Genomic DNA, 288,358 nt, shown 5'->3' with positions numbered 1-288,358 from the left:
TAACCCAGAGAGTGTGGTTCAGACTCCAGCACTTTAAAATATTATTAAAAAAAAAAAATTAAAACTCCAGAAAAAAAGGCAAACAATTTTGAAGGGAAAGTAAGATATAACAGACCCCCAATAAAGAGAGAAAAGGAATTCTGGAGATGGTAGTAAGGACCTGGTAACCCCCTGAAGGATTTCTAGAGTACATGTTAGAATAAATAAATATTTCAGAACATAAGACATAAAGAAACAAGTGGTGATTTATAGCTCAGGAAGATTTTTTTTCTATTAGATTTGAGTTATGGAAAAAAGAAAAAACAAAAAGAAAAGGAAAGGATGAAGAAAATTTATTGAGAAGACCAGAATCGGCAGTAAGAATTTGCAATTCCAGTGCACCACCTGGAAGCCTTTGCATTTTAAATTATCTGTTACTTTTTAATTGACCAGATTAATTATTTCCACCTTGCCACTTGGCAGGTAGGTCATTGTTCCTTTTCACAGCATTAATGAACCCATTCACTTTTTCTCCATGTAATTAAGACTGTGAGTTACAGATCACATTCTTAAATTGGCTTACTGTACAGCCAACTCAGTCTTTATTAAACAAAATATATGACATCAGCTATTTCTCATTGACAAAATGTTGAGTTTCTACTGAGCTTTCCTCCAGTTGTTGTGAGAGTGGAGACTGTGTTTTTTGGGTTTGTTGTTGTTGTTTTGAAAAGAAATAAAGACCTATAAAGGTTATAGCATCCAGAGTGGTATTTCATTCTTTTTTTTTTTTTTTTTTTTTTTTTTGGTATTTCATTCTTAAGGTACTTAAAGTCTGCAGACTTAAAAGGCAGCTGATAGATTCTTATTCAAGTATTTCTATTGCCACCAAAATTCTGATCAAGGCCTTTCATGAGCTTTTTGAAAAGAAATAACTTTGGGTATGCTGTTAAAGTTAGTTAAGCGAAATATATTGCTCTCTTCTGTTAGCTTTATTTCTAGGCCATTTAGGAAACCCTAGGAACATTAAGAGTTACTCAGTGCACTGAATACAGTAGCAGAACACAGTAGAGAAAGCTTTATTTGTGGTGTCTGCTGCCCTCAGGAGACAAGCTTTAATTTAAGCCAACCCAAGCTGTCTCCCAAAGCATTCGGTTTCATTCAAGACTTCTGGATCTCAACTCGCTTCCCAGAGAAACTAAATTTAGAACTAAAGGTTAAGATGTTTTAATCTTTCAGGGCTTGAATGGGGTTTTCTCCATGCAAGTGAGTTTGGTGGAGCACCTAATCAAGAGGAAAACTGTTGGACAGAAATCTTAATGGTGGTCATTGTCCCTGCAGGCAAAAAACTAGCAACACAAATTCAAAACAGTAATACTAGTTCATTGTTTTCACATACTGAAAGCTTGCGAGAAATTCTGTTTGCATTGTCTGAATACAATGGGATTGGGATCAAAGATGTAACAACTGACGTTTTTCCAATTCTTAACTCCATTTCTTTGTGGAAATGGAATCTTTTAGTCACAGGTAATAACTAAGCTCTACTAATCACTCTGTGACAAAACTATTCAAGTATGTAACATAACATAATTTCCTAACTTCTTTAATGGAACTTACATTTTGCAATCTTTTGTCTCGCAGTGGTAAAACTTTATGGTGTTCTCCTTTTGTCTACTGAGATTTCAGGTGGTTAACTGCTGTATTTCCTTCCAACCCAAATGCAAGTGCAGTAATGATATCCATGTGCTTCAATAAAGGCACACTGGCCTGTGGTTATGTTTGAAATAAGTGCCTAAACACACATTCTCACACAGAGTCAGAGTAGCTGGAATGGCATTTCATCTTGGTTCCACGTATGGCAGACTCTGGTAGTGACAAAAAACATACAAAGCTAATTACAGCATGGCTTAGCGTAGCCCCGTCTTTTGCACTAAAAGGGACGACTTAAATGTGTGTCACGCATTGTTGCGATGGCTTGAAACAGCATGCAGTCGTCATATGAACAGAGCATTTCAAATTCATGTCATAGGCATGTGTGGGGATAGAGGTGATGGGAAAAGAAACATATCCATTTCAGGAACTGGAGTCTTTACACTCCCTGTTGGAGTCCTCTTTGGAGCCTGGACCCAAATTATTTTGGGCTGGGTAAAGCTGAAGCCTGGGGTCCTGGAAAGCACAATAATTAAAGGGAAACCTGCTCAGAGAAATAAGGCTTTTCATTTCCAGGAAGCTAACCAAACTAGGAGACCACCTCAGCACATTACCAGTTCTGGCTGGCCAATTTCACTACGGGGACAGTGTCATTCTAAATGACAGCAAGTCCATCTCTCTGCTGTCTCCTTCAGGAATAGGCTGCCATGAAGCAAAAGCATCTGTTCTGAGGAAATCTTTGGGCGTCATAAAAGTTCCCTGCTCCGCCTTCAACCAGATTTTACTTCTGTGCTGGCACAAGAAGGCTGCCAGACACAGCGCTTAGGAAAACCTGCGCACTGTGATGGCCGCTCAGCTGCTCTCACTTCCGGCCTGGTTCTCTGGAGCTACATCTTTACCAACACCTCCCTCCGCGCCTCCTCCGCGCCTCTCTCCCTCCCCTTCCCAGAATTAGCTGGAGTCTGGATCAGGAGCCTTGGGGGCTGGAAGGGGAGAAAATGGGAACCACGACTGGACTAGATTTGAGAGCTTACCCCTCTGTATAAAATACTGTAGAGGCCGTTTTAAAATAATAATCATGAGGGATCTATCCAGTGATTGCAATACCGGTTTTCAGTTTTCTGATGTTTGGTATAACATGCTATTTTATGTTTAGAAATACTGACATTTTTTATTGGTATAATAATGGTATTTTGGTCATCAGTTAACTGGGCTGTCTCCAATTCCAACCCCACCTGCCCCCTACCTATCTCCCACCCCTATCACTGATACACTCACCACACATCCTCCTAGCCCTTCCTTACCATGCAGCATTTTAAACTCTACTGTTCACCTCAACTGGACTTGGTGGCAGGAGCCAGATCTCCCCACAAGGGAAGGGGCAGGGTAAATCCTAAGTGGGTTCATCCCTCCTGGTCAGCGGGAGGAAAATCATACTTCCACAACTGGAAATTACTGGCCACAATTGAAGCATGGTGCAGAGATGGGGTTCCTGAGACCTCCACTCAAGAAAGCCAAACATGGCGGAAGGATGAGACCTGCGGGGCCAGTGAACTCAAAGGTGGCAGCTCCAAGGGAACTGCAGGGTGCAGTGTGGATGGGGACTGAAAGGAAACTGCCAAGCCAGGAGCAGACGGTATTTATATCAGAATGACAGCGTATGCTTATCATTTATATTTGTATGAATTAATATTTTTACTTGATATTTTTCAGTAAGTTAATAAATTTTTGTATATGAAATATAGTAAATGTTTGCTTTCACTGAACTTAAACATTTTTAAAATTAATTCCGAACACTTTTGAATAAAATAACTTCCAAGAAGCTACTTGCACAAAATAAATACTCCATCCCCAATTCTGGTGGTGGTGTTTTGCTTCAGAATTGTGATTATTTTAGGGAGACCTCCTCCCCTTGCCCCAGGACCAAGACTTTCTACATCAGAGATAGTGCTTACATAACTGATCTGCATGATTACGATTAAACCACAGAGCCCAACAGGGTGCCTTCAAGCCATTTCTCTCCTGTTATCAATTTCTCTTTCCAAAGTTTCCATTTCAACTGACAATGCCCAGAAAGAGAATTGAGAATCTTGGATTCCCTGAAACAAGGAATTACATTGCTTGTTTATCCCAAGATACCTAATCTTGGCCATTTGGATAGCCATTTCCTCTTCCTCTTCCTGGCCATCTAGAACTTAGCGCTGTAGTGCTCTGAAATACTTCTGGCAATATGGTTGCAGAATAAGAAAAGTTACAATCATTTGTTAATATTGGGGGAAAAGCTTGACATTTCTTGACAAACACAATTCATCAGTATGGTGATGTCTCTAACGAAAGACGTCTAGGGCCACAGGATGGTGCTCAGTGGTTTGGTGGCGAATGCAGTGCGGCCCAGAAAGGAGAGTGCCGCCTGGAAAAAGCAAGAAACATGACAGTTGTGATGGGGCCAGTCCCAAGGGGTGGGCAGCTCTGTGAGCTAGGATGTCTTTGATCCTGACATTCTGTTGGTTACATAATAGGCATTGTTGACCTCACTTCTCGGCCGGTGGCCTGGCACAGGAATCCCCTTCCAAAATCCAGTGGAAAGGGCGGAAAGGTTCCTGCCTATTTGCTTGAGCCTCACACAGCCAGCTAACAGCTCTGAGCAGGCTGCATCTCTTCTGTCCACCACCACCCCTGCCCCTCTGCCAGATCGTAAGGCAGAAGTTTCTGTATCTGCTTCCACATCTGCCTGGCTTATAGTTAGTGCAGGCAATCCAGGAGCCAGCCTGAATTGTTAGCCTCTTCCCCTAAGGTTTTGGCATTGCCTAGACATGACTTTGTGCTCTGGTACAACCCTACTGAGGCCCAACTGCAGCGTGCCCACGGACACGCTGGCCCCTGGAGTGAGGGGCACAGAGCATAGTAGTTCTCAGTTATGACCCTCTGGACTCTCACACCCAGAAACACTTGACTCAGTTGCACACTCCCTCACAAGGGGGTGGGATCTGGTTGCAGCCACTCACATATGGCACCTGCCGTTAACTAGAAGCCATGTAGCGTACCTGTGCTGACACGCCCTCGGTGGCTCTTTGCCCTCTCCCCATCTGAGACGTGAGGATGGTTAATTGGAAACATCCTTGTTAGAAACCCACCATTATGCAGTGCCTGACTATTCTTCTGCATGCATTAATTCCACCTCTGTGTACCCCAGATCCTTTATGTAACTGGGGTAACTGGTTTTGAGGAGGAGGTCTAGAGCTGACCTAAGCAAAGATGAAGCTCACTGATATGGATGGATTTGAAATAACTGGATCACACACCAGACCAGGAGAATGGTTCCAAGGTGAAAATGTCCCTAAGGCTCACTGGTCAGTGGTAGACATGCAGCTATGCCAGCTACCCCAATGCAGTGGAAAGCCACAGGGGTCCACCATTGTTATTTTTAAAATATCTTTCTGCTCAGTACCCTTTCCCAAAACACACCTGGTCTTCTGGAAGGCGTTCCACTCCACTGGCCACAGGAGTGGAAGCATGTAACACAGTTTGGCCCAATCACAGTACTTCATACACTTGTTTCTAATCCAGCCAAGACTAAACAAAATCTTTCCCTGAGATTTTTAAATAACTTGCCTCTTAGATCAGTGAACTAGGTCTCCACTTGAGGATGGCTCATCCAAAAGATTTTCACATTATGAGGAAAGAGATTTTGTCTATTTGCTCACCACTGCACCCCTTGCTCTTTAATCCCTTCTTTCCCATGATTTCAGCTTACACATCATTTCAGCCAGCCATGGTTCCAGCTCATCCTTAGGCCGGCCTTATAGCTTATGCTTCTGGACTGCCTGCATCTCTCCATATTTTCCAATTCAAAATTCCAGGAGCATAGATCAGATTGGTACAGCCCATATTTTACTACCAGGCCACATTGGGTCAGTCAATTGGATGGCTGCTCTGGGTGAGGTGCCCAGCCCAGGTCCAATCAGCCTGGGCTGCAGGGCAAGGTCACATGGTACCACATTGGGCTACCTTGGCAGGAGGGCTCTGATCATGGTATTTCCTTAGGGCATGGGGGTGGGGTGAGTCAGTGAAGCAGGCACAGAACTGATACATCCAGTACAGGTCTGAAGAGAGAAAGAAAGAAGAAGCAAGGACCACACTTTATTCTTTCTAGCATCCCAAATGCCCATATAGTGCTTTCATATGCATTCAATGAATGGATAAATGAATGAAAGAACATATTTCATAAATGAAATTAATGAAGCAGAAGCAAGTGCTACTTGGAAGACAATTACTCTAACACCAGGACAAAAAGGAATCAGGACACTGCTCAGCAGCCCTCCTGAACTAGAGCTGTTCCTGGCATGCTCTTAAGTTCCCAAACCCCAGACCTGCCCTTCACAGGCCGCCCTCTCAGAGAGTGAGCAAGGAAAAACCCTGTCTGCCAGATGTTTCACCCAGAACCTCCCTCTGGCCCTGAAAATTGCCCCCTGCCAACAACAGGAGTTTGACCCAAGAGGCATCTGGAGTGAGAGAGGACTTTATCTGCACTCCCTAATCAATCTCAGGTTTGGCAAGAGTGACCAGGAGTGTCAAAAAATCTTTAGTCCAACAGATGTTTCTCATGAGCTCTCACAACTAACAAAGCTGTCAACTATGTTAAAGAACAAGAAGCCAAAATACTAGCTGAGTCCAGTGCCCTTGCTTGAGAGACATGGAAGGGAAAGAATTGGGCTTGGACCCAAAAGGGGTGAATTTGAGTTTGAGTTTGACCTTGAACTTGGCCCCTAAGGCCCTCACTTTCCTTTAAAGGTAGGAAAATTACGTCTGTCCTCCCCACACCTCATTTGGTTATAGTAAAGACCAATTTAGACAACACTTGGGGAAAGCGTTTGTAAGTGGGTAAAATGCTGCCCAGATGTGAGAGATTCTTCCTAGCATGAGCACGCAGTTAACAAGCAGCTGGACTGGTGGTAGGGAAATCCGCAGGTAACGAGGTCAGTGAGGACGCTGCTGGTCACCAGCTACAGGCAATGCTAACCTGAACCCAGGCAGAAGCAGTGGGAATGGAAGAAAGGGACGGGGACCCTCTCAATTTTCTGGCCCATATGAGGCATCTAAGTTTTTAAATAAATGAATGAAGTGTAATCTCAATTTGTTATAAAGAAATCATCTTATCAAAACGTTACCTGTTTAAAAAAAAAAATTACCTGTTACAGTAATTTCCGAGATTCTGAATTTCACTCCTATTTTTGTAACACCAGTGAACTTGGTATATATTTTATTATTGTATTTATCATCTTGATTCAATGTATTTGTTAAATTTTTCATCTCCTCTTCTAGACTCAAATCCCTGCAGGGCAAGGGCCGTATTTTATTAATATTGACATCTCTCTTGGTGCCCAGCACACTGCTTAATGCATAATAAACAAGTAACATGTGATCCACAAATGAAAGATTAATCATATCACTATGGATTTATTTATTACTGCAAATCTTCACAATAGGCTTGCAAGGCAGGTATTTTAATTCCCATTTTAAAGATGAAGAAACTACGACTCAGAGAGGTTAAGAAAATAAGTTACCTAAGGTCCCATAGCTGGTAGAGTCTGGATTCAAGTGGGCTGTTCCAGAGTCCACATTGCCTCTGCCTGTTTCCTCAGGGCCCAGCTATTAGTAACAGCCCTGGAGGGCTGTGTCCTTGTGATTTTGCGTTTGTCTCCAAGTTGCCAAACTCCTGTGCAATCTGGAGCTTGTTTTGGTTGGACACACATTTCACTTTTGGGAGAAGTGAAAGGGCTTCTGAGAGTAAGGCACTACTGTGAAGACCACGGGGAGGACTGAGTATATAAGACCTCCTCTGAAAATGATCGTCTTCTTCTGGACCAATCCTCGGGGATAATGTCTGATACAAACTTTTAAACAAAACTAAAGGAATTGCACACTGTCCTCAGCTTGAGGAAACCTGGCATGTAACAGCTTGTCCTATGGGGTCTTGATCATTTCAAGACAAGGACAGCAATGGAGAGGGGAGAAAAGGACTCCACATCTGTCTAGCTAGGAAGGCAGCTGGCATCAATTGTCCAGGTAGGAAAGGAGGTTTCTAGCACCACTAGTAATCCAGAATGTATGGGTTTTTTAAGGCTGCATGTCATTGATAAGGAAAACCAAACTGCTATTCTATGCTTGCTATGTCCCTGTGTTGTGTTATTTTGGTTTTTTTCACATATCATGAGCACATCTGACCAGGTAATGCACTGATGCTCAAACATGTTCCTCTAATAGAGAAACCAGAATTCACTGTGCTCTTTGTAGACCACCATTAAAAATTGCTACGTTGAATTTCACTATGAAAACACATGACAACCTTATTAAGAGACAAGGTACCAGGCACTAGAGATTTAATGATATTTAAACTCAGAGAGTAGAGAAAGGTATAAAATGTAAATGTACAAAAGGGTACAAAATGTAAAATGTATAAAATGTAAGTGTCTTCTTCCTGAACCGTCATCCATCTTACTCCCTCCCAAAGAGAACCACGGTTGACAGTTTCTTATGTATCCTTCCAGAAATGTTTCCATGTCTGTATAAACATATATAGAACATGTATATCCTTTTTCAAAAAAACAATAAGGAGTTCACATTACAGATGCTCTTTTGTACTTCAGTATATCCACAAACAACATGCGATAAATAATATAAACCATTTATTATTAAACAGTTTTGAATGAAATCATAAATGAGTTGTGAATGAGTAAAGGAATGAGATATACTATCTGCCTTGAAATGGCCCTGAAATGATCATTTAGCTGTAAACTATCCACGGACCCTGCTCTTATTTCCCAGTCAGTCCCACCTTCTTGTTTTTGAAAGGCGCCCTCCCCTCGTCAGTCAAGTAGGAGCATTTGTGAGCACTGACCTCCACCCCACCTTCTCATCCAGGAACCCCAAACAAAAGGAGAAGCAGTTTGGGTTTTTCTTTGACAGCCTAAGCACCCACCTCTAAAATCTCACTAATTTATTTGAAATGAGCCTGAGTTACAGGATAATTCAGTACATAGATTCTCACTGAGACTAAAAACATTTTTCTTTTCAACAGGCCGAGCCTGCCTTAATTCAAGAAAAAGCAAGATTCATAGGCTGCTTATTCTGTCCCTTGCTTAACAACTATAGGTCTTCTAAAGCCCTTACATCAGATTCCTATTAATCACCTTAGCAAACACCTTCTGGGCAGCTGGAACAAAGATCAACTTCCTTCCAAATCCATCAGTGTGAAGGAATGAAATTTGACCACATTCCTGGCAGAGCTCAGGAGCTCCCAGGGCTTGAACCCCCAAGCGGCTGCTCCACTCCCGTCCTTCCAAGTGGGATTCCCTAGGGGTGGGGTGGGAGGGGGCACTGAAGGGACTGCTAACCTAACCTAACCAGCACTAAGGTACTGACCTGCAGCTGGTCCCTTACAGGGTGCACAGAGCCATGGAACTCTCTAGAATCTCAACCTTCCTCTGGGACCTTGGAGTGAGAAGCCCAACCGGGGCTGACTTCATGGTCTCACACCCTCGCTCTTCCCGCAGGTGAGCTCCTGACTCCTCACTGGCTTCCTCCACAGTCCCTACGATGACACCTGGCTGGCCAAGCTGCTGGGCATGCAGATTTGTTCCCGGCAGCAGTGGCCCTCTCTATGCCCATTCCACAGACTTCCCCAAGACGCCCATCTCCAGCACCCCGTGCCACACAAAGAAGAGGATTTGAACCAATCCAAAGGCCCTGAGAGGCCAGGGGAACTGGTATGTGGAAGGCTCTCCCTCCTCAGCTGAGATCCATGGGAATGCTGATTTCAGAACAGCTCACTTTTCCTCCAGGAAGAAATCAGACACGGGGGACTATATCCCGACTCCTTCACTCAATAGACTCACAGCTGTCGAGGTTACTTGGCTTCTCTGAACCTCACTTTCACAATCAACAAAATTGGGAAGAACAATACCTCCTTTACAGGACTGTTGTGAGAATGAAACTAAACGGCATAGTTGTTCCGCATGATAGATAGTAATACTAATATTAGTTTCCATATTTTTGCTTTCATCTTTAAATTGGGACCTCTAACCTAGGTTAACAAAGTCTCTCACCACTGATAATAATCACTCTTATAATGTACATGTATTGAGTAAGGAGAAGACATACTGTGTGGTCTCTAATGAGGGCAGGTTTGGTTTCTCTTTGTATAAAATACAAGATGAGACTAGTTGTGGTTTTTGTCTTGTGCAAACATGCAAAAGCAGTGCTGGCTGAAACAGCAGGGATTGGGTAAGCCCACATCTAAATGATGTGACAGTTGACTGAGCCATGCCTTGAACTTAGAAACGCATAAGGAGCCCTAAAGTGACCCCTAAGTTTGCCTGAGCCAACCAGTCCATCAATCATCGTGCCCTTTTTGAGGGAGGAGATCAAAGGTGAGTCTCTCCCTGCCCTCCCTTGTAAATGGAGAGACACCCACATATCTACAAGGAGAGCTGAGCATCCGAGGAGGTGTGTGATAAGTGCCAAAGAGTGGCACAGGCGATACCCTGATGGTACAGAACGTCTTGCTATAGAGCACAGGGAATTTAGAATCAGCCCTCAGAACAACTGTGTTCTGAGCTGAACCTGAGCTGAGCTTTAGACCTTGAGGTCAGCTATTTATGACCTTGTCTTTGTCCCCCACTAGAAGGACAACCAAGTTCCTCAAGGGCTTCCCCGATGGCACCTAGCACAGTGTTTGGAACACAGTAGGTGCTCAATAAATGATAAAGTAAATTCACACTTAAGGCTATCAGTTGCCTGATATTTGAGACCCGACGTGCACATGGGATAGATAGTGGCTGCTGGCTCAGGGCAATTCTAAGGTTATTGTTATTGCTGTCTTTGATATTTCTTTGTAGAAATATAAGACGCAAACATCTGTGTATAAATGCTCTTTTTCTTTTTTTTTTAATTTAATTAATTTATTTATTGGCTGCGTTGGGTCTTTGTTGCTGCACGCGGGCTTTCTCTAGTTGCGGCAAGTGGGGACCTACGCTTCGTTGCAGTGCGCGGGCTTCTCATTGCGGTGGCTTCTCTTGTTGTGGAGCACGGGCTCTAGGTGCTCGGGCATCAGTAGCTGTGGCACGTGGGCTCAGCAGTTGTGGCATATAAATGCTCTTTGACAGCTGACTTTTGGAGGGGGGATGGGGGTGGGGAAGGAAGTGGGAGGCCTCTTTGTTTAAAGGAAGCACAAAGGAGTAGAGAGAGAGAGACAGAAGTGAGTCCTGATCCAACTACCGACAGATGTTCTGTGATCGCTCCTGGCTTCAGAGACACTGAGAGCTGCAGTTCCCAGGTGGCCGCAGACCTGCCTGAAAGTGACAATGAGGGCCATTCGTTAAAGCCCTCAAACCATTACCAGAGGCCAGATTCAGGGTTCCGGGCTGGGTCTGCCTCTCCAGGCATGCTACCTGGGCCGTGAGGCCAGGAAGATTACCTTGATGGCCACAGCAATTTGGCAGAAATGAAAAGGCACTGAGATATTGGGCGAGCTATTAGTGGCTGTGTTTGTGATCTTCTGGCACCTGCAGCCCAGGCTGGCTGGTTTTGCAGCTTGCCCTGGCACTCAGGCCTGGCATTTCAGAAAGTTCTGGCAGCAGAACCTGGGAAATAGTACCTTTAAAAAAATGTGCAGAAAGCTAATGTCACATTGGCAAAGCTCACCTGGGGCCACCTCCATCTGTCATCCCCTTTGTGGCTCACCATTTTTACTCTCTCTTTAGTGATCAGAGCCTATGTTGTCCTTTCCATGCCCTCATTGGGGGAAGGCCTGTGGATGGTCTTCCACTGTCCACTGGTTTATTACTCCTTCCTCCCTACAGTTTGACAGCTGGGCAAGACAGCTGAAGCAATTCCCATATGGGTTGTCGGCAAAGACTGGGGTAGAGGGGAAATGGTTTAGACATGCAGCATACACACCTAACTCCCCACCGCAGATGGGCATAGGGGACTGCAGAGCAAGCAGTGGCCATAATGAGGCAGCAGGAGTGGTCTCAGGTCTCCTTCTGTAACCCAGGGCAGGCCAAACAGAGCTGGTTGTGGGATATAGGGCCTTTCCTGCTACCCTCTGGGCATTAGCTGGGGTTCCTTTGTTGTAAGCAACAGAAAACAAATATGATAAGTTTAAGAAAAAAGAGTTCACTGAAAAGATACACGGTAGATCACAAAATCAAAACAAAGTCTTAGAAAGGGCAGGAAGAAGGGAAGGTCTTGAGATCCAGGTTATGAGGCATGAGCACTTATTAATCCATTCGAAACATTTTTTTGTCCCAGTATCCAGCTGTTCAAGCTTCCTGGTGAATCAGATTGGCTTAACCAAGACTTCACAGAGCAGAGGGGAGGGCTTGTTCCCAAAGGGAAATGAGGGTTCTACCAAGAGACAGTGGGACAACAGCTGGGTGGCCAAAAGGAACAGGCGTTCACCACCTCAAACCACAGAATCCCTTGCTCTTCACTCCCGTGTCTGCTCTACCTTGCTAATAACTAGATTTTACTATGAGGAAAATGGTGGAAAAGTTAAGGGAATCAAGGACAGGAGGGAACCCAGTTACTGTTGGCAACTATCTGACAATAGACCTTGAGAGGGGAGTCCTGGAGCTGTTTCCACTTCCTTGAAAACCTGAATAGAGGAATAGCATTCATCCAAATCAGAAACCTGGGAGACACCTAGATGCCTCCATTTTCTTTCCTCTTTCCCCCAAATCAGATCGGGTACCAATTTCTTTCACTTTGTCCCCTGAACATTTCTCATCTCTACACAACCCTTCAGGCCTCCAACTTTTCACCCGCCCAGGGCCAGAGCCTCCTAACCAGTCTCCTTGCCTTCAGGCTTCTCCCACTGCAGCCAGAGGGATCGCTTAGAAACCCACATCTGATCGTGTCTCTCCCTCTAAGGGGCTTCCATTGCGCTCAGGAAAGCCTTAGCACCACAAAAGGACCCTTATGCTTACTCTCTGGCTTACTTCTCCAGATCTCTTGCAAGTTTCTCCTTTCTTCACCATTTTCACCACTTGAAATTTCACATGAAATTAGTGCCTGCTAACCGTTTGCACTGAAGAGGTGGGTAAAAGAACTGTCTTCTCCCACTGCCTGAATACAGGGTGCTGTGGACTGGATTGTGTCCCTCAAAATTCATATGTTGAAGCCCTAATCTCTGTGTGATTGTATTTGGAAAAAGGACCTATAAGGAGGTAATAAAGCTTAAGCGAGATCATAAGGGTAGGACCTTAATACAATGGGACTGGTGTTCTTATAAGATGAGGAAGAAGGACCAGAACTCTCTCTGTGTCATGTGAGGACAATGAGAAGGCAGCCATCTGCAAGCAGAAATCAACCCTGCCAGATGACCTTGATCTGGGACTTCTAGCCTCTGGAATTGTGAGAAATAAATTTCTGTTATTTAAGCCACCCGGTCTATGGTATTTTGTTACGACAGCCCAGGCTGACTAAGACAGGGGCATACTGTGAAATAGTCTGCATAAACCTTGACATCCCTTTGAAGTCTTTTGCTGTGGAATACATTTTGATATTCTTGCATTCTGCCTCATACTAGTCTCATTGGCTTGGATATACATGTATTGTTTAAAATCACATACATAGTGAATCAGGCCATAGTTTTCTGCTGACTTCGAGTCTTCCCAGCCCTATACACCCCTCCTCACCACAGTAAGGAGGGTTTAGAACCCAGTTCAAAGGCCACATCAGCTGTCTCCCCTTCAAGGCTTTTGCACCCTTTGTCCTCTGCTGGAACATCGTCTCCCTGACCGTCTTTTGTCCACTTGGTGAACCCTTTAAAGCAAAAACTCAGTTGTCAATTCCTCTTTTAAGATGCTCCCGGCCTCACACCTCAATGTGGAGCTGATATCCTCCTTCAGGCACTCACTATGCCCTTGGCAGATATACAGCCCCTTATTACTCACACGTATGTTTATATGCCTGACCCCTACTGAATTGTAAGCTCCTTGAGGGCAGGCACAAGGTCTGATTTATCTGCAAATTCTGAGGGCCTAGCAGGGGGCCAAGCGCAAAGTACATGCTCCATAACTGTTGAAGAATGAATGAGTAAATGAATGAATGAGTAAATCAGCTTAAATTACAGCAGGAGTCATTTCAGTGGGATATACTTGGGGATGGTGATAAAACACAAAATGTTCCACAAAGACTGACAGTGAAATCTCCACAGCTGAAGAGCAGCAGCAGGGCAAGGACAGGTCTGCCCCAGAAGGCACAGCCACTCAGCTCTCGGAGAAGTAGGGGGATGAGTTAGAGGGTCTCCTGAGATTTCTGCAACTTGTATTAGTGGGCCTGCTCCCTAAATGCTCACTGCCTCTCACACTGACCCACCTTGCCAGCTCTATCTAAGGTAGTTGAGCCCCTTAGTACCTCATGCTTGCATTGTCACATTTATTTCTTAATTAGGACACTGGTCTAAAAGCAACCTCCCTCTTCAATCACTCTACATATCACCTGCCGGAAGCATTCACCCCACACAAAATCCCACCCCCATCTTCCACATATCTGGAGAACTTGGTCTACGGAATTGCAGCTCTTCCATCTTCTAGCCTCAACTTACTTCTCAACAATAGTCAGCAAAGTGAACTGGCAACACCAGCTCTAGTTATTCACAGCAGTGAATTCAATGGACAAAACTCCCAGCCCTTGGGGACCTCACCTTCTAGCCTTGCAGCCTCATCTGCCCCACCACGCTTCACCGTCTTTCCCACCCGCTCCCCACTACCTGAAAACACATCCTTATTCCCACTGCCTGGCTTCCGCCCCTGCTCTTCCCCGGCCTAGAACGTCCTCTCTGCCAGAGCCGCACTTAACCGAATCTCAGTTCAGTGTCTCCTGTCTCTGAGGACAGCCATGTTTTTCACCTTCCTCTGAACTTCTGAGGCCCTCACTCAGTCACCACCCACTTGCTACTATTTATGTTATGCTACCCTTGTCTCTGGGCACATACTTACATGGCTTTGTGTGGATATACATATGTGTGCATCCTTCTATCACTACAATGTTAACTGTATACCTGAAGGCAGAAATGGGTTTCTATCTGTCTCCTTCTGGGTCTTGCTCAGTGCTCTGCACATGGAACTCAATAAATACTGGTGGAAGCAGGGAAGTGAGTTGGCAGAGAATAGCTCTGACCTCATTGGCTTCATTTCCCACTTCCCAGGATGCCCACTTCTGTCACTCTGCCTGGTTCTTGTCAGCTGAGGCACTTGCAGACATCTGTGAGTTTAGGGTGATGCCCTGCATCAGGGCACCGGTAATGGGAGAGGGACCCAAGTCTTGAAGGTGTCCCAAGGCAGACATTTTCCTTAAAGAGTGATAGAACTGGCCAGGTCCTTCTTCCTTTCTTGATTTCTCCAGAATAGAAGCTGTTATATATACTCTGAGATGTATTCTAGCTAGTGGAGATTCTATTTTTATTTTTGTGAGGGACAAAGATGTTAGAGCAGAGAGGAAAAATAAGGCAGCAAGAGCTGGGGTATCCTCTCGGGAACTCAGTTACACACGTGTGTATGTCCATGCACAAAGGCATGTACAGTGCTCTCAGGGAGTCCGTTACACACACGTGTGCACACACACGCACAGAGACTCACAGGCCAGGGAGCTCACAGCAGGTACTGCCGCTAGAATAAAGTCACAACATAGGTCTCAGCAGCACCACGCCCAGGTGGTTGCCCTGGCAGATTGGATAGAACCTGCTCAAACCACACAGGATGTGCTTAGTCTCTCCTTCACAGCAGAATCCACAGCCACCACCATTTCCTAGTGTCTCCAGCAATTCCTACCGCAATCTGCCAAGAGGGAAGAAAGGGAAGCGGTTCACAGATACTATCACTTGCGCAGCAATGTGGACTCCTCTAAACTGGCTTTCTTGTCTGCCAAACATGGCAGCCAAGACAGCTCCTGCCCTGGGACAAAATCAAAGAAGAATATAAGAAAAAAAAAAAATCTTCCCAGACACCAAGACCCACAATGCTCTGGGGCCACATCTAATTAACTTACAGCCTCTGATGTCAACAGCTTCCAAGGCTGGCATGGTGCATTTGCAAACACATTCCAGGAGGGTCAACATGATCTGGTGTTGACACAGGCCCATAATTGTCAAAGGCAGTAGTTTTCGATTTATAGATGCTGTAAAGTTTCGCAAAATGATTGCTACAATGTGTGGTGTGTTTTTGACAATAATCAGGAGGTGGGGGTTGGGGAGTATTGGCTCCAGATTTGCCCATGGACTTGGGCTCCTGAGGGCAAACCTGTAGTGATTTCTGCTACTGCAAAGCAACTGCAATAGTGGTTCCAAACAATGAGCCCTAGAATGTTAAGCAGTTCTTTACTAGCAAACTCTAGACTTCTATAACAGACCAAAGGTACATTATTCATTCAATAAACATTGATTACCACCTATCATATGCCAGGCACATAGTGCAGAATCAGCATCATGGGAGCAACAAGAAATGGGGGGTAAGTTTACCTCCAGGGGACTCAATAAATGTTAGGTCTCATGGCTTCCAAGAACCCTCTTGGAAGAACAATGATGGAAGAAAAACAAAAACAAAGGAGAAGAATGGTGAACACAGCTACATCAGCCTTTGCTCCTATCACCTCAAGATGTGACTGTCCATAGGTGCAGGTGTGGGACTTGTTTGTGTGGGCTGAAATAGGAAGAGTGACTTTTCATTGTCTGAGACCCAGAGATAGTACTAGACCTGATTATTAACCAAGATAAAACATCACTGAAAATATTTTTCATTTATTATCACTTATAGAGCAAGGCCAGCATTTGGAAGTACTTAGAGTCTGGGGTTCGAAAGCCTGGACAATATGGTTCCCAGCTGTGCAGAAGAGTACCTGTTGTTCCTTTGTGTGTGCACATACACGTGCATGTGTGTGAAAAGGCCCATGTGCTGGTCTGAATCTCTCCAAATAGACCCCTTACGGTTCTCAAAAGCAGAGACAGACAGGTCATTGAGAGCCATGCAACTAGCAAATATTTACTAAACACCTCCAGGGTGCCAAGCATGCTGCTGAAACAGAGGGGCTAACGGGCAAACTATGTTACTCTCCGAAGTTAATGTTCATCTGCTTAAGAACAGAGAGGAAATAACATATTTAGATTCAGAGTCACACACTCATCTGCAGGCAATTCCAACCAGGAAAGGCTCTTATCTTTACCAAAAAAGAAAAGGGAAAAAAAGGTTATCACTACCTACTAGAGTGGCTAAAATTCAAAACACTGACACCACCAAGTGCTGATAAGGATGTGGAGCAGCAGGAACTTTCATACATTGCTGGTAGGAATACAAAATGGAACAGCCACTTTGGAAGACAGCTTGGCTGTTTCTCACAAAAATAAACATACTCTTACCATATGTTCCAGCAATCATGCTCCTTGGTATTTACACAAAGGAGTTAAAAACTGATGTCCACACACACACAAAAAAAACCTGCGCACAGATTTAAGACAGCTTTATGCATAATTGCCAAAACTTGAAAGTAAAAATAAACTGTGGTACATCCAAACAACAGAATGTTATACAGCGCTAAAAAGAAATGAGCTATCAAGCCATAAAAAGACATGGAAGAGGGACTTCCTTGGTGGCACAGTGGTTAAGAATCTGCCTGCCAATGCAGGCGGCACAGGTTCGATCCCTGGTCCAGGAAGATCCCACATGCCACAGAGCAACTGAGCCCATGCGCCACAACTACTGAGCCTGCGCTCTAGAGCCCACGAGCCACAACTACTGAGCCTGCGTGCCACAACTACTGAAGCCCATGCACCCTAGAGCCCACGAGCCACAACTACCAAGCCCACAAGCCACAACTACTGAGCCGCGTGCTGCAACTACTGAAGCCTGCGCACCTACAGCCTGTGCTCTGCAACGAGAGAAGCCACCGCAATGAGAAGCCTGCGCACCTCAACAAAGAGTAGCCCCCGCTCGCCGCAACTAGAGAGAAAGCCCGCGCGCAACAACAAAGACCCAACACAGCCAAAAAATAAACAAATAAATAAATAAATAAGGTGTTCCAAGCTGTGAACACTTGAAGAGTGGATCTGATGGGTAAATTTCTCATCTAGGGCCCTCAGCAGACTTCTTGGGTTCTTTTTGACATGGAAATATTTTACATCTTTATGCTGAAATTATTCCTTCTGAGAGCATATAGCCATGTTCAGAAGTGGGATAGTGATTCCAATGAGCCTGTACCCAGCCCCAGGAATTGGGTCATTGCTTCCAACCCAGGAGCCAGACAAGGTCTACTCAAAGAAGCCAGTGCAGACAGGAGCTCTCAGTGCTCTGTGGCCAGAAAGAACTGTATTGAAGGGTGAGAATGCTTGACCAGGCATGGTAACATGGCTGTGATATATTAAGTGAAAAAAAGTACTTTGCAACAGAGCCTAAATGGGATGGTACCAATTCTGTTTGATCTTAGATGAAAGACATACCAATTGTTAACAGCAGTTGTCTCAGGATAACAGGCTAATGTGTGACTTTTGTGTTCTGCTTTGTGCACCTCTATGTTCTAAATGTTTTACAATAGATATGTATTATTTTTTAATCAAGGGCAAGAGAGAGAAAATATGAGAGAGAATGATCGTCCATCAACAGAGTCATTGAGGGTTTGGGTTTATCAAGATGAAAAATAACCATTAGGAAACCCCTCATACATCTGACTCAGAGCAAGATTCCGAAGAAGGACTGGGGTATGTGTGTTAAAATGAAAACTGTACACATGAGAACATAAACCCATATGTGTTGTTTTTAAGTCAATTACTTGGGCCACAGCAGTAAGGATCTGCCCAGTTCTTATCCACACCCAGGAGAAGAGAATCAAAAGAGCACGAAGTATTTGAACATGACAGGTTTCCCCATCAATGCCCAAGCTCTTCATGCATGGAAAGAAAAGTCTCACTCTAAAGCTATAAAAGGCAAGAACGGTAATGTCTGTAGCCCCAAAACAGATACAAATCAGACAACCAGAGTTATGGGCCTGAGGGTTTAAACCTTAACAGACTGAGAGTAGGGAGGTGAGGGAGGAGATAGAAATTAAATAATCCTGAACCACAGCCAGGGATCAAAACCTAACACCTTCTACTTGATGAGATGGCTCTTCTAGGAGCCTGTTAACACCTCATAACTTAGCTGACACCCACAAGGGAAACATACAACAATCCACACACCCAAAAGTGATCACAGTCTCTGGAGCAGAACAGAGAATTCTTCCAGAAGGGCTCAGCAGTGAAGAAGTAAGAGAAAATGGCGATATTTTTTAATGTCCCTCAATATTCCCGAATGTGGTTTGTCCTTTCAAATCCTCAGTTTCCTGGGAATGCACATTTTTGTATTTCAGTGAAAGGGCTCCTGTTTGAGGTAGTGGGTCTCCAGATACTGTCTAGGGGGCTGGATGAGAAGTCGAGGATGGGCTGTGATTTCCTATCAAGGGCTAGCTACTGGGTCCACTGAGGTGCTGCCACCCTGAGTCCTTCTAACATGGCGAGAAACATCCTGAGTCAAGGTCACTGCTGAGGTCGGAGCTCTCAGTTGAAGGCCAGATCTGTGAGGTCAAGCAGGTGTCATTCCCATCCTGAGCCTACTTTTTAAAAAATAACTAGAGCTTAAAAATTCTCAGAAGTCATATGAATTGGCAAGATATTTCATCAGGGGTTGGACAAGTAGGAATAGGGTTAAGTATGTGTTTAATAATGGCCTTTTAGATTTTTATGATGTATGAATAACATTGATATTCACATATCCTTTATCCTTCACAACAAAGCTGTATGGGAAGTAATAGTGTCACTTCCATTTTATGTGAAGAAACTGAGCCTCAGGGAAACTGACTTCCACAAGACGGCGAGCTAGTAAGTGACAGAGCTGGGATAGGAACCCAGACCTTCTCGCTCAGCATTCTGTCTGCACTGCCTGTCTTAGGGTAGCTGTCAGAGTACTAAGATCCTATAGCTACTTCTAAGCAGAAACTTCCAAGCAGGGCTTGCAATGCGAGCCTGGACAGTCTGGGAGTCTTTTCAGGACAGGGATCATGTCCTGTTTCCCTTTGTCTCAGGGGCTGGTGTGTGGAAGACTCATCATGAATAGTGAATGAAGGTGGAAGAGGGGCAGGAAAACTTGAGGCACCCAGTGGGACTCAGTGCCAGATCACAGACTAATGGGTTTTGGCCAATCAGCATCATTCCCACCATGGGCTCTGTCAGGAGGTAAAGCAATAAAACTTCTTAGAGCACCTACAAGAGCAAATGCGGCACAGTGACTGCACCTGTGGGCATATGTTAACCTCCCTCCTCACCCTTCGGGGACTCTCAGAAACCACCTTGGGCCACTTCTAAGGTCAGGGCATGGGGTCCTGCTTGAGCAGGTGGAGAGGGAGGAGGAGGACTTGAGCCACTGAAGATTGAAGCAGGTGATATTTAAATTACTTTTGTGTTTAAAGGTAGGATCATACCTGGCTTTGAACTTATCAATCTATAGTGGGCATCTTTCTAAATCAGCAAACATACACTTCTCTATCACCATGGTTAACAGCTGTATTGTTCTTTACAATATACAAGAATACAATAATCTATTTAACTGACACCCTATTGAGGGTCATTTATATTGCTTCCCTTTTTTTTTTGGCTGTGATAACCATGCTGCTGTGAACATCCCTGCAAAGACAATTTCTGAACTTAATAAAGAGGGTTGGCTGGTCAGAAGAAAAACGGTGTCTTTCAGCTTAGGGAGGAGAATTGGGGCAGACTTCACGGCACACATGAAATGTGAGCTGGACCTGATCGTAAGGTATAGAGACTATGAGATGATAATAAGGAAAAAGTCAGTCCAAGCAGACGGCTTACCGAGAGCAAAGGTACAGAGGCAGGAAAGCATGAGGTGCCCATAGGGAAAGAGAACACTGTGTAATGAGATTAGAGCACAGAGTGGATGAAGCAGAGGGGCTGGAAATCAGATTCCCAAGTGGGCTGGACAGAACTGAGGAGGGCTTTGATCATCAGTCAAAGGGATCTATTATTGTACAACAGATCAACAAGACGGTTTCATGTTCATCCTCTTAGAGATCATCCATCCAAGCATCAGTACTCAATAGGTAACTCAAAGTCAATTCTCCTGTTAATGGTTGTGATGGAAAAAGAATGCCCTTGATTCTAGACTGGAAGATTTAAAAGAAAATTCACAGACCCAAAAGTTCAGTGAGATATGCATCAAAGAACTTGGCATGGACTTGTCACACAGTTAAGTGTTTAATAAAAGCTAACTCAGGCTGAACAATCATAACAAGAGGTCATTTTTAAATTCTGAGATTATGAAGTTAGAAACTTAGCTTCTTTCATGTTGACTTTGTTCTGCCTGCTTTGTGGTTTTAGTTTCCAATAAAGTCGCATGGGGAGGAGGCAAGCTTGCTTCAAGGAGAGAGAAGGAAAAGCCCCACACATCCAGGCAGCTCCTGGAATTAGTTTTTGGATTGTTTATCTCTTTAGTATTCCAACCCTCGCCATCTGATCATCAAAATCACTCCAGTCTAAACTGGCCTAGGATTTTTTTTTTTCTGTGTTTGGAGTTTATATTAGAAATTAAGATTTACTGCCTTTGCAGGCCATTTTTAGCCTTTTTATGAAAAAAGTGGAGGCAATAGAGACCCACTTGTCCAATGTGTCATTTTAAATGTGGTGGGCAAGCGGAGGGTGGCAGCTTTATTTATCACCACACGCTCACTGGAGTGCTGGTAAATGGAATTGCTTGCTCTACCAAGCACACAGGGAATAAGCACAGCAGTGAGGGGGGGCGGTTTACAGCAGCTCTGTGATCTTGAATTATGAAAGGATTAGACAGGTTTGAGAGAAGGGAGCCTCTGCCGTTCTTCTTCCCTCTTCTGTAAAGATTTGAAGGTGAGGAAAAGCCTAGAAAAAAGACAATTTAAAAAGTCCACCAGATGATGCTCATTGGAAAATGGGGTGGGAGATTTCTGATTTACTTCCTCTGGTTATTTGCCAAGTCAGAAATCACGATGCAAATAATGACTTCTCTCTCTAGAGTGAGGAATTCATTAGTGTTAGACCCAAAGTCCTGCTGGGGCCCTGAAGCACTTGCTTTCACTGCCAACCTTAAGGCCCACATCGCATTCCATTTTCATGAATCTGAGTTGAAGCCCATGTCTGCTTAACAATGTTATTAGTAAGTGAACTATATTTTTTGGAGCTGCTTTTCTCTTTGCTGCTAAATTGCATCAAATCCAATTGATCTGCAAGCTGATAGTATTTGGATATCTTTGCTAAGGAAGCTATGGCTACCACTAGTACCATTTTTAGGCCAATGCCCTACCTGCCTAACCTTTACACCATGCCCATAGGTCCCTCTCTGCTCATCCCAGTGTCCTCAGGTGCCACTGCAAGGCACGCCCGCCAGAAGCCTTCCTCCCAGGAACCTGATTCAGGGGCTTTAGTGCAATGAGCGACTCTCCTGCAGCTCTATCCTCAGCCTTCCTCTCCATCCTCATTGGGAGACACCAAGCTCCTTGAATTTAGTCATGTTCTCTCTTATTTCTGGGATAGAAATAAAGGCTGGTCCTTGGAAAGAAAAACCCATCTGTCTCAGTCAGTAAGACTCATAACAAAACACCATAGACTGGGTGGCTTAAACAGCAGAAATTCATTTCTCACCGTCTGGAGGCTGGAAGTCCAAGATCAGGGTGCCAGCGTGGTTGGATTCTGCTGAGGACTCTCTTCTTGGCTTGCAGATGGCTGCCTTCTTGCTGTGTCCTCACAAGGTGAACAGAGAGAAATTTCTCTTCCTCTTCTTATAACGACACTAATCCCATCATGAGGGTCCCATCCTCATGACCTCATCCAACTCGACCTCCCAAAGGTCCCATCTCCAAATAGCATCGCATTTAAGGTTAAGACTTCAACTTGTAAATTTTGGGGGGATACAAACATTCAGTTCCTAACCATCAAATAGGCTTTGCTTTAGGACTTGACTTAAATGCTACTTCTGCTGGGAGTGTTTCCTAAAATGTCCAAGGCTATGTCCTCTCACAATATCCCATGTTTATCATGGTACTTACCACACTGTTTGGCAACTGTTGGTATATATGTCTTCTCCTACTGGGCTGAACACTTTGAGGGCAGAAACTGTGTTATTCACAGATGGGTCCCTACTACCCAACATAACGCATATAGTAAGTACTTAAATGCCTGTTGCCTTACTGCATTAGTCAGGGTAATGCTAGTTGTTTCAACAAAAACAAAATTTAAGACAAAGAAGTTTATTTCTCAGTGCACAGTCCAGTGGTGCAGTTGTTCAGCAGGCAGCCTTAAACAGGGTGATTCAGGGACTCAGATTCCTTCCATCTTGTGGCTCTGCCATCCCCGAGGGCTTTAGAATACTATTCCAGTCAGCAGATGAGAAAGAAAGGATGGAAATGATACACCTGTTGCCTAATCACTTCTGCCTGGAAGCGACATGCTTCTCTTCCAATCATATCCCATTGGTATGAACTGGCCTCAGCTAGGTGCAAGGGATGAGAGGGCGGGGGGACCAGGCTGAGAAATATGATCCCTAATGGGCAGCTGCTTCCAAACAACTGCCCCTTACTATGGGATGAATGAGTGAATGAAATCAAAGATACAGTACAGTAGAAAGAATGCAGGAATGTTGGGACCAAGAGGGAAACCATGTTAAATCTCCAAACACTCTGATTTTATAAAAGCAAGAGGTCCAAAGTAGATAACTGACTGACCCCTGATCACACAACTATTTAGTAGAAGACCTGGGGTTTAAACTCAGGTGACCTTGGTTCTTGCCCTAGTTTGTTGAATGGAAAACTCACCCCTCCCCATACTTCTCTGAACCTGTTTTGTCATCTGTAAAATGAAAGTTTTGTACCAAATGCTCCCTAAGATCCAGCCCAGCAAAGGGGCCGCAACTAAGATCTTAGAGGTTTGTTCTGAAAATGGTACAGTTCAGATCCCTGGAATCACACTTCACAACCAACTTAGAAGTGAAATTTTGATCCATCAATCAGCCGTTTTATCTGCACATCCTCTGTTGATCAGAAATCATCCTTCAAAGAAATGAACCACATTGTGAAGGTGTTTAGAATCAGGCAGATGGAACACTGTTTACATATCTTTATTCATCCAGATGTGGTCTGGGTTTGCACCTGAGGTCCGTGAGCATGGCCTGAACACCTGTGTCATTCCTCAGGCAGACCTCAGACCATCACAAAGTGAGACTGAGAGTGAGACTGTTTCTCAGTTATTTGAGATAGGAATTTGACGCCTGATGGTATTCTTTTTTTTTTTTAATTAATTTTTATTGGAGTATAGTTGCTTTACAATGTTGTGTTAGTTTCTGCTGTACAGCAAGGTGAATCAGTTATACACATACATATATCCCCTGTTTTTTTAGATTTCCTTCCCATTTAGGTCACCACAGAGCACTGAGTAGAGTTCCTTATGCTATACAGTAGGTTCTCATTAGTTATCCTTTTTATACATAGTAGTGTATATATGTCAACCCCAATCTCCTAATTCACCCCACCCCCCCTTCCCCTTGGTATCCATAAGTTTGTTCTCTACATCTGTGTCTCTATTTCTGCTTTGCAAATAAGTTCATCTGTACCATTTTTCTAGATTCCACATATAAGCGGTATTATACGATATTTGTTTTTCTCTTTCTTACTTCACTCTGTATGACAGTCTCTAGGTCTATCCATATCTCTGCAAATGGCATTATTTCATTCCTTTTTATGGCTGAGTAATATTCCATTGTAGATATGTACCATATCTTCTTTATTCATTCCTCTGTTGATGGACATTTAGGTTGCTTCCATGACCTGGCTATTGTGAATGGTGCTGCAGTGAACACTGGGGTGCATGTATCTTTTTGAATTATGGTTTCCTCCAGGTATATGCCCAGGAGTGGGATTTCTGGGTCATATGGTAGTTCTATTTTTAGTTTTTTGAGGACGACTGATGGTATTCTGATTGTTAATACCAACCCTGTTCTTTCTTTTTAAACAGTTCTAACCATACATTTCATGCTATTCAGATATGCTCTAAATCTCAAATTTTAAAACAACTGGGTACAAAAGATAAAAGAGGACTGAATAGCATGCTGACTTCATTAGAAGCCTATTTTAGGAAATAAAAAAAAAACTTCAATGATAGAGGTTTTCAAATGAACTTCAAATGGAGACAAACTTACTAGTCATCTTTCAGAAGTTACTGAGAAACTTCAAATGTTTTTTGGCCCCAAGACTTTCTTTTAACTGTAATAAATTTTTAGACTCTCATATAGATAAATGACTGAGGCTTTAGTCCTCAAAGTACAAATCAGTAAGAATGTGTCCTCGAACTCTTATTATAAGTTTCTATTTTCAGTTCAACCATTGTATTTCCTCAAGAGAAAATGAAAGGGATCCCGAGTGTCCTGAAGGCTGTATGTTCCCATGCATATATATCTCAATAAACATAATCATAGTATCTCTTTATACCTCCCAAACTTCAAGTCCTTTCACTGTGAAATCCTGTTCTGACTTATGTGTCTTACTTCCATGTCCTATTTCCCTTTCCCTGCTCTGTATCCCTTGGGAAGAATGTCGACTGCCTGAGGATGGCAAAAGAGTGGCACAGAAACAACGCCGCTTTAAAAATTACTGGCAAAGCACTCCCTGGTTCCACCTGGCGAGAGGCCCCCGCCCCCGTCACCTCCAGCCCACCACTGCCACTCCACACAATTTACCTTCCACCCCAAATAGGCAGCACCAGTCTATAAAAAACAAAGGAAAGAGCAAGCTGTCTAAAGAGTCTTAATTCTTCTTCATGGAAGAAAGCAACATGGTACTGTGGCTTTTGACCTCCAGGGGTTGGATTAGATGATTTTCCACATGGTTTATCGTGAAAGGTTTTATTGCACATTCACCTCACAGATCCCCCAACAATTTACTTGCCATAAAAATGGCTACCACATGTGGCAGGTTTTAAAAATGTCCATCCGCCAAATGGATTTGCTTCTCATGTCACCACCCGGAGCGGGCAGCTTTTCCTCCACACACCTCAAGAAGGTTCTAAGCGAGTGGGTAGAGGCACTCTGATGAGCTGTAATGAATGTGGCTCCCAGGAGAGAGGTGACAGACTCTGCTTCTACAGCCCTCAGAGACACATCTTGGTTGCCATTTTTCTTCTTCTGTACTGGTGGGTGTTTTCTTTGCTTGCTTTTCTTCTTTGGGAGGTGAGTTTTTAAAAACATTTCTCTGTAGGTCATAAAATACTTGTATTCCTAGATTCTATGAAGGTAGAATGAACCAACATGGCCCACAGCCACTACCTCAGTGGCCTATACCAATCCTCACACTCTCCCAAGTGTTCTCATTTATAAGCTACCAACATTACTAGCCTATCTGTTAAAAACACAGGGAGAGAGATTTATCGTGATTTACTAGAAGCAATGCAGTTGTTTCCTTAGCAGGAAGTCATTGTCTATACATCCATTAGCTAGTAACAATACTAAAAAAAAAAATCATATACATGGATGCACTTCTCTTTACATGACAGATGTTACTTCTCAAACGAGACAGCCTATTGAGAAATCCTTCAAGATCCAGTTAATTAATGCCTCCTCCATAGACCCAATAATCAGGTGTGATTTCTCTCTTGACCTCTCTTTTGTCGCTTGTCATAATGTCCCCTAGCTATTCCTGGGGGACCCAAAAGGCAGCCTCATAGGGGTCTGAGAACCAGCCTGTTAACAGCAGTCCCCCATCTTTCTTCAGTAGTGCTTCTGCCTCCTGCTGTACAACCCAGCCTGAAGAGGATACTGCTCGTCAGAAGAACACCATTATCTGTCCCTGGGTGCCAGCAAGATTTCCCATACTGCAGGCACCAGAAGGAAGCTGGGGAAGGTCAGGGAAGGTGGAAGGCCTCCTCCTGTCCCCGCAGAGCCTTGTCTTGTCACCTGGCTTGGGAATCTCCATCTGGGTCCAATAAAATTTCTCGTGGGAAGCTCCATCAGCTTCTGATCTTCATCCCTCTTCCCGTAGTGGCTTTAAATTAATCCAAAGGACCATGGAGGGTCCCTCCATTCGTCATCCTCTTGGCCCAACAGGCATTTTTGATCCCCATCTCTCTCCCCTTTAACAACAGCAAGGGGGAGGGAAACATTGTTTTAGAAGTTAGTAGCAGAACTCACCAGGTGGAGACTTGTCTTTTGTTTACCAAAACATTTTGATAAGCCACTTTGGTTGAAGCAAAATGGTCCTTAGGACATAGGTGGGATGGAGACAAGAAGGTTTATAAAGTGAGAAGAATTTTTGAGTTTACAGGAGCAGTGCTGGAGGAAGAGGGGGCCTGGAAAAGGGGGTAAACTAGGAGAGATGAGAAGGGATGGCCCAGCAAGAGAGGGGAGTCTATGACTCAAGGAAAAGAGAAAGTGAGTGAGAAACTCACAGTGAAGGATATGACAAATGGACTTTTTAGAATAGGAATGATTAATGTTTTCAATATAAAGTTGTTTATTCTGCCATGGACATCAGTCTTATATTAAAAGGAGCTCGATTAAATTCACTCAATGAAACAAGCTATAGGTTTAAAAATAACGATAATTATTAATTAATAAAGATCATTTAAATTAGTTCAACATATCAAAATATGTTACATATATAGGCACCCAAATAAACTGTAGTTCTTTTTCACACACAGCTACACATTGTACCTAGGGTACAGGACAAGGTTTCACAGCTTCTCTTTAACACAATTATTCTCACATATACCCCCCTCCTAATTGTACCTGGTGGGAATGGTATTTGGGAGAGGGTAAGGAAAATGAGTGTATTCCATATTTGTATAGCTATAAGACCTAAAGAGGGGATATGCAGCAAGAAGTAATATGTAAGAGAAATCAAGAATTCAGGGAAAGTGAAAAATCTATAAAATATTGGGGTGGGGTGGAGTTGCCAGATAAAATACAGAATGCCCAGTTAAATCTGAATTTCAGATAAACAAATGACTTTTTAGGTTATGTCCCAGATATATTTCTCCTTATAGATGTCCTGTAGTTTTATTTGTAAAAGCTGGCAGACCTAGAGTAAGGGAATGCTGGACTACGTTAGAAGTAAAAAACATTTTAAGTGTCACAGAAGAGTATGGCTTGCATTTTCAGAAGCACTGTATTTAGAGTCAGGCTCAAAGCCCTTCACAAACTTGTATCAGTTACATGGTTTTTCAGACTACGAAACACATGATGTGAATATTCTCTCTCAACATCAACACTAGCCATAAAAACTTCAAGGAGGTTCTAACACCACTGTCTTACTAATTGTCTAAAAAAAACTAGGGGGGCTTCCCTGGTGGCGCAGTGGTTGAGAATCTGCCTGCTAATGCAGGGGACACGGGTTCGAGCCCTGGTCTGGGAAGATCCCACATGCCACGGAGCGGCTGGGCCCGTGAGCCACAATTGCTGAGCCTGCGCGTCTGGAGCCTGTGCCCCGCGACGGGAGGGGCCGCGATAGAGAAAGGCCCGCGCACCGCGATGAAGAGCGGTCCCCGCACCGCGATGAAGAGTGGCCCCCGCTTGCCGCAACTGGAGAAAGCCCTCGCGCGAACCGAAGACCCAACACAGCCAAAAATAAATAAATAAATAAATAAGAAAATCCTTAAAAAAAAAAAAAACAAAACAAAAACAAAAAACTAGCTATTCTATCTCTAAAGGGAATTGTCATTTAGACCCTTAAACTTACAGAGAAACCAATCACTAGAGAGGTAAGTGAATAGCATGTCCCTCAGCTCCCTACTTATAGGGTCAACAGAATGAAATGTAGCCTGGGGACTCTTACCTAACAAAACTAGGCCAGCTGAGTCACCATATAATCAAGTGAGGCCCTTACTACCTCGCTTTATCAGGCAATAACAATCATGCTCTTAAAATGTCCAAATTTTGTTTTACAAAAGATCTAAGCCATCCACAGAGGCAATGTGAAACAATAGGAAATACTTTTCAATTTAAAAAAAAAAAAGTTTATTACAAATGTGCTTTATAAAATACAAGGTAAATGTACTTCATAAAGTTACAGCTTAACGTGACATGTGGGGAACCTGTTTCATTTTTATTAAAGCTGGATTTATTGCTTTGGTTTATTGGTTTATGTTCTCAGAACTCAATTTAGACTCTAGATGATTTGCCCAAAGGAAAGCAGCTGGGTCAGCTGTGTGTTGGACTATACAAGCCAAGGGGTTGTAATATAGGTATTAACTAATCTTGGCCTGTGCCAGCATCCCCCAAACATACAGAAAACATTCAAAAAAATACCTTTCTAACTTACTCCTAATTTCAGCAGGATGAACTTTCTACGAACATACCATGTGCTTTTTTTTCACCTTTGCACTGAAATTCTACCTCTCTCTCTCTCTCAGATCTGCTAGCTTAAATCCTACCCATCCTTTAAGGCTTCTCTACAGTATCACCCCACTTCTCTAGCCTGTCAGCTCTCAATGGGGCTGCACTACTCTAATGGGGCATTTTGAATATTTGTGGGGATGTTCTTTTGGTGTCAGCCTGACCAAGCACTTTAACATATTAAACTGCATCTTATTTTACTATAAGTCATTTTTCTTTTATTTCTTTATATTATAGTAGGGATATTATGTTGATTTTTAAAAATTAAGTGTGTAAGGAAAGATAAAGGACCAAGAATAGCCATGACACTATACTTCTGAAAAAGGAAAGTATAGAGGGGGTATTTCCCCAACCATATTTGGACTTTTAATGGAGCTATAGAAATTAAGAAAATGTTATGTTGGTCCAAAACTTGATTAACTGACAACGGAATAGAACAGAGAGCCCAGAAACAGGCCTACGCGTATATGTAACTTTGTATATTATAGAAGAGGCATGTCAAATTGAGGTGGACTGAGAGACTGTTCAATAAATGGACCTGAGAAAAAAGGGTTATCCATTTTGGAAAAAAATCAAATTGAATCTCTTCCTCACATCATATACAAAAACCAACTCCAGATGTATTAAAAATTTAAGTGTAGAAACAAAACTTAAAAAAATATGTGAATATAATTTAGCCATGGAGTAAGGAAAAGTTTTTAAAACAAAAATAAAAAGCATTGACTGTAAAAGGAAAAATTAATAAATTTGACTATATTAAACTTAAGTACTTTATCTTAAAGAAAGTGAAACATTACAAACTGGAAGATGTTTGCAATTCACATAACTGATAAAGGATTAGTATCATGAGTACATAAAGAGCTCCTAAATATCAATTTTAAAAAACACACACTAACAACCTAGTAGAAAAATGAGCAAAAGACAAGACCAGGCTTTTCACAAAAGAGAAACTACATATGGCCAATAAACATGAATTCTAACAATAGGAAGTATTAGAGATAATGTGAATTTATAGAATCTTTTATACACTGCTAGTGGGAATTAAATTAGAGCAACTATTGCGGAAAACTACTAAAGTTTTATCTACTAAAGTTAAACATGCCAATACCCTAATGACACAATAATTCCACCTCTAGGTTTATATACAGGAAAACTCCTGACATGTATACCAAGAGGCATGTACAGAAATGTCCACAGCAGCACTTTTCAAACAGTAACTATTTAGAAACAACCCAAATGCCCATCAACAGAAGAGTGAGTAAATCTGGAATATTCACACAACGTTATACAGTAGAGCAGTTAAAACCACTGAACCACACTGCCACATGTAACGATATGGATTAATCTCAGAATTACAACGTTAACTGAAAAGAGTATATGCTACGTGAACTTTTTTCATAAGGCTAAAACAATTAAAATTAAAATATGTTAAAAAACGCATATTCAAACGCATATTCAATCTGCATTGAACGCAGATTCAATGAAATTATGCAAAAAGGGAAGCAAGACAATGACCAGTATGGAATTCAGGGTAATGGTTACCCAGGACAAGGGACACAGAAGGATGGTTCAGGAGCCATCTGCATCTCCAGGGTCAGATGTAGGTTATGGTAAAGGTCCTATCTTTTCTGTTGGGGGGCAGTTTCACTGGTAATTATTACATTATTTAAAATAACTAGCTAAACAAATAGAAGACTAGAAGGGGACCATACACAGATCAATAATGGAGAGTGTGTCAACGATCAAGGATTATGATTAGTCAGTTCATGCACCTACAGTTAAAAAGAAAGATGAAAGGAAAGAAGGAAGTAAAGAAAAATGAGGACAAAAGAGAAAACAAATTATGTGTGCAGGATGTTATATATTATATATAAACTTCATTTCAAAATAGTAAAGAGGGCTTTGGAAGATATCTGTTATAAAAGGGAGGAGGAAGGTACCTGACAGGGTTGCAAAACACTGCTCTAGCCAAATGAGGGTTCATTTTTATTATAAATTCTGAACCTCCATGTCATGTTATATCACTCTTAAGGCACTGCATATATCGTCTGGGTTGTGATTTTTTTTAATGTATTTGTAGTATCTCCCCTGGACTGTATGTATGTTTCTTGAAGGTTCTGAATTCTCCACACTGTACAGTGCCTTGGGTAGAGTAAGCACTCATTAATTTGTCGAAATAACAAAATATATTATTTAACTTGGTACTTTAATTTCTTGAAGAATCAGGTTTAATGAAGACACTAATTTATGCCAGATAACTGCCCTCCACATTCTGGAGTTTATCAGGCACTCAGGAATACAACATCTGAAGTATCAAGAGAACGTCTACTCCTGGACGGCAGATGTTTAACTCAGTAATTTTGGTCCATACTCGTTTAAGCCTAAAATACTCTAAAGATTCCCAAGGAGGGCTTCCCTGGTGGCGCAGTGGTTGAGAGTCTGCCTGCCAATGCAGGGGACACGGGTTCGAGCCCTGGTCTGGGAAGATCCCACATGTCACGGAGCAACTGGGCCCGTGAGCCACAATTACTGAGCCTGCGCGTCTGGAGCCTGTGCTCCGCAACAAGAGAGGCCGCGATGGTGAGAGGCCCGCGCATCGCGATGAAGAGTGGTCCCCACTTGCCGCAACTAGAGAAAGCCCTCGCACAGAAACGAAGACTCAACACAGTCATAAATAAATAAATAAATAAATAAAAGAACGTGAATTTCTTTAAAAAAAAAGAGGGCTTCCCTGGTGGCACAGTGGTTGAGAATCCGCCTGCCAGTGCGGGGGACATGGGTTCGAGCCCTGGTCTGGGAGGATCCCACATGCCGCGGAGCAACTGGGTCCGTGAGCCACAACTACTGAGCCTGCACATCTGGAGCCTGTGCTCCACAACAAGAGAGGCCGCGACAGTGAGAGGCCCGCGCACCGTGATGAAGAGTGGGCCCCGCTCGCCACAACTAGAGAAAGCCCTCGCACAGAAACGAAGACCCAACACAGCCAAATAAATAAATAAATAAAATTTAAAAAAAAAAAGATTCCCAAGGAATCTCAATAGCTTCATTTATGTAATAATAATAAAGTGTATTAAGTATTTACTATGGGCCAGATGCTTTGTATTATCTTGAACAAAGAAATTACTTTGGTCTCTTTTACCCATAAGGGAACCATGATTCAGTGAGGTTAAGAACCTTTTCCATGTCTACATTGTTGGTGATGGCAGAAGAGTGATTTGACTTCAGTTGGTTTTACACCAAATTAGCCTCTTTCAAATATGTTATGCCACCTGGGGACATTTTCATGTCTTGATCAATTTTTTGTTTATTTCTTTGTTTTTTGTTTTTATAGGTCCTTTACATATAGAAGGCAAGGTTGCAGGGTTCCATTTGCCAAGGCCAGAGAAGGACAAAACCTAAAAGTTAAAGGCTTAATGAGGTCCCCACAGTAAAACTCTGAAATAAGAAGGGAGATAAAATGCCTTGAAATCTTTGGAAGAGTTCTAGGAGGAGATCACGGGAAGCCATTTAGGAGAAGTGTTGCAGATCCAGGAGAGAGATGGTGGTGGCAGAAACCAGAGCAATGGTAGTAGAAATTGGAGAGAAGTATAGAGAGCTGAGATATTTCAGAAGCAGAATTGTCAGAACTTGATTCTTTGGACCAGGGGAATGTGGGAGCAGGAGGCTTGAAGGACAGGTTTGGTTTCTGAGTTGGTCTCTTAGTCCACCAGCAAAGGCCCTGGGTGTGTGTTCCGTAACTCTCCACAGAGAAAACCTTAAAAACGAGTAAACTACTTTTCAGACAATTGGATAGCTGGTTATCAACACCATCATGGATGGCTCTCTGATGGAAAAACATTTTGGAGGCTTTGCAAGCCAGAAAATGTGTTCAGAGGCTGATGACATTCTTCTTTTAGGAATATCATCTTCTGACCATAGATTCAAAGACCTTCCCCATCCAATTTATTATTTTCATAGCTGTACTGCAGAAACGAAAACAAGCATAGACAGAATATATCTGACTATGAAAGGTACCAGTCTTGGAAGAAAGAAGTGATATCACGAATCATTTCTTGCCTCTTGGAAATGAGAGCAATGAAAAATGCTCAGATGATCTGATTTAGGTAACAGCGCATTCCACAGCACACTCCAACTGCAGGGAATGAATTTTTCAATGGCAGTACCCAAAATTGTGTGTTCTCTGCTAATTCCTTTTTATAAATCATAATGCTATTGTGTTCTGCCTAATAAATTAGTTTGGATAATAACACCATAAGCCTTGAAACAGAAACCCATTTGATCAAAAGAAGATAAATCAAGAAGGAAATATATTACCATCTAAAATATTAATAGAGCTGGAACTATCAGAGAAAAAAGATTAAGCTCTCAATGAGGTTACATTTCTCACCATCTGACCATAAACGTTCCCAAGTGTTGATTCAGCATACAGTCTTTTCCAAAAGTCTTAAAAGATTGAACAGATGCTCCTGAAGGTCAGTGAACTACATTACAAATTTGGCACTAATTTACTCTTTTCTTCCCTGTTTATAGGGTGGGGGGGTGGTGAGAGGTGAGAGGTGGTGGAAGAAGGGTCAGTTTTATCATCATCAATGGACACACGGGGACAAAAAATAAAGCTGGACTCCAGAGGAAGCAAGGAAGCTGAGCCTCTCAATCTGCCATCCTGCATAGGATGGCCTGAAATGAATAGGAGACAGAAATAACAACTTGGAAAATGATTTTGCAGAAGGTCTTCTTTTATCATAGAAGATGTTTAACCACAGCTGTGGTTGAAACACTCATAGAAAAACAATGTTTGTCAAAAAGATGTGGCTATTTTTACAAGATAAATAAAACAATCATTTCCAATTAGTTTTAAAAGAGAATGCCAAATAGAATATACATGGGATTTGATCATCTCACACGTTGGCAGGCAGAAACATAAGCATGTTAAGAACCAAACATCATGCTTTTAGCCCCTATACATTTTGCCTAAATGGAATTCCCCTACATGGCAAACATGTCTCCCGTTATGCAGCAAAATCCACCTGAGCCCAACACCATTTTCCTGAAGTCTTAATTTCTTTCAATAGGCACTAAATCTTTTTATTGCAACCACCAGATGCTTTCTTATTGCTAGAAATGGTACAGGTACAATACACTAACTTTTTGATATATACTCTAGCTTTTCAAGATTCTGTTGGAAACAAAATGATCCTTTATGACATTTTAAAATATTCCACCTCATTTATTACTTTCCTGAATTACCATCATTAATTGAAGGACCTTCATTTACTGCTCTCCCACCCTCCCCCCCAAAGCTAATCTATTCCCCAACCGCCTGCCATAGACTAAATAAAAGTCGGTCTATCATAGCAGCAGGGATGGTCATGCCAATTTCACAGCGTGATTTGTGCACTCATTTTATTTTGCAAATGACCCTGCCTTCCATCTGTCTAAGCCGAATGTCCTGCTTTTTCCAAGCCAGGCCTCAGGAGCAGCAGCACATGAAATAAGGAGGAAGACACAGAACGTCCCCCTCCTGCCCGCTTCAGCAGCCACACAAAATCAGAGAAATCTGGGGGAGAGCGGAGTCCTTCTATATTGCTTACATTCCCAAGAAGCCATTTGAAGGTGAATGCTTTCATGACGCAAATACAACTCTGAAAATCAGACTGATAGACTAAACATATAAAAGGCAATTTCCAGTTTTCATGTTCTGTCTTCTTATCTTGATTTAATAACAACTTACCCAAAGTAACATCTCAATATATAAAGACTTAAAATACATAAGGATTTTAAAAGATTGAGCCTTTTAGATAATTTTTTCCCCTAGAGCTAAGTGTCAATCAGGCAAGCATAAAGGAGAAGACACCCTATTCCTTGATCATTCAGCAGCACTAGGTGCATCCCTCAAACCATGTACCTCTTTAGGTTGAAGACCAGAAAGAGCTGCAGCCAGAGAATAAGAAGCCTTGGAGTCAGATTACAGTGGTCTTCCTCACCTGCTTTCTCTGGGAATCTTGGGTGGCCAACTCAACCCCTTTGGGATGGGTGCAGTTTGTCCCTTTCTTGGTATTCATGCAGTGGAAGGTTCCTTGTCCAGTCTCAGACTTCAGAAAAACACAGCTTTGGCAACCTTCGCAGCAAGGGAGAAGAATGTATGAGTACATGAAGTCAATTGCTTGACAGTGTAGCATTCAGATGCCCTACTGAAGTCTCTTTTTAGCTCCAACAGGTGACTAAGAATTTCACCACCTCCCACTTATCACTTCCTAACATCTGCTCACAGTTGCAACTCAGGGAAGGAAGTTCAAATTCTGCTACCTTAACCAAGTTGCTTGATTGTTTTAATGGGAAATAACAACCAAGAAAGCAAGACACTAGTGTTCCCTCAAAGCTGGGCCCTTATGTGATACATAGATTTAATTAATTCATCAGTCACTATCTCCTAATGAACTTAGCTTTTGGATATCATAGTTTAGCTGCTTCTTTTCTCCATCTGTGATATGTAGAATACAGGCTGATTATTAAGATTAGAGATAATATATGTGAATAGTCTAATAGAGTGTCATGCAATAAATATAGTTGATGTTGGCTCCAAAATGTATATAGAGAAAAGATTTATAGGTAGCAATAATATTAAGGAGGCAGATAATGGATTTGCATTGAAGTCTTTAATTATATAGCAAAGACATGCTTTTAGTTGAACTATGTTTATCCTGGGTGGTAGCAAGGCCAATGGAAATCACAGAAGACTATGAAAGACAACCGCCTCACCTCAGGCCACCAGCGGAGGAACTGCATATGACAAATATTCATAAATTACAGCTAATTTTATTATATTGAAAACTGCACACATACTACTACCTCACTGGGATAAGCCAGTTTTGTCTTTCGCTATCTTGTCTGCCTCTCTAATTCTTGGCTGAAAAATTGTATTCATTTCCCCCAAATTCTGTAGTCTCCAGATCAGTCTAAACAATGGGTATTATTTCTAATTAGTGATCCAATATAATTTTATAGGATAATTAAGTCCCTAGTTTTTCACTGCCCCATAATGGGCACTATTAAATTCAAAAGAATTTATACAAAAATAGCCCCCAAAGTAGTACCATGGAATCTAGAGCATCTATTCCAAACACATGACAAAGGAACAAAAGAAAATCCAGAATAGTTTCTTGTACAGTCCAGCAAATTTCCACAGAGATCTTCAAACTAAGAATCTGAGGGGAAAAAAAATTAAAGTGTAGGAAAATTTTCTTTTTAACTGAAGGAAAAGCCACTGTTTATCAGCATAACGATATCCAAACACATTATTAAAGCCTGACAAGTACAGGCTGGATGTCTGTCTCTCTCACACACACACAATCAGAGACTAAGTAGGTTGGAGAAGTAAAAGAGTAACAGTACATAGAAAAAGGAATACTTTGGGTCGTGCTTCCTCCTCCCCTCCACCCTTCTTGGAAAACACGAGGTCATGGATTTCTCTAATGTTTCTACCTCGTAGTGAAATTTGGAGAATCAAGGCAGTATGTAGGGCCAAGTTTAAACGCTAATATGAACTCAGTAATATTTGCCGTTTTGGAAAACGGCGGTGGGGTGAGGTGCAGAGGTGCTTGGAACGAAAGCCAAACGTCTCCAAATACCAGATAAAATCCAAAGCATTCTTTCCTGCTGTCAACCTCTGGAAACGACAAAATAAGAACTCCTGGTCGCTGTACTGTTTTGTTCTTAGAAAGTGTGCCCTCGGAGCGGCTCAAAGACAGAAGCTCTACTCTAATTCTGGGAGAATACGAAGCTGACATTCATTCCTCTTTACCCATTCCCGTTTCTTTCACTAAAATAACGTGGAACGACAATATTTGTATGCATTGCACAGTGCATAAGTCTCAAAGAAGGAAGGGACTTCGGACCATAAACCTTCCTCCCCAGCGCCAGGGACCGAGGTGACACAACAATCCTCATTTACCATACGAAGGGAAGGCGACCGCGCGACCTCACCCGACGGTCCGTGCGGCAGAGACTACGCCTTCCAGCATGCAGCACGGCCACGTCCCGACGCCGGCGCCATCGGACCGGTGCATGCCGGGAAGTAGAGTTTTTCCGTTTCTGAATGGCTCGGAGACGTTTCCTCTCTCCTCTAACGCCGCTCACACTCTGCAGTCTTCAGAGGCCAGGCCAGTAATAGGCACGCTCATATTCGTGACAGTTTTAAATCCCAGGTTGGTCGTTCCGCTGCAAAGTAACTTTGGGAGCACGCAAAAAAAAAAAAAAACCCACAAAACCGCCAACATTCTTTGCAGTTCTTTTCCGGTTGGCTTGTTGCCGTGGTAACGAGCACACACAACCACCGCAGCGGTTATGGCAGGGCTGGGCGGTGCGCAGATCCCCGACGGGGAGTTCACCGCGGTCGTGTACCGGCTCATCCGGGATGCCCGCTACGCCGAGGCCGTGCAGCTGCTGGGCGGAGAGCTCCAGCGGAGCCCGAGGAGCCGCGCCAGCCTGTCGCTGCTGGGCTACTGCTACTATCGCCTGCAGGAGTTCGCGCTGGCCGCCGAGTGCTATGAGCAGCTGGGCCAGCTGCACCCGGAGCTGGAGCAGTACCGCCTGTACCAGGCCCAGGCCCTGTACAAGGCCTGCCTTTACCCAGAGGCCACCCGCGTCGCCTTCCTTCTCCTGGACAACCCCGCCTACCATAACGGAGCCCTCCGTCTCCAAGCCGCGATCAAGTACAGCGAGGGCGATCTGCCCGGGGCCAGGAGCCTGGTGGAGCAGCTACTGAGTGGGGAAGGAGGAGAAGACAGCGGGGGCGAGAACGAGCTCGATGGCCAGGTCAACCTGGGCTGTTTGCTCTACAAGGAGGGACATTATGAAGCCGCATGTTCCAAGTTCTCTGCTGCCTTGCAGGCTTCGGGCTACCGGCCTGACCTTTCCTACAACCTGGCTTTGGCCTATTACAGCAGCCGGCACTATGCCCCGGCGCTGAAGCATATCGCCGACATTATTGAGCGTGGCATCCGCCAGCACCCAGAGCTGGGTGTGGGCATGACCACTGAGGGCATTGATGTTCGAAGTGTTGGCAACACCTTAGTCCTTCACCAGACCGCTCTGGTGGAAGCCTTCAACCTCAAGGCCGCCATAGAATACCAACTGAGAAACTATGAGGCGGCCCAGGAAGCCCTCACGGATATGCCTCCGAGGGCAGAGGAAGAGTTAGACCCTGTGACCCTGCACAACCAGGCGCTAATGAACATGGATGCCAGGCCTACAGAAGGGTTTGAGAAGCTACAGTTTTTGCTCCAACAGAATCCCTTTCCCCCAGAGACCTTTGGCAACCTGTTGCTGCTCTACTGTAAATATGAGTATTTTGACCTGGCAGCAGATGTCCTGGCAGAGAATGCCCATTTGACTTACAGGTTCCTCACACCCTATCTCTATGACTTCTTGGATGCCATGATCACTTGCCAGACAGCTCCTGAAGAGGCTTTCATTAAGCTTGATGGGCTAGCAGGGATGCTGACTGAACAGCTCCGGAAACTCACCAAACAAGTGCAGGAAGCAAGACACAACAGAGACGATGAAGCTGTCAAAAAGGCAGTGAATGAATATGATGACACCCTTGAGAAGTATATTCCCGTGCTGATGGCCCAGGCCAAAATCTACTGGAACCTTGACAATTATCCAATGGTGGAAAAGATCTTCCGCCAATCTGTGGAATTCTGTAATGACCATGATGTGTGGAAGCTGAATGTGGCTCATGTTCTGTTCATGCAGGAAAACAAATACACAGAAGCCATAGGTTTTTATGAGCCCATAGTCAAGAAGCATTATGACAACATCCTGAATGTCAGTGCTATTGTGCTGGCTAACCTGTGTGTTTCATATATTATGACAAGTCAAAACGAAGAAGCCGAGGAGTTGATGAGGAAGATTGAAAAGGAGGAAGAGCAGCTCTCCTATGAGGACCCAGAGAAGAAAATCTACCATCTCTGCATTGTGAATTTGGTGATAGGGACACTTTATTGTGCCAAAGGAAATTATGACTTTGGTATTTCTCGGGTTATCAAAAGCTTGGAACCTTATAATAAAAAACTGGGAACTGATACCTGGTATTATGCTAAAAGATGCTTCCTATCATTACTAGAAAACATGTCAAAACACACCATCATGCTTCGTGACAGTGTTATTCAAGAATGTGTCCAGTTTCTAGAACACTGTGAACTTTATGGCAGGAACATACCTGCTGTTATTGAACAACCCCTGGAAGAAGAAAGAATGCATATTGGAAAGAATACAGTCACTTATGAATCCAGACAATTAAAAGCTTTGATTTATGAGATTATAGGATGGAATATGTAGTAATGTCTGACAGTGGCCTTATCATAATGGCTTTACATCTGTTTTTCACTCTGTTTTATCTGTAGTTAGCTATTGGCCTCTTTATATTTATTACACGTTGAACTTTGTACACTTTAAAATTATAAAAATAACCAATATTTTGTTTTTAAAATCTTCACAAAGTGAAATATAAGAACTTTGACACCTAGAAAGACTTATGAAGAATTCAAAACTGCATGGGGACACTATTTCTATTAGAAATTGTTAGCACCTATGTTCCGTCTCCTTTGTTATCATTTGTACTTTGTGCATTTTGAAAGTCCTACACAAGGATTATGTTATCCAGGGACTTGGCACTATCAGGCCCAGAACTCAGTAGTTAAGGTATAGGATTTCTAGGCTTTTAATAATAACCTCAGGGATTGTGTGTCCTATTCTCACAGCCTACCCTCATTATTGTATTAATTTTAATGAATACATATTATATAGCATTTAGAGTGTTTTGTCAGGGTTTTTCAATATAAATGTAATGCTTTATGTAACCAAAATACATTATAAATGTTTGGTGTTTTTTTTTTTTCAAACATGCAAGAGTCACTGGGAGATCTTTGCCCTTAACAAAATTATGGTGCTGTGGTTTAGAGACAATAAACAATTGTCAAAGCAAGAATTTTACATGGTTTTCTTTTGTTCCATTTGTTAATAATTTGAATACATGAACAAGATATATTTACTGTTTTTTCATAACTGTGCTCTCATTTAACAATGAAGAATAGCAGAGGTATTGTGAGAACTCTTTTCTTAATTCCTACCTTTGTGTTTGCAATTTAGGATATGTTAATGCTGGAGTTGTTTCTGTGTGGTGGCCTCTCAGGTAAGGAAAAATCTAGACTATTCCCATGACCCCACCAAACTTCTCTCCCACCTCCATCACAGATGAAAAGGTCGATTCTGAAACCTCATCTGGTAGATTCATAATGCTAGGGCATGCCCACAACCCTTCCAATGAAAACCCCACTCATTCTGCTTAGGCATTTTTATCTTCTGAAGCATACAAGAGCTTTACTATTTGTTTCCCCACCCCTTTTCTCTCCATAAATCAACCCCAACTCGACCTGACTTAGAGAAAAACAAAGTAGCTTGAATTATATGAAATTGCTGATTTTGGAAGTGTTTGAACTACAAAACTAGCATTTTTTTATGGTTCAACCTAATAGCATTCTACTGAAAGATAGTGAACCCCTGCCATGATGAGATGATGATTTCTTTCCTTCAAGGAGAAATCACTTAGCCACATAGGTACCCAGACAGGGACTCACATAGGTACTCAGCATAAATCCTCTGTAGCATGACCTCCTGAGTGCTCAAATTCTATTAGATCTATCAGAAAATGTGGCTTATTATGAAGTTCAATGGTTTTGAATTTATAGCACTTTTCATCTTAATTATGTAAGCTGATACCATTTACCATTGATGTTTGAACCCACACTGGGAGGACAATCAGTGTTTAATGACCTCTTCAGTGCATCCCTTAGCACGATTCCATCACTGGGAAATGTTCTTTAACAACTTTTGTACTAAAAGTGTTGCTGCTTCTTTGTGCAGTAGTTCTGTGCACTCTCAATCTTCATAGCCCCTTAAGATTTGGAAAGTAAATGAACTGAAATCTTATTTTTTAAGCCATGTTAAAAAAAATTTTTTTTGGCACATTTCCTCTAACTTTTTTTCTTAAAAAAAAAAAAAAAAGCATAAAATGTAAGTAATGTTAACCACCCAAAAGCAAATGTTTTCCAGATTCCCTTTTGCAAATAGCCCAGCCTTTATTCAACCACACTTTATTTACCCAGGTGCTGTGTGTTTGTGGTTTGCATGTATGTGTAATTTAGCTTTTCAGAACATAAAAAGCTTTTCAGAACAGTTTTTAACCCCTTGCTGCTGGGCAGTTGGGATTTCCTGGTTAGTAATGCATCAGGAAATCCTGACTGCTCCTACCACCTAGTAAAGGAATAAAAGTCAATCATGGTGGCATTTGTCCCCTTCCTTACACTGGCTCTCCAGAGAGGCACCCACCAGGATTGACAGATTGCTGCCTGGCGACAGCAAAGACTCATGAACCAAGCCTACAAAACTGGCCAGCCGTCAGAGCCCTGGAGGAGACTGGGGAAGGGTCTAACTCTGCAGGCACTTATTGTCCTTTATTTTTAGGATATACTTCTTTTAAACTCACCTTCAAAGTACTCACCTCTGCTTACTGATACTAATAGGCAAGTGACTTTATGATGACTCCACATTGCCATTTGAATGAAGGCTTTCATCCCTAAAGCTCTGATGAAAAGCTTTGTTCTATGCTCCTAGAACTTCATGTACTCAGTGCTAAAAGTACTTTTCTTGACAAAAAAAGATTTCCCTATGTTTCTCAAGCCTTTGCTCCTTTAAGATTTCTTCATAATATCTGCATAGTGTATTTTAAAAAGATCAAATATTAAATCCATTATTTCATAACCTTAGTCAACCCATCTCCACACAAATGTTCAGAATATACGCATGTGTCTGTTGTACCCAAGTAGTTATTTCCATTTTCTCAGACATAAACAAAAACTTGTTCTGTGCAGAACAACCAAGCAGACTCGTTTGATCAGTGACATGACATGCCTACAAAAGGATTCATATTTCTCATGACAGCCCCTCTTTGAATTTGCCCTCAGCTGTGGCATGGATATTGACACTAATGTCATCTGTGAAGGTCAGGTGTACAGTGGCTAACTCTGACCCATTCATGAGAAGCAGACAACTGGGAACTGGGAAAACTGCGGGGATGGCAGAAATCATCGAGCAATGAGACAGCTGTAATCATAGAAGATGACACTCCCTCCCAAAGGGGTGATATAGGAACACAGAGGTATGGCCTCTCAGACCTCAGAGGAGCACCTCAGGTGGAATCCAAACAGAATTGTCAGTGATAGGTTTGGCCTGAGGTTAGAACAATTTGTGTGTTTGTTGAGGGCTACGGGGTAGATGCCCAAGTAAATAAGCTTCTAGTGAGATAAGGGAGGGCAAATGAGAAAAAAAAAATTTTTTTTAAAGAAAGGGCAAATGGCTTGGAGGGGAAGCGTTAAGAGAGTAACTTTCCAACCCTTCTGCCCTATAATCCTTGCTTGGGCTCATTTCCACACTGGCATTCGGAGGGTTAGCAGTGCTGGAAGTCTGTTCAGGTAAGCAGAATATGGCTATCTACACTAACTGATTTTAAAAGGATAACATCACCAAAGACAAACCTTTCATTTCTGGTGAACATCAGCATTTTTAAATACAATCTTTGGTCTTATGTTCCTTTGTCTTTTTTTTTTTTTTTTTAATGACTATTGGTGATCTGGAAACATCTGGGAGGTTGTGCTTTCCTGAGGGTATTCTCTGCCACACTGAGCAGCTTCCTACCAATGGTGTGACTTGCAGCTCACTATCCACCATTCACTAACTGCCTCTTATCCCCTGCTGACCTACCACTGGGACTAATGTGGCATTTGGGGCTTTCGTTTCCACTTATTGGGCTATATACCCTTAGTATTAGTTAAATAGCACATTTTGTGGTGTGCCAGTAACTCTGGGTTCTTGGTTGTCCAACCACATAATCACCATGACTGTAACCATCAAGCGCTATACTTATACCTTCATCCTAATTATAAAATATATGCAACTTTTTTTTTTTTAATCCTTCAGCAGCAACCTTAATTCTTAAATTAGCAGTTTTAAGGAACTGTGACTTTCCAAAGAACCTAGATTGGTCTTAGATTATAATAAAACATTTCTTTAATCTTAAATAGTTTTCAATTTCTAGTCTCTCTACAGGAATATGTATAACTTATAGTAACAGGTTACTCTTACATTTTTAAGTACAGCTCAAAGGAATACAATATTAAAGTTATAAAAATGCAAATTTATTAAGTCCATCAAACACAGCACTTCCTTTCATTAGTTTCTATAAAGGCATCTTTGCAGGGATTAAACACTTACAGAGCATGACAGCATCTGGGACAAAAGGCTTCCTGGTATTTCTATGGCATGTAGTCATGAAGACAGCTGTTTCCCCTCTGTACTTGTGCCCTTCTGTGGAGGGCAAGGACTAACAATCTACTTTAAAAAGCAGAAATGCTGTATACATCAGACTTACTACCCAGCACAAGCAGCCTAGAGCAGTGAAGCAGCCAGCACAGAGACTGGATTTTGTCAGACCCGGCTCCATCTCCTGGCAATGCCACTTCCCAGCTACTAACAGGGTGTGTTATTCAGCGTCGCTAAATCTCAGTTATTTCACCGGAAAAAAGGGGACGATACCATACATTTCACAGGGTTGTTGTGATAACAATCAGAACCTCTTGTCTAGGGTTAAGTGCCCAGCAGTGTCTGGCTAATAACGGTTAAATTAAAAAATAAATTATTAATGCAATAATCAATTCTAGGATAGTGTTTGGCAAAAATACAGAGACTCATCAGAATCACTGAGACTGACTTAGAAGGGACCTCAGAGTTTTTCATTTTACAAAAGATAGTAGGCCCAAATAGGAAAAGTGACCAGTAGTTTGGTGGAGAAAAATGGAGCATCCGCAAAATTTCCAGAATAGAACCCTTTTCACTGTGTTCTTAAGACTCAGAACTCCACCTTCTCCTAAGTTATTTTACAGCTTTACAGTGGCAAATTTCAGTCATTTTAAAAAATTATCTTTCCAGATCTAATGTGGACACAATGAGGTACAAAGGATGTGACAGAACTATGCAAGAATGGATTTAGATGTTGTCCATCAGTCAATACTACGCCCAATCAACAGATCACATCACAGGCAAAAGTAAATGTGCTGGCAGTTAAAGACTTCACTTGTTTTTCTGATAGGGTAGCACAGGAAATCGGAGCAGCAAGCTTTAGCAAAGGATTTCAGTCTGGCAGCTGGCGATGTTAAATCCAAGTAGACGTCATTTGCATGTTTAATGTTTGTCTGGCATAAACGTTGATTCATTGAAAAAAGGCCTATTTGTTGACAAAATGTAAAAATATGAGGTGAACAAGAGCATGTCAAGTGGAAATGTGCGCTAGCTGAACCCTGAATGCTCTTTCCTGGATGTGTTACCGGGCAGGCCCTTGTTGTGTGTTGCAGATGCCTGCCATTACTTGGTTGAGAATCCGGACAGTACATGTCTCAATTCTATTGATGTCCCAAAGCTGAATGGGACAAAAAAAATACTCTGGGTAAGAGTCAAGATTCTAAAATTTTGAAAATCTGGAACTAAATACAGTAAGATACAAATTTTAGTAAGAATAAATATAAGTAATGAGGTTTTAAAAAATCAGCCTCAGGGATTAATCTCCAAAATATACAAACAGCTCATGCAGCTCAATATCAAAAAAACAAATAACCCATTCAAAAAATGGGGGGGGAAGATCTAAATAGACATTTCTCCAAAGAAGACCTACAGATGGCCAACAAACACATTAAAAGATGCTCAACATCACTAATTACCAGAGAAATGAAAATCAAAACTACAATGAGGTATCATCTCACACTGGTCAGAATGGCTATCATCAAAAAATCTACAAACAATAAATGCTGGAGAGGGTGTGGAGAAAAGGGAACCCTCTTGCACTGTTGGTGGGAATGTAAATTGGTACAGCCAGTATCGAGAACAGTATGGAGGTCCCTTAAAAAACTAAAAACAGAACTACTGTATGACCCAGCAATCCCACTCCTGGGTATATACCCAGAGAAAACCATAATTCAAAAAGATACATGCAACCCTATGTTCATTGCAGCACTATTTACAATAGGCAGGACATGGAAGCAACCTAAATGTCCATCCACAGAGGAATGGATAAAGAAGATGTGGTACATATATACAATGGAATATTACTCAGCCATAAAAAGGAACAAAACAGTGCCATTTGCAGAGACGTGGATAGACCCAGAAACTGTCATACAGAGTGAAGTAAGAAAGAGAAAAACAAATATCGTATAATATCGCTTATATGTGGAATCTAGAAAAATGGTACAGATGAACTTATTTGCAAAGCAGAAATAGAGACACAGACGTAGAGAACAAATTTATGAATACCGAGGCGATGGGGGAAGCCGGGGGTGGGATGAATTGGGAGACTGGGATTGACATATATACCTACTATGTATAAAATAGATAACTAATGAGCGGGGCTTCCCTGGTGGTGCAGTGGTTGAGAATCTGCCTGCCAATGCAGGGGACACGAGTTCGGGCCCTTGTCTGGGAGGATCCCACATGCCACGGAGCAACTGGGCCCGTGAGCCACAATTACTGAGCCTGCGCGTCTGGAGCCTGTGCTCCGCAACAAGAGAGGCCGCGATGGTGAGAGGCCCGCGCACCGCGATGAAGAGTGGCCCCCGCTTGCCACAACTGGAGAAAGCCCTCACACAGAAACGAAGACTCAACACAGTCATAAATAAATAAATAAATAAATAAATAAATAAATAAATAAATAAAAGAACGTGAATTTCTTAAAAAAAAAAAATAGATAACTAATGAGAACCTACTGTTTAGCACAGGGAACTCTACTCAATGCTTTGTGGTGACCTAAATGGGAAGGAAATGTAAAAAACAGGGGATATATTTATATGTATAACTGATTCACCTTGCTGTACAACAGAAACTAATATAACATTGTAAAGCAACTATACTCCAATAAAAATGAATATAAAATAAAAACTCAGCCTCCATGGAGATGTGGCCAAAATGGCACATGCAGAAAAGACAAACTGTTAAATTCAAGTTCAGTGTGAGATGACAGTGCAATATCCACCGTCCACCAAAAATGCAAGAGTGACTAAAGAATATTGGAATAAGGGAATCATTGGTCCTATTCTGGAACATTCAGAACTCGACACCTCACTTTAAGAACATCAAAAGGGCACATATGGAGAGAGATTAGGATGACAAAGGGTCTAGAACTGACAGGAGCAACAGCTGACTGGAGAAGATCTGGGGGAATGTGAGCTGTCTTTAAATACCTGCAGAGCTGCCCTTCAACAGAGCAACTGGGCAATTCTTCATGACTACACAAGACAGAAGTTACGTTAATGGATAGAAGAGGGAGACAGATTTCAGTCTTATAAGTAAAAACCTCTTAATACCGGAAGATTTCAGAAAAGCCTTGCTGGAAAAGCAGTTCCCATGCGGTCACAGCACATGTTCAGAAAAACTGGTGATCTATTTGTGGCCTGAGGGGTAGGGAGGTCAGATACCAATTGTGTTTGGGAAAAAGATGAGGTGATTTCTAAGGTTGATTCAGTCTGAGCCTTATATGAGCCCGGTAGAAAACTGCTTTCTTTAACTAACTATAACTTATTATATAAGAGCTAAACTCTTAGTATGGCAAGTTATTATTTAAATGTATCAAGTAAGACTGTGTTCGACAGGTCCAATCTTCAGTTATTTCAGAGCCCAGACAACTACAACCTTCCCTCCAGTGTGGGAGCCACAGGCAGGGACAAAATCAGTATCTGTGCACTTGTCATTCACTACTAGAGAGGCTACTTATGGGAACAGACTGTAAAGATTAGATGGAATCAACATGAAAAAAAGCAACAATTTCTGTAACAATGAGTGGTTTTGGTATTGTTTTATTTTTTTCCCAGCACATCTTAAAAATCACACATGGGCATTTGCTTATAGAACAGTACATTCTAGGAAAAGCAGTAAAAGGAGATCCAAACATACACTGAAAGCAAGTATATAGACTACGTGTTGAGCCCTTTGGAAAACAGTATGGCTCAGTCTGAATTGACAAAGCTATGCTGGACTCCCTTAAGAATTTTCCTTCCCACTACATATCCACTTTTAAGACTATTAATGTAAAGAGAAGAATTGTTTGTATGCATTAGTTACAGCAGTATAATGGCTTACATACAAGTGCTTACCCACATGTAGTTCCCAAAAGATGACTACAGTACTGGCAGGAATATGCACTGCCTTAGAGGAAGACTCAGGATAAGATATTATTCAAGTCAAGTTGTATCAGAGCCAAAGTATTTCACAGGCTTAGCAAAAAGGGACAAAAATTAAGAAACATAACCTACACATATTTCTCAGAAGATTTATCATTGTTCAGAAACAGAAACATTCATTATTCTGAAGGCACCATCACACACAAAAAGGACTGACACCTAACATAAGGAACAGGAACCCACCCCCCTCCCCTCCTCCAGGCTCTGCTCCTCAGGGAGCTGTGTGAGCAAACACCCAAAACATGTAGTGGGTGTCTCCAGGACTGAGTATGCCACATCCACCAAGCCACACCTTAGAGCTACTAAGTTGGGACAGAAGGAATGAAAATGCAAGAAAGAAAGTACATGTAAATCCCACTGACTGAATAGGTATATGTGAGAGTACAGGTCCACCACACAATTAGTTAAATATGCTAGAATAGGTGATTGAAACCAACACTGTGGAAAGGATCTTCTGTGTTTCCACACACAACTACTTCATTCCTGACGTGTTCTTGAAGAGGAATAGCCTTGAACTGCTACACAAGCTCTGGCCTTAAAGACTTATCCTCTCCCACTCATTTTAAATAATGGCTATTTCATGGAAAAAAAAAAAATCCCAACAAGGCACTGTGAGCTTTTGGGGACATTCTTTAAATAGCTCAAAAAATAATTATTTAGAGAAACTTTATACCAGCACAAGCGTTTCATGCCCTTTTTGGATATGTGAACAAGATTGCTTTAGGGGTTAAACAACATGTTTCATAGGGTGCTTACAAAAAACACTGCCAACAATAAGATGCCTTTAAAACATGTATATATGCTGCTTAGAAATCCACACTAAAATATTTTTTTTCCTTCTCTCTCTTTCTCGCTGATTTGGAAGTTCAGAGTCTTGGAAAAATGCTCTTAATGATACTTAATGTGTTATTTTTGTTCCTTGTGGAAAAAAAAAAGTATAAAATAATCTCCTTTGGGAACCAAAAAAGAAACCTTTTTATGTTCACAGAACTAAAGTTACTTAATTCTGTGATGGTTCTTTGGCTTCCATGGCCCTTACTCACGTTTGTTAAGGAATTCTTGTGGTTAGGAGAGCACAAGAGCGCTCATTCTTTGAGGATCTTCCAAGGTTCAAATGGGAATGCTTCAGGTTCACAGGAGACTACACACCTCCTAGGAATATAACATTGATTTAAAATAATTAGAGAGTAATAAAACCTAGCTAACAATATACTCATCTATAAATCCAAAAGGATTTAGTGATATTTAGGTTGCACTTGATCATGCTTCATCAATAAAATGATAAAAATTAATTTTGTTTTCAAATCAGAGGAAATATGAAGATGAAAAACTAAAACCGAAAGACAAACCCAGACGCAAACAGAAGAATGAACAGCTTCACACCCCCTCTGAAGGAAAAAGTCTCTTAAACCCAGGTCCATTTTATTAATAATATAAGTTTCTATGATCTGTTGACATTACAGGTAGTTTTTACAGTTAAATTTCACACTGAAGACAAACACTGTTTGCTTTAGGGAGCAGAAAGCTGAGTAACTTACATCCTTCATGTTACACACTGTATTTCAATAGTTTAAAACAATCTTTTACACCTTCTGGATTTCCGCATCAATGTACTATATGAAATTAATGAGGATTAAATGTATATATTGACAGGTGGCTCATTTGGGAACGTGAAGCCTTGAGCAAAGGCAAGCTTTCATAAAGCCAAAGGTGATTCTGGATTCTTCAATCCTATCCTGGCACTTGCTATTTTCGGCTTTTCTCCCACCACGAGCTAAACCCTAATTAAAATCGAAATCGCCGAAGATTAACTGGTAACAAAAAGCTATTAAAGCTGTCCTTAACTCCTGTCTCAGTGCTTCTTAAAATGTAGATATGCTTTCCACAGAATTCCACCTTGGCTGCTTCAGGCACCAGCATGTGCAGTTTGTGCATCAATGCATAATAAATGTTTGTGTTCTATGTTTACATAGAATAGATGTTCAACCAAACTCAGCCCATTTGAACAGCCAAGGTTACAGACTTCAGCCTGGGACCACAGGGCTTCTCTGATCAGCTATAGTTAAGAAGTTGCAGCTATAAAAAATTATGACAATGGAAAACCTCTGAAGCCAACATGCAAAAGTCATTTTCAAAACTGCAAGCTAGGACTCAGCAGTCACTAAGAGAATATTCTGAAAAAGAGGTTTTCTTGCAACCATCTGTATCTGGTTTAATACACACACTGATGGAAGTTCATCCTTCACTGCATTTTTGTTTTCCAAAATACATCAACACAGCTATGTATACTAGAATGCTTCCAGCTTCATAAACAGCTTTTAAGTAATAGTACTGTAGTATGTAAGCATTTAGGAAGAAAACTCCCAATTCCTCAAGAGAGGAAAGAATTTAATCCTCTTTCTTTGTGGTAAAATGCTGGGCACAATAAACATGTGGCTTCTGCAATTCTTACTAAACTAAAAAAGCTCACGTTACTTAGCATAAGACTAATAAACTCACTTATACACTGTAAAGTGCACCAAATATTAAGGCAGCTGTTTCTCTAGGGGTCAGTAAAGCCTGTTCATACTGACTCTAGTATTCAATGCCATTTCTCACTAGCAGCAAGTTCCCATTCCCACTAAAATGTCAACCCAAATGTGACATCATCAAATAAAATATGAGAAATATGACTAATTTAAGAAAGACAAGTCGGTGTTATGCAGTACTGAAAACCAAATAGGCTACATAAATAAACTTATTCAAGCCTCACATAAATTCCCCTGGCTTTAATTTTTATGAAGTCATTTTCAGATATTTCAGAAACAGGAGGCAAGGTTTTAAGTGCTTCTGTGTATATTCAGGAACTCAGCTCTCCACAGACACTAAGTATATGCTGAGGCACCTCTCAGAGGTGGGCACGTGGAAGCAGGGAAAGCCTTTCTGATTTACTAAATCAGAGTGAAACAGTTCTGATGAGTGTCTATGTGTTTCAAAATGATCCCCGTAGAAATGCTTCTAACTACAAAATGTAGTCATCACTACAAAATCAAGGTTGGAGAGTCATGCATGCATGGAAGAAAACAAACGCATAAATCACTAATTTCCATAAGGTTCATGTAGAATAGTGAACAATTTCAGGTGTTACATTTCCTAATTCTGAGGTTATTGAAATCTGAACTCCCTAGGAAAGAACGTTATAACAATCACGTGCAAAGGAATGGATCTGCTTATGAATCTGTAAGTTTTATTTTTAAAAAATTACTCAGAAACATGTATACACTCCAGTGAGATATTAGTATCGTATTAAATTTTACATTTTGATCACCAATTAGAGAAATTACTTTCATGAATAGATGCATTTCATAAAGCTGAGATTTTTATAATTCTAGAAGCAAGTGTAATTTCCTCATCAAGTATCCAACTATTTCAAATATCAAGGGCTTGAAGCAAAGATCTGCTGGAAATTTTATAATTAAAAATAAATCACCAATGAAGAGAGGCAGCTTCTAATAAATAAATATTTAGTTTTTGTTGTTAAACTAATGTTTCATTTTGATTTGCTTACAGATTTTAAGTTTATTAGTTTGAGGCCAATTTTATTTGTTAAAAATTATTTATCATTTTGAAGTCTTAAAAATATCATTTTGTGAATCAATTTTAGATTTTCTGGTTAAGGCTACTTCAGATATAAAAGGTATCAAACTGCCCAAAAATACTTTGGAGCTGTTGCTACACAGACAGACGTGTGTCCTTTTAAAGGATAGTCTGCATTTTGACTCATATTAGCTGATCAAATATTAATTCTAAAAAAATTATCAAAAGTTAGGTATTGCATTAAGAAAAGAATCTGTCTCAAAATGTGAACCATGAACCTTGACAGACAGTGATTCAAAGTAATCATTTCATTTATTTTAATATCCAGGTTTGAATGTAAAAATGTTTGCTAAATGTGGTTAATGTTCTCCCTATTGTTTAAGAAATATGATATTTCAAACTTTTGATTATGGGATGTGTATTAATACATTATTATTTTTTTAATTTAGGTTAAACCAGTAATTCAAATAAGGCATTAAACCATTATTAAAAACTAAATTTTACTTTAGGAAAAGAAACTTTACTTTTATATGGAAATTTATCATGTTGTTTGGGTTAATTTTTTTTAAAAAGGTTTTTTGTCATTCAAACTGTTGAGGTTTTCAAATTCAGTAGCTGAATGATGACTGTTTCTTTAGCCAAAACAGTTCTTTGAACTGGAGACATTCCGTGTAAGAAGTCTTCCCTCTTCTGCTCCTGTTGTAGCTTCTTCTGCATCTCAGCAACAAGAACGTGAAATGAGAAACATTAGAACTCTAAGTTGAATAAAGACATTCCTTTCATGGTAAACCTGTTCTTCACGTACAATGAGTGATAAGTCAGCTTTTCTTATAAAACATATTATGAATGAATTAGGATATAACAATATGTTATCTCAGTGATACAAATACAACTCACACCTCAGCAGAAACAGAAACATGGAGAACAAAAACATGTCCCCTGACAGAATAAAGCATACTAATGATTTAAGGTTTTATAACTGTATACTAATTTCAAAGAAAAATGTAGGCCAAGCACCTTACAGAACTGAAGGCATCCTAAATAAGAGGTTGCCTATATTCTTTCATGGGTATTCTCCCTTAATGACCTATTCACACTAGAATGCACTCTTAAAAAAACATACATGTATATCACTCCTCAGTGGAATCCTTCCCTAGATAGCTGCTTCCCAGAAACGTTCTTTTAAAAAAGAGGCTAGAGAAACAATAGATGACACCAAAATCTGGCTTTGTTCCTAAGAAGAAGCATCAATACAAAACAGCTGGCAGCATCTTCTTCTGAAATTAACCACTGGCAGCCTTGTGCTGCCTGACTGAAATTTGAAATGACAACCAGTTGGCTGTAAACTGATACACCTACAATGAGAGATTTAGGAATACCATCTGTCAATCCATAGATGTAGAAACAAAACAAACTACAGAATGAAACAAACTTATTTTAAACCGACAAACAAAGGTAGCCGAAATAAAGTCCATGATGTATTTGATTACTGGTATAACCATAGTTAAAGACTTTAAAAAAAAAGTGACATTTTTCTTAACAACAGTAATGGATTTATAAAAGGTTTCTGTTTCCAAAGATGTTATTGGGGTCCACATATTCCTTGACAGACTTCAGCATCCCAAAGCCGACATCAGAGATACTTTCCTTTAGCCACTGCTTCCGTAACTTGCCCACTGGAAAAACAAAATCAAAAATGCTTCAATATACACTATGATGCTGGGAACCAATCAATCTTATGAACATGAATGAACAAACACTGTGTGATAAATGCTTTTATTCAAAAATGAGAAATGTTTTGCTGTATTTGATTTATTGAGCCCACCAGACTATCAAGCTCATTAAGCTCAGTGTACTCCCAGGGGAGCCTGTGCTCCACAGTGTCTCCTTTCTTTGTAAACTGTAAAATGGAGATGAAGGGAGCCTGCACTGAGATTATGGCCCATTTTACAAATAACAAAATGAGAAAAACATGCATTTCAAAAGAACCCGCCTCCTGTCTTTACCAGAACATGCCAAAGTTTCAGAGAAAATAAAGTTAACTAAAGAAAACATATCCAGATGAATTTGCTGGGTATACTACAGCAAAAATTGACAAGCTATATATATCCATAAAATATTTTGAGAACAAAAGCTTTTAAAAAATTGAGAAAATCTGCACTTCGGGCTTAAGAAAAAAATTTGGTTATGAGCTTTCCATTTGCATTTACTTTTCATATGACTTTAAAATAAATTTGCATGTTCAAATAATTGTTATTTTCTTCCTATTATTTTTCCAGAATTAGAGTTTTTTTAGGCACTAAATAAATCAAATACCTAAACCATCTTAAATTTAATTATCTGCTTTTATACACTGTATCATGTTCCCCTTCTTTGTTTCTAAGTCTTGCTAATTTATTCTGAGAATAACGAATATAATCGTTAGCAGCATAAATTATATTTTAAAAGGCATTCAATGAAAATGTAACCTTTTCTAAGCAGAACTTTTATAAGAAAGGATATGCACTTAATCTATAAAAGAATTCTGAAATGTCAATTTGCTTTGGCATTAAAAAGCAAAGCAGGATGCTGATTCATCTATGGGAAAATGGATAAATCTTATTTACAGGTAGGATTATTTGTGGTTAGTACTTTTCAAATGTATTATTGTAATAATTGAATTCAAATGGTCATTTTCCACAAATGTTCATTAATGATCCAAAGTCATCAGCAGCGATTTAATTGGCCAACTAAACTGGGAAGCCTTCTTTCATTAAAGTATTCAGCCTGTCATTCTAAAATGCATTCTCATTTATCAGGCTTCAGTGATCCACCATAGCATCTGCCTTTTGGAAAACTTAAATACCATTTTAAGCTCAACTCAAACCGTCTTTTGTGTCCAGTACTCCAGGAAACCACCAGTTGTCATTAAAATAATAAATAGCATGACATTCTCAGAAAGCAAAATATTTCTGCTTGGCTTCTAGAAATAAAAAAGCATTACTGGTATTAAGAAGAGGGAAAATGCTCTACAGCAGGAAAAAAAAATCTTAAATTCAAAAGAAAAATTCTGTTTAAAAGAGCTCTAAAACCAGAAGCCAAACAGTACAAACTGCTATTCATGCAATCTCTACCACCTAAAAGATGTTCTACCAGGTCCTCATACTATCTCCCTAAGGGACAACTCACCACAATGCCTCAGCCTTAGTTTTCTCATATGCAAAGGGATTAGAAGCTACAGAATCTTTTCACTCCAAATATCCTACGATTTTTGCACTTAGAAAAAGTTACAAATCAGTTGTTTCCAGATTTGCTCCAAGGTATTAAAAGAAAAAAAAAAAACTACTCTCTGAATGGTAGAAGTGGCAATATTATAAGCTACCGACAGAGGCAACTCAAGAGAGTGGGATGAAAAGCAGCCAATGCCAGTCTCCACTGTTATCTGTAATATAGTTTCACTGAATGTGTCCTGTGGTTATGGATGTAATTGTCCTGAAAAGACTGCAAACAACTGCTCTGACAAGATGGAGCACATTAGAACCTCAGCAGGATGCCCAACAGCTAGCTCATCTGCCTGGTTTTACACCTCTAGTAATAATCCAATTCCACAAGGAGCTGAACCATCCTCTGAGAAGCCACCAACAGCCACTGCATATTTAATGAAGTCGCTCACCAAGCGCTGGAAAACAGAAGGTGCTTGAAGTGCATCATTAGTTCTGTCAGAAGGATAATTTACACATCTATCTTGTCAAATTTTCTATGGTTTATACTTTTACAATAATCAATCTAACATACATTTGATTAGTGAACTAGAAAGTTAAAAAAATAAAAGGCAGTACAGGCAGCATAGCTGTGGCCCCTCAAAAACATATCTAATAAAATAATTTAACCCCTGGATGGCCTGATGGCAGAAGTCTGTAAGCTTCTTCTGTTAGTGATAACAGAATTTGAACTGACGTCAGAAATCACAGTTTATGCAATTAAAGGGACTAGAAATCTTTTTGGATTTGCTTAACAATTTAAGTCAACTACATTACAGGATAAATGTACACACAGAAAAGAGAGTTTAAGCAAAAATGCTTAATAAGCGTTTATAATATGAGATTATTGGAAATAGTCTTCATAAAATTCTAGAGAACCTTCTCTGGCTGCATCAGATGAATTGATAAATTAAAAAAACAACAATGAAACATCAAAGGCCCTAATCCCAAAGATGGGATCATATTTCAAAGTAGAAGACTTTTATTCTAGAGTTAAACAACAACAATAATAATGCCATTTGTACAATCTTTATTTGCACTGCTAGGCATTTTAGAAATTAGCTGATTATACTGATCTGGACATGTGTAACACATGTGTGTGCACAACTATATAGTAGCTGCTTACATATCTGTAGACTCATTTTCAGAAAAGGAAGCATGCCATCCTAAAGGGGAGAATGGATGAATGAAAACAGCAAATAACAGGTGGCCAAAGACTACTTCAACATTCCTTGTATGTACAGTTATCCATGAAAAGTCATGTGTGCCTTCATACCACATGAAGCTTACTCCTCTTTCCAGACCTGGATTATCTGATGTGGGATATTCATGACTACTGACTCAACTACACTCCTGTGACTTCTGATCCTCTAGAAGTGTAAACTTAGCTTGAGAACCAACACTAGAGCTACAAAAAGCCAAATCCACCATTTCTGAAAATAAGAAAGAGACCCCGTATTCCATAATTCTCATTTTTTCTACATATTCAATGCTCAAAATACTTAAGCCAGGTATTTAAGAGTCTTAGATGTATTTTTAAAGGTACAAAAATCATAGGCCAGCCAAATACTAAACATTACAGAAAACTAATGGAGGAAATTCTTTGTCTGCTTAAATTAAAAGTGGAGCTCGCTTTTTTACAATTTAATTTCTTATACTGTATATACAGACAGAATAAAATAAGTATTTTGTGTTTTTTACATAATATACAGTACATTTAAAAATTATACTTTGGGGACTTCCCTGGTGGTCCAGTGGTTAAGACTTCGTCTTCCAACGCAGGGGGTGTGTGGTTTGATCCCTGGTTGGGCAACTAAGATCCCACGTGCCTTGCGGCCCAAAAGCCAAAACATAAAACAGAAGCAATAGTGTAACGAATTCAATAAAGACTTTAAAAATGGTCCATATCAAAAAAAAAAATCTTAAAAAAAAATATACTTCGGAACAGAGAAAATAGAAGCTTTTTGAAATCACAGGCTCAACAGTCCCCTTTGGATGCTAACAGCTCCAAGAAAGAATACATTTTGTGGGAAGATCAACAGCAAAGAATGAACAGACATGTATATAAGAGGGATGGGTAATGGGAGTCTTGTGTGTGGAAAATGCGAACATGTTGGCCAGCCTAGCCACCAAAAATTATCTGGAACTAATCTTTGTGGTCTAAGGGACTGAAGACTTAGCAGAAACTACCTAATAATCTCATCTTAAAAGGGACACATCTAGGGTCTGCTAGCCAGAGTTCTTTTTAGCTAAATTAAAAACTCTCTGGGGCTTCCCTGGTGGCGCAGTGGTTGGGAGTCCGCCTCCCAATGCAGGGGACGCGGGTTCGGGCCCTGGTCTGGGAGGATCCCGCATGCCGCGGAGCTACTGGGCCCGTGAGCCACAGTTGCTGAGCCTGCGCGTCTGGAGCCTGTGCTCCGCAGCGGGAGGGGCCGCGACGGTGAGAGGCCCGCGCACCGCGATGAGGAGTGGCCCCCGCTTGCCACAACTAGGGAAAGCCCTCGCACAGAAACGAAGACCCAACACAGCCATAAATAAATAAAATAAATAAAATTTAAAAAAAAAAAAAAAAAAAAGAGAGTTCCTACTCTCGCTTTAAAAAAAAAAAAAAAACTCTCTGAATTATGAATTTGATTACAAGGCTGAAAAGACTTATTATATACTTATTTAAAAAACAAATCATGGGCTTCCCTGGTGGCGCAGTGGTTAAGGATCCGCCTGCCAATGCAGGGGACATGGATTCGAGCCCTGGTCCGGGAAGATCCCACATGCCACGGAGCAGCTAAGCCTGTGCACCACAACTACTGAGGCTGCGCTCTAGAGCCCATGCTCCGCAACAAGAGAAGCCACTGCAATGAGAAGCCTGCGCACCGCAACGAAGAATAGCCCCTGCTCACTGCGACTAGAGAAAGCCCGCACGCAACAACGAAGACCCAACTCAGCCACAAATAAAAATAAATAAAATGAATTTATAAAAAAAATTAAGAACAAATTATGAAATGGGCTGTACGTTTAGAAGATTACTGAAGCTGAAGCTCAGAAGGAGAATTTAGCCAAAGTTAAAGCACCTAACCATTATTAAAATAACAGTATTTTGAAAGTTCTACTTTGGGCCTCCTGAATACCTTTTTAACACTATTCTACAGGTCAGATTTAAAAAAGAAAATCTAGATTTAGCTTCTTGTATGAGTGATCTGAGCACTGACTTTGTATTTCAAGATTTAATTAATCCAACTAAACTACTGGTGGATTATCTAAGGAACTAGCGCTACAGGGACACCAACCTCTTGTCAGATGAGGTTCTGGCCCCATGCAACTTGATCTGTACTGAAGAGAACAGAGAAGGACAATGGACAATTTCCACTCTTTCTGGTATCTGGTGATCTGACTATGATGATGTTTCTTTGGGAGGGAGTGGCGTGGGGTAGAGCGTTCAACCTGAAAAGAGGATTTAGTTGTCCATCTGTTTGTGCTATAAGGCACTTGTGTGTGGGGTAGAGCGTTCAACCTGCAAAGAGGATTTACTTGTCCGTCGGTTTGTGCTATAAGGCATCTGTGTGTGTGTGTCTGGCTTTGGTGGAGGTACATGCTGAAGCCAACAGGTTTCCAGCTGAGGGATGCGAATATCCAGCTTTTAAAGACACATGAGATGGGACTATGACTATCGCGGAGTCTAATTTAATGCTTAGTGGATACTTAAAGTCACGTTTGATTTATTAAGTCATCTGACGTATTTTCCACTACTAATGAAACTTCTGACATCAAGATGAAAGATTCATAGATAATTAAAATCTGGTATTATAAGATTTTTCTCTTATTAAACATTTTTAAATGTCAGTTTTCTTTATGTTAAGGTTTTATCTGTGCAGTTTATATAGCAGCTCTAAGATCTTACAGATCCTTGAATAGGTCTTTAGAGATTATGAAACAGAAAAAAAAGCCTGAATTATCAAGATAAGAACAGATCACAAGAGCTGGATTCAATCTGTCTTCAGAACACAATCAAGTGCTAATTCTGCTATACATCCCCAAAAGATGGCTTGACACGCTCAAAGTTTTAACCAAGTGGCAATTAATGCCTATACGACAGAGCTGAAAGCAAGTAAACAGGCCAAATAACATGAAATAGATAAGGACAGAAAAGGACAGTAAACATCATATGCTCCTGAAGACTAGGGCCATGTTTTATTCATTTTTGTAGTCCTGTTGCATAATATAGTGTATGCCACAGAGTAAGAATTCAAAAAATGTTAGTTAAAAAATAAATGTTGGGGCTTCCCTGGTGGCGCAGTGGTTGAGAGTCTGCCTGCCAATGCAGGGCACACGGGTTCGAGCCCTGGTCTGGGAAGATCCCACATGCCACGGAGCAGCTAGGCCCGTGAGCCACAATTACTGAGCCTGCGCGTCTGGAGCCTGTGCTCCGCAACAAGAGAGGCCGCGATAGTGAGAGGCCCGCGCACCGCGATGAAGAGTGGCCCCCGCTTGACACAACTAGAGAAAGCCCTCGCACAGAGACGAAGACCCAACACAGCCAAAAATAAATAAATAAATAAAGTAAACAATGCGTTTAAAAATAAATAAATAAATAAAATAAATAAATAAATAAATAAATGTTGAACCAGTTATCTATAAGCCATTTTAGATAAGATGTAGGGATGCAAATATCCAGGGAAAGGCAATCTGGGTTTCCTTAATTTCCTTTGGTTTTATCTGCCTTGCATTCCCTATATTCTGACATTATTTCTTGGATATACTCAGAGCTATTCTATATTAGCTAAGATAGGAGAAGGTACGTCACAGAACCTAACTCTCTTTTCCTTCAAATCTCTAGGAGTCTTTGGACTATATCAATAGCTCTCAACAGAGGCAATTCTGCACCCTAAGGGACACTAAGCAATGTCTAGAGAAGTTTTTGGTTGTCATAACTGCGGCTATGTTACCAGCATCTAGTGGGCAGAGACCAGGGATGCTGCTAAACATACTAGAATGCACAGGACGGCCCCCACACAAAGAATCTAGTCAAAAATGTCAACAGTGACAAGACCAAGAAATCTCGGGCTATATGCTTCCAAAGGTCTGTCTCCTAGGAGCCCAAACAATTTCCATAAAAGCAACATATCTTCACTGCTACAACCAACTAGATTAGCAGTGAATGGCTTTTACTATAGCAAGGTGACCTTGTTCTAAATTTGAGGCTACTGACCAAACTGAAAGAAATTCTGGAAAAAGTGGTAGACAGAAGTTATACTCTGAGAAAACGTACTATTAATGACAAATGCTAGTTTATTTCAGAACGTAACTCCTAAAGACTTGAATCTAATGTCTACTGAAAAAAACCTTTAAGCCATATTTTTGGGCCATTTTCCCAGCCAATGTGTGAAAATATATATGAAATAAAGCTTCACAGCACTGTCCGGTAGAACTTCCTGTGTCGACAGAAATGTTCTGTATCTGCAGTATTTAACACAGTAGCCCCTAGCCACATGTGGATATCAAGCACTTGAAAGGTGGCTACTGCAAATGAGGAAATAAATTTTTATTTCATTTTAATTAATTTAAATTTAAATAGCCACAAGTACCCTAGTGGTTTCTGTGTTAGACAACAAAGACAGAACATTAAAAATTAACTTTACCTAAAGTTACTTTTAACAGATCTTACACTTGAAAATATCTATTAGGATTAACTGTCTGCTAATCACCTGAAACTGACTATAAAAAGTTAATTATTCTGTAACAATATAATAATGTAGTAGAGGTATTCTGAGACTAACATCTAGTACTTAGAAGAATCTTGGTCATAAAATTGCTAGGGAGAAAAAGTTCTCTTTAGAGGTCCAAAGAGAAGTGGTATTATCCAAGCCACCTATTCTCTCCTAGTGGCTGAGAAAATACACCTGAAGCTGGAAGTTACTACAGGAATATATAGCACAAGGTAAGAGATGGCAAACACAATGTTGTCCCTGCCCTTTGTCTGGGACTGGGCATCTGTAATTGCAAGGGTAGGAAGGCGCAGGGATCAATACATTCTTACAACAGATTTTCTGTCAGCTCTCAAGTCTGTTCATCCTATGACATAGCTGAAATAGTTAAATGTTCAATTACATCATGGATTAAATTGGATTTTACAGTCTGGTCTTAGAATCTCACTATTTACAACATTGCTTCAGTGGAAAAATATTATAATCAACTTTAAGTTTTGTGAGAAAAAGCCAATCACAAAGAAGAAACTGAAGGAAAAAAAGTTAAGAGTAAAACAAACTTTCTGCTATCTTATGGTAATCTGATAGATTCAATATTGGAAAGGCTATACTCATCTGGTAGCTATCAAAAGACCAAAATCACAACCAGCATATTGACACTGATATAGTCAAGATACAGAACATTTCCATCCCCCAAGGATCCTTGTGTTGCCTATTTATAGTCATCCCCGCCCCACACCCAACTCCTGGAAACCACCAATCTGTTCTCTATTTCTCTAATTTTGTCATTTCAAAAATGTTATAGAAATACTATCACACAGAATGCAACCTTTCAGAATTGGTTTTTTTTCACTCAGCATAATTTCCTGGAGATTCATCCAAGTTGTTACATGTGTTAATGGTTCGTTTCCCCTTACTGCTGAGTCGTATTCCATGGTATAGACGTACCACAGTTTGTTTAGCCATTTAATGGTTGAAGGACATCTGAGCTGACTCCAGTTTGGGACTACTATGAGTAAATCTGCTCTGAACATACATATACAGGTTTATGTTTTCAATTCTCTGGTATAAATGCCCAAGAGTATAATTGTTGGGTTGAATGGTAGTTACATGTTTGATTTTATAAGAAACTGCCAACTGTTTTTACAGAATGACTGTACCATGTTATGTTCCAACCAGTAATGTATGATTGATCTAATTTCTCTACATCCTTGCCAGCATTTGACACTGCCACTATTTTTTTATTTTAGCTTTCTGATAGGTGTATAGTGGTTTCTCTTGTGGTTTTAATTTGCATTTCCCTAATGGTTATTGATGTTGAACATCTTTTCATGTAATTATTTGTCATTTGTATATCCTCTTCAGTGAAATGATTCTTCATGTCTTCTGCCCATTTTCTAATTGAATTGTTTGTATTTTACTATTGAGTTTTTTTTGTTTTGTTTTGTTTTGTTTTGTTTTGTTTTTTTAATTTTTATTTATTTATTTATGGCTGTGTTGGGTCTTCGTTTCTGTGCGAGGGCTTTCTCTAGTTGCGGGGAGCGGGGGCCACTCTTCATCACGGTGCGCGGGCCTCTCACTATCGCGACCTCTCTTGTTGCGGAGCCCAGGCTCCAGACGCGCAGGCTCAGTAGTTGTGGCTCACGGGCCCAGTTGCTCCGCGGCATGTGGGATCTTCCCAGACCAGGGCTCGAACCCGTGTCCCCTGCATTAGCAGGCAGATTCTCAACCACTGCGCCACCAGGGAAGCCCTACTATTGAGTTTTGAGAGTTCTTTATATATTATAGATATAGGTCTTTTATTGGATATGTGGTTTGCACATATTTTCTCTTACTCTGTAGCCTAACTTTTCATCCTCTTAACAGAGTCTTTCATAGAGCAAACATTTTTAATTTTGATGAGATCCAATTTATCAGTTTTTCCTGTAATGGATTGTACTTTTGGGGAACAGTCTGAGAACTCTTTGCCCAACTCTAGATCTTGAATATTTTCTCTTGTTTTTGTTCTAAAAGTTTTATTATTTTATGTTTTATGTTTAAGTATATTATCTGTGTTGAGTTAATTTTGGTGTAAGGTGTGAGGTTCAGATCAAGATTCTTTTTTTTTTTTTTTAACCTATCAATGTCCAATTGTTCCAGCACCATTTGGTGAAAAAGCTATATACTTCCTCCACTGGACTGCTTTATACCTTTGTCAAAATTGGTTGGACATATTCGTGTGGGTCTATTTCTGAGCTCTCTATTCTGTTCCATTGATCAATATGTCACTCCTCCAATACCACACAGTCTTGATGACTGTATAAGTCTTGAAATCAGGTAAATTGATTCCTATGACTCTGTTCTTCTGTTTTCAGAATTGTTTTAGCCATCTAGTTCCTTTGCCTTACCATATAAATTTGAGAATAATCTTTTCTATATCTACTAAAAATCTTTCTGAAATTTTGAAAGGAATTGTATTAAATAGGTAGATCAATCTAGGGAGAATTGACATCTTTATACCATGTCCAGTTTTCTACCAATCCATGAACACATCTCTCCATTTATTTAGGTCTTTGATTTTTTTCATCAGCATTTTGTTATTTTCAGAACACAGATCCTGTATATATTTTATTAGATTTATGCATAGGCAAGTACATATTTTGTTAATTTAAATGTCTTATTTGGAGCATATGTAAATGGTACTTGCATTTTAAATTTCAGTTTCTATATGCTTGTTGTTAATATACAGAAATGCAATTGATCTTGGTGTGTGCTCTTGTATTCTGCAATCTTGCTGATCTTGTTCTAGTAGATTTTTTTGGGGGGGGGATTTTCTACAAAGACAATCATGTCATCTATAAACAGTGATAGTTTCATTCATCCTTTCCAATCTGTGTGTCTTTTATTTCACACTATAGGTTTTTAACAAAGCTGATCTTTTGCTCATTATTTTGAGTAGTCTCTTTTTACTTTTAAAGTTCCTGATACTATTGGATTATGTTAAGACCACAAAAACTGTTAAGAGCAGCTACCCCATAATTATTCTCTGAACAATAGGAAATAATTTTGGTTAGGTAAAGACATCAATATTTAAACTAAGACTGGTTATATTTAATCAACGTTTTTTTACTTCCTGACAAGGCCTTAGGTATAATTTTAGCAAATGAACAACTTAAAAACTTAAGTCATAAATTGAAATTAAATATATGGCTGACATAAACACTGCTGTTTAAACTGACCAGCTCGTCAGTTACAAAAACAAGCACTATGAAGATTATGTTAAGCAGGCTTTATATTTCCTATAGCCTCCAGTTCCAGACTACATCTGTTTTCTTTGATACACAAAACCAGAGTTAAAATAGCTCCATTTATCACAGCATGATTGTAGGCAGACAAACCAGCCTGTCTGTTTCCAGATAGTGAAAGCAACTGTTATTAATCACAATTACAGGCCAAACCCTCTAAGAGAAACTGCATCAATACTCTCCCAACCCCCAGCCCTTCTACATCTGAACTCAAAAATGGTACTGAGAACGTCATGATACTGCCTGAAGGTCAGTAACTAAAGATGCTCCTATGAGGTTGCCTTGAGTTTTAAAGTTCAGGATGCAAATTAAGGAAAATCTTTTCTACACATACAAAAAGCAATCTTTTGAGAGCTCTATTATTAACTTTAGAAGGATAATTAAACCCATTCTATTTAAAATTTATATGGAAAGATTTCTGCTTTATGAAACTATACTGAATAGCACAGGATATTTGAAATTTACAAATTAGATGATTAACTTTAAGCAGAGAAGCATGTATGAAAATAGACATTTTTTATAGCAAATTTTGTTGCCAATTGTGCTGCTCTTTCATACAGATTGTAACAGAACCTCCTATAGGGTGAGACTAACTGCAGGTTATAGATGAAAATGTTAAGACAATTGTTGAATTATATTCCTTGAATATATGGGTCTTTTGCAAATAAACTATAACCCTTTCTTCAATGGTTAGAGTAGGGGGGTTAAGAATACAAACCAGAGTTTCACTTGGTGCTGTCTACTGCTTTTATTTTTTTAGAAGACTACTGTTTCTTAAGCACCTACTATATGCAGGACACTTCTGATGCTTTACATACATTATCACACTTAAGTCTTACAATAATCTGAGGTAGGTACTATTCCCATTTTGCAGATGAGAAACCTGCAGCTCAGAAAAGTTATTTCCCTAAGGTCACACAGGTAGTTAAGTACAGAGCCAAGAGTCAAACACAGATTTGATTCCAAAGCCTACGTTTTTTTCCCCTCTGTTTGTAAGCCTCTCAAACTTGCATTTGTTTTAAGATAAACCTTAAATGGAATCTTACATATATAATGCATCTACGGAAGAACACTAAAATGGCTGGTGTTGGGCAGTTGTAGAGAAAGGCACATTATTTTACCCTACTTTTCCACTGAATAACTGACTCTGCTAATACACATTCTCAGAAATATTATGGAATAAACTGAGCCTTTTCATGATTAAACATGACCCTATATTCAAACAAGGCCTGATTATTAAACGTTTGAAGCTAAATTAGCAAGGAGACTAATGCCATTCTAACATGAAAAATTCAGAGATGTCTGAGAATTTGCAAAATTGCCCAAAGTTCTGTGAGCGCTTGGGCACTTAACTACGCACGTAACATATTCATTGAGCATCTACTTCTATGTGGAACAGCCAGTCACTGTTCTAGGGACTGGGGAACACAGTGACGGACAAGATACAGTCAGTAACCTCACTGAACTTATTCGAATGAGGAACCCATAAACTACACAAGAGAATAGGGAAGACGCCTCTAAGAAGGTGACATTTTTATCAGAGATCTTCATGATGGGAAAGTGAGCCATGCAAATATCTGGGGGGAAAAAAACAAGAGAAAGAACATCAGGAAGAGATGGAATAAATAGCAAACGCCTTGAGGGGGGAAGAGGGTTGATATGCCTGAGAAATAGCAAGAAGGACACTACTGCTGGAGGGGAAAAGTAGTAAGAGATGAAGACAGAGAGATAAATACACACAATGTATATCCTTGAAGAACCTGATAAGGACTTTGGATTTTATTCTGAATGTGAGGAGAAAATACTGAGTTTTAAAAAGATTACTTGGGCAGCAAGAGAAATGACAGCAGGGGAACAGGAGTGAAGGTGGACAGACCAATTAAGAGGCTGCAATCGTCCCAGCAGGAAAAAACAGTGATTTGAACTAGGGTGGTGGTGGTGATGCCTTCTGGTATTTGGGAGTCATGAGCAAAAGGATGGTGTTTTAAGTCCTGGGACTAAAGTAATCATTGAGGGAGTGAGGAAACATGGAGGAACGAACTGGCTCTGGGCTGAGCCCTGGAGCACGCCAGTGTTTATAAAGCGGTTTAGAAGACAACCTAGCAAAGGGAAAGCATCTTCATTTTACCAGCACATATGAAATATATTTTGTGTTCAGGCTTACCTAGTTTCTTTTTCTAAGCCATAGAGGAATCCAAGTGGTTTAGAATTTGTTTCCACACAGTCATATTTTTGACTGCATGAAAATAAAAAAATATGAGAAATGTGATAGAAATAAAAGATTCCTATTTAAATGAGGCAGAACCTCTCAATAAATTAATATGCAATCAAACCTTGCTACATTCAAGTTCAAGTTAATAATTTCTAAAATTAAATTATTTCATCAACCTTGGAGTCTTCAACAAAAAAAGGCTTATAAGCCTAGAACCTGAAAATGCACATAAATTATACAAGGAGTTTTATTGTAACATGATCTGACCTGCATTTGTTTTATTACCTGATACTGCTGACATGTTAGAAACCTATAATCAGGAAGTATAAAAACAACCAGAAAGTCAAACTGACTTACATGCAAGAACTGAGAAAACAATGAAATAGCTATGAGGAGGAAATTAAAATGTTCATTCATTTCTGTTTTAACATCTAAAGCAGGACAAGCAACTAACTTAGTGTCAAAATTAAAGAAACAGAGGTTTTATATTTTAAAAGGGAAAGACTAATGTTTAGTATTTCTTCTCATATACTTTTAAATGCATGTGCCTCTTTTCAAAGGCTTTCAATTTCAATCTTTTTAGCTTTTGGCCTATTTTCACTATTTTATGTTCTTAAGTCAGAGGACAAGGACCCTGAAGCAGGATGACCTGAGTTCAAACTCAAATTCTGGCACTAATAATTATTGCTGATACTTTGGAGTAAGTTACTGTACACTCAGAGGCTTAATATATCTTCATCTGAAAGACAGGAACAATATCTACTCCACAGCATTTTGATCAGGATTAAAGGAGACTGTCATGCAGAGCACCTAGCAAATATTTACAGCTTTATAAATGTTAATTCCTTTCCCTATTTTATCTTCCTTCTCTTTGATGTTTTAACATCTATAGCATTTACATGTTTATTAAAGTCACCTTTTGAGTGCTTTTCAAAGAAAATGGGAGACTCTTATCTTGGTTAAAATATGATGATATCATAATCTTACCAGTTTTGATCAGCAGCCTTTTGAAATGCTATAATATTTTACTTTACTGGACTGTAAGATCCTTCAAGGGAAGGACTACCATTCTTTGAAATCCTATTGCCTAGTGGACCAGTAATATTTATAATGTGGAAAACATATTATACAACAATATTAAAAAGCATTAGGCATACTTGGTATCAAAAATATCCCAGGAGCTATTTATATTTTTTGCTTTGGAATCAAGAATTGAATAATCATGATCTTTTGGTTAATTAAGGTTAATATCTTTTCAACTATTCTTGTAATTAATTTCTATTTGTGTTTATTGAATAATAAAACAGATTATTAACCATAGCTTTCACAAATAAAGTCTAAGTCTCAAATAAATTTGTACTAGAATTACTTAACTCTTTATTATTTTAAATTTGTGTGTATTTTTTTTTTTTCCTGTAATGACAGCTTCACACATACATTATTTCAAGTATGTTTATGTAGGTTCTGTTAGAGCCTGCTAAGAAGCTCTCAGTGTCTGGGGTGTACCTGAATAAGTATTGTCAACACTTCTGCCATACTAGACTTTCAGCATCTCACATATAGACACTATTGGCGGGACCTGAATATCCTCATAGATCCTAAAGGAGTAAAGTGTCATTGGCAAGAAAAAAAAGCGTTGGTTTGGCTTTCCTCCACAATGTTGCAGGTCATTTGGTCACTTCCATAACTTCTGTAGAATTTATCGCACTGTAAAGCTTAAGTAAACGAAGAACATCCTCTCACAATTAAGGAAATAAGTTCACCTAACCCAGTTATCTAAATAACAATTAAGCCTCTATTTCTTTCTATTTAGTACAAGATTTGGCTATTCTCACCCTCTTGCAGAATCACATCTCTCTCATATTTACTATCACAAACATGGCTCCTACAGTTCCTGACCTTAAAGGAAAAAGTGCACTTGTTGGCTGCTGACATGTACCAAAACGCAAAATTGTTGGCTATGGAAAGGAAAATTCTTTTTTTCTTCAAATAAGTAATTATAGCTGAATTATTCTGTTTCCTCCCTCCATGCAATCAATTTAGAATGAAGGACATATTACTTAATGATATTATGTAATTACTACGTAAAACATAGTAATATAGTGGCATCCTAAAATAAAATATACAAAAAAGATTTAAAATAAAGTATATAGCTTTCTGAACATTTTAAAGGAAGGTGCTAAAATTCTAAGCACCTTTATGAAATACCTCATGTTTATAGTTCCAAAATTAGGTTTAGACTTTTAGATTAATCAAAAGTTTTTAATTTCACTTGAGAGGTTTCTAATATCCAGTTTCTTCCCTTCATTTCTGTTGTTCTAACATTCATTAGAATCTCCATCAAAAGGTAATAAACAGGAAAAGGAGGAAAAGAACAAATTCATTCACTTTAATGCTGATCAGTCAGCTAAGTTAGAAATTTATTTGTGGAGGTTAAGAAAAAGTAGAGGGAATGCAAAAGATTAAATTGATACAATGATGCTGGGAATTGTCTTTCTATTTCATTCATCCACATTAGCAATCTTCTTCAGGCCTGGCTGCAATAATGTCATATGAACACAGATCCTCCACAGCCCACTCTGTTTTCTACCAAAATTCTTTCAATCATCCTACAAAACGTATGGAGGGCTGACTGGGGCCAAGCACTGTTCTAGGTGCTGGTACACAGAAATGAAACAGAAGTCCCTGTCCTTATGGATCCTACTTACCAGTAGGAGGAGATAGCTAATCTCAAGAAGTATAAATATATAGCATGTTAGATAATGCTAAATGCTATGATGGAAAATCAAACAGGGAAACAGGGATACAGAGAATCCAGAGTAGGAGTATAAGCTGAAATTTTTAAATTCGGTGGTCATTTATCTTCATGCACTTCCCTAAAAAAATTTTTTTAATTAAAAAAATCTACACACATCTATCTTCTAGGCACCAATTTATATTGAGGGATATATTAAAAACACTGGTAGATATGTCTAGGTAGATATAACATAGGTAGATATATCATAATTTTTATTACTGATGTGATCAACTCTCCAATAAAAATACTACAATGATCAAAAAGGAATACTAAAACAGCATTAAAATCTTGAAAAAAGATTTTGTCATATCCAGCCTTGATTAATTTGCTGAATTTTGGGTGGGCAGAACAAACAGCTATTCAATATATAGTACAACTGACTTTAGCTATATTCCAATAGTGGCTGAAAAACATCTAGGTAGGGCTTCCCTGGTGGCACAGTGGTTGGGAGTCTGCCTGCCAGTGCAGGGGACGTGGGTTCGGGCCCTGGCCTGGGAGGATCCCACATGCTGCGGAGCAGCTAAGCCTGTGTGCCACAACTGCTGAGCCTGCGCTCTGGAGCCCGCGAGCCACAACTACTGAAGCCTGCGCCCCTGGGGCCTGTGCTCCGCAATAGGAGAGGCCGCTGCAATGGGAGGCCTGTGCACCGCAAAGAAGAGTGGCCCCTGCTCGCCGCAACCGGAGAGAGCCCGCGCACAGCAACGAAGACCCAGCGCAGCCAAAAATAAAAATAAATAAAATAAATAAATTTATTAAAAAACCAAAAAACATTTAAGTAGGTTCTTTTTCCCCCTTTAAAACTTTTTGCTCTAATGGTCAAATACCTCCCAGGCTTGCAGGGCTATCTTGGGTGACATGAAGTTCCTGAGAACTCAGAAGGCTGTCTAGCTTCTGTTATCTAGGCAGGCTTGTCAAATCAAGCTTCTGTCAGTTACTACCACAGCACAGGTAACCTCAGTGACAGACATAACAACTTCAAAGAGAGCCCTAGAGCTCTCAAATTACTCCTATTATGACCCCCCCAGCACTGTATCAAACCAAATATTTTAAACAGTAGGAATATTAGAAATTCTACCCCCAAAAAAGAATACCTCCATGGTGATGCGACAGGCTCCCTCCATTAGCGAGGATTTCTTCTCTAGCAGCTGCCTGTATTTGGAAACAAAACAACAAATAGATCACTTTGAGGTGAAAGAGTAAGACCCAACTCCCAAAGGAGATACATACTTTCTGGGCTAAATAATAAACGAGAAGCCTAATTTTCCTTTCTCTTAGGTTAACTGTATTTAAAGAACAATTAAAATATGCAGCCTAGCTTTATAAGTTTTTTTCTAGTGAATAGTCACAGTGTCTACAATTGTTACATCAAGATTCTAGAAAAGAAAAAGAAGGAAAAATGATCAATTCATCAGCACTAAATGATTAATAACAATAAAAAAAATAGTTTTGTGAGGAGTCAGGTCCTACTCTGTAGTAAATATCTCACTATACCAACAAACATTAATTGACTGTATATGGTATGTCCAGAAAAGTACTAAGCAATTTACCTGGAATAACTCAGTTATTTTCACTAAAGCCTTATGGAATAATTTCAATTTCTCCTATTTCACAGATAAAGAAAATGAGGCTTAGATGGTTAAATTACTCGCCTAATATCATACAGTGGGCATTAAGACTCAAGATCACTTACAAAGCTATCAGGGATTAATGATAAAAACCCTTATGGAGAACATTTCTTAGGTCAATGCCTTGGGACAAATTACTTCTCAGGCTTATGGGTATCTAAGTGTGAAAAAAAAAACCTTGTTTTATCCTCTTAACATGTTAGGCTCCAACTAGGCTCCTTATAGAGCAATAAGGTTAGAAAGATAAACACTTAAAGCAATATATAGAATGACTGAAGTACAGGGTGAAAGAAGGGTTAGAGAAACTGGAATGACATTCAATTCATGAGTATATAACAGATATGAGGTAAAATCCCTACAGTGCCTGAACCTCCCAGAATTACTTGGGTGTGTATAAACCATCAGAGGCAGGCCACAGTAGAAGAGGCCCTCCCTTCAGGAGGGACAGATGGACCACATCTCATTGCAAAGTAATTTATAAGAACCCTCATCACTGAGGATTTAGGGTTTTTCAAATGAATCATACATATGCTAGCTCTACTCTAAGAGATTATGTCTTCTAACAAATTATTTTAAGTAAAGCAATAACTACGTGAAACCAGCAGCACTTAGAGAATGGCAGTTTGGCTTGGGAAAGAAGGAACACTTTCATTTTTGTAGTACTATGGGGAAGGGGCCTTTGGGTAGCCAGAGGGCAATACCAAAACACTAAAAGGCTAAGGTGACAGGAAAGGACTCAAACTTTTGAGGATGATGGATATGTTCATTATTTTGATTGGAGTTACAATTTCACAGGTGCATACATATGTCAAAACCCATGAAACTGTACATATTATGTGCAGTTTACTATATCTTAATTATACTTCAGAAAAGCTGTTTTTAAAAAAAAAAAAGAAAAAAAAAAAAAGGAGGCATAAGAGGGAGCCAACCATACCCTGTGGTTTGGGTCTAAAACTGTGCCAGTGAAAATCATCTTGTGGTACTACCTTTGGCAGGCAACAGAGTTAACACTAGGACACCTGAGGCTTTAACAAACCCCAGTCTCCTCCTGCTTCCTCCACAGTCTAGTCTGTTTCTTCAACTCTAGGCATACTTGTCATCAGAAATATTGACTATCAAACAGAAGATGTTATAAAAATTAGACACTTAAGGTCATTTAAGAAATGTAATAGAAACTGCTGGCAAATGAACCTCAAAGGCCTACATATAACTTAAGCAAACAAAAAAATTATAAACCTAGAATGAGGAAATTACAGCAACATAGACCAAGAGCTTTAGAGCCGCTGACCTCAGAAGCAGTCACCATATGGAGCTGGGCGGGCTGCCAAAGTGATATCAAGGATCCCTATAGTCTTCTGTTATTTAATTTAATCAGGTATTATATACTATAAGTAACATCCAAAGAATCACAGGCTACAGAATATTAATTTTAGAATATTAACTGTAATATGTATAGGGAATATGAATTTTAGACTTCTAATTCAGTATTCAATCCAGTGTAAAAATTATGTTTCTCATTTCTATGGGCTATCAACCAGGTAAACCACAAGTTATTAAAGACAGTCAAACTAAAATTCATAAACTGATAGTAAAGTTTACTTAAATTAATAAAAGAATGTAAGAGCTATATTCAGGTATGCAAAATTACCTCAGTTTGTTCAAACACAGTCAGTGGGTCACTGATTCCCCTGTAGTTAAAGGCAAAGTAGAAATAGATACATGCACCTGCATCATAAGTCTGAGTCACCCTAAAAAACAAACAGACAAAATCCCCCACAAGGCTTTAAGTTAAGTGAAATCAGATTTAACATCTAGAAACTTAAAGACAAGATTGTCTGAATGATTTGCTTAAGCCATAATCTCATTCTCTACCCACCCTCTTACTCCGTGGACGGAAAATAGATTTGCTGGATAAAGGATATCTAAGAACTACTTGTACTATTTTTATAACCTTTTTGGTAAGTCTGGACTATTACCCCAAAAAATTTTTTTAATTTTAAGATAATGTAAATATTTCTCCAACTGGCCTGAAATAAACAAAATTCCAATTCCTCAGAAGGGTTTTTTTTTCTTTTTTAACAAAGTATACTGCAGTTATAGACAGCCCCAAAACAGACTACATGGAACTTGGTAATCCATTATAAGTCTTCTAAGCTTCCTCAAAGTTAACAGAAATACATATGAGAACTTAAAACTAGAAAACAAGAAAAATGTTCAAATACTAAAAATGATCAGACTGGGTAAAACACAGCACCTTCACCAAGTTCACATTATTAGTAACAACTTTGAAAACAAATTGAATGACATGGCCTTAAGATAGTATCTCTGAAGGTTTTACACTCTAGGTCCCATATGTGTGCATGTTGTATATGTATTTGCAAAAGATATCAAGAATGTTAGATTAATAAATCATATACATGATATATATCTGGGCTTTCAAAATGTAATTAGGTGAAGCATTTAAAAGGGAGCTAAGGTAATCACAGTCAAATCTCTGAATGCAATTTACAAAGGTTCCCACAAAGAATTTAACTTAACAGAAAGAGCAAATACAGAGGAAATACTTTTTTTACTACACAATACAAACAGAATCTAATCTAAAATTTTAATGGCCTTTTAGGCCAAATGTTAGGTGCCTCAGAACAGAAGAAATGAACTGTTTAACAATGCTACTGTCAATTTGCCAGCTGTGTTTTTCTTCTAGTGTTAATTCACCCATAAAAAAGATCCCTTGAATGTTTACATTTTAACTACCAGATTTACAAAGTTGAAGAAAAATTGGAAAACCATGTTAACTGCAAGGGCACTATCACTACGAATAACCAAATCTAAATAAATTTAAAGGATACATGAATGAAATGAGTTTACAGCAATTAGTAAAATATATATCACTCATATGAGAATCATTAATATCAATAAATAGAAAATATAACTAAATATTAATAGAACATTGCCACCTTCCAACAAATCCAAGAGCTATATTACACAATTCAGTTTTCAGTAGATAAGGAGGCTTCTAAAATTACAACAAAGCTTGAGTGATCAGTATCTCAAACAAAGTAAAAATAACATTTTTGGGAAAACCTTAATCTGGGGCCATTTCAGAAAGTGACAGAACTAATACCTTTTAATAGATCAATTCTATCATTTAAGACACGTAAACACTAATGTCTTCCAAAATCATCTGGACAAGAGAAAGTGTGGCTGCCAAAGTCATTATATTATTCTTTAATTTCTAAAAAATTTTTGTGCTATATACTTTTTGGAGTACTGTACTTGTGTTAGATTCACTGGTTAGGAAGTCCTTCCCACAAAACTTCCTCAGGAAATTTAGGGTTAGAATTCCTATTCCAATATACAAAGTACCTTTTAAAAGACAGAAATGAAATAAATGAACTTAATAAATGCATCCTACAGGTGAATTCTTTTCCTTGGGATCTTTGATTTCAATGAGATCTATAACTATTTGAAATTAATTTCAGAATAGCTTTTTAAAAAACTGGTTTAAAAATTACATCTCACACATTCAACATTTACACTCAACACAGAATAATCTCCTTAGCCACTGTTAATCAGCTCAAATCAAACTAAAGTAAAATCAAACTATAGTTAAGCGTTAATCAAGTATGTGCTATAAAAACTATATTTAAAACTCCTATTTAGCAAAATCATTCAATTAACTTAGACTTTGCACATTCTAAACTTTGGTTTTATAAGATGATCACAGAAGCTGAGCGTTCAGCTTTTACCAGAAAATCCTTCTTAAAAAAACAGCTATGTAATAAATGACATATCAATTCAGAATATGTATACCAATTCTATCTACCTGCAATACAATACATAATGAAGATCCTTAGGCCTTATAAGTAAGTACCTTCTAAAGAACCAAGACTTAAGTATTGTTACAGAAGGTGTCCTAAGGTAGAATATTTTACTTCCCAATAACTTTCAGTAAGTAGTGGTATATCACAATGGTATTTTCATAATGAAGGGGGAGAAGTATCAAGGGATGCTGAAGAGAGAGGTAAGGCAGAAGAAGGAAGAGAGGAGAGTATCTGTTAAGCTGCCACTTGACAAAGCAAAAGAATAAAAAATCCTCAACTACACAGAAATAGATTCTATTATTTTAAATGTTTCAGATTTTACTGTTAACAAATGACTTTCAGATTATTGGGCCTGTTTGTTTTCAGTTTTATAATAATAAGAGACTTGACAGACTAGATTGTCAAGAGAAGAACTAAGTATCAACTTAGGTTGATAATATAAATAAATACACTTTTTTTTCTTGCGGTTTAAGAACTTTAAGATAAAAGGTTCATTTTTTTTTAATCAGTCATCAATTTTATACACATCAGTGTATATATGTCAATCCCAATCGCCCAATTCAGCACACCACCATCCCCACCCCACCGTGGTTTTTAAAGATACGTCCAAATTAAAAAAAAAAAAAGGGCTTCCCTGGTGGCGCAGTGGTTGAGAATCTGCCTGCCAATGCAGGGGACGCGGGTTCGAGCCCTGGTCTGGGAAGATTCCCACATGCTGCGGAGCGACTAAGCCCGTGAGCCACAATTGCTGAGCCTGCGCGTCTGGAGCCTGTGCTCCGCAACGGGAGAGGCCACGATAGTGAGAGGCCCGCGCACCGCGATGAAGAGTGGTCCCCACTTGCCGCAACTAGAGAAAGCCCTCACACAGAAACGAAGACCCAACACAGCCATAAATTAATTAATTAATTAATTAATTTAAAAAAAAAAAAAGAACAGGTACATTTTTACTCCTTTAATTTGGAAAGGTTCTCACCAAGATCAGTCACTAAGCTACCAGTAGCGTTACCATGTTATAAGTTTTTTATTAAACAGAACAAGGCCCTTTTCTCCCCTCCCTCAGATATATCGAATGCCCAGCCAAACATCTCTAAAATCCACATTTTAAGCCTTTACATTCCACCCCAAATATACTTGTTCTAACAGATGTTAATACACACACTTGACTTAGTACTTCCTGAAATGTTCTTCAAACCGTGTCTCTCCCACAAAGAAGCATAAAAGACTATTTCAAGGATACTCTTCTGACTGAAGTGAACAGTTACGGTATAAGAAAGATGTTTTCCTCACATCTCATGTAAGAATTTTATTGTCGTACCCAGCAAAAGCACAATCTAACATTCACAGAAAGATAGACAAGAAGAAAAGGCAGAGGGCTATGTACCAGATGAAGGAACAAGATAAAACCCCAGAAAAACAACTAAATGAAGTGGAGATAGGCAACTTTCCAGAAAAAGACTTCAAAATAATGATAGTGAAGATGAACCAGGACCTCGGAAAAAGAATGGAGACAAAGATCGAGAAGATGCAAGAAATGTTTAACAAAGACCAAGAAGAATTAAAGAACAAACAGAGATGAACAATACAATAAGTGAAATGAATACTACACTAGAAGGGGGGCTTCCCTGGTGGCGCAGTGGTTGAGAATCTGCCTGCCAATGCAGGGGACACGGGTTCGAGCCCTGGTCTGGGAAGATCCCACATGCCGCGGAGCGACTAGGCCCGTGTGCCACAATTGCTGAGCCTGCGCGTCTGGAGCCTGTGCTCCGCAACAAGAGAGGCCGCGATAGTGAGAAGCCCGTGCACCGCGATGAAGAGTGGCCCCCACTTGCCGCAACTAGAGAAAGCCCTCGCACAGAAACGAAGACCCAACACAGCCATAAATAAATAAATAAAATTAAAAAAAAAAAACTACACTAGAAGGAATCAATAGCAGAATAACTGAGGCAGAAGAACGGATAAGTGACCTGGAAGACAGAATGGTGGAATTCACTGCTGAGGAACAGAATAAAGATAAAAGAATGAAAAGAGGGGCTTCCCTGGTGGCACAGTGGTTGGGAGTCTGCCTGCCAATGCAGGGGACGCGAGTTCAGGCCCTGGTCCGGGAGGATCCCACATGCTGCGGAGCAACTGGGCCCGCGCGCCACAACTACTAAGCCTGCACTCTAGAGCCCTCGAGCCACAACTACTGAGCCCACGTGCCACAACTGCTGAAGCCTGTGTGCCTGGAGCCTGTGCTCCGCAACAACAGGGGCCGCCGCGATGAGAGGCCCGTGCACCGCAGCGAGGAGTGGCCCCCACTTGCCGCAACTAGAGAAAAGCCCACGTGCAGCAACGAAGACCCAATGCAGCCAAAAATAAATAAATAAATAAACAAAAATTAAAAAAAAAAAAAGAATGAAAAGAAATGAAGACAGCCTAAGAGACCTCTGCGACAACATTAAACACAACAACATTCGCATTATACGGGTCCCAGAAGGAGAAGAAATAGAGAAAGGACCAGAGAAAATACTTGAAGAGATTATAGTGGAAAACATCCCTAACATGGGAAAGGAAATAGCCACCCAGGTACAGGAAGCGCAGAGAGTCCCATACAGGATAAACCCAAGGAGAAACACGCCGAGACACATAGTAATCAAATTGGCAAAAATTAAAGACAAAGAAAAAGTATTGAAAGCAGCAAGGGAAAAATGACAAATAACATACAAGGGAACTCCCGTAAGGTTAACAGCTGATTTCTCAGCAGAAACTCTACAAGCCAGAAGGGGTAGCATGATATACTTAAAGCAATGAAAGGGAAGCACCTACAACCAATATTACTTTACCCGGCAAGGATCTCATTCAGATTCAATGGAGAAATCAAAGCTTTACAGACAAGCAAAAGCTAAGAGAATTCAGCACCACCAAACCAGCTCTTCAACAAATGCTAAAGGAACTTCTCTAAGTGGGAAACAAAAGAGAAGAAAAGGACCTACAAAAACAAACCCAAAACAATTAAGAATATGGTCACAGGAACGTACATATCGATAACTACCTTAAACGTAAATGGATTAAATGCTCCAACCAAAAGACACAGGCTTGCTGAACGGATACAAAAACAAGACCCATATATATACTGTCTACAAGAGACCCACTTCAGACCTAGGGACTGAAAGTGAGGGGATGGAAAAATATATTCCAAGCAAATGGAAATCAAAAGAAAGCTGGAGTAGCAATACTCATATCAGATAAAATAGACTTTAAAATATAGAATGTTACAAGGGACAAGGAAGGACACTATATAATGATCAAGGGATCAATCCAAGAAGAAGATATAACAATTATAAATATATATGCACCCACCATAGGAGCACATCAATACATAAGGCAACTGCTAACAGCTATAAAAGAGGAAGTTGACAGTAACACAGTAATAGTGGGGGACTTTAACACCTCACTTACACCAATGGACAGATCATCCAAAATGAAAATAAATAAGGAAACAGAAGCTTTAAATGACACAATAGACAGATAGATTTAACTGATATTTATAGGACATTCCATCCAAAAACAGCAGATTACACTTTCTTCTCAAGTGCGCACAGAACATTCTCCAGGATAGATCACATCGTGGGTCACAAATCAAGCCTCAGTAAATTTAAGAAAATTGAAATCATATCAAGCATCTTTTCTAACCACAATGCTATGAGATTAGAGATCAATTACAGGGAAAAAAACATAAAAAACACAAACAAATGGAGGCTAAACTATACGTTACTAAATAACCAAGAGATCACTGAAGAAATCAAAGAGGAAATCAAAAAATACCTAGAAACAAATGACAATGAAAACATGACGATCCAAAACCTACGGGATGCAGCAAAAGCAGTTCTAAGAGGGCAATTTATAGCTATACAAGCCTACCTCAAGAAACAAGAAAAATCTCAAATAAACAATCTAACCTTACACCTAAAGCAACTAGAGAAACAAGAACAAACAAAACCCAAAGTTAGTAGAAGGAAAGAAATCATAAAGATCAGAGCGGAAATAAATGAAATAGAAACAAAGAAAACAATAGCAAAGATCAATAAAACTAAAAGCTGGTTCTTTGAGAAGATAAACAAAATTGATAAACCATTAACCAGACTCATCAAGAAAAAGAGGGAGAGGACTCAAATCAATAAAATTAGAAATGAAAAAGGAGAAGTTAAAACAGACACTGCAGAAATACAAAGCATCCTAAGAGACTACTACAAGCAACTCCATGCCAACAAAATGGACAACCTGGAAGAAATGGACAAATTCTTAGAAAGGTATAACCTTCCAAGGCTGAACCAGGAAGAAATAGAAAATATGAACAGACCAATCACAAGTAATGAAATTGAAACTGTGATTTAAAATCTTCCAACAAACAAAAGTCCAGGACCAGATGGCTTCACAGGTGAATTCTATCAAACATTTAGAGAAGAGCTAACACCCATCCTTCTCAAACTCTTCCAAAAAATTGCAGAGGAAGGAACACTCCCAAACTCATTCTATGAGGCCACCATCACCCTGATACCAAAACAAGACAAAGATATTACAAAAAAAGAAAATTACAGACCAATATCACTGATGAATACAGATGCAAAAATCCTCAACAAAATACTAGCAAACAGAATCCAACAACACATTAAAGGGATCACACACCATGATTAAATGGGATTTATCCCAGGGGTGCAAGGATTCTTCAATATATGCAAATCAATCAATGTGATACACCATATTAACAAACTGAAGAATAAAAACCATATGATCATCTCAATAGACGCAGAAAAAGCTTTTGACAAAATTCAACACCCATTTATGATAAAAACTCTCCAGAAAGTGGGCATAGAGGGAACCTACCTCAACATAATAAAGGCCATATACGACAAAGCCACAGCAAACATCATTCTCAATGGTGAAAAACTAAAGCATTTCCTCTAAGATCAGGAACAAGACAAGGTTGTCCACTCTCACCACTATTATTCAACAAAGTTTTGGAAGTCCTAGCCACGGCAATCAGAGAAGAAAAAGAAATAAAAGGAATACAAATTGGAAAAGAAGAAGTAAAGCTGTCACTATTTGCAGATGACATGATACTATACATAGAGAATCCTAAAGATGCCACCAGAAAACTACTAGAGCTAATCAATGAATTTGGTAAAGTTGCAGGATACAAAATTAATGCACAGAAATCTCTTGCATTCCTATACACCAATGATGAAAAATCTGAAAGAGAAATTAAGGAAACACTCCCATTTACCACTGCAACAAAAAGAATAAAATACCTAGGAATAAACCTACCTAGGGAGACAAAAGACCTGTATGCAGAAAACTATAAGACACTGATGAAAGAAATTAAAGATGATACCAACAGATGGACAGATATACCATGTTCTTGGATTGGAAGAATCAATATTGTGAAAATGACTACACTACCCAAAGCAATCTACAGATTCAGTGCAATCCCTATCAAATTACCAATGGCATTTTTTACGGAACTAGAACAAAAAATCTTAAAATTTGTATGGAGACACAAAAGACCCCGAATAGCCAAAGCAGTCTTGAGGGAAAAAAACGGAGCTGGAGGAATCAGACTCCCTGACTTCAGACTATACTACAAAGCTACAGTCATCAAGACAATATGGTACTGGCAGAAAAACAGAAACATAGATCAATGGAACAAGATAGAAAGCCCAGAGATAAACCTATGCACCTACGGTCAACTAATCTATGACAAAGGAGGCAAGGATATACAATGGAGAAAAGACAGTCTCTTCAATAAGTGGGGCTGGAAAAACTGGACAGCTACATGAAAAAGAATGAAATTAGAACACTCCCTAACACCATACACAAAAATAAACTCAAAATGGATTTGAGACCTAAATGTAAGACCAGACACTATAAAACTCTTAGAGGAAAACATAGGAAGAACTCTCTTTGACATAAATCACAGCAAGATCTTTCTTGATCCACCTCCTAGAGTAATGGAAATAAAAACAAAAATAAACAAATGGGACCTAATGAAATGTAAAGGCTTTTGCACAGCAAAGGAAATCATAAAGATGAAAAGACAACCCTCAGAATGGGAGAAAATATTTGCAAATGAATCAACGGACAAAGGATTAATCTCCAAAATATATAAACAGCTCATGCAGCTCAATATTAAAAAAACAAACAACCCAATCCAAAAATGGGCAGAAGACCTAAATAGACATTTCTCCAAAGAAGACATACAGATGGCCAAGAAGCACATGAGAAGCTGCTCAACATCACTAATTATTAGAGAAATGCAAATCAAAACTACAATGAGGTACCACCTCACACCAGTTAGAATGGGCGTCATCACAAAATCTGCAAACAACAAATGCTGGAGAGGGTGTGGAGAAAAGGGAACCCTCTTGCACTGTTGGTGGGAATGTAAATTGATACAGCCACTATGGAGAACAGTATGGAGGTTCCTTCCAAAACTAAAAATAAAATTACCATATGATCCAGCAATCCTAATACTGGGCATATACCCAGAGAAAACCATAATTCAAAAAGACACATGCACCCTAATGTTCACTGCAGCATTATTTACAATAGCTAGGTCACGGAAGCAACCCAAATGCCCATCGACAGACGAATGGATAAAGAAGATGTGGTACATATACACAATGGAATATTACTCAGCCATAAAAAGGAACGAAATTGGGTCATTTGTTGAGACGCGGATGGATCTAGAGACTGTCATACAGAGTGAAGTAAGTCAGAAAGAGAAAAACAAATATCGTATATTAACGCATGTATGTGGAACCTAGAAAAATGGTACAGATGAACCAGTTTGCAAGGCAGAAATTGAGACACAGATGTAGAGAACAAACGTATGGACACCAAGGGGGGAAAGTGGCAGGGGGTGGGGGTGGTGGTGTGATGAAATGGGCGATTGGGATTGACATGCATACACTGATGTGTATAAAACTGATGACTAATAAGAACCTGCTGTATAAAAAAATAAATAAAATAAAATTTAAAAATTAAAAAAAAATTCAGTATTAAAAAAAAGAAAAGAAAAGTACCATCTAGCCAATTGTAAAAGATATCTGTCCCTATGGGGCAACAAGTAGAATTAAGAAACATAATATGGTAATAGGAAAGTAGAAGATGGGAGAATGTAAAAAAAGGAAAAAAAAATCACAGAAGAGATTTCAGTTTAAAGAGCACAGAAGTATTTCTAGTCTTGCAAAGCAAATATACAGAAATTATCATGCTCTGTCAACATATCAAGAGGGCCTAACAATTGGATGCCTTCATGAGAATTTGTCATTAAGGAAGAAAAACAAATATCCAAATTTTCCATACTAATACTAGTATGGATTGTCTACCTCAACCTTCATGTAACTATGTCACAATAATATATACGATGGCATTTACATAGCCCTTTATATGCTTTCTCATTTCATTCTTACAACAGTCCCTTCAAGGAGATATACTACCACTACTTTACTAATGATAAACTTAGAGCTCCAAGAGATTAAATTCCTAATAAATAGCAGAACAGTGCTTTCACTCTTTAGACACATGCAATGTTACAAAACAAAGAAATTTAAAAACTAAGAAGTTGCCATGGTGATGCAGTAGGCAGGAAGGCCCAGGTCTGCCTTCCTAGGCTGACATCAAGTGGTTCCAGGCTAATCAAAAGAACAATCATCATGAATAGAAATATACAGAAATGCTGTTGTGCTGAAGCACAACTGCTGTTTCAGGGTCCAGCACTTAACAATAAAGATACTACATTAATTCCAAAATTACCTAACTTTTATTCATGCTTATATTGTAAGTTTTTTGTTTGTTTCTAAATATTGGAGTTATATTCCTGAAAACCACACCCACACACACAGCAAAAAAAAGAGAAGCAGTTATATAATACAGAATGTTCAATAAATTTTAAAGTGCTAGATTAGTACTGTATCATTTACTATAAGGTTCCCCTTCTCATGATCTGTCCTAATTTCCCTTTATTCTCTATTCTAATTAATTTGACAACTTTTGTAGAGAAGTCAAATGCTCAATTCAATATTTATACATTTAATCTTCCGGTGTTCACACAGAAAATTAATATCAAAAGATTGAACACAAAGTGCCCCTTCTTAAGAAAACCTCCTTTGGGGCTTCTGCTATTTAACTAAGAGACGACAAAATCATCAGTTAACTGTGCTCCAGTATGGATCATGACTGTCCCATATGGAAGATACTAGCCACATGTGGCATTTTAAATTTAAATCATTTGAAATTAATACAATTTAAAATTCAGTTCCACAGTCATACTAGCCACATTTCAACAGCTAAACAGCCACATGTGGCTGTGGCTATCATACTGGATAGGGCAGATACAGAACATTTCTATTTTCACAGAAAGATCTATTAGAAAGCAACAAGTTAATCTTCATTTGGATCTTCTGGCTCCACTCATTACTATATTGCATACCCACTGATTTAATCAACAACTGACAAAATGGTTAAAGTGCCTTTTCTCTGTTAAAGAAAGAGCTACATTGAATGTGTGTGTAATTTATAGTTTCTTGACCACATATGTAATTTATAGTTTCAGTGAATGAAGGAGTCCTTCTCTTACTCCAGCAGCTCAGACATTTGGCTCTTTACCATCATGCTGTCCAGACAGGGTAGAAGGCTCACTCATGGAAGGGTGTTCTACTCCTAGGAAAGGGTGTTCTACTCCTATCAGGCTCAGGACTACTGTAAAAATCCTAGTGGCACAGTCCTAACAAGGTGGCAAGTGAAGTTTAGGAAAGCTTGCTAAGTGGAACAGACTGAAGCTTTTCCTCAGCTCACAAATTACACTTCTCCATTAATTAAAAAAAAACAGTTGTTTTTTTTTTTTTTTTTCAGAAGAAGTAGTATAAGAACAACAACCAAAAAAAAACTCACCTGCATGTAGCAAGAGGAGCAAATTGAACACCCTTCTCTTTACATTCCTTTGTTATTCTTTCTTTTACATTTCTACAGAGATCTACAACCCTAGAAAAAAATAATTGAATACAATATTAAGTTTTCACATAATTATAAAAAATCTAATTATTGCTGGTTTATCAGCATATTCAAGTCAGAAATTCTCTTAACTAAAACTTTCATACTCATTCCTTCAAGAATGAACAAGAGCTTTGATCATTCAAACTGGCCTTCCATTCATAACTTCAAGGGAGCAAAGTCCTTTCCCTGTTTGTCACAGGAAAGAAAGAAGGCAGAGGAGCATACTCAAGTCTCCTGAAGGCAGTTTCCTAAGCTAAGGAAAATCCAATTTCAAAATAAATTTAATTACAAGATTCTAAAAGCTTTTTTTTTAAAAAAAAAAAAGCTTTTTAAAAAGCTCTAAAAGGGGGCTTCCCTGGTGGCGCAGTGGTTGAGAATCTGCCTGCCAATGCAGGGGACACGGGTTTGAGCCCTGGTCTGGGAAGATCCCACATGCTGCGGAGCAACTGGGCCCGTGAGCCACAACGACTGAGCCTGAGTGTCTGGAGCCTCTGCTCCGCAACAAGAGAGGCCGCGATAGTGACAGGCCCGCGCACCGCGATGAAGAGTGGCCCCCACTCGCCACAACTGGAGAAAGCCCTCATGCAGAAACGAGGACCCAACACAGCCAAAAATAAACATAATAAATAAATAATAAATAAAAATTTAAAAAAAAAAAAAAAGCTCTAAAGAAAATGTTAATGAAAATTCAATTCTGGGTTATAGGAATACCAACCTATATCCCATCTAAGAAGTTTTCCTTAATTTAAAAATAATTTAATTAATAATCATAGTGCTATACCAAATGTTCAACAGCCTATTTTCAAGCACTAAGCTAAAATCCAGCTCAACAAACACTTACTGGACATGAACTATGTGTAAAGTTATGCTAGACTGTTTAATATGTTCAATATGAACAATGAAAACAGACAAGTGAGGCATAGTTCTTAAAGGGGAGGGAAGATTGATAATATTTAACAATATTAATCTGTTTTTTAATGGGAGCTGTAACACATTGTTACAACCATATATTCTGTTTCATCTGGAAAATAAAACTCTTAAAGTATATATCAGCCATTTTATTCTCCAGTAAATATCCTGGCTACATATTGACACTGATTCTGCGTTTTAAACCTTGGTCTGTTGAGAATCATGAGAAAGGAAAAGATACCAAAGAAACTTAAAAGGTTGGCCCAATTAGATAAAAACAAAAACATTTAAATGTATTATGCTTTATTGAACACATTAAAGTTATCTATATTTCCAATAAGAACAAAGAATAAATGATTAAAATATAAATTTGAAAAAGGTTTTAGTGTTTTATTAGCACGTCAATTTTTACTTTTATAGTGTCTGAAAGTTTTATAAAATCTGACTTTACAAAACAGCACTCAAGTTAAGTTCTGCTTTATTCTGCGAGAGTTGCAGGCAGATACAATTTATCAATGTTATCTATGCCTTATTTATAGAATGGTAAGGATATGTGTTTCTTAAAAATCTTTCAAAAAGTATTTAGATTATTGAAATTTAATGTCTTTAATTTGAAAATCCAACTTACAAAACAGATACTTTAAATATAAATAAAGGGACTTCCCTGGTGGTGCAGTGGATGGGACTCCGCGCTCCCAGTGCAGGGGGCCTGGGTTTGATCCCTGGTCGGGGAACTGGATCCCACATGCATGCTGCAGCTGGGAGTTCGCATGCTGCAACTAAGGAGCCCGCATGCCGCAACTGGGACCCGGCACAACCAGATAAATAAAATTTTAAATATAAATAAAATCTACTAAACTTTAATATCTACAGGAGTTCATGAATATCACAAATTTATAAAAGTAACAAGTTCTTTATCATGACTCTAGAAAACAGAATTCAAGTGCTACTTGAATGAGGTACTTTCTAGAAATTATTTGTATGGAGTTCTGAAAGTATATTCTCACAGAACTCATGCAAAGGTCAATGCAGTCCATTTGGACCAGTCACTACATAGGAAGTAAACAAAACTGTGTATACCTTTTTTTCTTTTGGCCGTGTGGCATGCAGGATCTTAGTTCCCTGACCAGGGCTCGAACCCGAGCCTCTCGCGCTGGAAGCAAGGAGTCTTAACCACTGGACCACCAGGGAAGTCCCATACTGTGTATACTTTTAAATTCTTACCTGACCTATTAGCAAATTTAACACTATTGACCATTTCCTCCTTGAAAAAAATTTCCCTCAGCTCCTCTCACAGCACTGGTTTTCCTCCAAATATTCTAGATTTTATTCTCCAATCTCCTTTGCTAGCGCTTATTTGTACAACTTAAATGAATCCTTTGTTTGTATCCCTTAAATGTTGGGGCTCCTTGGATTTCTTTCTCAGGCCTTCTTTCTTTTCTCTTCATCCATTTACCTGTTAAGTGTTTGTATATCTCCTTTGGTTTTTTTTTTTTTTTTAATTTATTTATTTATTTTTATTTATTTATTTATTTATTTTTGGCTGTGCTGGGTCTTCGGTTCGTGCGAGGGCTTTCCCTAGCTGCGGCAAGTGGGGGCCACTCTTCATCGCGGTGCGGGGACCGCTCTTCATCGCGGTGCGCGGGCCTTTCACTATCGCGGCCCCTCCCGCTGCGGGGCACAGGCTCCAGACGCGCAGGCTCAGCAGCTGTGGCTCACGGGCCCAGCCGCTCCGCGGCATGTGGGATCTTCCCAGACCAGGGCTCGAACCCGTGTCCCCTGCATTAGCAGGCAGACTCTCAACCACTGCGCCACCAGGGAAGCCCTCTCCTTTGGTTTTAATCACAAATCTCAAGCTGATGTCTCTAAAATCTTCAAATCTCCAACTCGGACCTCTTAGGCAGCTATTTTTATAGGCTACATTCTTACACTATTCCATAGTTCATTCACAGGACTCTATGCAGAATATTCACTGAGCACCTAATAGGTGCAGTCATTGTGCTAGGGCCAGAGAGGAATACATAAAAATAAGTAAGACCAATAATCCCTTAAGAAACTTATGCATGAAAAGGCCAAGCAACCTAATAATGTGTGAGGGTTGAAGACCCTGATCCCATGGGTTGCTGCTAAACAAGGTCTCTACCTAGCTAAAGGTTTGTAAGAGAAAGCAAGTTACTAAATGGTAACAAGTAAATTTTATGTCAGGAATACAGCTGCTTTCCCTTAATTTTATTTATTAAAACTTCAGTTGAAGACGTTGTTTTAAATGAAAACCAAGTACGTAACCCTGTATAAAACAGATATAGTCAGTGGGTCAAAAAAGTATTTAAGAATATACAAGGAAAGTATAAAGAAAAATGAAAAGATAGTGCATGACTAGCTTCCACAGTTGGAAGAATTTAAAGACAAAATGGCGATCATAGGTAAGTAGTAATTGATGACAAGGAAATTCATACTACTGAAGAAGTAACACTACACTAACCCACTTTCCCCAGCAAGAAAAGGTATTAAAGACTAAAATGGTCTCTGAGACATCTATGAACAGCTCCCAAACTATATCTGCTGTTCAAACATGTCAGATGTTGATGAAGTGATAATTTTTTTTATTTATAAGATTTATTCCCCTTATTAAAATTTAGCATCAAAAATTGAATGCTGTGAATAAAATATTGATACTATAAATTTGATTGCTGTCTTACAAGGCACGGACTGTGAGCATCAATACAGCAAAAGTCAAAACCCACAGTAGATGAAGACAATGTAGAAAAGTAAAAAGTTTTCTGGGGGAGGAAAAAAAGAGGTTAGGGTAGAACAGAAATGTTAAGATAAGTAACATCTAACAGGTATATTCAGGGGGATTTGTTATATCCTATATACTTTATTATAGATTTAAAATAGTAAATTTTATGAAGAAAAAGTAAAATGTAAGGTATACTAGAATAAAAACGTACTAACAACCTCAAGAATTTTTTATTACTGAGTTAACTCACAAGTCTATCTTTAATAAAACCACTTCACATTTCCTAATCAGTTTTTATTATTAATTCCCTAACCAATATTTGTATGTATATATGTGTATAATTTAAAAACAGAAATTATACATAATTTCTTAAATTGGGTTTCTTTCAGAAATCACTTAATTTCAAGTGAAGATCTTGCTTAACAGTGTACATACAAATATCAAAAGCTAAATGAAATACTACAAAAGAAGGTTATATTTTGGGGGGACTTTTTAGAGAACATTTAAGCATATTAACCATTTAAGAATTTAAATCAAACCTAAGTAAAACCACATAGTGACATTTAGTGTTCAGTAAAATTCTTTAAAATGTGAACTGCGGTAGTAACTTCCTTCTATGGGACATGGACAAATCTGTCTAAAATTTTAAAAATGGCTTGCAAATATGACATTCTGATGAAGATATTAAGTTAAATAAAAGTGATTACCTTGTTTCAACGTTTCCTTACAAAATTTTAAAAGTTTACATATTCACACACAATAAATTACTTCAGCAATTGTATAGCATATTTTAATAATATCAGGCATTTTATTTCATTTTACCTGTCCCAAGGAGCAGAAGTCTCAAAAGATTCCCCTAATACATAGTATTCCAAACCCAAATCCTGTTAAGACATATACACAAAATTAAGAAATTACAACAGATGCAGAAGAGTCCATAATATTAGTAGTATTTCATGTTCATTATTAGTATTTCATGTTTCTAATTCAACCTCCTGGGCTCTTTACTATCTTCCTCAAAAGAGCATGGGAAAGTGGCCCCAAGTGTGAGATATAATCTCCAGAAGGACAGAAACTTTGTCTTGTTTTCCTCTGTGCCCTTGGCACCAGGCAGAGTGTCTGACACACGGAAGGAACTCAAATATTTCTCTAATGAATGGAGTCTCTATCCAGAAACTGTCTATGTACATGCAGAGAATACTAGCAGGACAGATTTTTAGTGGCCTAAAGAGCAAATTAACCAATACCAAAAAGTGATCATCAGGATCAAAGGAGCAGGGAGATAGGGAAGTTGGGGGAGGAGGGACTAGAGAAAGGAAAAGATATCCTTTAAAGTCAACTTTTCTTTAAAAATAAATTAGAAAATAGAGTGTCTCTCTTTGTAGTGACTAAATAGATAGACTATCTGGAACCACTTCAGCTAGGAAAATATATTTTATAGCGTACAAGATATAATGCTTATATGATAAGTAACTTATAATACTAAATTTTTTACTCAGTACAATTCTGTTTTAGTATCAAAACTGGAAAGAGCAATTCATAAGCCACCACAGAAGTATAAAGGTATGAAAGACAATTTTATAAGGTAGAAAAATCCTGGACTCATATGAGTACAATGATGTGCTAAATTACAGTAGGTTAAAATTTAAGAAAATAAAGAAAATACTTTTATTCACTTATAGAAAAAGTATTATTTGCAACATAAACTGATAAAGGAAATGTGAGATAACTTACTCGAATGTATGCAATGACATAGGTCAGCAAATAACCTCTCTGTCCATTATCTTCTCCAGCTGCCAATCCACTGTAATTAAAGAACAAACTGTCAATACATTTCAAATGAACTATTAAAAATATATAAAACTAACCAAACTGATACAATACCTCAAGATAACTGCTTAACAGATTAACATATGTTACTTTACATCTCATTTTTATTTCAATCTCATTTATCATAAATGTATCAATGAGCTGTCAAGAGATTAGTCTTGGATAACAAAAATATTTTTAATATTCAGTTTGGTAATTAATTTTATATCTACCAAACTAGTAAAACTGACTGATATGAACTCAACTACTTCTACTCATACTGTCAAAAGAACAGAGAATTAGCCACGAGAAACAAGCTTAAATAATCGTCACAAGCATAACAAGATACTTAAAATACTCTTATTTTATACTCATATTATATTTTTACCTGTATATTCATGTATTATAGTCTTATTCATATATAAAGATTTGCAATGACTGACTAGGATCTTCCAAACACCGAGAAGTTTCTTGAATACTTGAGCACATAGTATTTGGAGTATTAGACATGGTGTTTACTTTATGGGATTTATGATTTAAAAGACAGACAAAACATACTTACACAGATACATTAAAATTTATGAAGCAACATACAGGCAAGTACAAGAGCAACAGCATGAACACACCCATTTCAATTGGAAAGTAGCTTTGTACAGAAGCTGTATTTGGTGATCTAGTTAGAATCAATCCCATATAACATATATTTCAGTCCAAGTACTCTGCTTTGTTAAAGTCATTCTAATTTTAAAAGACTATGAATGATTACTGATTTCCACTACCTTCAGTAGAGAGTTTTTAATTTTGTTTTTTTCCATCATTGGGCAGAAATTAAATTTTAAGTAGTCTTAGTCAACTAAATAAAACTTATCCCAAATTCTCAAAGTAGCCACTAAAAATCCCTCAATAAAAATGAATAAAAGGAAAAATATCTTTTCTTGTGGCTTCCTTGAGTCATGATTGATGGCTAATTTTTATGTCTCTCTTCATAGTACCCTAACTGCACCTTCTTGGTCTCAGGATGCTGAGCCCTTAACCATGGTGTTGCTTAAGACTCAGGTTTTGAATCTCTGTGATTTGAGCCTCTTCTCATTTCTCTTATGAATTCAGTTAACGCCTTACAGTTAAATCCTTTCTTTCCCCGATGTTTTGCCTGAATTTGGCAGTAAGTAAGTAATACAATGTAGATGTACCCTTGTTCTACACAAATACTGTAAGGCAATTTTCAGCTAGGACGTATGGGCTAAATCAGATTTCCTGACTTTGTATTATAGTTGGATATACACGAATTAGTGTCATCCAGAAGGAGTGGCAAAGACTTGACAGGAGCAGCTCTAGTCTAGAACTACATGGGGAAAGGGTATAATGAAATGAAGGGGGGGCATTTGTTACTAGAATGTTAATGAGCAAAGAAAACAACTTAGGTCAAGCAGCTAAGATTGAAAAGTAAGAAGAAACAGAAGACAATTCTGGGTTAGATGTGTATGGATGTGACGTTGGGGTAGGGAGTCAAATAAAGTTCCAAAACAAAAAGTAAACTAGTCAGAAAATTGCTGTGGCAGGTGCCTGGAGGAAAATAGATGAACCCAAACCTCAGGTAGATATGAATCTGAGTCAGACACTAACTCCAAGAGAGAAAAAACCCTACTGATCTAGGAAAGACAGTTCATGCTAGGCCTACAGGTAGAAGGAAAGGAAAGGAGCATGAAGACTAGGAAAGGGTGCACGAGACCATTGCTGGGAATCACACTCAGGTGCATTCTGAGTATGTACTTGGTGAGAAGTAACAGGTATGAACGTTAAGTAGGCCTGTCTCTCCTATATCAGGCCTACTGATATAAGATATAGCATCCTAATATATCAGGATGAGAAAAAGTCCAACTCTGAAGTCCCAGGTCAAGCCATTTTTCTTTAGACCCTCTTCTAATACCTGGCCAAGGGGAAAAAAAAGATCTGTTCCACTTGGAATCTAGTGTGACAAACCACACAGAAATATGCATTTTCTTACCCAAAGCAGGAAGAAACTGGATGTCCATTCTAAATTCATAAACCCCCCAAAAGAATAAAAGTCATTCTGGGTTCGCTTTTCTGAATCTCAGGTTTCCCTGCAAATTTAGCTTCTTGGAATCTCTCTTTTTTTAGCTTTCAGAACTATCTAGTCTTCTAGCCAAAATTACTTTAAGATACAATATGTAAACAATAGTAGGGCTTAGAAATTAAATGCTTCTAACTTGCCACTTTTGCAGCCACTCCAAAAAACTATACTTAAATTCAACTGCCTTATGTTAAAGTAGCAACATCCATCCCCTACTTCCTTAAAATATCAATTAACAAGGTTCTTAAAGAAACTTAAAGCTGTTACATGAGGAAGGACTGGGAAGACTACTGAAAGAGGAATGAGAGATAATCTTTTTATATAAAAGAACCATCTGGTGAACCTAATCACCCTCATGTTGAATTACATTAAACAATTTAAGCACTTTAATACTTTAAATATAACCCTTTAAAAATGACAATAGCATATTACCTTAAGTTCTATGGTAAATGTCAACGCGTCTGTCATGATTGGTGACAGGTAATGTTTACTCTGCTTAGCTCTTAGAGAAGTTAAAGTACATTACTAGCAACCACAGATAAACAACCAAAGTATGATTATTCAACATTTGGCTATTATATTCTATTGGATCATGTGTTCAAAGGTATTTAACAGTGTTTGCGTGGGAGTGGAAGGCAAAAAGGAAAAATGGCTAAGATAACTCACAAAAATGTTCTCAACTGTTGGGAGTACTTCATTAAAAACAATCAATTTAAAGCCAATGAGGTGGGCTTCCCTGGTGGTGCAGTGGTTAAGAATCCGCCTGCCAATGCAGGGGACACGGGTTCGAGCCCTGGGCTGGGAAGATCCCACATGCCATGGAGCAACTAAGCCCATGTGCCACAACTACTGAGCCTGCGCTGTAGAGCCCGCGAGCCACAGCTACTGAAGCCCCTGCGCCTAGAGCCCGTGCTCCGCAACAAGAGAAGCCACCGCAATGAGAAGCCCACGCACTGCAATGAAGAGTAGCCCCCGCTCGCCGCAACTAGAGAAAGCCCGTGCGCAGCAACAAAGACCCAACGCAGCCAATAAATAAATAATAAATTCTAAAAAATAAATAGATAAATAAATAAATAAAGCCAGTGAGGTGGTGGAAACAGGATAAAACAAAAGAACAGAAAATAAAGAATATGGGCTTCCCTGGTGGCGCAGTGGTTGAGAGTCTGCCTGCTAATGCAGGGGACACGGGTTTGAGCCCTGGTCTGGGAAGATCCCACATGCCGCGGAGCAGCTGGGCCCGTGAGCCACAACTACTGAGCCTGCGCGTCTGGAGCCTGTGCTCCACAACAGGAGAGGCCGCGATAGTGAAGAGGCCCGCGCACCGCGATGAAGAGTGGCCCCCGCTTGCCGCAACTGGAGAAAGCCCTCGCACAGAAACGAAGACCCAACACAGCCAAAAATAAATATAAAAAATAAATAAATAAATAAATAAGACCCGGTGCAACCAAATAAATAAATAAATTTTTTTTAAAAAAAGAAAGAAAATAAAGAATAGATTAACAATGCCCTAATTCGAAATAAAATACATGAGTAAATTAACTTATGAAAACTTTATTAGAAAGAAACTTAGTGATGCTTTCCTCCAGCTAGTTATGCAGGAGAAATTATTGAGGAATGAGGGTTGGCAGGGTAGCATCTTATGAAAAATATCCTTGAATCTTTCAGTGGTTAGAACAAAGAACTAGTGCCTAGAGAAAACTGGGGAAAAACCAGGACTACTGCTGGAAAACCACGCAAAGATATACTTCCAAGTATCAAAAAATCAAAAGAGCCCTAAGTCACCTGCCTAGTGATAGCCTAGGGTTGTTCAACACAGATTTCTGCATCTAAATGAAGGGCGCCAGATGAAAGTATATTAAGAAATTTATTATAAACATAACTAAGAAGTAGCAAATAATAATAGCAAAAAAAATGACACTCCCATCAGGGTCTAAGTTTTTAATGCTTTACCCTTGCTTTAAATAGATACCTCATTTAATATAACCTATTTTTAATGGATGAATTTGATATAAGTTTGTTGTTTAGTTTAAGCAAATTGCTGGAATTAAATCAATAATTCTGGGGCCTTGTTATCAGTATCCAAAGAGATCTGGATTCACCTTAAGAAAGATTCACTATTACTTTCAAGTTGTAAATGGCTGGTGTTGCATGAGAAAAACAAAACTGGCATTACATGAAAAGCCAGTTCTCGACAATTGGTGGCTCAAATTAAATAAAACTGACAACATGGTTCCGATAAATACCTAAAGATTAAAATATACTGTTTCAAGGGTGGCACAGTAATTAGGCATAAATAAAGTAGAATAAAAGATGTCAGGGAAAAATAAAGTATTCAGTTTCATAAATCCTTTCAATAAATATTTAATCAAGCATCTAGTATATACCAGGCATCAATGGTGATGCCCCAAAAGAGACAGATCATGCCCTATAAAATGTATGTGTGCGTTAGGACAAAAAGGCCTTTTGTCATCATCCTATCCCAGTCTAACAGGAAATGCGGCACATTACTAACTAGTAATGATTTGCTGGCTACTCTGAATTGGAATTATAATTATAGATCCCACAAAGTGCAATCTCTGGGTGTGTGTATGTGTGTGTATGTGTTGGAGGTGGGGGTGGGGAGTAGTAAGGTGAAATTAAGCAAATTTAACCTTACATACAGTGATTAAAATATTATAGCATCCATTTCCCTACAAATGACTCTGGAAATTTTTGAAATCCCAAATAAATATTTAAATATATAAAGAAATAACTTTTAAAAGTTTCAGTCTCTAATATTTAAGGCTAAGTAGATATAAAAGACTTAATTTAGATGTAAAAGGTTTTCATTTAAAACTCCTTTACTGTTTGTTTCTCACTGATATCATGGGTTTAAAAAGTTTTTAAATCAAATTATATATGTACTCCACATAACTTAGAAACTAAAAAATATGTACATTAACATTTCAAAAAATTTCACAGATAACCTTATATCCAACCCATCCACTCATTAAATGAATCCTTACAGCACTCTTAACTAATTTAGCTAAAACATCAATAATTCCCAAAAAGGTACTGTGGAGAAGAAAAAGTGAAAGATTAATGAATTTCACCTTTTACTAAAAAAATTATAATTCCACTTGCCAATTTCAGAACAGGGTAAAAATAAAACTGAGAGATTATTTTGCAGTGCTCAAAAACAGTACAAAGGAAAAGTAAAAATTAAGCCCAAGATTAGATCTTTTTCTAAGAATACTGCACTTTAATACTAAGTTCAGAAAATCCTAAAAACAAAGGGCTGAACATTATATATGAGGAAAACACATAAAAGTGGAGCATTCTAAGACATATGGCTCCAAATTAAGCGTGCATTTGTTCTCATAAAGAACAGCAAGAAAGGGGAAAAAAAGAAATAAAAGTCAATATTTACAAAGAACCCAGATTAAGGATAATGTGTATGATATATTTTAAGCTCTGAAATTAAAAAAAAAAAAAAAAAAAAGACTGGTATCCAGAAAACTGTTTATTACGTACTTAAAAAGGAAAGGAAAAAAATGTAGTCCTGATAAATGGCACTTTCACTATAGTTCTTCTCATCGATCAATCTTATAATCCATCAAGTGGACAGACAGAAACCACCCAATCATTATTCAGTTGGTTACAGATGTGAAATGTTTTCAGTTTCTTTATACCAGCACAAAACAGTAAGTGACAGGAAGTGGAGTATAGATAATTTATCAAATACTTTCGATTAAACACAATTTCCTTTTAAAAACATACTTATAGCATGTTTTATATATACTATTACCACTAAATAGCAACATGACTATGAATTTTTTTCCATTTCACTTAGCACAACAAACAAAATATTATAAAATTATCATTAATGAAAAAATACAATAAAAAGATTCACTATGTCACATATACGATTAGACAAGTAAGAGCAACATACCAGTCTAGCCTTCTACAAACTTTAGAAGTAAACCAACATAATATTTCAAGTTGACTACCATATATTACCATAAATTTAATACTGAAAAGTGTACATTAACAACTGCTGGGAGATATCAGAATTTTAGCTTAACTTTCTCTTGGCATTATGAACTGAAAGCCATACCCAAATTTTGCAGCAATGTCATACACTTGTTTTTCATGTTGAAGAACCTTCTCACGGTCCCCCTCAAACAGTAATGTAGCGACACTTAGCTGATTTGGATCAAATCCTTTAAACTACAAAAGAATATTATTATTACAGATAAGTCTTAGCCTACAAAATAGTAAATCAAAATACATTTTGCTCTTTTTTTCTTCTGATCTGAGCTCAAACATACCAGCTCTTCAAAATTTGAGCTTTGGAACTTTACACGTCAATCAAAAAGAATGCTTAATGTACCTATTTAGGTCATTACAATAGAACAGCACTCAGGAAAAACACTTCATTTTAAAGTATGCCAAGGTATCAATTATAATGACATACTGGTATGGAAATACAACAAATTAACTTGTAAGAATTATAACTGTACCAAAGAATCAAATAAAACTACCAAAATGATACAACATAATAAAGTAGCAGGATGTTGGGGGGGAGTAAAAACCAGCAGCACCCTTACATACCACCAATAACTTCTTATTAAGTAATATTTTCAAAGGAGACCTTATGTATAAAACAATATAAAACATCTAAGAATAATCTTAAAAGGAAATATATAACTTCATTAGGAAAACATGTCTTAAAAAAAGATGAGAGAAACGTATGTTCCCAAATGCATAAACTAAGTATTATAAATCGGTCGACTTTTGCCCAAATTAATATACTAGTTTATTCCAATTTTAATAAAAACCTCAATGAGCTTCCTAAAATGATGAAGAGTTTCTAAAAATTTTCCAGGATAATGAACAGGTAGATAATGGTGATAACAAGGAAAATTCTGAAAAATAAGAGGAAGAACTAGATCTACAGCAATTAAATCCATTTAATTTTTCAAGAACAAAAGCTCTTTTCAAGAACAAAAGCTATTACATAAAAATGTCTTTTTCTTATATAAGTATATGAGAAAATGTCTTAGACATGGCAAATCAATATAAGAAAAGCAAGGACAGGTTAGTTAATGGTGCTGTCACAACTAGTTAGCAATCAGGAGAGCAAGAGGTGAAGATTAACTTAGTTTTTTTATCTCACATCATAAAATTGAAATAAAGTCAAACAGTAATAAAGACAAAAAGTTTTAAAATTCCTTTTTAACAAATAAGTGAGAGAGAGAAGAAAATGGTCCTAATCATAGTTCTGGAGGAAGATAGGCTTTTCTAAGCTTAAAAGTAATTAAATAATCACAGGAAAGATAAAAATTAGAACCTTTGCACCAAAAAAAAAAAAAAAAAAGAAAAGAAAGAAACCTTATTAAAAAGGAGTCAACTGACTGGAAAAATTATTTACAACATTTATGAAAAAGGCATTTAATAATTCCACTTTTCAAAAGGCACACAGCAAGGCATTAAACCATTCCCCCCGCCCCCCCCCCAAAAAAAACAAAAAGAAAAACCCATGAAGTTGCTACCCCTAGCAAAATAACCACATTCAACTAATTCACAAAAAATTACATCTAGGAAATACAGGGAAATGGTCAGTCTCATTAGAATTTCAAGAAATATCAACTAAAATAAAATACTATTTCCCCCCTGGATTTACTAAATTTAAAACAAAACAAAACAAAACAAAAAATCCCATATGTAATAGCAAGGATGAAATCCAAAAATGGTACATATGCATTGTCATGTGTCAAAAGTTTTAAAAAACTAATACTTTTATTCCACTTCTAGATATCTACTATGAAGGAAAAAATTCAAACTATAAAAAATGTTACATGCATAAAACTGTTCAATGTAGTGTTATTTTTAGGAACTTCAAATTCAGGAAAGCTTTTATATTTTCTGAAATTGAATGTATAATTGATTTACTTGATTAAATATTTACTCCAACATAAAAAATAACAATTATGAAATGTACACAGCAACATGGAAGAACATAGGTGTGTGTGAGGAAGAGAAGGCAGGAAACAAAATTAATATCCTAAGCATTAAAAAAAATTCTTACCTTTGTAATATAAAACTTTTTTAACCCATCCAAAAATGATGTAAAAATAGAGGAAACCTGAGGTTTAAGAGCATGACCTAAGAAGAAAAAAAAGTTCATATTTTAAGTTAATAGCAAATTAATTTATCTATGTTTTTCATAAGAGCAAGAGGCTACTTTAATTTAGTATCCTAAAAGAAAGTGAATATTTCCATGACTTTAGTTTTTAAAATCTCCTTATGTTATATATATATAACATATTGGTATTAAGATCTACATCTTTTAAAAAGTCACAAACAACTTTTTGTTTACCAAACTCCTTCTTGGGTTTTTTTTTTAACTCGAATTACTATATGTAATTACTACTACACATAGTTTAGGTTATCTTTCAATGGTATAGTTTATACATAGTAAAATCACTTCATTAATTTTTATTTCATTAGGAACACCCAATGGTGGCTAGTTCTACTTTTATTTTTTTTAATTATGCAGAAACCATTGAGAACTATAACCAAATATGGAGTCAATGCCAAGTTTAAGATTGTTTCTTAATTAATTCTTAATTCACCCAGAATTCTTGGCATAAAACTAGTAATTGCTTCCTTAATTATACCCAGAGAGTTAAAACTGCCAAAAAAACATAAATGGTGTCTCAGAGTCTGTTAAATTAACATGTTGCCTGCGGATTAAGTTTAATTGAGTAAAAGTCTTTTACTGTTTTCTCATTGTTTTCAGAGTAGCAACTTCTTAACTCCCATGACTATAACATTTAAGAGTCATGCATCTGGCCTTAGTACTCTGAGTCCAATTCAGAAAAATCTGGCATACCATTTATATAGAATTTTTATAAAGACTTTTAAAGCCTCTAGTAAATCTAAAATTATCTCCAAATAAAACATTTATTTTTAAAAAAGGCTTTAAGGTTTTGGGATTTTGTTTATTTTTAAAGTGTAGATCCCTTCTTTTAAAATAGGTTCAAACTAGCTTTTGTGAAGGAAAAAAGGTGGGGTGGAGAGAAATATTTCTGGAGGAAAAATGATCACTTGCAGTCTTTTTTTCCCATTCATTTATTTTTTTAAAGTGAGAATCTGAATCTGTAATATTTATTACATTCTTACAGATTATAATAAGAAACTATATTACATAAAAGACCAAGTAACATAAATCTTAACCAGAAGTTAAGAGTTAGGTAACCATGCTATAACCAAACAAAGCAAAAAACAAACAAAAAATAAAGAGCAGATTACATAGAGATGAACCTAGCAATCTTTTTGAGATCCTGGATCACAAGAGGTTTGTTTGGGGATTTTTTTTTCTTTCATTGTAACCTGTCAGAGATGTTCTCTAGCATAACCAGTGTTTTTAAAAGATTCCATTTCTAGCATGTATAAAGTTAAAGGTAACACATCATCAAAATATTCACTCGCTGTCCCAAATGGAATTCATCCTACTTTAACAGCAACTGGAAACAAATATATAAACATAAATGTGTGAGTGTGTGTATCTGATCCTCATAAAAGACTTCTGGTCCACATATTTTTACACAATGTATGAAGATTCCAAACGTTACTACTCTGATATGGAATAATCCTTAAGGGTATATGTTCATCTTATCACACTGAAATTTAAATGCACAACTTCTATTAACACTACTGTGAGTTAGTCACATATATCCCTAATACTGAGTTGACGTGATAGCTTGATGGAATATGCTTCAAGCATAATTACTGCAAAAGTGATACTAACTTTTAAGTGGGTCAAGTATTAGTATTAATTAAGAGGATATTATTATCTTTTACTTATTCTTAAATTAATGTTGCCTACTGAACTAATTACATTGTAAATATATTCCAGCTATTGTGTTTTATTTTATATAGAAAACAAAGGAACTAGTTCCTAAATTTACTAGCTGGACAGTTTGATTAGTGAATTTTGTTATTGTTACAGTGTTAATTAAATAATTTTAAAGGATTCCATAAATTCTTATGTTTCAAGGAAGTGCTCCAAAGCACTGGAAAAAGTCGGGCTTTGGGGTCAGACAGATTTGGGTTCAACCCCAGCTCCACATATAACTTGTGGACTTTGGCCAAAATATTTAACCTTTGAATTGTTTATAAATTGGAAATACAACCTTGAGGAATGGTTGTGTGCTACTGATAATGTGCTTAGCACTACCCTATATGCTATTCAAGATTTGTTTACCCTCTTTTGCTAATTTGATGATTAAGTCAATCAACATGTAAGTGTCTGTTATGTGACAGGTGCAGGACACATAAAAATGAATAAGAAACATCTCCCAAATCTGATAAACGTTAGTTCACAGGGAAAATATGTAGATCATTTCAATGTACTCAATGATATATAACTTTTCAATATACTGAAAATGTATCATTTCAATATAATATATTAAGAGTTGTGTCAAGGGGAGGGGTGATAATAAAAATATTAACAACTAATAATAAGGCTTGTGCTTTGTTAACAACCGATACGGTACAAACATTGACCAATCAGCCATACAGTTGGTACAAGGTCCCGGGCACCACTTGCTGTGCTAAGAGTTATTTAGTTGGTTGATCGTGAAGTCATGGCAGGATATATAGGTGGGAAAGCTTCAGTGAATACTGAGAAATCAAAAAGGTTACAGACAGCCAAGAAGCATGATCAGATCTGTACGCCTAAAGGACCACTTTGGTGGCCAAGTAAAGGGCAGAAGGAGAGGAGACACACTAAAGACTAGCGAGAGTAGAACCAACATTAGAGCATGTTCCTAGGTACAGTAATGAGAATGTGGAACAAGGATGACAGATAACCAAAAGGATCTTTCTTTGAAACTACATTTAAATTGTTATAGATCCCAGTTATAAATAAAATCTGGCCATATCATAATTAGTTTTACATAGGTGTCTATGTCCAACATAGTTTACTACATTATAGCATATAAATGGATAACACAGTCTTATTCATCAGATAGATACATGGCTCTCTTCAGACCTAGATCTCTGAATGCAGGCCAAAACACACAGGAGGCTTGGTTTTCATTTGATTTAACTATTTCATCATTTATAGGACACATTTATCTTAAACTTTTATCAGTAGTATAGTATTCTGAAAGTAATTTACTTAAAGAAATAAAAGCTGTGACTTAGAAGAATCTAATTTTAAAACGAACCCTTGATATGTTATCAACCTGAGTTCCTTAGTTCAATTTCTATATAATTATGATAATCATTCTTCCCTAAATTAAAATCTAAGCTACTCGTACACCAAAGAAAAGCCTGCCTAACTTGGCCTTTAGTATTTATTATTGAGCAATCATTCTGGGACTATTTTGAGGGTACTTAAAGTCTATAAACTTAAATCCCAAACTAAATTTCAGCATATGGAAAAATTCAGAAGCAATAAAACTAGAATTGATAAGATGATAAATCGTGTCAGAAAGTTTAATACTTTAAGCAAAATAGGAAGAAAAAGAAACATGGTTAACTGTTACTGAATTCTCCACCTGAATATTCCATGGTCAACTTAAACACAACCCATTTGTAATGTCTTTTCCCCAAAATCATCTCTTCTTCTAGACTGTTATTCAATCCACCAGTCAATCAATCAGACATCAGGAGTTGCCCTAAACTCTTCCCTTTATTTAACCTTCCACATCCAGTTGGCAAACTGTTCTTTGGAAAATCTATTCTTTACTCTCTATCTCCACTGCTGCTGCCTTGAACAAGGCCCCCAGTATTTGCCTCTTTAACCATTTCAACTCCTCCTCCATGCTTGCACCATCCTAATCTATCCTGCATAATGCTAGCAGAATGAGCTTTCTATAAAGCTGATTTACTGTATTCCCTCTACAAAGATATCCCTCTGCTGACAAGATAAAACCCAAATCTATCCTGCAAAGCCCTAGTCCACCCATCCAGCTTTATCTCTTGTTACCACTTTCACCCTACAGTCTATTTGAGCCACACAGAACTATCTGAAGAAGTTCAAACACGCCATTAAGGTTTTACAATTTCATATTTTTTGCTGATAAGCGAACAAAAATTTGGTAGGAAAGAAGAGACTGTCTCAGGCAAACTTCTATTCACCTTTTAAGATTTTGTCTAAGCATCACTCCTTCAAGAAGCCTTTCCCCACGCTCTGCCTCAATCTCAGGCAAAATCAAGTAGGATCAACCCCTCCTTCATCTGCACCAGGGTATCCAGTGCAGTCTTCTTTCACATCACCTCTAACACTCCAGCACTCATTCATTTATACAATTGTCTGTCCTCATTAGATTGAGAACTTCCTGAAGGACAGGAGCTATGACATTTATCTTTCTAGCTCTGTACTCAGTACTCTTCCTGGCACATAACTGGTGTTTCATAAGTTTTTGTGGCTTAGTGAGCAGATTTTTAAAGTACCATTCCTTACTTACCAAACTGAAACTGCTGGTTGTCCATGAGGCGAATAGATGCAGGAGCACATCTCTGTTTTAAAAAGAAAAAAAAAAAAAAGTGATACAAATTTAATACGGTAAAGAAGCTAGACAGGTAGAAAATGAATGTCATCTTTCTGTATTTGAGATTAAGAGCTTAGTTCCTAAGGATACATACAGGGAAAAAAAATCTTAACTTTTTATACAGTTTTATGACAACAAATAAAACATCAGTGGCTTCTATAAAGTATCTGGAGAGGAGAAATCTATGTACATAATACATATATACATATACATGTTGCCAGATCTTTAATTTATCTGCAACAAGATCTGCTTAATGCCTAGCAAAGACCTGTGGAAATACCTAAGGGAAATATTAGGCCTCAAAGTAGATTATTTTAAAACAAAGTAGAAAACTTATAAACTAAAATCAATGCCTAGAGCATTATGCCACTGATGAACTATAATGTGTCACTGGGTTCATACTCTTTTAAAATGAGGAAGATGATGGTGGCATTTTTGTGGGCCAAAACACTTTAAAAATTTAACTGAGATGTCTTCATAGATAAGGACTTGTTCTTTCTTTTCATTCCTTCTCATAATCCATTTTAAATATAAAAACTATCAGACGATGTGCAGAATTCTAAGATCTTTCAAGGTTACTTGTATGAAAACAGCAGCAAAACTTGAAGCATAACATTATGTATCTAAAACATCTAAAACTGCACCTGTGTTATATTTATCTAGGCACACACTAAAAGCTGCAAGGAAAGAAAAATGAAGAAAGCAAATATTCAAATTAACTTTGTGATGCTACAACACTACCATACAAACACTAGCAAGGTTTAAGTTAGCTACAGTTTTTCCAAAGAATTTAAGTGAGCTTTACCCTAAATGGGATTTTTATATTCTATGCAACTTTTTAACATGCTAAACTTCCACCAAGAAGCTGCTTTCAGACCACAAAATTTTGACTGTCATAAACTTTTTAAACATTTATCTTCTGAATAACATTTATCAATAAAATCTTTATCAACACAATGTTGAGATTTATGAAAATAGAATCACTCAAAAGAACAAAACTTATAAATATATACCTTAACTGTGTGTTATAACATTTTTGCTATTATGTGCTTTTAATTGAACAAATACTTAATTTTATAAAACCACTCGTAATACATACTTTATTTTACCCAACAAAATGACTGGTTAGATTCTTATTTTGAACACTGTATGATTTATTTCCTCATCTTTGATACTAAAGGTGAGATAATACAATCTATATTTTTAAAAAGCCATTGCCAAATCTGAAGAACAATATTAGGTAATTTATATACTTAACAATAACCTATTGCCTTACATTTTATAGAATCCTATTGTGTACAAGCTGTTTTCATATGTCTTTATTTAATATAAGAAACAACTTTGTCGGGGTAGCAGAACTGGTATTATCCCCATTTTACAGATGAGGATGTAAGAACCAGAGAGACTAAAAGACATGCCTGAGGTCAGATGACTGTAAAACAGTAAAGACAGAACTAGGACCAAGATATCCTGACAGCTAGATGAACGATATTTTAAATACGCCACACAGCCTCAAAAAAAATAAAAAAATTTAAAATCACAAAAGACACACACATACTTACACACACAGAGCTTTCAAGTCACATTTGAAACAAAAATTACATGAAAACCCTCTTACTTGCTATTTTGCAGTGTTATTAAAAGTATATTTATAAAATAAAATAAAAAATCTACAACCTGAGTACTTTCAAATCTTGGTATAAAGGTATCTTTGTAGTTGGGTTAACGCTTCTAAAAACATTACCAGTTTCCAAAATACTAAACGAAAATCAATTTTCCTGAAACATTTTTATTAAAACAGGCACATCAACTTCAAATAAAACAAATAAAGCCTGAGTAGACCAAGTTTCTTTTCTTCATAAAATAAACAGAATATCATATAACATATGTATTTATATGTTTGGGCTTAAGCACACCAGTAAAATATGAGAAAGAATTCAGAACCATTCTGTCATTATTAGAAAAAAAACTTTTAAATTCCTACCAACAACTTGTAAATTCCATCTCTTACTGCCACTCAGATTCCACTTCACCTGTACCTATAGCAGGTGTTATTAATGAAAACCTACATAGGCACACATATAACAGAAAATGGAAAAAAAGTATATTACATTTATAGTTAATTTCTAGTGGAATTCAATCTCTGAAACAACTAAAATACAATATGTAGGCCTTGATAAGATCTTAGCTTGAAAGACTATCCACAAAATACATTTTGGGGACAACTGGAATAATTGATTATAGAATGAATACTAGATGGCATTAAGAAATTACTGCTGGACTGACAGATATAGAGAACAAACTAGTGGTTATCAGCTGGAGTGGGGGGTGGGGATATAGGGATGGAGAAGTGGGAGGTACAAACTATTGGGTGTAAGACAGGCTCAAGGATGTATTGTACAACACAGGGAATACAGCCAATATTTTGTAATTATAATTGGAAAGTAATCTTTAAAAATTGTATAAAAATTTGAAAATTAATTAAAAAAAGAAATACAGGGAAAAAAGTACTGATTTTCTTAGACATGATAATGATATTGTGGCTATAAAAAAGAACACCTTAATTTTCAGAGGATGTATACTGAAGTATTTGGAAGTCAAATGTTATAATGCAACTTAATTTCAAATGGTCAAGGAAAAATACACAAATATGTAAAACAAACAGCAAAAAGTTAGTAATTTTTGCATATACAAGATGAATATACAGGTGACCACTGTACTATTCTTTCAAAGTTTCTGTATGCTTAGAATTTTCAAATAAAAGTTGAAAAAATAAGTGAGAAACTTGCTTCAGGGCACTTGCTACATACAGCAACTGATATTCAATTATATTGAACATGATTTTAACTTGACAGCTGAGTTACATAAACTAGTCAGTCATCCACTGTTCCTATTTATACTGAGGCAGAGTTGATGATTACATACTAATACATCGAAAAAAGAATTATAAGCTATAGAAACCTTTTTGTATTTAGATTATAAATATTAAATTCATTTTCAACACTGACTTTTTAAAATTATCAAAATAAAACCAACAGCTTTAGTAAGTCTCATGTTTTAATAGTGCCACATTTTTAAAAAAGTCAGTGAATGGAGTTTTTCAGTTATTGTCACAAGTAAATTCTCATAAGCAAAGCACAGCATCAAGATTGCTTTAGATTCTACAGCAAATAATCTGTAAATCACTATGCATCATTCTAAAAATACAAAGGAGGAAAAGTTTCTTAGAATTTTAAATCAGAAGTCATGACAACTTAAATAGGAGTCCTTATAATCAAAAAACCAAAATAATATTACTATTCTTAAAAAACAACATTCAAACTAGGTTACTATACTTACAGTTAAGATTAGGTTATATTTTAATGCTATAAAACTACCTTGGTAAGTTAAAAAAATTCAAAATAACTCCTTTAAAAGTTAAAGACATCACAAATTCTGAGAATTTGAGCACTAAATTCAATCCCATGCTATACAATTATGCTCTGCTAGAGTATTCCATAGATGAGGAAAGGGGAAAAGGGTCCTTGAGATAAAGTGACCCCTGGTGGTATGTGATCAGAACTAACCTGAGAGGGGATATTTTTACCTAGAAATTTTAATGGGTTAATGATACATTCAGAGTATTTAAGGAACACTCAAACAAAAATTGCTTACTTGAAGTGGAGTTAATGAAATAACTGATTTTGTTTTTACTATGATAAATGCACTCTGACTAAAATCGCTCAGGTCACCTGCTTGTACTTTATACTTTAGTAAATAGTCTAAAAAAATCATATGAGAAACTCATTATGGACTAATAAATAAATATCAGTATCTTTGTTTTATCTGAGCAAAGAAGAAATAAATAAACCAGTGACCTCAAAGCATGGGTATAAGATTGACTAAGTCAAATTGCTGCCAATTTCTTCCCTTTAATGACGCTACAACCAGGAATTTACTTGAATACATAACCTGAAAAATAAAAAACCACCACTCTAATAGTCTTGTTTACTTAGTAGAATTCTCGGCACTAACTTAAAAAGCAACCTCTTTCCCAATCTAACCATTTTCTCCAAAAAAAAACAGTCCCTATAAGAAACACATCAAAAGATTTCTGCAAAATTTGTTTTTATGGAACTAAGTCATATTGCTTTCTTGTCACAGGGAAAACCAGAACTCGCACTTCAGATGAGACACTTTGTTCGAGGAAGTATCTAAGTTTACTAGCTACTGGCGAAAGAAATTCAATATTAACATGTTTCATACGTCTGCATGATTTCTTCTAGCTTCATAAGGATAAACTATAAAATATAAGCACTGAGTGGCAGTCCTATATCTCTGGTATCTTGGTTAAAAAATGAATAACCTTTGAATTGAAAAGGTTTGTTTCTTCAAGGAGTAAATCAAACTTTCAGTATAGACTCTGGAATGGCCCTAGTTCCTGAGCCTTAAAACTATTCTGGAGATAGTCTACTAACATACTGTATCAGAAGCTAATGCTTCAATACCAAACCCCTTGTACACGGCTATACAAAAATTTAAGCACAGAAAATTTTATCATGATATGCAGTATCTTTGGTGACTGTTAGAAGACAGAAACCACGTCTATTTAATTTACATAATATCAACTGCATTTTGTTGGATATAAAGTTAAAAGCATACTCTCCCACATAAAAAGCACAATAAAATAATTGATATTAATTTAATTAATAAATTAATTTTAAAAGTTCAAAACAAGGATATGTAAAAGAAGAGAATTGTTAAATACAAATTTCTAGGTATAAAAGCTTAAAATGTAGACAGAATTAGTTTTTCCTCTAATAATAAATCAGAATTGACACCACAGATGAAATCATGCAATATTTAAGGCTACTGGTAAACTGGTTAATCCTATTAGAAAGGATATACTGGCTTACAGCTAGGAATCTACATTGTAAACAAGAACTTTTTTAGCAAGAGAATTATCTCTTGGTTTTAAAGAATGAAACAAATACATAATACAGGGTAGATATTTCCCTCCGCTTATGTTAAGGGAAGGGGCAAAAGTTAATGCCAAACAGTCTCCTGGTCAAAATTGTACATTTTCAGTTTAGTAAAGGTGTAATGACTAGAGCATGTCTCATAACTGTCCTCAAGCTTGATACATTTTGCTGGATCACACAGTAAAGAATCCAATTAACCAAACATTTGGCTAGGTTATTCTCTCTGCTTCAGAGTGTGAAAAACATGACATCAAAAAATGATTTAAAATAACAATTCCATTTTCTATATGTAACAAATTATCTCCAAGAATTATCACTTAATATAAATAAGCTTTAAATGTTTTACAATATAAGTGCTAAATCTAACTCCTTTCAATTTATTTGAACCCCTACAGGATAAATCAAGTTGAAAACAGAACAATTCAGAATTGAGATATAACAGTCTGAATTGTCAGACATGAACTATGTATATCTTCCGAAATTACGGTCTAAACTCACTAGAAAAAAATACCCTATCAGTTTAAAATTGTTTAAAATAAAAGTGATGGTAGGTAGAAAGGGCCATCCCTTGTCAAAAGAAAAAGCTGCCTTTTAATCTGTAATTCTAAAAACCTAGTTCTGATACTGAGAAATACAGTTTTCAGAGGAATTTGTACTACAGACATACAGACAGTCTGTAGTACACATACAGACAGTCAATGTTTCCTCATAATGGAACAAATTGGTCCTCTCTCCATACCACAAGGCATAACTCCTAAGTTTTTATTGGCAAATGGTGGGGGAAGATCCCAAACTTTAAAAATTGCTTTTGAACTTGTTTCAACACTCCATGTTCCCTTCAACCCTTGTAAAAACATACTTGCCATTTTAAAACAAACAATAAAAGAGAAAAATAAAATATTATATCTGACACTGATATTCTGATTAAAAAACACAATTTTCCCCCCTCTTGAGAGGCTACAGTAGGAAATCTAGTCTCTGAGAAAATCTTAAAAGCCACTTACCCATCTACTGAGTAAAGCTGGAGATTCTACTGGACTGCCACTTATGAGATAGAATCACATTAATCTTCCACTAAATCTTCCTTTCTAGCTCCTCACAAGGCAGTGAAGTACTGAAAGAGGACAATTCCTCACATGGACAAAGATCAGATGAGTGACCTTAGTAGAATCCTTCTGCTGCCAGTATAAAGTTGCTTTATTTATTTCCTTCAGTAAGAATAGTGATAAAAATATACACAGAGCCCACTTAGCTATCTGTGAACAATCATGTCCGCTCCTTTCCAAAAGATACTCATCCAAAAGCAACTTGAGTCTGAAAACAGTGCAAAAATGGAAGTGCTATGAAATGACAGTGAGGAATTACAAGCAGCCAACTCATTACTCAATCAAGAATTTGGCATAATCGTAAACCATGTACCATCTATTTTAATGGATCTTAATTTTCTTGCTATCAAATGAAATTCCAAATCACAAATTGAACAATGACTGGTGCCAAAACCTGATAATTTTCTCAATTTTTCTGCTTGAGAATACTGTTATAAAGCAGGGCAGCATAAACAGTACCATTCTTGACACATGAGACTTGTATACTCTATAAACTAATATATAAATGTCCCTAAACATAATACATTTACCCATTTCCAGGAAAGGGAATGCCCCTCTATATGTGAAGTATAACAAGAGTAAAAAATGCAGGTTCCCCAAACAGTGGAATATTTCCAAATCCCAGTAACTATTCTTAGCAACTGTTTCATTCGTAAGAGCAACATTTGAGAATGAAATATTATCTATCTAGACTTTTCAATCAGTTTCAAGTAAGGCAAGCTTTCCAGTTACATGGTATTTATGTCTCTAAAAATTATCTATTACTAATTACAGAGAACCAAATTATTAAAGCTATAGATTAGAAAGGAGCTTTCTTTTTGACCTGGTTTTTAACCACAGGGTGGCACTTTCTATCAATCATCACCTTTATTTATCCCAAGATATATATATTCAATATAGTTTTGTGTAGTGAATTTAGATTATGGTCATATTGTAAATATCCAAATAATTAAAAAAAAACAAACTTTTATTGACTTATGCAAAGATGAAGAAAAATGTTACCACCTGCCTTTCATTATCACAAGTAGCTCTTATCTGTTACTTTCTATCAGGAGCATATTAAATTGTAACAAAAACTGCATCAAATTGCACCAACTATTTATGTTTAAATTCAATATTTCCAATTTTAGTGAAATTATAAATTTAGGATTTTGACATATTTGTACACCATTTCTCATTAATGAAACCTAAGACAGATTTACATGTGAGTATTTTTAATGCGGAAAAGCAGATGGAGCACTCAGAAAAGAATAAAATATGTCTACTTCTATTCCAAAGATCATATAACAACACTTTTTAACAAGTCTACTAAATCTGTGTTCAACAGAGTGGAGGTATTGTGAAGGGGCAGATTTGGCCAACATAGACTGAGTGTGTACTCATTAAGATCTTTTGTTAAAAATACATACAAATCAGACTAGTTTTATAAATTCTATAATTATTTTAAAAATCTAATTTGGGGGTTTCCCTGGTGGCGCAGTGGTTGAGAATCTGCCTGCCAATGCAGGGGACACGGGTTCAAGCCCTGGTTTGGGAAGATCCCACATGCCGTGGAGCAACTAGGCCCATGAGCCACAATTACTGAGCCTGCGCGTCTGGAGCCTGTGCTCCACAACAAGAGAGGCCGCGATAGTGAGAGGCCTGCGCACGGCAATGAAGAGTGGCCCCCACTTGCCGCAACTAGAGAAAGCCCTTGCACAGAAATGAAGACCCAACACAGCCAAAAATAAATAAATAAATAAATTTAAAAAAAAAATCTAATTTGGCATTCATGTTTATTTTGCCATAAAAAAATGGAGGCAATCATTGTCAACTAAAAACATGTCATTCAAAACTTGAACAAGAGGGACAATATAAACTGTATCTTTAATAATAAAGCTTTTCTTGGAGGGGATATAGTCAAGCTTGACAAAGATGAAAAGTAAATAAAAATAAAATACTTAACACAAAGAATGAACTACAATACAAAGTGAAAACACTAGAATAAAAAAAAATATCATTAAGGAAGATTTGAAATTAATCAGAAAATATAATCTATTTATGGAAAATATTTGGTTTTATTTTGATTTTTAATTGATGAATTTAGTTATTTTCTTAAAAAGAACAAAAAAACCTAGTTTCCCATTCTTCTAGGAATGAATTCACAGGCAAAACCATAAGGCTCTTCAAGTACTTCTTTTGTTTTTTAATACCTGAGGTATCTTAAATTCGAAGTTACTTTCTTGGCCTTTAAGTGATGGAAGGGTTTAGCAACAAGGAATCAGAACACACGTGAACTTTACCGCTCGGTGCCCAAATATTTACATCTAAAACTTATCTCCACTCCTTTACTCAATAATTCTACTTTTAAATATTACTGCCATCTCGTTATATTAGCAAACATAGCCTAATACTAGCTCCTTAACCGTAACATAATATCCTCAAAGTTCAAGTGAATTAGGAGCTCTTAAGGATTTCAACAACATTCACTTCTGCGTTAACACCACCAAAGTAACCTGCCACAAGTTCAAGAATGTTCATTCCAGGACTATACGTCTTTTAAAACTCTCCCTTTACCTAGGAGTAAGACAACCAAGATTAAGGAGCCTATGGCTAAATCTTGATGGGGGAAGAATCAATCTAATGATAAGTAACTGAAGCTACTTGGAAATTATAAAAATTTCCCTCCTCAACTGTTAGATTAGGTGATCATATAGTTGGACTTTTTAAAAGTGAGAAACTGTAAGAAAGAATGAGTGTCTCAGAAGGTAAGACTGAGTGTATGGAATAAAGAGCACTGGAAATGGTAAATATGTGGGTAAATATAACATTTTTTTTTACTCATTTTATATTTTTTTAAAACATTAATGGTGGTTTGGTTCTCTTGGAATGGTATGAAGATAAGACTCAGTACCTTACAAAGACCACAATGAACACGGAGTACTTGCTAGATACCACTCTTTTTCCTTATCAGATCCTCCCTCCACCCTATTCTGAATACCCAGAAGCTGATCTATATGGGTCACATCAGAAAGCTCCCTTGCACTCAAGATTCAAATTGGATATAGCTGATGGGAAGTATTAAAGAACTCTGAGTTTGGAGAAAGCAAGAAGAGAGAGACTGGAGTATATTCCCTTGACTTCCTCCCTGCTGGGAAATGTTGAAATAAGAATTTTTTCACAAACCATTATAATTCGAACAATGAACCAAATGTCTAAAGAAACCCAAGAATTCCCACACTGATACACATAACTAACACAGAAATAAAATTACTTGGCATTATTTAGTCTTTTTAAAACCCTTGACAATATATCCCTTTTTTTAAAGAAGGGGAAAGTGGGAATTCTTCTTAGCTTATATCTAAATATCTTGTATTATGTTACACTATATTATATTACTTAATTTAACATATAGCTTAGGAAATATTAAAAAACAAGTAAGGCCTAGTAGCAGCATATTCTAAGAATTGATAAAGTTTGATTACTTATATTTAATTTCTGTATTTTGGGGCCACTGATATTCAGCCAATTATTTTAATTTCAATAAATATCTTAAGAAAAATGCAATATTACTGCAATTAATCACAAAATATCTTACCCAAAAATAACTTAAGAAAACATTCAATAAAAGGCAGAGACATTTGAAGCCATCAACTCAGGTACATACCTTACCTTGTCTTAAAATTGTACAGCATTCTTTAAACCAAGAAATAGGTGTATAATTACTCAAAGAAATAGCAACTGAATTTAAAGGGATGATTTTACAACATTATCTTTTCATATAGAACTGGGTAAAAATCACAAATATAACACAACTAAATATGAAGACTATATGTGACATATCAAAATCAATTATGCAGCAGAATTTTAAAAATATATATGGGTGGGTTTTTCTTTTTGTTTTTACCTGTTTTGCAATTTCTCTTAAACAGGCTACTCCTCGTTCAAAATTAGGGAAAGCTACTGAGCCATACTTTTGGTATTCAGGGATTGGTCTGATTTTTATTGTAGCTTCTGTTATCACACCAAGAGTTCCTGAAAAAGAAGGGGGAATAATCCAATATATCACATGCCAATTTTCTAAATCATATTTAAATCTACTTTATCTATTTATTCTACTAATTTATTCTATTAATCATATTTAAATCTATTTAATCTATTCTATGTGGGGAATAATGGCTACTCAAGTCCTTCTAGAAAAACATCTAAGCAAATTTTATAATTTCTAAAAAAAGTTTTTGGAATACATTTTTCTTAGTTATGTATAAATATTTTAAAACATTTTTAAGGTAACCTTTCTCCAAAGAGGTTAATTTTAAATAGTTTTTAAAGTATTACAACTTATTAAAATTTAAATCTGAAAAACAACAGGTTTTTATATCTCATATGCATTCAAACAAAAGTATATTTTGATAGTTGAACCTATTTTTACTATGACAACAATTTATTGGGGCAAAAAGAATCTAATTTTCTATGAGAATTTAAGTTGACAGAAGAAATTAGAGAGACTATTACACTTTGCCTTTTTTCCTAAGAATTCACACGAAGAAAAGACAAAGGCAATATTAAGATGCCCTTAGAAGAAAAAAGAAAACAGATATTTCAGAGACAAAATAGTTACAAATAGCTAGCAGAAGAGGACCATCAATGAAACAAATATCCTTTTCTTTATTACATGGAGGAGTAGTGGAGGACAAATCACAGAGGAAAAATGCAAGTTAAATATAACTACATGATCTAAATAGCTATGCTAAAATATTTGAAGAGACATGGTTAAAAATAATTGTATTCAAAAAGCCAAGCTTTCAAAATCAGTGCTTTCTAATGTACAAATGATATGAATTATTATTAATACTATTAAGTAAATTTTCTGAGAATCATGAAAAAAAGAACAAAAGGGAAATCCGAAATTATAGAACTTAATTACAACACTAGAAATAAGTTAAAAGTATCACAAAAATCAATGCTTCCAATAAATTTATAATATACCTAAAATAAAATGTTAATACATAATACTGTAGAAGATTAAAAACTACGAGTCCACAAAGAGTAAACTACATTATATCACAATGTTTGTCACATATACAAATGATTTCCTACTTAGATAGCAAATACAACCCTATTATGATTTGTAAAATCACAAAAGCTCTGCAAAGTTGGCCTGACTAATATTTGAATAAAAAGATAGATATGTCTTGTACATTTTAAAAGATAGTAAGAGTGACTAGACTTTCTCTTTTATTTTAGCATCTTTATTGAGATACAATTCACAGACCATAAAATTCACCCATTTAAAATGTAAAATTCAATGGTTTTAAACTATTTACAGATATATGCAACTATCACTACAATCTAAGTTTACAACATTTTCATCACCCCCCAAAAATAAATCCCATACCCATTTTCCCCACACACACCTCAGCCCTAGACAAACACCAGTATACTTTGTCTCTAGGAATTTGCCTATTGAGCATTTCATATAAATAGAATCTTACAGTATGTGGCCTTTTTGTGACTGACTACTTTCACTTAAATGTTTTCAAGGTTCATCCATGTTGTAGCATGTACTAAGTACTTCATTCCTTTTAATTGCTGAATATTATTCTATTGTATGGTATGGACATTTGGGTTTCTACTTTTTTTTTTTTTTTAAACTCGATTACCAGCTTGTTATAAAAGGAAACAACTCAGGAACAATCAAACAGAAGAGATGCACAGAACAAAGTATGGGGGAAATGGTGCAGAGTTCCCATGCCCTCTCCAGATACACCACCCTCCCAGCACCTCCATGTGGTTACCAACCCAGTAGTCCTCTGAAACTCATAATTTAGGGATTTTTATGTAGGCTTCATTACACAGCCATGATGACTAAACCACTGATCATGGGTGACTAATTCCACTTCCAGCTGCTCCTCTTCTCTCCTTTCCTCTCCCCTCCCCTCCCTAGAGGTCAGAGGGTGAGACTGAAAGTTCCACAGGTTTCCATATTTTGGCTACTATGAATAATACTACTACAAATATAGGTGTACAAGTTTGTATATATGTTTTCCTTTCTCTTGGATAGATACATGAAGACTTTCTTAATTTCAGAAAAACCTTTGACCCTATTCCATGTAACACTCTACCTCAGCTACCTTTCCTGAGACTAAGTTCTAGGCAAGTGCAGCTAAGAGGTGAGGAGAGGCTCACTTCTTGCACCCAGCCTAAATTGGTGAGACAGAGGCTCTACTTTGAGTGATGCACTAAGTCTATGGTCCCAACCCTTTGCCCTGGCTTGTAAAGGGCTGGTATCTTGCCAGGAGAAGCAAACCAAGATCTACTTTCCTTCCTCCTTCTCCCCAGCACTTAGTTTCTAAAGTAAGGGTGTCCTCAGAGAAAAACATGCCACTGTCCCCACACCCACCTCCACAGCCTTAGCTCAGAGATTTTGCCAGAGGAAGAAATAAGCCATCAAACAGCTCCCAATCTTTTTTTCGAAGATTATTTGCAACAGAGCATGAAGAAGTTCAAGAAGTTCAAGAAGTTTCAAGAATACTCTTGAAAACAGTGGAGGATGTGGTAAAAGGTAATTGGGAAGACATAGGTAAATTTACTGGAGATATAGGCAAAATTGCAGGCCAGCTGTTTGCGTGGTAGAAACCTGGGGATACTGGAAGTCCTAGGTACAGCGATCAGGCAAGAGAAAAAAATAAAAGGCATAAAAACTGGAAAGGAAGAAGTAAAACTGTCTCTATTTGTAGACGACATGATTTTATATACGGTTGGCTATACTATGCCATTTTATATAAGAGATAAACATCTGCAAATTCTGGTATCTGCAGGGGTTTCTGGAAGCAATCCCCTGCAGATACTGAGGAACAACTATAGAGAAAACCCTAGAGTCAACCAAAAAACTATTCAAACTAATCAGCAAATTCAGTACAGTTGCAGGACACAAAATTAACATACAAAAATCAGAAGCGTTTCTACACATTAACAGTGAATTTTCTGAAAGAGAGATAAAGAAATTGATCCCATTTACAAGAACATCAAAAGCAATAAAATACTTAGGAATAAGTTTAGCCAGGGAGGTAAAAGATCTCTACTCTGAAAACTAAGACACTGATGAAAAAAAAAAAAAATTGAAGACACAAGTAAATGGAAAGGTATCCTGTGTTCATTCATGGGTTGAAAAACTTAGTATTGTTAAAATGTCAGTACTACCAAAAGACATCTATAGACTCAATGCAATTCCCATCAAGATTCCAATGGCATTTTTTACAGAAAAAAAAAAAAAAAAACACACTCCTAAAACTTATATGGAACCACAAAAGACTCCAAATAGCCAAAGAAATCCTGAGAAAGAAAAACAAAGCAGGAGGCATCACACTTACTGATTTCAAGCTATACTCTAAAGCTATAGTAGTTAAAAGAGTATGGTACTGGAATAAAAACAAACAGATCAATGGAACAGAATCAAGAGCCCAGAAATAAACCCAAGCATATACAGTCATATAATATTTGACAAAGGAGCTGATAGTACTCAAAGGAGAAAACACAGTCTCTTTAATAAATGGTGCTGGGAAAACTGGACATTGACATGCAAAAGAATGAAAGCTGACCCCTATCTTACACCACTCAAAAAAATTAACTCAAATGTTTAAAGGCTTGTATGTAATATCTGAAACCATGAAGCTCCCCGAAGAAAACATAGGGGAAAAGTTCTCTGACATATGTATTGGTAATGATTTTTTGGAAATCACACCTAAAGCACAAGCAACAAAATAAAAAACAAATAAGTGGGACTACATCAAACTAAAAAGATTCTTTCTGCACAGCAAAAGAAACCATAAACAAAGTGAAAAGACAACCTACAGAATTGGAAAAAATATATGCAAACTATTTATCTGATAAGAAGTTAATATCTAAAATATATAAAGAACTCATACAACTCAATAGCAAAAAACAAATAATTCAATTAAAAAAACAGGCAAAGGACCTGAATAGACATTTTTCCAAAGAAGATATACAAATGGCCAACAGGTACATGGAAAGATGTTCAACATCACTAGTCATTCAGGGAAGGCAAATTGAAACCACAAAGAGATATCACCTCACACCTTCCAGAATGGCCATTATCAAAAAGATAAGAAATAACAAACGCTGGCATGGATATGGAGAAAAGGGAACCCTTGTGCACTGTTGGTAGGATTATAAATCGGTGCAGCCACTATGGAAAACAGTATGAAGGTTCCTAAAAATTAAACATGGAACTACCATATGATCCAGCAATTCTACTTCTGGGAATACATCTGAAAGAAACAAAAACACTAACTCAAAAAGATATTTGCACCCCCCATGTTCATAGCAGCATTATTTACAATAGCCAACTACAGAAACAACCTAAGTGTTCATCGATGAATGAATGGATAAAGAAGTTGTGGTATATATATACAATGGAGTATTATTCAGGCATTAAAAAAAAATGAGGAAAAAAATGAGGAAAAAATGTCACCCACCATTTGTGACAAGATGGATAGACCTTGAAGGCATTATGTAAGTTAAATAAGTCAGATAGAGGAAGACAAGTATTACATGATTTCACTTTTATGTGGAATCTAATAAAAATAAACAAGCAATAAAAATACACCAAACTCACAGAAAAAGACATCAGATTTGTGGTTACCAAAGGCAGAGGGTAGGGGGAGGAAGGTGGTCAAAAGGTACAAACTTTCAGTGATAAGATAAATAAGTATCAGGGATGTGATGTACAACATGATGACTACTGTTAACACTGCTGTATGATATACAAGAAAGTTGTTAAGAGAGTAGATCCTCAGAGTTCTCATCACAAGAAGAAATTTTTTTTCATTTTTTTTTATTGTATCTATATGAGATGATGGATGTTAACTAAACACATTGTGGTAATCATTTCACAATATATGTAAATCAAACCATCATGCTGTACACCTTAAACTTATACAGGGATGTATGTCAATTATTGCTCAATAAAACTAGGGTAGGGGGAACAGTGGGGAGGACCCCTCTTAAGCTCACAAAAAATCTCAAACAATAACCCTAGGAACTATCCTTTCTAAGGGATACATTTTAAACAGGTGAATTTTAGGATATGTAAATTATATCTCAATAAAACAAAGGAAACTTCAGAGTTATCTTCTTAAACAAGGAGCTATGAGCCATACATTTTAGAAATAGGGGTATTGTTAGAAACAGGTATCTTAGGCTACAGAAAGAGTCTAAAAGAACTCTAAACCTTTGCCAGAAAGAGGCATAAGGCTGACAGACTATGCTGCCTTCTCATCCACCAACACAGAATTATCTATTGCACCTATTCTTTCTTACCAAGACAAGTAGTATCACTTTAATTTTCAAAGTTGCTAATTCTTCTGCCACTATACTGACACCATCCCTAAGCTTATTTGTAATTTTTTTCTTCTCTTTTCAACATTTTTCGAAGCTCCTCGTAGTCTTAGAGTTAACACCTCATGCTGAAAGTTGTTTCTACAAACAAACTGAAATTTGTCAGGCATAAGCTCCTAAAGGCATGAATCATCTTTTCTATTTATTCTAATCTCTCCGCAGATTACAGAAAACTTTAATAAATACTTGTTTAAACTCAAAAGTCACCAGGTTGAAATTCATTAAGGAAAAGAAAGTTGAGGGGTGGGGGTGGGAGGGAGGTCCAAGAGGGAGGGGATACATGTATACATATAGCTGATTCACTTCATTGTACAGCAGAAACTAAGACAACACTGTAAAGCAATTTTTCTCCAATAAAAAAGTAAATACATAAATAAACTCAAGTGGGAAAACTGTGAAAAGAAAAGAAGGTTAGTATAAGCCTTGATTTTAGACAGGAAAATTTCTCGATTTAAAATTAAACTCCAGGGACTTCCCTGGTGGCGCAGTGGTTAAGAATCTGCCTGCCAAGGCAGGGACAAGGATTCGAGCCCTGGTCCAGGAAGATCCCACATGCCACGGAGCAACTAAGCCCGTGCGCCCCCAAATACTGAGCCTGTGCTCTAGAGCCCACAAGCCACAACTACTGAGCCCGTGTGCCACAACTACTGAAGCCTGTGTGCCTAGAGCCCATGTTCCACAACAAGAGAAGCCACCACAAGAAGCCCGCGCACCACAACGAAGAGTAGCCCCCACTCATCGCAACTAGAGAAAGCCCACGCGCAGCAAGGAAGAACCAATGCAGCCAAAAATAAATAAATAAATTTTGAAAAAATTTTTAAAAAAATGAATCTTTAAACAAAATAAAATAAAAAATAAATAAAATTAAACTCCAAGTTCCTGACTTTTTCTGAAATATTTCTTTACATCTCAGAAATAAAACCATTTGAAAATATTTCTATAAATTACCGCATATAATATAACCTAAATATAATCCAAAGAAAAAATTAGAAACCATTTAAAAGCCAGTCAATGAGGGTCTGCTTAAATAGAACAGAGTACATACCAATGGAATATCAGGTAGCTGCCAAAAAAGAATGAAGTGGTTCTAAATGTGATGATTTGAAGTGAGTGTTATAAAATTAAGTATAAATCAAAGAGTAGTAAACTCCCATTTGTGTTTTTAAAAACACATACATATATGCTTATAAACCAGCAAAAGTGTTTACTCTGGGCAAGGGAGATGCCTAAAAGACAGGGATAGAAGGCAGATTTTTCCCTATACATCTTTTGTACCTTTTGAATTTTGTACATTTATATACCTATTTTAACTTTGTACATGTAATTACTTACTCAAAAAGTTTATTTTAAAATATATGTGTATAAAACATTGGCAAACTTTCCTTAAAATTCTAATTCTACACCCAAATTCTAAGGTACTAGTAAGAAGTGACCATGCCTTAAATTTCTGTACACCCATATTGCCTCATACATATAGCAGGCATTCTAAAGTGGTAAAACCCACCATAACATTATAAGTAAGGTTAAAAAATAAAAATTAGTAAAATGAGACTTTGCATTGTTGCAAGGTTAATGAAATGACCAAGGCAAGTCTGTGCAACTATCCAGCTATGAGTTCTGCAGCAGGGGTTAGGGGTTGGGGGTGTCTGCACTGTAAAAGGAAACTCCATCCAAGTCCCAAATGCAGTCTGGCACAAGGCAGTTCTTCCATCCAGACTTATATTCAAATTCATCCAATCATAAATGTTTACATCTAAATTCACTTCATTGAAAGGCTCACTTCCGTTGGGCTTTATTATATTTATTGATTCTTTTGCTCTGGGAACTTTATGTCAGTGGAGTGATATAAAACTACTTAGATTACTTATCACTTGATTATATGCACATTATACCAATATTTTATATCCAGTTTATATAATTGTTTGTAAACAACTCCATGGCAATGTGACATCATAGAGGCTTATATGTCATTCACTTTTCTTTCCGTTTCATTAAAAATATGTTGCTGGGGCTTCCCTGGTGGCGCAGTGGTTGAGAATCTGCCTGCCAATGCAGGGGACTCGGGTTCGAGCCCTGGTCTGGGAGGATCCCACATGCTGCAGAGCAACTAGGCCCATGAGCCACAACTACTGAGCCTGCACGTCTGGAGCTTGTGCTCCGCAACAAGAGAGGCCGTGATAGTGAGAGGCCCGCGCACCGCGATGAAGAGTGGCCCCCGCTTGCCGCAACTGGAGAAAGCCCTTGCACAGAAATGAAGACCCAACACAGCCAAAAATAAATAAATTAATTAATTAAAAATTAAAAAACAAAAATAAATAAAAATAAAGGAATTCCTTAAAAAAAACAACAAAAAAAAATATGTTGCTGTAAATTTTAGAATTTTCTGTTTTATAATTTCAAATATAGTGTTCTTAAGAAAACTGAAAGCTTCAACTACTAGCTAATACAAAATGCAAGTATTTCCTTGACATACATAAAATCTTTCATAATTTGAAAATATATGTTCAGGTGACCTCAGGACTGAGAAGAAAGGTAATCATTTGATTCTGAATCCTCCCTCTCCCTCTACCCCCCTCCCCCCAAACATGAAAATCAACAAGGAAAACAAATAAAACCACACAGGACATACACTTTAGTATTAAAAGGAGATAAGAAAACACTATGACTTTCTAATTACCCATAAGTACAGATAAAAAGAAAAAACTCCAACAGACCTTCTACAGCCTTCCAGCTGCTACAAGTTTATAAGGGCAGAAAGTGAGTAAGGCGGGGTTTAAAAGACTCCCTAGGAAAGAGTAGAGGGTAGCAGAGGACTAAAAGTAAGCAAAGACAAAATCAACCCCAGAAAGCAAAAGTGCAACAATAAACTCCAAATACTGTGTAAGACTTGGTAATCCATAACCCTGGCTATGAGGAGGGGTTTGAAAATGGAAGGAACCAGAAATGACACCCTTGGAGAAGTAAGGGAAGTATCTTCAAAGAAGCATCAAATTAGAGGAGTGTGGTACTCCTTGGAGACAAGGCAGTGGAGGGGAAGAATAAAATTAGGAGGAAAATTAAAGATCTGATAGAAATGAAAGAGAAACAGGACATGCCATGGCTTCTCCCACCAAAAACACCACCATCTATAAAGCAAATAGCACAAAAGAGGGTAGAAGTGACAGAAAAGAACACTCTCAAACTAGGAACCCTTTCCAAGTAATAAACAGGAACAGAAAAAAGCAGACCAAATCCATACAAAACTACTGCAAAACATCAGAAAATGGAAATAATAGCTTTTCTGCTGATGAAAAGTATCCCCCACAAAACCAACCATGATCCTGAAGTAAACTGTAAAAACAACATTTCAAACTCAATTAAATACTGTCAAACAAGCATTTGGGGATATGAAAAAATAGCTGAATTAGAAATATAAACACTAAAAACATAAATGGACAAAAAACAAGATAAAATTAAATAAAAGATGACCAAACTCAGGGAAGAAATAGAACAACAGAACATAAAAAAAATGAAGGCTGGGTTACAAGTATCCAAAGGAGAAGAGAGAATAGATTCAAATGAAAATTTAATACAGGGCATTGAAGAAAAGCAAGAAAATAACCAAGAGAATGAAAATAAAATAAAGAAAGAAGTTGAGAAAAAAAGAGAAATCATGGTTGAAATGGAAAATAAGCAAAGAAAGTCAGACAAATGTATAATTGGTGTCCCTGAAGAAGAAAAATCAAAACAGCAGGGGGAAGGGAATCCAAAACCGTAATATTTAACACTACAATCCAAAGAAAAACTTTACAGAAATAAAAGAAGACCAGCATATACACAGAGAAAGGGTCCACTGGGTACCAGAGCAAAATGACCCACAACAATCAACTCTGAGTTGTAAAAGTAAACTTTAATGATAAAGAAAAAAAAATCCTCACTGCCTCCAGGCAAAAAGTCAAGAGAATTGGCATTAGATTTCTTTAAAACAACATACAAAACCAAAGCAACAGTGGAATAGTATTTTCAAAAAACAAGGAAAAAAAGTGTGACCCATGAATATTAAAGCCACTCAAGCTGTCCTGCAGGTATCAAGGTCATAGAAAAATAGTTTAGAACATTCCAGAACTCATGGGATATACGAATGTGCCTTTCCTGAGGAATCTACTAAAGAATGAGCTTTATTTAACCAAAAGATGAAGTAAAACTACACAGAAGGACTGATAGTAAGCTTTTCATCTATTTCATTTTAGAGCAAAGGCTAAAACAAGGGTGGGTAACGAGTTAAAAAAAAAAAGTACTTTTAGCTATTTTTCAAATAAAAGAGCAAATAAGTTATAAAACATTTCAAATGCTTTATTTATTACGGTTTTCATTAATTGATCATGATACTATAACATCTAAAATGGGAGGAACCTGCTTGTCAAGATAACCATTATGAAAAATTCATAACACAAAACAAGATAAAAACATTAAACTTAACTTGGTTAATCACATGTGGAACTTAGCAGGATGGGGGAAAATAGGTTTTTTTATAATGGTGATGCTTTCAAGGTTGTCATCAAATGATTTAACTATAACAAAAGAAAGTATGTTCTAAAGCTCAAGGAAAAGTTTATGATTCATATTTAAGGCAGGAGGTTATTATTTAGATAGTTCAAAACAGAAGAGAAAATACATATTATAAAAGAATATGATTTCACATAAATTTACTCTCTCAGTCATGCTGTCTCCTGGCCTATATTAAGATTACTCTATATCCACATACATACAGAAATGGGGATTAGGGACCATAAATATACTTATAAAGATCACTGATGCCAAAATAATACACAGCCACAACAGTTTAACATTTGTTGAGTACTTACTACGTGCTTATAAACTGTTTAGCATAATTTCGTTTGACCCTCTCAAAAAGCTTTTGAATATAGATACTTTTATTATCCCCATTTTACAGCTGAGGACATTGGGCATAGAGAACTACCTGATTTACACAGTCACAGAAATATAAGTGGTAAAACCAGGATTGAAATCCAGATCTGAAAGATTTCAAGGTTCATGCTCTTAAATCAGTATGGCATTTTGCATGGATATTTATAATAAAATCTCATTTAAATATAGTAACTTACCCTTGTACATATGTTTCTAATAACCTGTATTTCTTTGCTTACTTTATTATAATAATGAGTTTGCCTTCCTTAAATTCGTACAATAATTTACTATTGAAGGAGGTACTCCAGTCTTTTGGATAAAGTTCAAACTATTATAAAAGGGATAAAAGACCAAATTATCTCTCCAGCCATCCTGTAACCCTTACTACTCCACACCCTGACCTGCTGTCAATTCCACTCTACAATTAAATCTTAAGTTCCAGTCACACTGAAAAACTGGCACCTTCACGAGGCAGTCACAGCTCTTTCTCACTTCTAAGCCTGTTCATATGCAGTTAGTTCTCTCTGTAGGGCAACTCCCTCCCCACCTTATTCCCTCAACTCTGCCTAGAATTATTTTCTCATTATCATCCTTGAAGGACCACTTTAGGCACAACCCCTCTGCGGAAGTCTTCCTAAGCACCCATCAACATGACCTTTGTCTGTATTTCTCCTTCATTTACTTCTATCATAGAATTTATCTTATTCAATTTTAATGGTCAATTATTACCTGTGTCCTTGAGTGGGCCAGCACAGTACCTAGCAACCAGAATTTTTTAAACGCTAATTGATGGGAGAAAAAAAATGTCTGATGTAGCTACTTGAAAAGATAATTTACAGAGTTGACTCCAACTATGTACATACCAATAGTAAAATTAATAATTATCAGTTTTAATACCTATTTGTTATTCAATTTGACATTTGACTGGGAAAAGTTATATTCTTTCAGTTAACTCTTGGATGATGCATTAATACAAGAAGTTCCAAAATAATATTTTTTAGAGAACTATATTATTTTAAAGGAATTTAACATTTTATGTTTCTCATTAAAAGTATAGTTCTGTTTGTCCACAGAAGAGTACACGATCAGAAAAGGAATAAGAGAGTAAATTGGTGAAACACTTTGACAGAGGTTTGTCACTAATTATCATGAAAAATATCTAAGCTATACCACTGGTCATCAATTTAAGAGTTGACCTCTAGTACATCACTAAGACACATAATTTATTTTTTCCTTGATGTTACCATCAAAAGTTAGAATTTATGCCCTAACATCCTAGTTTATCATAAGTGCACTTTTACCCATGAATATAGCTAGATGTTTTGAAAATCTTTTCACAGCTTGCACCACCTTCTGACTTAGTAATGAGTTCCTCTGGTAACTTGGAAACACTTTCATTTCTCTGAATTTAAAGGATAACTATCCCTCTCTACCATGCTAAGAATTGAAAAATATGCCCACCTTCACCTTATCCATAAAATTCACAGTGCCTACATAACAAGTTAGTTTGCAAACTAGAAGGAAGGTTAGTGGTTTTTTCCCCCTCATAGGTACAGAAATTAAATGTTTTGCATAAGATGAAGAACTACATTCTAATCTACCCAGCATTAAGTAACCAAGCAAAGGAGATGACTCAAGTAGTGAAAAAATAAAAGACCAACATAAGTTTTAAAAGATATGTGAATCAATAGAATTTTAAATTCCACTTCTTCAAAAACCAAGTAGCAAATAACAAAAGATATAATTATAGAAACACAAGGCAATAAGATAATACGTTATTAGTCCTTTCCTCCTGATAATTCAGAGATTAGAAAATACCATACCAATAAATGTAAAAGCAAACCATTTTAAACCCTAACAGCTACTCTTCCTGAAATTGATTAAAAACTCTAAAAGAAAAATAAAATAACACCAAAAGGACTAAGCTGGCTCTGAAAACATAAAAAAGAAAAATTCAAGAGAAAGTTTAATAAGATGTTCTTATAATAAAAACTTTATGAAGTACTAAAGTCATAAAACTTAAAAAAAAATTATTTAAATATATAAAACACGTCTTTCTTTCAAAAATCTGATATCACAATATCATAGATTTTCACAAAACTGAATCACTAACCTGTATTTTTTCATAATAAATTTGCAGTTATATTTACCTTCAGATCCCATGATGAAGTGATGGATATCAGGGCCTGTTGACATTCGAGGTCCTTGACAGCTTTTTTCTATTATACCTCTAGGTGTTACCATTTTTATATGAACCACCTGTTTAATACAATGCATGATGTAAATTCTAGATATCTGTCAGTGAATGTTGTGTGTGTGGATATACACACCCATATATATTTATATAAAACACTATTTTTAAAATATTGGTTTAAGTGATAAATGGTGATTCCCTTCAGAATTCTAGTATCTTTTAGTAGTTCTTAGACTAAAAATAAATTGTATGTAACTTTAAATAAAAGAGGGAAAAATTATTCTAAGATTGTTATTGGCCTAGGTATATTCATCATTTTAAAAACTGAAAAACACATTTCTTTAAACCAAAGCTAGTCTAGGGTTGTCCATGTGGTAAAGAACTAAAGGATGGAAAAAATATGCAATGATCACATTTTAATAGGTTCATTCTTTCATTTATTTAACAATATTTATGAAGCACTATTATTCATGTTAGGCACTATTCTAGATGCTTAGAATTTTAAGAAAAAAATTATTCTTGCCTTATCCCCACCTTCAACTTATCTACTTTGCCCACTCAGTAGAAAAGAGTGAAAAGAATGAAGTATTTATTTTGATCACATCAAAATTGGGATGAAGAGGGAGATGTGGTGATTGAGTTAAAAAGATGAAGAAAGATATGTGTGAGGTATGTCTCACACATGTGAGAAATTAAGTACGTTGTAGGGAGAGGGTCAATCAAAAAAATTCCTCAGATCTGACTCAGAAATGGTTAGGTAAAAACCCAACACATTTTCAGAATAATTTTTTGACAGATAAATAAAAATAGTCTATTGTTGAAGGAAATGAGCAGAGGACATAAATAAAGAATTCGCAAAATAAAAAGATAAAAATTGCTAATGAGGACATTTTAAAAGTTTACATTCACTAACAAATAAAGAAATATAAAATTTTAGGAACATAATATAAATAAAAGGTCCAGTAAAATAAAGATTCTCATAGTGCTAGTAAGAATGTCAACTGGCACAAAATTTTTATAGAGCAATTTGGCTGTAAGGGTCCAAGGACCTAAAAACATGCTTGACCCAACAATCCAAGCTCTAGGAACTTACCCAAAGAAAATGATCAAAGAGATATGCTAAAAAATTACTACAGAGGATATTTTTCCCTTTATTTACTTCTATAATTTTGAAATAAAAATAATATAAATATTCTTTAATAGGGAATTACTAAATCACAAATTATCAATAAAAGAGAATTATATGCACTTTTAAAAAATAATGGTGCAAACCTATGCTCATTGACATGTTAATATATTGATAACAGTTTAAAGAGCAGATTAAACACAGTATGATGCTTTTTTAGATTAAAAACTAGATATACACATGCAAATAAGTACATTAAAATGTATACTTACAATTTGTGGCCCTTAAGTAACCCCAAAAAGGATTAAAATAAATTACATGCTTTAGCAGTACTAAATGTGGTAGTCTATCAAATATGCTTAACTCTGATAAATATTTTAATAATCCAATAGCAAAAGGATCAAATTCTCTTTTCTGAAACTGAATTTATGTTATCTTAATTGCAAAAAGAAAAATGTGATTTCTAAAATATCTTCAATTAAAAAAAAAGATAATGCAAACATTTTAAAAGTGTTCATAATATAGACACTTAAAGTCTTAAACTGTTGGGTGTTAACTATAAAAAACCAATATATTTCATCAACAATTTGATATTTCTATCAACGAAGACATTGATGAAAATGTTGAAACGCTAGATCTGAAAAACAAACCTAAATAGCTCTAGGAATAATGTTAGGAACACCACTTTAATAGTCTCATAAACTATTCTTTTAGGTTGTTATCAAAATATTGATGATAAAGGGAACTAACATGTATGAAGTACCTATTACATACCAGTGATTCCTCTAAGAGTTTTCATTTTATGTCCTTTATTCCTTATAATAATTCTATGTAACAAATAACACTATTCTATTTTATACAGTAGGAAATTGAAGTTTAGAAAGGTAAACCAATTTGCACAAGGTCACACAATTAATCACTGGAAAAGCTACAAATGGAACAAATGATACCTAATTCCTAGCCAGGATGCCTATAGTTACACTATTGCACTAACTCTTAAGAGCAATGACACCAGATCAGCTAAAACAAAATGATGTGCACATAAAACATTACATTAACTAGAACATTTTTAATTGGGCTCTTTAATTCTATACAGAAAATTTTTTTCAGAAAAATAAATATAAAATCTCCTAAGGCAAAACAGTAGTAATGACAAGATCACCTAAATAAAGACTAAAATCTTGGTAGAGTTGAAGACCAAGACTCCAAGGCTTGCAAAATAATATTTAGATACATTTATAAGTCAGATACTATGAGACATCTACAAAACTTAAATATCAGTTACTCGAAAAGAAGCACTCTTAAATAATGACCACAGTTGTGTCTTTTAACCATTTGTGTTACACATAATCAACGTTACTATAATTAAAAAGGGTATACTTTTGTGGGGGACTCTCCAACTCAATTTTTAAAGGCTTAACAACTTTATAATAATCTCTATAGACTAATTAATTATTGTATAATAAATAGGAAAAAATTTACCAAGTCCTCAATATTGCCATAGATATTCTTCTTCATGCCTGATGCCCGAGTAGATACCCATCCTCCCACAGTGCTGAATTCCAGGGAATCTGGTTCATGACCTGTACAATAACCACTTTCTTTAAGCTGAAAAACAAAAATGTAATATTTTACCAGTGAAAGTGGCCCCGTTTAACACAGCACTCAACACATTAACTCTCTCCACATTAAAATTTCCATGTCATTGCTATTTGGACTCATTAAAACCTATATAGAAAAAGAAATACGTTTATCATACTTGTCTAAAAATATTTTTAAGCTTTTGCCTAGTGGAAAAATATGGGCCAAAAGACAGTTGTATTTTCCACAGGTTCACCAGCCAATCTTACTCCTTACATTCTTTTATGTTAAAGCCAACTACCCTCCCTTCTTTTTTTTTTTTCCACAGAGACAATTTAACTACTTATGGAGATCAGATTATGCTTAAATAATTGCCAACTTCATCTAAACACTTTCAATAAATAAAGCACTTAATCTCTTATGCTCCCTACCCTAATATAATCTGCAGCAGGTCTGCAGAAAATCTGAGCAAATTGCCTGTACTTAATTCTCTCAAGGAGTCATGTGTTTTAATGTACAGCCATCTGGCTAGGTTTCCTGCATGTAATACCATCATGTATTTGTGACGCAGATCATGCATTCCTGTACATTAAATAGTCACTTGTTTCTCATTTTTCTATATTAGCGTGGCTTTGCCATCTGCACAGCACCTGAGGTTGGATGGATGCCCTTTACTGCAACAACACCAAAGCCATTCCACTAAAATCATTTTAAAGACTCAGCCATCTCATGTCAAATGGTACAGACACTACCATCTGCATACCCACTGTCTACTGCACTCAAGCCCATCAATCTGTGTTGACCATTTTGATAGTCATCCATTTAAGCAACTGTTTCTGTTTTTCAAGTAAGCCATGCAGAGATATAGAGTATGTCAGCTATGTTTATATCTGTGTATTTAAGTATGGTATGAAAGCTGTAATCCAGAACTTGAGAACCTATAGGTTGAATACAATTTGTTAGCTTTTGCACACAAGCAATGCAAATTATTTATCATGTCTAATTTTGCTGCTAGGAAAACAAGATTTTAAAAGACATCAATTATTACATAATAGAATTTTTTCACTAAACATTCAATACATTTATTTAATTTTAAGAGGTTAATAACCACTCACAAATAAGTAGCTTAAATACAAGACTGAAAGCTAAAATGAAGATTATCAGACCATGATATTCCTTCCTTAATTCCCAAACAATCTATATTCATATTATTTACTCTCAAAAGACTAATACCTTTCAATTTTTCTGAAAGTAATACACACACATGCGCGCACGCACACACACACACAAAGAACTCTTAAAACTTTTAAAACTCAACAATAAGAAAAAAAACAATTAAAAAATGGACCAAAGACCTTAACAGATACCTCACTGAAGATAGCAAATGATCATATGAAAAGATGTTCCACATCATATGTCATCAGGGAAACACAAATTAAAATAACAATGAGATACTACTACACATCTATATGAATGGCCCAAATCCAGAACACTGACAACACCAAATGCTAGAGAGGATGTGGAGCAACAGAAACTCTCAGTGCTGGTAGGAATGCAAAATGGTAATTTGGAAGACTATCTGGCAATTTCTTACAAAACTAAACATACTCTTACCATACAATTCAGTAATCATACTCCTTGTATTTACTCAAAGGAGTTGAAAACTTATGTCCACATAAAAACCTGCACATAAATGTTTAAAGCAGCTTTATTCATAATTGCCAAAACTCGGAAGCAACCAAGATTGGTGAATGGATAAATAAACTGTGGTACATCCAGACAATCGAATATTATTCAGTGCTGAAAAGAAATAAGCTATCAAGCCATGAAAAGACATGGAGGAAACTTAAACGTATATTACTAAATGAAAGTAGCCAATCTGAAAAGGCCACATATTCTGTGATCCCAACTATATGACATTCTGGAAAAGACAAAACTATGGAAACAATAAAAAGATCAGTGGTTGCCAGGGGTTGGGGGGTGAGAAAATGAACAGGGAGAGCACAGAGAATGTACAGCAGTGAAAATACTCTAATATTATAATGAAGGCTACTCAGTGATTATTTATACATCTGTCCAAACCCACAGAATATACACCACCACAAGTGAACCCTAAAATAAACTATGGACTTTTTGTAATTATGATGTGCCAATGTAGGTTCACCCTTGGTAAAAGAAATCTCAATGTCATTATATCACTTTATGTGGAATCTAAAAAAGTTGAACTCATAGAAGCATAGATTGGTGGTTATCAGAGGATGAGGGGTTGGGGGAAATGGGAAGATAGTGGTCAAGGGGTACAAACTTCCAGTGATGTTGCTAATGGGGGAGGCTATGCATGCATGGGGGCAGGGGCATGTGGGAAATCTCTGTACCTCCCTCTCAATTTTGTTTTAAACCTAACATTGCTCTAAAAAATAAAGTGTTAAAAAAATATGAAACAAAGATATTTTCAGACAAACAAAAGCAAAAAAAATTCATCAACAGCAGACTCACACTAAAGATATTTAAAACAAGTACTTCAAGCAGAAGGAAAATATCATCAGATTGAATTAAAAGGCACCATAAAGGGTAACTAGATGGGTAAATATAAAAGATGTTTTCTTACTGTTTAAATATCTTTAAAAGATAACTTACTATTTCAACAAAAATTATAACAATATACTATAGGTTTTACAATATATGTAAAAGTAGAATGTATGACAACAGCACAGAGAGACAAGGGGAAAGGGAAGTATAATATTTTATGGTTCTTATGCTAAACTCTAAGTGTTATATACATTATCACCTTAAAGCAGACTATTTTAAGTTAAAGATATACACTATAGAACCTGAAACCCTTAAAAGAACAAAACAAAAAGTTATAGCTAATGAAGAAAGAAAAAAGATAAAATGGTATCATTAAAAAAAATATTCAATCTAAGAAAAGGCAGTAAAAGTGGAAAAGGAGAAAACACAGATAGGAAAGATAGAAAACAAATTGCAAGATGACAGACTTAAACTGAACCACATCAATAAACCACATTGAAGGTAAAAAGTCTAACCACCCCAATTAAAAGGTAGAGACTGTCATGTTAGATAAAAAGGAAAGACCCAATTGTACGCTGTCTATAAGAAAAACACTTGAAATATAAAAATATAAATTAGTAAAAAATTTTAAAATGGAAAAAAGAAAAAGATATACCATGCTAACAACAGTCAAAATAAAACTGGAATGGCTGTTTTAACATCAGATGAAGTAGATCTCAGAGCAAAAAATACTATCAGGAAGAAGGAAGGTCATTTCACAGTAACAAAATTGTTCATTAGTCAAGAAGCAATAACAATCCTCAGTATTTATTCCCCCAATAACAGAGCTTTAAATATATGAAGTGAAAACTGATAGAACTGCAAGAAAAAATAGATCTATAATAGTTGGAGACTGTAATTCCCTTCCATCAATAATTGATAGAACAAGTAGATAGAAATTTTTTTTAAATACAGAAGACCTGAACAACACTATAAATCAATTTGACCTAACAGACATGTATAGACCACTCCAACCAACAGCAGCAGAGGACAAATTCTTTTCAAGTGTACATGGAACATTTACAAGACAGACCATACTGTAGGCCATAAAACAAGTATCAATTAATTTGATAGGATTTAAGTCATATAAAGAATGTTTTCTGAACACAATGGAATTAACATAGAAATCAGTAACAGAAAGATGTTTAGAAAAATCCCCCAGTAAGTGGAAATGAAATAACAACTTATAAGTACCTATAGGTCAAAGAAAGAATCAAAAGGGAAGTAGAAAATATTTTGAAATGAATGAAATTGAGCAGACATATCAAAATTTGTAGGATACCACTAAAGCAAGAGTTGGAGGAAATTTATAGTACTGAAAACCTATATTAAAAAAGAAGAAAGGCCTCAAATAAATCACCTCATCTTCCACCTTAAGACACAAAGCATTTGACAAAATCCAAAATCCACTCCTAATAAAAACACTCTACAAACTAAGGTAGAAGGAACTTCCTCAACTTGATTAAGGGCATCTACAAAAAAAACTCCTATACATTAAGTATTAACATCATACTTAATGGTGAAGAACTGAATGCATCTCTCTTAAATCAGGAACAAGATAAGGGTGTCTACTTTCACTTCTTTTCAACAGTGCATTGGAGGTTCTAGTCAGTGCAATCAGGTGAGAAAAAGAAATAAAGGCATACTGATTAGAAAGGAAGAAGTAAAATTGTCTTTATTCACAAAGGACCTGATCATAAATGTAGTAGATCTAATGGGAGCTAAAACTTTTAAAACTAATTAGTGAATTTAGTAAGATTGCTAGATATAAGAGTTATACACAAAAATCAATTTTATTTCTATATAGTAATAAAGAACACTCAGAAATTGAAAACTTTTAAAAATACCATTTATAAAAATATATAATACTTAAGGACAAATCTATTAAAAATATGAAATATTTGTACACTAAAAACCACAAGACACAGCTGAGAGAAATTAACAGACCTTAAAAAAACTAAAGTTATACCATGTTCATGGGTCAGGAGATTCAACATTAAGATGTCAGTTCTCCCCAAATTGATGTATAGAGTTGATGTAATCCCAATCAAAACCCCAACAGGCTACTTTTTTTAATAGAAATTGACAAGGTGATTATAAATATCATATAGAAATACAAAGAACCCAGAATCACCAAAACAACTTTGAAAAAGATTTATGATAAAGCCACAAGAATCCAAATAGTGTGGTACTGGCATAAAGATATACAATAGATCAATGGAACAAAATAGAGTCCAGACTAGATGCACATTATTATATATTACATATTATATAAAAATGACAACAGACATGTTTTATGATGGTGCAAAGTCAATTCAGTGAAGAAAGGATAGTATTTTCAACAAATGGTGCTGGAACAACTGATTATCCATATGCAAAAAAAATGAACTTCAACCTATCCCTCACGCCATACATGAACATTAACTCAAAATCTTCAAAACTCATCAGACTTGAATAGAAACTAAAAACTATGAAACTTAAATGGGAGAAAATCTTTGTAACTTCAGGTGAAGCAAAAGTTTCTAGATATGACAGTAGAAGCATGATATATAAAGTAAAAAATTAAGTATGCTGTACTTCATCAAAATTAAAAACCATCTACTCTTCAAAAGACTCTGTTAAGAGAATGAAAAGACAAGCTGCAGACTGGGAGAAAATATTTGCAAAGTATATATCTAGAAAAGAACTTATGTCCAGAATATGTTAAAAAAAACTCTCAAAACCCAATAAAAAGAAAACAATCCAATTTTAAAATTGGGCAAGCAACTTGAAGAGACACTTCACCAAAGAAGATATATGGATGGCAAACAGCGCTTGAAAAGATCTCCAACATCATTAGTCATTAGAGAAATGCAAATTAAAACCATAATAAGATACCATAACAAACCTACTAGAACAACTAAACTTTAAAAGACTAACAATAACAAATATTGGCAAGGGTGTAGAGAAACTCATACAGTGCTAGTGTGAATATCAAATGATGCAATCACTCTGGGAAAACGTTTGGTGGTTTTTCAAAAAGGTAAATATATATCTACCAAATGATTTAGCCATTTCATTTCTAGATACTTACCCAAGAGAAAGGAAGGTATATGTCCAAACAAAGACTTACACATGAATGTTCAAAGCAGCTTTATTTGTAATAGCCCAAAATTGGAAGTAATCCAAGCATTCAACAAGTGAATGGATAAACAAACAGTGGTGTATCTATACAACTGAATACTACTGAGCAACAAAAAGGAATAAAATAATGATACATGCAACAATATGCATGAATCTCAAAATAATTATGCCTAGTGATGAATCTCAAAATAATTATGCCTAGTGAAAGAAGCCAACCCTCGCCCCACCCTTGTAAAAAAAGAGTATGTGATTTCATTTTAATAAAACTGTAGGACATTCAAACAAATCTACAGTGACAGAAAGCATATCAGTGATTGCCAGGAACATGGAAAAGGTGGGATGGAGAGAACTATAAAGAGGCCAAAGGAAACTTTTGGGATTGGTGCATGTGTTCTATATCTTGATTGTGGTGATGGTTTCATGGTTGTATTCATATACCAAACCTTATCAAGTTGTGCACTTTAAATGACTGCAGTTTACAGTATTGTATGACAATTATATCTCAATGAAACTATTATAAACGCAACAAAAGCAGGGACTTCCCTGGTGGTCCAGTGGTTAAGAATCCGCCTTCCAATGCAGGGTACGCGGATTTGATCCCTGGTCGGGGAACTAAGATCCCACATGCTGCGGGTCAACTAAGCCCCTGCACTGCAACTACTGAGCCCGTGCGCTGCAACTACTGAGCCCATGCACCACAACTAGAGAGCCTGCACACCACAACTACTGAGCCCATGCGCTCTGAAGCCCACGTCCCACAACTAGAGAGCTTGCATGCCACAACTACTGAGCCCGCATGCTCTAGAGCCTGAGCATCACAACTGGAGAGAAGCCCATGCACTGCAACAAACAGCCTACATGCCACAACTAAGACCCAATGCAGTCAAATAAATAAATATTTTTAAAAATAAAAAGACCTTTTAGAAATACTAAAAAGAAAAAAAAAGACTCAGGATTTTGGCTCAAGCTTCCCAAAGAACTGAATTTCCACCAACTGGGAATGAGAAGGCTGCAGAATAAGCAAATTGTGGAGGGAAAATTGAAATTCAATTTTTTTAAATGTTAAGTTTGAAATGTGTATTAGATATACAAGTGGAGACGTCAACTAGGCAAGTGGATATGCAAGTTTAGAGTTCAAGAAAGAAGCCTGAGGTGATACAAATTTAGGAGTCTTTGGCATATAGAAGAAATATTTAAAGTCAGCTGTGTTTGAATGAAGCAGATAGTACTCAATAAAAATCAGTGGAATGAATAAAAGTTCTAAGTACTTTACATTATTAACTTATTTCCTCCTAACAAAAACTTTATGAAGTAGGTATTATCTCCATTTTATAGATAAAGAAACTGAGGCATTGAGAAATGCATTCCTAGTGGGGGGAAATCATAAGTCACATATCCCCAGACTATTAACTAATGAAATTAAGTAGCCAAATATTTAATACACCTAGAAACAGATTCCCAAAATCCAAAGTTAACATTTAATGACCTCCCTTAAATTTCATACATATTAAAAAATGTAATCTACAAGTTAAAAAGATGAAAATTTGTGCTACCCAACTAATATATTTGTGTCATTTTATTAAAACTTCTAGAATGAAAAAGCAGGAAGTTTTAAGTTGGTTACCTCAGCTGAAGAAGAAACTGAAGAATACAGAAGCATAATGAGGAAGAACTTGAACTGGGATCAATACAGCTGTAGAAACTATATTAGAGTCTACTAGAGGCAAAAAGAAATGTTCTATATTGGCATTTAGGGAAATAAACTAGTAGGTAAAATATCAGAAGTTCCTAGTCTAGGAAAATGTCATTTAAATTTCAAGGAAATATGTTCCTTGAATTTTAATTCTAACCTTTAAAAAAAAAAACTTGGAAAGGTTAAAATACTACATCAAATGCTATAATAAAGGATATAAAATTATAGACATGAAAGGCCATCCTTTGTTATAAAAAAAAAAATCTCTGTGTTGATAATGCCTCTCAGCATAACAGAAGACTAATACAGGCCTTTTTACAGGTTTTTTTCATTAAATACTATTATTCAACCCACAAAGTTCATTATAAACTATAATAATTAACAAACCTAATTACCTTGAATTATATAAAACCTTGACTTACTGAAGATCTTTAATGCCTCAATGAATATGTTCAATTTTATTCTAGTTCTCTGTATCTTAGTGCATTAACTCAAAAATAAAGATAAAAGTTTAATAATGTTTTTCAAAGCCTTTCATCCAGAATTGGTCACCAGCATACCAACTTCATTCAACTCTTTACCATGAATATGGAAAAAGATAATAAAAAAAAGATCAACAAGCATGTCACATTTCTGTGTTGTTAAAAGGTAGGAAGAAAAAAAAAAAAAAAAAGGTAGGAAAGAGGGGTCTCTGTAACCCAAATTGAACAAAATGGTCAGTTCATCACCAGCGAACTGGACTTTCTAACGTTTGTTTACAAAAGCTGAGTTACAGTCATCTTGACCATATTTGAAAGGGCTGAAGAAACCAATCCATTTTAATAATTAATGGCTTAGAATCCATGAAGAGAACCTCAAGTTTCCTAAAATTCATTAGGATCCCAAAAAAGTGCTATAAGGACTCCAGGAGTTCCACTTATTCATGAGATGAGCAGTTTTCAATAAAATTATGCTTTGAAAATTTCAATGAATAGCAAATACCAACATCTACCCAAATTGATCAAATTTATCATTAATTTCTGAGACTTCTGTGTCCAACTTGTTCTGTTTCGCTCCATTCTTGCTACTCTGTCTCAAGTCACTATCAGCTCTTGTCCAAATTATTGCAGCAGCCACTTAATCCACCTTTACATGCCCATCCATCCTCCACACAGTAGCTCACGAAAACTAAGTACAAAGGTAAAGTTCAAACTTTTGCGGCTTTATGATCTGACCTCTTCATGTTTTCCTGGCTTCACCCTTTACCACTACTATACGTACACTCACCCAAAATACAAACACCAAGAATATGTGTTCTCCCATATACACAGACTAGATCTCAGCCATATTCAGCTATCTGCAGATCCCCCAAAGCAACAGCTGCCTGTAAATCTTCCGCACATGCTGCTTCCCCTGACTGGATTGTTCTCCCCAACCCCATTTCCTTTTCACTCTCACTCATCCTAATTTAATCCTCATTTTAAATGCCGAGTCCTCTGTGATACCATCTTTGTTCAACTTCTCTTCGAACCCCATTTGATAAGCCTTAACACCCCACATTCAGCCTTCACCTAGCAATGCTCACTGAGTCATATTGTCTATTTACCTAACTTTCTGTCATAATATAACGTAAGCTTTCGTAGGGTAGGGGATGGGTGTCTTATTCACTACTGTGTTCATAGCATCTAGCTCAATATCTGAGCCACAACAGAAACAGAGAAAGCTTGTTCAGTGAATATATTGTGAAAGGTACTTTATTCATAGAGGGGATACACAGCAGTTTTGAAAATTTTAAATAACATACCTGTCTTTCCAACTCTTGTCCTGTTATGCCAGCCTCTACATGAGCTGTCAGATTGTTCTCATCAACCCAGAGGATTCGATTCTGTTGCAAAAGAAGAAAGAAGTTTCATCTCCAGGAACAGACACTTTCTCAGGAAATATACCTTCCTAACTGAAAGCAGCAAGTGACAAGATAGAAATTAAGCAAGTAGGGTTACCCACACTAGAAAGCTCCACTTGTTCCTGACTATACAACATGACAGACATAGTAACACAGGCAGTATATTGCACAGGAGTTGGTTTAAAACATAGACATTCAGAAAGTGAGGAAGAGGGTTTCAGATAAAATGAGACTAAATGAAACCACCAAAAGCTAATGCAGGCCTTGTCTGAATCCCCATTCGAACAATGAAATGAACTATAAAATAAAGACAATTTTGAGACAACTGGAAAATGAATGTGGACTGGATATTAAATGATATAAGGAATTACTTTTAATTTTGCCAGAAGTGATAATAATATAGTGAGAAAATGTCCTTTTTAAAAGAAATACACAGAAATATTTGGTATAAAGTAGCATATTATCAGGATTTGCTTTAAAAATAGTAGAGGAAAAAAGATAAAGCCAATATATGTAAATACTTATTTAATCTAGAGACTAGAAATACTATTCTCTCTACTTGGATGCTTGAAAAACTTCAATAAAATAATATTAAATTTTTGGGCTTCCCTGGTGGCGCAGTGGTTGAGAATCCGCCTGCCAATGCGGGGGGCGCGGGTTCGAGCCCTGGTCTGGGGGGATCCCACATGCCACGGAGCAACTAGGCCCGTGAGCCACAATTACTGAGCCTGCGCATCTGGAGCCTGTGCTCCGCAGCAGGAGAGGCCACGATGGTGAGAGGCCCGCGCACCGCGATGAAGAGTGGCCCCCGCTTGCCACAACTAGAGAAAGCCCTCGCACAGAAACGAAGACCCAACACAGCCATAAATAAATAAATAAATAAATAAATATTTTTAAAAAAATATTAAATTTTTAATTATAATAAAAGATTATATAAACAGGAATATTGTTGACTATACAAAGATTAAGTTCATACGCAAACTAAAACTTTAACATAGCACAATGGCCAACTCTTGGACCATAATGAACCAAAATTTCACAAAATAATCCTAAAGTTTATTAGCACCTTTATTAATTTTAAGTTAATTTTAAAATTAACTAGCTCTTCTATTCTTCCAAAAGCAAAAATGCAATAGCATTAGTAAAACTTTGGGGAACAACTAAGTTTTGATGATTCAAATTAACATTAACAAATATTATTTGTTTTTTAACAATACAAATCAGGTCATCTATTGTATCACTATTCCAATCCATGCTTCTCAAATTGTCAATTTCACATGTCAATTTGGTAGAATCCATCAAGATATATGACTTAGAGTAAGAGTGAACTTAGCTTTTAGAGGTCTGAAGACAAAGGTAAAATATAATGATGAAAAAAATTTTAAACAAAATGGACAATATACCTTTTTAAAAATAACTAAGACTGAGCCATAAAGACAACTTTAAAACCAAACACTATCTTCAAATACATCTTGAATTATCATATACCATTTGTGAAGTGTCCAAAGAAATTATTGTTCTTGTCTCATCTGCAGGACACATCAGGCCATAGGAAACACTTGTTCCTCCTGCCAAAATAGGAAACAATAGCTATGCTTAAATATTTTACTTTTAGCTACATTTCTAGGGTAAATCCCTAAGACAAAGTATACAGATAGGCCCTCTAGGAAATAATACCTATTTCTACTTTGCAAAATGTAATTTGCAAATGCTAACACACTATAAGCAAACTCACCTTAATTTTATGGTGCATGCCAAAATGAAGAAATATTATGGAGCTGAAAGTAATGGGATATGGCTCCATCCCCTGGGCACACTCAAGTGAAGCCCCTAGCAATTTGTGGAACTCCAAAAACATGATTAGAAAAGTTCTAAGCTAATGATTACTGTGGAGAGAGAGCGTAGAAGAAAAAATAACCATCCTATACAACTAGAGACACCATTATCTCCTTTCTGCCATATTTATGAGATTCACTTATCACTTAAAATATTATCTTACACACCCAGGCAAAAAGGCTTTAATAAATTAGAATATAAAGTTAAAACTGCCCAGATTATATGATATTCAAAAACAAATTTATATGTTCTTTGGTGAAAAAGTGATTTTAATATAGAATAATTAATACATAGAAGAACTTAAACAATGTACTCCTACTTAACATTTGTTGTCAAAGGAAAAATGTTTTCTTGATAACAATACGCAACAATACGGTGTTCTCAGTTCTTAACCAGATCTGTACCATCATATAGCAGAATAAAGTTTGAATTGGTACTTTCATATCTTTTGGACAGAATATAAGTGGAAGTCACCTTGATGCAAGTACAGGGGGTATTGATCTACACAGTGAAACAATGTTAAGAACATGTCTGTGATTAGTAACCACTATTTCTTGTCAAAGTCATTTGAAATCAGAAAAATATTTCATTAAGAGTGGCAGTGTAATGCCTTTTTTGCATGAATTCAACGCAAAGTATCAGCTGAAGAAGGTATCTGGAACTTCTGATTTGCAGAGGTCCCATTTCCATTCCATCAATGCCAATTCAGTCAGTGAAGGCAATTTCCTTTGGCTTGTGTAAGCTGTTAAAATGATGTGGTTGGTGAATGATCAAGAGAGATTAAATTTGTCTTAAAATGTAAAATAATGTTAGTTTTCAGTATTAAAAGATATTACTGATTTGGTTATCACTGTCCTGGTTGCATATCCCTTCTTCTCAAAGATTTATGTTGGGTATAGTTAGCCTTTGAAAAATAATATTCTCTCTATTAAGATAAAGGTTAGAAAGTAACTACTAAAGCAGGAACATTTTCTTATTTAGGCAGTAAGCCACAGCTTCAATTAGGATCCATATGGGAAAGAAGCCATGAACTAAGGGTAAATCATGTCTCAAACAGTTCAGGTAGATTTACTCAGAACAGAAATAAACCAGCATAACCAATAAACACCATAAACCAATTTTTCAAAATAACCATTTCATAATTATAAGAATGTTTTCAGTGGGATGGCACAAAAATTTAAAATAGAACAAATTTACATCACATTAAAATTCAAAACACACAATACCTACCACCAATTGGTATGATACAAAGGTTATATTTGCACGCTAGATTCACAATCTTAACTACATCATCATGACACGCTGTTGAAAAAAGGGAAAATAAATTAATCACAAGGGCATGAACAAAATCTGGGTAACCCTACAAAACAAAGGTCTGTAGAGTTCTTCAGTGTCTAAACTTTTCCTTCATTTATTCACTCATTAACACATTAAATCACTATATTAAAAAAAACTGTTTTTTCTCTTTTTTAACTTTTCATTTTTAAATAATTTTATACTTACAAAAAAGTTGCAAAAATGGTACAAAGATTTCCTTCACCCAGTAGCTGCAAATACTAACATCTTATATAACTATAAAAACTATAAAAACCAAGCAATTGACACTGATACAATACTATTAATTAATCAAGAGACCTTAATCAAAATTTGCCAGCTGTTCCACTAATGTCCTCTTTTCTGGACCAGGATCACATACTGCATTTTAGTTGTCACATCTCCTTAGTCTTTTTTTTTTTTTTTAAAGACCTTTGAGCTCCCTGACTCCAAACTTCCAGGCACCAGAAGCTCAAAATTTCTCAAGCCTGTTCCATTGATGGACAGCTCAGACTGTTAGAAAGTTCTTCCCATTTGCCCCTCTAACTTCCACCCGCGAGTCCTCATTCTCTGCCTCTGTTGCAACCAAGACTATCTCCTTAGTCTTCTTTACTCTGAAATAGTTCCTCAATCTACTTTGACCTTGACAGTTTTGAAGAGCACTGGTCAGTTATTTCATAGAATGTCCCTCAATTTCGGTTTGCTTATTTCCTTAGGATTAAATTCAGTTTATACATTTTGGCAGGAATTCCACAGAAGTGATGCTGTGCCTTTCTCAGTGCATTATAACTGGAGGCGCATGATGTAGATAAGTCTCATTGCTGGTAATGTTAACTTTCATCATTTAGTAACACAGTACAGTAGTCCCTCAGTATCCACAGGGGATAGGTTCCAGGACCCCTACAGACACCAAAATCTGGGAAGCTCAGGTCCCTTAAAGAAAATGACATACATACAGAGTGAAGTAAGTCAGAAAGAGAAAAACAAATACCGTATGCTAACACATATATATGGAATCTAAGAAAAAAAAAAAGTGGTCATGAAGAACCTAGGGGCAAGACGGGAATAAAGACACAGACCTACTAGAGAATGGACTTGATGATATGGGGAGGGGGAAGGGTAAGCTGGGACAAAGTGAGAGAGTGGCATGGACATATATACACTACCAAACGTTAAATAGCTAGCTAGTGGGAAGCAGCCGCATAGCACAGGGAGATCAGCTCGGTGCCCTGTGACCACCTACAGGGGTGGGATAGGGAGGGTGGGAAGGAGGGAGACGCAAGAGGGAAGAGATATGGGAACATATGTATATGTATAACTGATTCACTTTGTTATAAAGCAGAAATTAACACACCATTGTAAGCAATTATACTCCAATAAAGATGTTAAAAAAAAAAAGAAAATGACATAGTATTTGCACATAACCTACAGCACATCCTTCTGTATACTTTAAATCATCTCTAGATTACTTATAATACCTAATACAATGTAAATGCTATGCAAATAGTTGTAAATACAATGTAAATGCTATATAAATAGTTGCTGGCATGTTGCCTTTATGTAATTTTTTTTCCAAATACTTTTGAACAGCATTGGTTGAACCTACAGATGTGGAACCCTTGGATCAGAAGGGCCAACTGTTAGGTTTCTCCATTTAAAAACACTATAGGGCTTCCCTGGTGGCGCAGTGGTTAAGAATCCACCTGCCAATGCAGGGGACAGGGGTTCGAGCCCTGGTCTGGGAATATCCCACATGCCGCAGAGCAACTGAGCCCCCCTGCCACAACTACTGAGCCTGCGCTCTAGAAACCGTAAGCCACAACTACTGAGCCCACGTGCCACAACTACTGAAGCCCGCGCGCCTAGAGCCCGTGCTCCGCAACAAGAGAAGCCACGACAATGAGAAGCCCGTGCACCACAACGAAGAGTAGCCCCTGCGTGCCACAACTAGAGGAAGCGCACGCACAGCAACAAAGACCCAATACAGCCAAAAATAAAAACAAATAAGTAAATTTATTTTAAAAAATTATAATTAATAAATATCTCGTGAGGAAATACTTTGATTACATAAATGTTTCATACTTTTGCCCACTAATTTTTGCATCCATTGATGATTCTTTATTGTTCTTTAAACAAAACTTTAAACATTATACATGATATACTGCATACGAACTCCTTTCTACTGTACACACCAAAGGGTACTTTTCAGTGTAAAAGTTAAGTATTAAAATCCTGAAGGCAGAAGACTTTAAACACCAAACAAGAGGTGCTAAGACTCAATTTGACTAGCAAAAGGGAATTAAGGAGGGGAACAACATGGCAAAGAGAGTGTTTTAGAAAGATCAATCTCCTGATAAATTATGTAATGGCATGGAGGAAAAAGAGATTTGAAGCAAGGAAACTATGCAAAAATTGAGTATCACTTGCTTAGGACCTGAAAGGGAAATAAGGATACAAATGAAAATATACAAATTAATATCCATTTATGAAAGTAAAAATACTGTTCTATAAAAGTTATGATTATCATTTCCCAGGTTTTCTTAAAGCTAGGAATATGTCATTTGCATCATTCCAAATTTAATAAAAATCTATTTTCAAGCTTTCAGATTAAGCCTATAAAGCTCACTATCTGTGGTAAAAATTTTTAATAAATGGAATACTAGTTCATCAATAATTAATAAAATACCCAAAGATGTCTGTTAAAAAACCTTTAATAAGGCAAAACTATTTCAAGGATTGTCACCAAATCGGAAGCTTTCCTTTACAATGTTATTTGACACAGCACTCCCTCATCCCACTGCCCACCCGATTTATTCTCTATCTTTTTACTGTGCCTTGTTTTTCTTTATAACATTTACCACCCTTCACTACATTAAATATTTGTTTATTGTTCTGTCTCCTCCCGCCCCCACTTAATTGTATAGCACCTGAGAATAGGGATTTGTGTTTTGTTCAGTGTCTTATCTTCAATACCTAGAACAGTACCTAGCACATATTTTCACAGGCCTAAAGTTTCGATATTTAGACTGCTGAAAATAATGCATAAATTGAATAAATATTGCTAAAGGAAACTTTATTTTTATAAGTATACTTACCACAGACAACATACAATGTATAAGTAAGTAACTACTTGTCCAAACTAAATGAAAGGTAGAAATAGCTACACTGTGTACAGGTCACAATGGTGACAAATCCTGGTTTAAGTATGACTCCAAATCAGGAAAGTTCCATATATTACAAGTTCTTACTCTTAGATAAGCCCTAGACATCCTATTAAAGCAACATGTAGAATTCAGACTCCAATTACAGACAGACTTAAAGACATCCACAATGACAGACTTCCTAGGTATGTGTACATATGTATATATACAGATATGGTGTGTAGATATTTAAACTGCAAGATGAGAAAGCCACCTCCACTCTATGGAATACCACATTGTCTCAAATTGCCATATTGTCTCAAAACTTACCCTCATGCAAAGAAAAACGTGAACTTTATTACCAAAAGGAAATTTACATTAAAGTTAAATAAAGGCCACAGTTAACTGACAACCTGTTGGGAAACAAACTATTTCCAAGAAGTTCTTACACTGGAAGATTCAACAGAACAAAATTTTAGACTTGGTTTGGGCACCAATACCAATTCAAATAGATTCTTTTCTCCCTATATATGTCACCCTCCTTCCTATCCCCAAATTAAAGTAGGATTTTTCCCTCAGATACTCCCTGAAAAGGAAAAGGATCACATCTAAGAACCGAGAGTCCATGAATGAGGCAATTTTTTGAAAAATAAAACATTCTATATAATCCTTTTATGGAGTCTGAAGAGAAAAAAGGATCAGAAGATCAGTAGAACTTCTTAAAAGGTAAGTATGGACAGTAAGGAGCAGTATACCTATTCTGCTTAAAGTTTCTGCTACAAAACGTGGATATAAAAACCATATATATATACACTACCAAATGTAATATAGATAGCTAGTGGGAAGCAGCCGCATAGCACAGGGAGATCAGCTCAGTGCTTTGTGACCGCCTGGGGGGGTGGGATGGGGAGGGTGGGAGGGAGGGAGATGCAGGAGGGAGGAGATATGGGAACGTGTGTATATGTGTAGTTGATTCACTTTGTTATAAAGCAGAAACTAACACACCATTGTGAAGCAATTATACTTCAATAAAGATGTTTAAAAAAAAAACAAACATATATATAAATATAGTGCCTAAGCATCAGCAAGAGCAAAATAATAACAGAAAGCTCATCCATCCTCCACCTCAAGCCAAATCCCTAAATGAAATTAATTTCTCAAAATTTAATTATTTATATCAAAGACAATATCCATATTAAACAACTTGTTTCATCATTTGAATACCATATTTTTTAGCCCACAAGTTAACATCAACAAACTACTATTATTAGTTGCAGTAATCAGTTATGTTAAGAGTTTCTATACATCTGAATACATCATTGATTGATAATAATTTCATTAAGCTGTCAAATTAGCCCAAAATACATTTTTCTACTGACCTCACAAAAGGATATGTACATACTAAATGAAGATTTAATTATCAACAAAATTAATCATTAAAAACAACCATTCAGGATGATCATATTAAGAATATGACCTTTAGTAAACTCTAAAAATATAGCAATCTATATTTTTTATAGCTCATGTTTAAAAGTACGTATTTCCAATACTAAATTTACTTAAAATTTAACAATACTAAATTAATAATACAAAGAAAAACAAGAACTTACTTGGCCATAAAACTATATCTGGAATTCGCTGAAACATTCCTTCCCTGAGCAAAAATATCTCATGAAGACAATGACCTGTTTTGAGGTTTAAAAAAGAAAATGCAAAAACATCTTAAATTATAGGAAATTTACAAATTAAAAATAAATAGCACTTACATAAAGTTGCTTACCATGAGCTCTAAATACTCGATCATCTGCTTCTTGTGAATATGAAATATTAGTTTCTTTAAGGTCATGAAGAAAATCTTCATTTACAATAGAAGGAGGTGTATCACTAGGATTTAAGGATGCCTAGAAAATAAAATTGGTTTTCTTTGACTTATTTCTAGAAAATAAAATTTGAATACCTATGTTACAGAGAGTGACTACAAAATGTAAATTTTTTTACATCCAAACTAAGACAGAAGCATAGGAAAATAACAAATAATACATATGGAAACCAACTCTGTGACAGTAACCAATTACAAATGCTCTGGTTAATCACATTCTGTAACATAAGTTATAAAAGCCTATGTTTTCTCTTTTGCTTCTATGGCCCACCTTTTCATTATTTCTAAAGATTACAGTTAAGGGGACTTCGGTCCAGTGGTTAAGACTCCCTGCTTCCACCGCAGGCGGCCAGGGTTCCATCCCTGGTCAGGGAACTAAGATCCCGCATGCTGTGTGGCGTGGTCAAAAAATAAATAAATAAAATAAAATAAAAATAAAGATTACAATTAAGAACAAGGAAGATAGCAAAGTCTCAAATCTTTGATTTTAGACTAGGGACACTGGGGGAAAGATAGTTAACTTTTGCATTAACTACATTTTCACCTGTAGATAAAATTTATCATTTCCTTTTATTATTTTTAAATGATCAGCAAAAAGCCTCCTAATAAGTAATAAACCCATTTTTACAGGACTGCTTTAAAACTCACAACATAATCATAAACTTGATACTTAATTTCAACTAACAGGTAACTTGAAAAGTAAATCTTCAACTTTAAAGCTATGTGACATTGGGCAAGTCACCCACCCAACTTCTGCAAGCCTTGGCTTCTTCATCTGTTAAATGAGATTATCACCATCATACAGATACCATCATACAATTACTATTTTGTTAAGTTATTGAAAACTGAAAGGGCTCAAAACAGAAAAAAGAAGTGCATGTAAAACTGGTGAAATTTCTGAATATGGTATATAGATTGCATCAGTGTCAAAAAAGTAATCACAAATAGTCAAAAAAGGAAATAGAAGAGATCTTTAAAGAAAAGTTAAAAGAATTTGGTTTGGGAGGGATAGGAATTAGCTGTTTAGCCTAATTTAATACTAGAATAAAATGTAACTGTGGATTTATAAATAAACCAAACAAGCACTCACTGAATAACTACAGTCCTTAATAATATGTTGGATATAGTGGATAATATAGTATAAGCCATAGCCCCTGCACTTATCGAAGTTATACTCAGTTAGAGGGACGCAGAATACCATGTCATAGCGAATAATACTAATAAATAATAAAGATTATAATTATACAAAGAAATGTTAACTATTTCATTAGCTTAATACGTATATAGTTTAAAGGATTCTAACCACCCCCGTCAGAAAAGTGATACCACATGAGCAAACTAAAATTCTCTATCACTCATATCTTAATGAAACTTTTACTTTACTTTTTTCAACCTTCAAATATTCTAAATGTTTTGTTAGTAAATGTAACATTATATTTTTATTTTAAATTATTCTATATTAATCCTAGATTACTGTCAGTTCATTACAAAACCTAAAAATAACAGCACCTTATATTTTTGTAACAAAGTTCTCTCACAGAATTCATTCATTTGAACTTCACTACTACTTGTGACACACAGGACAGACAGTTACAACTCTGAGGCTCAGAGAGGATTACAGATTTGCCAGATAAATCTCAGATAAATGCTGAGATTAGGCTCTATATCTGTGATGCTAAAAAAAATTTAAAAAAAAATCACCCCTAGAAAGCCTAACAAGGCCAATATGACTAGTAAACTTCTTAACAAAAAAATAACAAATATATTAAATAACTATAACAAATTACTAAGATAAGTCTAATTAATTTGGGATTAAACACACACACACTCAGTTAACAATATTATTAATCATTCTTATTTGCTTACTTTAGAGGTAGTTTTATGCTCCAGACTTACTCCAAGTGTATTTTGGATCCACTCTTTAAAAGTTGGCAAAATCATGCCACTAAGAGGGTACCTAAGGTACAAAGAAGGTAAAACATTAGAGTAAAGTATCTTCATTTAAGTTCAAATCTTAGATTCTGTTTCTAGTAATGGTCAGGTAGTTCCTATTGAACCAACCCTCCCACATATAATGATAAGCTCTGGACAAAAACAAAACAAACAAAACCCAACTATTTGAGGGCAGTATAGATAGCCCCAAACCAGGGAAAAATAGGTGGTAAGGGAGTAAGAAGAAAACAGCACTACATGAGTTTCCAGTTTTGTTTTATTTTTTAAACAGGCTTTAGCCTGAGGGAAAGCCCCAGCTAGTACCACAGAAAGAAAGAAGAATGCAGAAAACCTACAGTCTTCCTGGCTGAAAGAATGAGAGGACAGTGCTCACAGTGAACACAGCATCTGGGAAGAGTACAGAAAAATCACACAAATCCAGGAGTCAGTCAGAGGGACCTATGTATAAACTCTGTCCAAATGTCTGGCTGATCTTGAATTATACATGTATGGAGCAGACACTAAGCAGCCCAGCTAAGCTTAAAAGAACAGAACAGATAATTCAGCTGCTCACCACCAAAGAAGGAAACTTGAGATGAGTCAAGTTAATTGCTTGGTTTAAAAACAACAACAACAACAACAAAAAGCCTCTTCAGAAGAATGTAACAGAACCCAGAGTTTCTACAACATATCATTAACAATGTCCAAGATACACTTCAAAATTACCAGACATAAACAAACAAGAAAGTGTGATCCATAATCAAGATAAAAGGCAATTAATAAGAACCCCAAGATGATCCAAGATACTGGAAATAGCACACAAGGATTTTAAAACAGCTATAACTACACTAAAGGACAAAAGGGGAAATATGTTCCCAGTGAATAACAGAAAATAAATCTCAGCAGAGAAATAGAAATTATAAAAAGAACAAAATAGAAATTCTATAATTAAAATTGAAATAAAAATTCATTGGAGGAACTCAAGAGCAGACTGGAGACATCAGTGAACTTACAGATAGAGCAATAAATCATTTTTAATCTGAAGAACAGAGAAGAAGATTGAAAAAATAAAGAGCTACAGGGACCTATGGAACAACAGAAAAATACTAACATACATATAAATGGAGACCTAAGAAGAAGAGGAAAGAGGGAAAGGACTAAAAAAAGTATTTGAAGAAATAATAACAGAAAGTTTCCAAATTTGATGAAAGACATAAGTTCGCAAATTAAAGAAGGTCAGAGAACTCTAAGAAGATAAATGCAAAGAAACTCACACTAGGCACATCATAGTCAAATTGCAACTTAAAAAAGAAAGAGAGAAAGAAGAGAAAGAAATCTTAAAAGCATCTGGAGAAAAATGACACATTACCTATAATGTAATAACAACAAAAATTATGACTGACTTCTCATCAGAAACAATGAAGTCCAGAAAACAACAGAACAACATTTTTAAAGTGCTGAAAGGAAAAGAATGCCAACCTAGAATTTTGTATCTGGTGAAAATATCCTTCAAGAACAAAAGTAAAATAAAGACATTTTCAGATGAAAACTAAGAGAACTTGGAGCCAGCACACCTACACTACAAGAAATTCCACAGGAACTTCTATAGGCTGAAGGGAAATATAACACTAAATGTACAGTGAAATCTTCACAACGGAATAAATAATGACAGAAAGAGTAAATATGTGAGTAAATATAATTGACTATTTTTCTTAATTTCTTTAAAGTATATATGACTTAAAAATTATAATACTGTATCATGGAGTTTATGATGTGACAACTAGAAAAAGAACAGGGAATGGTAAATAAACCAGATTTGCAAGGTGCTTATATTTTACACAAAGTGCTACAATAAATTTAAAACACACTAAAGAGCTCTATAGAGCAGGAATACTATGAAAAAACTAGATTTGCTACTCAAATTTCGTTTCCTATATCTTCTATCCCAAACTCTATTTAAATGAGCTTATATGAAACATAAACATTATTTCATATATACAAGAAATCCTAAATTGTATATATATGAGAATACTGGTGCAGAAAACTCAAGTGCTTAGAGAGGCAACTTTTCAGTTTTGGAAATACTTGTCAGAGATGGCAAGGTATTAAATAGCAATAAATGCTAGAAATAAAGAGATAAAATAAATATCCTACCCTAGATCAGTGTAGTGAAGAAGGCTGATATGCAAACAATAATATTCCAATGTGTTACTGTAGCAGTAATAAAATAACTTTCAGAAAAGACCAAAACAAATTTCAAAATGTATATTTTAAAATGGTACTCAAATTTTTATTTAAGTAAACATAAAGCGTTATTATGTGTCAGGCATTGTTCTAAGTTTGTTATGTATATTAACTTATAATAATGTTATGAGGTTGATACTATTACCCCATTTTATGAATGAGGAAGCTAAGGCACAGAGAAGTTAAACAACTTAAGATGTTAGGTATGTTAAGTAACTTACTCAAGGTCACACAGCTAGTAAGTTACAAAACCAGGATATGAACCAGGTAATAAATAAGGTAAAATAAGTAATAAATAAGTCTGTGCTCTTAAATACTATATGATGCTGCCTCTAGTCTGATTCTTCCCTTACCATCATTCCAAGTGAGATCATTATTCTAAAATTCTTTATTAATGAATATTTATAAAATCACAGTAGCTATATTCGGTAATTTTTTTCACTATAATGTTCTTGCAACTTCTCTACTTCCCTCTCCCCACCATGATGACAGAACAGCCAAATAAAACTATACTATATTATGGCTGTTTTAGCTTTGTTTAATTTTATAAACATTTTATTTACAAAATATTGAAGTATAACATGCATACAAAAAGTGTACAGCTGAATGAATTTTTACAAAGTAAACCTCCCATGTAATCAGCATGCAGATCCAGAAATAGAACATTACCAGCACCCCAGAAATATCCCTCTCCTTGCCCCTTTCCAGGCATTATCACCTTTCCCCACACCAAAGGAACAACTATCTTGTTAACGTTATATAAATGAAATCATATAAAATGTACTTTTTGTATCTGCTTTCTTTTGTTCAATATTATATTTGTGAGAGTCATCTATGTTTGTGTACGTAGTTGCAGTCCATTCATTTCCATGGCTTAATTCCGCTGTGTGAGTATAGCATAATTACTTTATCCATTGTATTGGTGACAGAAAATAGAGTTGTTTACAGTTTTTGGTATGTGCAGGGACGTTCTTAAACTTGTTTTCTTAAGATCACATATCACATGTTTCAGAAAGCTATATAACTAGGGTGGAGTTCCTAGGCCACGGTCTATGCATATGTTTAGCTTTAGGAGGTGCTGGCAGATAGCTTTCCAAGATGTTAACAGCCAGCAATGTATAAAGAGTTCTACTTGTTCCACATCCTCTCCACACCTGGTATTGTAGTTATTTTCATTATGAGACATTCTATTGGTAATCTCTTGACAATATTAATTTGAATTTCACTGATTACTCAAGAAACTGAACTTCTTTTCATATATCTATTGTCCATCTGGATATCCTGTTTTCAATGCCAGTTCATCTTTTACTCATTTATTATTATGTTTTTATTGATGTATAAGAATTCTCTATATATTCTGAAATCAAGGATGTATGTATTAAATATTTTCTCTCACTCTGTGATTTGTCTTTTCACTCTCTTAAAGGAGTCTTTTGATGAAAAGAAGTTCTGTATTTTAATGCTGTCTGATTCATTTTTTCCTTATATTAATGCTTTTAGTTCTCTGCTTTTTGCCTACCTCAAATTCAGAAAGACATTCTGTATATTCTTTTAGCAATTTTATAGTTTTAGCTTATGTATTTAGGTCTATAACCTATCTGGAATTGATCTCTGTATTTGGTATGAAGTAAGGTCAGAAGTTATTTTTTTCCAAGATGGCCATTTAAGTCCTCAAAGCTATTTTTATTTTTGTGTTTAATGGAGAAAAGTGTGTGTTTAAATGAAGAAAAGAAGAGATACTCTAGTAGTCACTATCTATTCCAGATCAAAGAACAATTAAACCAATACTGAAAACAAACCAGAATAGACTATATATTGGTCTTAACATCTATGTTGTACAAGCTATTTAAAATGTTCAAGGGACTTCCCTGGCAGCGCAGTGGTTAAGAATCTGCCTGCCAATGCAGGGGACACAGGTTCGAGCCCTGGTCTGGGAAGATCCCACATGCTGCGGAGCAACTAAGCCTGTGCGCCACAACTATTGAGACTGTGCTCTGGAGCCCGTGAGCCACAACTACTGAGCCCACGTGCCACAGGTACTGAAGCCTGCGCACCTAGAGCCCATGCTCCACAACAAGAGAAGCCACTGCAATGAGAAGCCCGTGCACTGCATCAAAGAGTAGTCCCCACTCGCCACAACTAGAGAAAGCCCGCACACAGTAACAAAGACCCAACACAGCCAAAATTAAATTAAATTAAATTAAATGTTCAAAGTGTAACACTTTTGCTCAAGATTATTTCTCACTCATTTCATCAGAGCTTGAATAACTGCAAAAGCTTTTAGCAACTAGCCTCAGAAGTTTACTTTGACTTCACAAAGACAGCCAAAGGGGGAGGGGTGGGGGGGTGGGGAATCAGTGTGTAATATATAAATTCTGTACTGAAATTAAATATATGTTTATAATACAGAATTCAATATTAAAGGAGCCAGTGGTGGGCCCTATCCGAAGGAATTTTTAATTGGAAGTGACAAAAAGCACTCATTTTGTCATGTAATTTTAACAGTTACACGGCATTGGCTGAGAGGACATCACCTCTTATGATGACTTCATATTATATAACAAAAACACCATCTAAAATTCTCAAATAAATCTTTACATAAAGGTTAGCAAAACAAAAATAATAGTAGAATGAAAAAAATAAACAAATGTTTTAATCAACAAGTTCCTTTTTTATATTAAAAAATCACAAGTGCTAACATTCAAACTAAAATGGGATATTTAAAGTATTATATAATAATACCTTTTTCATAAATTTAAAGAAATTGGAATGAAAGAAAGTATAAGACTCACAGCTAAAACAACTTAAGACATTCAGCATGTAAAATTTTCTTCATCTTACCTGAGAGTAAAAGTATAAATTCTGGGAAATTGGTTATAACACATATGCTACTATGTGTTATAATGTCCTACAAAAAGGCCAATTTGGAAATATTAGGTTTTAATCCTGGGCCCTTATATTTTAACCATACAATTACTTTGGGTCTCTGTAATATATAGGAGACTCTTGATCTTCACGGCAGGATAATATTCGGACCTTTGTGAATCCCTTAATTCACAAGTAACATTACCCATAAAATAAAAAGGTAACCCCCTTCAAGACACTTGAACCAAAAGATACAAGGTTGGTATTACTGTCATGTGCAAAAAAACTACGTTCTATTGTTAAGATAACCAGAATATACTTCTACAGCTGAATGCACAATATTTCAGACTCTGAAGAAATATCTTATTTGGCAGAACCTTGGATTTAAGACTTTGCTCCATTATCTATAATTCCCGCATAAAACTTAACACAGTTCAAAAAGAGTTCCATGTAAGAATGAAAGCTTTTCAATTGTACTTTTTCTTGCACCTAATGCCCTGGGATTTGAAAAACAGTAAAAGAAGCTTGACTTAATAATCATAAAGCCTAGCATACTGCCAAGGGCCCCAAAAATCTCATAAAGTATCATGAGGTAAAGGAGAAAACTCTGAAATCAAAAAAGTAAATGAATGGAAAAGAAACATAAGAAAAGTTAAAGGAATTAGAGGTATTTAACATAAGAAACAGCTTTGGAATGACTTGATTCTTACAGCAAAATAATTTGGATTTACATCCAGAACTATAAATAAGCATTTATTTAACACTCATAAGACTGTACTAAGCATTGCAGGACACACAGAATTGGTATTACAATATGACTCCTGTTCTTAAGAAACTTACAACCTCGTTCAGTCAAAGCTACAAAGACATTTAATTTGTATGGTGAACATATGGGCAGGAAACATGCAACTTCTACCAGAAAGCCAAATGCCCATACCAACTGTTGAAACAAGGTGACCACTGAATAGATCTTTACCACAACTGATGACTGGTTTGAGAACTTTAAGAAATGGTGGGCTTCCCTGGTGGCGCAGTGGTTGAGAATCTGCCTGCTAATGCAGGGGACACGGGTTCGAGCCCTGGTCTGGGAAGATCCCACATGCCACGGAGCAGCTGGGCCCGTGAGCCACAACTACTGAGCCTGCGCGTCTGGAGCCTGTGCCCCGCAACGGGAGGGGCCGCGATAGTGAAAGGCCCGCGCACCGCGATGAAGAGCGGTCCCCGCACCGTGATGAAGAGTGGCCCCCACTTGCCGTAACCAGAGAAAGCCCTCGCACAAACCGAAGACCCAACACAGCCAAAAAAAATATATATATAAATAAATAATAAAATAAAGTAGCTATAAAAAAAAAAAAAAGAAAAAAAGAAATGGTTTTTGTTGTAAAATATAAGGTGAGGTCAATTTACCACCTTTCCTTAAGATCAAAGTAGACTACATCGTAGAAGATACAGAACCAGAGCAAACTTTCAAAACCAATGAAATCACTGTATAATGGAAAGAAAACTCTATGGACATAAATATCCAAGAAGCAAGTGCACATCAGGACTTAAGGTGACTGAAGATAAGGTGACTCTCACTCTGGGGTAGTGCACAGAGGCAGCAAAATATTAGTAGACGCAACCATCTATTCTCAGTGAGTTCCACAACTGCTAACCAATTTAATAGCTTTTTATAGGAGGTAAAACTTTAAAAATTATGCCACTGAAAATACAAAGTACAACAAACCCAAACAAATTCTCTCTACTTAATCACTAACTTGTGCCTTGAAAGCACCAATTAATGTATAACGCTTTTAAAGTCAAAGAATAATGACACTTTTCAAAATTTTTAGTTTACAGAAATCTATATAGCATTAGCTCTGAAGTACTGCCTTCTGCTGCTTAAACCTAGGAGGACTCAATTCATCTATATCTAGGAAGAATAAGCATCGCAAGATTATAAACCTAGGGATTTATAAACTGACAAATTACAAGTCTGTTCAGAAAACAGACTGTGCTCAGGGAAAAACTTATGATTTTTCCCTGACATCTGTAATAGCTTAAAGTTGCTTCTAATTTAATGGTTGGGTTTGAAATGTCAAAGTTACCCTCCCGGGCTTCCCTGGTGGCGCAGTGGTTGAGAATCTGCCTGCTAATGCAGGGGACACGGGTTCGAGCCCTGGTCTGGGAAGATCCCACATGCCGCAGAGCGGCTGGGCCCGTGAGCCACAATTACTGAGCCTGCGCGTCTGGAGCCTGTTCTCCGCAACAAGAGAGGCCGTGACAGTGAGAGGCCCGCGCACCGTGATGAAGAGTGGCCCCCGCTTGCCACAACTGGAGAAAGCCCTAGCACAGAAACGAAGACCCAACATAGCAATCAATCAATCAATTAATCAATAAAAAAAAAAATAAATAAATCTTTAAAAAAAAAAAAAAAAAAAAAGTTACCCTCCCCAAAATATATACAGACAACCAACCACATTTACTCATAAAAATTTTCTACCTTTTCAATGTTCTGTGGATCAGAAATAGGGGAACCCCCCATAAATTTTCACTGAGAGTCACTCTTAGTTTCTGGCACCTAAGGATTTCCCTTTCTTTCTTTCCAGCTCTGTTATTATTTCTTTCTTGTGGTATTTTATCCATGTTTTCTACCTGGTTATAGAGGGCAAAGGGTCTATATTTGTTCAGTCAATTACAATGCCGGAATAGAAAGTCTTTACAAAGAATTTCAAAAATTGGCCTTAAAACCTAATATTATTAATACAAAATGGTGAATTGATATTGTTTTCTTGTACTCATCCTTTCTAGTCACAAATTCCATTTTCTCTTTTAGGAATATCACAACCTTCTTACGCTTCTGTCCGTCACGCTCCTGTGGAGCAACAGGAACTTTTGTCATAGGATAACTTTTTACAATATGACTAACTCTACTGTACTGGTGTATAGAGTGTAGAAGGCTCCTGTAAAGTGCTTCCAGAGACTGGAAAGAGAATAAAATCAATACAGTGGATGAGTATGGTACCTCATTAGCACAGTATAATAGAACGAGCACAAAAATGAAGCTTAAAACACTTGTTTTTTAATCACAATTTCCCACTGTGCAGCGGACCTCAAGTAAGCTATTTAACCTCTCTCATACTCAATCTCCTAATTATTTCTAAGAACATATCACTACCCACTTAGGGTTATTTTAAGTTAACTCAGTAGGCACTCAATAAGTAATAGCTATTATTACCTTAAATAATGTTTCTAAATGTTTTCTGATAAAAAAAAATCAGAGAAATCTACTAGTTCAATCATTAGCCCTAGGAAACTAGACTAGATACAGAGAAAGCTATGATCCAATTCAATCCAGTTTATTATCTTGTCTGTGGCAAGATAATGGTGCTTCTGGAAGCACCAAAATGAGAACTGAATATTATTTAGTTATTTGGTTTCAGTTATTAAATAGTTTATGTATAACATATTTAATCCTAGAACATTTAAATTCCATTTCTGTGTTGGCAGAATTACCCTCTGGATAATGGATAATTCAGTAGGAAGCAAAGGTTACCCTTGCAGGCTCTGCCAGTCAGATGTACCCTTGTTCTCTTCCCCTCTCCCCCACTGGACTTGGACTCAGGAGTCAACAGTGCAAAGAAATGAGGCCTTTAAGAAGTCCATTCTGGTTGGAGGGGCAGCAGCAGTAATCTTCTGAAGTCAACGGAAAAATTCTCTAATTCTACTACAACCTGGATAAAAATCTCTCTCAAGACCACTGAATTCCCTTTGCTCTGAATTTATGCTCTCCAAACAATATATAAATTACAAATTTTGTTTTCTACATATCTTAATACCAGGAAGGGCATTAACAAGTATTCTACATCCTGAAAGAGAAATAATCTAATCATAAGTGAACACACTGGGGTTCTAATTTTTTTTTTAGTATCTTATGAGTGTCGCACATGTATCAGCCACCTACAATCTGATCCTCTCTGGGAAAACTGGCAAGCCAAGGGCCAGAACACCCAAAATAAGAGCCAGATTCTAAACCCATGGGTATAAGAGTTCATACACTAAGGTATAAATAATTGTGACACTTCCTATGACTAATCATTCACTTCACACACATACACTGCTAACATAAACCAATGCATAGCCTACAGTACACTACAGAAGACAGTAGGTATCTTATGCTTTCAATGGCACAGTGCACAAGTGCCTATTTGCCCCCTCACATAAAACAAAGACGCTATAACTTCAAGGTCCAGAGAGAGAGAAAGAGAGAAATGAAGACAGTATCTAAGAAGAGAGGAAGTTGGTTTTCTAAGTTCAGAAGATTCACTTTTCCCCCCCTGAAGATTCTGTAAAGCCAATCTCTACATGACAAGTTTCTACTGTATTAGACATTATTCTATTTAAAACATAAAAGACTCAATGTTCAGAACACTGGTAAATTTAATTTTAACCAGAAATTCCTTCTACCTGAATTACACAATTTTTCAACTAAGCCTCCGCCAACATGCTGTCCAGTCACACTAAAGAATGGGAATGAGAATGCAGATAATTATTTTTCCTATTAAAAAGCAAATGTAAAGTGTACATCTTCACACCTTCATTAAAATTAGTTACTAATTACCATTCTTGAGGTTTTGTTTCAGGTACGAAGTACGTTTAAGTTAAAAACAAAAATGGAATGGTTATGTTGTAAAGAAAAAGAATTTCTCCAAAGAAAACTTTTCTTGCTGATATTTCAATATACTGATATACCATATACTTGTTCTAAAAACAAGTATATTAATGCCCAATAGATATGAAGTCAAAGTGCAATACTGGAACAGATTCATGATATACCTAATCCAATTTTTTACCTAGTCTCAATTTTTAATTATTTTCAGAGCCACATTTAAATATTTTGTATTTGTACTCACTGTCCTTCCAAGTTATATCAAAATTCAATAGACAAACCCAAAACACCAGCTTCGGCAGGGTCAATGTTGCTTAAAATCAATTAAGAACTCATTTTATAATTCTGTCTACATCTGTAACAGTAACAATACAAATATTCTTTAGAATTCTTATCAACATTATTACCAAAAATATTTCAGAATGTGAAAGTTACCACACAAATGACTGATCTTTCTTCATCACTTCTTCCCTAATATACCTCAGAAAACTAATTTTAAAAATACTATATTCACAAGGACCTTCCATAATGTTCACCTTCCATAATAACCCAAGCAAAATTATATTTCCAGTCTTAAACAAAGAGTTACTTTGAACAAGCTGATGTCGTGCAGATTAGATGGTGGGTAACTGCAAACCTTTTTGGATCCTGATTCAAACTACCTACAGAATGATATTTTTTAGACAGAGAAATGTGAATGTGAATAACCAGATATTAAAAAATTTCTGTTATTTGGGGGAGTATGATAATAGTATTATATGATTGGTTATATTATATTAGGTCCTTATTTTTTAAAGGGATACATATATAAGTATTTAGAAGTGACATGACAATGTCAGAATTTGATACGTAACAGAAAAAGAAAAGCAATTATGGTAAAATGTTAATAACTTTTAAAACAAGGGGGGAGTCATTCTATTATCCTATTTTTTATGTATGTCTATTATTTCACATTATATTTGTTATTTATGTTTAAAATTTTTCAGAGAAAGAGAAATAAAAGGAATAAAACAAAGAAAAAACCAGTTACCTTTTCCCAGTCAACTCAACTTGTCCTTTCTTATTGAAGAAGAACCTGGAATCATTATATCCCCATCCATTCCATTTCATAACTTCTTGCCTAATAATCAGAAAAATATACATAAATGAGATCTATACTAAACATCTCAAAACTGAACACTGCATCATTGACTATTAACTTTCACAATCATTTAACAAAAGACCTTATTCCACTAATATTATGTTGCTTTAAATAAAATGAATATATATTAAAATGTCTATACATTAATATTTCTAAATATAGAATCACTCTGATGAGCAGCACCTGGTTCACAAAGGGCTACAACCACTAAATTTAACGCATTCAAAGGAAAAAGGAAGGAGAAGGAGAAAAATATTCTTAGAGTATAAATATGCTTCATTTTGCACATTATTGAGTTTATATTATACGACGGCCTAAAATATTTTGCAACTAAAATAAAATTTACTTAACAGGAAACAAGTTTTTTCATATATTAGAAAAATCGCAATTATTAATCTTCTGCTAGAATGAAAAAGACCAATTTACAAAGTAGGTTCACTAGCACTGACACTACCAGTAGCAGGCACTTTCAATAAAGTAGCTTAAAAATCTGAACACTCGGTTTACAAACATTCTAAATCCTTCAACTTCTATGTAAATGCCAACATCTACCTTAATCTACATATTAACATTAACATAACAGTTAATGACCATACCTGTTTTCAATGTTCCAAAACAATGTTATCTTTAATTTCCAAAATGCCAGTATTTCATAGTTTTAAAAATCGTTTCCGGGGCTTCCCTGGTGGCGCAGTGGTTGAGAATCTGCCTGCCGATGCAGGGGACATGGGTTCGAGCCCTGGTCTGGGAAGATCCCACATGCCGCGGAGCAACTAGGCCTGTGAGCCACAACTACTGAGCCTGCACGTCTGGAGCCTGTGCTCCACAACAAGAGAGTCCACGATAGTGAGAGGCCCATGCACTGCGATGAAGAGTGGCCCCCGCTTGCCACAACTGGAGAAAGCCCTCGCACAGAAACGAACACCCAACACAGCCAAAAAAAAGAATTGTTTTCATCAAAATCAATCACTCACTCATTCAATTTTACACATTACAAAAGAATTAGATTGGTTTGGACCCATGCAGAACACAAAAAGCAACCACACTGAACTACTGTGTCAGCATTTAATACATATTTTAGCATGGTGCCCTAGTACACTTGGGCCACTGAAATAAACTGATGGTGAATCTTCTTACTGCAAATTCAATGAAGTAGTTTATGATGAAAATACTTGAAAATACATCGTAAGAAAGAACTCTGTAACTATGTGTGGTGATAAATGTTAACTAGACTTATTACAGTGATAAATTCACAATATACACAAATATCGAATCACTAAGCTGTACACCTAAAACTAGTATAATGTTACACGTCAATTTTACCTCAATTTTTTAATGAAATTTCAAAATAAACAAAGACGTACTATTAAAAAGTGTTCTAGGGATTCCCTGGTGGCACAGTGGTTAAAAATCCGCCTGCCAATGCAGAGGACACAGGTTGGAGCCCTGGTCCGGGAAGATCCCACATGCCGCGGAGCAACTAAGTCTGTGCGCCAAAACTACTGAGCCTGTGCTCTAGAGCCTGCGAGCCACAACTACTGAGCCCACGTGCCACAACTACTGAAGCCCGCATGCCTAGAGCCAGAGCTCGGCAACAAGAGAAGCCACCGCAGTGAGAAGCCCGTGCACCGCAATGAAGAGTAGCCCCTGCTCACCTCTACCAGAGAAAGCCCACGTGCAGCAACGAAGACCCAACACAGCCAAAAAAACAACTGAATAAATAAAAAATAAAAAGTGTTCTAATTCTCCATAATTCTCAAGGAAGAAAATAGGAAGAAAATGACTACTGACAAGCAAGCAAATTTTTTATTACAACCATAATTCTTCTTCCGGTTCAAGGGCTTTTCAAACAAGTAGAACACTAACACGATACAAATGAACCAAATACAATCATTAATTATGTAATGAAATCCCCATCTATACATAAAATTAAGAAAAAAGAAACTAGGAATGCTCTCTTTAAAATGAGACTTTACTAACAATAAAAACTAAATTTCCTATACAAACACATACTGTTCAAAAACATCACGATCCAACTATCTATCTATTTATTTATTTATTGCCACACTGGGTCTTTCTTGCTACATGCGGCCTCTCTCTAGTTGCGGTGAGCGGGGGCTACTTTTCGTTGCGGTGCGTGGGCTTCTCATTGCAGTGGCTTCTCTTGTTGTGGAGCACGTGCTCTAGGGCGTGCAGGCTTCAGTACTTGTGACGCACGGGCTGAGTAGATGTGGCACACGGGCTTAGTTGCTCTGCCACATGTAGGATCTTCCCGGACCAGGGATTGAACTCGTATCCCCTGCATTGGCAGGCAGATTGTTCACAACTGAGCCACCAGGGAAGCCCTCAAAAACATCTTAAAGAGTAACAAATCCAGAGATTAGATTTGTAGATGAGTCTGTTATAAACTATCATTCAATATTTTCTTATTTCACAATTCTACCTCACTGTAGAGGGAGGTTTCAAAAGAGAGCTTCTGGAAAAACTCTCTACAGAAAAATCTCATGACTAATGACATGTCACTAATCCACTTGTTTTATTTTTTTTCCACATCTTTATTGGAGTATAATTGCATTACAATGCTGTGTTACTTGATGCTGCATAACAAAGTGAATCAGCTATATGTATACATATATCCCCATATCTCCTCCCTCTTGTGTCTCCTTCCCACCCTCCCTACTCCCTATCCCACCCCTTTAGGTGGACACAAAGCACCAAGCTGATCTCCCTTTGCTATGCAGCTGCTTCCCACTAGCTATCTATTTTACATTTGGTAGTGTATATATGTCAATGCTACTCTCTCACTTCATCCCAGCTTACCCTTCCCCCTCTCCATGTCCTAAAGTCCACTCTCTACGTCTGTGTCTTTATTCCTGTCCTGCCCCTAGGTTCATCAGAACCTTTTTTTTTTTTTTTAGATTCCATATATATGTGTTAGTATATGGTATGTTTTTCTCTTTCTGACTTACTTCACTCTGTATGACAAACTCTAGGTCCATCCACCTCACTACAAATAACTCAATTTCACTTCTTTATATAGCTGAGTAATATTCCATTGTATATGTGTGCCACATCTTCTTTATCCATTCATCTGTAGATGGACACTTAGGTTGCTTCCATGTCCTGGCTACTGTACATGGAGCTGCAATGAACATTGTGGCACATGACTCTTTGAATTATGGTTTTCTCAAGGTATATGCCCAGTAGTGGGATTGCTGGGTCATATGGTAGCTCTATTTTTAGTTTTTTAAGGAACCTCCATACAGCTCTCCATAGTGGTTGTATCAATTTACATTCCCACCAACAGCGCAAGAGGGTTCCCTTTTCTCCACACCCTCTCCAGCATTTACTGTTTGTAGATTTTTTGATGATGGCCATTATGACTGGTGTGAGGTGATACCTCATTGTACTTTTGATTTCCATTTCTCTAATTATTAGTGATGTTGAGCATCCTTTCATGTGTTTATTGGCAATCTGTATATCTTCTTTGGAAAAATGTCTATTTAGGTCTTCTGCCCATTTTTGGATTGGGTTGTTTGCTTTTTTGATATTGAGCTGCATGAGCTGCTTGTGTATTTTGGAGATTAATCCTTTGTCAGTTGCTTCATTTGCAAATATTTTCTCCCATTCTGAGGGTTTTCTTTTGGTCTTGTTTATGGTCTCCTTTGCTGTGCAAAAGCTTTTAAGCTTCATTAAGTCCATTTGTTTATTTTTGTTTTTATTTCCATTTCTCGAGGAGGTGGGTCAAAAAGGATCTTGCTGTGATTTATGTCATAGAGTGTTCTGCCTATGTTTTCCTCTAAGAGTTTTATAGTCTCTGGCCTTACATTTAGGTCTTTAATCCATTTTCAGTTTATTTTTGTGTATGGTGTTAGGCAGTGTTCTAATTTCATTCTTTTACATGCAGCTGTCCAGTTTCCCCAGCACCACTTATTGAAGAGGCTGTCTTTTCTCCATTGTATACTGGAGACGCAGTGGTTAAGAATCCGCCTGCCAATGCAGGGGATATGGGTTTGAGCCCTGGTCCGGGAAGATCCCACATGCCGTGGAGCAACTAAGCCCTGCGCCACAACTACTGAGCCTGCGCTCTAGAGCCTGCAAGCCACAACTACTAAGCCCGCACACCTCGAGCCCATGCTCCACAACAAAGAGAAGCCAACACAATGAGAAGCCCGTGCACCACAACAAAGAGTAGCCCCCACTTGCCACAACTAGAAAAAGACCACGCACAGCAACAAAGACCCAACACAGCCATAAATAAATCAATTAATTAAAAAAAAAAGTATACACTGTGCCCATTGTATACTCTTGCCTCCTTTATCAAAAATAAGGTGACCGTATGTGCGTGGGTTTATCTCTGGGCTTTCTCTCCTGTTCCATTGATCTATATTTCTGTTTTTGTGCCAGTACCATACTGCCTTGATTACTGTAGCTTTGCAGTATAGTCTGAAGTCAGGGAGCCTGATTCCTCCAGCTTTGTGTTTCTTTCTCGGGGTCTTTTGTGTTTTCATACAAAACTGTGAAAGGTTTTGTTCTAGTTCTGTGAAAAATGCCATTGGTAGTTTGATAGGGATTGCACTGAATCTGTAGATTGTTTTGGGTAGTATAGTCATTTTCACAATGTTGATTCTTCCAATACACGAACATGGTATATCTCTCCATCTGTTTGTATCGTCATTAATTTCTTTCATCCGTGTTTTATAGTTTTCTGCATACAGGTCTTTTGTCTCCCTAGGTAGGTTTATTCCTAGGTATTTTATTCTTTTTGTTGCAGTGGTAAATGGAAGTGTTTCCTTAATTTCTCTTTCAGATTTTTCATCATTAGTGCATAGGAATGCAAGAGATTTCTGTGCATTAATTTTGTATCCTGCTACTTTACCAAGTTCACGATTAGCTCTAGTAGTTTTCTGGTAGCATCTTTGGGATTCTCTATGTATAGTATCATGTCATCTGCAAACAGTGACAACTTTACTTCTTCTTTTCCAATTTGGATTCCTTTTACATCTTTTTCTCCTCTGATTGCTGTGGCTAAAACTTCCAAAACTATAATAGTTTTTGAATAATAGTGGTGAGAGTGGGCAACTTTGTCTTGTTCCTGATCTTAGTGGAAATGATTTCAGTTTTTCACCACTGAGAAGGACGTTGGCTGTTGGTTTGTCGTATATGGCCTTTATTATGTGGAGGTAAGTTCCCTCTCTGCCTACTTTCTGGAGGGTCTTTATCATAAATGGGTGTTGAATTTCGTCAAAAGCTTTTTCTGCATCTATTGAGATGATCATATGGTTTTTCTCCTTTAATTTGTTAATATGGTGTATCACATTGACTGATTTGCATATATTGAACAATCCCTGCATTCCTGTGATAAACCCCACTTGATCATGATGTATGATCCTTTTAATATGCTGTTGGATTCTGTTTGCTAGTATTTTGTTGAGGATTTTTGCATCTATGTTCATCAGTGATACTGGCCTGTAGTTTTCTTTTTTTGTGACATCTTTGTCTGGTTTTGGCATCAGGTTGATGGTGACCTCATAGAATGAGTTTTGGAATGTTCCGCCCTCTGCTATATTTTAGAAGAGCTTAAGAAGGATAGGTGTTAGCTCTTGTTTAAATGTTTGATAGAATTCACCTGTGAAGCCATCTGGTCCTGGGGCTTTATTTTTTGGAAGATTTTTAATCACAGTATCAATTTCAGTGCTTCTGATTGGTCTGTTTATCTTTTCTATTTTTTCCTGGTTCAGTCTCAGAAGGTTGTGCTTTTCTAAAGATCTGTCCATTTCTTCCACATTCTCCATTTTATTGGCATACAGTTGCTTGTAGTAATCTCTCATGATCCTTTGTATTTCTGCAGTATCTGTTGTTACTTCTCCTTTTTCATTTCTAATTCTATTGATTTGAGTCTTTTCCCTTTTTTTCTTTATGAGTCTGGCTAATGGTTTATCAATTTTGTTTATCTTCTCAAAGAACCAGACTTTAGTTTTATTGATCTTTGCTATCATTGCCTTCATTTCTATTTCATTTGTTTCTGCTCTGATCTTTATGATTTCTTTACTTCTGCTAACTTTGGGGTTTTTTTGTTCTTCTTTCTCTAATTGCTTTAGGTGTAAGGTTAGGTTGTTTATTTTAGATGTTTCTTGTTTCTTGAGGTAGGATTGTACTGCTGTAAACTTCCCTCTTAGAACTGCTTTTGCTGCATCCCATAGGTTTTGGGTCGTCATGTTTTCATTGTCATTTGTTACTAGGTATTTTTTTGTTTCTTCAGTGATCTTTTGGTTATTTAGTAGTGTACTGTTTAGCCTCCATGTGTTTGTATTTTTTACAGATTTTTTTCCTGTAATTGATATCTAGTCTCATAGCATTGTGGTCAGAAAAGATACTTGATACGATTTCAATTTTCTTAAATTTACCAAGGCTTGATTTGTGACCCACATATGATCTATCCTGGAGAATGTTCCATGAGCACTCAAGAAGGAAGTGTATTCTGTTGTTTTTGGATGCAATGTCCTGTAAGTATCAATTAAGTCCATCTTGTTTAATGTGTCATTTAAAGCTTGTGTTTCCTTATTTTCATTTTGGATGATCAGTCCATTGGTGAAAGTGGGGTGTTAAAATCCCCCACTATGATTGTGTTACTGTCAATTTCCCCTTTTATGGCTGTTAGCATTTGCCTTATGTATTGAGGTGCTCCTGTGTTGGGTGCATAAATATTTACAATTGTTATATCTTCTTCTTGGATTGATCCCTTGATCATTATGTAGTGTCCTTCTTTGTCTCTTGTAATAATCTTTATTTTAAAGTCTATTTTGTCTGATATGAGAATTGCTACTCCAGCTTTCTTTTGATTTCCATTTGCATGGAATATCTTTTTCCGTCCCCTCACTTTCAGTCTGTATGTGTCCCTAGGTCTGAAGTGGGTCTCTTGTAGACAGCATATATACGGGTCTTGTTTTTGTATCCATTCAGCCAGTCTATGTCTTTTGGTTGGAGCATTTAATCCATTTACATTTAAGGTAATTATCCATATGTATGTTCCTATTACCATTTTCTTAATTGTTTTGAGTTTGTTATTGAAGGTCTTTTCCTTCTCTTGTGCTTCCTGCCTAGAGAAGTTCCTTTAGCATTTGTTGTAAAGCTGGTTTGGTGCTGCTGAATTCTCTTAGCTTTTGCTTGTCTGTAAAGGTTTTAATTTCTCCATCAAATCTGAATGAGATCCTTGCTGGGTAGAGTAATCTTGGTTGTAGGTTTTTCCCTTTCATCACTTTAAATATGTCCTGCCACTCCCTTCTGGCTTGCAGAGTTTCTCCTGAAAGATCAGCTGTTAACCTTGGGGATTCCCTTGTATGTTATTTGCTGCTTTTCCCTTGCTGCTTTTAATATTTTTCCATTGTGTTTAATTTTTGATAGTTTGATTAATATGTGTCTTGGCGTGTTTCTCCTTGAATTTATCCTGTATGGGACTCTGCACTTCTTGGACTTGATGGACTATTTCCTTTCCCATATTAGGAAAGTTTTCAACTATAATCTTTTCAAATATTTTCTCAGTCCCTTTTTTTTCCTCTTCTTCTTCTGGGACCTCTATAATTCGAATGTTGGTGCATTTAATGTTGTCCCAGAGGTCTCTGAGACTGTCCTCAATTCCTTTCATTCTTTTTTCTTTATGCTGCCCTGTGGTAGTTATTTCCACTACTTTATCTTCCAGGTCACTTCTCCGTTCTTCTGCCTCAGTTATTCTGCTATTGATTCCTTCTAGAGAATTTTTAATTTCATTTATTGTGTTGTTCATCATTGTTTGTTTGCTCTTTAGTTCTTCGAGGTCCTTGTTAAACGTTTTTTGTATTTTCTCCATTCTATTTCCAAGATTTTGGATCATCTTTACTATCATTTCTCTGAATTCTTTTTCATGTAGACTGCCTATTTCCTCTTCATTTGTTTGGTCTGGTGGGCTTGCTCCTTCATCTGCTGTGTATTTCTCTGTCTTCTCATTTTGCTTAACTTACTGCGTTTGGGGTCTCCTTTTCGCAGGCTGCAGGTTCGTAGTTCCCGTTGTTTTTGGTGTCTGTCCCCAGTGGGTAAGGTTGGTCCAGTGGGTTGTGTAGGTTTCCTGGTGGAGGGGACTGGTGCCTGTGTTCTGGTGGATGAGGCTGGATCTTGTCCTTCTAGTGGCCAGCACCACATCCGGTGGTGTGTTTTGGGGTGTCTCTAAACTTATTATGATTTTAGGCAGCCTTTCTGCTAATGGGTAGGGTTGTGTTCCTGTCTTGCTAGTTGTTTGGCATAGGGTGTCCAGCACTGTAGCTTGCTGGTCGTTGAGTGGAGCTGGGTCTTAGTGTTGAGATGGAGATCTCTGGGAGAGTTTTCACTGTTTGATATTACAGGGGGCTGGGAGGTCTCTGGTGGACCACTGTCCTGAACTTGGCTCTCCCACCGTAGAGGCTCAGGCCTGACACCCGGCCGGAGCACCAAGACCCTGTGAGCCACACGGCATGAAAGAGCATATTGATTTGGAGGCTGGTAGCCAGTTAACTTGTCACCTGATCTTCATATGCAAAAGGCCTTTATTCCACTGGTCTCTGAGATCTCCTCATGCTCTTTAATCTTCATTGCTCAACTCCTAAACTTTCCCCCCCTCCCTCTGGCCTGTATAGTATTCTTACCTCAATGCCCCCTTGCTGCAAATGCAAAACAGGCTTCCCAGGGGTAGACTATTTGGGTCTTTGCCAGCCAAGAGATGGCTTTTTATCATGCAGAATGTTTCTCTGTTGTTGTTATTATTGCTGTCCTCTTTTTCTTTTAGCAGTTTATTACAAGTTATGATAAAGGATACAGGTGAACATCCAATGGAAGAGGTGCATAAGGCAAGGCATGGGGGGAGGGGCACGGAGCGGCCGTGCTCTCTCCAGGCCCAAAACTCTGACCAAATCTCCACGTGTTCACTGACCTGGGAGTTCTCCAAACCCCATCCTTTTGGGTTTTTATAGAGGCCTGCACTTGTTTTCTTAAGTTTACACTTTGTAAGAACAGATTAGGTTATTGTCCACTTTGCTTTTTTCATGATTATATTCTCTTAACTTTTCTGAATATAATTTACTTAATATTTTATTTTTATTATGTTTCCATAATAATTTACATGAGAATATGTACATTCTAGTTAACATCTTTACTTAATATTTCATAATATGTGCATACATTTTTGTATATGCAATGAATTTTATTAGTGAATTTAAACATTTGTCATGAAGTCTGTACTCTATAAAAGAATAGTTTCATATTATACAAAATAAATGCAAAAATACCAATATAGTCATTTTGCCTTGGTATTACAATCACTAAGCACGGGAAATTATTTCAGTACAGATGTTGAATTTGGCAGGTTTACATAGCTTAACAATGAGAATCATTTTCCTTAAAATTATGCTTAGAATTTTAAAAAATTATTCCCAGATGGCCTCAAAGTAAACGTGATTACATGTGCTCACTCTTAACACTTCATGAGAAAAATGAATCAAGGAAATAAGCAGGAAATATCTGCTGCTGTACACTGAAAAATGAAGAGATTTACATACTCAAGACTCTGGAACTTAAATTTTCAGTTGGGTAATATCTTAAAGAACCTCCAAGTTTTTAACTGTAGGCTAAGGTACCTTTTTCTTTCTTGTCATCTCAATCAGAAAATTCTGCCTATGATATAGGCCTTACCATACTTATACCAACTTTTGGAAGCTTCCCGGAAGTTGAAATACAGGCATTTGTAATGCATTTGTGCCTTAAAAAAACAATGTTATGTTGCTTAAGTAGTATGTAATTAAAATCTAGATTACCCCCAAACCAATTTTCTGTTATTTTCAAAGTACCCCACACATTAAATAAAACATAGGCAAATTTCCTAGGCTTCTGGTTTTAAACTTTTATATACACGTATCCCTTCAAATTACTAATATTTTCTATGACAGTTAAACTTAACTATGTGATTACTTTATAAACTTTAAAATAACTTCTTATATAGAAGAATGTAATGAGTACACTCAAGGACATTTTATAGCATTAACATTTTAAAAATTAGAGTAAAACTTTACATAGTCATAGAATTCTAAAACTAAAAAGGTCCTTAGAAACCATCCAGTTCAATTGCTCATTTTTCAGATGAAGAAATGTGTGCCCAGAGAAGTACTCATGATTACACAGTTAAGTTAGTTGTGAGCGTCAGAAAGTGAACTCCCAATCTTGTCATTCTTTCTCTTCAGAGAGGTAATATTCGAAACCCACTAAGTCATGCTCTCAGGTAACTAAAATGATTTAAAGGAACCTCTTCTTCATCGCATTCGTATTTTTCTAAGCACTATTACATGTTATTATTATAATCATTATTCTGCACTTGACCTAAAGGAAAACATTTAAGAATCAAGGAATCTGGTTGTATTAGGATACCCAATGACTTGTACTCCCTTTATCTATAGGATAATGAATTCTGCCATTCAGCATAATGATTCCAAAGCACTCCCGAAATGAAGAATGATCAAAGAATCACCAACTTTCCATAAGATTCGAATAAAAGAATTCAATTCTCAACTAACCATAGAAATCAACTAACCAGACTGATCTCTCACACTTTCCACTTCTTAGAGCTAACTACAAATTTAATGTCTTCAAGATATAAGACTCCCCTCCCTCCCCGCCAAGAAACAAGAAAAGCTGGATTGATTTTACTACACACACACACACAAGTCCATGTTTTACACATTTACACATCTGACCACAGTATCAAATAGTGAAAAAGCACACTGTATTAGCTGGCATAACAAAAGAAAAAGGAGACATTAAAATAGCACCACACGTACACAAGGTGGCAGTATTCTCCCATGCTATACATACTCACTATTCTGCATTTCCCAGTGCTGATTTTTGCACATTTTTTAACTGAAATTTTATATTTAACATTATCTTTATCAAAACCATAGCGTTCCTTTCTTTATTCTTAAAATGGGAAATTTTCATTTTTATGTCTCTGTACAAACATAGATTAAGTCAGATTACTATTCCTCTACTAGTGATTTAAAGGAACCTCTTCTTCATCACATCACTATTTTTCTAAGCACTATTACAGGTTGCAAGCATCCCAATATAAATGCATAGTTCCTATCATTACTATTTCTAATCATGATAGTTTTCACTGGAAAATAAAGAAAAGGAAAATATGCTTTGAGCTACTTTTATTTGAGGTTAGCAATAAAAAAAAGTTCAGCTAGCTGATAACTAAAAAAAATATATATTTCCAATATAATTCCAAAAATCAAAATTCTAATACAAGATACTTCACTGCTCAGTTCAGATAAAAAACCAAATTGTTATCTACATTTTCTAATTTAAACAATGAGAAAGAGATCATATGATCTCAGAGCTTTTGAAAAATAAAAACTGAAGTATGAAACTTAAGCCCCAATGCTGGATTTCTACTAACAAAGCTCAGTATCAGTTAAATTCAAATTAATTCCATATGTATTATAATCTGTAGAAGTTAAAAAAATTTTTTTTTGATCTTTCAAAGAGTTTTTGGTGCTAATTAAAATCCTCATTAACTGGTAATGTGTTTAATTACTTTAAGACCCAAATAATCCAAAGGAAATCACAAAAGTGAAGTAAAAAATAAAAGTGATGAGAAAGACACCAAGATCTGATAAATAAAATAAATATTTCCCTGAGAAGATATGCTACCAAAAAATACCTATAAATGAAACAATCTTCCTACTAGCTTCTTTTATTTTAAAAAATTGAGGGGCTTCCCTGGTGGCGCAGTGGTTGAGAATCTGCCTGCCAATGCAGGGTACATGGGTTCAAGCCCTAGTCTGGGAAGATCCCACATGCCGTGGAGCAACTAGGCCCGTGAGCCACAACTACTGAGCCTGCGCGTCTGGAGCCTGTGCCCCGCAACAAGAGAGGCCGCGACAGTGAAAGGCCCACACACTGCGATGAAGAGTGGCCCCCACTTGCCACAACTAGAGAAAGCCCTCCCATGGCAACGAAGATCCAACACAGCCAAATAAATAAATAAATAAATTGAAGCTGAGTTCCCATTAGCAATATAAAGGCCTAATGAGGAGAGAAATCTGCAGAATACTGTTTAATTCTAAATTTAATTTAAAATGTATATGTTTTAAAATACATTTAAAACCATGGTCACATCTAGTCTACAGGTCCTACAAAATTATTTCTAAAAACTAAATAGCAAAACTCCCATACAACTATTTACAATGCTTATTGTCTCAATCTAACAGTGCAACTAATCCCCTTTCAAATAGTTAGTTGTTAATCCAAGTAGCTTAGTTATAAGTGTAATAATTTATGCATACTATAAAAGAAAGCCCCTTTACAAAAAAAAGAATATAAAAACTCAAACAGAAGACATGGATAGATAACCACCACTTAATTTACACTGCTACAACAAATCTTGCAGTTCTAAGACTGTTAAAAAATTTGACTTAGAAAAAAGATAAATGCCATCAGGCTCTGAAAGCTTGACACTATCAAACATCTGAATCAGAATATTTCCTCTTGCCCTGATATAAAACTCACTAACTCTTCTAACTATACTTTATTTCCTACAGAGAAAAACTGGCCAACTGAAATGTCCAGGGGGCTTGACAATTTTATTTTTTCATCATGAGTTTGTCTATTGGCACTCTAACTTTGGTCACTAGTGAAGGTAGCTAACACAAGTCAAACTACTTAACTACGATTGATTCCAGGACCCTAACAAGATCAGGTTTCTGGACAGGTCAACAAGATAACATCCGTGCCCAACAGGACAACAGTGTGCTTCTCCTTGCAAAACCTGGACATTATCATGCAACACTGTGAACTTCAACAGGAATTTCAATCTTCCCTCAATATCCCCTAAATTAAAATTCTAGTTGCCATAATAAAAATTTGGCCCTTCCATGTAATAAGTCAATCAATTTTCTAATTTTATCCAATGTGATAGTGTAAAATGGATAAAATATAAGACTTTAGACACAGAAAGTTGTCAGCAAGAACATGGAAAAGAGGAACAGAAAAGCATTACTGGTAAACCACTCCACAGAGCAATGGTATGCTAACTTTTCATAAGTAATGGCATTTCTATGGCCAAACTATACAGCTACTGGGTATACATTTGGGAGGAATTCACACACAGTTCCATAAGGAAACATGTGTGATATATTCTCTGGAGAATTATTTGTAAGAGTAGCTGGAGGCATCACTAAAGGATTGGATGAGTGGTAAGTAAATTCCCTGACATACTATGCAGCAATCAGAAGCAGAGAGGGAGATAGATATATATACAGAAACATGAAGAGACTTCTTTAAATAGTAGTGAACACAAAAGGAGAAACAATATGATCTATATGCCATAATACAATTTAAGCAAATAAAAATACACACACTAAATAATACTGCATATTTTATAAAACACATACACATATATTTAAGAACATTCATGGGTGCCCATGGTGGGGGGGGGGAGATGGGATTAGAAATCAGAGATTGAGGAAATAAAAATAAAAGAGGCCTCACATCTGTTCATAGGCAAATGCCATGAACTAAAGGGCTGTGATTACCACAACTCTGAACTTGAAGCAAATACGCTGCTCAGACCTTAAGTCTCAGGGCAGTTTCTCTCTGTTCCAAGAGGACAATTGTTTCTTTCACATACATACAGAAATTCCACGATGGTTCGTTATAAAACCCATTGTTGGGTTACTTAGCAATCTCTACAAGTTGTTGGGTTTTTTTTAAATGATAGAAGTCCATTACAAATGAGTCAGCTTCAAACATACAGCAAATCAAACACATATTTAATTTCCTACAGTCAACTCTTTATAGTTTACAAGAATCTAGTACTGTGAAGAAACTTTTTAAAACCTGAATTCAAGGGTCAAAAGTTGTGTCCCCCAAGGTCCAATTCCTATTATACTCACAATGAATTAATGAATGGAAAAAAAAGAAATATACAGGTATGGGGGAAAAAATCTTATAGACAGAGGCACAAAGAGTTGGAAAAGAAGGGAGGACTGGGGTAAATAAAGCAAGGCCAGCCTTACCCCTTGGCAGAATAATCTGGCACTCACTACTCACTGCAGGCTCCTCGGGGACGTTCCCTGACCCCCAAATTTGCCTTACACCCTACCAAATTCTACCAATTGGAAATTCATTATTGTTTGAATAATCTCTTTGAAAATGGAAATACAGACTATTGGTCATTCATACTTATAGTCATACATATTCCAAGTATTTTGTGCTAGGGTAGGCATGTACGCACGCACACACTCACACAAACTTGGTATCTGCCATTCTGAAGACCTGGAAAGGCACAACCATTCTATTGTTCACCCTCATGTGCTGGTCTATGTAATAAGGAAAACAGCCCAAATCAGTATCAGGGAGTTGTCTTAGCAAAAGACAAAGAACAAGAATGTATACTTCCCTTGACCATGTGTGCTCCCGGAACTATACTTTAAATTTCATAATTTGTTTTCTCCACTGTCCACCTGTAAACTAATCAATGTGGCAATTTAGGTAATCAATTCCAGAATTTCTCTACAACCGTGAAAACGTTACTTAACTTTCATTGCTCCCTCCTACTTGCTAGTAATTGGCAGAGGAACTTTATCACAAGCTACTGACCAACCTGTAAGCGACCAAAGGCCATTTCTGATACAGTCTTCCATTTTTGTAAAAACTATAAAACTGAACAAGAGAATGTGAATGTCTCTAAAAATCTGTATGTCATTTTACCATGAAACCAAGCCTCTGAGTTCCCTTTCTTAGGGAACAAGTTGTCCTCCAGGGGACAACTCAATACTCTTGACAAGACCCTAAAAAGGCTAAGACTGAAGTCCACGTCTGTTTGATATACATAGCATTCCAGCTGTAACAAATGTTTTTTTACTTAAAATAATAACAATAATAATAAGCAGCAGCCACTTCTACTTTAAATGACAGGTAGTTGGGATTATTACCTTTGCTCCTGGAAAACTCACAGAAAAAAATGAACCCCACAAAGTTTGGGGGGAGAGAAAAGGAAATATTAAAATCAGGACCCAATCACAACCACAGAGGTTCTCAAACTTCTTGGGAGTATAAATATCACCTTGGGTGCTCACTTTTTTTTTTTTATTCATTTATTTATTTATTCATTCATTTATGGCTGTGTTGGGTCTTCGTTTCTGTGCGAGGGCTTTCTCTAGTTGCGGCAAGTGGGGACCACTCTTCATCGCGGTGCGCGGGCCTCTCACTGTAGCGGCCTCTCTTGTTGCGGAGCGCAGGCTCAGTAGTCGTGGTGCACGGGCTTAGTTGCTCTGCGGCATGTGGGATCTTCCCAGACCAGGGCTCGAACCCGCGTCCCCTGCATTGGCAGGCAGACTCTCAACCACTGCACCACCAGGGAAGCCCTTGGGTGCTCACTTTAATTTATTTTTTAAAATTTATTTTTGGTCATGTTGGGTCTTCATTGCTGCGGGCGGGCTTTCTCTAGTTGTGGCGAGCAGGGTCTACTCTTTGTTGAGGTGCGCAGGCTTCTCATCGCAGTAGCTTCTCTTGTTGCGGAGCACGGGCTTCAGTAGTTGTGGTACGCAGGCTCAATAGTTGTGGCTCACGGGCTCTAGAGCACAGGCTCAGTAGTTGTGGTGCAAGGGCTTAGCTGCTCCGTGGCATGTGGGATCTTCCCGGACCAGGGCTCAAACCTGTGTCCCCTGCATTGGCAGGCGGATCCTTAACCAATGCGCCACCAAGGAAGCCCTGGGTGCTCACTTTAAAAGCAGAGTCCTGATGTGGAGAAAAGGGAACCCTCATGCAGTATTGGTGGAAAACAGTGTGGAAGTTCCTCAAAAAATTAAAAATAGAACTACCATATGCTCCAGCTATTCCACTCCTGGGTATTTATCCAAAGAAAATGAAAACACTAATTTGAAAAGAGAGATGCACCCCTATGTTCATTGCACCATTATTTACAATAGCCAAGATATGGAAGCAACCTACAAGGATGTGACTGACACATGTATAACGGAATATAACTCAGCCACAAAGAAGAATGAAATCTTGTCATTTGCGACAACATGTACGGACCTACAGGGTATTATACTAAGTGAAATAAGTAAGACAGAGAAAGACAAATACTGTATGATTTCACTTACATGCGGGAATCTAAAAGACAAAACAAATGAACAAAGTCATAGCAACAGAGTCACAGGTACAGAGAACAAACAGGTGGTTGTCAGAGGGGAGGTGGATGGAGGGATGAGAGAAAAAGATGAGGGAGATTAAGAGGTACAAACTTCTAGTTACAAAATAAATGAGTCACAGGTATGAACCGTACAGTGTGGGGAATATAGTCAACAATAATGTAAATGATTTAAAATCAAGTTGCTCTCACCCAAACTCTATCAAAATCAGGAGGGACTGGAAATGAAGGAAGGGGACAAAAATTAAAATTTTAAACTCACTGCACTATAGGAGAGGACTGACCTGAGTAGAGTTTTGTAACAGAACAGGGCAGCAAGAAGAAAAAGTGGGGGCACTCACCTTGTGGAAGACAGAGGAAAGGGATAACAGGAAATGAAGATTTGGTTACATGACAGAGGAGGTGGACAGATCTATAACCAAATTTTACAAAGGATTATCCTGGAAGGGGGGGAACAAGAGCTACACGGAGACAATATTTTCTGATCCAAATTTTGGAAAGTTGACCTGTTATGGAAATTTCCTAGTTAATACATTTACAAAGCATAAAAATTAAGAGAACGACTTATCAAATAATTTGTCTTTCGGACAATAATATGTTTATTCACATTCCAATATATGTGGTCACCAAGGCCACATACCAAGTAGAGGCAGCAGTGGGCCGTGACTCCTAAGAGCAACTGAGAAGAGTTGCAAAATGAGAAATAACATAAGGGTGACCAACATGTGCACGATACTGACCAGCAGCCTACTATGTAGCATATGAAACTGCTGATGCTCTTTACTCTTCTGGTTCTTCCTTTCCTCTCTAATGCATAAGGTGATATTTATTAGAAAGTTGTTCTTGCTATTAAAATGCCATGGTTTCCACTGACGACTTCCCACTTCTTGCCGTGCTTCCACCTTCAGAAACTATTTCAGCACAGGATTCTTATTACTCCTTTCTACACAGTTTACTGCAATAGTAACAGTGTTGCATAATGCTGTAAAGCTAAGCATTTTCCAATCATTATCTCATTTACTTCTCACATCAATCCAGTGATATATGTGTTATTATCTCTAATTAAATCATGAGAAAACAGGTTGAGAGTCAGTAACTTGTCCAGGCACACGATACAACTAGGATTTAAATCTTGGTCTTCTGGCTCCAACACTCCTTAACTATCAAGCTATGATTTCAATTTTGCAATATGTTTAAATGTTTTCAAAATAATATGTTGGGAGAAAAAGGAAACTGCTAAGACTATAATCCTTAAAGTGTATCACCTCATATAGAGGAATTTGTTCAAACGGTGAGTATGAGCCAACTGAGTAAGTGTGGAGTATACATTATTTACTGATAACAATAAGCAGTTTAAATTGGCGTATCTAAGCCAGTTGCCTCAGCTCTCTCTCCTTCTCATCACCTCAGAGGCCCAGGCAGGGTAAAGAACAGTTTCCTAGGCTTCCTATGGTCATTATTTGGTTTCCCATTAGCAACTCAGGCCAAAACATATAATTTCCTTTTATCTGAATTTCTAGAAAGCTGCTTTCTTAAATTATACGATAGAAATCAGCTCAAATACAACAGCAGTATTTCTCCTAGGATTCCAATCATGTCCAATTCTTTATTTTTGGTCAAAATTAAGTCCAAACAAGCAGTTGTCCTTTATTTCTGGCTCTGCCAACAAAGTACATGAATCATGTATTCCAATGCTAAGCCCTTTTTAAAAATGTGCCTTAAAAAAATTCTTAAGGATTTAACTGTAAAAAGGTTATCATAGCATTCTTTAAAATTGGGCAAAACTGGGAATATATTCTATGATCATCCAAATCTTCTCATCAATGTTTTCACCCTCAGACATAAGAATTTCTCCATCGTGACATAGAATAATACTCTTCCAACTCTTCGAATCTATGTTTCTTTGAAATGAAGCTGCCCTTCCATTGCTGTACCAGTCACCATTTCCCTCTCATACATCTGTTATAGCACTTAGCACCTTGCAGTAATAAAATACACATCACTCTTCCTTAGTCGAACTGCAAGTCCCAGAAGGCAAAAATTATGTTCTAATCCTCCTCAGTGCTTAGCACATAGAAAACACTGTATAAATCACCAACAAACTTGGGTAGGTGAAGTTTCAAAGGGGTGAGGAGATGGCTAAAGAATATCCAACTGATTTAAATGAAGTAAGGCTCCAGGTCTAGATGTTACATTGCATGATACTTAACAGTATTTCTCTTTTAAGAGTTACTGTTCATAATATGAGAAATTACAGGGAAGAGGTAACAGACCCAGAGTGCCCTCCCCTCAATTCTCAAGAACAAAAAGAAAAGATCCCCAAAACAATAAACCCTGAAGCCTGGTGTCAAATAAGCAAAGGATTTTTAGAGAATGGCACAAGAAAAGGTGAGAAAGTTAGAAAATGTGATGTAAATAAGAGACCTTGACTAGAACAGAAGAGACAGGTAAATTAGAAGCTGAGATTTTAAAGGTACAGACTTTAAACAGTGGTTGGGGGTAGGAGGTTATGACTTCACTCCAGCTACACTAGTCTCATTGTTACTCTCCTAATATGACACATGTACACCTCCCCTTAGGGGGTCTGCACACACTATTTTTCTGCCTGGAATACTCACTTTAACTAGATATGAATACAGCTAAATTCTGTCATCTTCATATATTTGTTCAAATGCCATTTCTCCAATAACATCCTGTTTAAAATCTGAATCTACCTCCTTACTCTATTCCAGTTTTTCTTTTTTCCACAGCACTTACCACCTTCTAAGAGACTTAACAATTTAACTGAACATAATAAGTAAGTAATTACCCATTTCACTCATTAGAACATAAGCTCCATGAGGGCAAAATCTTTGTCCATTTTGTTCACTGATACAGCCTAAGCACCTAGAACACAAATGACTGATAAATACCTGTTTAGTGCACAAAATGAATGTGAGAAAGATTGTGAAGAAAAAATTAATACGACTTGGTTATATCAGTATAGTATAAAGGAAAAAGCTCTAGACTTGAGAGAAAAGGTCTGGACTCAAATCTAAGCTCAACTCTTACTAGGTAACAAGTGACTATTACCTGGCAAGTGTCTATGAACTTCAGTTACTGATCTATAAAATGGGTGATTGTGAGGATCACACAAGACAAGACACACAAGACAAACAAGACACACAAGGCAAACATGTACAAAAGCAGCAGAGGGACCATAGAATTAATTATTAATTTGAATAATTCAAAAGAGAGTTCAATGTTAAAAGAATGAAAAGAGGGGCATGGCCAAGATGGCAGAGTAGGAAGACCCTGAGCTCACCTCCTCCCACAGGCACACCAAGATTATAACTATTTACAGAGCGACGATCTATGAGAATCACCTGAAGATGCAGAAAAGGTTTTCCACAACTAAACATATAAAGAAGGAACCACATGATTGGTAGAAGAGGCAGAGACATGGTACACTCAAAACCCACATCCTCAGATAGGCAACCCACAAACAGAACGATAACAGAATCCATGGAGAAGTTCTCCCCAAGGAGTGAGGGGTTTGAGGCCCACACCAGACTTCCTAGCCTGGGGTCCTGCACTGGGAAGATGACGCCCCAGAATGGCTGGCATTGAAAGCCAGTGGGGCCTGTATATGGGAGAGCTGGAGGAAACAGAGACTCCACTCTCAAAGGGTGCATGCAAAATCTCACACACTCTTAGTCCCAGCACACAGGCAGTAATTTGAAAAGAGCCTGGGTCAGACCTGCTTGTTGATCTTGGCAAGCCTCCTGGGAGAGGCAGGAGGCAACTGGGACTCCCCCTGGGGACAGATACTGGTGCAGACATTTTGGGGAACTCATTCTACAGTATGAAAACAACGGTATGGGAAAGTGCCATTCTGGAGTCCTCCCTCTAGCATACTAGCACTTGGGGATTATTCGCCCACCAGTGGGCAGGCACCCAAGACCCCCCCAGCCCCACAGTCAGCTGCCCAGGGAACTGGCCACTACCACCACCAGACCAGGCCCAGACCCGCCCACAGTGGACAGGCGCCAGCCCCAGGATTCCCCAGGCCACAGAGCCAGCCACACCAGGAATGAGGCAGAAAAAGGAAACAGGGACTATATTCCAAACAAAGGAACAAGTCAAAACCCCAGAAGAAGGACTAAGCAAAGTGGAAATAAGCAATCTCCCCAGTAGAGTCCAAGGTAATGATCATATATATGCTCAAAGAACTCAGGAGAAGTTCTGAGTGGATGAACACTCATCCATCTGAATGGATGAACACAGTGAAAAGTTTAACAAAGAGATAGAAAACATAAAGAACCAGAGGTGAAGAACACAATCACCAAGATTTTAAAATACACTCAAATCCACAGCAGATTACATGATACAGAGGAACAGATCAGCAAACTGGAAAACAGAGCAGAGGAAATCACCCAAGCTTAACAGAAAAAAGAAAAAATAATTTTTTAAAAAATGAGTATAGTTTAAGAGACCTCTAGAATAACATCAAGTGTGCTAACATCTCATTATAGGTGTCCCAGAAGAGAGAAAGGGGCAGAGAACATAGTTGAAGACATAATAGCTGAAAACTTCCCTAACCTGGGAAAGGAAACAAACATTCAGGTTCAGGAAGCACAGATAGTCCCAAACAGGATCAACCCAAAGAGGACCACACCAAGACACACTGTAATTAAAATGGCAAAAATTAAAGATTAAGAGAGAATATTAAAAACAGCTAGGGGAAAGCAACAAATTACTGACAAAGGAACTCCCATAAAGCTATCAGCTGACTTTTCAGCAGAAACTCTGCAGGCCAGAAGGAAGTGGCATAATATATTTAAAGAGATAAAAGGGAAAAACCTAGACCAAGAATACCCTCCCTGGGAAGGATTTCATTCAGATTTGAAGGAGAGACTAAAAACTTTACAAACAAGCAAAAGCTAAAGGAGTTCAGCACCATGAAACCCCTTTATAAGAAATATTAAAGGGACTTCTCTAAGCAGAAAATAAAAGGCCACAACTAGAAATATGAAAAGTACTGGGACTTCCCTGGTGGTGCAGTGATTAAGACTCTGTGCTTCCACTGCAGGGGGCATGGGTTCAATCCCTGGTTGGGGAACTAAGATCCCGCATGCCACGCAGCATAGCCAGAAAAAAAAAAGGAAAGAAAAAATGAAAAAAAATATGAAAAGTACAAAAGGAGGGGCTTTCCTAGTGGCGCAGTGGTTAAGAATCCAACTGCCAATGCAGGGGACACGGGTTCAAGCCCTGGTCCAAGAAGATCCCACATGCCGCAGAGCAACTAAGCCTGTTTGCCACAACTACTAAGCCTGTGCGCTACAGCCCACAAGCCACAACTACTGAGCCCGCGTGATGCAACTACTGAAGCCCGTGCACCTAGTGCCCATGCTCTGAGACAGGAGAAGCCACTGCAATGAGAAGCCTGCGCACCACAACAAAGAGTAGCCCCCACTCTCCGCAACTAGAGAAAGCCAGCACGCAGCAACAAAAACCCAACACAGCCAAAAATAAATAAATACATTTTTAAAAAGAAAAGTACAAAAGGAAAAATCTCATTGGCAAAGGCAAAATACACAGTAAAGGTAATGGATCAACTGCTTATAAAGCTAGTAGGAAGGTTAAAAAACAAAAGTAGTAAAAATCATCTATATCCACAATAAGCGTGCATCCACAAAAGAATGTAATATATGATGTCACAAATAGTGAACATGGGGGAGGCTGTAAAAACGCAGGATTGTTAAAATGCATTTGAACTTCAGGGATCAACAACTTAAAATAACCAAGTATATACGATTGCTATATATAAACCTCATGGTTACCACAAACCAAAACTCTTTAATAAATACACACACAAAAAAAGAGAAAGGAATCCAAAATAACACTAAAGATAATCATCAGATCACAAGGGAGAAGAGCAAAAGAAGAAACAAAAAAACAAAAAAAGAACCACCAAAAACACCCCCAAAATGATGAACAAAATGGCAATAAGTACATACCTATCAATAATTACTTTAAATACTCCGTTCAAAAGATATAGAATGTCTGAGTGGAAAAAAAGCCAAGACCCATATATATGCTGCCTACAAGAGGCTCACTTCAGATCTAAAGACACACACAGACTGAAAGTGAGGGTATGAAAAAGGCATTCCATGAAAATGAATATGAAAAGAAAGCCAGGGTAGCAATACTTATAACAGACAAAATAGACTTTAAAACAAAAACTAACAAGAGACAAAGAAGGATATTACATAACGATAAAGGGATCAATCCAACCAAAAAAATAACAGTTGTAAATATATATACACCCAACATAGGAGCACCTAAATACATAAAGCAAATATTAATAGACATAAAAAGAGAAATTGACAGCAACACAATAACAGTAGGTGACTTTAACACCTCACTTACATCAATGGACAGGTCATCCAACAATCAATAAGGAAACACTGGCCTTAAACAACACATTAGACCAGACTGAATTAATACCTATACAGAACATTCCATCCAAAACAGCAGAATACAGATTCTTTTCAAGTGCACACAGAACATTTTCCAGGATAGATCACATGCCAGGCCACAAAACAGGTCTCAATAAATTTAAGAATACTGAAATCATATGAAGCATCTTTTCCAACCACAATGGTATGAGACTAGAAAGCAGCTACAAGAAAGTAACTGCAAAAAACACAAACATGTGGAGTATGAACAACATGCTACCAAACAATCAATGAGTCACTGAAGAACTCAAAGAGGAAATCAAAAAATACCTGGAGATAAGTGAAAATGGAAACATAATGATCCAGAATCTATGGAATGCAGCAAAAACATTTCTAAAAGGGAAATTTATAGCAATACATGCTTACCTCAGGAAACAAGAAAAATCTCAAATAAACAATCTAACCTTACACCTAAAGGAACTAGAAAAAGAACAAAACCCAAAGTTAGTAGAACAAAAGAAATAATAAAGATCAGAGTGGAAGTAAATGAAATAGAGAGTAAAAAGCAATAGAAAAGAACAATAAAACTAAGAGCCGGTTCTCTGAAAAGATAAAATTGATAAACCTTTAGCCAGACTCAAGAAAAAAAAAGAGAGAGGGCCCAATTAAATAAAATGAGAAATGAAAAAGAAGAGGGTACAACCAATACCACAGAAATACAAAGGATAAAAAGAGTTTACTACAAACAACTATTCACCAACAAATTGACCAACCTAGAAGAAACAGATGAACTTCTAGAAACACAATCTCCCAGGACTGAATAAGGAAGAAATAGAAAATATGAACAGACTGGTTACTAGTAATGAAATTGAACCAGTAATTAAAACAAAACAAAACCTCCCAACAAACAAAAGTCCAAGACCAGACAGCTTCACAGGTGAATTCTACCCAACATTTAAAGAATAGTAATACCTATCCTTCTGAAGCTATTCCAAAAAATTGAAGAGGAAGGAACACTTTTTTTTTTAATTTTTATTTATTTATTTATTTATTTATTTATTTATTTATTTATGGCTGGGTTGGGTCTTCGTTTCTGTGCGAGGGCTTTCTCTAGTTGCAGCAAGTGGGGGCCACTCTTCATTGCGGTGCGCGGGCCCCTCATTATCGCGGCCTCTCTTGTTGCGGAGCACAGGCTCCAGACGCGCAGGCTCAGTAATTGTGGCTCACGGGCTTAGTCGCTCCGCGGCATGTGGGATCTTCCCAGACCAGGGCTCGAACCCGTACCCCCTGCATTGGCAGGCAGATTCTCAACCACTGTGCCACCAGGGAAGCCCGAAGGAACACTTTTGAACTCATTCTACAAGGTCAAAATCACCCTGACAATTAAAAAAAAAAAAAAAAACACCCTGACACCAAAACCAAACAAAGACACCACAAACAAACAAACAAAAATTACAGGCCAATATCACTGATGAACATAGATGCAAAAATCCTCAACAAAATATTAGCAAACCAAATACATTAATACATTAAAAGGATCACACAGCATGATCAAGAAGGATTTATCCCAGGGATGCAAGGATGGTTGATTATCCACATACACCACACTAACAAACTGAAGAATAAAAATCACACAATCATCTCAGTAGATTCATAAAAAGCTATTGACAAAATTCAATATCCTTTTATGATTAAAAATTCTCAATAAGTGGGTATAGAGGGAACATACCTCAACATAATAAAGGCCACAAATGACAAATCCACAGCCAACATCATACTCAACCGTGAAAAGCTGAAAGCAATCCTCTAAGATCAGGAACAGGACAAGGATGCCCACTCTCACCACTTTTATTCAACACAGTATTGGAAGTATTAGCCACAGCAATCAGACAAGAAAAAGAATCCAAATTGGAAAGGAAGTAAAACTGTCACTGTTTACAGATGACATGATACTACATATAGAAAATCCTACAGATGCCACCAAAAAACTACTAGAAATCATCAATAAATTCAGAAAAGTTGCAAGATACAAAATTAATATACAGAAATATGTTGATTTCTAAACACTAATAATGAACTATCAGAGAAATTAAGAAAACAATCCCATTTAAAAATACATCAAAAAGAATAAATACCTAGGAATCAACCTAACAAAAGAGGTAATAGACTTGTACTTTAAAACTATAAGACAATGATGAAAAAAATTGAAGATGACTCAAACAAATGGAAAGATACACTGTGCTCATGGATTGAAAGAAGTAATACTGTTAAAACAATCACACTATCCAATGCAATATACAGATTCAATGCAATCCCTATCAAAATACCAATTGCATTTTTCACACTAAAACAAATAATTCTAAAATTTGTATGGAAACACAAAAGACCCCAAATAGCCAAAAGCACCTTTCTCTACTTGAGAAAGAACACAGCCAGAGATATTACACTCCTTGATTTCAAACTGCAGTAATCAAAACAGTACGGTACTGGTACAAAAACATACACATGTATCAATGGAACAGAACAGAGAGCCCAGAAATGAACCCACACTTATATGTTCAATTAATCCATGACAGAGGAGGCGAGAAAAGACAGTCCCTTCAATAAACAGTGCTGGGAAAACTGAATAGCAACTTGCAAAAGAATCTGCCTGGACTATATTCTCACACCACATACAAAAATAAACTCAAAAAGGGTTAAAGACTTAAATTTAAGACCTCAAACCATGAAACTCCTAGAAAAAAACATAGGCAGTACACTCTTTGACATCAGTCTTAATACTTTTTTGGATATGTCCTCAGGCAAGAGAAACAAGCAAAAATAAACAAATGAGACTACATCAAACTAAAAAGCTTTTGCACAGTGAAGGAAACTATCAACAGTTGCCTACTGAATGGTAGAAAATATCTGCAAACAATATATCCAATAAGGGGTCAACATCCAAACTACACAAAGAATTCACAATTCAACATCAAAAAGCCCCAAACAACCCAATTTAAAAATTGGCAGAGAACCTGAATAGACATTTTTCCAAAGAAAACATACAGATGTCCAACAGACACATAAAAAGATGCTCAACATCACAAATCATGAGGGAAATGCAAATCAAAACTACAATGAGTTATCACATCACAACTGTCAGAATGGTTATTATCAAAAGGACAATGAACAAGCACTGGTGAGGATGCAGAGAAAAGGGAACCCTTGTGCATTGTTGGTGGGAATGTAAATTGGGCAGCACTATGGAAAGCAGTATGGAGGTTCCTCAAAACACTAAAAATTGAACCACCATATGATCCAAGATATATGCACCCCTATGTTCACTGCAGCATTATTTACAAAAGCCAAGATATGGAAGCAACCTAAGCGTCTATCAATAGGTGAACAGATAAAGAAAATATATGGCACACACACAATGGAATATTACTTGGCCATAAAAAAAGAATGAAATCTTGCCATTTGTGACAACATGGATGGACCTAAAGGGTATTATGCTAAATGAAATAAGTCAGACTGAGAAAGACAAATACTGTATGATTTCATTTATATGTAGAATCTAAAAAACAAAACAAACGACAAACATAAAATTTTAAAAATGAGACTCAATACAGAGAACAAATTGATAGTGCTTGCCAGAGGGAAGGGGGTTGCGGGGGATGAGTGAAATAGGTGAGGGAGATTAAGAAATACAAACTTCCAGTTATTAAAAAAAATTAAGTTATGGAGATGTAATGTACAATTAAGGATTATAAGTCAGTAATATTGTAATAATTTTGTATGGTAACAGATGGTAAGTAGACTTAACGTGGTGATAATTTTGTAATGCATAAAAATATCAAATCATTACGTTGTACACCTGAAACTAATATAGCATTGTTAAGTCAATTATCCTTCTATTTTTAGAAGTTGGAAAAAAGAAAAAAAAAGAATGGAAAGAAGTTCAAGAGTAAGGGCTGAAGGATGTGACTAAAGAACTGGTGCTAATACTTAGAGAAATAAGAAAACTCAGAACAGTAACTTCATTTGGGAACAAGAAAAGATAGATAATGAGTTAAAGTTTCAAACTATAGCTGTGCTAACATAGTGTCACTAGCCATATGTGCCTACTTAAATTTAAATTAATTAAAAGTATGCAAAATTTAAAACTCAGCTCCTCAGTCACACTAGCCGCTTAATGGCCCCTTAGTTTCAAGTGCTTAATGGCCACATGTGCTTAGTGGCTACCGTATTGGACAGTGCAGACCACAGAACATTTCCATCATCACAGAAAGCTCTAGTGGACAGTAATTTATAAAATATGAGTTGACAGCAGAATAGAATTCAAGTGGGTGTCATTTTAATATCCCTGATGCCGGATTCCTATAAAGTTCAAACGTCTTTAGAAGAAATGCAAAATCCAACCACATAATCAATCTGAGTGGGAGTTGCAAACTGTGAATATAAAAATTAAATGATTCGTATTACTTGATTACAAGGTCCTGAGATACATGAACGCTCCCCACTTGGTGGTATGAGGTGGCTGACATGGCAACTATAAATAGCGTTTGGAGAGTCCCAGTAAAGTTACTGACAAGAATCTGGTCAGCATCCTGGCCCAAATCTCTGGTTAGTAACTTGAGATATGCTGGCAAGGCCAAATATTATTTACAACACAGTATTTTTCTTAGTGAGTGTTAAGATGATCTCACTCAAGAGGCAAAACTCCCTTGTCAAAAGTAACTGCAGTTACCTAGAATGGTAACAGCCTTCCTTAATGAGTAAGCATATTTCAACTACAGAAAGACCTAGAATTAAACATATGACTGCTTAAGAGAAGAGAATCAAAGTCAGACGTTAATGTTTTTCTTTTAAGAAAGCTAAGCAAAGGGACTTCCCTGGTGGCACAGTGGTTAAGAATCCTCCTGCCAACGCAGGGGACACAGGTTCAATCCCTGGTCCGAGAAGATTCCACATGCCGCGGAGCAACTAAGCCCATGCAACACAACTACTGAGCCTGCACTCTAGAGCCTGCAAGCCACAACTACTGAGCCCGCATGCCACAACTACTGAAGCCTGTGCACCCTAGAGCCCACATAACACAACTACTGAGCCCACACATCACAACTACTGAAGCCTGTGTGCTCTAGGGCCCACGTGCCACAACTACTGAGCCCACGTGCTGCAACTACTGAAGCCCGCGCACCTAGAGCCCATGATCCGCGGCAAGAGAAGCCACTGCAATGCAAAGCCCACGCACCGCAACAAAGAGTAGACCCCGCTCGCCGCAACTAGGGAAAGCCGACGTGCAGCAACGAAGACCCAATGCAGCCAAAAATAAATTTTTTAAAAAAAGTAAGCTGTAAACTTAAGATTTGTGCATTTACTTTTATAATAAATTTGTAAGAATTCAATAAAGTTTAACAAAAATAAGTATATATACAAACATTTATAACTATCCAAATAAGGTTTGTACCACCCCAAATTATCTCAGGACCATCAGTGCTATGTGTACTATACTTTGAGACACACTAACATATCAAAAAAAGAAAAGGGGAAGGGAAGACCATGTTCTGGGAACAGCAATAATTCTGGTATGTGGCTAGAGTACACAGTAGGTATCAAGGAAATAAGAGACAGCCTGGAAAGGCTGATTTAGACAGATCCTCCTGGAGGACGCTAACTGCTCTACCAAGGAAACTATAATATATTCAGTAGGCAACAGGGATAATACATGCAAATGATATAGATGGAAGACTGTTTATTTACCAAAAAGTTTTCAGCCCTTTCCCTTAATTTCTCCAAAAACATTCCAGCAAAACCTCCATTCTCCAGCCTCCAGTTTCCAATGTGGAGGGACTTCAGAAAGGTAACAGTCCTGGCCTCTCCCCAGCCCTCACACATTCACTCTTTCTCATGGGAAGAGTGACTTACCTGGTTAGTGGCTTCTGAGAGGAGGCATTAAGCACCTGCGGTCAGCTGTTTTTCTCTCTCTCCAATCTATCGGCTATGGAGAGGTTATACTCTAGTCTCTCAGTGCCATGTATGAGGCTTCCCAGAGCTGACTCTGCCCTTGCAGAGGAAATCTGTGGTCCAGCACTACCTGTGACTGAGCATAGCTAATTCAGGGTAAATATTAGGTAGCCCAGATCCAAGCCATATACTACAACCAGCTTTATTGGTAATAAAGCTGACATTTTTACTCCATCTGTCTATATTCTGACACTTAACTTCTCAGTCGATTCTGAACTCAGATGTGGGACAGAGGTATAACTAAATATTACCCCTAAAGCCCAACAAATAAAGAGAGTAAACTCTACTCAGAATTCCTTGATTTGGTTTGGATTTGAAATTAACATAAGCTGTTGAAGATCAGTTTATTAGTAGTATCTTATTTCAGTAATAAGAAAATAAAACCAAAAGGAGTAATACTTGCTTAGCACTTGCTTTTTATTTATTTGTTTATTTATTTTTTATTTTTTATTTTTGGCTGCGTTGGGTCTTCCTTGCTGCACGCAGGCTTTCTCTAGTTGGGGCGAGCAGGGGCTACTCTTCATTGCACCGCGCGGGCTTCTCATTGTGGTGGCTTCTCTTGTTGCGGAGCACAGGCTCTAGGCGCACGGGCTTCAGTAGTTGTGGCACACGGGCTCTAGAGCACAGGCTCAGTAGTTGTGGCGCACGGGCTTAGTTGCTCCGCGGCATGTGGGATCTTCCTGGACCAGGGATCGAAACTGAGTCCCCTGCATTAGCAGGTGAATTCTTTTTTAAGCAACTTTTTTTTTTTTTTTTTTTTTTAAGATTTCTTTATTGACTGATTGATTGCTATGTTGGGTCTTCGTTTTTGTGCTATGGCTTTCTCCAGTTGTGGCAAGTGGGGGCCACTCTTCATCGCGGTGCGCGGGCCTCTCACTATTGTGGCCTCTCTTGTTGCGGAGCACAGGCTCCAGACGCGCAGGCTCAGTAGTTGTGGCTCACGGGCCTAGTTGCTCCGCGGCATGTGGGATCTTCCCAGACCAGGGCTCGAACCCGTGTTTCCTGCATTAGCAGGCAGATTCTCAACCACTGCGCCACCAGGGAAGCCCAGCAGGTGAATTCTTAACCACTGCACCACCAGGGAAGCCCCAGCACTCGCTTTTAAACGGTTCCATAAAGTATCTCATCTGACTACAACAGCACTCCATTTCTCTGCATCCTAAAAAAAGATCACTTAATTTATTACTAGATATTTTTATTAAGTGACCAGAAGGTAGATGGCTCTATAGTAGAAACTTCCTGACATAATGAAGTCTATTTACAGCAGATGTGGTCCATCTCAAAATGATACTTCCAATCTAAGAGAAGTATGATACCAAATAACCATGGAGATTAAGTCTTTAGGGTTTCTTATTCATTTACAGTCCAAAGATAGTTAATTTACACCCAGGCAGTAAATCCCCCATTACTTCTTCTCCTCTCTTCCTTCCTCCTCTGATCTGGCGTCTTCCACAGTCCTCCTCCTCCTCTTTCCCTTTTATTCTCAACACCATTTTCTCTCACAAGTCAAGCAGCAAAATTCACTCACAAAAGGAAACAGGTTGGTCTATCTTTTTAAACAATGCATTATATTTTCTTTTTTTTTAACATCTTTATTGAAGTATAATTGCTTTATAATGGTGTGTTAGTTTCTGCTTTATAACAAAGTGAATCAGCTATACATATACATATATCCCCATAACTCCTCCCTCTTGAGACTCCCTCCCACCCTCCCGATCCCACCCCTCTAGGTGGTCACAAAGCACCTAGCTGATCTCCTTGTGCTATGTGGCTGCTTCCCACTAGCTATCTATTTTACATTTGGTAGTGTATATATGTCCGTGCCACTCTCTCACTTCATCCCAGCTTACCCTTCCCCTGCCCTGTGTCCTCAAGTCCATTCTCTATGTCTGCGTCTTTATTCCTGTCCTGCCCCTAGGTTCTTCAGAACTATTTTTTTTTTTTAGATTCCATATATATGTGTTAGCACCCGGTATTTGTTTTTCTCTTTCTGACTTACTTCACTCTGTATGACAGACTCTAGGTCCATCCACCTCACTACAAATAACTCAATTTTGTTTCTTTTTATGGCTGAGTAATATTCCATTGTATATATTATGAATTTCATTTTGACAGGATCATATATTTTATAATTCATATAATAAGTACAATATAAACTAATGTTCTCTTAATTATGACACTGTATATGATCATGATCTATTCAATAACAAAAGATTTGCAACTTGGATGACAAAGAAAATAGCTTGATGACAACCAAGTAGGTAATTTCCCCTAGAGAACAACATCAAGTGCAGTAATATTGCATAGGGGAAGAAACGCAGCCTCTGGAGGAAGACAGATCAAAGTAGAAATGCTGTCTCTTTTATTTCGTAACTGCATGACTTTAGACAAATTAACTACTCTAAGCCTCTACTTCCTCACCCATAACATACATATAGTGTCACCTCCTTTTCAGAGCTACTCTGAAAATTCAATGAGATAATGTACATAAAGCCTCAGCAGGGTACCTGGTATATTAGGACTTAATCAAATTAAAACTCCTATTACTACTATTACTAGAATTCCTAGCTAGGAACTCAAAGCAGGCTAAGTATTTCATTCAGCATAACTACTAAAATAAGCTCTAATTTTGCCAAATGACATTAAATCGTAAGTCAGGTCACTTGTGCAAATAACCTTGTTGCAGAAATGCATCAGCTCTTACAGGCTTCAGATGTCCTCCTGGGAAACATTTACAAGAGGTTAACTCAGGTTTTTCCTTCTGGAAAATATCTACCAAGGTTTCTGGTAGGTGTTAAATAATACATTATTTTTTAAAGAATGGTGTGTATAAGTAACAGTATGGGCAAGTAAATTAAGTAATTAATTGCTTCCTTAATCAGATATTCTTTTGATCTGAACCATAAGAGTTTATAACCTCTGTTAAAACTGCCATAGAACAGTTTTGACTAACGCAAACCACAAAGAGTTTGCAGTCAAAATTACAACTGGAGAAGTGGTTATCAGTATAGAGGGACAGATGTGAACAAGGGCTTTTTTCCTTCTCTTTTTCATAACATTACAGTAACTTAAAAAAAAAACTGAAAAAATCCAAAACCAAGGCATAAAAATGTCACATATATTGTTGACATTTACTATGATTTTTAGGAATCTAAAACTCCATTCAGAAGCAAGAGCAAAAAGAAATTGTTCATGGAGTAACATGCACTTAAAGGAAAACAGAGGTCCAAAAGTAAACCATCATCCTCAAAACTCTACTCTGCAACTTCAAATAATGAAAATATATGTTCCTGGACAGAAGTAATTAGAACCAACTCATAGGAGACCATGTGACAAGTGTAACAGGTTTTAAATATCACCTAATGCACTAACTTCCAAAATGCAAATCCATCCTTTCCTCTCTATTCTCACTGCCATCATCTTGGTTTAATCCTTCATTATTTCTCACCTGTTCTGCTACAACAGCTTCCCCGAATGGATCTTCCTATATCCATCCTCATCCTTCTCCAATCCATTCTGAACACTGTAGCCAAAGTGACTGCTCTCAAACCCAAACCCAATCTGATCATGTCCCTTCCCGGCTTAATTCCTTCAAGGGCTCTCCATCATCTATCCTCCTACATTGCTTCATTTTTCTTCATCATACTTACCATCATCTGACATACTGTGTTACTTGTCTGTTCACTATCTCCACTCCAATTAGAATGTAAGTCCATAACGGCAGTCTTTGTTCAGTTACGTGTTGCATAGTAAGCAAACATTCACACATAAACGAGTGAAAGAATGAATGGACTGATGACCTACAGGCCAAAGGCCTCCATGACCTGCTTGTGCCCTCCTCTTTTCACTTTACTCCCACCTCTACCAACACTGAATTATTTAGCTACCTAAATACAAGATGCACTTTCATGGCCCCCTGCTTTGCCATATGCTATAACTTCTGTCTGGAATACAAACTCCCCTCACCTTCCAATCAACCTACCACACTATCATCCATATTTTTAAACCATCTTCAGAAAGCTTCCCCTGACCCCCTAGATAAAGTATATTACTCTTTCGTTCCTTTGTGCTGCATCTATACCTGTATCTACATTGACTCTACTCAAAATGTACTGGCATTTGCATCTCCCTTGCTATACTGAATTCTTTGAAGCCAAGGACTATTATCATCTCTTTACCTCCAATACCTAAGAACCTAAGACAGTATCCGTCATAAAGCAACTACTCTATAAATGTTGAGTAAATTAACATGCATGACTACTCTGTAAGGGGAATGAAAGCATGGAGTTTCAAGAAGTTACTCCTCCAATTCCATGATGATAATCAGCCATGAGATAAAAGAATTACAACCAATGACATCATCCAAGGTAATAAAAGAGAAGGAATTATATGAATAACACACATCACCAAATGCTTCCAAAATAATGACATACAGTCACACTCACTCTTTACTAGATATACACACTGGCTCCTTCCTGCTCCATCACTTGCCTTCCCTTTAGGCTCAGCTCTGGTGCTGGCAAACTGAGCCCCAGCTAAGCAGTAGATCACTCTATGAAGAAGCTTTTGATGTTCCATCGAATACAAGTTTTTGTGTTCCCTCATATTTTGATTCAAACTTTAAAACAGTTGTACAGGATTAAATTTTACCACTAGCCACACCTAATCCTGAATTAAAGACCAGAGCCACTGATAGCATAGATTACATACAGTTGGGCCTTCAGTCCATGGAACAGCCACAGAAGGCCTCCCAGACCAGTCACCTTCAGCCATGAGAAGCCTCATCCATTACCCCAATGTGCCTTCCAAACATTACTATTTTTCTCCAAATGCTTTAGACAAAGGCCCCTAAATCCAGCCTTAAGGAACACCTGTCCTACATACTTAGTTCTGAGAGTGTGAACCTGCATATAAATGTACAATCACACAGATGCACACAAATGAATGGACATAGATGTACATTAAGCCATTAGAAAAATTAAAAGTTTTAAATCCAGTCACAGCTAATATAACTTCAAATGAAGCCAGAGGCCAAGATGTGATCCTTGATTCCTTCCTCCCCCACCACTCAGTAACCAAGTTATGGAAAATTTACCTCCTAATACTTTTTCAAACATTATGCCCTAGTTCAGAATCACAGCATTTCTCACTAGGATAATAGTCTTCTAAACGGTCTCCCTGTTTCTGGACTCAATCAAAACTGCATCTCCCATTTGTTGAGGGGTTATGAAACAGGCATTGCACTAAGCGCTTGATCACTTTATATTTTCCAATTCTCACAGCAACAATGCAAAGCAGGAATTATTGTCCTCATTTTCAAAGATGAGGGGTCTAAAGCTCTGAGAGAGGTTAAGTGACTTGCCCAAGTCATGCAGCTGGAATTGTGAAGGAGAAATTCAAACTCAGATCTATGTTTCCAGAAACTATATGTTCAGCTGCTTAAACCTTCAACTCAATCCTCAATGTGACTTTTCTAAAAGGTAAATGTAATCATGTTTTACCCCACATAAAATCCTGCAAACAAGACCACATCTCCAACCCTCATCCCAAGTCATTCTCACCTCTTCCTGCAACACTTAACTCTTAGCAATTCAACCTCTCACTGCTTTACCTGTGAACACAGTTTTTCCACCAAGAATGCTTTTCTCTGGACTTCCCTGGTGGTGCAGTGGTTAAGAATCCACCTGCCAATGCAGAGGACACAGGTTCAATCCCTGGTACAAGAAGATCCCACATATCGCGGAGCAACTAAGCCCGCGCGCCACAACTACTGAGCCCGCGTGCCTAGAGCCCATGCTCCGCAACAAGGGAAGCCACCGCAATGAGAAGCCCGGGTGCTGCAAGAAGAGTAGCCCTCTTGCCACAACTAGAGAAAAGCCCACATGCAGCAACAAAGACCCAACGCAGCCAAAAAAAAAAAAAGCTTTTCTCCTTTGGCAGGCTCCTTCCAATACAACCTTCAAGATTTACTCAGGCAATCCTTACTCTGGAAAGCCTTTGCCCTAACAAATAAATACCCAAATCCGGGTTAAGTGACTATTTGCTATGGTTATCAGCTAAGTTTCTTATCTCACTGTGTTATAACATTACTTTACTAGGCTATCAGTTCCTTATGAGTAAATACTGCATTTTTAAATCTCTCTATTCTTAGTACAGTGAGCATGTAGTAAAGGAAGGACTCATGAATGTTGAATTAATGAATGAATTCATTGGAAGCAGTACAGCTTAAGAATTTGGACCTAAAGTCAACTTGACGCACTTTCGAAATCTAACCTGCCACACAGTGTACCAGCCAATCCTGCAGCAGGCTTCTAAATCTTGTTTATTTCTTCATCTGTAAAATGAGAGATAACTGCACCTACCTCATAGTTTGGAGAGGAGTAAAAGAAATCACAGATTTAGCACAATCTCTGGCACATTGAAAGTACACATTAAACATGAGCAACTTTTTTTTCCACTTTAAAAGTTTATCCATGCTGACAAAACCACATCTCAAAAAATAGCTTTTCCTTGTGGCTTCCATCAGAGCTTAACATTTCGCCAAAAAGTCGTAGTCAAGATGTCTTACAAACAACCTCAACCACAGACCAGGATCTTTCACCTTCTGGTTACAGCAGAGCTCAGTAGCTACCACCACATCCTAAATCACTAACCAGTGTCTGCTGTTTATTGCTTCTAACCCACCCCTCGATTTCCTCCCTCAAAGTCAAAGACAATGTCCCTAAGCAAGCAGAAATCTACCCCACAGAAACCAGTCAGCAGCACCTTCTTCCAGGAACCACTTCTCCCCGCACCCAAGCTTGAGCGAATTAGAAGAGATCCATCATTTGGTACGAACCTAAATTTCTTTAGAGGATCACAATAAAACCCCTTCTATTTATTCCAAGACCTTGGCTTCCAAACTATTAATTCAATACAGAGAATGAATTTCTCGCACTATGAATCCAAGAAAAAGGGTCCCCTGAAAGCCTTCCCCAATAACAGTTCTTCAGGTCTACTACTCTCAAACAGTGACGAAAATCCACCATTTCATCCTTCCCCCTTCCTGACAGAATCCAGGGTCTCATCCACGCTCTCTTAAAAGCGAGATGGTCCGCACTTTCAGGGACCCGAATGCCTTCCGCCCACCCGTGTCACCTCCCTTCCCATCTCGCCGGTGCCCTCCCGCAGCACAGGCCCGGACTGGTCCCTCACCGGCTCCACAGAGCCGCTACTCACCGCTTCTTGGGGATGGTGCCCGACTCCTGCGCGGCGGGAGTGGCAGTGGGCGCCGCCGTGGCGGCCGCCGCCGCCGCTCTCCGCGCTTTGCACTCATTGGTACTCAAAGCCTCCTGGGGCCGGCCCAGCAGATGGCCCGAAAGAACCCGCAGCCTCCGCCCGGCGCGGTCCCGCTCCCTGTCCGCTGCAGAACCGGAGCCGGAGCCCGCGCCCGCGCCCGTCCCGCCCGCCGCAGCCGCAGCCGCCGCCTCCGCCATGGCTTCCGCCTTGTGCCGCCGCCCGGGACCGCTGGGCGCGGGTGAAAGGTCACTCAGAGCTGCGCCCGGCGCGACCATTCGCTGCGGCGCATCCCGGCAGCCACCGCGGCGACTGGGCGGCGGGTGCCATGCGCTTGGAGCTTCATAGACTCAGCTCCCGCCCACCGCACCCGCCCGCCTCCGCGGTCACGCCCCAGACCGCCGACACCTGTCAAGCAGGTGAGTTCGAGCAGTCCCGGGGTTGGTTCGGCCCGGTATGGGCTAGATCGGGAGCCAAACCGCAAGCGCCCCCGAGGTGTCCTAGTGCCCTGGGTGGCCTCCTCGAGTGTGGCCTGAGCCTCTGGAGTAGCTTTCGGGAGTAAACGCCTCGGAGCAGGAGACATGGGCGGTGCAGGGGACCTGACGAGCGAACCAACGCCATCCTTTCCTGCTGCTCCACCTCTGCTCCCCCTTCCTGCGGAGTCACTAAACTAACTCAAAACTGATTCGTGCCTATAACCATTAGAGCAAATAGCTATCATTTTCTCGTCGCCTACTTCGTGCCTGGCACTGTGCTTAATGCTAGATCTCAAGTAAGTAATCTCCATTTTACAGATGAAAAAACTGAGACTTCGAGACACTAAGTTGCCCGAGGGCGTGCAGCTAGTACATGCTAATGCTGAGTTGCAACCTAGGTTCTCTTTCCGTGGTTACTGGGTGCTGCGCCCTTCCTTTCCCTAATGGCGCCAAAGTTTTGTGTTGCTAGAGATAGAATTACCCTACAGGTGCTCTTAAGACTTCTCATTTATCTACAAATTGACTTCATTTTTGGAGAGTGGCACCTGGTGAAATTAGGGGCATATCAATAGGACAGTGCTCCACAATCGTTTTCAGCCAGTTGACTAGATACACTTTTATAAGCCACCTTGCAGACCTCAGCCATCAGAAGTAGAGTTCCTTTTTGCATAATGTGCAAAAGATAAGTCTTGGGAATGGCAAGAGAAAGGGTTGCCATAAGCATTCTAAGCCCATTGAAGTCACCTCCTTTCTGAAGAGCCACCTTCTTGCTAACACAGTCTCTGTGAAAGAGTTAAAATATTCCAGGAGTTATTTGACTGATAGAAAAGAACTATTTAATAGTTCTGAGACAGTTCAGGCAACAGTGAAGAGGACTTGGTTTGTATGCCTGATCTCCAGATCTTAAGAGAGAGTTCAATGTTAAACGTCCAGTCTAACTACAGAATCACTGAGCCCCACTCCTATTTAGCTGCTGCTTCAAACCATTGGCTATCTCAGATAGACTAGGAGTGAAAAAAAGGGGGCAGTAAATTGCTGAGTGTCTAAGGAAAAAAACTCAAGTCTGAGAGTTAAGCAACTCTAGTCTTTGGGCTTCTCACACCGTATCTAGATGTTTCTAGAACAACATTGAAACACCAGCTAGCACATTTGCTTGCAATCATGTAAAATTCATAGATTTCTAGCCAAAATGCTGTATAAGCAACAACTTCCTCAGAATCTTTTTGGAATAAGACAGAGCTATTAATTTTTGCCTGACTCCCAGAGAGCTCAGTCTAATACTATTGGGATGCCTTAAATGTAAGTGTAGTTAACTGACTTCCACAGTCTTTTCCATATTGAGGTTGAACATGCTTCTTGCCAACTCTCAGGAGACAAAATTTATAAATTTTGCCGATATCAACAGAATAACAAAAAGCCTTTTCTCCTGCGTGATGAAAAACTTGATGTAAACCAAAATTACAGTTTTGGTATAAACCATTATAGCTGTGGAAAAACGGCTGATTATATATATTTCAAATATGTGTACGGTAATGAAACACATGTAGGGAGTAAAAACACTTGTTGAGAGCCTATTATGTAACTAACTCATGTGATATGAGATGCAAAAGTATTTAAGCCTATGCTTCATCTACATGGTAGAATTAGCTAGTTAGGAGTTAGAATATATATGGGGAACAAACTGTGTGATACTATCAGGTGGAATAAGTGTGATGTAGGTGACCGTGGTGAAGGATTTCCTAACCCCTCTCCTTACAAGAACAAAGCCCAAGCAGAGTGCCCTGATACTTGTTTCATGCTACCTAAGAGAAACAAATGTTTCACATGAAGCGTGGTCCATTGAGATTCCCACCAAAGGCAAAACCTCAGTGATATCACATTCAGGAGGGCCATCTCTGCAAACTTATTCCTTCTGAGTCCTGGAACACTTGGCCCTTAATAACCTAGATCCCCATGGAGAGGAGACCATAAGTACAGATTCAAAGTGTGAACCCATAACATGTGGAATTTAAATGGAGTGGCCTTTATTTGCATTTACAACATCTCTTCTAATATAAGGCACACAAAAAAGTGAAATTAACTCCTGAAACATGCACCAAATTTCTTTATTGCACTGACTTTCATTACTTATCTTACTACTTTCATTACTTACAATTAATGGAGTTGTTTCCAGTTTGGGACTACTGTGGATAAGGTTGCTATAAACGTTCTTGAATATGTCTCTAGGTGGACATGTAGATAAATTTCTGTAACATACCCATCTAAGAGTGGAATTTCTAGGTCATCAAGTATGCATATATTTAATAGATAATGAAATGCCAAACTTTTCCAAAGGGATTGTACAAAATCGATTCCAGCAGCATGGGAGAGTTCCCATATGAGAGTTCTGACATGTTATTGTCAGTCTATTTAGTTTTAGCTATTATATACTATTATCTTGTTATGGTTTTAATTTGTGTTTCCCTAATTACTAATGAGATCAAGTGCCTTTTTGTGTGTGTTTATTGGCCATTTGGATATCATCGTTTGTGAATGTGTAATAAAGGTAGATCTCCTGTATTACCTTCTAGAAGCCTTACAGTTTGTCCTTTCACATTTACACCTACAATTTACCTGGAATTGATTTTTATTTATGGTGTAGAGATCAGGTTTCTTTTTTTTTTTCCAATATGAGTATCCAGTTGTTTCAGCACCACTTGTTGAAAATATGTTGTTCTATAATACATTGCCACCTTTGTCATAAATCAAGTGTCCATATAGCATTAGTCTGTTTCTGGGCTCTGTATTCTATTCCATTGGTCTATTTATCTACCTTATGCCAGTATCACACTGGCTTAGCTACTGTATATTCTTTTAGATCTGCTACATACAATTGTATCATTTGTGAATAATAACAGTTGATTTCTTCCTTTCCATCCTTATACCTTGTTACTTCTTTTTCTTGCTTTAGCCAATTGGCTAGGACCTCCAGTACAGTGTTGAAGAGAAGTAGTAGTGGCACCTTTATGTTGTTCCTGATTTCAAAGGGAAATCTCTCAACACTTCACTATTGTTTGAAGTGGGTTGCTGAGTTTTTGTTTTGTTTTGTTTTTTAACAAACGTTTTAGCAGGTTAAGGAATTCCCCTTCTAATCCTAGTTTGCTGAGAGTTTTTATCATGATTGGATATTGAGTTTTATCAGATGTTTTTTCTGCACCTGGTTGAGATGATCATAGGATTTTTCTCTTTTATTCTGTTAGTATGGTAAATTACATGGATTGGTTTTCCACTGTTCAGCCAATCTTGCAATTCTGGCATAAACCCAACCTAATCATGACATATTGGCCTTTTTATGTATTACTGAATATAGAGTAGTATTAAAATTTTGTTTAATATTTTGTGTCTATGTTTACAAGTAAGGTTGGTCTATTATTTTCCTTCTTCTAATAGAAACATGTCAGGTTTTGCTGGCCTCATGAAACACGCTAGTGAGTACTTCTTTGTTTTCTAGGCTCAGGAAGAGTTTGTGTAAGATTGATCATTATTTCTTCCTTAAGTGTTTGCTAGAATTCACCAAAGAAACAATCTGAACCTAAAGTTTTCTTTATGGGAAGTTTTTTATTAAAAGATTAAGTAGTTTAATGCTATTCAGATTTTGTATTTCTGCTTGTTTCAGTTTTTAACAGTTTTTCTAGCACATTGTCTACTTCATTTACATTTTCAAATTTATGGACAGAGTTTTTCGTAGTATCTTCTATTATCATTTAATGTCTATAGGGTCTTTGGTAATGTCCCACTTTTTTATTCCCAACATTGGTTATTTTGCTATCTCTCGCTTTTTTTTTTTAATCAGTTTGCCAGGCATTTAGCAATATTATTACTTTTTTAAAGGACCAACCTTTGACTTCGTTGATCCTATTATATGTATGCTTTATTTTTTATTAATTTCTGCTAATATTGCTTATCATTTCCTATCTTCCACTTTTTTTTCTAATTTTTGGAAAGGAATGCTTAGCTCATTGGTTTCTCAGCCTTTTGTTGTGTTTCTTTTCTGATATATGCATTTAGGACTATATATTTCTCTATAAGCAATTAACTTCAAGTTTCGACAACATTATTTTCATTATTGTTCAGTTCCAAATAGTTTCCGTTTGTATTTGAAAAGAATAATTTGTATTCTCTCTTGTTTAGGGGTACAGTGTTCCCCAAATACAAATTTGACCTAATGACTGTATTGTTCAAGTCTTTTATATCCTAACTGATATTTAATTATTTTATCAATTATTGAAGTATGTTAAGATCTCCCACTATCATTATGGATTTATATCTTTTTCCTTGTACAGCTAATCTTTGTTTTCTGTACTTTGAAGCTATATATCAGATATGTCAAAATTATTATATTTTCCTGATGAATTGAACATTTTATAATTATCAGATATCCCTCTCTTTTTTCTAATACTGATTTTTGTCTTAAAGTTTAGCTACACCAACTTGTATGTGTGTGTGCAGGGCAGTGGTGGTCTTATCCTATGACTTTTAATCTTTTTGTATTCATATATTTTAGATGTGTCTCTTGTAAACAGCATTTAGTTGTTTTCTTTTAGGAAGTATTAGCACAAAATCTTGGATCATTTAGCCTATTTAAATTTAATTCACTTACCAATATATTTGGTGTAATGGCTAAGAGCACTAGCCTCATTGCCAGACAGACTTGGGTTTGAATATTGGCTCCACCATTGATCAGATGTGTTGTCTTAAGGTTGTCGCATTAATATCTTTGAGCTCAGCTCCTTGTTTGTAAAATTAGGATAGTAATAGCTAATTCCCAGGGGTATTAAAGGATTAATGAGCAAAAATATAGTAAATTCTAACTGCTCTTATGGAAGTGGGAATGAGGCTAGTATAAGGATGACAGCCCTCCTGCATAAGATAATGCATGCTGGAGGGAAAAGAAATAAGGTTGAACAAGAAATGTGAGACCAAATCTGGGGAGCATTGAAAACTTAGCAGAAGAGTAAACACTTGATCTGGTGGAAGTTATTTTAAGTTCTTGAGCAGGGAATTATCATGACAATCCTGGAAAGACCACTACTTTGGAATTCATTCTCAAGTGGAAGTCAACCTATCAGGTGTACCTGAGAAGCTGTCCACAGTTGTAAAAAGAAGCTCTACCAGCAAATGATGAAGACATAAAGAACTACGGGGACTTCCCTGGTGGCGCGGTGGTTAAGAATCTGCCTGCCAATGCAGGGGACAGGGGTTCGATCCCTGGTCCAGGAAGATCCCACATGCCACGGAGCAACTAAGCCTGTGCGCCACAACTACTGAGCCTTTGCTCTAGGGCCCATGCTCCACAACAAGAGAAGCCACAACAAGAGAAGCCACGGCAATGAGAAGCACGCGCACCACAACAAAGAGTAGCCCCCACTACCTGCAACTAAAGAAAGCCTGCGCGCAGCAACGAAGACCCAGTGCAGCCAGGAAAAAAAAGAACTCCTACAAAAGAAGTTAGTAATGTTTTCGAATGAACGGAAAGCATTGAACTGTGCTTAGCTGTCTGCTCCAGTAAAGGGCACTGAGTTAGCTCAAGAAATGAAGATGTTTAATGTGAAAGTGGCTACAGGTGGTTACGCATTCTATTGCAATACCGTTCTATTTCAGGATGTCACAATCACCCTATGTAGGGTAAGGAGGAACTGCATTAATTAGCAAAATTATTGGGCTGGAGTTGAAAGTACTTTATGTTTTTTTGTTGCTCTGCTACTAACTTGCTATGCAATCTAAAACTCTGTTTCTTCATTTCTTTGTACTTTAGGTAAGAATAATTTCTGGCCTGCCTACCTCTCAGATTTATTGCAAAATGATAAATGTGCAAGGACTTTGGAAACCAAAGTCAAAAGTTACTTTAAAATAATTATTTTCTTTAGAACATATAAAATCAAGATTTGCTATTTATCAATTAATACTCTAAACCAGTAAACTTTTAAACTTTTGCTTTTAGGTAAACTTAAACTCTTTCGTCTCTAGGACTTATTTATAATCTTAAAAACTGAGAACCCCTAAAGAGCTTTCATTTATTTTTTCCCCCCATGTGTCTTTTTTTTTTTAATTGGAGTATAATTGCTTTACAATGTTCTGTTAGTTTCTGCTCTACAATGAAGGGAATCAGCTATATGTATACATATATCCCCTCCCTCTTGGACCTCCCTTCCACCCCCACCCCCATCCCACCCATGTAGGTCACCACAGAGCACCAAGATGAGCTCCCTGTGCTATACAGCAGGTTCCCACTAGCTATCTGTTTCACACATGGTAGTGTATATATGTCAATCCTAATCTCCCAATTCGTCCCACCCTCCCCTTCCCCGCCACCCCCCTGCCCCCGCTATGTCCACATGTCCTTTCTCTACATCTTTGTCTCTATTCCTGCCCTGAAAATACGTTCATCTGTACCATTTTTCTAGATTCCACATATGTGCATTAATATATGATATTTTTCTCTTTCTGACTTACTTCACTCTGTGTGACAAACTCTAGGTCCAGCCACATCTCTATAAATGACCCAATTTCGTTCCTTTTTATGCCTGAGTAATACTCCATTGTATATATGTACCACATCTTCTTTATCCATTCATCTGTCATTGGACATTTAGGTTGTTTCCACGTCCTGGCTATTGTAAATAGTGCTGCAATGAACATTGGGGTACATGTGTCATTTTGAATTATGGTTTTCTCAGGGTATATGCCCAGTAGTGGGATTGCTGGGTCATACGGTAGTTCTATGTTTAGTTTTTTAAGGAACCTCCATACTGTTCTCCATAGTGGCTATATCAATTTACATTCCCACCAACAGTACAAGAGGGTTCCCTTTTCTCCGCACCCTCTCCAGCATTTACTGTTTGTAGATTTTTTGATGGTGACCATTCTGACCAGTGTGAGGTGATACCTCATTGTAGTTTTGATTTGCATTTCTCTAATAATTAGTGATGTTGAGCATATTTTCATGTGCCTCCTGGCCATCTGTATGTCTTCTTTGGAGAAATGTCTATTTAGGTCTTCTGCCCATTTTTTGATTGGGCTGTTTTTTTGATATTGAGCTCCATGAGCTGTTTATATATTTTGGAGATTAATCCTTTGTCTGTTGCTTTGTTTGCAAATATTTTCTCCCATTCTGAGGGTTGTCTTTTCATCTTGTTTATGGTTTCCTTTGCTGTGCAAAACTTTCAAGTTTCATTAGGTCCCATTTGTTTATTTTTGGTTTTTTTTTCATTACTCTAGGAAGTGGGTCAAAAAAGATCTTGCTGTGGTTTATCAAAGAGTGTTTTTCCTATGTTTTCCTCTAAGAGTTTTATAGTGTCTGGTCTTAATTTAGGTCTTTAATCCATTTGGAGTTTATTTTTGTGTATGGTGTTAGGGACTGTTCTAATTTCATCCTTTTACATGTAGCTGTTCAGTTTTCCCAGCACCACTTTTTTTTTTTTAACATCTTTATTGGAGTATAATTGCTTTACAATGGTGTGTTAGTTTCTGCTTTATAACAAAGTGAATCAGCTATACATATACATATATCCCCATATCTCCTCCCTCTTGTTTCTCCCTCCCACCCTCCCTATCCCCCCCCCAGGTGGTCACAAAGCACCGAGCTGATCTCCCTGCCAGCACCACTTATTGAAGAGGCTGTTTTTCCTCCATTGTTTATTCTTGTCCCCTTTGTCATAGATTAGGTGACCATAGGTGCATGGGTTTATCTCTGGGTTTCTATCCTGTACTATTGATCTATATTTGTGTTTTTGTGCCAGTACCATACTGCCTTGATTACTGGAGCTTTGAAGTATAGTCTGAAGTTGGGGGGCCTGATTCCTCCAGCTCTGTTTTTTCTTTCTCAAGATTGTTTTGGCTATTCGGGGTCTTTTGTGTTTCCATACAAATTGTAAAATTTCTTGTTCTAATTCTGTGAAGAATGCCATTGGTAATTTGTTAGGAATTGCATTGAATCTGTAGATTACTTTGGGTAGTATAGTCATTTTCATAATATTGATTCTTCCAATCCAGGAACATGGTATACTTCTCCACCTTTTTGTGTCATCTTTGATTTCTTTCATCAGTGTTTTATAGTTTTCTGAGTACAGGTCTTTTGTCTCCTTAGGTAGGTTTGTTCCTAGGTATTTTATTCTTTTTGTTGTGATGGTAAATGGGATTGTTTCCTTAATCTCTCTTTCTGATCTTTTGTTGTTAGTGTATAGGAATGCAAGAGATTTCTGTGCATTAATTTTGTATCCTGCAACTTTACCAGATTCATTGATTAGCTCTAGTAGTTTTCTGGTGGCATCTTTAGGATTTTCTATGTATAGTGTCATGTCATCTGCAAACAGTGACAGGTTTACTTATTCTTTTCCAGTTTGGATTCCTTTTATTTCTTTTTCTTCTCTGATTGCCATGGCTAGGACTTCCAAAACTATGTTGAATAAGAGTGGCAAGAGTAGACATCTTTGTCTTATTCCTGTTCTTAGAGGAAATGCTTTCAGTTTTTCACCATTGAGAATGATGTTTGCTGTGGGTTTGTTGTATATGACCTTTATTATATTGAGGTAGGTTCCCTCTGCCCACTTTCTGGAGAGTTTTTATCATAAATGGGTGTTGAATTTTGTCAGAAGCTTTTTCTACATTTATTAGTATGATCGTATGGTTTTTTTTTTAATTTGTTAATATTGTGTATCATATTGATTGATTTGTGTATACAGAAGAATCCTTGCATTCCCGGGATAAATTCCACTTGATCATGGAATATGATCCTTTTAATGTGCTGTTGGATTCTGTTTGCTAGTATTTTGTTATCCTCATCAGTGATATTGGTCTGTGATTTTCTTTTTTTGTGATATCTTTGTCTGGTTTTGGTATCAGGGTGATGGTGGCCTCATAGAATGAGTTTGGGAGTGTTCCTCCCTCTGCAATTTTTTGGAAGGGCTTAAAAAGGATAGGTGTTAGCTGTTCTCTAAATGTTTGATAGAATTCACCTGTGAAACCATCTGGTCCTGGGCTTTTGTTTTTTCGAAAATTTTAAATTACAGCTTCAATTTCATTACTTGTGACTGGTCTGTTTATATTTTCTCATTCCTCCTGGTTCAGTCTTGGAAAGTTGTACCTTTCCAAGAATTTGTCCATTTCTTCCAGGTTGTCCATTTTATTGGCATAAAGTTGCTTGTAGTAGTCTCTTAGGATGCTTTGTATTTCTGCAGTGTCAGTTATAATTTCCCTTTTTTCATTTCTTATTTTATTGATTTGAGTCCTCTCTTTTTCTTGATGAGTCTGGCTAAAGGTTTTTCAATTTTGTTTATCTTCTCAAAGAACCAACTTTTAGTCATATTGATCTTTGCTATTGTTTTCTTTGTTTCTATTTCATTTATTTCTGCTCTGATCTTTATGATTTCTTTCCTTCTACTAACTTTGGGTTCTCTTTGTTCTTCTTTCTCTAGTTGCTTTAGCTGTAAGGTTAGATTGTTTATTTGAGATTTTCCTTGTTTCTTGAGGTTAGATTGAATTGCTGTATACTTCCATCTTAGAACTGCTTTTGCTGCATCCCATAGGTTTTGGGTTGTCATGTTTTCGTTGTCATTTGTTTCTATGTATTTTTTTTATTTCCTCTTTGATTTCTGCAGTGATCTCTTGGTTATTTAGCAGTGCACTGTTTAGCCTCCATGTGTTTGTGTTTTTTACAGTTTTTTTTCCTGTAATTGATTTCTAATCTCATAGCATTGTGATAGGAAAAGATGCTTGATATGATTTCAATTTTCTTAAGTTTTCCGGGGCTTGATTTGTGACTCAAGATGTTATCTATCCTGGAGAATGTTCCGTGTGCACTTGAGAAGAAAGTGTATTCTGCCACTTTTGGGTGGAATGTCCTATAAATACCAATTAAATCTATCTGGTCTGTTGTGTCATTTAAAGCTTGTGTTTCCTTATTTATTTTCTGTCTGGATGATCTGTCCATTGGTGTAAGTGGGGTGTTAAAGTCCCCCACTATTATTGTGTTACTGTCAATTTCCCTTTTCATGGCTGTTAGCATTTGCCTTATGTATTGACGTGCTCCTATGTTGGGTGCATAAATATATATAATTGTTATATCTTCTTCTTGGATTGTTCCCTTGATTATTATGTAGGTCCTTCCTTATCTCTTATAACAGTCTTTATTTTAAAGTCTATTTTGTCTGATATGAGTGTTACTACTCCAGCTTTCTTTTGATTTCCATTTGCGTGGAATAGCTTCTTCCATCCCCTCACTTTCATTCTGTATGTGTCCCTAGGTCTGAAGTGGGTCTCTTGTAGACAACATATATATGGATTTTGTTTTTGTATGCATTCAGCCAGTCTGTGTCTTTTGGTTGGAGCATTTAATCCATTTACATTCAAGGTAATTATCAATATGTATGTTCCTATTACCATTTTCTTAATTGTTTTGGGTTTGTTTTTGTGGGTCTTTTTCTTCTCTTTGTTTCCCACCTAGAGAAGTTCCTTTAGCATTTGATGTAAAGCTGTTTTGGTGGTGCTGAATTCTCTTAGCTCTTGCTTGTCTGTAAAGCTTTTGATTTCTGTCAAGTTTGAATGAGATCCTTGCTGGGTAGAGTAATCTTGGTTGTAAGATTTTCCCTTTCCTCTCTTTAAGTTTATCCTACCACTCCCTCCTGGCCTGCAGAGTTTCTGCTGAAAAATCAGCTGATAACCTTATGGGGATTCCCTTGTATGTTATTTGTTGCTTTTCCCTTGCTGCTTTTAATATTTTTTCTTTGAATTTAATTTTTGTTAGTTTGATTAATATGTGTCTTGGTGTGTTTCTCCTAGTGTTTATCCTGTATGGGACTCTCTGCACTTCCTGGACTTGGGTGGCTATTTCCTTTCCCATGTTAAGGAAGTTTTTGAGTATAATCTCTTCAAGTATTTTCTCAGAATCTTTCTTTTTCTCTTCTTCTTCTGGGACCCCTATAATTCGAATGTTGGTGTGTTTGATGTTGTCCCAGAGGTCTCTGAGACTGTCCTCAATTCTTTTCACTCTTTTTTCTTTTTTTTTTTTTTAAGATTTTTAGAAATTTCATGTAATGTCTGAAACATTTATATTAACATATTTCCATACATATTTCCATACAAATACAAATATAAGATTTTTAGAAATTTCATGTACTGTCTGAAACATTTATATTAACATATTTCCATACATATTTCCATACAAATACAAATATAAGATTTTTAGAAATTTCATGTAATGTCTGAAACATTTATATTAACATATTTCCATACAAATAACCCAATGAAAGTTTAGTATTAGTTGTTTTGTTTGTTTTTTTATATTGCAGGTTCTTATTCACTCTTTTTTCTTTATTCTGCTCTTCGGCAGTTATTTCCACCATTCTATCTTCTGGCTCACTTATTCATTCTTCTGCCTCAGTTATTCTACTATAGACTCCTTCTAGTGTATTTTTCATTTCAGTTACTGTGTTGTTCACCACTGCTTGTTTGTTCTTTAGTTCTTCTAGGTCTTTGTTAAACATTTCTTGTGTTTTCTCGATCCATGCCTCCATCCTATTTCTGAGATTTTGGATCATCTTTACTATCATTACTCTGAATTCTTTTTCAGGTAGGTTGCCTATTTCCTCTTCATTTATTTGGTCTTGTAGGTTTTTACCTTGCTCCTTTGTCTGTAACATATTTTTTTGTCATCTCATTTTTTTTGATGGGTGGGGCTGTGTTCCTGTCTTACTGGTTGTTTTGCCTGAGGCTTCCAACACTGGAGTTTGGAGGCAGTTGGGTAGAGCCAGGTCTTGGCGCTGAGATGAGGACCTCTGGGAGACCTCACTCCAATTAATATTCCCTGTGATCTGAGGTTCTCTGTTAGTCCAGTTGTTCGGACTCAGTGCTTCCACCACAGGAGCTCAGGCCCGACCCTCAGCCTGTAAACCAAGATCTCACAAGCTGCACAGCATGGCAAAAAAAAAAAAGAGCAGAACAATAACAAAGAATACAAAATAAAATAAAATTAGAAAAATAAAACATATATTAGTAAAAATATAAATGAAACAACAGCAAGGTAATACAGAGCCACAATAGCAAAAATAAATAAATAAATAAAAGGCCTTGGCTGTGGTGGCAGAGCTTAGGTGGGAGTGGGGCTTAGGCAGGGCGGGGTTTAGGCAGGGTGGGGTTTAGGCAGGGGCGGGGCCTAGGCTCAGGACCTGTGTAGCTGGAAAAGGCCCTGTCAGGGGAGGGGCTTAGGCTCAGCACAGCCAGAGGGGGCCTCAGAGTGTGGAGGTTTAGGCCTGGAACCCCAGTAGGCTTGCCGGGACCCAAGTGGGCGGGGGAAATGCTGGCCGCGTTCCCTTCTGCTCCTCCAGTCCTCTGAGGGCCTCTCCCCATCCCCACTGATCCCCTCACTGTGGGTGGGCCCCTCCCAAGTGTGGGAACCCCTCCCCTCCCCCAGCCGCCCCTCAAAGTCACTGGTCCTGCCCCACCTCCACTTCTCCTCCCCCCTTGCTACCCCCCACGTCCTACCCAGTTGCTCGGGGGTTCCTTCCATCCCCTTAGGTGTCCGAGGTCCCCCACCAGTGCCTGGAAGTGCCCTAGTTTTGAGGACATGTGAACTCCCTGTCCTCCTACTCTGCCATCTTGACTCCGCCCCAGAGCTTTTGTTTATGTTTTTATCTACCTACCTGCCTAAATATACCATATTAGAAATTAAAAATATTTAAGGTATTTCTTTATCAATTTATTTTAAAATAATAATGAGAAACTTATACATATTTATAGAAATAAAATATTCTACTAAAAATGACTATATTTTCCGGGGGGGGAAGAAAACACGGGAAAAATGGCATTCATTTACATTTTTGCAAAGTCTTTAATGTCTTGCTTAATAAAAGACAGTTGGATTCTCATATCTGCTTCTGAATTCAATCTGTTGAGATACTACATGCCATGTAACTACTGAAAAACTCTGTTACGCTCATGAGAGAATCAGAGTGAAAAAGACAAATAATGTCTTAGCCTTATTATGAAAATAGTTTTGACCTTGCTGACCCCCTGAAAGGGTTTGGAGGACTCAACAAAGGTTTCCATACTACAACTTGAGAACTGCTACTCTAAAGTATTTGTATAGAAGTCTGCTAAAACGTTTGCTGGGTAAGCTCTAGACAACTGAATGCTAAAAGTAGCTAATGCTCTTGCCACAAAGTAGTATGAAATGCCACTATTGATAAAACAAAGTTGTCAAAAACATTTAAGGTGTAATTTCATATTTTGATACATTCTATATGAAATACATATTTTTAAATTTCGTACAATCACATTTTGAAAGTGACTCCTGCACTTTTTTTAATTAATTAATTTATTTGTTTTTGGCCTTGCTGGGTCTTTGTTGCTGCATGATGCGGGCTTTCTCTAGTTGTGGTGAGCGGGGGCTACTCTTCATTGTGGTGCATGGGCTTCTTATTGCGGTGGCTTCTCTTATTGCGAAGCATGGGTTCTAGGTGCACGGGCTTCAGTAGTTGTGGCACGTGGGCTCAGTAGTTGTGGCTCGCAGGCTCCGGAGTGCAGGCTCAGTAGTTGTGGCGCACGGGCTTAGTTGCTCCACAGCATGTGGGATCTTCCCGGACCAGGGCTCGAACCCGTGTCCCCTGCATTGGCAGGCAGATTCTTAACCACTGCGCCACCAGAGAAGTCCTGATTCCTGCACTTTAAAAATCAAGTTTCCAAATCCAATTCATATATGAACAGAAACTTAATTCTTATAAACGGGGTAGCTGAATTTAGTGTGACTTTTGTGCCATAACATGATTTAAGCTATTTTGTAAAATCAGGCTCACTCCAGTGTTAGTCTTACAATGTTATTTTTATCACTGCATTTAGATGAGTGGTAAATAGTTAGAAGGATGTCCTGGACCAGTTGTTCCCAAGGTCATTTTTTTTAATGCTTTGGAGATGGGAGTTTGGAAATTATTCATTCACAAATCCTAGCATTTGGACTTTTCATACATCTAGGTTCCTTAGCCCCACTCGTCATTCCCTTTATGTGTGGGGCCAGCAGCAGTGGAGCTCCTAGTAGCAAGTGATATTCTCAGAGGCAAGTCTCTTCTGTGCTAATGCAGGACAACTCCCAGCAGAATTGTTTTCTTCCCATCGATCAGAAGTTTGCTTTGGGGGTAAGACGAGGAAGTATCTTTGAGTGCACTAGGACTTCTCCAGAGCACCAGAGAGAGCCAGGTTTGAGGATATTGTGGCATAAGTCAGGGATCTCCAGGGGCCTATACCAAATGCTAAATCTGGCTAAATCTGCTTCAGGATGGTAGACTCTTTTAGAAATCCCTACTCCATATTCAGGAGAACTTACTAAGGGAGTAATTTACCTGCTTAACCCTACCAAGCGGCCCTCAGCATTATCTCTACTCTACATTTCCCATTATTTTCTTTGAAATAAGAAACTGATTTCTGAAAGGGGACTCCACTAATTTGGGTTAGAGGGTTATAGTGTAAGAAGCTACTGTGAGTATATTTGGGGTATATACACACCTCTAATGGTCATCCCATCCTTATGCTTTTACAGAAAGTGAAGTTTTCTCTCCAGTCTAACTGAACCATGGCACTACCTCCCACTACTCCAACAATCACATCTCCGTGAAGCCTGAGGAGGTATATAAGCTACTTTGAATTAGGTGGGGGGTTTTGGGTTGTTTTTTTTTGGCTGCACCATGCGGCATGCAGGATCTTAGTTCCCAGACCAGGGATTGAACCCGGGATCCCCTGCAGTGGAAGCACGGAGTCTTAACCACTGGACCACCAGGGAAGTCCCTGAATTAGGTGTTTAGCATGACCTATTAACCACCCATGCTGTGTTTCCACTGCAGCCCTACATCTACCATTTAGAGTAGCAATATCTGGTTTTGCAATCTACTTTTTTATTTATTTTTTTTGAGTTAAACAGTATTTGTATAATTAAAACACATGACAACAACAATGCAAAAGGCAGAGGGATAAATGGAATCAAAGTGTTGCAAAATACTGTTTTTATTTGAGAAATGATAAAAGTGATACACTTGATTATTTTTTCTTTTGCAATCTACTTTTTTAAATGTTGACATCTTAAATGACTATTTTTCAGGCAAGATATATGGTAGCTACTTCATGCTCTTCTTACTTTTTTTTCCTTATTTTTTTAACAGCCCCTCCCCTTCCTATTTTTTCTTTCTTTTAAACCTATCTATTTCTCTTCTGTTTTTTTCCACTTGGATCAATATAGTGCAAGACTAGAGAAAGGTGAGAAAAAAAGTAAGTATTCAGGGTCAGTAAAATGAGCAATAAAATCGATCCATGAGCCAAGGGACAAAATCATAGGAAGACAGCCAAGGCTAATGCCAAGAGGTCCCCCTAGGAGAAGACAAAGCAGGAAACACACCTCAAAGTAGAGCCCCTGCATAGAACCACTGATAGCCAGACCACAAAGCAGGAGTGTGAAGATGTTTATTAGGAAGCTGACTAATTCTGCTAAAGGGGGTCCTTTTTGAAATATGCTCTTCAAGGACATTGTCTGACCCTCTGAATATAGACCTCAGAATAGATCCTTGATCCAGCTTACTTTAAGCTTGTATGCAAAATAATGATGTGTCTGAAGTATTAGATAATTTTTCATTTCTGTTTTGAAGGCATTCAAATATCAGGTACTATCAGCACATTCATTGCTTATTTCTTAAAAAAAATGCCAAAGCTATTGGATCAAAAGTATTGATAATATTCTGATTTGCTTGTATGTGGTAGGAGGAGGACAGAGTTGAAATTCATATAACTGGAATTTTAATTATAGTCAGTTCTAACGCTATTTTTGTGATGAGCCATATGATCCATAAGCAGCTTTTAAACCCATCCATTTAATCACAGTTCAGGTTAGAAGCAGAGGTTGTCTGTGTAGCGTAGGGTCATAGGATGAGCCCCCATAGAGCAGGCAGAAGGCTGGTAGAGGGGTGAACATCAAGAAGCCTCCTACAGGGAAGCAGTGCACCAGCTGGAAAAACATGACACCAGATGCAATAATAATCACGAAGAGATCTAGGCCCTACTGCAGCCAGGGGTTCTACAAAAGGGAGGGGAAGGTATTTGAGTGAATGAGCCACTTTTCATGCTCATTCTGGGTGTTACTTATAAAGCACTAGGGGTCAAGAAAATCAGCCTTCAGTGGCTATGCACCGACCTGCCCTTTTTTGTGCCTTAGCTACAAGTACATTTGCAGTCATGGGAAGCACCATCCCAAGTTCTAACTACAGTTTTCTAAGAATCCATCACTGAGAGAGCTTGTTTATTATAACTAATCTACAGATCTTCCAGCTCTCCAGCAGATCTTAAAATGTCAAAGAAAAAATTGCAGAAACTCAGAATTCAGCATATGAATACATAAAATCACCCCAAAAATGTGTGAAAATTCAGTTTTACCTTAGAAGAAATCATGCACTAGAGGATGATGACCAGTTATGCAACTTGCCTAGAATAAAAACATATTTCTGCTAAATAACATTTTCCTTAGAACCAATCCGTGAGAGCAACAGGTAAACTTCTGCTTCGCAGATTTGAAATAAGATTATTAAAATTACCTTGTCTTATGGAGGAATATGATGTTTTGGATTTGCATCCGAATAATCCAATGCAGGTGGCAAGCAGGGGAGGCAGTAAGAGGTCTGGAGAACAGATCAAACAAAATTGGCCGTGTTAAAAGGCTACACAGGGATTCATATACTCTCTGCTTTTGTATATGTTTCAAATTTTCCACAATAAAAACTTTAAGAATTATATTGAAATTTTTTAACTTTATCTTTTTTATTACTCTTTCAAAAACAATGCCAATTGCAAAACATCTAGATGGGATAGTAAAGTGTAAAGAAGGAGAAAAAAATTTTAGCGTGCATGACCTTTCCCAACATTCAAAAATCAAATATGATAATAATATCATTCCATAAATGTAAGCTGATCACTGATCCTAGTAGCCTCAACTAGTCCTTAACTTTAATGCCGTGATTTTTCCAGTATTGACTGAAATTGGTATTTCCCACATTTCTGAAAGTGAGAGATGATAAAAGCAGCTGTAAAATACATTGTGTTACTTAACCACACAGCAGTTGTGATAATTACAAGGTCAGGACCACTGGTGAACCAATGTGAGTGAACAAATATCTTAGAGTAATGTGTTTATCCTCCACGATTTGAAGGAACTCTTTCAGGGAACCAAGACATCATCAGGTCAACTACTGTCTGCAATAGCTTTGCAAAGTACCTTGAAAAACGCACTGGTGAGCAGTTAACTGCCACCTGCAGAAACAGCAAGAGAGGTTATTTCTTCAACCTAACATAAAACCAGTATTTCATATTCCAATACAGTTATATACTGGTTATCTCTTGCTGGCTAACAAACCATGCCAAAATTTAGCAGCTTAAAACAATAAACATTTATCATCTCACACCTTTTCTGAGGGTCAGGAATCCAGGAGTGGCTTACATAGGTGGCTCTAGCTTAGGATCTTGTAACAAGTTTCGATCAAGTTGTTGGCCAGAGCTGCAGTCATCGTAAGGTTTAACTAGAGCTTCAGAGCCACTTCCAGGTTTACTCACAAGATTAGCCAGCCTCAGTTCCTCACCACAAGGGTCTCTCCATAGGCTGCCTGAGTGTCCTCATGACATGGCAACTGGTTTCCCAGAGAGTAAGTTATCAGAGAAAGTAAGAAAGAGAAAGAAAAGAGCACCAAGTGAGAGTGCCCAAGATAGAAGCCACAGTCTTTTATAATCTAGTCCTAGAAGTAACACACCATCATTTCTGCCTTATTCTGTTGGTCATACAGACCAACCCTAGTATATCGTGGGAGGGGAAACACAAGGATGTGAGTACCAGGAGGCAGGAGTCATTGGGGACCATTTTGGAGGTTGGCTACTACATGGAAGATAGAAGAAGAGAAATAACCCTTAAATATTAGAGATAAGATATATAAAAATGGATTTGCAGGGGTTGTCTTGAAGTGATGTATAGTTGGACCCCAATCCATCTGGGATGGTTATATTACTGAAGTAAAGAGGGAGCCAAACAATAACTTCCAGTTATTTAAAACTTTCAAAATATCTTAAGGCTGTAAATCTCCATGTACAAAAGCAGAGTACCCTATCAAACAATCTAGAGGAGTGCTAATTTTATCTGCCTTCAGAGCTGAAGAGAATAGCAGTGGCAATTTCTGCTGAAGTCTGTTTTATCCCCACTATTCCCAAATGCAGTTATGCATATGCCTCTGCCACAGTTCAATCCCTAGTTTCTGGTTGCATTCCTGACAGACTTCAGTCTGACTTGGCATAAGTGTTCTAGCCTGGCTGCTTGTTGATTCTTCGTCTTAACCATCCCAACCAAAGAATCATGTTAGAAGACAAAGAAAACGCAGCATATGATTTTTGCCTTCAACTTAAAAATCTCAACAAAAGAAGAAAATAATCACTATACCCACAACTAGAGGCCTTGAAAAAAACGTGAGAAACTTTATAAACTGATAGTCCCTAGCTATCCTTAGGCCTCAGTTTATATATACCAAATTAAAAGTTATACTTCAGTCTCATTCTCTGTATTCCTCTCTAAATCCACACCTATGTATTGATTTCTAGCACCAGTAGTTTTAAAAAATAGTAATTTCAGGGTTTCCTACTGTACTTTCAGAATGCAAATCAGCATTGCAAATAACTTGACCCAATAACTTAATAATTGATATGGGTAAACAATTGAAGTAGTAAATTCTGCAGTCCATCCAGAGAATCATATTTTTTTCAACTGTGATATTGACCAGATTATAATAAGGCATGTGATCTACTGGCAAGCAGATATCTTCTCATCAAAAATAGAGACTAACAACATACTCCAAAGTAGCTCTATACTTGGTAAACTGTGGAAACTAAAGAGTGTTATACAGATATAGTAGAAGGGAAAGGGAAAGATGAGTGATATCTTTTCACTTTCATAATAGCTATCATAGAAGAAATAGGCTTTATAATAATTTTACTCTTTGGTAAAAATGAGATTTAATCATTTTTACAATTAGTTGAATAATAAATTAACTCTCTTCAGTGAAAAGAGTTTGATGCAATGACCATCCATTCTGAGTCTAATAGTCACCATTAATCATTATCTCCTTCCAACCCAATAGTACTCTCAATACCCTGCAATTCTGAGGTGCAGATTGCTTTTTGAGCCCTCTCTTGTTATCAGAACATGTCGAACTATATTGTTGTCAGGTATTTTCTCCTTGTCAAGATAATTCATTGCTACCTTTTCAAAGGAGATTTTTTTGGGTTCCAGTCTAAAGCATAAAGCATCTATACTACATCCCCTCCCCCACCAAAATTAAAATAAAATATTTTATTCTTTAACAGAGAATAAAATAGTTTAGGATGAAGAGGCTCTCCTCTCTGGTTCATTCTCTATGAGTTATTATATTTATACAGCCAAATTATGTAGGTTTTCTTTTTAGGTTCGCTTTAACAGACACTCTCTCCTCAGGAAAAACAGTGTTGTTGATCACAGCAGGAGGTCTAATTCCTTTCTCATATGTTTATTTTTGAAGAACTCCCACAGACTGACTTGGCCTCAGCCACAGATAGACGTTTATTCTGTAGGCTTTGCCTGTGTGTGTGAAGTAAGGGGCAACAAGGGTAGTGTAGGAAACAAATCTTGTTTTATGCAAACATGTAATAGAACCCTCAAATACTCTAGATAATTTCTCACCAAAGAATAAATGATTAATGTCAGATTCTTTCCTAAGAGCAAGTTTTGATAGTCCAAGAATAGAGACACCACAAGAAAACAGGCACCTGAAAGAGGGTTAGGAGAGGTCAGGCAGAACAGAGCTACAGCCAAGATTAGTCATCTGTCCTTCTCTCCAAGTTCTGCCTCTGGCCACACCTCCCCAATGACTTCCAAATATTTGGAATCTTTAAAATTTTCCTTCGAAATTAAAATGAATATATGCAAATATTCCTTCACCTTATGACTTCAAAACTATTGTCTACTCAGTAAAACTCTTTTCCTTATTTTTTCATTAAAAAAAACTAATTTCACAATTACTCTCATGTTTCAGGGAATTGTCCCTGATATCCAGACAAGACTCCTTGAGGCTAAATTACATAAGAGTAAAATGAAGGATGGTCTTCATTTTATAGGGAAAGATGAGAGAAAGATAAATAAGAAATGAGATGCAATCTAAAATAGATATAAAGTTTAACAGAAAAGCATTCTTCAATCATACATATTAAAGAAAGAGGAAAATATTATACATACTCCCAAACAGGAAAGGAAGGTGCTTACAATTGACCATGTAAAGATAATTGTTTTCCTTTTTTTTTTTTTGCCATTTTATTTTTATTTATTTATTTTTATAAACCACTTTATTGAGATAATATATCACACAATTCTCCCATTTAAAGAACACAATTCAATGGTTTTTAGTATATTCACAGACTTGTGCGACCAACACCAGAACTAATTTTAGAACATTTTCATCAACACGAGATAATCCCACCCCCCCATAAGCAGTCATTCTTCATTCCTGTCACCCCAGTCCCTGGTCACCACTGCTCTGCTTTCTGTCTCCATGGATTTACCTCTTTGGGTCATTTCATAGAAATGGAATCATTCAATATGTGGCCTCTCGTGTCTGGCTTCTTTCAGTGAGACCATGCTTTCAAGGTTCAGCCATGCTGTAGTGTGTGTCAGTATTTCATTCCTTTTTTTTTAGTATTAGTTGTTTGTTTGTTTGTATTGCAGGTTCTTATCAGTCATCAATTTTATACACATCAGTGTATACATGTCAATCCCAATCGCCCAATTCAGCACACCACCATCCGCACCCCACCACGGTTTTCCCCCCTTGGTGTCCATACGTTTGTTCTCTACATCTGTCTCTCAACTTCTGCCCTGCAAACCAGTTCATCTGTACCATATTTCTAGGTACCACATACATGCGTTAATATACGATATTTGTTTTTCTCCTTCTGACTTACTTCACTCTGTATGACAGTCTCTAGATCCATCCACGTCTCAACAAATGACTCAATTTCGTTCCTTTTTATGGCTGAGTAATATTCCATTGTATATATGTACCACAACTTCTTTATCCATTCGTCTGTCGATGGGCATTTAGGTTGCTTCCATGACCTGGCTATTGTAAATAGTGCTGCAATGAACATTGGGATGAATGTGTCTTCTTGAATTACAGATTTCTCTGGGTATATGCCCAGTAGTGGGATTGCTGGATCATATGGTAATTCTATTTTTAGTTTTTTAAGGAAACTCCATATTGTTCTCCATAGTGGCTATATCAATTTACATTCCCACCAACAGTGCAAGAGGGTTCCCTTTTCTCCACACCCTCTCCAGCATTTGTTGTTTGTAGATTTTCTGATGATTCCCATTCTAAATGGTGTGAGGTGATACCTCATTGTAGTTTTGATTTGCATTTCTCTAATGATTAGTGATGTTGAGCAGCTTTTCATGTGCTTCTTGGCCATCTGTATGTCTTCTTTGGAGAAATGTCTATTTAGGTCTTCTGCCCATTTTTGGATTGGGTTGTTTGTTTCTTTAATATTGAGCTGAATGAGCTGTTTATAAATTTTGGAGATTAATCCTTTGTCCATTGATTCATTTGCAAATATTTTCTCCCATTCTGAGGGTTGTCTTCTCGTCTTGTTTATGGTTTCCTTTGCTGTGCAAAAGCTTTGAAGTTTCATTAGGTCCCATTTGTTTATTTTTGTTTTTATTTCCATTACTCTAGGAGGTGGATCAAAGAAGATCTTGCTGTGATTGATGTCAAATAGTGTTCTTCCTATGTTTTCCTCTAAGAGTTTTATAGTGTCCGGTCTTACATTTAGGTCTCAAATCCATTTTGAGTTTATTTTTGTGTATGGTGTTAGGGAGTATTCTAATTTCATTCTTTTACATGTAGCTGTCCAGTTTTCCCAGCACCACTTATTGAACAGACTGTCTTTTCTCCATTGTATATCTTTTCCTCCTTTGTCATAGATTAGTTGACCATAGGTGCGTGGGTTTATCTCTGGGCTTTCTATCTTATTCCATTGATCTATGTTTCTGTTTTTGTGCCAGTACCATATTGTCTTGATTGCTGTAGCTTTGTAGTATAGTCTGAAGTCAGGGAGTCTGATTCCTCCAGCTCCGTTTTTTTCCCTCAAGACTGCTTTGGCTATTTGGGGTCTTTTGTGTCTCCCTACAAATTTTAAGATGATTTGTTCCGTAAAAAATGCCATTAGTAATTTGATAGGGATTGCATTGAATCTGTAGATTGATTTGGGTAGTATACTCATTTTCACAATATTGATTCTTCCAATCCAAGAACATGGTATATCTCTCCATCTGTTGGTATCATCTTTAATTTCTTTCATCAGTGTCTTATAGTTTTCTGCATACAGGTCTTTTGTCTCCCTAGGTAGGTTTATTCCTAGGTATTTTATTCTTTTTGTTGCAATGGTAAATGGGAGTGTTTCCATAATTTCTCTTTCAGATTTTTCATCATTAGTGTATAGCAATGCAAGAGATTTCTGTGCATTAATTTTGTATCCTGCAAGTTTACCATATTCATTAATTAGCTCTAGCAGTTTTCTGGTGGCAGTTTTAGGATTCTCTATGTATAGTATCATATCATCTGCAAACAGTGACAGTTTTACTTCTTCTTTTCCAATTTGTATTCCTTTTATTTCTTTTTCTTCTCTGATTGCCGTGGCTAGGACTTCCAAAACTATGCTGAATAATAGTGGTGAGAGTGGACCTCCTTGTCTCATTCCTGATCTTAAAGGAAATGCTTTCAGTTTTTCACCGTTGAGAATGATGTTTGCTGTGGGTTTGTCATATGTGGCCTTTATTATGTTGAGGTAAGTTCCCTCTGTGCCCACTTTCTGGAGAGTTTTTATCATAAATGGGTGTTGTATTTTGTCAAAAGCTTTTTCTGCATCTATTGAGATGATCATATGGTTTTTATTCTTCAATTTGTTAATATGGTGTATCACATTGATTGATTTGCGTATATTGAAGAATCCTTGCATCCCTGGGATAAATCCCACTTGATCATGGTGTATGATCCTTTTAATGTGTTGTTGGATTCTGTTTGCTAGTATTTTGTTGAGGATTTTTGCATCTATATTCATCAGTGATATTGGTCTGTAATTTTCTTTTTTTTGTAGTATCTTTGTCTGGTATTGGTATCAGCGTGATGGTGGCCTCATAGAATGCGTTTGGGAGTGTTCCTTCCTGTGCAATTTTTTGGAAGAGTTTGAGAAGGATGGGTGTTAACTCTTCTCTAAATGTTTGATAGAATTCACCTGTGAAGCCATCTGGTCCTGGACTTTTGTTTGTTGGAAGATTTTTAATCACAGTTTCAATTTCATTACTTGTGATTGGTCTGTTCATATTTTCTGTTTCTTCCTGGTTCAGTCTTGGAAGGTTATACCTCTCTAAGAATTTGTCCATTTCTTCCAGGTTGTCCATTTTATTGGCATAGAGTTGCTTGTAGTAGTCTCTTAGGATGCTTTGTATTTCTGCGGTATCTGTTGTAACTTCTCCCTTTTCATTTCTTATTTTATTGATTTGATTCCTCTCCCTCTTTTTCTTGATGAGTCTGACTAATGGCTTATCAATTTTGTTTATCTTCTTAAAGAACCAGCTTTTAGTTTTATTGATCTTTGCTATTGTTTTCTTTGTTTCTATTTCATTTATTTCCACTCTGATCTTTATGATTTCTTTCCTTCTGCTAACTTTGGGTTTTGTTTGTTCTTCTTTCTCTAGTTGCTTTAGGTGTAAGGTTAGATTGTTTGCTTGAGATTTTTCTTGTTTCTTTAGGTAGGCTTGTATAGCTATAAACTTCCCTCTTAGAACTGCTTTTGCTGCATCCCATAGGTTTTGGATCATTGTGTTTTTGTTGTCATTTGTCTCTAGGTATTTTTTGATTTCCTCTTTGATTTCTTCAGTGGTCTCTTGGTTATTTAGTAACGTATTGTTTAGCCTCCATGTGTTTGTCTTTTTTACGTTTTTTTCCTTGTAATTGATTTCTAATCTCATAGCGTTGTGGTCAGAAAAGATGCTTGATATGATTTCAATTTTCTTAAATTTACTGAGGCTTGATTTGTGACCCATGATGTGATCTATCCTGGAGAATGTTCCGTGCGCACTTGAGAAGAAAGTGTGATCTGCTGTTTGTGGATGGAATGTCTTATAAATATCAATTAAATCTATCTGGTCTATTGTGTCATTTAAAGCTTCTGTTTCCTTATTTATTTTCATTTTGGATGATCTGTCCATTGGTGTAAGTGAGGTGTTAAAGTCCCCCACTATTATTGTGTTACTGTCGATTTCCTCTTTTATAGCTGTTAGCAGTTGCCTTATGTATTGAGGTGCTCCTATGTTGGGTGCATATATATTTATAATTGTTATATCTTCTTCTTGGATTAATCCCTTGATCATTATGTAGTGTCCTTCCTTGTCTCTTGTAACATTCTATATTTTAAAGTCTATTTTATCTGATATGAGTATAGCTACTCCAGCTTTCTTTTGATTTCCATTTGCATGGAATATCTTTTTCCATCCCCTCACTTTCAGTCTGTAGGTGTCCCTAGGTCTAAAATGGGTCTCTTGTAGACAGCATATAGATGGGTCTTGTTTTTGTATCCATTCAGCGAGCCTGTGTCTTTTGGTTGGCGCATTTAATCCATTTACATTTAAGGTAATTATCGATATGTATGTTCCTATGACCATTTTCTTAATTGTTTTGGGTTTGTTTTTGTAGGTCCTTTTCTTCTCTTGCGTTTCCCACTTAGAGAAGTTCCTTTAGCATTTGTTGTAGAGCTGGTTTGGTGGTGCTGAATTCTCTTAGCTTTTGCTTGTCTGTAAAGCTTTTGATTTCTCCATCAAATCTAAATGAGATCCTTGCCTGGTAGGGTAATCTTGGTTGTAGGTTCTTCCCTTTCATCACTTTAAGTATATCATGCCACTCCCTTCTGGCTTGTAGAGTTTCTGCTGAGAAATCAGCTGTTAACCTTATGGGAGTTCCTTTCTATGTTATTTGTCATTTTTCCCTTGCTGCTTTCAATAATTTTTCTTTGTCTTTAATTTTTGCCAATTTGATTACTGTTTGTCTCGGCGTGTTTCTCCTTGGGTTTATCCTGTATGGGACTCTCTGCGCTTCCTGGACTTGGGTGGCTATTTCCTTTCCCATGTTAGGGAAGTTTTTGACTATAATCTCTTCAAATATTTCCTCTGGTCCTTTCTCTCTCTCTTCTCCTTCTGGGACCCCTATAATGCGAATGTTATTGCGTTTAATGTTGTCCCAGAGGTCTCTTAGGCTGTCTTCATTTCTTTTTTCTTTATTCTGTTCCATAGCAGTGAATTCCACCATTCTGTCTTCCAGGTCACTTATCCGTTCTTCTGCCTCAGTTATTCTGCTATTGATTCCTTCTAGTGTAGTTTTCATTTCAGTTATTGTATTGTTCAACTCTGTTTGTTTGTTCTTTAATTCTTCTAGGTCTTTGTTAAACATTTCTTGCATCTTCTCGATCTTTGCCTCCATTCTTATTCCGAGGTCCTGGATCATCTTCACTATCATTATTCTGCGTTCTTTTTCTGGAAGGTTGCCTATCTCCACTTCATTTAGTTGTTTTTCTGGGGTTTTATCTTGTTCCTTCATCTGGTATATAGCCCTCTGCCTTTTCATCTTGTCTGTCTTTCTGTGAATGTGGTTTTTGTTCCACAGGCTGCAGGATTGTAGTTTTTCTTGCTTCTGCTGTCTGCCCTCTGGTGGTGGAGGCTATCTAAGAGGCTTGATGGGAGGCTCTGGTGGTGGGTAGAACTGACTGTTGCTGTGGTGGTCAGAGCTCAGTAAAACTTTAATCCACTTGACTGTTGATGGGTGGGGCTGGGTTCCCTCCCTATTGGTAGTTTTGCCTGAGGCAACCCAACACTGGAGCCTACCTGGGTTCTTTGGTGGGGCTAATGACAGACTCTGGGAGAGCTCACGCCAAGGGGTACTTCCCAGAACTTCTGCTGCCAGTGTCCTTGTCCCCACGGTGAAACAGAGCCACCCCCGCCTCTGCAGGAGACCTTCCAACACTAGCAGGTAGGTCTGGTTCATTCTCCCCCGGGGTCACTGCTCCTTCTCCTGGGTCCTGATGCACACACTATTTTGTGTGCGCCCTCCAAGAGTGGGGTCTCTGTTTCCCCCAGTCCTGTCGAAGTCCTGCAATCAATTCCCACTAGGCTTCAAAGTCTGATTCTCTATGAATTCCTCCTCCCGTTGCCGGACCCCCAGGTTAGGAAGCCTGACGTGAGGCTCAGAACCTTCACTCCAGTGGGTGGACTTCTGTGGTATAAGTGTTCGCCAGTCTGTGAGTCACCCACCCACCAGTTATGGGATTTGATTTTACTGTGATTGTGCCCCTCCTACCGTCTCATTGTGGCTTCTCCTTTGTCTTTGGATGTGGGGTATCTTTTTTGGTGACTTCCAGTGTCTTCCTGTCAATGATTGTCCAGCAGCTAGTTGTGATTCTGGTGTTCTCGCAAGAGGAAGTGAGAGCACGTCCTTCTACTCCGCCATCTTGGTTCCTCTCTTGTTTTCCTTTTTTTTTAATGGCTTCTAGGTTGTGGTTGTTTTATCCCCATATTTTATAAGATAATTTATTTGGTAAAACAGTTGGTCTTGGGACTTCCCTGGTGGCACAGTGCTTGAGAGTCTGCCTGCCAATGCAGGGGACACGGGTTTGAGCCCTGGTCTGGGAAGATCCCACATGCCATGGAGCAACTGGGCCCGTGAGCCACAACTACTGAGCCTGTGCGTCTGGAGCCTGTGCTCCGCAACAAGAGAGGCCGCGATAGTGAGAGGCCCGCACACCGCGATGAAGAGTGGCCCCCACTTGCCACAACTAGAGAAAGCCCTCGCACAGAAACGAAGACCCAACACAGCCAAAAATAAAATAAAAAATTTAAAAAAACAAAGTCCTGTAGAATTAAAAAAAAAAACAAACAGTTGGTCTTGATGAAGTAAAGTAAAAAGCCAAACATTGGGTCAGGGATGGAAATGGCTGGTAAATATTTTTAGTTATTGAATATATTTAGTGTGAGGACCTGAATGGGATATACCTCCCTGTACTAGAGAGAGAGAGAAAAACCTCCTGCTCTTATAGAAATAACTCAAAATCGTGAGTCAGAAGACCTGGATTGAAGTTCTGGTTGTGCTGCTTAAAAAGTATATGACCTTAGGCAAACTTTTGTTCTATTTCTTCATTTCCTTAACTTTGTTCACCTAGTTTACCCTTTGGGTAGAGGTCTTAATACCTATTTACCTTTGGAGAGGTCTCATTCCTGGTTCACCTATTGAGATATTGTTAGGGTCAAATGAAATAATGCATATAAATGTACTTTTCAAAGTTGAGTCCTGTAAAAATACCAGTATTCCTAAATACATGTTGTCATTTGTCATTCAATTTTTTTTTTTTTTTTTTTTTTTTTTGGCCGCACTGTGTGGCTTGTGGGATCTTAGTTACCTGATCAGGGATTGAGCCTAGGCCCTGGCAGTGGAAGCACTGAGTTCTAACCACTGGACTGCCAGGGAATTCCCTGTCATTCTATTTTACACCTTGGAAGAGAAATAAAACCTCTTAAAAGATAGCAAAAGGCTAAATGGAATACCTAATGCTAAAAAGAAGGGAGAGGACAACCCCAATTTACTTTAGTTTTCATATACATAAAAATACTAAAACAAATCAATAAAGTAATATTATTAATTCTTTAGGAAAGTACCAATCCCCAGCTCAGATAGCAATTAATATGGTTTCTTAAAGAGTAATGATGCTAAATAAGTTTATTTTATAACATAATAACAGACCATCCACATAAGGAAAAAATAACAGGTAAGTCTGCTTCAAGCCACAGTTCAAATGCTTACAAATATTTAATACGATTGGAGACAAACTAATAAAGCTTTCACTCTGTTTCACATTCTATTTCTTACTCTATGACTAATAATCGCTTATCAGTGTAGGCAAAACTTGGCTTTAGCCTTGAGCTGGAGTGTTGGGGTATCTAGGGTGATAAATGGGAAATTAAATATAAAATATTTTTTAAAATTGAAGTTTCAGTACAATTGTAAAGTATGTACACAAACACATACAAACACACACACACACACACACACACACACACCAAAAAAACAAATGTAATGTAATAGGAAGAACTGTTTACATTAAGGATCAGGATTCTTACATTCTACCCTAGGACTCATTAAGTGACCACACGTTAGTCTGGTAGCTGCACATCTGGTTCTGATGTTCTACCAAGAGTTGTTCTAACCCCAAAATTCAATTGGGCACTTTCCAGAGACCTATAGAATATTCTGCAGTTTTCCCTTGAGGAGAAGAGAAAAGAAGAATATGGATTGCAGAAATCTGCCACTTTGGAAATTTAGCTAGTTCGAGAGTGCCCAATATAAATTCTGTAAGATGCTAGTTCTTCTGGGGGCCGGGCATGTTTCTGCGGTTCTGCTGTCATAAATTTGGAAAACACTTCTCACTATAACTCTGCCCCCTTGAAGTCACAGTACCTATTAGCGTATTAAAGGTTCTGAAAATTCTTTGTAACAGTGCGCTTTACAGAGAAAGCCACAGAATGCTTTTCCCCTAACACCTATTTATATCCCTTTGGGATGCGTTGGCTTAAATTATAAGGTCCTACAGAGCAAGTGCTCAAGATATGAATAACCAAAGCCAGCACCCAAAGCACTATGATCATTGATGAATCATTTTGTGAATGGTGGGCCAAAGTTGTCGGTCCAAAATTTAAATTATTAACATCCTGGATGACGGTCATGGGAGCATATTCTTAACATTTGAAGATGATACTAAGACTAAATCTATGTAATGAAAACTTTTTTTCGTAGCTATAAGGTTAAGTTCAGCCAATTGTACAGAATTGAGCCTTTTAGACAAACCTAGAAAGCTTATTGCACACACAAACCCTCACATGTACACATATAAATTCAATGTTTTTATACATAAAAGCCATAATCAAGATGGTTGACCAATGTCTGTGAGTTTGCTAATTTCCTGGGTGAAAGAAAAAGGATTCAAGCGATATTGAAACATTCAACAAACAGTGGTGTAGAAGAAACAAAGAGTCTAGTATTTCTTAGTTACAATGAAGGAAGAGGTGCAGATTTAGAAAAATGTTGTAAAAAGAAAAGGAAGGGATTTAACAATATCTCAGCACACAGAAAGTATCATGATACTTCCAAATGTATTCCTGTGTTCTTATTTGAGAGGATAATGTTTGCTGTGATAGGACAGTTGTATATGGTGGGGGATGAGATTAGCAGCTCTGTCTTTGATATTCCACTTGAATTAGCAACAGTATTATAGACAGAATGGGGTTCAGATAAAGTGTCATGTTTGTATAAAATGGAGAGATTATCTCCTACCCTAAATTCCATGAATAATCCTCATTATCCTCTTTCAGCTTTTTTTGTCCAGAAAAAGAAGAAAATCATCTTTGTGCATTTGTCCATTTGTTTAGAAAGTGACCTTCTAGGACTGCATCTTTGGCATGTTCTGGGTGGGTGTAAGCATCCTGGGGGTGTTCAGCAAATAATGATAAAGAAGCTTAGATGAAGAGCACAAAGTCAGAAAGTTAATAAGGTCCAATTCAGGATTCTTAATGCCTGAAATTCCTGCAAAACCAGCTCTCACATCACTTTTAAACTGGGTTTTAAAGCATATTGATTTTGTTTCCTTAAGGTAATTTACTCAAGTAGCTCTGTTAAGTGTTGACTTGAAATGCCAGCAAGTTTCATTGTGCTGAATTATTGTGGAAAGACCAAATATTTTGAAGACATGTACAGTCAAAGACAAGTTTTGCTCTATTACCTTCCCCTTGGCTGGGGAGAAAGAGGACTTGCTACAGCATAGCAGGATTAGTGGATCACAAAATGAATTACTACTCACTCATGCGAAATCACGAACTTCTCGTTACTGTTTTCATGGTCTGTCAGGCATAACATTTTTACCAAGCCTGGCCTGAAATTTATGCAAGTTATTTAGTCATTATTATCTACAAGGCTCCTCAAGTCAGTGATGTCAGCTCACTTGTTAGATATATTCTTTAAATTTCCAATCAAAGTGTCTGTATAGTCTATAACTTACATAGTAATTAGTTTTACAGTCTTCCCAATATATTCTAGAGTTGTAACTTCCAAGAGCTTGTATTGGTGGCACCTCTAGTAACAAATTTCTTCAAATTTGCTGGTGCTGCCACTGTTCTCCCAGTCTCTAAAGAAACCCGAAAGCTCTCCCTGACTTGTCTCCTGACCTTCCACTTCTATTTCAACCATCACCAAGTTACACCCGAAAAGGAATCACCTTTTCCTGACTATTCCCACTACCATAGCCTATGCCAGGCCAAATCTCCTCACTCCTGGCCAATCTAACTTTCTCCAGGTTCCCACTTTTGAATTACTCTTATATACATTCCTGCCAGAATAATCTTAGTAAAGTACCATTTATAAAACCCTGTAGTAAATCTGACTACTCCACACCTTGGTAACCTCAGAGTACCCATAGTACTTATAGTCAGGCCCATACATCTTAACACTTAAGTATTCCCAGGTGGTTTCATTTGAATTCATTTTGTCTTCCTTGAGGAGAGTGTGTCTCATGTTTCTTTTCAGCTACTATAGCTGTAACATAAGACTTATTATTCAAGATCAATCCTCAGGGTCAAATCCTACCCAATTATTAATCCTTTATTTTTTTAATTAATTTATTTTATTTTATTTATTTTTGGCTGCATTGGGTCTTGGTTGCTGTGTGCAGGCTTTCTCTAGTTGCAGCGAGCAGGGACTACTCTTCCTTGCGGTGCGTGGGCTTCTCATTGCGGTGGCTTCTCTTGTTGCAGAACACGGGCTCTAGGCACAAGGGCTTCAGTAGTTGTGGCACACGGTCTCAGTAGTTGTGGCTCACAGGCTCTAGAGCGCAGGCTCAGTAGTTGTGGTGCCTGGGCTTAGTTGCTCCGTGGCATGTGGGATCTTCCCAGACCAGGGCTCGAATCCGTGTCCCCTGCATTGGCAGGTGGATTCTTAACCACTGCGCCACCAGGGAAGTCCCCAATTATTAATACTTTAAATGTGCCGTAGAATATTCTGTGCTATGCTTGGAAGAGGTAGGTTACCATACCTTACTGTATTGATTCACTCATCAGACATTTTCAAGCAAACTCTGTATGCCAATCACAGTGCAATGGATACAAGAGATGTAAGCCTTGTCTTGAAGGAGCTTGTGGGAGAATCAGACAAGTCCAGTTTGGTGAGGACTAGAATCGAAGTATGTGTGGGTGCTTATGGGCACCCGGAGGAAACACAACTAAATCAGACTGGGAGTAGTAAGGAAGGGAACATTATTGTCCAAAGTGTGTTTCCCAGAGCACTTGTCCTGAAAAATTCTCCATGAAAAAGAAAATACAAGACTATGGTCAAGTAAATGTGGGAAACCCTGGACACTCTCACTTCCTTTCCCAAAGAGTCAATCACAAAGCCCATTAGCACACTAACTCTGTAAAGAAACCTGTGGGAAACCCCAGGTGTGAGATAGAGATTTCCCAGTTATCGAGAGAAAAGTGGTGGTTGAAACCTTCTGAATAAGGTCACTGAGGGACTGACAGAGAAGAACAGCGGGCTGGGGCCAAGGTCAAGGAGAATACCAACATCTAAGCACAGAGTAGCCCACAGGGAGATTAAGAGGAACTGGCCAGGGATGTGGAAACATCCCAAAACAAAGTGGAATACCAGGAGCAGAGGGAGAGGAGAGAATTTCAAGGAAGGGTTGGCCAGAAACGTCAAAGCCCCACATGAAGACATTAGAGTGTCCCCTAGACTTAGCAATCAAGTGGTTATTAGGGACATTGGCAAGAGTGTTATCAAGGGAACATTGGAAGGAAGGGGGATTGCAGTGGACTGAGGCTGTGAGGAAGTAGAGACAGTAAGTATAGACTAGCCTTCTGAGAAATTTGGCTGTGAAAGGTTGGGATTAATATAAGAAGAGAGTAAGAGTGTTGAAGGAGTGTTATTTTACAATGAGAAGATATGAACCTCTTCGTATGCTAAGGGAAAAGAGCCAAGTAGGAAAGGTTAAGATATGGAGAATCAGGGGTGAGAGGTGCTTGATAGAGGCTAGATAAGGCTAGATAGCCTAAGGCTAGATAGCTGAGAAACAGGGAGGAGGGGACGAATCACAGGTGAGGTGAAATTCGCCACTGACAGGAAAAGGGTGACCTTTTCTGCTGGGCAAAAAAAGAAAAGACAAAACAGGCTGAGAGAGAGAGAAAGTTGTAAGCGGTGAGAGAGAAAGTTATTAATAACATTAATATTCATTGAGGACCTACTCTGTGCCAGGCATAAGTGGCTTACATACAAGTTGCCTCATTTAATCCTTACAGTAACCCTTTAGCATCACACTAATATTATCCCAATTTTGCAGAGGAAGAAATTGCAGTATGGAGTGAGTAAGTACCCTGTCACATAGTGGAGTCAGGATGCAGAGTCAGGTAAAAAAAAAAAAAAAGATCTCTTGCCTAATGAATACTTTCTAGGGAGGAAGTTCTTCTTTAAGTGTCCTCAATTGTTCAGGATTAAGTGGACAGTACGGCTGTTTGCTGAGAGTGAGCCAGGGTGGTGGCAAGGTAAGGGAGCTGAGGAACGGGACGCTCTCGACTGGAGTAGCTGTGGAGAAGAATGGGAGAGAGCCAGCTAGGGGCACGTGAGTGAGCATAGCCGAAGCTGAGGGGCGTGCTCTATTAGAGGCTTCAGTTCCTATGGTTTGTGACCTCCACCCCACCCCCACCTGCTATGCCGGAGCCTGGATAAGAAGACAGGGAGGGCTTCCCTGGTGGCGCAGTGGTTGAGAATCTGCCTGCTAATGCAGGGGACACGGGTTCGAGCCCTGGTCTGGGAAGATCCCACATGCCACGGAGCAGCTGGGCCCGTGAGCCACAATTGCTGAGCCTGCGCGTCTGGAGCCTGTGCCCCGTGACGGGAGGGGCCGCGATAGAGAAAGGCCCGCGCACCGCGATGAAGAGCGGTCCCCGCACCGCGATGAAGAGTGGCCCCCGCTTGCCGCAACTAGAGAAAGCCCTCGCACGAACCGAAGACCCAACACAGCCAAAAATAAACAAATAAATAAATAAATAAATAAGAAAATCCTTTAAAAAAAAAAAAAGAAGACAGGGAAAAGATAGGCTGAGACTTGGAGGCTCTTTGAGAAGAGACGCACACATCCTCAGAAGTGACCACCCGTAGAGTGAAGGTGCTTTCTCTGCTATAGATATAAAAAAGGGCTGCCAGGGTACAGAGCGATTTGCTCTGATTGAAGGAACTGGAGAAATCTGAGGGTGTGGGGGAAATTTAAACTAGGTCTTGCCGTATAAAACTGAGCAAATTTCAAGCCTGGTTTCCTGAGAAATGAACTGACGTAGCACAAAAAGAAGAGCAAGCTTGGGGGAAAACTGTAAGTTCAGTTTTCAAATGTGTTGATTTTGAAATGCCTACAGTTTCACCACATGGAAATGTTTGGACTTGGAAGTTATCACCTAAAGATAATAGTTCAAGATTTCACACACCAAGTTGCTGGCTCACAGAGAGAGTGAAAACGTATCACAGAGGGCAGAAAGATACTATGGCCACCTGACTATTATCAGAGTAATATAACGGTACTGCCAAGCACCAGAGCAGAGTTCTCCGGCAATGAGACCAAGATGGAAGAGGAGAAAAAAACCTTGGTAACTTGTGGGGCATGGAGTAGGTAGAGTCACTGATATGGCCCTTTAAAGTGAATGAGAGATTGCATAAGGGGTATATGAAAGATTTAATATTATGCAGAGGGAAGTGGCACCTGGAGCAATTGCAAAAACAAAGTTAACTTCTTTCACAAGCTTGCCTGAATCCAGCCGTACAGGAAATTATAGCAATATTCTGGGTTCGATAGCTAGGTCAAGATGATTGGGTAAGGCCCCAAGGCACCAATGCTGTCTTCTAACTTTTTTCATGATGTCCTCTGCTATCGTCATTGAACTTCACGTACAATGCTCTCCCAGTCTCACTCACGTCGTCTCACATATCCCTCTTGACCCTGAAATCTATTTTAAATGTAAAGAAACCCCAAAGTAACAAATTTGTAAAAGAAAATTATTTTACTGTTTTGTAATAAGTTCCAAACCCTGTGTATGTTTCTGTCTGGTTAAATCCTGAGCTTGAATCTTAAAATTCAAAAGTGCAGCAGCAACAGAAGAACGCTTTAGGAATAGCCCCTGGAAGTCAGATTAGGCAAAAGCCACCTCAATCACATCTGCCAAGTGCTTAACAAATTGCTGGTTAGACACCACTTACTTTATCTACATTTGCACTTATCCCTGAGCACAAACCTTTTTTATTGGACACTACTTGCTGTAACTTAAAATTAGCTACCATAATCCAGTTTCAACTCCATCTAAGAGAACACAGCCACCAGAACTCTTAAATTCTAGTCTCAAACTCATTGTTAGCTACCTATGCTATCATAAACAGGTCAATCTCTTGGAGCCTTATTTCTTCATCTAAAAAATAGAAGTAATATACCTGCTGCCCTTCTTCACATGGTGGCACTGAATCAAACCAGATTGATACTAGATGGGAACATTATTTTATAAGGTGACTATCATGATACAAAAATAAGGTATCATTATAGTTATAATAATTTTATTAGTCATAGTAATAATTGTTATTATTAATAACAGTAGGAAATATGAGGAATTTATTTTCACACAGTCTCATGGCATAATTCCCAAGGGTTATGTACTGGGATCTTAGCGAGCATTAAAAGGCCCATCCATCTGGTACATCATTAAGTTCAGTAAAGGGCAGGGAGAGAGACAAGGAGAAAAAAAATGTAGTAAAAAGAAAAAGGGAGGGGGGTAGGGAAAGGATGAGGAGGAAGAAGAGAGAGAAGGAAGAAGGGTGACAGAGCAGGTGGAGAGAAAGGGGCAAAGGGAATCCAGAGAAATAAGGAGGATGAGAAGGAAGGCCTTCCTTTGGCCTCCTGAAACCCCCTTTATCAGAGTTACTAAGAGGTGGTTTTCAGAAGGGATTTTTTCCATAAGAGGTCATCGAAATCATGACCTACTAATCCATTGTGTTTTGGATAGGTTCTGGTCTTCTACATGGCCCCTGGAGAAAGATACCAAAGAGGGCAGTTTTGATGGCAAAAAATAAAAAAATACTTAAATGAGCAAGGAAATAATCTGGCTCAGGGTGAGCCATTATTTTCAATGAGACCCAACTTGGGGGAAAATATTTATGGTTGCATTTTTTTCATACTAAATGAAATATCTTTGTTTTATTAAGTCACTTAGGGAAAATGTGTATTTTACAATATATATTCCCTATCTATTAAATTTTAAAATGTCAATTAGCAAATTGGCACAGCTTCTTGGGACTTGAATTGCTAGTGAAAAGTAGCAAATTGCTAATGAAAAGTAGCAAAGCAGATGCCATTGTCGGATTTCTTATTCTGGTTAGCAGCGTAGGTGAACTGGTATGGTGAGGGTGGCTGGGGTTCAGAAAAGGAAAAGAGGGAAGGAGACAAATGCATCAAATAGGTATTGAAAGATTTAATTTTTCCATATTTCCTCTGTTTGGAAGAACCTCAGAGTTTAACTTTTGTGAGATTTCATCGATTTTTTGTTTTTTGGTTGGCGGTTGGTGGATCCAGAAAAACACCTTAAAACATATATACCCAGGCTGACTCATAGAGGAACAAGACCCATTCCTTTTCTCTCTCTCTCTCTCTCTCTCTCTCTCCCTCTCTCTCTCTCTCTCACACACACACACACACATACACTCACATCATTAATATTCAGTAGTTTCTGAACCTTGTTTTTAATTTATTTTGTTTCTCATGTACAGAAACTTAGGATTATACTTCTCCTCCTTATGTGTTATGAAAGAAGGTTTAGGTGCAATATTAAGGAATTTAAATTAATAACCTTTTACCTGCCAAGTGAAGTAAAAAGTCTACCCCTAGGATTAATAGTTTACGCTTTCTTGTTGGCTTGAATTATGTGGGTAAGTGAGGGAGTTTTTTCCTTAAAAAAAAAAACTATCCATATATTATATATATATGAAAATCAATAGATGGGTGAGAATGAAGCAAGGCTACCCTTTACAGAGAACTAAGACACCTTCCAAAAATTAAAAAGGGGACTGAGCTGTTTCAGCTGAAAGACCAGCAGTCATTTCAGATAACAGTCTTCCCTTTCAGCTGAAAATGTGGAAAATGGAGTGGCACAAGTGAGTGTCCTCCTTGATTGTCCCAAATATCTGCAGGATAATTAATGTACCCCTCACCTTGATTCACAGGAGCCCACTGCTCCATTCTATTTAAATGAAGGCAGGATCCTTTCAACCATTAGAAATAGGGGAAGAAGGACGTTTTATATATATATATATATATATATATATATAAAATGTTCTTTTCTTTTTTTAATTTTTATTGGAGAATAGTTGATTTACAGTGTTGTGTTAGTTTCAGGTGTACAGCAAAGTAAATCAGTTATACATATACGTATATACATATACTCTTCTTTTAGGTTCTTTTCCCATATAAGCCATTACAGGGTACTGAGTAGAGTTCCCTGTGCTATACAGCAGGTTCTTGTTAGTTATCTATTTTATATATAGTAGTGTATATATGTCAATCCCAATCTCCCAATTTATCCCTCCCCCCTCTTATGCCCTGGCAACCGTAAGTTTGTTTTCTACATCTGTGACTCTACTTCTGTTTTGTAAATAAGTTCATTTTTTAAAAGGGTATAAAATGTTCTTTCCTGATTATAAAGTAATTCATGAGAAAAAATTTAATTAAAAAAATTAAATTAATGTTCATTGTAGAAAAGTTGGAATGTACCAAAAAAGATAAAGAAAAAAATTAAAAATAGTTTCTAATTCCACACCAAGAAAGATGTGCTGAGATTATTTTCTTGTATTTCTTCCTAGTATTTTTTTTTCTTTAATGCTAGACTGTCTTTGCTTAGTACAAGAAAAATACTGTCTTTTTTTTTTTTTTTTTTTTTTTCGTTCTTAAAATAGATTTTATTATTTTATCTCCATCTGCTCTATTAGACTTTTATTTCTATACATTAATTTCTAAGGGTTTATAAGTGTATTTTTGAATCTTTTGTAATTAAAATTTTATGAGAGTCCCTGTTTGCAGAGTAACCATTGCTCTAAATTTGGCGTTTATCATTCTCAAGCATGTACACACATACTCTTGGTATTCTGAATGCTTTTAACTTTATAAAATACTGTGTGTAGTAAAATACTGTCATTTGATGCTTTCAGCACAGGTGGACAAGAAATGAATAAAAAACACAAAAATAAAAGAGAAACAATAATTGCATCCAGTTGAACTGTGGGAAGCTGTACCAGCCTCCAGAACTAAGTATTCCAAGAAAGAAGGCTGTTGTGAGAAATCAGCAGAGTGCAGTGGAAAGAATGCACAGAAGATTCTGTCCTAGTACTGTCTGACTGTTACCTCACTCCATGACCTTGGGAAAACCATTTTCCTTCTCTAGCCTTCATTTTCTTCATCTTTAAAATAGGGGCCTGCAGCTCAGGAGTTCTGCAAACTTTATAAGGTATTTTGCCCTGTGCTGCAAGCCAGAGATGGCAGGCAGGAAGCTTCTAATGTAATCTAGTATGTTTTGCAACTTTGAAATGAAATTCAGGTAAAATTTTGTTATGTCCCTGAGATGCCCCCTGAAATTTAAAGGAAGATAATTTTCTAATTCTTTGTTTAGTGGAATGGACCAGATGCTACTCAAAGTTCCTCAAGCTCCAAAATTCTGTAATATAGTGTCACCAAAAGTCAAGCGCATCTTTAAGATACCACTCTGAACCAATACTGACCATTCTCACACTAAGAACAATCAGTAAATTTATTGAGAGTCTAGAAGAACCCTACTTTCAAAGCAAACAGAAACCAGAGGTGAATATTCTGTCAATTCAATTGTCATTATATATTCCCTAAATATTACCAAAGGCCAGGCTTTCACAAAATAGGGTAGTAAAAATCTACCCTTACTCCAAACCTTTTTCCTCTGATCCTCTCCTCAACCAGTTCCACCTTAATCTAGGAATTCAGCAACTTTGAATTTTCTCTTCCATTTCCTATGAAAACTTATTGGAAAGTGGTAAATATGAGTCATTTACAGCTTAGTGTGTTTCTTCCAAGGATATTTGTACTAAATTTTTGTATGTAATTGCTTAGTAAAAGGGTTTTTTTCCCTGTTGAAGGAATTTCATATATCATTGAGTAGGTGGAGAAGGTATATGTAGAGGTAAGACAAAAGGACTTTCTTCAGTTCCCCAAATTCATACCAGATATGGGGAGCCTTTGTCCAAGGGTCTTTCAAATTCAAGAACAATGTTGGTTATGTCTTTAATATGGTCAGTCCCCAAAATTCACTAGTAAGGACCTTTTCTTCCCCCACCCCCCACTTGGAGCTACATTTAAACATAGTTTTAACTTTTTAACAACTTACAGAAAGACCACCCCAATTACGACAAGCCTTAAAAGAAATGTAATAATCAAAGAATCATTTCAAGAAATAGAAAGAAGATTGCTTGCTTTTTTTCTGCTTTTTGTAGTGAGGCTGAAAGAATTTAGGGAGGTGTCTCAATTTAAATGAGTTAGAAATTGAATTAGTAATTGATATATTTATAAATAAATGACTCTTCTAAATCAGTGCTTTACAACAGAACTTCTATGATGATGGAAATGCTCTATAATCGCACTGTCCAATAGGTAGCCACTAGCTCCATGTGGTTATTGAGTGCTTGAAATATGGCACTTGAGATTAAGAAACTGAATTTTTAATTTTTATTAATTTAAATTTAAATAGCCTCATGTGGCTAATGGATATCATTTTAGGCAGAACAGCTCTAGATGATTCTTTATGGAAGCTGGTTGGGTGCCAGATACCCCATTCTGAACCTGACAAGGGAACTTCATCCAAGTAAGGTGAATGTCTTTAGAATTTCAGGTCTATTGTAATTATATTAGTTGCCCAGGCAAAGACAGTTGTTATTGACAAACCAGAAAATCTACAGAACTGCCATGGAAACCCTACTGGAGAAACATAGGACAAGCTAGCATATTGCAGTTTAACTGAGCCTGTCCCTCAGAGTGATCCAAATAATGCCAACTCAATGCTTTTTTTTCCCTTAAATTTGTGTCTACTGGAAGTTTTTCATGTTTCTATGTTAAGCCTTGTTACAGGATACCTTGAAAAGATCTCCTATGACCGAAGATTCCCTCAAATCACAATTTTTTTAACTAATGGAATTAGGAGACTATGACTATTGTCTTTTGTTCATAAGCAAGACCTTTGAGGCCCTTTGAAGAAGTAGCTTGAATATCTGTTACAAGGAAGGAGGCTTATACAGTGTCTAAAGGCCCTTTGTTGAAATTTTGTCTATTGATAATTATGTTTTTATCTAAAGGCTCTTTGTCAAAAATTCCTCTTTGAGAATATGCTTGCTCCCTCCTCTGATATGAGTTTCTATTTAAAAAAGAAAAGATAAAGGAAAAGCTTGCGCATCAGTGTTTCAAGTAAATTAAGATGATAAGATGTTACCACTGGTCTTTAATTTCTATCCTGATTAAAACATTAAGGAATTCCAACCATTGCCCCTACCCCTTTTGGAACGGTTAAGCTTGCCAGGGTCTCAGTTACCTGTGACTTGTAGCCCAAAGCCCAGTGAGCTCTACAAGCTTCAGAGATCACTGTTTGCAAGAGCAGATATGCATGGAGATCCCAGCTAGCCTTGCCATACCTACCCTCATTGCCACGTGCAGAGAATAGAATTCATTAGGAGTTATAAAATTTTATTTATTTCTAGGGTTTAAAAAATAACTTTTTCCTTAGCTATGAAAAATTAAGGGGCCTGTAAAGGAGGCCACCCTGGGTAAGGACCCTAGGAGGCTGGGGTTGAAGAATCTTAGATGAAACCAAGTCCTTGGCAAGGCTGCTGGGCTTCCTATGTTGTGAAGAAAGTTGCTGGGAAACTGAGGACTTTAGTGAATGGAGAATACTTGTTTCAGACAATAATAGCTGCTGGTATGAATAAAAACATGACAGGAATCACTTCCTAGTCAGAAGCCCAGAGAGAAGAATACACATTTGGATCCTGTCTCAGTTTAAGATTGAAACGGAGTAGAGAAGCCTCCCTAATTGCCTTCAGTAATTGACTTGCTTTCTTTTCTTTCTCCACCTGAATCTATATAAGATTTTGGGCTTTACTTTCCATAGGCTTTACTTTCCCTAGACTAAAAATTACACTTGGGGCCCATGTTAAATAATCCCCCTATTTTAAAACAGAAAACAGAGACAGAGACTTGTCAAGGGTCAACTAGTTATTACTAGAACTCGTGGCCCAGAACTTACTTCATATGCCACAAAGTTCCTGTTTCTCCAGCAGTAACCAAGCCCCTATCTGTTCCCTATTTCCTTCTCCTTTCCATAACGAAACGGTAGAACTTGGAGACTCTAAATTGTGCTGAGAATATAGAGCCCTCCAGATCTTAGAACAGCCTGTCTTACCCTTCATTATGATTCAATTCAACAAATATTTACTGAGTGATTGCAAGGCCCAAACCCTAGTACTAGGTGTTCTTCCAGCAGATAAGAGCCTCAAACTAAAGAGTGACTTTATCTCCACCCAAAACAGGAAGGCCTGGGGGACTTGTTTCAAAACATATTTCTGACTCAGTACAATTAACACATATTTACTCATCTTCCTTTTCTTTCTAGCTGATTACAGGTTTACTCTTTCCCCTTACAGTTTCCTAGCATCCTTGACTGTTATCCCTGTTTAAGGTTGAGCACAAGGTTCTAGGAAGGGAGTGAGAAAGCCGAGGGTGTGACCCCACAAGCCAAATCTTGCACAGTTTCTGTAAATGGGGATAAGGAAAAGAATGATTCTTGAAGTTCTGGTCTGACTTTGGGCCTGGCTTGGGAGTGTGGGGATTATGGCGTGATGGAAAAGAGAGTATAACTAAAAACGGTGCAGAATTGTTAAGATAATGTCTAGTTCCTGCTTACAGAAATAATCTGATCCCTCTCACTGCTATGGAACACGCGCATGCAGGCGCACATGTGATCTTGTCAACCCATGCTCTCTCTTCAGATTGTGCCCTCCTCCTCCCAACCTTTCTTCTGGACTCTATCCAGCCCCACTGTCTCTACCCTAGTGCAAGTCACCCTCATTTCTTTGCCCAAACTCTAGGCAGGCCTATAACCTGCTGACTGGCCTTTCCACACCTATATTTGTCTCACTTTGATCCTTTCTCCATTCCGCCCTCAGAATGACCCTTCAAAAATATGTTGCTTCCCACCCACGCACCTATGGTCAACTAATCTATGACAAAGGAGACAAGGATATACAATGGAGAAAAGACAGTCTCTTCAATAATGGTCTGGGAAAACTGGACAGCTACATGTAAAAGAATGAAATTAGAACACTCCCTAACATGATACACAAAAATAAACTCAAAATGGATTAGAGACCTAAATGTAAGACTGGACACTATAAAACTCTTAGAGGAAAACATAGGAAGAACACTCTTTGACATAAATCACAGCAAGATCTTTTTTGACCCACCTCCTAGAGTAATGGAAATAAAAACAAAAATAACAAATGGGACCTAATGAAACTTAAAAGTTTTTGCAAAGCAAAGGAAAGTACAAACAAGATGAAAAGACAACCCTCAGAATTTGCAAACGAATCAATGGACAAAGGATTAATCTCCAAAATATATAAACAGCTCATGCAGCTCAATTAAAAAAACAAACCCAATCAAAAAATGGGCAGAAGACCTAAATAGACATTTCTCCAAAGAAGACATACAGATAGCCAAGATATACATGAAAAGCTGCTTAATATCACTAATCATTAGAGAAATGCAAATCAAAACTACAATGAGTTATCACCTCACACCAGTTAGAATGGGCATCATCAGAAAATCTACAAACAACAAATGCTGGAGAGGGTGTGGAGAAAAGGGAACCCTCTTGCACTGTTGGTGGGAATGTAAGTCGATACAGCCACTATGGAGAACAGTATGGAGGTTCCTTAGAAAACTAAAACTAGAATTACCATATGACCCAGCAATCCCACTACTGGGCATATGCCCAGAGAAAACCATAATTCAAAAAGACACATACACCCCAATGTTCATTGCAACACTATTTACAATAGCCAAGTCATGGAAGCAATCTAAATGCCCATCAACAGATGAATGGATAAAGAAGATGTGGTACATATATACAATGCAATATTACTCAGCCATAAAAAGTAATGAAATTGGGTCACTTGTAGCGATGTGGATGGACCTAGAGACTGTCATACAGGGTGATGTAAGTCAGAAAAAGAAAAACAAATACCATATGCTAACACATATATATGGAATCTAAAAACAAGTGGTTCTGATGAACCTAGAGGCAGGGCAGGAATAAAGATGCAGATGTAGAGAATGGACTTGACATGGGGAGTGGGAAGGGTAAGCTGGGATGAAGTGAGAGAATAACATTGACATATCTACACTACCAAATGTAAAATAGATGACTAGTGGGAAGCAGCTATATAGCACAGGGAGATCAGCTGGGTGCTTTGTGACCACCTCGAGGGGTGGGATAGGGACGGTGGGAGGGAGATGCAAGACGGAGGGGATATAGGGATATATGTATACATATAGCTGATTCACTTTGTTGCACAGCAGAAACCAACACAACATTGTAAAGCAATTATACTCCAATAAAGATGTTAAAACAACAACAACAACAAAAAATATGTTGCTTCCCTGTGTGCAAGGGTACAGACTCAAATCACCAATGAGGCCTACAAGGCCGTGCACAAAGAGGCTTTCACTCATCCTTAGCCTTTTCACTCTATGCAGGCCACCCACACTGGTGCTACCACCAGCCTTGTTTCTTCTGCCTTCAACCCTAACCCCAGCCCCTGCACCCCTACTTTTCCTTCAGAACTCAGCTCAAATATCACTTAAGGCCAACTTACCTAATATGCCAGACTAAGCCAGGTCCCCCATCAGAAGTTCCCCTAGCATCTCACACTTCTCTTTCACAATGCTTATTTCAGTTGCAATTATATAATTAGTTGTTGTTTAATGACTGTCTCCCAAGTCAGAATATAAACTTAGTGAAGTCAGAGACCATGGCTGTCTTGTTCACTGTTTTATCCCCAGCATCTATCACCGTGCCCAGCACAAGTGGAGGGAGCCGGAGGGTGGGGTGGGGGGGTGTTAAATATTTGTCAAGTGGCAACAATTGCATTTTAGAGATGCACACAGCCCCTTCCCCTGACACACTGATTCTGCAGTATAGGGAAACCATCCTGTTCTTATTGTATCCTCTGTTCTATTATTCTTTTAACTTTGATTTGACTTGCTTATTTTTGTCCTCTGTGCTTTTACATTTTATTTCCAAAAGGTGAAAAGGAACTCTCAGGTAGAATTGCAGCTGGCAGTTGCAGCCACACCAGTGTTTTCAGAACACATGCTCTCCTTTCCCATTTCCTTTATATACTGAAACCACAAACAGTTTTGGGTGACAAGTCTACTGATTCTCAGTCAGTTGAAGTAAGATCCCTTAAGGGCCCAATCACATGCCACTTTCCCTCTGACAGCCTGCCTGTTCTTGTCAGAGTTTCTCTCCTCTTGCCAAAGCATTTTGCTTTTACCCATTTGGCAGTTATGTTCTGGCTTTTTATCATAGTTGTTTGATACCCATCTACCTAACCTACTGAACTCCCTGAGGACAGGGACTGAACTGATATATTATCTGAATCATCTTTATATCTCAGCATCTAACACAATGTTAAGCATTCATTAAACTAAATTGATTTTTTCCATAAGTATAGTACAAGACTGACTAGGGAAAGTCCTTTAGTCTTATCAGTTCCATTTATCAATTTCATCATGTATTGTCTCCTACTTCCATGAAGAAGTACAGATAATAGAAACATCCTGTTCTCTTTTTCATTCCTATGAAAGTTTTCCAAAATTCCTGAAGAAGAAGAAAGGAAAAGCTTATAAAAATATATAAAAACCAAGTAATGCCAATAAATACACATAAGGATATAGTGCATGTTTAAAGCTGCACAGCTCTTTCTCAATCAGATGACAAGAAGTTTAAAATGCCAGGGGCATGAAACTGATATCAAAAAAAAAAAAAAGAAAGAAAAAAAATAGTGTGCTAAAAAAAAAAAAATAGTGTGCTGATAAATCGAACATGCTGTATTGTTGATTCTGTTGGGGGAGGAAAAAATTTCCCTCTACCCTTTCTAGGTTCTTCTGGCTGGTCTAACAAGTAAATTGAAATGAGACAGATTAACAGGGGAAAATCAAATGTAATTACATATGTACGGGGGCCCCATGAGAAAAATGAGACCCCAGGACAAGATAGACAATTGAGGCTTATATGCCATCTGAGAGAAAGAGGAGAGGGTAGGTAGGGGTTTGGGACTTCAAAGGGGAGGAAGACAATTCACAGGGAGATAGAAAAACAAATGTTTGGTAAACAGTTGTTTGTTATACCATGCAGAGACAATGGGACACAGAGACTTTGATTTCTAGGCCCTGCCAAGGATTTTTCCCTACCACACCTAGCCCATATTCTTTGTAAACATCTCTGGTGATAGTGCTTTTCCTGGAACAAGGCTTTATCTAAATTCTTTTAGGCAGTTAAGGGGGAAGTAAAAAGAAAGACATCCTGAGTCTTCTGTTTCTTAAAAATAATCAGCCCCAAATAATCCTCAAATTAAAGAGACACATTTTGGGGTGGCAGTGTTTGTTTCCCTACAGTCCTGACTTTGAAACTTCCCCAAGAAGTTCCATAGTCTAGAAGTTGAGTTGGTAGACTGTTCCATCCCATTGAACCAGTGTCTTAGTCCTGACAATAAGGCAGTTCAGTTAAACTCATTTCAGAAGGCAGTAATGCAGGTGGGCTTCTCAAAGTTAAGCCTATGGTGTAAGTAATCAGGTATTTAATAAGAGGCATTTCTATAGAAACAAAATAAAAACAATGGTTAATGATTGGAGCAGACCATAATCCCAGTTTCTGAGTTCTAAAGGCAACCAGTCAAGAAGATTTTTAGATGTCCAGCTCAAAGTAATTTTAGTTGGAATGAGGGCAGGCAATGACAATCTGATAGATTTTTCTAGTTTGCAGTTTGAATGTCTCTGGTGATCTTTTTGAGTGGCCCATACAGTAACAGGCATGAAGATTGTCTATACTTGAGCTGTTGTGATTTCTCTGAAATTTATATCAAGTTGTCCAACTTTAGCTTGCATGACTTCAGAAAAAGGGGAAATTTAGTCCTTTATGATTCCAAGTCAGAAGGTTGAGAGAAAATTTAAGAAATGTTAGCTCCGAGAGTTGTAGCTAGATAGTGGAGGAAGCTAGAAGAATTCAGGATCCAGTCCAGTTTAGAGGTAGGAAAAAAGAAAAAGTCTTAAAAGACAATAAACAGCACTAGATTAGATAGCCTCATCCACCAGAGGGCAGACAGCAGAAGTAAGAACTACAATCCTGCAGCCTGTGGAACAAAAACCACATTCACAGAACGATAGACAAGATGAAAAGGCAGAGGGCTATGTACCAGATGAAGGAACAAGATAAAACCCCAGAAAAACAACTAAATGAAGTGGAGATAGGCAACCTTCCAGAAAAAGAATTCAGAATAATGATAATGAAGATGATCCAGGACCTCAGAAAAAGAATGGAGGCAAAGATCGAGAAGATGCAAGAAATGTTTAACAAAGACCTAGAAGAATGAAAGAACAAACAAACAGAGATGAACAATACAATAACTGAAATGAAAACTACATTAGAAGGAATCAATAGCAGAATAACTGAGGCAGAAGAACGGATAAGTGACCTGGAAGACAGAATGGTGGAATTCAGAGCTGTGGAACAGAATAAAGAAAAAAGAATGAAAAGGAATGAAGACAGCCTAAGAGACCTCTGGGACAACATTAAACGCAACAACAGTCGCATTATAGGGGTCCCAGAAGGAGAAGAGAGAGAGAAAGGGCGAGAGAAAATATTTGAAGAGATTATAGTCGAAAACTTCCCTAACATGGGAAAGGAAATAGCCACCCAAGTCCAGGAAGCGCAGAGAGTCCCATATAGGATAAACCCAAGGAGAAACACGCCCAGACACATAGTAATCAAATTGGCAAAAATTAAAGACAAAGAAAAATTATTGAAAGCAGCAAGGGAAAAATGACAAATAACATAGAAAGGAACTCCCATAAGGTTAACAGCTGATTTCTCAGCAGAAACTCTACAAGCCAGAAGGGAGTGGCATGATATACTTAAAGTGATGAAAGGGAGGAACCTACAACCAAGATTACTCAACCTGGCAAGGATCTCATTTAGATTTGATGGAGAAATCAAAAGCTTTACAGACAAGCAAAAGCTAAGAGAATTCAGCACCACCGAACCAGCTCTACAACAAATGCTAAAGGAACTTCTCTGAGAGGGAAACACAAGAGAAGAAAAGGACCTACAAAACCAAAACCAAAACAATTAAGAAAATGGTCATAGGAACATACATATCGATAATTACCTTAAATGTGAATGGATTAAATGCGCCAACCAAAACACACAGGCTCGCTGAATGGATACAAAAACAAGACCCATCTATATGCTGTCTACAAGAGACCCACTTCAGACCTAGGGACACATACAGACTGAAAGTGAGGGGATGGAAAAAGATATTCCATGCAAATGGAAATCGAAAGCTGGAGTAGCAATACTCATATCAGATCAAATAGACTTTAAAATAAAGAATGTTACAAGAGACAAAGAAGGACACTACATAATGATCAAGGGATCAATCCAAGAAGAAGATATAACAATTATAAATATATATGCACCCACCATAGGAGCACCTCAATACATAAGGCAACTGCTAACAGCTATAAAAGAGGAAATCGACAGTAACACAATAATAGTGGGGGACTTTAACACCCCACTTACACCAATGGACAGATCATCCAAAATGAAAATAAATAAGGAAACAGAAGCTTTAAATGACAAAATAGACCAGATAGATTTAATTGATATTTATAGGATATTCCATCCAAAAACAACAGATTGCACTTTCTTCTCAAGTGCGCACAGAACTTTCTCCAGGATAGATCACATCGTGGGTCACAAATCAAGCCTCAGTAAATTTAAGAAAATTGAAATCATATCAAGCATCTTTTCTGACCACAATGCTATGAGATTAGAAATCAATTACAGGGAAAAAAACGTAAAAAACACAAACACATGGAGGCTAAACAATACATTACTAAATAACCAAGAGACCACTGAAGAAATCAAAGAGGAAATCAGAAAATACCTAGAGACAAATGACAACAAAAATACAATGATCCAAAACCTATGGGATGCAGCAAAAGCAGTTCTAAGAGGGAAGTTTATAGCTATACAAGCCTACCTCAAGAAACAAGAAAAATCTCAAATAAACAATCTAACGTTACACCTAAAGGAACCAGTGAAAGAAGAACAAACAAAACCCAATGTTAGCAGAAGGAAAGAAATCATAAAGATCAGAGCAGAAATGAATGAAATAGAAACAAAGAAAACAATAGCAAAGATCAATAAAACTAAAAGCTGGTTCTTTGAGAAGATAAACAAAATTGATCAACAATTAGCCAGACTCATCAAGAAAAAGAGGGAGAGGACTCAAATCAATAAAATGAGAAATGAAAAAGGAGAAGTTACAACAGACACTGCAGAAATACAAAGCATCCTAAGAGACTACTACAAGCAACTCTATGCCAATAAAATGGACAACCTGGAAAAATTGGACAAATTCTTAGAAAAGTATAACCTTCCAAGACTGAACCAGGGAGAAATAGAAAATATGAACACACCAATCACAAGTAATGAAATTGAAACTGTGATTAAAAATCTTCCAACAAACAAAAGTCCAGGACCAGATGGCTTCACAGGTGAATTCTGTCAAACATTTAGAGAAGAGCTAACACTCATCCTTCTCAAACTCTTTCAAAAAATTGCAGAGGAAGGAACACTCCCAAACTCATTCTATGAGGCCACCATCACCCTGATACCAAAACCAGACAAAGATACTACAAACAAAGAAAATTACAGACCAATATCACTGATGAATATAGACGCAAAAATCCTCAACAAAATACTAGCAAACAGAATCCAACAACACATTAAAAGGATCATACACCATGATCAAGTGGGATTTATCCCAGGGATGCAAGGATTCTTCAAAATATGCAAATCAATCAATATGATACACCATATTAACAAATTGAAGAATATGGTCATCTCAATTGATGCAGCAAAAGCTTTAGACAAAATTTAACACCCATTTATGATAAAAACTCTCCAGAAAGTGGGCATAGAGGGAACCTACCTCAACATAATAGTGGCTATATATGACAAACCCACAGCAAACATCATTCTCAATGGTGAAAAACTGAAAGCATTTCCTCCAGGATCAGGAACAAGACAAGGATGTCCACTCTCACCACTATTATTCAACATAGTTTTTGAAGTCCTAGCCACAGCAATCAGAGAAGAAAAAGAAATAAAAGGAATACAAATTGGAAAAGAAGAAGTAAAACTGTCACTGTTTGCAGATGATATGATACTATACATAGAGAATCCTAAAACTGCCACGAGAAAACTGCTAGAGCTAATTAATGAATATGGTAAACTTGCAGGATACAAAATTAATGCACAGAAATCTCTTGCATTGCTATACACTAATGATGAAAAATCTGAAAGAGAAATTAAGGAAACACTCCCATTTACCATTGCAACAAAAAGAATAAAATACCTAGGAATAAACCTACCTAGGGAGACAAAAGACCTGTATGCAGAAAACTATAAGACACTGATGAAAGAAATTAAAGATGATACCAACAGATGGAGAGATATACCATGTTCTTGGATTGGAAGAATCAATATTGTGAAAATGAGTATACTACCCAAATCAATCTACAGATTCAATGCAATCCCTATCAAATTACTAATGGCATTTTTTACGGAACAAATCATCTTAAAATTTGTAGGGAGACACAAAAGACCCCAAATAGCCAAAGCAGTCTTGAGGGAAAAAAACGGAGCTGGAGGAATCAGACTCCCTGACTTCAGACTATACTACAAAGCTACAGCAATCAAGACAATATGGTACTGGCACAAAAACAGAAACATAGATCAATGGAATAAGATAGAAAGCCCAGAGATAAACCCACGCACCTATGGTCAACTAATCTATGACAAAGGAGGAAAAGGTATACAATGGAGAAAAGACAGTCTGTTCAATAAGTGGTGCTGGGAAAACTGGACAGCTACATGTAAAAGAATGAAATTAGAATACTCCCTAACACCATACACAAAAATAAACTCAAAATGGATTTGAGATCTAAATGTAAGACCGGACACTATAAAACTCTTAGAGGAAAACATAGGAAGAACACTATTTGACATCAATCACAGCAAGATCTTTTTTGATCCACCTCCTAGAGTAATGGAAATAAAAACAAAAATAAACAAATGGGACCTAATGAAACTTCAAAGCTTTTGCACAGCAAAGGAAACCATAAGAAGATGAAAAGACAACCCTCAGAATGGGAGAAAATATTTGCAAACGAATCAACGGACAAAGGATTAATCTCCAAAATATATAAACAGCTCATTCAGCTCAATATTAAAGAAACAAACAACCCAATCCAAAAATGGGCAGAAGACCTAAATAGACATTTCTCCAAAGAAGACATACAGATGGCCACGAAGCACATGGAAAGCTGCTCAACATCACTAATTATTAGAGAAATGCAAATCAAAACTACAATGAGGTATCACCTCACACCAGTTAGAATGGGCATCATCAGAAAATCTACAAACAACAAATGCTGGAGAGGGTGTGGAGAAATGGGAACCCTCTTGCACTGTTGGTGGGAATGTAAATTGATACAGCCACTATGGAGAACAGTATGGAGGTTCCTTAAAAACTAAAAATAGAATTACCATATGACCCAGCAGTCCCACTACTGGACATATACCCAGAGAAAACCATAATTCAAAAAGACACATGCACCCCAATGTTCATTGCAGCACTATTTACAATAGCTAGGTCACAGAAGCAACCTAAATGCCCATCGACAGATGAATGGATTAAGAAGATGTGGCACATATATACAATGCAATATTACTCAGCCATAAAAAGGAACGAAATTGAGTGATTTGTTGAGACGTGTATGGATCTAGAGACTGTCATACAGAGTGAAGTAAGTCAGAAAGAGAAAAAAAAATATCGTATATTAACGCATGTATGTGGAACCTAGAAAAATGGTACAGATGAACTGGTTTGCAGGGCAGAAGTTGAGAGACAGATGTAGAGAACAAACGTATGGACACCAAGGGGGAAAAGCCACGGGGGGGTGGGTTTGGTTGTGTGCTGAATTGGGTGATTGGGATTGACATGTATACACTGATGTGTATAAAATTGATAACTAATAAGAATCTGCAGTATAAAAAAATAAAATTTAAAAAGAAAAAAAATAAACAGCACTAGAATCTAATATCCACAAAGGTGTATTATTGAAACATAGTGAAACATAGTTTTTCTCTTTAAAATTACCCCCATTGTTACAAAGAAAGTCAAATGAAGAGTAATTTTTTTGCAAAGTAAGTCTAGATTCAATAAACTTGGCCTGATAATCACATAAGTGTAGCAAGAATAGCAGTTGCTCTTATAGGCTCTTTTCAATCTGCTTTGTTGGAACTTTTTGTAAGGAATCTCAGACTGAATGTTTAAAGTCCTCTTAAGTCTAGAAAGCCAAACCAAGGACATATCCTCAGACTTGCACACAATACCTACAGATTTGGGTGAAATTCTTTCTTCTTGAAATCCCCCAAATATCCTGAGGTTCCTGTACCTGCCAGGAAGTGACCTTCATTACCTCATTAAGGCTGTTGAGAAACCTGTAAGCAACATAGCAGGTAGTTTTTTTAAGGCGCTTTATTGGCTCCATAAAGTCAATTCTCATTTCCTTAAAGCCATCTGATCAAATCTGAGTCTATCCATGACTCTCTCAAATATGGCATTACAGTCAAAGCCTTGGTAATATAACCAGTTTCCAATTGTATTCTGTTACAAGAAGAAGAGATTCCTATTGAACTTGTGCAAATAGCTAAGTTGCCATGAAAATAAGAATACTTACTGAGAGTTTCTGAATTTTGGAGGAATCAGGTTGGGAGAAAAAGTAAAAGTTTCATCTTTATTCACAAAGGCATATCTTACCAAATTGTTGATAGCTTAAGAGAAAAGAGACAAAGATTTCCTTAAATCTGAAAAGTCAAACATTTTTAAAAAAATCAGTAATCTTTCAAACAAAAAAGTCATAAAGAATTATAATCATCTTCATCAGTTCATTCATTCCCATGTGATTAATTTTTGTGGCTCTTCATCTTTTGTTAGAAGTTTATGAAGCCATAAGTTTCTCCATTAGGGTTCTGTAAATTCTTTTATTCTAGAGTACTTGTTAGATTCCTTTCCATAATTTTTTCTGAAGATGAAACACATTTGCAGGCAGATTTTGTAAAAACATCTGAGTAAGGCAATAACTGTCTATAAATAATAAAAGACTTAAAATGCCCATTATTAGAGTTCATTTGATAAGGAAGTATAGTTATTTTTGTGATGTACGACATTTTAAGATAACAGCTGACATTATGATGACATTACACAAAACATATCAGATTTTTAGGAATTTCACATAATTTCTGGAACATTTATAATATATGCCTATTCACACACAACATAAAGAAGGCCTAGTATTACTTCTTATTTGACAAGGCTCCTCATGTAATTTAATATATCAAATAAGCCAAATTAGTTTAATATCTCTCTTTTATAAAGAGAGAGAGGAAATCCAGCAAATCCCAGGGACCCCTAGGAAATTTTAAAGTAGTTCAAGGTAAAAAGAGAGAGCGAGCTCATCTAGTATTTGGTTGAAGTTTGTCAAAAATATTAAAAGGCTTTAAAACACTTGATCAAATAGGAAAATAGATCACTATGAAACAATACTTAGATATCCATTTAACCAAGGTGACAATTAAAGACATTGTAAGTAAATACAAAAAGTTAAATAATTGTAAATAAAATTCAACTCTTGTAATATTAATATTAAGAAGATTCAATTTTAAGCAAACAAAGACCTGATGGACACAGTGTGAAGCACAGTTGGTAAGACCTAAAATCTTTGCTTTCTAGGCAAAAAATTTTCATAACATCTTATCAGGAGCAGACCAATAGTTCAAAAATTTTTTGGTTTTTTGGCAGAAAAAAATCTAGGTTTTAGTTTTACATAAATACACTATTGATGTTAAAGCTTATTTCTAAAATCCTTATAGTGAATCAATTCAATCTTATCCAGCTTGATCATACACAAAATTTCTTTTCCAAGATTTCTTTTTTCATAAACCTTTTACAACTTTCTATGTCCAGAGTTTGTCCTTTATTTTCCTCTTTCTCATTCTGGAATACCAGCTATATTTTAGGACAAAATCACTTTGTTTTCCCTCAATAAAAATGCATCTCCATACCTCATAATTTTCTTACCCAAAAATGCATTTTATTTTCCTTGCATACATAATTGTTTCCCTTATTATTTTTAGTAATATTAATAACATATATTAATTAGAATTCTTAACCCTTAGAAACCTTAATTTTTAATGAAAACTAAGTAAGCAATTATGAACTGTCTTTTACATTAGCATTTTTGTGAATTGGCAGACTAATTTTTTTTATAATTTCCATAATATGTTTCTTGTACCATTTTTCAAAGCACAAGACATGTTTACTAACAAACACAAATTTAACTTTTAATTCCTTTGTAATAGGAAGCCAAAAGTAGATAAACCTATGTTCAATAATTAATGTACCATACTTTGTCTTATTTGGAAATGATCTAGCTATTTAATAAATTCACATCATATAATTTAACTTAGCAAAACTGTACAGTTTCAAGTTACCAAAAGATTTTGGAAGCTGTTTTTTTTTTTTAATTAATTAATTTATTTATTTATTTTTGGCTGGGTTGGTTCTTCATTGCTGTGTGTGGGCTTTCTCTAGTTGTGGTGAGTGGGGGCTACTCTTCATTGCAGTGCATGGGCTTCTCATTGCTGGGGCTTCTCTTGTTGCAGAGCATGGGCTCTAGGCGCACAGGCTTCAGTAGTTGTGATGTGCAGGCTTCAGTAGTTGTGGCTCGCAGGCTCTAGAGCGCAGGCTCAGTAGTTGTGGCACACAGGCTTAGTTGCTCTGCAGCATGTGGGATCTTCTTGGAACAAGGCTTGAATCCCTGTCCCCTGCGTTGGCAGGCAGATTCTTAACAACTGCGCCACCAGGGAAGCCCTGGAAGCTATTATTAGTACACCTACAAAAAAACAGAATTATTATACCTAAAAACTCTTATCTTATATCTATTTAATGTATTAGTTTTCAACAATTGTGATATGAAAATTTTGTCATACCACATTTTTTTTTTTGCTAGCAAATTTTGTAACAAGGATAAATTTGATGCCAAAACCTTAGCCTCTGTGCACCAGGGCCAAATCGAATCTCACGGACAGAGTTTTGGGTGAAGTAGAAAAGAATAACTTTATTTCTTTGCCAGGCAAAGAGGGACACAGCAGACTCCTGCCCTGAAACACTGTGTGTCCCAACCCAGGAGGAATTGGTGAGTTTTTATAGCAATGGTTCAAGGGTGGGTTTGCTGATAAGATTGGGGTGTGTGAAGGGCCTGCACCCCTTTAATCTCATCTCAGGTGGTCTCCTAATCTTGATGAGCTTCTCTGGTTCCTTTAATCTTGCCTCAGGTGGTTTCCTGTCTGCTCCTCCCTTGTCTCTGCATCCCCTCCCTTCCCCAACTAGCAACCAGTTGAATCTGCCCTTTGGAATTCAGGGAAGGTCATGGAGGCTGGAGTCTGTTCCCTACAAACAAGAACGGGACAGAAAGGCTTCTGTGCTCAGGAGCCCCACAGGGTCCTGCTGGGTTTCAAAATGAGCTTATTTGATTAGTAAACCCAGGTAGAATAAAAATTTTGTATTTAATGCTAATAACTCTAAGACATGTCTATTTTTATTAAACCAACAAGTTTAAATTAACTTTAATACTCAGTATTTTCCCAGATCATGGAAACTTGAAAAACATTTGGGTTAGTTTTCATCATATTTCTGAGAACTTTAGGAATACTGAATTTATAAGTATTTAATTCTAAACCAGTTAAATAGAGATGTTTTAAAATTAATTTTGGCAATATTGTTACCCGAAAACTGGGTTTGCCTCTTGGTGGGTGTCAAGTCAAAAAACACAACCAAGTCAAAAATCAGGAGAAGGAAGAATTTATTACTTGCAACAAGTAAAGAGAACACTGGGGATCTTTCCCAAAGCAGTATCTCCCCAAACAGCAAAACTGGGGAAGTTTTAAGTGAAGGGTACATGCATATTCGTGAAGGGGCTAGAACAGAGGATAATTCAGCATAGAATTGGGGCAAAGGTTGACAGAGTCCCAGTTTTAGTTGATTGAAGTCACGAGGGCCAAAAAAGTTCAACATCATCATTTCATCCTCCACCTGGGTTGGGGCCTTAGTTCCTGCAGAACTCAAAGATATATATCAGATTGTTACCTATATCCCTTGAGAAGGAACTGGGGCTCTGTTTTATCACTGTACTATTGCTTCTTGACAGCTTTTCCTTTGTTCCTGCATTCCCTCACTTCCTTTAAGATCATTAATTACTGAGACCTATTCAAGGGCAAGCATTGTGGCCAGGCTTAGATCACAAAGTGGCTTAGGTCAAAATGGCTTCCTTTTTTTTTCTTTTAATTGAAGTATAGTTGATGCTGTACAGTAAAGTGATTCAGTTATACACATATATTCATTCTTTTTTTATATTCTTTTCCATTATGGTTTATCACAGGATACTGAATCTAGATCCCTGTGCTATACAGTAGGACCTTGTTGTTTATCCATTCTATATATAATAGTTTGCATCTACTAACCCCATACTCCCACTCCCTCCATCCCCCACCTCCCCTCCCCTCCCCTCAACCACAAATCTGTTCCCTATGTCTGTGAGTCTGTCTCTGTTTCGTAGATAAGTTCATTTGTGTCATATTTTAGATTCCACATGTAAGTGATATCATGTGGTATTTGTCCTTTTCTTTCTGACTTACTTCACTTAGTATGATAATCTCTAGTTCCATTCATTTTGTTGTAAATAGCGTTATTTCATTCTTTTTTATGGCTGAGTAGTATTCCATTGTATATATGTACCACATCTTCTTTATCCATTCATCCGTTGATGGACATTTAGGTTGTTTTCATGTCTTGGCTATTGTGAATAGTGCTGCTGTGGACATAGGGGTGCAGTTATCTTTTTGAATTATAGTTTTGTCTGGATATATATCCAGGAGTGGGATTGCTGGATCATATGGCAACTCTATTTTTAGTTTTTGAGGAACCTGCATACTGTGTTCCATGTTGACCGCACCAACTTACATTCCCACTAACAGTGTAGGTGGGATGCCTTGTCTCCACACCCTCTCTAGCATTTGTTATTTTGTAGACTTTAATGATGGACATTCTGACCGGCCTGAGGTGGTACCTCATTTCAGTTTTGATTTACATTTATCTAATAATTAGTGATGTTGAGCATCTTTTCATGTGCCTGTTTGCCATCTGTATGTCTTCTTTGGAGAAATGTCTACTTAGTTCTGCCCATTTTTCAATTGGGTTGTTTGGTTTTTTGTTGTTGAGTTGTATGAGCTGTTTGTATATTTTGGAAATTAAGCCCTTGTAGGTCGCATCATTTGCAAATTTCTCCCATTCCATAGGTTGTCTTTTCGTTTGTTTATGGCTTCCTTTGCTGTGCAAAAGCTTGTAAGCTTGATTAGGTCCCATTTGTTTATTTTTGCTTTTATTTCTATTGCCTTGGGAGACTGACCTAAGAAAACATTGGTACAAAACATTAGAGAACGTTTTTCCTATGTTCTCTTGTAGGAGTTTTATAATGTCATGTCTTATGTTTAAGTTTTTTTTTTTTTTTTAATAAATTTATTTATTTATTTATTTTTGGCTGCGTTGGGTCTTCATTGCTGTGCGTGGGCTTTTTCTCTAGTTCCGGGAGCGGGGCATACTCTTCGTTGCGTTGCACGGGCTTCTCATTGCAGTGGCTTCTCTTGTGTTGCGGAGCACGGACTCTAGGCGCAAGGACTTCAGTAGTTGTGGCTCGCAGGGTCTAGAGCGCAGACTCAGTAGTTGTGGCACACGGGCTTAGTTGCTCCGCGGCATGTGGGATCTTCCTGGGCCAGGGCTTGAACCCGTGTTCCCTGCATTGGCAGGCGGATTCTTAATCACTGCGCCACCAGGGAAGTCCATGTTTAAGTCTTTAAGCCACAAAATAGCTTCTCTTATGTCAAGAAAGCCATGCCTGGTTCTCTTTCTCCAGGGATCCCATACCCTATCTGCTTGCAATACCATCCGAAGGTAGAAAAATATCACACATCTACAACATATGTATACAGATACACACAAACATATGGGCAGATGCAGAGAACTTATAGCTCTCATTTTTAAAAAAATTTATTAAGGAGGTACACTAGTACAAAACTCACTAGTTTATAAAAGAATAGTTGGATTCAAATTTTGTTTTGGCAGTTGGAAAAAGTTGTGTTCATCTGTTCAGATGACTAAAGCCTTTTTACTAATATTTATAGGTAAGATTTTTAAGATTTCTCATTTGCCCCATTTCCAAATATTTCCACCCTTCTTTTTGTTTTGTTTTGTTTTGTTGGATGAGAAACATCTCCCTAAAGTTTGCATTTCAAAGAATGGCTCTTAGGTCCTAGAGAAGATGGGGGTAGAAAATCTACATCACAAAGGCACAGTTCAATGTCCCAGTAACTACAAGCATTTTGAGATGAATAGGCGAGGTTTGGGGATTGGCAAAAGGACAGGTGAACTTTGAACCACCTTCTAGAGCCACACCTCTGGTCCTGTAGAGATTTCCAAGGCAAAGACAGTTGTTTCCAGTTTTCCAAAGAACTGGGTTGCACCCTGAATGATAAAGAGACTGACCCACCCTTCCGACTACATTTTTTCCAATTTGCTTCTTTTCTCTGGGTACATAGTTTCATTTTAGTTTAGGGGAGAAAGCCTAAAAAAAATTCCTGCCAGGCTCTGAGTGTCAGCTATTGTCATTCACCCTAAAGAGTTTCCCCACATCTAGACTTGATTGCATTCCTGTGGCATCAATTAACATGTTTCTCTGTCCGCTTTAATCATCTACAAACTTCCAGTTAGATCTAGAGGTTTGATCTTATTAAGCTTTAACATTTTTTTAAAACAAAAACATTTCATAAGTGGTAATAAGCTCTTCCATCAGGAGATAGTGATATCTAGTGTTTTTCTTTTTATGTTAACAGCCCTCAGTGATAATTGCCTAGTTCCATTATTTCCATTAAGGGCTTGCAAAATGGTAATATTCTAATTATATCTTTTCTTCTTCATTGATTAGCTATACTATTTCTATAATATCTATTTGTATAATTTCCCTGACCTCAACTATTTACCTACCAAGAGGTAAAGCTCATAAGAGAAAGGCAGGCTAAATGCTTGATTCTTTCCCTTTACTTACGAGTTTTCAGAGTAATGTGTTGGTTTACTAGCAACCTCCAAAGGTGACCAATGTAATTCTTTTAAAAATACCATTATGATCTCATGGATTTTAACATACTTGATATGTTTAATCAATTGCAGTTATTCTTACTGATGCTCAAATTGTGGGAACCTTCTCAAGTTAGCTCCTGAGTCCTTTTACATGTAGTAGTCATATCAAAGAAGAAGCTATCAAGCTTCTTCACTGTTTATATGACAGTATTTCCAGGCTCATCTTATACATTTCTTGCTCCAGATCTCAAAGTAGCCGTTTCTCTAAGCCCTAGAGACCACAGTCTTGGCCGTGGTACTATTTATTTCTTTGAGGTTGTTCACTGTTTCTGAGCCTTTTCAGTGAACAGAACTAGGAAAAGAGAAGTTTAAGGATAAAAATGCATTATGAGTTCATACTCATATTTTCAATACAAACTTGAGTACAAAGTTTTGCTTCTTTGGTTTTGTAGTTGTATTTCTTTTTGCTAAAGATCTTGGTCCCTTCTTTTAGACTACTTTAATACTTTCAGAATTTTTACTGACAATTTGGTGATCAAAGATGACATAAGATTTTTTTGTAAGTTTTTTTTTTTTTTTGTCCTGAGGGTGTATCCCACTAGGAATCAAATTACATAAATTACTGTGTTTTAATATCACTGGTGCTCAAAATATTAAACAACCAGTTGGAAACAATCAACCCCTACTATGCCAAGATCTAACCTTTTAGTTGTTGAACTGTGGAGAGCTGGAGGAAGGGTAGTATCTCAGGTCAACCCCAGCTTACCAACCCATTTAGTATTGTTCGAATATTTTAAAAACTGGGAATGCCATACTCTGCATCCCAATTTGTTATAAGCCTTGCTGTCATTGAGTTCCCTTCTAGCTCCAACAGGAACCTATACAGTCACTCAGTTGAGATATCCTTTTCCTGCTTCCTTACCCTACTAGCCTTTATTTATACATTTATCTAAAAATTTTACAATGATACAAATGATTATTTTACATGATTCTTGAAGTTCTGGCCAATAAAATAAGCAAATACAGAAATATGAGTTATGACTATTAGGAACTTAAATTAACAGTATTTGGAACCAATATCATTAGAAACCTAAAACAAAACAAACAAGAAAATCTTAAGTAGAAGAAGCAAATTATGAGCACAAATTTGTAGGCCAAGCAGGCCTAAAAATCTCTTATAGTGGTGCCAGCTATAGTGTTAGCAGGCCTGGATCAATTAGTAATTAAAATTGAAGTTAAATATAATTAAAAATTACACAATTTGCAGCTGTTTTTATCTAATATCACTAAAATTATTTAAGAATTACTTGAGTGATTGTCTGTGATACTGCCTTCCCTAAAAGCTCTCTTTCCTAAGAAGTGGTATCCCTCTTCCTCTCTACAATCCACATGGTTGTAGGCAGAACTTTTCTTGCTTACATGACCCCACTCCCCTGGAACACTTGTTGGGTCCAGGGGTAGGCACCTGGCCTAAGACAGTACAGTCAGAGGCTTTCCTCTGAATTTTTCAAGTTGGAATCAAGAAAGAGAGGCAGCCACATGGTTATTAAAGAACACTGACCCAAAGAACTGTTGTTATCCTTGTTTTCCGCTTTGTGGGGACATCCTGTCTGCAGTGAGGGCAGATGTAGGCGACATGCAGAGAGGAGCTGAGCCAACTGTCAAAAGGAATTTTGATGGCAGTGGAGTTCCTGCAGTCATTCTGCATTCCTGCAGAAAGCCAATAATTTCTAATTTTGCCAAAGCTAATTCAAATTTGATTTCTGTCCCTTGCTATCAAAAGAATTCCCACTTCATTGACAAAGGGCAATACACAGAATAAATTTTCTATAAGTAATAGATTTATATTTGAGTAATGTCTGTTTTATTATACAATACATAAATCCCCTCAGTTCCCCCAATATTAACAATAAAAAATCCAGAATGTTGAAGGATTTTTGATTATGTGATTTTTCTTTTAAACATAGATTTCCTAGTCTAGGATGTGGTGGGAGAGGCAGGACGTAAGTCTAGAAAAGTAAATTGAGATTAGAACATATAGAGCCTTAAGGTTACGTTAAGGAGTTTGGACTTTATCCTGTAGGTGTAAGGATCCAGTTGGAAATATCTTTAGGATATTTGGATAGGTCATTGTGGTGGCAATATGGACCTTCAGTTAAAGTGGGAAAAATTTGCAGACAGGTCCTCATTTTGGAAACTTAATCATTTGAAGGCTATTCCAGGTATCAGAGACCAAGTTGATGAGTGACTCACCTAGGAAAGTTATCCTGAAAATGGTTGAGAGAGGGAAGAATTCAAGAGACATTTCAAAGGTAGACTTGACACTACTTAATGACCACTTGGACACATGGAATGAAAGTGAGGAAATATAGAAGGACTGTGAATAGGTGGTGATACCATCAACACCGGAGAAGGAGGAGGAACAGATTTGAGAAGAAGACACTAATCTGACTGAGCATCACCACTGACCTTTATGGCCCATTTTAGCAGGTGTGGTGCTGTGCCCCCATGTAGCACTCACAGTCTCTGTCATTTCAACGACAGCCATAATATGATTCTATTTTGGAAGGTTGTTTGAACTTTATTGGAACGCCTCCGTAATGTAGGACACCAAGGAAATCATTAAGTTCTGGAAAGTTAGCATTCCTACTTGGAAGACATCAGTTGTGGTTTTGTCATGCTGGTGTGTATTAGTCTAATATAATATGTTTTATATATTAGGTATGTAATATATATAATGATATATTTTATTTATTTATGGGTTTGATTTAATGAATATTGTAAAAGAATGATTATAGCCAACCTAAAATTTTACATATCGAAAAGAATATCATCATCTCATTATAGAGGAATTAAAATTTTATAGTGAAATAAAATTAGAAATAATATGATAAAGTGAAATAAGCCTCGGATTTTCTTTCTTTCTTTCTTTCTTTTTTCATTCTTTAAGGGAAGTAATTTCATTTTAACAACCTTTAAGTGTAGCAGCTTTTCAAAAGTAGCAACCTCCCCTTATAAGCCTCAGATTTTCAAAGTAAATATTTCTATGTTCAAAGCAACTAACCAATAGGCCCTTTTTCACTATACTTTCCCTGGGGAGCTAAATTGCTTTTGTCCACCTGATTTCTAAAGCAAAATTATCAAATACCATCAATGTAACTTGTTCTGTGTTAAAAGCAGAATTAGACACAGTCCCGGCTTACTGCCATTCCAATATTTTCTGAAAAATGAAAAATTCCAATTTGCAGATGGTGATTTTTGTCAAAAGTAAAAACTCAGCAGCTCATAGACTTGTGAAATAACCGACATCTTTAATATTTTGACAGCTCTAATGAACTACAGGAAACTTTGTCCGAATTCCATTCAATTTGATTTGGTTTTCTCTCATCAACACTGATTAAGGGAAATAGAAAGCAAAGTACAAATGTCATTTTACACTTTCTAATAGCCACGCTGAGGTAAAAAAACATGTAAAATTAATTTTAATAATATGTTTTATTTAACCAAAAATTTCCAGAATGTTATCACTTTAACATACAGTCAGTATTTTAAAATTTCTAATGAAATATGTTACATTATTTTTTCGTACTAAGTCTTCAAAGTCTGGTGTATATTTTATACAGCACATCTCAATTCAGAATAGCCACATTTCAAGTGCTCAAAAGCCTCATGTGGACAGTGCAACCTTAGATAAAAGTCACAGCTGGAGACAGCAACATCTTTCAGAGATTTATGCTGCCTTCCCCTTAAATTACACGATGAGTACAACACTCTGAGCACAATGTATACCACTTGTAACTCGAAGGCCATTCCAAGTCTGAGGGGAAAATGTATGATGCAGATTATAAATATACATTCAAATATTTAATGTTTTTTATTCTAGTGTCTATCCCTGCAACTCTCTTTTCCACGTTTCGAAGAACAGAAAATGGTGCTACTTTTCTGTCATCATGAGTTATGGATTAGATAACAAGGAAGGGTAGAGTTACCATTAAATGGCATTTATTCCCAGTTACAGAACTAATATGCTATTCTGGTGAGGGCACTAGCTTACGAGGCAGACTTGAGTTTTCATCCTGGCTATGCCACTAACAGTATGACGTGCAACAGGTCAAGTCAATTCTTTGAACATTTTCTCATCTCTAAAATGAGGGTGGACTATATTAGTAGCTTTAATCATACTCTGAGTAGCCTACGGGTTTATAAGGGAAGAGTGAGAAGGAAATAAGTAGAATTTTTGTCACACACACACACACACTCCACCAGAATCAACCACTGCAGGATCAAGTTTATTTGTCTTATAAATTAATCTTCAGTGTAAACCCCAAAACTAATTAAAATTTTAAATACTGTAACCAGGAAATGTAATCATCTCCACTTTTCAACAATATACAATATGATATTCTCATCTTCTGGCCCATACCTAAAGGTCCTTTCACATACCTTTTTCTCAAACTTCCTTGTCACTAATCTTACCCCTTTCAAGTTGCTCGTCAAGTTACCAAATCATTAGCCACTATTGATTCCAGGAAGATTGAACAATGAGATATATTTGTTCAAAATCTGCCCATTGCAAGGACTGTCTTTTTCCCTCGTCCATCTGGTCTCTAAGTGAGCTATAAATCCTAAAGCAGTCCACTCCAAGCCAGTAAGACACATCCGTAACCCAGGTTTTAATTTTTTCCTCCTAAGTTAATTGGTCATAGTGAAAGCCCCCATGAGGCAATATATGTAAGTTGGAGAGGAACAGCAAGGCTCACAGGAATAGGCAACAGGAGAATATGAGTAACTTGTTCATTAAACTTACTTGCTTTCAGGACCTGTCCAGGCCTGGTTCTATATTTACCTTTTCAACTTGAGGTAGGAGTCTCAGATAACACCTGGATCATGATAAGCAAGTGGGATTGCAGTTGTTTGGTATTCCAGGGTTAGATGCTCCACTTGGACCCAGTAGTAAACCGCTAAAATTCAAAGAGGTCCACCAAAATAGTGTCTCTTCTTCATGGGAAAGGGCTCAAGTACAATGTTTAACCCTTACTTTAGAATCACGACCAAACATATTCTCTACACCACTGAACCCTTGAACATTTTTCAAAGTTTCAAAGATATATATACTTTCTACTCTTTTGTCCCGATCTATGTAGTGTTAACAGTCTAATGAGCCAATATGATGTCCTGTAATGAGGAAAGTAGCAAGTTTTCTGCTGGATTGTGGCCCAGAGCCTGAAAGGTAATATAATCCTGTGGCAAGAAGGTGAAACTGTGTGTGCTATTGTTCATACCAGATGAAAGCAAACTATTTCTGCTTCATCATTAACAATTATCCTAATAAATGGCCACATGTCCCTTTGCATGATGAAAGGAAGATTCAAGTAGGCACTGCCTCAAGAGTACTCAGATTTCCTTAAACTGTGTCTAAGAACTGATTTGTATATGGAGACTAGATAATGTCTCTCTTTTCTAGCCCTGAAGGTTTTTTGTTTGTTTGATTCTTTGATAAATAAAGCGAGTAGGACCTTAGTGGGCTGCACTGCTATTTCAGTCCTAGGGACTCCATGACCAGCTAGTCACCTCAAAGAACCTACGGGTCAGACCATTTGGGTTTTCAGACTGACCCTACTACCTTTCAAGTTAGCCACATATGAATGTTACATGCTGCTACTCGGATCATGCCTCTCTGGGATCCTCTTGTAACTCTGTAAGCCAAATTCAACTCCAGCTTCTCTCATCATCATCCCTGGTCTAAAGAGAACATTCTCCAAAGCACGCTAAAATATGCTGAACTTCTCTTTGTAGATTTGTTTCTCAAAGCCTTTGTGAAGAGTATCTTCTGGACCCTTTGGAAAGACACAGTTGAGGTGAATGGTTGGGTCAGAAATGATAAATCCTCTCCTGCATTCCTATCTCCTGAAATTTTTTAATTTGTTCTTTTACATTTTACCAAAGAGATTTGTATCTCAACTTCATTTTGCATGAGTCACATTGTGTCCAGATTTAAATCAACTGTTAGCAGAACAAACAGAATTATGCCCAGTTTCTCAAGCTAACAGTTAATCCAGAATCTCTTGTGAAATCTGTAAAATCAGCCCACTCTAAAATTGTGTCCTTCTCTTTTTCATTCAACATTCTTAAAGTCTATTCTAACCCACATTCCACGATTAATCAGCAAAGTTCTTCAATTCCTTTGGTGCTTAAGCCATCTATTCCTGAATTTCACTTTGTAATTGGTCCCTTGAAGCATACTACAATTTGACTCTGATTAAAGATCTGAAGATACTGCAGGGTGAGAAAAGAGCATAAGAGAACTGGCCTCCTCTTATAAGGTAACTCCCTTCGGTATCTTCAGACAAAGGAGAAACACTCTTGTAAGCAAAAGGAGATACTGCTTCAGCTGGCAAAGGAGGCATAGTGGAGTTTGGGGGTGGGAGTCCTCTAACTTCTCCAAATTCTCTCCTATATAGCATTTCAATTTTAAAGCTGTAACTATTTTTTTTAATTGATGTGATAAAATTTGCATTTTATTTATTTATTTTTTATTGAAGTATAGTTGACTTACAATATTATGTTAATTTTAGGTGTACAACATAGTGTTTCAAAATTTTTATAGATTATGCTCCATTTAAAGTTATTATAAAATGTTGGTGAGATTCCCAGTGCTGCACAATATATCCTTGTAGCTTATTTAGTTCATACATAGTAGTTTGTACCTCTTAATCCCCTTCCTCTATCTTGCCCCTCCTCCCTTACCTTCGCCACTAGTTTATTCTCTATATGAGTCTGTTTCTGTTTTGTTGTACTCATTCATCTATTTTTTAGATTCCACATATAAGTGATAATATACAGTATTTGTCTTTGTCTGTCTGACTTATTTCACTAAGCATAATACCTCCCAGGTCCATCTATGCAGTTGCAAATTGCTAAATTTCATTCTTTTTTATCACTGAGTAATATTCTATTGTGTGTGTGCGTGTGTGTATGTGTGTGTATATATATATATATACCATATTTTCTTTATCCATTCATCTATTGATGGACACTTAGGTTGCTTCCATATCTTGGCTATAGTAAATAATGCTGCTATGAACACTGGGTGCATGTCTTTTTGAATTAGTGTTTTCATTTTCTTCAGATATATACCAGGAGTAGAATTTCTAGAGCATATGGTAGTTCTGCTTTTAGTTTTTTGAGAAATCTCCATTTGTTTTCTATAGTGGCTGAACCAATTTACTTTCCTACCAACAATGTACTAGGCTTCCCTTTTCTCTACATCCTCGCCAACATTTCTGACAGGTGTGAGGTGATATCTCATGGTTTTGATTTACATTTCACTGATGATTAGCAATGTTGAGCAGCTTTTCATGTGCCTGTTGGCCATGTGTATGTTTTCTTTGGACAAATGTCTATTCAGTTCTTCTGCCCATTTTTTGATCGAGTTGTTGGTTTTTTTAATATTGAGTTGCATGAACGCTTTATATATTTTGGATATTAACCCCTTATTTGTCATATCATTTGCAAATATTTTCTTTCATTCAGTATGTTGTTTTTTCGTTTTGTCAGTGGTTTCCTTTGCTGTGCAAAAGCTCTTAAATTTAGCTAAGTCCCATTTGTTTATTTTTTCTTTTGTTTCCTTTGCCTTTGGAGACTGATCCAAAAAAAAATTCCTATGATTTGTGTCAGAGAATGTTTTGCCTACATTTTCTTCTGGGAGTTTTATACTTTCCAGTCTTATATTTAGGTCTTTAATCCATTTTGAATTTATTTTTGTATATGGTGTGAGAAAGTCTTCTAATTTTATTATTTTACATGTTGCTGCCCAGTTTTTCCGAGCACCACTTATTGAAGAGACTATCTTTTCCCATCATGTATTCTTTCCTTTGTCATAGATTATTGACCATAAGGGCATAGGTTTATTTCTGGTCTCTGTTCCATTGATCTATGTGTCTGTTTTTGTGCCAGTGCCATACTGTTTTGATTACTGTAGCTTTGTAGCATAGTCTAAAGTCAGGGAGCATGATACCTCCAGCTTTGTTCTTTTTCCTCAAGATTGTTTTGGCTATTCAGGGTCTTTTGTGGTTCCATATAAATTTTACAATTATTTCTTCTAGTTCTGTGAAAAATGTCATGGGTATTTTAATAGGGATTGCATTAAATCTGTAGATTGCTTTAGGTAGTATGAACATTTTAACAATATCAATTCTTCCAATTCACAAACCTGGGATATCGTTCCATTTCTTGGTATCATCTTCAATTTCCTTCATCAGTGTTTAATAGTTTTTGGCTTATAGGTCTTTCATTTCCTTGGTTAAGTTTATTCCTAGGTATTTTATTCTTTCTGGTGTGATTTTGAATGGGATTGCTTTTTCTTTCTGATAGTTCATTATCAGTGTATAGAAAAGCCATAAATTTCTGTATATTAATCTTGTATCCTGCAAATTTACTGAATTCATTTGTTAGTTCCAATAGTTTTTTGGTGGAGATGTTAAGGTTTTCTGTATATAGTATCATGTCATCTGCAAATAGTGACAGTTTTACTTCTCCCCTTCCAATTTGGATGCCTTTTATTTCTTTTTCTTGTCTAATTCCTGTGCTTAGTACTTCTAATACTATGTTAAATAGAAGTGGTGAGAGTAGGCATTCTTGTCTTGTTCCTAATTTTAGAGGAAAAGCTTTTAGCTTTTCACCAATGAGTATGATGTTTACTATGGGTTTGTCTTATATGGTCTTAATTATGTTGAGATACGTTCCCTCTGTACCAACTTTGATGAGAGTTTTTATCATGAATGGATGCTGAATTTTGTCAAATGCTTTTTCTGTGTATATTGAAATGATCATGTAATTTGTATCCTTCCTTTTGTTAATGTGGTGTATCACATTGATTGATTTGCAGATACTGAAGCATCCTTGCATCCCTGGAATAAATCCCACTTGATCATAGTATACGGTCCTTTTTACGTATTGTTGAATCTGGGTTTTTTTTTTAATTTTTTAATTTAATTTTACTTATTTTTTTATACAGCTGGTTCTTATTAGTAATCAATTTTATACACATCAGTGTATACATGTCAATCCCAATCGCCCAATTCAGCACACCACCATCCCCACTCCCCCATGGCTTTCCCTGCTTGGTGTCCATATGTTTGTTCTCTACATCTGTCTCTCAACTTCTGCCCTGCAAACCAGTTCATCTGTACCATTTTTCTAGGTTCCACATACATGTGTTAATATACGATATTTGTTTTTCTCTTTCTGACTTACTTCACTCTGTATGATAGTCTCTAGATCCATCCATGTCTCAACAAATGACTCAATTTCGTTCCTTTTTATGGCTGAGTAATATTCCATTGTATATATGTACCACAACTTCTTTATCCATTCGTCTGTCGATGGGCATTTAGGTTGCTTCAATGACCTGGCTATTGTAAATAGTGCTGCAATGAACATTGGGGTGCATGCTTCTTTTTGAATAATGGTTTTCTCTGGGTATATGCCCAGTAGTGGGATTGCTGGATCATATGGTAATTCTATTTTTAGTTTTTTAAGGAACCTCCATACTGTTCTCCATAGTGGCTGTATCAATTTACGTTCCCACCAACCATGCAAGAGGGTTCCCTTTTCTCCACACCCTCCCCAGCATTTGTTGTTTGTAGATTTTCTGATGATGCCCATTCTAAGTGGTGTGAGGTGATACCTCATTGTAGTTTTGATTTGCATTTCTCTAATAATTAGTGATGTTGAGCAGCTTTTCATGTGCTTCGTGGCCATCTGTATGTCTTCTTTGGAGAAATGTCTATTTAGGTCTTCTGCCCATGTTTTGATTGGGTTTTTGTTTTTTAATATTGAGCTGCATGAGCTGTTTATATATTTTTTCCTTTTTATATATTGTTGAATTTGGTTTGCTAAGATTTGTTGAGCTACCAACTCTAGGTAGCTTAAATAGAATGGAATTTGTTTGAAGGATGCCAGATAGTTCACAAAATCTATGGGAAAGTTAAAAACCAAACTCAAGAAACAGAAGCCAAAAGAGGCTGGCAACAGATAACTCAGCCAAGGACCTCTGTTGGAACAGTCTAGTTAGAAGGCTGGCAGAACTTGGCCAAGACCTGTTAAAGGAAGAGTCTAGGCAGAATGCTTCCAGTGACACTGCTACCACCAGGTATTCTCTTCTCCTGGGTTATTGACATCACCATTCTCTCTGTAAATAAATTGCCGGTCCCTGTACCTTTCCATCACTCCTGGATTCAGTGTCAGAATCTCACTGGGTAAACCTCAGTTATATGCTGATGTCTTTCCTATTTAGAAGAAGGATGATGTGCCCTTCTTCAGTTTCCATACTGGGAAAAGCATTCATATGCTAGGTAACCAAAACACACACACACACGCACACGCACACGCACACACACACACACACACACATCCAGGCCATCATACTTGGATTTATTTCTGGACTTCCTATTCTATTTTATTGGTTGTTTATTTTGTTGCCACTATGATACTGTTTCAGTTTCAGCCATTTTATAATTTCTTTAAAATCTGATCATTCAAATCCCCTTCCCGCTCAAAAGTTTAAAATTTTTTTTCTTTGCTCTTCTTAGCTTCATTTTTCTCAGTGAATTTCAGAACTCTTTTATCAAGATTCCAAGAATATCTAATTAGAATTTTGATTGGAATTTTATTATATTTATGAATACTTTGAGAGAATAATTTAAAATTTTTACAGTGTTGAACCTTCTTATCCAAGAACATGGTATAGCTCTCTATTTAAGCCTTCTTTTATTTATTTATTTATTTATTTATTTTTGGCTGTGTTGGGTCTTCATTTTGTGCGAGGGCTTTCTCTAGTTGCGGCAAGCGGGGGCCACTCTTCATCGCGGTGCGCGGGCCTTTCACTATCGCGGCCTCTCTTGTTGCGGGGCACAGACTACAGACGCTCAGGCTCAGTAGTTGTGGCTCACGAGCCTAGTTGCTCTGCGGCACGTGGGATCTTCCCAGACCAGGGCTCGAACCCATGTCCCCTGCATTGGCAGGCAGATTCTCAACCACTGCGCCACCAGGGAAGCCCTAAGTCTTCTTTTAAACTCTTGGTTAGTTATATAGTTGTCTTCATGTAGATTTGGCACATTTCTTAAATTTCTGTTTTTGTTGTTAGGGTAAATGGAATTTGCTCCATTTTGTTTTCCGTTAAAAGAGTGTCAAGGCCCTCTTTTTGGCCCAAGCAAAATCTTAACATCTCATAACCTTACTAAGCAAATAGTTCTATGGCTTCTCTACTAAGCTATATTAATCATCATTGAGCTAAATTCTTCCTAGGTTTATCCAGCTTCCATTATAGAATTAAATCTTATACTTTGTAGTATAAATTTGAGTTTGAAAGTTAAAAGTAAGGAATGTCCATTTATTCACATAATTTTGGTGTTCTATTGTCAAAATATTCAGAAGATTGTCAAAGGAAATGGAAAAACCAATTGCTCTCTTTGGTAAACATGGTGTGAATCACTTAGAAAAGAGGGACATCCTAACTTGTTCTTTCCACTATGGATGCCAACTCTGAAAAAAGAGAATGGACAACCAGATTGGACAGATAGCAAAATTCTGAGTAAAAGAAATTACATTAACTGTGTGCCTGGTGCAGGATTTCTTATCCAGTCCCTGCTCAATCTAATACAACCCAGGCCTTAGCCATGACTTAAGGAGTCACTGGAGAGAGCTAAGAAAACATTTGGAAGACCTTTGAAGCCTTCTGAGGACTGGTCAGAGATGACCTTCAGCATCACCCAGTCACTGAGGAACTCCTGCTGCCAATTCATTCTTGGTAACTGAGACATTAGGAACTCTACTCAGTACTCTGTAATGACGGATATGGGAAAAGAATCTAAAAAAGTGTGGATATAGGTATATGTATAACTGATTCACTTTGCTGTACTGCAGAAACTAACACAACATTGTAAATCAACTATACTCCAATAAATTTTTTTTTAAAAACATATACTTCAAAAAAAAAGGAAAAGGAATGTCTTTCAGGGGAGTAAATTCAGAAAAAAAAATCAGAATTGCATAAATTGGAAGACAGTGGCCACTGTACTAGTACTACAGTACCCCCTAGTGGAAACAAACAAACATGGTCTTGTTTGTACCAAGAATGACCCCAGTCTCTTCCACAGGCATTTAAAATCTGGAGGGGCCTCAGTGATCAAGTAGGTCAACATCCCTAGCTCCAGAAAAGGAAACTGAGGAACAGAAAAGAAACGATTGGCCCAAGTTTACATAGCCAACCCAAGGCTAAAGTCCAAGATTCTTAACTCTCATTTTTCTTCCTTTCCCCTCCCCTTTCTTTCTTCCTTCTTTTTTCAACATGTACCATGCACCTATTATGAAGCAGAGTGCTAAGAATACAAATATAAAAAATATTTAGTCTTTGCCTTCAAGTCTAGTTTTCTTTCAAGCCTACTTCTTTTAACACATTTCAAGGAATGAATTTGCAGAGAATGACCAAACAACCATGTAGGCGAAGGTTCTCAATCATTCACAAATTGACTCACAATGTGATTAACTATTGAGACTGGACTGGAAAACACATTTGCAAATGTCGAAAGTGCCCTTGACCAGGTTCAGACCATTTCATGAAGAGAGAAGACTTTACAGATTTATAACTGAATTCTACTGCAAAAAATGGCAATAGAATATTGAAGGTTTGATGTGTGCCCAGCACCTAATCCCAAACATTATCATTTGAGTGCACTCCATTGAGCAAATCCTTATTGAGGACCTACGTGCAAGGCATGTACTAAACACCAGGTTTAATATGGTAAAGAAAACAGATGCGGTCCTATGGTTTCTGCTCTCATAAAGCTTACAGTCTCCTATGTGTGTGTGTGTGTGTGTGTGTGTGTGTGTGTGTGTGTGTGTGTGTGTAATTCTCTAAATCCCAGGAAAACTGTTTTCCTCATTTCACTTTGGGAAGTCTTATTTTGATATTGTGGAAATCAGGTAGTATGCAAACATTTTCTAAAATTACTCTGCCCCCACCATAAGGGAAATAAATAATAAAGATTTAGGAACAGATAGGACTGGAACTGAATCCCAGTCCCACCATTTACAAGCTATTAGACAAACCAATTCACTTCTCTAAGCCCCAGTTGCTTCTATAAAATGAAAATAGTATTTATCCTTTGGGAGAGATGATGTTTTATCATTATCCTTATTAATTCCTAAACAGAGACATTACTTCTTGAGTCAAAAGCATGAATTATATATTCTTTTTCCTAAAGTTCAGATAAATTATCAAAAGAGAAGCATTAATATTGTTCACTCAGTTTCACAAAGAATGTCATTTTCCAGGATTAATGCAGGAAAATATTCATGGCTATTGACATTTTAATTAAAAAAAAAAAAAGGTAAAATCCTCTAACAATGGTTGCTATTACAAAAGCATTTCTTAATTTTTTTAAATTTATTTATTTTGTTTTATTTATTTTTGCCTGCATTGGGTCTTTATCACTGTGCACGGGTTTTCCCTAGCTGCGGCAGGCACGCGGGCCTCTCATTGCGGTGGCTTCTCTTGTTGCGGAGCACGGGCCCTAGGTGCACGGGCTTCAGTAGTTGTGGCTCTCGAGCTCTAGAGCGCAGGCTCAGTAGTTGTGGTGCACAGGCTTAGTTGCTCTGTGGCATGTGGGATCCTCTGGGACCTGGGTTCGAACCCGTGTCCCCTGCCTTGGCAGGCGGATTCTTAACCACTGTGCCACCAGGGAAGCCCCTGCAAAAGCATTTCTAAAGACTATTTTCTTCCATGGGTGAACATGGCCTTGCTCCACAGAAACAAAGCCTGTTATTTCAGTTATGATGAATAAACCTGGTATGACTATTGTTTAAAGGACTTTTTAGTATATTGTATCTAAACTTACCACTCCACCTATTTGTTTGTCAAAGGCAAGAATCATGTTTTACTTTCACTATCCTCCCTGCCCAATGGTACCTTGCATAGATTTAGAGCATGCTAAATGTGTGCTAAGTAAAAAGACCATATCTTATTATTTGCTATTCGATAAGTAAGCTGAGAGAGAAAATCTGGCCTACGTTATAGGTACACTTACTTTGTCATACCTGCAAGTAGCAATTATCAAACAAATTCCATTCCTATAACATTCCTTCTAGAGGAATGGAGGACTGGTACGTTTGCACATGGCGTGCATGCAGCAGGCCAACTTCCTTTCCCTGTTGTAATATTTCCTAAAGCTTGCTCCACACAACACTGGTCCTATGAAAAGCCCAGGGTTTCAAGATCAAATAAGTTTGGGAAACTTTGCCCAGCACTTTCCTCTCTTGCAAGTTCACAGTGCACATTGGTAAACTAAAGACTATTAGAAGTCCTGGCTGTAATAAAGAAAACTGTTTAAAATGGTTTTACCTAGCATTCCCCAAATTTATTTGACCGATGTTTCACCTATAAACATTCTGCAGAACTAGGAGCTTCTGTGGAACACACTGACTTCAGGAAACTGCCCCTCAGTCTTCAAAGGACCTCTTTATCTTGTTAACACACACACACACACACCACACACACACACACACGCACGCCTGCCATTTCATCTCCAAATCTTGCAGAACTGAGAATATGAGCATTTCCAACAACATCTTAACTATGGAAAAATTACACCACTTCGGAGGTCCCAGAAAGTTAACACAATTTAACTTTATTTATGTAAGAAGAGTTCAATTTGAATACAGGAAATGGCTCCGCAGGAATGCCTGTCATAAACACCGGTAACAGATATCCAAATTCTGATTTGTATCTGGGAGGGACGGAGAGAGAGGGGGGAAAAACATATAATTATCGCCACCAAATCTCCCTGATGTTTCTTACAGTTTTCTACAAATCAGTATACAGTGTCCATTTTCCCATAACTCCGTCCTGGGACTTCCAGTTTATTTTTCCAGTTTATGAGTGTTTCTCATTCTCTTCTCTAGATGGCAGCACAGATGAAAAAATGCCAGAAAACCTCAGAGCAGTCTGGCCTCAACCACAGCAAACAGCTCTCAACAGCCTGCCCCCAGCTCACCCTTCCTTTTCATAAAAAAATAAACACAGAACCTGAGGTATGATGGTTGACATTTAATTTTTTCAAATAGATTTACAGGTATATGAGGATGGAAAGAATTAATGACAAAGTGATATCAGTGAGTGAGGAAACTGACTACTTAGCAGCGTCTCTCCCATGCTAGTTGTGTTTTCTGTATCTTAAAGTTAATGTCGTCAATGTGCAGGTCATGCATCCTGCCATATAAGCATATAAGCATCATTACACTGGGCATGTGAAACAGCCAAACTCCAAGCCACTTGGTTTGCTATAAGTATTGGATTCATTTAAGATACATAATAATGCTATTTTACTGATTCTTTTGTCAACCGATGCTTTGAATGTGCTGTAAAGTGATTGCCATGTTACCACATGCTGCACAAGCTTAGAGCTTAGGAAGTTAGCATGAAGGGAACACTGCATTAAAAGCTGAAAGTTACAGTTACTTTAATAAGGCGAGAAAAAAGGAGTGGAATGGACTTAGAAGATCTTTATATCAAAGCCCCACTAGGATTTTCTTAAAACATCCCTTTTCTTGGGGTCATTGAATCTCTTTATTAAACAATAAAATGAGGTCTACCAGAAAGATGTTCACTAAAAAATCTGCTGACAGAGAGAATGTAAGGAAGATGAAGCCCTCAACTTATGGCATTTCAAGGGTTCAGGAGTACTCCAAAGAACACTAAATTGTTCATGTGTAGTGAACTGGACACACACTAAAATGGGACCTGTGCCTTTTAAACAAACAAAAAAACTCACCATGGAGATTGAAAATAAATATAGTGTGTAAATAAACCAACCTGAGGCCAAGAGTGGACTGTGGTTCATATTTAAGAAAAAATCGATTTGCAGTGATCAGAGTCCTTTATAAATTTTCTTTTACCATTTTTTTTCCAAATATTGACATATTTTATTATTCAATATCAACAATTACATTGTTTTTTTGAAATTATTGAATTTTATTTTATTTATTTTTTTATACAGCAGGTTCTTATTAGTTATCCATTTTATATATATTACTGTATTTATGTCTTTTCTAGGTTCCACATATATGCGTTAATATACAATATTTGTTTTTCTCTTTCTGACTTACTTCACTCTGAATGACAGTCTCTAGATCCATCCACATCTCTACAAATGACCCAGTTTTGTTCCTTTTTATGGCTGAGTAATATTCCATTGTATACATGTACCACATCTTCTTTATCCATTTGTCTGCCAATGGGCATTTAGGTTGCTTCCATGACCTGGCTATTGTAAATAGCTTCAATGAACATTGGGGTGAATGTGTCTTTTTGAATTATGGTTTTCTCAGGGTATATGCCCAGTAGTGGGATTGCTGGGTCATATGGTAATTCTATTTTTAGTTTTTTAAGGAACCTCCATACTGTTCTCCATCGTGGCTGTATCAATTTACATTCCCACCAACCATGCAAGAGGGTTCCCTTTTCTCCACATCCTCTCCAGCATTTGTTGTTTGTAGATTTTCTGATGATGCCTATTCTAACTGGTGTGAGGTAATACCTCATTGTACTTTTGATTTGCATTTCTCTAATAATTAGTGATGTTGAGCAGCTTTTCATGTGCTTCGTGGCCATCTGTATGTCTTCTTTGGAGAAATGTCTGTTTAGGTCTTCTGCCCATTTCTTGATTGGGTTGTTTGTTTTTTTAATATTGAGCTGCATGAGCTGTTTATATATTTTGGAGCTTAATCCTTTGTCTGTTGATTCATTTGCAAATATTTTCTCCCATTCTGAGGGTTGTCTTTTCGTCTTGTTTGTACTTTCCTTTGCTTTGCAAAAACTTGTAAGTTTCATTAGGTCCCATTTGTTTATTTTTGTTTTTATTTCCATTACTCTAGGAGGTGGATCAAAAAAGATCTTTCTTTGACTAATGTCAGAGGGTGTTCTTCCTATGTTTTCCTCTAAGAGTTTTATAGTGTCCAGTCTTACATTTAGGTCTCTAATCCATTTTGAGTTTATTTTTGTGTATCATGTTAGGGAGTGTTCTAATTTCATTCTTTTACATGTAGCTGTCCAGTTCTCCCAGCACCACTTATTGAAGAGACTGTCTTTTCTCCATTGTATATCCTTGCCTCCTTTGTCATAGGTTAGTTGACCATAAGAGCATGGGTTTATCTCTGGGCTTTCTATCCTGTTCCATTGACCTATATTTCTGTTTTTGTGCCAGTACCATATTGTCTTGATTACTGTAGCTTTGTAGTATAGTCTGAAGTCAGGGAGTCTGATTCCTCCAGCTCTGTTTTTTTCCCTCAAGGCTGCTTTGGCTATTCGGGGGCTTTTGTGTCTCCATACAAATTGTGCAATTTTTTGTTCTAGTTCTGGAAAAAATGCCATTGGTAATTTGAGAGGGATTGCATTGAATCTGTAGATTGCTTTGGGTGGTATAGTCATTTTCACAATGTTGATTCTTCCAATCCAAGAACATGGTATATCTCTCCATCTGGTTATATCATCTTTAATTCTTTCATCAGTGTCTTATAGTTTCCTGCATACAGGTCTTTTGTCTCCCTTGGTAGGTTTATTCCTAGGTATTTTATTCTTTTTGTTGCAGTGGTAAATGGGAGTGTTTCCTTAATTTCTCTTTCAGATTTTTCATCATTAGTGTATAGGAATGCAAGAGATTTCTATGCATTAGTTTTGTATCCTGCAACTTTACCAAATTCATTGATTAGCTCTAATAGTTTTCTGGTGGCAGTTTTAGGATTCTCTATGTATAGTATCATGTCATCTGCAAACAGTGACAGTTTTACTTCTTCTTTTCCAATTTATATTCCTTTTATTTCTTTTTCTTCTCTGATTGCCGTGGCTAGGACTTCCAAAACTATGTTGAATAATAGTGGTGAGAGTGGACATCCTTGTCTTGTTCCTGATCTTAGAGGAAATGCTTTCAGTTTTTCACCATTGAGAATGATGTTTGCTGTGGGTTTGTCGTATATGGCCTTTATTATGTTGAGGTAGGTTCCCTCTATGCCCACTTTCTGAAGAGTTTTTATCATTTTGAATTGAATTTTGAATTTTGTCAAAAGCTCTTTCTTCATCTATTGAGATGATCATATGGTTTCTATTCTTCAATTTGTTAATATGGTGTATCACATTGATTGATTTGCGTATATTGAAGAATCCTTGCATCCCTGGGATAAATCCCAGTTGATCATGGTGTATGATCCTTTTAATGTGTTGTTGGATTCTGTTTGCTAGTATTTTGTTGAGGATTTTTGCGTCTATATTCATCAGTGATATTGGCCTGTAGTTTTCTTTCTTTGTGACATCTTTGTCTGGTTTTGGTATCAAGGTGATGGTGGCCTCATAGAATGAGCTTGGGAGTGTTCCTTCCTCTGCAATTTTTTGGAAGAGTTTGAGAAGGATGGGTGTTAGCTCTTCTCTAAATGTTTGATAGAATTCACCTGTGAAGCCATCTGGTCCTGGACTTTTGTTTGTTGGACGATTTTTAATCACAGTTTCAATTTCATTACTTGTGATTGGTCTGTTCATATTTTCTATTTCTTCCTGGTTCAGTCTTGGAAGGTTATATCTTTCTAAGAATTTGTCCATTTCTTCCAGGTTGTGCATTTTATTGGCATAGAGTTGCTTGTAGTGGTCTCTTAGGATGCTTTGTATTTCTGCAGTGTCTATGGTAACTTCTTTTTTCATCTCTGATTTTATTGATTTGAGTCCTCTCCCTCTTTTTCTTGATGAGTCTGGCTAATGGCTTATCAATTTTGTTTATCTTCTCAAAGAACCAGCTTTTAGTTTTATTGATCTTTGCTATTGTTTTCTTTGTTTCTATTTCATTTATTTCTGCTCTGATCTTTATGATTTCTTTCCTTCTACTAACTTTGGGTTTTGTTTGTTCTTCTTTCTCTCGTTCCTTTAGGTGTAAGGTTAGGTTGTTTATTTGAGATTTTTCTTGTTTCTTGAGGTAGGCTTGTATTGCTATAAACTTCCTCTTAGAACTGCTTTTGCTGCATCCCACAGGTTTTGGATCCTCGTGTTTTCATTGTAATTTGTCTCTAGGTATATTTTGTTTTCCTCTTTGGTTTCTTCAGTGATCTCTTGGCTATTTAGTAACGTATTGTTTAGCCTCCATGTGTTTGTGTTTTTTACGTTTTTTTCCCGTAATTGATTTCTAATCTCATAGCATTGTGGTCAGAAAAGATGCTTGATATGATTTCAATTTTCTTAAATTTACTGAGGCTTGATTTCTGACCCAAGATGTGATCTATCCTGGAGACTGTTCCATGTGCACTTGAGAAGAAAGTGTAATCTGCTGTTTTTGGATGGACTGTCCTATAAATATCAATTAAATCTATCTGGTCTATTGTGTCATTTAAAGCTTGTGTTTCCTTATTAATTTTCTGTTTGGATGATCTGTCCGTTGGTGTAAATGAGGTGTTAAAGTCCCCCACTATTATTGTGTTACTGTCGATTTCCTCTTTTATAGCTGTTAGCAGTTGCCTTATGTATTGAGGTGCTCCTATGTTGGGTGCATATATATTTATAATTGTTATATCTTCTTCTTGGATTGATCCCTTGATCATTATGTAATGTCCTTCCTTGTCCCTTGTAACATTCTATATTTTAAAGTCTATTTTATCTGATATGAGTATTGCTACTCCAGCTTTCTTTTGAATTCCATTTGCATGGAATATCTTTTTCCATCCCCTCACGTTCAGTCTGTATGTGTCCCTAGTCCCTAGGTCTGAAGTGGGTCTCTTGTAGACAGCATATAGATGGGTCTTGTTTTTGTATCCATTCAGCAAGCCTGTGTCTTTTGGTTGGCGCATTTAATCCATTCACATTTAAGGTAATTATTGATATGTATGTTCCTATGACCATTTTCTTGATTGTTTTGTGTTTGCTTTTGTAGGTCCTTTTCTTCTCTTGTGTTTCCCTCTCAGAGAAGTCCCTTTAGCATTTGTTGAAGAGCTGGTTTGGTGGTGCTGAATTCTCTTAGCTTTTGCTTGTCTGTAAAGCTTTTGATTTCTCCCTCGAATCTGAATGGGATCTTTGCCAGGTAGAGTAACCTTGGTTTTAGGTTTTTCCCTTTCATCACTTTAAATATGTCATGCCACTCCCTTCTTTAACCTTATGGGAATTCCCTTGTATGTTATTTGTCGTTTTTCCCTTGTTGCTTTCAATAATTTTTCTTTGCCTTTAATTTTTGTCAGTTTGATTACTATGTGTCTCGGCGTGTTTCTCCTTGGGTTTATCCTGCCTGGGACTCTCTGCGCTTCCTGGACTTGGGTGGCTATTTCCCTTCCCATGTTAGGGAAGTTTTTGACTATAATCTCTTCAAATATTTTCTCTGGTCCTTTCTGTCTCTCTTCTCCTTCTGGGACCCCTGTCATGCGAATGTTGGTGTGTTTAATGTTGTCCCAGAGGTCTCTTAGGCTGTCTTCATTTCTTTTCATTCTTTTTTCTTTCTTCTGTTCCATAGCAGTGAATTCCACCATTCTGTCTTCCAGGTCACTTATCCGTTCTTCTGCCTCAGTTATTCTGCTATTGATTCCTTCTAGTGTATTTTTCATTTCAGTTATTGTATTGTTCATCTCTGTTTGTTTGTTCTTTAATTCTTCTAGGTGTTTGTTCTTTAATTCTTCTAGGTCTTTGTTAAACATTTCTTGCAGCTTCTCGATCTTTGCCTCCATTCTTTTTCCAAGGTCCTTGATCATCTTCACTATCATTATTCTGAATTCTCTTTCTGGAAGGTTTCTTATCTCCACTTCATTTAGTTGTTTTTCTGGGGTTTTATCGTGTTCCTTCATCTGGTACATAGCCCTCTGCCTTTTCATCTTGTCTATCTGTGAATGTGGTTTTCCTTCCACAGGCTGCAGGATTGTAGCTCTTCTTCCTTCTGCTCTCTGCCCTCTGGTGGATAAGGCTATCTAAGAGGCTTGTGCAAGCTTCCTGATGGGAGGGACTGGTGGTGGGTAGAGCTGGCTGTTGCTCTGGTGGGCAGAGCTCAGTAAAACTTTAATCCGCTTGTCTGCTGATGGGTGGGGCTGGGTTCCCTCCCTGTTGGTTGTTTGGCCTGAGGCGACCCAACACTGGAGCCTGCAGGCTCTTTGGGGGGTTAATGGCGGACTCTGGGAGGGCTCACGCCAAGGAGTACTTCCCAGAACTTCTGCTGCCAATGTCCTTGTCCCCATGGTGAACCACAGCCACCACCCACCTCTGCAGGAGACCCTCCAACACTAGCATGTAGGTCTGGTTCAGTCTCCTATGGGGTCACTGCTCCTTCCCCTGGGTCCCGATGCACACACTACTTTCTGTGTGCCCTCCAAGAGTGAAGTCTCTGTTTCCCCCAGTCCTGTGGAAGTCCTGCAATCAAATCCCGTTAGGCTTCATAGTCTGATTCTCTAGGAATTCCTCCTCCCATTGCTGGACTCTCGGGTTGGGAAGCCTGATGTGGGGCTCAGAACCTTCACTCCAGTGTGTGGACTTCTGTGGTATAAGTGTTCTCCAGTTTGTGAGTCACCCACCCAGCAGTTATGGGATTTGATTGTATTGTGATTGCGCCCCTCCTACCTTCTCATTGTGGCTTCTCCTTTGTCTTTGGATGTGGGGTATCTTTTTTGGTGACTTCCAGTGTCTTCCTGTCGATTATTGTTCAGCAGTTGTGATTCTGGTGCTCTCGCAAGAGGGAATGAGCACATGTCCTTCTACTCCGCTATCTTGAACAAATCTCCTTTTTTTTTTTTAATGAAAGCAACCATTCTAGGAAATTACTCTAAACACCGCATCTTTCCTTGAAGGAGTACTCTTTGATACTCCTTGGGTTGAAATTAGTTAATGCTATGATGAGTCAGGCTATCTGCTTTTCCCAAAACATCTCCTGGTGCTCTAAGGTTACTGAATGCTTTTCCCTGGGCTCTAAGTTTAGAAACAAAACCAAGCCCTAAAATGAACAGGCATAGAGGCACTGAGATAGATAGTGCAGAATATGAGGGAGTGAAGGAAGCTGGGATGTTGAGTATCACCCAGCCACCGGCTTACATAGGTCACAAGGGTCATACCATCCCACACCATCCAGAACTGCCAACCAGCAGCCCTCAACTGTAGCCTTTTTCTGGAGTCAAGACCCAACTCATTCCTTCCAGACACCCATGAGTCTTGGAGGTGTGACACACCAGGACAAAGCTGAATCCTGAGAGGTCTGACCTATTAATTCTCCTGCATCAATGCAGCTGCCAAACCACCATCCCTCAGACCCCTGATATCCCTGATGTGTGCCCAAGAGAGGGGCCCTTTCAATGAGTTATCCTCTTAGGAACACTCATCCTTATACCTGACTCAGTGTTCCACTCCTCCCTTTTCTCCTTCATTTTTCCTCTGTGACCCCTGGAATCCCATTGCATCATCAACAAAGCCCCTGATACCCCCATCCTCTTCCCTTAGAAAGCTGGCTTTACCCCAGGCACAGTGCTTCCTCTGCAGCCCTCACAAGTGGAGACTGCCAGGTCAGGTCCTTTCTGTCATACACACCCGTTTCCATGGGTCTCAGTTCTCTGCCCTCTGAGACCCAGGCAACATAGCCATTATGCCACACTCTGTACTCTAGCTGTCATCTTCTGACTGGCTGGTCATACCCTTTATTTATTGAAGTCATTGGCAATGGGCCCACAGTATTCCTTTTCATTCCAAATTCTGCCAACAATCTGGCCCATTTGGTATGTCCATGAGGCATTCTTGACCTCTCAGTTCCTTGATTCCATCTCCAATTACGTTTTCCATTCTGTTTCAATCACTCAATCCCATGGTCACTCCCAGACTTTGTCATCGAGAAACCACAGCACTGGGAATTCCCTGGTGGTCCGGTGGTTACGACTTGGCGCTTTCACTGCCATGGCCCGTGTTCGATCCCTGGTCAGGGAACTAAGATCCCTGCAAGCTGCCCAGCACAGCGAAAAAAAGAGAAAGAAACCACAGCACCTCTGAACCTATGACTTTCTATTCCTCCAGTTCTTCTCACTTGGTTATTTTCACTCTATCAGTTTTCCAAAAGTAGAATCTTTCCAGTTTTTTTCTGTCTCCTTATTTATCATCCACTAGCTGTCTACTTTTTCTTCTCTACCCGGGAAGGACCATGCTTCATACCGTTAGCCTTTGACCAGTGTCCTCAACTCTGTTGCTCCATTACTCTTCTGTTTCATCTGCCTGACAAGACGTAGAACATATACCTTGAATCCAGTTGTCTGCTTTGACCATTCCTTTGGGCTGCTGGACACGGCTGGAGAAAGCCACATACTCACATAGACGCCCTAAATTCATGTTCGGCAACATCAGGTGGGACTTTGGTGTGGCCTGTGATCCTATCACATTCCCCTGACCTGCTTACTCTTTCTTTCTGAGTCCCCAGAGGGGCTCTGTCAAGAATTCTCCTCTCTCCAAACCTCCATGCCTGCCCTCTCTACATTCTCTGTTTGTGATTTTATTTCCCACTTATCAAGGTGAGGGGAAATAAAAGTTATCAGATGTGAGCAGCCTCAGTTTTCCATGGCAACCTATAAACTTACTTGCATCTTTACCCATCCTGCTTCTTATAATAAAAAACGTTCTCCTCCCCATCTAAGGCCGATCTCTTGACCTGTGCCCTGGATCCCATCTCCTCCTGACTTCTCATTGACCTCACTCTCAGTTATTCCTTCTCACTCTTATCTTTATAGTCAACCTCTTCCTCCATATTGGCTCCTTCCTTCTCAGGTTAAAAAAAGCCACATTCCCCTCCATCCACAGCCCTCTCTTCCCCTTGCCAGCTAAACTTCTTGTAGAAGTTATCTCTACTCACTTTATAAATTCACTTTCTCCAAGGTAAGCAGTAATCTCCATGCATCTAAATTCAAGGGACACTTTTCAGTTCTCTCTTTATTTGACCTTAAGCGGCCTCTGGCATATCCTCCTTCTGGATACTTTCTCTTTCCTGGGCATCTGTGACACTATCTACATGCTCCTAGATATGACTGTCTACACCAGACCTTTCTCTTGAGCTTCAGACCCAGATAGCTACCTTTTAGTCAGCCCCTCCTACAAGTTCCATGGGCATCTTAAACTTAACTAATTTCCTCTTCAAACCCGTATCTCCTCCTAAATTTCCCCTGAGTGGCGAGCACTACCTTGGACTCATTTATGCAGCCAGAAATTTGTGTATCATCCTGACTACTTTCTTTCCATCATCTCTCATGTCCAACTGTGTCACCATGAACTCTTGATTCTATTTCCCTTATCCTTTTGCTGATCTCCTTCCTCTCTGCCACCATCACGCCTCACCTAACCCTGGTCTCTCTGTTTTTATTCTTCCTCTCAAACCATTCCCCACACAGTAGCCATGTGATTGTAACAAGCAAGGAATTTCACAGATACAAGAATCTCCAAACACTCAGGTATGCAAAAACGAAACATTTTTTCCTAGAGTCAATTTAATGTCTGAATCTGAACCTCCAGCCTTCTTCCTGGCAGACAACTTAATCTAGATTCTCTCAAGTAAATTCAGTGATTTGGCAGAAACTGAGATTATATAAGTATTTCAGTTTAGAATTCAATTTCAGACCTTCTTTCCCCTCTTCCTGCCTCTTACTCTTGGGTCTCCTTGGGTTGACTACCCAAGGAAAGTGGAGAAGGGGATGGTGGTTCATGTCTGATTGGCTGCATATGGCGATGGAGTGGGAACTACCCATTTAGTCTCATCTGGGGTGGTCCTCATGCTGGTGCCAGCTGCTAACGCTGCTGTTTTCTATCCTCTCCACATGGGCAGGGCCCCCTGTGCCCTCTAGGTTTTGGACCCTGCTGGCTCTGATGGGTGGTGATGGGTTGGCTGGGTGCACATGCAGGTCCCGTGTAGCTTCACCCCTCAAAGGGTCAGCCACTTTCCTGCAACCCCAGCAAGCAATCCAGGAACATTTCTTCCTTTTGTCCAACACATCCCCTTTCCAAGCCAGGTCATTTCTTCTCCCCTCCCAGCACAGAGGGAAAAAAATCAATTCACATTTATGCATTTGTGTGAATTGTTTAATCTCATTAGTTTAATCTCTGAATTAAAGTGCAGAACCTTTTGTATTTGAATTTTGTAGTGTAGAGTCTGGGTCTCTCTCAGCAGCAGACTGCCTCCTCAAATGTGCTTTTCACTCTACTAACAAAAGAGTCTGGTGAGTGTGTGTGTGTGTGTGTGTGTGTGTGTGTGTTGGTGAGGTGGCAGGGTGCAGGCTGGTAGCTCAGAGCCCAAGGAGAGAGGTGAGCAGAGAGAGTACATTCCATTAATACTTCACATATCATCCTGTCACATATTCTTTCAAAATCATAAATCTTATCAGGTCATTCACCTGCTAAAAGACCATCTGTAGCTTCCCATTGCCTTTAGAATAAAGTGTAAAACTTTTAAACTTGACTTAAAGTTAAGCTCTGTCCCCAGTTTACCTCTCCCACCTTATTTCCCACAATTTCCCCTCTTCTTTCAGTTCCTTGGGCTCACCATCCCCTCTTTTGCCTCTGGACTTTCTCACATTCCTAGAAGATTTTCTCCATCTTTTCCCTACACCTGGCTAATTCCTCCACATTCCTGTGGTCTCCAGTTAAATGTCACCTCCCTAGGGAAGTCCTCTTTGACCTCCCTCCTACCCCTGACTTTGATGTGTCCCTTCCAGACACTCCCATAACCTTCTCATGTCATAGCACTTATCGCATTTTAGTTTGTTTTATTTGTCTGCTCTCCCACTAGACTATAAATGCTTTTAAGGCAAGACTGTGTCTGTCTGGATCACTGTTCACCCTCCAGCACCTAGCATATGGTAGGAGCTCAGTAAATAATTGTTAAATAAGAAGTAAGTGAATGAATGAAGAATAATTGAACACACAAGCCAGACAAAAGCAAGTCAACTCCACAAAGAAGAGGTAAGCAATGTAGATTTGACTGAAATTTTTATGAAGAGACAGAGGAGAGGGTTTGAATGCAAGCATTTCTATTCTCCCCTCAATGTCCTTCTTTGGCTTCCAAATTTTGGGTCTCGCTCTCCTTTGACTCTTCCTTCCTCCCCCACCACAACTCACCCTTCCCTTCCCTAAGAAACTGTCCCTCTGAGAAGACTATTCAGTATGAATTGGAGAGAGATGAGGCTAGTATCTGTGAATGCCATTTAGGAGACAATTGAAAAAGACCAGGCAGAGATGGTGAAGGCCTGAATTAAGAAAATGACAAAATAAAGAGGAGAGGGTGAGTTTAGGAAATGTTTTGGAGGGAAGATCAACAGGATGTGGTTATTGATTAGATTGGGGTAGAAGAGAAAAGAAAGAAGAATATAAGGTACATCCCAGGTATTGGTGTATGTGAAAGAAAGAGAAAGTGAGAGGAAGGAAGGAAAGAAGGGAAGAAGGGAAGGAAGGGAGGAAGGGAGGTAGGGAAGGGAAGGAAAGAAATGATTGGAAGACAGTGAGTGAAAGTGTAGAATTGAGAATGCCATAGGATTAGATTTATTAACAAGAGAAGTAAGAGAGGGGATTAAGCAAGGAAGGACAACTATAAGAATTATTACCTCTTGAGAGTATAACTGAAGTAACAGACCAAAATTGCTGTTGGCACTAGTCCACATAATTGCATGATTTTCTTTAATAACTTGGGTTATTAATGGTAAGAGCTGAGAAAATTGGTGGTAGATTGATCCAAGACTTGGAATTTGCTGGGAAGATCTGCTGGGGCAGAAGGACCAAGGGGCAAGGGGATCGATGATGCCATGAAAAAACGTTCAAAGTGACAGGCAATGGCACCTAGGCTCAATAGTGATAGAAGTGAGCCAGGAAGGCGCTGATAGACTCCGGGGGGTGGGGAGGAGTAGAAGAGGGGCCAAGTAATTGGATGTTTTGATGTAGTGAAGAGTAAGTAAGAAAACCAGCATACTAAGAAACAAAAGATATAGAACAGAGAAGGGACCATGTATGTTTGCAGGGAGTAGGAATCCACAGACTCCAGGACCCAAGAAGAAAACAAACCTAGAAAGGAAAGGGTTCCCTTCTACCTCTGAAATGAGAGGGAAGGAGAAAAGGAAATATCTTGTTTAAATATTTCTTAGCAGAGAAAAATCAGAAAGAGGAAGCTGACATTGTAGAATCTTGATCTCTTCCGTCAAGCAAGATGGGAGTGATATTGCAGGAGGTGGGACTGCAGGAAAGATGAAGAAAATGTGGTGGGAAAGCACCTGTCTTGATTGAAAAAATCAGACAATTGCCAGTTGGTAGTGAGGGCTCAGCTGGAACAGTCAGCTGACATTGGCTTGGATCAGATTTCTAAATTTTCCGCAGCAACATCTTCTGCTTTACAGCAGAAACAGAAAGCACGTGGTGGATTTCATTTGGCATGGAGAGTACAAAGGTAGGAGTGGATGAAGGACCAAGGGGATAAGGGCACTTATCAGGATTACTGCTGAAATCATCAGCACTGGTAACAAGCTGAGAGGAAGACAAGCAGGGCTGATGGGTCCTTGGTGCTATGAGAACAGCGGTGGTGAGGTAGCAGGGCTCACTACGAGAAGGACAAACAGAGAGTTCAGTGGCCCTGATAAAAATAACACCAGAATCTTCCAGACATTCTCCCCATAAAATAAAAAGGTGAATGCCCCTTTAAATCATTAACTAAACCAGCATTCAAATCTGGGCAGACTTTCCCAGGTTGGGCTGTTCTGCTTTGCCAGGAATCAATAAGCTTCTGTTGAACCCTCCAGGGCAAGTGAGGCATGATCCATCTTCCCTGTCTGAACAAGCTTGATCTGGCCTCCCTCCTCCTGCTAAAGCAGGCCTGAGGTATGTGCCAGGATTCCGTGTTTTAGGCTAATTATCACATTCCAGAATGCTCTGGACTCCTGCTGATATAGCTTTTCAGCTTTTAGAGGGCCCTGCTCTAACCCTCCCTGGCTGTACCCCTCTCAGAACCCACATTGATTCCCTCTAGACCACACTCTGGGTACCTTGGACCATTTCAGAATTCCTTGCCCAAATGCCCCAAGCTCACTTTCCAGGCCTGCCTACACTTCCTTCCCGGTCCCATCCTCTCAAGGATAGACCATGCCACTAGTACACTCACTCCTCAGCCTGAAGGTCACCAGGGGATGTGCATAGTGTGGATGTTTGGGCCGGGGCCTGTACACTTCTGCAGGAGGGGCCCTTCTCCATCAGAGCCAAGGGTGGGAAGAGAAGAGGGGCAGCTTCAGCCTGGGGTCCAGCTCACCCAGTGCCTCCATGTCCTATTGCAGGACTCCAAGGAGTTCAAGAATTATACATTCAGACTTGGTCTTCAGATCATTAGGAAGATAGAGTTATCAAATTAGGAAAATAGAACATATTTTATTTATAATTTTACATAGTTAGACATGGGATACAGACCTCCATTTGTACTTTCCCTTGGTTTCACAAATGTCAGGGGTAGTCCTGGCTCCAACTATGTATCATTTGCCCATTGTGAAGAACAGCTCTTCAAGAATTATTATTCTAAGCTTATTTGACATCTAGTTAGGTCCAAATCATATCCCAGGATGGTGAAAAATAAAAATCCATTTAAAATCCTGTCTGGATTTCTAAAAAGTTTTGGTAGCCTCAGCCCTTTCTCTAATTTTTCTTTTTCTAAATTAATTAACTTATTTATTTATTTTTGGCTGCATTGAGTCTTCGTTGCTGCACGTGGGCTTTCTCTAGTTGAGGCGAGCAGGGGCTACTGTTCGTTGCGGTGCATGGGCTTCTCATTGCGGTGGCTTCTCTTGTTGCAGAGCACAGGCTCTAGGCACGCAGGCTTCAGTAGTTGTGGCATGTGGGCTCAGTAGTTGTAGCTTGCGGGCTTTAGAGCGCAGGCTCAGTAGTTGTGGCGCATGGACTTAGTTGCTCTGTGGCATGTGGGATCTTCCCGGACCAGGGCTTGAACCCGTGTCCCCTGCATTGGCAGGAGGATTCTTAACCACTGCGCCACCAGGGAAGCCCCTTAGCTTAATGTTTTCAAGTTTCATTCATATTTCAGTATGTATCAGCACTTCCTTTTTATTGTTGAATAATAATCCATTGTATGGATATAACATATTTTATTTATCCATTTATCAGTTGATGGAACTTGAGCTGTTTCTACTTTTTAGATGTTATGAATAGTGCTATTATGAACATTTGTGTACAAGTTTTCTTGTGGACATTTGATTTCATTTACCTTGGGTTATATACCTAAAAAGGGAATTGTTGGATCACAGGGTAACTCTTATGTTTAGCCTTTTGAGAAAGCCAGACTGTTTTCCTAATTGGCTACATTTTACATTTCCACTAGCAATGTATGAAGGTTCGAATTTCTACGGTCCCTCACCAACACTTGTTATTATCTGTCTTTTTTATTATAGCCATCCTAGTGGGTGTGAGGGAAATCACTGTGATTGTGATTGCCATTTTCCTGAAGGCTAATGATGTTGTGCATCTTTTCATGTGCTTATTGGCCATTTGTATGTCTTCTTTGGAGAAATGTATATTCAGATCTTTTGCCCGTTCTTAAATTGGGTTGTCTTTTTATTGTTGTGTTTAAATTTTTTTTATGTATTCTAGATACAAATCTCATATCAGATATATGATTTGCAAATCTTTTCTTGCCTTCTATAGGTTTCTTGCTGGTGTCCTTTGAAACACAAAGGTTTTTGATTTTGATGAAGTCAAATTTATCTGTTTTCTTTTTTTGCTTGTACTTTTGGTGTTATATCTAATGAGCCGTTGACTAAAGTTACAGATTTATGCCTGGGTTTTCTTCTAAACTTTTATAGGTTTAGCTTTTACATTTCAGTCTTTGCTTTTGGGGGGTTAATTTTTGTATTTGGTGTGAGGTAAAGGTCTAATTATATCCTTTTGCATGTGATATCCAGTTGTCCCAAACCTTTTGTTGAAAAGACTATTCTTTCCTCATTGGATTATCTTGGAACCCTTGTCAAAAAACCACCTGACCATAAAAAATAAAAATTAAAAAAAACCAACTGACCATAAGTGTGTGTAAGAGTTTTTAAAATACCTTTTTTCCTAATACCTATAATTTCTTTTCTAAAAGGATAAGTAATAGGTCACATCTCAGGTTACTATGACACTTTTAAATCAAAAAGTTCAGAATAGAAGCATTTTAACAATTGTTTTGTTCCCCTAGAGCCATTTAGAAAATTCTACTTGCAGCTAAAACATTCTTTCCCGTTAGAGGTATTTCACCCAGATAGAAAACAGAAAGCTAGATAAACTGGGAAACTGAGGTCACACAAAGGATCCCCTTAATCTCTTGGGTACGTGTTCTAATTTCCCCCTTTTTGCACTCCTTTTTTTTTCTTTTATCCAGAAGAGTAATATTAACTTTTTAATAAAATTCGTAGCGATCAATCAGCTATCTAGTGTTCAGGCCCAGAATGTATTTCTTGGCTAAAAGATCTCTACCCCACTTCCACATGTGGAAAGAAATAAAACATGGGACTCTAATCTCATAAATGAGTAACAAGGGTTGTTTCCTCAAATGAGACAAGGATTTAGGATGAGAACATGTTTTGAATTGAGGTGGTTTTCATAAATCTGATTAGCTCTGATTGTAGGCTTATTTTATTGTTCACTGTATTTTGTTCCCATTTATAGCAATCAATAATAGATTTAATTGTACTCTATCATTTATATCATTAATATTTCCCCTAGGTTTGAGTGCTGTGAAGTTCTCCTTTAAACTTGTATGGGGATTAAACTTGGCAGTGATTTAAAGTAATTAATTCATATGTCAGTTGTTAGCAAGGTCCAGTAATTAAAGTCTACTTTAGAGTAAGTTATTAACTCTCCAATAAAAAAAAAAAAAGCACTTTATCAACTTATCAGTTTTAGCTATTTATTCTGGTTGACAGATGAGATAGGGAAGTTATTGACTGCACATAATCACCTCTGTACTTTCACCAGTAAGCACTGGGGTCAAATGGAAGTCTAGGTTGTTCAAGGTCATAATTTAAATATAGAATAAACCAGTTCAGATTGCTGGGGTGGGGGAAGGTGCCCTTGGATCTTGTCACCTTTGCAATACTGTCTCCTGAAATTTTGAAAAGTCTGTTTTTACTCTGTTCACAATTTTCAAATTTCTAAAGTAAAAACCTAGACCAAGTATTTCATATTGAGGTCAGATATTAAATTGCTTTACTTTTATGTTTTTTTTCCAATATTATTAACTATAGTCACCATGCTATACATTACATACCCATGACTAATTTATTTTATAAGTGGAAGTTTGTACCTTTTGACTCCCTTTGTATAATACTTTTAAAAACTAATATAGTATAAAAATACTAATATTATATGTCAGTTATATCTCAATTTTTTAAAAAGGTAAAATTAAAATATTTTTTTAAACCTTTAGATGCTCTCCTTGTGAACAGGCTAGGGGGAAGAATTCTAGTTAAGTGTAATACCTGGGACACAACAGGTGCAGGCCTTTTATTTGCAGGCCTAAACTAGCCACATTTTTCCATTTCATGATAGCAAGGTTCCTTTTATTCTGCTTTGCTTTTTGGCCTGACATTTGGTTACATTTATTCAGCTTGAGGGCAACCATAATGGGCCCTTTGCTTTCCCCTGGTTGGCTTGTGATGAACTACTACCAAGGTCAGTTCAGGTCTAACTCTGTATGTGGTCAGCCATGACTACAATAGTGGTTCCCAAGCCCAGCTGATCATCAGGACTGTCTGGGGTGGTTATTTTTGTTTGTTTTTTTGGTTTTTTTAATAGTAATCTTTTATTTATTTATTTATTTTTATATTTATTTTTGGCTATGTTGGGTCTTCGTTTCTGTGCGAGGGCTTTCTCTAGTTGCGGCAAGTGGGGGCCACTCTTCATCGCGGTGCACGGGCCTCTCACTGTCGCAGCCTCTCCCGTTGCGGAGCACAGGCTCAGTAGTTGTGGCTCATGGGCCTAGTTGCTCCATGGCATGTGGGATCTTCCCAGACCAGGGCTTGAACCCGTGTCCCCTGCATTAGCAGGCAGATTCTCAACCACTGCGCCACCAGGGAAGCCCCTCTGGGGTGGTTTTTAAAGAGCTTTTTAGGCCTCATCCCAAACGTACTGAATCTGGATCTAGAGCTGATGAATCTGTATGTTTCAAATCTTCCCAAGGTGATTCTGATATTCAGCCAAGTTTGGGACTTGGTCCGGGACGTGGTCCAGGACCCTCTCCAGGTAATTAGAGATCCCATGAGTGTGGCCTTAGGGCATTGCCTCTGAGAAACTGCCATCTACTTACCAGAAGATTCTAAAAAGACCAGAGGTTCCTATTTGCAGTCTGCCCTTAATGACTATCCACTACCTTGGCAAAGAATTCAGTGTTCTTTCTCTGTCACTCTCACTCCCTCAGGCTGTCCTTGTGACTTATTTACTCTTTCAAGCTGCCCAGCAGTGGTGCTGGTGAAAATAAGATAGGCTTTGGTCTTGTAGACCTGACATGGCCTCTTGGCTCAGCCTCCTCTATGGGTGCCATTTGCCTCATCTGTACAGTGGAGATAAAGTGTCCCCCCAAGGATGTTATGAAGACCAGAAGAATGTATTAATATTACACCCTGCACTAGGCATTATAACTTGTTTGGTTTTACTTATCCACCTCTATGAATATGTTGGGTAAATGAAGCTTGGTCATCAGTTTTCCCTGATTGTAGCCCCTGGATTGCTCTAGGCAGTGTTTCTCAAAGTAAGGAACATAGATCACCTGCATCTGAATAGGAGGGAGAGAGGAGAGAAATCTGCTCTTATGTAACTGTAACTTTCTGCACTTTTGAATTTTTTATTGCAGTATAACATACACATGGCAAAGTATATTTATTATAAGTGAACAGCTCAGTGAATTTTCATAAACTGAAGACACTCATGAAACCAACACCCAGATCAAGAAATAAAACATGACCAGAACCCCAGAAGCCCTCTGCACTTGAACTTTGAGAACCAGTGTCATAGGAAGAGCCCAGCTGGGGAGCTCCCCTTTGCCACAGTCCCACTCCTTTCTCACGAGCCAAATCTGAGTGCTGTGTGAGTCCTCCCCAATCTGACAGCCTGTGGCCTCACATACACCCTTAATGGCGATGAGACTTCCTTTGTCAGAAGGGTCACAGAGGATGTTTCCATCATTTATATTCTTGCATACACCCTAAACTGCTTACAGTAAATGAATTCAGGTCCTAGCCAACAAGGAGTGGAGATCACTCATTGTCTGAAAGCATCAGCTTATTACAACACTCCAGCATTTTCTCACGGAAGGGTGAATGAGGTAGATTCTAGTGTAATTACCTTTGTGTAATTGAAAACTAAATCACTGATGACTGCATAGTTTAAATATCCATTTAAATACTTTCATTTTATTGCACTTATTTTTGCAGGACATGCTACTACGAAATAGGCTATTAATTTTTCTAGTGGATTAAAATCTGCATGGGTACATTAAAAACTTAGCACAGCTCAAATAGATGCCCTCTTCTTCCAGAAATCATTAGAGAGAGCTTGTCTTTTTCTTTAATCCAGCTATTCAAAATAATCTATTAGACCAAGACCTATAATAACACAGGTCTTGCCCAAAAGAGATCAGGTTTTTCTATGCAATATAATTTAGGCAAGATTTTAAATAATAGAACAAGAGCCCATGGTGCTTTTGCCTGTATCTCCTCAAATTTTAACATGCACACAAATCACCTGGGGGTCTTGTTAAAATGCAGATTCCGATTTCTTGGGTCTTGAGGCCTGAGAGTCTGCGTTTCTAACAGGTTCCCAGGTGCTGCTGATGCTGCTGGTCTGAGGGCCACACCTTGAGCAGCAAGAGTATTCGGAATAAGCCCTGACTAGAAGCCTGGGTACATATCTGAGCTTCAGTTTCCTGGTATATATAGACAATTTCTAAGTCCCTTCTAACTGTACAATTCCACAATTCAATAATCTCTCTTCACTTATTAGCTCATTTTTCTTTAGGTTGCTGATTCTCATTGTTTATAAGCTGTTGTATTAGGTATTGTTGTGTATTGGAGGGCCAGGTAAAAACTCTTACTTATGGCTGAAAAGTTTTATTTTTCAATCTTCTACAAGTCTACCTCAATCCATGGAAAATTTTGGCTAATAATAACATGATACTGGCCTTGGACCATAAGCTAAACTTGAGTCAGCAGTGCAGGGCTTTGGATAGATAAGCAAGTGTGAACCTGGGAGTATAACCAAAAGAAAGGGACAGCTAGTGGCGGCTGGTGGCACAGTGGTTAAGAGTCCACCTGCCAGTGCAGGGGACACAGGTTTGAGCCCTGGTCCGGGAGGATCCCACATGCCGTGGAGCAACTAAGTCCATGTGCCACAACTACTGAGCTACTGAGCCTGCGCTTTAGAGCCTGCAAGCCACAACTACTGAGCCCCCGTGCCGCAACTACTGAAGCCCACGTGCCTAGAGCCCATGCTCCTCAACAAGAGAAGCCACCACAATGAGAAGCCTGTGCACCACAACAAAGAGTAGCCCTTGCTCACCGCAACCAGAGAAAAGCCCATGCACCGCAACGAAGACCCAACGCAGCCAAAGATAAAATAAAATAAAATAAAATAAATTAAAAAAAAAAAGAAAGCTATGGAGACCACTGCCAATACCACAGCCAGTTCTTACCACTGGAGGCGGTGACAGCATGGAGGCAGAGAAAGTCTAGCCACTGAAAATTGTTTCTAATACAGCATACACATCAACAACTAACAGGGAAAACTAACAGGCAGGGAAAATAGCACCCATCTTCCTTTTACCTTCTACATCTCACTTCAGTATATCTAATTGGCAAAATCTAGTTTATATAGTCATAGTTTTTTAGCTACAAGTCAATATTTATTGAAGTATAACATACACACAGAAAAATGCACAAATCACAATTAGTCAGCTTGATGAACTTTCCTAAAGTGAACATACCCATGTAACCAGCACCCAGATGAGGAGATGGAAATTCCTAGCACCCAGAAGCACCCCTTATGCTCTTTTCTAGGCGTTATCCTCCCTGAAGTTAACTGCAATCTTGGCTTCTAACATCATAGAGCAATTTTGCCTATTTTTGAACCTTATACAAAGTGGAATAACATGATATGTACTCTTTTATAACTGACTTTTTCACTCAGCATTACTTCTGTGAGATTTATCCATGTTGCGTGTAGCAATTGTACCTTCATTTTCATTGCTGTATTGTGTTCCATTGGATGAATATAACAACATTTATGTATTCTACTGCAGATGGACATTTGGATTGTTTCCAGTTTGGTTATTACAAATAGTGCTGCTATGAAAATAACATATGTATGCATTTCAGTTAGATATATAAGAATAGAATTTCTGGGTTATCAGAGATACACACACTTCGCTCAAGTAGATATTGCCAAACCATTTTCCAAAGTAATGGATGTGCCACATCCTTACCAAAATTTATATTTTCCATCCTTTACATTTTAGTCATTCTGTTGAAAGGCTAATGCAATGTATTGAAATCATATTGTGGTTTTAGTTTTTATTTACCTGATGTCTAACAAGTGAAGCACCTTTTCTTATATTTATTGGCCATTTGGATATCCTCTTCCATGAAGTGCCTGTCCAAGTCTTTCGCCCAATTTTCTGTTGGCTTGTCTGACTTTTTCTTGTTCTTTGTGGTTCTTTATTCTGAATATGAGTCTTTTGTTGGGTATGCATCGGAAACACCTTTTGCCTCTCTGCAGCTTGTTTTTTCACTCCTTTAATAGTGTCTTTTGATGAAGATGTTCATACTTTTGATGTAGTTCAGTTCATCAGAGGTTTTCCTTTATGGTCTATTTATTTTGTGAGTATCCAGTTTAAGACTGCTGACTCCAAGGTCGTAAAGGTATTCTCCTATGTTTTCTTGTGAAAGCTTGTTTTACTGTTGACATGTAGATTTATAATTCATCTGATACTGATTTCTGTATATGATGAAAAGTAGGAAGTATAGTTTTGAGCCTTCCAACTCCTGTAATGCTGTGCCATGGGGATGGGGTATCTATAGAAGTCGGTGAGCATGAAGCTGAGTGCCAAGAGGCCGTATCTAACACAGTTAACCTAGGTGAGTTTTTATACTGTAAAACATGGAGCTCCAAACCGTGAATTTTACTGAACCTCTTTTCAATACGACTTTCTGTGATAGCGATTTTACAGATTCCACACCTCCCTAATGGCAACAGTCCACTTCAAGCACTCGCTTTGCCTCTTCTTCCGTACCCTACCTCTTGGAATGTCATCATTTTTGCAAGAGCACTGTGTTCTTTTTCAAAACTTACAGCAAGAATTGATCTGCTTTCAAATAAATTAAAAGAAGCCCAAGGTTAGACTTGGTGAGTAAATGTGAATGTTAGAATACTTTTAAAGATTTGTAGTTATATTATCCAATCTAAGAAAGTGTGGTCAGGTATGGAATATTGTTCTAAAAGGCTTGAGGAGATGGAAACAACCTCAGCGTCCATCAGTGGATGAATGGATAAAGAAGTTGTGAGATATATTATATATATGTGTGTGTGTGTGTATATATATATATATATATATATATATATATATATATATATATATATATATACAGCAGAATACTATTCAGCCATAAGAAAGAGGAAATCCTGCCATGTACAATACTATGGACCTTGAAGGCATTGTGGTAAGTAAAATATGTCAGAGAGAGACAAAACTGTATGATCTCACTTGTATGTGGAATCTTAAAAAACAAAAAACCCTTAGAAAAAGAGATCAGACTTGTGGTTACCAGAACGGGTTGAGCCGGGGGAGGAGAAATTTAAGGAAGGTGGTCAAAAGGTACAAACTTTCAGTTATAAGATAAATAAGTACGAGGGATGTAATGTACAATATGATGACTATAGTTAACCCTGCTGTATAATATATAGGAAAATAGTTAAGAGAGTAAATTCTAAGAGTTCGTGTCACAAGGGAAAAAAGGTTTTTTCTGCTTTTTCCCTTGATTGTATCTACATGAGATGATGCATGCTGACTAAACGTATTGTGGTAATCATTTCACAATATATGTAAGTCAAACCATCATGCAGTACACCTTAAACCTGTACAGATATATGTCATTATATCTCAGTAAAACTGGAAAAAGTAAATAAAAGGCTTGAGGAAAAAGCGAGTTCTCCTAGGTGGGTTAAAACAAGCTCCATCACCCTACCTCTCCCCACTTAGAGGCACAACCACTTCAGGCAATTTTTTTCATATGGAACAACTGATGCCTCAATCTGATGTAAGGTATTATACAAAGGAGATTTTGAAACAAACTCCCTACAACAAGATTTCTCTGTATAGGATCCTCCTCTAGAAGTTACAGGGTGGCCCCTGGAACAATAAAATGCATCTAGAGCAAAATTCTTCTCAACTGCCTTGTGCCTGAATCCCTGCTCTTTCCTTTGACATTTGGATATATCCTTTGATTCCCTAATAATAATAGCTGAAGTGGGTTGTGAAATATGACTTTTTTATTATTCAACTCAATTTTTATTTCATGTCCCTATATCTCTGGGTCCTTAGGAAAGTAACACTGGTCATTTCAGGTCATACTGAAATGGTCATTTCCAAGCCATGCTATACAATTTCAGGATCTTACATAGTGCCAAGGCTTCTG

The 288,358-nt window shown here is 37.6% G+C and overlaps 2 protein-coding genes and 1 long non-coding RNA gene across 3 annotated transcripts; 1 reads left to right on the top strand and 2 right to left on the bottom strand.

Moving 5' to 3' along the window:
* Positions 1-26,197: 26,197 nt before the first annotated feature.
* Positions 26,198-37,078, bottom strand: LOC130708733 (uncharacterized). The gene is made up of 3 exons (XR_009009087.1): positions 37,024-37,078; positions 35,057-35,190; positions 26,198-26,812 (listed from the first exon to the last, which is right to left on the bottom strand). It is a non-coding gene; the product is annotated as an uncharacterized LOC130708733 (long non-coding RNA).
* A 140-nt stretch (positions 37,079-37,218) lies between these two features.
* IFT70B (intraflagellar transport 70B) lies at positions 37,219-39,919 on the top strand. Its single transcript, XM_007190414.2, has one exon. It carries the CDS (start codon positions 37,416-37,418, stop codon positions 39,411-39,413), a length of 1,998 nt encoding a protein of 665 aa, XP_007190476.2. The 5' UTR covers positions 37,219-37,415; the 3' UTR covers positions 39,414-39,919.
* An 8,892-nt stretch (positions 39,920-48,811) lies between these two features.
* Positions 48,812-192,520, bottom strand: AGPS (alkylglycerone phosphate synthase). The gene is made up of 20 exons (XM_007190415.2): positions 192,217-192,520; positions 156,226-156,315; positions 145,373-145,463; positions 143,408-143,528; positions 143,238-143,312; positions 138,404-138,475; positions 136,826-136,905; positions 135,239-135,319; positions 125,973-126,098; positions 123,321-123,429; positions 110,750-110,877; positions 100,713-100,764; positions 96,320-96,396; positions 94,346-94,458; positions 88,083-88,152; positions 87,171-87,232; positions 82,598-82,687; positions 71,491-71,590; positions 69,309-69,366; positions 48,812-52,662 (listed from the first exon to the last, which is right to left on the bottom strand). Exons 1-20 carry the CDS (start codon positions 192,471-192,473, stop codon positions 52,541-52,543), a joined length of 1,974 nt encoding a protein of 657 aa, XP_007190477.2. The 5' UTR covers positions 192,474-192,520; the 3' UTR covers positions 48,812-52,540.
* Between the last annotated feature and the right edge of the window lie 95,838 nt (positions 192,521-288,358).

Source organism: Balaenoptera acutorostrata, chromosome 8 (genome assembly GCF_949987535.1).
Source record: "Balaenoptera acutorostrata chromosome 8, mBalAcu1.1, whole genome shotgun sequence".
Classification (NCBI taxonomy): Eukaryota; Metazoa; Chordata; class Mammalia; order Artiodactyla; family Balaenopteridae; genus Balaenoptera; species Balaenoptera acutorostrata.
This window is presented reverse-complemented; position numbering and strand designations above follow the sequence as displayed.

Coding starts and splice junctions, on each gene's coding strand:
- IFT70B (XM_007190414.2), top strand. CDS start 37,416: ATGGCAGGGCTGGGCGGTGCGCAGATCCCCGACGGGGAGTTCACCGCG.
- AGPS (XM_007190415.2), bottom strand. CDS start 192,473: ATGGCGGAGGCGGCGGCTGCGGCTGCGGCGGGCGGGACGGGCGCGGGC. Junction 100,765..110,749: donor TAAGAGAAATTGCAAAACAG/GTAAAAACAAAA, acceptor TTTTTAAAACAG/AGATGTGCTCCTGCATCTAT. Junction 69,367..71,490: donor CTGTGTTTGAACAAACTGAG/GTAATTTTGCAT, acceptor TTCCAAATACAG/GCAGCTGCTAGAGAAGAAAT.